A 288,358-nucleotide genomic window follows, 5' to 3' on the forward strand; every position below is an offset into this window, starting at 1 on the left:
GGCACGACGATAACCGGTTTGGTTACGCCTCCCCTAGGCCAATGGGTTCTTATTTGACCCCCGCAATCTCAACGTCGATCATTTGTAACCTGGAGTGGTTGGCGCGTCCTTTTGCTGTGCCTTTTGTGCCTGCATATTTGGTTTCGCAAGTGTAACAGCTCGTACTAGTTTCTTTTTTTTTTCACCTGTAGCGTTCGTTGTTATGAAAGTGATACGAACACGAAGGAGAGAATAAAAGTTTGCGTGTGATCTTGGTGAGCGCACGGTCTGAACAAGCGCACAGCCCTAAGGCGGATACCCGACGAAAAGAGAACGACGCAGACAATGCGCAAGTCCCAGACAGAGCTGTGATTTATTCGACGAGACACACGTGTCTTCAAACAGCAGTTGTGTTTGACGTTAGCATAATATCTATGTTCCATTTTTGTTTCATTGAGTGTATACGTTGTATTGTGTATACCTTTCTATCTTGGATGAGTTTCTAGCTTTTTCTTAGTGCAAGCCACCGAGGTTCTTCGTGATACTTGCCAGCGACTTTGCCATGATGCTTTCCATTCCAAAAATTATCAATAAGTTTCAACTGAGCTTCTAATGTATCGTTATAAGTCAATGGAAACTCAGAATAAACTCAACGGCGAATGAGGTTGATCCTATTCTATTGAATTTGCTCTTTAGGACCACAATTGAGTTTGGTCATTATACCTGAATATCTATTCTTTTGAATTTACTCATTAGGAATACAACTGAGTTTGGTCATTGAGAACTAGATATTATTTTAATTTACTCACTAGGTATGCAATTGAGTTTGGTCATTAAGAAATAAATACCCATTCTCTTGAATTTATTCATTAGATATGCAAACGAGTTATATCGTTAAGAACTCAATATAGGTACATTATTTTAAAGTTACTCATTCTATTTCAAAATGACTTCTATTATTAAAAGCTCAAAATTCATTATTTTAAATTTATTCCTTGGATATGTAAATGGTTTTATCGTTAACCACTCAATATCTATTATACTGAGCTCACTCACTAGACACGCACTTGAGTTCTATCACTCGACAACCATTTATTTGTCTCTTCATTAGAGATTCAAATAAGTTTGTATCGTTCAGTAATAGACATCAGCTGATTCCTACCCTTTGCAGTTGAGGAATCCCACCAAGGGCGTAGCTGAAAACTACCAGGAGTGCACTTATGAAACTCGGAATAAAAAAAAAAAAACGAAAAAAAAAATTGCCGAGATTTATATGTGCGAGGAATGTAATCCAAAACTTTCAAAACCTCTTGGAGCATATCTTCGAAAGCATTTATTGACAACTCTGCACAATGCATTGCCCCACAGTTGACTTCCTGTAGCTAGTGTCAATAGAAAAGCAGTCAACTTTCTGTGGGCTCCCTATTGAACATATCTTTGACTTTGGGTCAGAAGTTTACACTATGTTTCTCTATAGTCACTGGCAAGGTGGGAACGACAGGGAGGAGCTTCACTTGATGTCCCACCTCCAGCGCGAGGCCCCTACCTTCGAAAAGCTTAGACGTCTCGTGCACCTCCAGCGCGCCGTCAAAGCACGGCGGAAGGCACGGAGCACGTGCTGAAGGCCGAGCGTTCCAAAGACACGCTATGTTGTCATCACTCTTTCAGTGACTGTAGTGATTTCATGAGCCTATTATACTAGCCACTGATTTAAGGGTTACTGCTCAGGAAAGATAGTGAATGATCATACCGAAAAAAAAAACGCAAAAAACAACCTTGAGACTAGGGAAATAAATGCGACAAAACAACACCGTCTCAATGTTTTTTTGTTTTTGTTTTTTAACGTGATAATATCAGTCATTTTGTAAAAAAAAATAAACGATACAATTTTTTTTTTTTTTTTCTTGAAGCGTAGCAATTACCGTTACTTGTCTCGTCCTGAGCGGTGCTATGCAGAAAAACGATAACATGCCAGCAAGGAACTGCTTTTTGGATTTAACGACTGCACCGAATGATTATTGCTCGTACCAATGTCCTTTGCAAGAGATAGAATCCACTAAAGTCGAAACACTGTTTACCACTCATCAGACTTCCGAGGTGGAGAAGGGATACAAGAAACCATAATGAATGCTGAGGTGGTCATCGCGGCCAAATGAATCCCTTTCCTATGTAGGGTTATGAGGCGTTGGAGTAGTCAACAGGAGAGTGATTCGAATGCTGTGAGTGCTTCAGGTTCTTTGTGTTCGTTTTCTCCGCGTACGATGCACTCAGGAATTATAAAGACGAAAATTCCCATCAAATTGCAGAAATGTTCTTAAAAACGCAGTTACAAAAATTCAATTGAAACACATTCACCGAAAATGCTATTAAAATTTAGTTGCCTAAAATGTATTTGAAACACAGTCGAGAAAATTCTTTTCAAATTCTATTTCTAAAATTCGATTGAAACGCAGTGGCCAATATTCTGTGAATACTCAATAGGAACACATAAGAAAAAAAAAATTGCGTTTCAACTGAGACTCGATAGGAACACATAAGACAAACAACAATTTAGTTTCCCCCGAGTCTCAACACAGTGTATTGAGTGAGTTCTTAACAATTTCAATTGAAATTCATTTCATTGTTTTGTAAGAGTTGGGAGGGTTTCGGGGCAACGAGAATTCACTCTTCACGCACTGCTCGCTTACGTAGCTTCATTTGCTAGAAATACCTTCGAGAATAGATGTTTTTGGATGTTTTTGCGTCCACCGACTTTCGTCCCTGTCGGAGTTTGCCCTCAGTCGCTCCTCCGTTCCAGCGGTTTTATGGCCCGCCATTACGCCCCGCTATGTTTTGACTCATCGAAGCTTTATCTCCGCGCCGCGCTGCTCCCAGCAAACTCTGCCGCGATAACTGGCGGCCCTGCGTTCAACTGCGTCCAACGACTAATTGAGGTGTATGTGTGCCTCCCAGCCCCGGTTTCTGGCTGCCTGTTTAGCGTACGAGGGCATCGAAGATTGTCCCCGCGTCCTGCTCAGGTCGGTCTGTCGTCGGAAAGGTTTCCAAGACCAGTCATCGTCGGTTTACTCGTAAGAAAAAAAGAAAATAAGATTGAGAGGCTTTCTCTTCTCCTCTACATATCTGATCTATAGCAGTAGCTCATACGGCGGGAGCGAGTGTATGGCGTTGCAATGATGCTTTGCATGAAAAGGACTGTAGAGTTGAGTAGACAGTGGAACTGTTGGGACGTTTTGCGCAGAGGAGCTGCTCGGCCGAGCTGCCGGGCTTTCTGACCAATGTCCCGCTGAATTGTACAAGTTACCTTAGAAACACCCTTTGGACGATCGCAAAGTGCGGCTCGTATTCATAGTGGCTGGGGAGAGTTACGCGTCATTCGTACTCAATGAGCGGACCAGAGACACAAATGCTCTACTACTCTTCGCGCGTGCTTGCGAAGCTCTACAGAGCTGCTCCTTGTCTTACTCGTGTATATATGCTTGTTACCTGTTCTGTCGTGGAAGCGCAACTGTGAGAGCATCTGTGTTGATTTTTATTCGTCGCGTGTCTCGTCCTTGGACATGCTCTTTCTGCCCATGGGATCATTCTCACCCGAGACATTTCGTAGGAGCCCTGGCGACCACACGACCAACTCTGCTCGGAACCATAGGAAAAACACCTTGCCGGAAACTTCGACACGCTGCTTCAGTAACGCTTGTCGTCGAACAGGCTTTTCTGTTGGCGATCGGCGCCTCTGAAGTGTCGTGAGTGAAGGTTGCTTGCTAGAAAGGTCTGTTGGGCGTGCCTGCGAGCGGAGTTGGTTCGGTATTCGCTTATGACTGCTCTTGTTGTTTTGTCTTTTCTTCCTGCGTTCTGTCAGATTTGTTACTTTGATGACGTTATGGTTGTGTCTGTTTCATTTTCATCGTGGCTCCGTTGTCTTGCATCTCTCATGCGCGTCTAAGGATTAAAATGTGTACGTGGATGTCTTCGCGTGAATAAATAAAAGATGCACGAGTATATCTTCCTCATTCACTGCCATAAACAACATTGTGACATGAAAGTTCTTGGGTCATTTTCGTCGAGTCGCGCAGCGTTTCCTGAGCATCACACTTTAAGCCTTTAGTGTATAGCTTACATTGATTGATTTACTGTTTATTGGCGCAAGGGCTACCTATGGGCCAAAGAGTCTATGGTGATGATATAGCTTGCATGTTTCGCGTTTAACTCCATATATCTTAACAAAGCCGTCTTCCGATAAATCCTGAACCCATTAATGCTTTGAAAAATTTTGTTTTGTGGAAAGGTGATTGTCTCTATATATGTAGTGCTATTCAAAACGAAGCGCATAAGAATGGCCATGAAAGGGACGAATGATAAGAAAGGTATCGCATTTTTGCAGCACCACTGTATCGTTTGGGAGGAGCAGATCAATTACTGCCGTCCTTAACGCGTAGAGCTTATTTAAAAAAAAACAATAAAAGAGGTATAGCTTCAATCTAAAAAAAAAAATATATAAATGAGCGCGAGCTACTTATTACTTGCAGAATAAATCCTTCCCAGCTCCTTTGACTACTTTTCTTGATAAAAGGAACTGCTCAGGCCTCAGTGGCTTAGCTGGCACATTGTAATCGACGTACAGCCCACAATCCGGTGGCACATGCGGCCACCTCTCTTACGGTTTCGACAATTGAAATTTGAAGGACCAGCGCACGATCATCACACATATAAGTAGCAAATAAAAATTCGCTGACAACCAGCAGACAAACAAAAGCTCGCGCTCGCATGTACCGCACTCAAGCCGTCGGAGCTTGGAGCGTTTTTGGATCGCTCCAAATCCACCGAGGAAACTCCCCATGAAATGAGGCCTTAGACGAGCATTTCCGCGACCTGCTTGAACCCTGCATGTGCAGTGGCGGGGGGCCGTTATCTCAGCGCGAACGATGTGTATAGTAGATGGACACGGGCCGGCGACGCGTCTCCAGGCGTCCGAAAAACCGTGTTGCTCCACTTTTGTTTCCTCGGGGCTCGTAAACAGGGTAAACTCTTCCGCACGGTGCCACCAAACCTCGCGTTCTAAACGCGTCATTACACCGGGCAATATACGCAAGACGCAGGTATACAGGCGTGCGAGGCGTTGCATATGTATGACGAAACCCGCGTGGTGGTCGTTTCCGAACGGAGGCAGCCGGCCGAGGGCTCGTCGCTTATCTGCTCCAGTGAATCCTACCTAATCCGCCGCCAGAGACGGTTGCTTCCCCCGAAGCGAGGATCATCAGCATGGTATCCCTGAAGGCAAGACTGCTGCTGCTCGTCGCCTACGTGGGCAGCGTGACCGTCGTGGTGACCATCGAGCGCTACTGGACCTCCTCAGGCGAGTTTGCGTTGACCGCCGTTCGCCCGCAATGAAAGCCTGCAGTGCGCCTGACTCTGCCCTTTTTTTATCAGCTGCCGTCGGCCGCTCGAGTTATCTCGTGCCTTTCCCAACGCCTAATGAGTATTGATTGCTTTGTTTACACCGCTTAAACGGCGCGGGCAGGCGCGTTGGCGCGGCATATTCTAGCACCTTCGTTATCGAGTGCATTGGCGCGTGTATACTGTATACGAGAGGATTCCCTCGCAAATCGAGAAGCAGATAGAGATCAGGGAGCGGCGCAAAAAGTTCGCCATCATCAAAGCCGGCGTCCTCGTCCTTAGACACACGAAGCAGATGAAGGCCGCGACGCGTTAAGAGACCGGGAAATACGCAGCGCCCTCATTGTCTTCCTGGCGCATTGTGGCAATGATATGGTGAACTAGAATGGGGAGGTGTGCCGTCCGGTGGCCGTGACTTTGTCGCAATGTGTGGGCACGCCGGTGAGGGCGCTGTGGGGCAGAGCGCGGTAAAGTCCCTGCATGTGGCAAAAGTGCGGCATTCTCTTTCCTTCTCCTCTAAAAACCCTCCTTACCCCACCTCCAACTTCCGGTTTGCGACGGAGGCGCCCTCTGGAATTTCCCAAGCGTCTCGACGTCTCGGTCAGCTGAAGCAGTCTAGATGCCGATCGTGTGGACTTTTCTCGTCAGACAAGTGTGGCAATGACCTCATTTAGAGCCTGATTGTATCCGACCGTCCTGAAGCCGCTCTAGATCTGTTCGTCCAACCAAAGTGCTTTGGATAATCGTCCCTACCGAGTTGCATTAGGTCAGTGTCTCGTGAGTGTTCGGCTTCACAGCTGGAGCGGGCGAGTTGCCGATCGTGTGGACATTTCTCGTCATATGGCAATGACCTCATTTAGAGCCCGCATTCGCATCCGACCGTCCTGAAGCCACTCTAGAAATGTTCGTCTAACTGTAGATCCCGAAAGTACTTTGGATAATCGTTCCTACCGAGTTGCATTAGGTTAGTGTCTCGTGAGCGTTCGTCTTCACAGGAATTGCAAGTCGTTTTTAATCATCATATAAAACCGCCAAATTTTCTTTCTAATCGGGGAAGTGTTGATGTGGTTGACGCTAAGCTAGCACTTTTAAGCTGCCTACAATACTAGTAACGATAAAAATCGCTACGTATTTCTGTGCATGCTGTAAAAAATTGCGACACCGCGGGTCTTTCGCTACGGGGCTACGCGGTGCCGCTACTTTTCCGGGCGTATAATAAATACGATTGTCGTTATTTTATTTGATGAAACCGTTTTTAGAAATGAAAACTCCGTTTTCGTTTAGTTTTGTTACTCCGTAATTTTATCAGAGCGTCTGTATCTTTTCTGTTACTCGCTTATACTAAAAAAAAATCTAGGTTTAATTACGATTTACGCTGCTTTTAGACTCCTGGGCCAGCGTCCTGGTGCAGACTTGGAAACTGGCGCTCGGTTTCAGCACCTAGTTCTCGAGTCAAGCAATTGCTGGTTATTTCAGTAAAAGGGAATGAGGCAAAAATAATTCAGATCACACCCAGAAAACAATGCAAAATAAGCGAATGCTAGATCAAAATCTCCATGAAAATACACAAGCACAGATGATGTTAAAAAGAACAAAATCAAAGTCACAATTTTATTTATTTCACAAAACTGCCAGCCAAGTAAAAGGCCACGGGAGGAGCATTCACTACAAGTAGAATACATACTGAGTACATAACAAAACAGATCACGAATGAAAAAAGAAGATAAATGACACGGAGACACCATGCACAATCGAAATGCTTTCTTAACACTTCAGGAATGTTCGGGTAGCTTTACTGACAGGTGCGATTACTTTTACATATCATGAAATACTTCTAAAGCCCTTATACCTTCTAAAGCTGTTACTGATATGGTACACCTGTAGGCAAGAAATTGTACAAACCACATGAAATTAAACATAGAGCTACATGATGAGACAGGTCTTCAGGTATCCGACTTCAGATGCATACTTAAGATAAGGACGCACGAGTGTGTTATCTGCTGCAAGTTTGGCTCACCTTGTATGCTAAAGAATCCATCAGCTTGTGAATTATGTCTGACACAAACTCGAAGTCCTATAGATGCCAATGAAGTGTGCATTCTACAGGCAAAAGCTACCCCGATTCCCCAGTACCAGATTGAAACCATGGGAAACACAAGAATGATGACTCTTAAAAACTTTCTCTGGGATCCCTTTACTCCATGCAGTCCCCTTCATAGTGGACTTTTCGAGACACTTAAGTTGATCTGCAACGAGAAAGCGCATAAGTCCAAATTGTAAATTGTTATCATCGCGTTGCAACTGATACTCCTGTCATTGTGCCAATATCAGTTTTATCTGCATTGAATATAGTTCTTTGTGGCTCTTTGTTATTCATCAGTACACCAGAAAAACTGGCATTCTGACGATACTGCCTGATACCAAGGGTAAACAGTGTGCCTGAAAAAGAAAAAAAAAGATTATTACTTTAGTCTTGTTAAGTAGCTAACAGTGAGACAATAAGATCAAATGTAAGTAACAGTGTGTATCTGTTACTTACATCCGATCTGCCAGGAAATAAACAGCAGTCGAAAATGAAAACTCTTCAGCTGTTGCTGCGGCAATCTGTCCAGGACAAGCTGGGGAAGCAAGGGCCTGTAGGGCGCTGCTCAGACCTTGCTCGGGCAGCCATGGGACGGCACACACTTCTAGATTGAATGAATGAACAGAGGCAACAGTCGTTGTAGGTGTGCCTCGGTTCACCTGGAAACAGTATCATTGTGCTAAACTCACTGTAATGTTTGCCGAGTACAGGAACCGAGGTGTATGTAGACAACAGCAGTCCAGTGTGATGCGGTAGCAGTGTTCCACAAACGCGGGCCTAATCGTTCCTGCTTCTGCAGAGAGCGCGTGAGGGGCCGGCACTCAGAACGCGCTGGGCTCGCGCTTCTAAGATTCTAGCATTATCGGCCGTCGGGTTTGTGCGACGGCCGATAATCATGATGTTGATTATGGCTGCGCCCAAGCGCCACCTAGACACTGTCACACTCCCCCCCCCCCCCCCCCCCCCCCCCCCCCCCCCCTCTGCACGCACCAGCCGACCCTCGACAGAGGAAATGGCCTGATGTGCTGCTTCTGTTCATGCTGCGGTTAGAGCAAGATCAGTCATTCCTGGTGATCTGGTGTTTTAGGGACTTGAGCGAGATCCGGACGCAGGTGTTCTTGGTGACGCCTCCAACACCGGCCATCTGGTAGTGTCATGTCACGTCTATGATCTGGTCGCTCGGCGTCTCGATCACCATTGCCGGGACCCATGGCGGACCCGGACGAAAGTTGCGCGCATAAACTGCATCTCCTATTTAGGCAGGCGGTACCAGCCGAGTGCTCTTGTCATGCGCCATCTTCTGACTAAGCTGCCTTTCTTACACTGATGACCTCTTGTCTGGATGCAGCAACGTCAGCGCTGTCTTCAACCTGCGTCCCATAAGCAGTTCTGCTGGTGTAGATCCTGTGGTCTCGTGCGGTGTAGTCCTGTAGTTCGACATGATCCGGGCCAGCTGACAGGTGAAGTTACCGCTAGCGGCTTTCTTCAACTTGGACTTAATGGTCTGGACTGCACGCTCCGCAGCTCCATTCGATGCTGGGTGATAGGGCGGCGTGAGAGCGTGCCTTATGCCATTTTTTTGTAGGAAGTTCCTAAAAGTGCCGCTGACAAATTCTGGCCCGTTGTCGGATACGATAAGGTCCGGCAGCCCGTGACTTGCGAACATGAGTCGTAAGCAAGGAATTGTGGCTTCTGCTGACGGCGTAGACAGTGGAACGACCTCTATCCATTTCGAGTAGGCATCGACCACGATAAGCAAGTACCGGTTATTAAGTGGTCCTGCGAAGTCGATATGCAGCCGAGACCAAGGCTTCTCTGGAAACGGCCATGGCATCATTGGTACTGGCCGCGCAACACGTTGGTTTTCTTGGCATACACGGCATCCTCGTGCTGTCGCAGTATTATCATCGTCCAAAGATGTCCACCAGACATGGCTACCTGCCACGGCCTTCATTTTAGCGATTCCTGGGTGGCCAATTCATGCAGGGGCCCTAAACTCGTCAAACACAAAGTTGGAGCCGAAAGTTCGTGGAGCGCGCCGATTGGATGTTGGAGACAAAAGCGCCAAGTCATTGTCGTGATTGTCCAATCAGTGCGCTCCCTCAACTTCGGCTTCAACTTTGTGTTTGACGAGTTTAGGGCTTCAGGAGTCACAGCACATCTGGTTGCAAGACTGCGGGAATGATTACCCTCGACCCCAAGAGTATGCGAATTTCTTGTACACTCAGCTGAGTTGCTCGGCCTGCGTACGGTCTCAACTCTGGGTCGTGCAGCTCAGCTCCAGACCACAACGGATCTCGAAGCCTCGCCAAGGTCGGGTCCTTTGATGTAGCCTCGGCCGCAACAGACGCAAGTAACACCTTGGGATAGGTGTTCTCAAGCATGAGCACCTCGGCTGGCCGCTCGATGGGGTGCGCAGGGACAGGCAGTGCAAAACGGCTGAGGGGGTCTGGGTTGCTATGCTTGTACCAGGCCTGTATAGCAGCTTGTAGCGGTAAGCACATTAGCGCCCAACGCAGGACACGCGGTGAACAGGTCTGGGCCACAGGTTTGTTTGCAGCAAGCAGTCCCAGCAAAGGCTTGTGATCTGTGACAGCTTCAAAGTCACGTCCTCAGAGGTATTGCCGAAATTTGGACACGCCAAATATGAGGGCCAGGGCTTCCTTATTGAGCAGGCTGTAGTTTCGCTCAGCTAGTGAGAGAGTTGAGAAGCAAACGCAATCGGCCGCTCGGCGCCTGAATCTTCACAATGAGCTAGCACAGCCCCAACTCTGTACGGTTATGCATCACAGATCAGCACAACAGCTTTCTTAGTGTCATAATGCACCAGCACCGCGGCAGAGAGCAGCAACTCCTTGCTCTTACGGAAAGCTTCTTCTTGCTCATCACCCCAAGAGCATGGCGTCTTTGCCGCCAGGAGACGATTCAGTGGGTGCAGCACACTGGACAAGTTTGGCAGGAATCGCCGGTAAAAATTAACTAGTCCCAGATAGCTTTGCAATACCTTGACATCCGTAGGCCTTGGTGCTCTCAGGACAGCCTCAGTTTTCTTCGGGTTTGGTGGGAAACTCGCCGAGGTGACGATATGGCCCAAATATTCAGCCTTTGGAATCAATAAAGCGCACTTGTCTAGCTTAAGCTTCAGCCCAGCGTCCTGCAGACGATTTAGTACCTTTCTAGGTTCTGCAGGTGATCTTGGTCCTTCTCGCCAGTCACAAGGATGTCGTCGAAATACATGACGACATGCTTGAGGTCCTGCAACAGGTTGTCCATTTCACGCTGGAAAATCGATGGTGCCGAGGTCACACCGAATGGCAGGCGCGTGTATTGGTAAAGACCGCGAGGAGTATTGATGGTCACCAATTTTGAAGATTCCTCATCCAGCGCATCTTGTAGGTAGGCATCCTTCAAGTCCAGCTTGCTGAACTTCTTGCCCCCACTCAGCTTGGCAAACAGGTCTTCTACCCGAGGAATCGGATACTTCTCAGGCACAGTCACAGGATTTATCGTCACCTTGAAATCCCCACAGAGGTGAATCTGTCCATTCCGCTTCAGGACCGGAACAGGTGCGGCCCATTCCGACGTCTTCACGGTACGCAGGACTCCCTCCCGTTCCATACGCTACAGCTCCTCGTTAACCTTGTCGAACATCGCGAATGGTACTGGCGGAGGCTTGAAAAACCTTGACCTGGCGCCGTCTTTCATAGTTATCCTTGCAGCCAAGTCCTTGAAGGTTCCGAGGCTATCATTGAAAGCACTCGAGTACTTAGTGAGGACATCTTGAACAGACGTCACCACGTTTAATTCTTTTGCCCACGCAACTCAATGCCGAGACCCTTCATCCACCCCACCCAAGTAGGGACGGACAGGCACCCGGCACGACGTACAGAATATCCTGGCACCGGCGGTCTCCAAGCTGTATTGTTGCAGCGAGGCATCCGCGCACAGGAGAAAGTTCGCCCGAGTAGCTAGCTCTTCAGCATGACGCTCGACCGGTCGAGCTGCAACGGCGGGAATCGTTGGCGAAGTGTTTCTTCCGACACGACGGACACGTTGGCCCCCGTGTCGAGTTCCATCAGTAACGGAATCCCGTTCACCGAAACTTCCACTCGGAACGGCTGGCCATCGACTGCAGCGGCCCCGAGTTGCCACATCTCGTAGACCTCCGGCGGCGAGACATCCCTCACACTTTCGCCCACGACGTGGACCGATCGTTGTGGCCTGGCTGTCGACGCTCGGCCACCGAAGCTCGCATTCTCCTTGCAAACTCGTGAAAGATAGCCCTTGCCCCGACATTTGTGACAGATGCTACTTGCGTGACGACACTGGGTGGCGAAGTGCTCGCCCCCGCAGCGAAAGCAGGAAATGGCGCCAGTCCTTCGTTTCCATTTTGATGCAGCAGCAGCAGTAGAGGTGGTAGAAGCATCATGTGACACTGCGTTTTCAGCCGCAACGCTCGGAAGTCTCGGTGTCGATAGCAGCTGCGAATCCTTCGTCGCTGCTTCCATCGCGCTGGCAGTCTTCTTCACGAGGTCGAGGGTCAGGTCCGGAAGTTCCAAAAGCCGCCGCTGCATCGCCTCATCGTTGATCCCCCCGACTACACGGTGTCGCAGCATCCGGTCACGAGACACGCCGAAGCCGCAGTCGTCCGCAAGTTTGTTTAGCCCGGCGAAAAAATCTTCTGCAGCCTCCCTGGCATGACGTATCCGTGATTGAAACTTGAAACTCGGCGCGACTTTTGACGGCCTCGGCAAGAAGTGCCTGCCAAGCACATCGAAGATGGTCACCAGGGTGGCTTCTGACGGCTTCACTGGAGCCAGTAAACTGTGCAGCACTGAATACGTGGCCTGGCCACAACAGGTGAGGAACACGGCTTGCCGTTTGTCCTCGTTGACATCGTTGGCGATGAAGTATTGCTCGACTCGTTCCCGGTACTCCTCCCAGCTAGATTCCGCGTCGAAAGGTTCGAGCTTGCCGACCGATGGCATTCTGGAACAGCCGTACGTGTCGGCGGCAGCAACTTCAGCGCGTAAACATTCTCGTCGCCAATGTAGTGTTTGCCGAGTACAGGAACCGATGTGTATGTAGACAACAGCAGTCCAGTGTGATGCAGAAGCGGTGTTCCACAAACGCGGGCCAAATCGTTCCTGCTTCTGCAGAGAGCGCGTGAGGGGCCGGCACGCAAAACGCGTTGGGCTCGCGCTTCTAACATTCTAGCATTATCGGGCGTCGGGTTTGTGCGACGGCCGATAATCATGATGTTGAATATGGCTGCGCCCAAGCGCCACCTAGACACTGTCACACTCACCAGCAGCTTGGGGGGGGGGGGGGGGGGGGGGGGGCGGTTCCAAACCAGGCTGCTCTGGGGAAGCTGGGAAAGTTAGGTTCGGTAAGCACCGCTTGGAACTTGCTGGGGGGCCTCAGGAGGACACACTCGCCTAGAATCAACAAAGACGGCACTAGTGGTACGTGAGCCTCAGTTGACCTGGAAAGAGTATCGGACTGCCAAACTCACCAACAGCTGTGGTCAATGCGGCAGACTGCCCCGTGGGAGAAGCTTCGTTTGGACCTTGCTGGGGGCCCTCGGGAGGACACACACTCCTACAATGGACAGAGATGGCACTAGTGGTAGATAGACCTCGGTCGACCACGAAGCAGTATCGGACGGCTAAACTAAAGAGCAGCTGCGGTTGCTGCAGCAGCCTGTCCTGGGGATGTTTCAGTACTGTGGGCACTACCATGTGGTGTACTATTCAGGTTTTGCTGGGGGTGCCTCGGTGACTTTAGGGAGGCAAACCAAACCAAACAAATCAACTGCATTTTATAAAAGAGGCATCCAAAATTATCAGTTTGTGCATCGAATTGTATCATAAAACTGATGCAACGTGTTTCACTGAAGAAAAAAAAATATATATTTTGTGAGATGTTGTACATACCATTTACATTTCCAGTTCCGTTGCAGTGGTGGTTTACTCTCATGGTTGAAGGTAACGAAAAAAGAAATGTTTGGGAGAGCATCTTTCCTCAATTTTTTGCTCTCTTGTGTTTTGCATGAGTAGTGTTTTGAATTGGTCGATACTGAAGTGGTCCTGTAATAGATTGAAGAGATCGGACTTTAGTCGAGAGCACATCGTGTAACGCCACCTCAAACGCGCGTTTCTGCAGATCCTAGGTTAGCCTGCCAAAAACCTGGACGTGAAGTTTGCGCGCTGTCAAAGCTGCTGGCGCGAGTGTGGGGTTGCTCTCAAATGTTTTATTTGCTTGCGTTTTTCGTTTCAATAAGACTACGAGCGAAGGAGACACTATTGACGCTACGAGAGCGAACGCCCTTTGAGCGGGCTAAGCACACACGCTCGTCCAGTAAGAGCGTCGTCAGAGAAAACATACTCCTGCTTGTCGCACTGACTGCGCTCGCACTTATATTGAAACGGAGTATAGAAGCAGCCCAATGCTCGGGTCCGCAGCTGCGGCAGCGTTGCAAGCTATCTGTGCGAAACAAAGTATGGTACGCGAGCACGTACGCAACACTTGACGAGAGCGCGTACTCCGCAGCGTTGCCGATGCCACAAGCACGAGCAGGAGAAGGCCGTTTGAACGACTTAAGGCCCCGACGCACAGTTGCGTTTGAGAGCGTTTCACTGCGTTGCGACTGCGAGAACGCATGACATCCATACTTATGTTATCGCGTACCAAGCAATTCCTTGAATTGGATTCCACGCTTCATACGAAGCACAGATGTGCCGGTGAGATCGCTTTCCTATCTCGACGCGACGCAGTCAAACGCTCTCAAACGCAATTGTGCGTAGGGGACTTTACTTTCACGGCACGAGCGTTTGTGCATGCCAAGTCGGCAATGTTGTGATCGCTAGCTATTACATCGCTCGCGTTTACGGTGGAATGGAATGCATAACTCACTCTAAACAGCTGTCTTTTGCATGCTAATGAGTATACAGAGCATCTACCTCGCATAACTTTACGGCTCCCGTCGGGTTGAAATCTTTCCGACCGATTCGGTGAAGCAAGATCTTCCTCCGAAGTTCATTTTCCGTTTCAGTGGGAACACTGAAAAGCTTTCCGGTCGACTTTTCTACGGGCGCAGCAGCCCGTTAACTGCGTCATCTGCGGCGTAGCAACATCTTGAGAAATTCATGACGAGAGGAAGTCTAAAACCGAAAGCCAGATGTCACGTGACGACTGGCCAATAGTGTGCGCGGCGGCTGGTTTAAAGAATGGCGCCACTTTTCCCAGGACAGAGGGGCTTTAGAGCGCGGCTATCCGATGGCTGACAGAGGCCTGGCGGTAACAGCAGAGAAACTTTATTCGGCGTGAAAATGGTCGTATTCTTCGTTTGTCTTTGCCGGCTCGATTGTGAGATGCGCGAGCGGCAGAAGCTTCCATTCAAAGCGTAAATGCCGTTTGGGAGTGGTCAGGTCCTTACATAGTCTAGCTTATTTTATTTTATTTTCTTGTTTTGCCGTTATAGACGAATAATTGTCTGTCTCCCCTTACATACAAGCATTAAGAACGTGAAGTTTGAGTATGATATTACGTGTGATGTTTTCCTCTCAACCTTAGGGTGACAGCTTTTTTATTTTTATTTTCGGCAGCTGTACATTCTTCAGACCTTTACATACCTAGTAGTTGATGAGGTGTTAATACATCTTTTCGTTTTGCATGTGTTTGTGTGTGTAGCACGGATTAATGAAAACGAGCTTTTCTTGACTTCTGTATTCTCTGCCAAAGCTTATATACCAGGAAATGTCTAAATTGATTTCATCTAGTGAGCAAGCATCGTATGGAAATAAACACAAAGACTGGGAAGATAAATTGAGCAACTTCAACTGCTGTCTTTATTGAAGAGAAATCCTACTTGAAGAAATTTGGTTTCTCTGACATATCACACAGGTCATACATTATTCTTAGACTGTTTTTTCCCCTCTTCATTAGTTTTGTTGTTCCCTTGGCCTCAGATGATGTCATTCCGCGAACAAAGAGGAATCGCTTGGCGTCTGAAACATGGAGCGTTTCTCTTTACATGTCTTGTAGCCCAAGTTGCAGCCGGGCACAAAACACTACCGCTCCGTCTTTTTCTTGACAGTATTTGACATTGCTCTTAGTCTCTTGTCTCTTCGGCACAGCTGGCCTCCCCCCAGCCAGACAATATAGCATCGCTTCACACACGACTTAAAACAAGAAGAAATAGTCACACCAACGCGCCCCAAGCCAGCCTCGCTAAACGCTGTCTGACCCGCATCCTGGCCCCGCTGCTGCAGAGCCCACTGCTGTAGAGCGCGTGTGTATGAAGGCACTCTACGCTGCTGTGACTGGTAGCGCCACCCCAGGCCCCCGCGGCAGAATTGGGCCACTTAACACGCAGCTCCGATGAAGATACCGATGCGGTCGGCACGCCTCCCTGTTCTAGTACAATGCGATGTACAACGCGATGTACAACACGTGATTGAGTACACCAATGAATAGAAGAAATTGTTAAATTTGTTTTAGAATTTTATTATTTTACAACGCAAGACATGACAATAACAAGACAGGTATATGCATCGGCTTTGTTATCTATTCGTTCTGTTTTCTTTGCGTTAGGAACTCAGTGGTTAAAGAGAAGGGATTGCGCCGCTTCGATGATGTACGGAACGCACGACGAACTGGCTCCAGCCAACATTTGCACGACCCCGGGCCGCGCGGTTAAATAGGAGATATTTCAGATGCCTTGTAGGCTTTTCCGGAAAGCTCTATAGCGGTGAACAGAAAAACGGCGTTTTCTGCGTCTTTGTGAAGAGTCAAGCGCGTCAGACCCGGGTAATGTTCTCACGTATAGCATACCCCTATTTATCGTCTCTTGTTTTGAGAGCAAAGGACCAGAAATACCAGCACCGACATTCGTCACTTCGAAATGCACGTCTGCACTCGCCTGCACTCTCGAGAAAACAATATATAACAGCTGTTACAAGAACCTTAATTTAGAACGTTGCATATATAGTAAAGGTTTCGTACCGTGGCGTTTCAAAACTTACTCGTGCTTACTCGATGACGTCAAAAGCTCACGTTCTACAAGCGGGTTCTTTACTCTGTAGTAATTACTCACGCTACCATCCTCCGATTGGTGGGTAACGTCGCATAAAATTGAGTAAAAACGTCACGTGATCTGTTCGCCGTGTGCTCGGCGTCTGCTTTCCGCGCTTACAGTCGTCAAAGCTTGTCTGTTGTGTTGGCTTTGGTGGGAGGCGTTCGAAACGACAGAGAATGAGAGGCAACCATTTATGTGTGGTTATTGCGACTTTCTGTATTGAACGCACGAATCGACTGTGTACCACATCCGGACCGTGCACCTTTTGCAGGGAGGTATACCTGTTGTTATTATAAGAGTGCAAGCGTAAGCGGGAGCTTTTTCACATCCTCATTTTCGGCGTTGAAGTGTACTCCGTATTCTTACGTTCAAAGCTGAAGATGTTCGAACGCAGCAGATGATGTTGAACTAATTTTCTTTCCTCAGAGTGTGCTTAATGGGAAGATAACGCTTATAAAGCAGTGAATGCTTCGAAGATTTCATGAATATGATCAGTCTACAACCCCACCTCCTCTCCCTCCCCAAGAAAATATGCCTATAGCGGTTTGGAAGTTCTCTATGTTATTTTGTAATCATGTTCGCATCGAAGCGAACGTCATTAGTTACATATCACTGTTGAAAAAGCCCCCTGCGCTGTGCGGCTACATCGCGTGGAAGCGGATTCTAAATTTCCGCAAAACGTAATCGGTGCAAATTACGATGCGGGGTACGTAGACGTTTAAGGCACCTGGACTAGACATACAGCGATCGCGCTGAATAATAATAAAAAAAGAAGAAATTTTATGTCTAACTGAAAGGAGTAAGTAATTTCGATCTTAATTTAAAGCCCAAAAGGAAGCCGAGCAAGTGGAGCCGTTGGAGTCACCTCCAACAATACAGCGTCGTCACTGTCAAAGAAAAACTTGGCAGCGTTTAATATTATCGTCTCTTCGAGTGCTTCCTCTATGACCAAAAGAGATCGTTTGCTATTTTCTGCAATCGCTGCTATGTTTCATTTTTCCCGTAGCTCAAAACGATGCCAATCCGCGTAGTATCCAGGTGATTACCCCGGCCGATCGAAAATCGAGTCGCACATCATTACTCGAGTTGTCACGTGTTATTACCCGCTGTCGTAGTAGACAGACAGGTTACCCGGGTAAAATTTTGAATGTAGCCTTTGTAGTACCCATGGAGGTATGAATAAGAGGAGGCGACAAACCGTCTGAAACTAGCCAAATGAGAAAATACGAAGTAACGCCGAAAGTAGAGGTCGGTGGGAACGCCCCCAAGGGTGCCTAAGTCCTTCCAATAGCGTCTCTTAGTTTTGGTCATCGTTGGGGGTGTGTCCATCAAAACCGCAAGTCTCCACTGGCTTCACCTCTGGCGGGGACATGTCGCCTCCAGAAGCTTCCTACATGCATGGTAGCACCCGATGCCGACAGCACGCGCTCACGAGAAGAATGCAAAGAAATAGCCGGTAACAAAATTCTGCCTTAGCATTGTCATTGCAAAGAGCTCGTGTCAATGCCAATAGCTCGTGTCGTTTGTGTTTTGTTCTCGAGCGCGTGAAAAAGCTTTTACGCGCTCGAGAACAAAACACAAACAAAAGCGCCGTGAAAGAAATGGTCAGACGTCATCGCCCTAAGCAACGCGCACATTTATTTATTTATGTATTTATTTTGCCGGGGCACAAGGGTTTTACAGAGGGGAATAGGGAATAATAGTGATGACAATACAAAAGGAACAATGAACAAAAAACTCAAACAATAGGGAACATGAGGTTGACAATAGAAGTATAAAAAAGAGCGTGGTCAGTAATTGATGACAGAGGTGCAGGTAAGCGGTTCCAATCATTAGAAGTTCTTGGAATAAAACAAGCGTAATAAACGTTAAAGTGACAAAATGGTACACCAACCTTGTGACGATGATCAAGGCCTGCTGAAACAAAGTTTGGGGGGATTATTATTTGGGCTTTGAAGTAAGGGACATGGTAATAGATTTTATGAAAAAAGGGAGATTCGAAAAACCATGCGACAATGTGCGAGGGTTGGAAGTAATATTGTGCTTTTCATTGACGTTACGCTTGCGGTGCGGTTATACTTGGCCAGTATAAAACACGTAGCTCTGTTCTGAACACCTTCGAGTGAGTTGATGAGGTACATGGTTGAGGGATCCCAGATGTAAGCTGGGCATATTCGAGCTTAGGCCTAACGTTTTACAAAGAGTCAGTTTTCATGACGATAGAGCTAGAGGAAAGTTACGTTCGAGAAAGCCAAGCATTCGGTTAGCGTTGTTGATCACGTAGTTAATATGAAGTTTCCAGGAAAGGTCGTCACTTAACATCACGCCTAGGTACTTGTAGGAGGCCACAAGTTCCAGGGGTGTGTTGTGAATATTATAAGCGTTAGTAAATTTGGCTTTGCGGGCTATGAGCATGATTTTGCATTTGTTAATGTTAAGCTCCATTGACCAGAGTTTGCACCATCTAAATATGGAGTCGAGGTGATGTAGTTTTTGCGAGTCCGAATCATTAGTTATTACACAATAAATAGCACAATCATCAACAAATAGTTTAATTGAAGAAGAAACCATCTAATGCAAGTCGTTAATATAGATCAAGAAAAATAAAGGCCCCAAAACTGATCCTTGGGGTACGCCGGAAGTGACGGGTGTGGAGAAGGAGTTCATGCCGTTACACGTTACAAATTGTGAGCGATTTATTAAAAACGATACCAACCAGTTAAACACGTTAGAATCAATGTTGAGTTTACTTAATTTATGCAATAAAAGTCAGTGGGATACCTTGTCGACGCCTTGGCAAAATGCAAGAATATGCAGTCCCCCTGAGATCTCTGATCAAATGCTGAAAGCAAATTGTTAGCTAATGATAGTAGCTGTGTTTCACAGGACAAAGATTTCCTAAGTTCATGTTGATTTGGGGAGAAAAATGAATTGGACTCTAGGAAGTTAACAAGTTGCGTATAAATTATACGTTCTAGAACTTTACAGGGAACGCTGGTTAGCAAGATGGGCCTATAGTTAATAGGAAAGTGCTTATCACCAGATTTATGCAGAGGAATAACTTTATCTATTTTCCAGTCGCAAGGTACTAATGATGTGTCAAGTGATTGCTGAAAAATATGGGTGAGAATTACAAAGGAGTACTGATTAGTATCTTTAAGAAATTTTGAGTTAATTTCGTCAACACCAGTTGCCAATGACAGCTTTAGGCCATTTATAATGCTCAGAACACCATCGGTGCTGATTGTGATAGGGTCCATCAGTGGGAAAGGAGCAACATTGTAGCTTGAATTCACATTGCTTAGAGTGCTAGAAAAAGATATAATAAACTCTTCCTGAAACATTGTGGCACATAAAGACTCATGGATTAAAGTTTCGTCGGGTGTTTTCAATAAAATAGACGAAGGCCTATCTCGATGGGACAACCGGTTCCAGAACTAACGCGGGTTATTTTTTAACATGGAAGGTAGGAGAAGAAGAAGTTGAACTTGACAGACGTTGGACTGAACAGCATTCTTGTAGCCCTGAGCAGCACTGAAATACTTCTGCCAGCGAACTGGGCAGGATGTGAGCCTCGGAGCTCTAGATAAACGCTTCTTTTTCTTTGACAATCTCAGGAGCACACTGTTGAAACACGGATAATTAGAGTTTACGATTATGGTTTTCAAAGATAACTATTTCTCATTGAGCTAAATCACCCTTTTCTTAAAGCGCGTCCAGTTGGAATGAACAGAGCATTCCGAGAAGTTACCCCAAAAAGCATATAAAAAAACTGCATAATTCAACATTAATGGCATCATAATTAGCTTTGCTGTAGTCCCAAATGACTTTTCTTTGGTTTTAATACAAATTTTAGGAACACTCAGGGTAAAATGTAATAAATGGTCACTGAGGCCAGGTAGGTATGTGATTGGACCATTCAGGTTGGGCATCGTAGTCAAAACAAGATCGAAAATGTTTGAAGTAGTGGCAGTTATTCTAGTTGTGCTTTGAACTAGCTGAGCAAGATGAAAATCAGAAAACTCACTTAAAAACTTCGCACAGTCTGCTGAAAATGAGTCAGAGTTGGGATCCCCCGGGCCCCAAACAATGCGAGAGTAATTAAAATCACCTATCAAAAGGAAGGGTGTGTTAGGAAAACGCGGTGTAATTACATTCAATGCATCGTAGTTTATCAGCAAAATCAAAGACATATGCAGGTGGACGATAACAGCATCCCAATACATATTTTTTTATGTTGAACGTTGATACACACCCAAATTATTTCTAGGGAGCTGTTAATATTAACAACAAACGGTGGTATACTCTTAATGACTCCAATTAGCACGCCTCCGCTTGTTTGCAACTCCCTCTACTGCCGAAAGGTAGCGAACTGTTTTTGCCCTAGGAATAATTCGGTATCCCTGATTCTTGCCGAGAGCCACGTCTCGGTTAGCAGAATAAAGCTAGCATCGCAAGAGTCAATTGCAGAGCATAAATAATCACGTTTATGTATTAAGGTCCGTATATTTGTAGAAAGAATAGATAAGTTTGACAAGGAATGCAGGTGGTCACTAACCCTCTGCAATTGATAAATAGGAACGGAGGCGCCATCTGTTGCAGTAACTGTTGTGCCACGGCGTGGACCATTGTTGGAGGCATGAGGACGAAACAGTTCGTTGACGGTTCCCGATTCGCGGTCATAGACGTAACATTTTTCATTCAGATATAATTTGGTGTAGTTTAGCTTAAACGTTGTTCCATGCGATTTCCTGAACTCAATTAGCTTCCTTCGTGTCAAACGAGTCGAAAAATGAAAAAAAAAAATCCTCGCGGATACCAATATTCATAAATTTCAGTTTTGCCTTTAAAACCAGGACTTGCTCTTTCAATTTAAAAGAAGCGAATTTGACAATGATTGGCATACATTTACTAACAGTACACTGACCGAGCCTGTGAGCACGCACAATGTCCAATGACAAGTTAGTTTTACCATCAAAGCAGTCGGATAGAGCCTTGCTCATCTTTTGTTCGGATTGTGCCCACGTTTCCGCGCCGCTATCAGCAATTCCATAAAAAAAAAATGTTGTTTCGCCTTGATCTATGTTCTAAGTCATCTAACCGATCAAGCAGGGCACTATTTGTTTTTTCCGCTCTCCGATTTCCTGTCATAAGTCTTGTATCCCCTGTTCAAAGACGCTTGTCTTATTCTCGAAGGATGCGAGTCTTGCATCGATGTTTGTAACCTTCTCTTCAATAGCCCTTTATTTAATTTCACCAACGGAACTAATTAATGCTGTTTCAACAGCCTCAAACTCCTGTGACCGAGAATTGAGTTCAGTTAGTAAATGAAACATCTCTGCGAACTGCTGAGCTTGCTTCGCTGTCATGGGACCCGGGTTCGATCCAACATCCCCGCAGCAAAGCAGTGATCCAAAGGTGACAACACACGTTTCAATGCAATCTATTAGCGAAGACAGACGTTGTGGGCAGGACAGCAGCTGCAGAAAGTGGTCGTCGGACCGGTAACAGTGACTGTTGTGAAATAAGGTACGTGCCTGCACAAAGACGAAAGACAGCCTGGTAAGCTTGTTGCACGTCGTGCTGCTGCCGACCTGCCCACTGAAGAAGCTGCCGATGTTTCTGGTTATTGTAGTCTCAGTTGATGCCGTCGATGTCCCACCTGATCTTCCGATTAGCCATGACATCTGAGCTCTGTCTCCGCGGGACGCTTCGACGCGGGTAAACACACTCATATACGCCATAGATAGAGACGCGGAAGATGCTTTCACGTCACTTGATCTGAAGCAGAATTGAATGAATAAGGTGAAGGTTGAGTTTCATCTTTAAAAGAGGGAAATTCAACACGAGGAAGCAAGAACTAGACAAACCGTGGAGGTCTTAATGACAACCTTGCGCAGACTGGTGGATATGTGCGACTATAGACCACTTCATAAAGATCGGATCCGCGTTCGCATTGTCGTGGACCTTCTGGACAAGAAGTTGAGCGAAAAACTCCAGCTCGACGCTAAGCTCACTCTGCAAAGCGAGACAGCGTTAGCACGATCGTCGAAGACAGTTAAACGCCAGAAGATGGAGCTGCTAAGCAATAAGACACAGTACAGTGATCTCGAGGAGCTAAAAAAAAAGATATTCGAATGCGAACAGCAAGAAAAAACACCCCCTAAGTGCAGAGCACATCGCAGAATCAAGGGTATTCTAACACTTCCGCGTGGAAATGCCGACGGTGTGGCAGCTTCCAGAAGCACACAAAGAGCTCAATGCACTGGAAGAAACAAAAAGTGCAACGCCTGTAAGAAGGCAGGACACCTTGAGAATATCTGAACTTCCAAGCTTACAGCAACGTCTCCCACATCAAAGGACTATGAGCCTTGGTTTCAGGGACGTTTCCTTCGGCGAGCTAGTATACCGTGATAATGGGGAACCTTGGCACATTATGGCTAAGGTCAACAACGAGGAAAACGTTCAAAGTAGACACTGGGGCATATGTTACAGCCATTCCTCCTAGCGTGTACAGTTTTGGAGCAATGGCAACGCTCGAGCTAGCAGGGAAACATATTCACGGGTTTGGCAGTTTCTTCTTAAAAAAACCTGGGAAAATTCCAAGGCACAATTTCCTTTGAAGGGTCAAACAACGAGAGAAACTGTATACATATCGGAGCGACTCCGGCATCCTTTACTTGGTCGCCCGGCGATTTAGGCTGCAGAAGTACTGCCAAGCTTGAATCAGGTCAAGGCAGACAGCTAACTGGAGTAAGGTCAACTACTTACAAAGTACTCATAAGTGCTTCAATGACTGGAGAGAATGGAGGTACTTTACATGATTACACTCCCAGATGCTACGTCATTCGCCATCACGTACCAGCGGTGAGTACATTTCGCGCTCCTACCCGGTGTGGAGCTGATGCAAGACGTGGATGTCATCGTAAAAGTGGATCGCGCCACAGTCCGGTGCTCACGCACGGTAGTCGCCAAAAAGCAGGACTGTTCTCTCCAGATCTACGTGAACTACACACAGTTGAACTAGCATTTCGTGCTGGAACGTATCATCATGACGGTTGTTGAAGACAATCTCCCATGACTCGCAGGAGCGAGTCTTCAGTAAGCTAGATGCGAATGTTGGCTACTCGCAAGCACCACTGGTTTCAGAGTCAAGAGAGCTGACGACATTCATCACACCGTAAATGATTACAGTTCTAAGCACTACCGTTTGACTTTGCAACCGCGCTGGAATTTTTTTTCAGCATAAAATGTAGAGGATTTTAGAAGTAGTCCCGGGCCAATAATGGTACATGAATTACATTTCAGTTTTCGGACGGGACAAATCTGAATATGACCTAAATCTTGAACTGATACTCCACCGCCTCCACAACACACTGGGGTGACCTTGCATACTAACACGTGCGAGCTCTGCAAAAAACAAAACAAAAAAAACAAGCATTACGTTTTTCGTGCCACATCCCGGAGACAAGGAATTGCGGTGGACCCCAAGAAAACACGCAATCATGGCGGCTTCGAAAAACTTGGCAAAGCTGAGGTCTTTTCTGGGAATGGTGAACTATTTGGGGAAATGCCTACCGAACATCCACAGATGGCAGAGGAAACCAAGCCACTCCGAGATGTTCTACATGGGAATGCGAGGTGACTCTGGAGTTAAGCTTAAGGACAAACCTTTCAAAGAATTCAAATAACTTTTGTGTTAGACTCCAATTATCGCGTTTTCAGCCAAAACGCACACTGGACACTATCGCCGGGTGCTTCATCGTACGGACTTGGGGTTGTGATACTGCAGGAAGATAGTGACGGCACCAGACGTCCAGCAGCATACGCTTCGAAAGCCATGACTCCAACAAAGCAGAAATACGCTCAGGTCGAAAAAGAAGCTTTGGCGATCTTTGGGTCTTGTGAGCATATCCACACCTACTTGGTAGGACAGGGATTTCACGTTGAAACATTTCACAGGCCATTGGTACCGTTGTTGTTAACCAAATTTTTCGACAAGATGACGCCAACACTACAGCTGACGCGAAGACTCATTTTTTTAATACAACTTCACGATATCACACGTGCCGGGAAACTAGATGCACACCGCAGTTGTCCTGTACAGGAAACCTCTACCAACAGGACACCCAACAGACTATGCCGAAACGTTAGTCACGAGATGCTCACGGTGTACCCGCTTCCTGCGCCCGTCTCCTTTTTAGAAAGAGTGAGGTCAGAACTTAAGAAAACCCATGCAAGGCAGGGGTGTCCTATTGTGAAAAACAGTGACCTGCGATGTTGGTTCAAAGAAGGCGCGTAGCGCACATCCCGCATTCCTTGTAATATGGAAACAACTTTCTCTCCAATTAACTCTTAGATGTTTTGCAAAAGGACACAAAAAAGATTTTGGTTTTAACAACGCCCACTAGGTTTTTATTACTTATCAATACCTTTACCTGCACTGGAACCTATGCGACGGTCAGCTACACACATAATTGGTTGCCGACTGTTCACTAAACGCAGAAACTGCTCCCCACATTCTAGTAAACCCTACTCCGGTTTCACGCGCCTTGGGGACTGCGTAGCTCCTTCCGCTCGCCGGGGGTGGGCTCTGGACGTCGTTCAAACGGGTGACAGGCGTCAAGTTTGCGAAGACGTAGAGGCGTCATAGAGGGCAGAGCCGCGGTGCGTGTGTTGCTAGGATACGTTCCTCGCTTCCTATACTTCACTTCCATGACCTTTTTCTCGAAGATGTCCAACCTAGCGATCCAGGTCCCGTTCGCGTAGCGATTCAGCCGACCTCTGGGTCCTCGTGCCGAGTGCATTTTCACCGAAACCGGGTAATTTTCCAAGAAGGAATCTTTTAGCGACCACAGGCATGAAATAACGCGTGAGCATTGGTGCCCTGACAATCGCCTTTTGTTTGGCAACAAACTCAGTGGCGCCATCTATTGGGTAGCCCCAGTACACTTCCGGTTCACGTATATTTACTAATTTTTACTCATCATTTGTTTATCATAAGAGTGAATTAAGTCTGAGAGTGCTATAAGTGGCCATTTACAGAAGATAGCATGTATATTTGATTGCGCAAATGCTGCGAAACCCGCCGTCTAGTTCAGAACCGGAAGTGGTTGGAGGCTATTTGCACACTGGCGCCACCACGTCTCAACTCACGCGAGGAAGTGCAAACACATGCGCTGACCTGTGCCCGGTCTGACATTCGGAAACGCTGTCATCTGCGTTCCCAGCGAACTTCCAGAATACCTCGAGCACCGCCAAAGGGAGGTCGCACGTCAAGCCCTGGGATGCCACGGTCGGGTCAAATGAATTTGTGGAGGGTGACATTGGTTGGCCTTCTAAGCTGGGCTTCTACACGCGCGTCCCCGGTACATGGACGAAGGTCGCTTGGCTAGGCGTATTTTTGTATACATTCATCTCAAGAATGTAAACTCGAAGTGGAGGAAGCGTGTCACTCGGTTCGGCACAAAGTTTGGTATATTATCCTTGGATGTCGAACCCCAAACCAAAGGAGAATGGGTGAGTAAAGTGCGAGAATGGGTACAAGCTGTCGAGACCGAACGCTGGATAACAGGCATCAAGCAACATCCTACCAAGCACCTGTACGCGTCATTAAAGACTGAGATCGCCCCCTGACTCTCTGCGCAAGCACGCTGGGAAGCCGAGTATTTATCGAAGCCCGTAGCGGAGCCCTACGTACCCGACCTTACCGACGCTAGTCGCAGCGTGACGGATATGAGGTGAAGTGCGTGTGAAGAAGAAGAAGAGAGTATTCCCCATTTGCTACTGTCCTGCAAGGCGCTGTCACCAGCGCTTTTGTGAACTCTCGAATCGAGCAGGCACTTGGTTTCACCTGCTCTAAGCGGAGGCTTGAGTCCTGGTGGAAGTTGACGATGGCACGCGCCAAGTTGCTATGCTCCAAATTGAACTTGACAAGGCTTTTATCGTGTAAGCATGATGTTCTTTTTGATTTTCTATAACGCATAAATGTGGGCGAAGTTATTTTGAATGAAGCCAAAATGGCCTATAAAGACTGCGCCACGAGGCGCATTCTGTCATTCTGACAGAGCCGATTCACGTGCGAGTGTCCGTGCTACTGGGATGTCCCATGTCGCCTTTATTGTTTAACATGTATTTAGAGTTGTTCTGTTTAAGTGTCATTCATAGTGAGTACTGTCAATAATTTCGGCTGGAAAATTTCAATCAAAATCAAAGTTATGAGCTATGCGGACGACAGTGCAGTGTTTTGTGGCGATAAGTGAAGTGTTAGCGCCGCAGTTCTTTTTTTTGGTAAAATCTTTCTGTGAGGCTACGAGCAGAGCCGTATATAGAGAGAGTTTAGCCATACATTGGGAAGTATAGGAGGCAAATGAGGAGGCGCCATTGGTCGAAAGCGGGGTGGGCGTGTTTCAGGGCGTCTTGACAAATTCGAATATGGCCAGCCAGAAGCCGCGAATAATAACCTCTATGGCGGTGATCGCGAGAAACAAAATTTATAAATGTTTCGGAATAACTCTTGGTGACTGCAAATATGGTGCACGTGATTTTTCGATCACGGTTATGAAAAATAAAAATCTAGTAGAACGATCGACGCGATCCGTACGCCAGGCGCCGAGGGCAGGGAATCTGCCGTCCGAGCGGTCAGACTCAGTCCGAACAAAACAGAGTTCGAGCGATACATTTGATTCTTGCATATTTTTGCATGATCATAATCGTAACATCATGTGCACCATACTTTCAACCATGAAGAGTTACTACATTTAGCTCTCACGCGCTTATTGAAACTGCTTCTTGCTACCACCGCTAGGAGATTATTTTCGGCTTCTGGTTGGCCAAGAAAGCATGTCAAACCATACCTCTTCTATACTCACAAAGCCTGGCAGTTCGATGACGGAGCCATAGAGTGCCCGGTCGCAGACTTACAGCGCGAGGATCTGGTAGCACAGAGCATTTCTCGGGGAGTCTGGTATTCAGCGCACAGCTTTTGCAGCGGCGAGGACCCGAAACATGGTTTTCACACCTGCCGAGAAAAGAAGCGGTAGCCGAGGAACGCGAGAAGCACGAGCGGCATTCCATCGCTCGGGACAAGTGTGTTTCGGCGTCTCGCCGCAGCGGGGCGCCTGTTACATGACTCTTGTCTGCCGCTCTACCTTTTCACTTTCGGCGGCCGTGTCTTGTGGCGATCTGCCAGGCTTTGTCAGTAGTGAGGAGGTTTGGTCAAGCCCTCTCTACGTCTGGTGCACGCCCTGCCTCTGCCCGCTCCTCCCGTTGTCCAAACTCTCTCTATATACGGCTCTGGCTACGGGTGCAACCATAAACTGGAGTAAGTGCCGCGTGTTTTGGCACGATGCGTAGGCCACAACGCCTTCAGTGTGTGAAGGGGTGTCTCGGGATTGCGTGACCTACACATACCTCGGAGTGCCCCTACAATGTTACAGAGTGAACAAAACCTATTTGTCGGGAGATGCCACCGACCTGGGCACACGCGCTTCCCGCTGGAAACAGCGCAATTTTTTCATATTTTTCAGAGCGACTGTTTGCAATGTTTCTGGTAATTTCAAAGCTATGACATGTTCTGCAAGTCCTACACTCTGCACGCATCAATGTGCAGAGATTTCACAGCGTTTTTATGTGTACATTTTTAGATCAAATTGGGAGCGAAGTCGGCGAGACAATCTCTCCCACAGAATACATAACGGGGTCTTAAACTCTCCCACTTGTTCATTAAGAAACTAATCTCCCGTTTTGTTTTGTTTTTTTTCTGCGAGAGCAAGAGCACCCATTCATTCGGGCGTTCTTCCGAACAATTCTGGCACCTCACTTGCCGTGATTCTCTGTTTCGTCACATGGCGGTGAGCCAAAAAGCCTCGTGGTATATCAGAAAGAAGTCGTCGACGCAGTAGACGTTTTGTCTCCCCGTTTTTCTTTAGACTGCTTGTCTGTTGTGAGCACCCCTCTACCGAAGGGGAAGGGGGGCACTTTGGTAGGGGTCCCTACTTAGGAGGAGGGGAAAAGCAAATATCCCTACGGCGGCGGTTGACCGGCGCAGGGATGCCCTCGACTCCATCGACTCACTGGTGTCGCCCTTTCGTGACCCTTCGTGGGGTTGGGGTGGTGTCGGGCTCTGCTGGGTCCTTTCTCCCTGTCAATCGTTCCTGAATCGTTCTTTTGGCGAGGCCCAGTTTTTTTTTTTTTTCTTGCTTCAGTTTCCAATGTTTCTTTAGTGAAATTGCCACTTGATCCCAGGATCCAATTTGTTTTTATCGAATTGGCTTTAAATCGGTTGTGCCTACACTGGCGGTTCCGATCGAGGTACTTCATTTTTCAATCTTTTTACAAAACATCATCTTACCAAATGTCTGTTGCGAGCAAGAAGATGCTTACGCGTGATTTGGTGATCAGTTTGTTCACAACACCACTTTATAGAGCTGTCATCTGTCGCGATGGCCAGGATGTGGTACACTGGTCAAGAGGATGTGTGTCCCTCCCTCCATTAAAACTTTCTTTGTTAAGTTGCACACCAACACTTTGCCAGTCAAGGTGTGGCTCAGGGAAAAAAAGGAAGTTGTGCCATGGTCGGTTGACTGTCTTCTATTTAAAAAACCGGAAGCTCTAAAACACGTTTTTATCTTTTGCTGGGATGCAGTATTTTTTGGGGGACGTCTTCCAGCGTGCATTAAAGACTGAGATGTGTTTAGCCCGACCGGCATTCGCTTCTTGAACGTAACGAGTGACGAAAGCATTCCTTTTTATTTGTGTTGCTTGGGTTGTGTAGCATATGGAGGTCACGCATGGCGGTCCGCCAATCCGACCCCAATGCTAACGGGGTGAGATATTATTTTTTCAGCCTGATGAGGCGAGTGGAAAGTGTTCTTTCAAATTGTGAGTCGAAGCCGAAATGGCTAGGCCTTTGTGAACCTCTTCTTGAGATGAGAGGTTTTTAATGTGCTCTACAAAAAGTGTTGGAGATCATTTTTAAAGTGATTGGACTGTTGCATTTCGTTTTTGCAATAAAGAAAATAAAATCCTCTCGTGGCGCCAAAGGTGTCGGGCTGAGGATCGCGCGGTCCGGGGTTCGATTTCCAACGAGCCGCTTCGTAAATCTGGCTTGTTGCAATTAATTACGCCCAACTGTGAGTACGTATCACCAAGAGTGACTTGTCTTTAGATATTTAGGCATCGCCTGTGTATGCTTAATTCGTGCCTAATGGTGTCTTGTTTACAGGCTATCGGATCTCAGACTTCGTGCACTTGGAAAGCACGGACCTCCTGATCATCGTGCTCGTGTTGGCCGTCATCGGACTCCTCTTCTGCGCTTTCGTCGTGCTGTTAGGGCTCATCACCGTTGCCAACCGGTGAGCCACCGCTCGATCTGGCCCCATACGTCATATCGACGGGACTCGCATTCTCGGTTTCTTCAATTAACGCCAAAAAGTATTCACCATATATCTTGCTCAAAAATTGGCGGAAGCGAAACGGAACTCGATCGCTTCTCTGTTAAAGGGACCACACGACAATATTGTGTTTGAAGTTTCCTAACTGCATATCACGCAGTGGGATACAAGAGGGTTGCACATGAGGGTAAGTAGCCGGGAACGTCCCCGGTGAAATAACTGAAATAAGAGCTGGATATATGTATATTTTTTATAGCTCTTTCACTTTGCCGTGATTTTGCCTCGTCCGAACAGTTCCGGACGCGATAATGCCCGAGTCCCACTAGAGCGACAAACAGAAACAAACGACAACTACGATTCTCAAACCAGAGTCTTTCGCGATGTGACAGGCTTTGTAGAATAAAGTAGGCTATGCTCAAACACGAGCATCGTGCACGCGAGGGTATTTTTGGCAGGCTTGCAATCGCTCGTGCTTAACTTCACGAGCATCGAACGACTAAACGCCGGCCAAAAATACCATCGCAAGCATGCTGCATGTGTTTAAGGCTTGTCGCTGTCGTTTGGTTCTGTTTGTCGCTCTAGTGGGACTCGGGCATTAAGGATGCGGTCCCACGAGCGCTATCTTGAACAAGGCCGTAGTTCAAGCACCAGGGCGGCGATGCACGTCCGTTCGCGAGCTTAAGTGATCGAGCACGACACCGGTGTTCCTCCCCCTTCACGTCTATATCTTCTCTGCGGCCGCGTGACGTAGGTAACTTCTCCAAGTTTCGCGCTGTCATTCTTCTCATGGTCACCGCGGCCGTGTCTTTCGCGCTATCTTAGATACACAGCGTTTGCTACAAATGAAAGCCTCGATATATATATATGTATATATATATTTATATATTAATTTGAATTCTTACTGGCAACAGAACCGTCATTCTTCTTGTGTGGCGAATCGAATGTTGTCGTCTGTCCTTTTCTGTATACACCCCCCCCCCCCCCCCCCCAACACAGTGTTAAAAAACAAACCCGCTTTGCCCGCACCAGGTGTGCGCACTGCGCGTGCGCTGAAACCGAATTCGGGAGGAGGGAAGCGTCTGCCCATAACGCAGCGCCAACTTCAGCGCCACCGCAGTGGCGTGACGTCAGTGAGTTGAGTTGGTCTATACACAAATATAAAAGCCGAGATGCGTGCAGAAACCCTACCAAAACCAAAAGTGCTGGCAAGTGTGTTTTTAATCGGGTAGAACCTTTATTAGCATAGCGATGGGGACATGTAACACAAAATTGTATTGAGAATGCAATTTGTAATTCGCTCTAAGCAGTTGAGAAACTTCAACGTGCACCTTTATTTTATAATTAGAGATTTCAATCGTTTTTCTTCTTCAGAATGTAATTGTAGCCATAGCACTTTTCATACATTTTATTAAACCACATTGTTATGTTATTCTTTTTCTTGAGTCGAGTGTTGCGCACAAGAACTCACATGAGGAAGATATCTTCTAAGCAATGCGATCGTGCTTGTGCCACGCATGCCGTTGTACAGAACACTGGAGTGCCTGATATTTCTAGCTTTATTCTAATCTTAGTGATCACAGGAACTACAGTGTTCTGATATCGTTATGATCTGGTAGCGGATTTTCTTTTGGACCATCATAGTATGATGTGCTACACCTACAAGGAACTCCACGGGCATAGTCACAAACAAAATTATCGAAGTGGGAAACCTTTTTCTGCCTCCCCAGAATGGAACACCATTGGACGTGAGCTTCTATAGCAAACTACGGTTGCTAAAAAATGATTATTTGAAAATCGATAAATTGTTCAATCGAGGGTGTTTAGCCACTGCTACTTTGCAGCAGCTTACCAGAAGAGCAAGTGGCACACAAGGCTTCTTCTGTGTGGGCGTAGAACCGAAGCGTACTGACCAAATGGAGATAAATATTACAAAGTAATCGAAAAGCAATATTGCGGTAGCCAGGATTCGAGCTCCGGGTTTTCTCATAACCGAAAAGGTGTGTTTACCACTGCAACACTTCAATATTTTTTCAGACTGTACCACACCACTTTGTCATTCGGCATTTTCTATCTGTCTTACAAATTGTCCAAATACAAGTTGTTCTAGAGCAGCGGTTCTAAATATCTTGGCCGTTGCGGACACCCTGACTCAGAGGACATCAGGGACCTCCACTGAGTAAAATACTGATAACGAGAAAGACCACATAAAAGGGCACGCGAATATGGGCCAGAAAGGGTACTATATCTGCAGCTCTCCGGTTTACGGTATAGGTTCTTGATATGAATTGTCACTCGCCGTACACGATCTGTGTGAAAAGTTCTTTTGCATGTTGTAATCAAGGCGGCTGACGTCAAGTTTACTGGAAGAAAATCGAAGTCGTAAGTATGACTCAACATCATCAGGTTTTGTGACTTTTGTTTGATTTAAGCCAATGCAGAACACGTGGCTTCACGCTGGGAAGTCATCGAAAATGGCAGCAAGTCTTAGTACCTTCTCGCACATGTAAGGGTATTACGAAAGCACTTGCCCTCACAAATTGGTAAGGGGGCGTTGTGATAACACTCGTTGCAAAGATGTGCTGCAGGAAAGCTCAAGCAGCGCGTCATCTTGCAACGGCTTTTTCTCGAAATTAATGTATTATCCAGCCTGCGACGGCACAGAGATGGCGAAAGTATTCTCTCGTTCTTGCTTTCAAGGACTGAAATTGCTCTTGAAGCGCGGTCCTCAACCTTCTTGGCAGCTCCACTTCGGAGGGCTTGTCAAAATTATTCGGCTGGGGAGAGGAGCCTAAACCCTTGTTTTCCATCCGGCTGCTTTAAACATCAAGGTTCTTGATAATTGCATCGATCTTGTCATGCACACTGAACATTGTGACTGCTTTTCCCGTGAAAAGAGAGGTTCAGCTGGCCATTTCAGAGTCCTCGAATAAGCGCGGACCATATTGAACGCTTCCGAGGACCCTTGGGGGTCCGCGGACCACAGTTGGAGAACCGCTGTTTTGAGAGCCGCATGAACCCGCGTGGAACGCGGTACGATCTTTTTTTGGCATGTCGTGCTCGTTGTGTTCCAGATATCTTCTTACTGTTGGCCCCGTCACGTGTACATGCATTCTCTTTTGTTCATTTCCCACTTTCTTAGACATCAACGCCTCGGCGTATATGCACTAAAATGGTAATTTGAACTAAACAACAAGCATCGCAATGTTCTCCGGGAATATTTTAGATGACAGACATAACATATCAATATGCAGTAATGTAATTAAACATTTGGGTGCGTACAGTTCTTATTCCACGGTGCTACATTTGTTTCTTTTTGGCATTGAATCTTATGCGGAGCGGAAGTTCGTCTGCTTCTTGCACAGGCGTTGCGATGATGTTAAAACGCCGAGCTCTTATTGGCTGACTGAAAACAATAATTGGTAGACCTTAAGGCATCTAGTATTGAGGTTTGCTCACTATCTTTTCAATCAAACCAATCAGAGCTCGGCGTTGTTCCGACGTCACAGCAACGCCTGCGCAAGAAGCTGACGATTTCCGCTCCGCATAGGTTTCATTTACAAAATGATCAATTTATGCTTTTCTTGACAAAACACTGTAATCACCGTTGACTGTCCTTGAGATCTGCAATAACAGTTTCTTCAAGTTTTCTGTCTATCTCAGATGAGAAGATAGTTTTCGCTCTGGAGAGGAATGTCGACACTACGGATGCTTTGTGACTGGTCGGATGGTTTGAGCCAAGCCGGAGGTAACGTCCTATGTGCGTTGGCTTCCAGTAGTGAAAAAATCTCGAGTCCTTCATCTTTTCTCTTGATCAGTCGATCAAGGAGAGGCAGTGTGTTGTTTTCCCCGCATTCCATGGTAAACTGAATGGCGGGCTCGATGGAATTGAGGTGTTCGAAGACGCTGTTTATTTCTGACTTTTTTTAGGATACAGTGGCAGTCGTTGACGTAGCAGGGGAACACGTTAAGGCTTGCAAAGAAAAACTGCAGGGCACGTTGTTCAATGTCTTCCATAGTTAGGTTTGCCATGGTGACAGAAATTGATGCGCCCATTGCAGTTCCGCTTGTCTGCTTAAAGTGTTCTCCTTCAAAACTGAAGTATGTGCTGCTGAGACATAATTCGAGGGGTCGGCACAGTTTGTCCACATTGTCCCCTCGTTCAATGTATTGTCTTCCTCAAGGGCAGTTCTGGTCGTGGCGATTGCCAGCTGAAAGGAATGCTTGTGAAAAGAAAGACCACGTTGAAAGACACAAGGGTGTCTTCATTGTTGACCTTCATTTGCGAAACAAGTTCCACAAAGTGGCCAGCATTACGTACATAGATTTCTGTTTGTCCAGCGAGAGGGGAAATTGTGCGATGCAGATAGTTGGATAATTCTCGAAGCGGTGAGGTCGAGAAGCCTACTATGGGCCTCAGAAAAACGTTCTGCTTAAGAATCTTCGGGAGTCCATAGAAACCTGGCGTAAACCCGTTTTTGCAGATAAGCCGTAAATAGGGGTTCCTCAATTCTGGATGTTTCTTGAATATTTCGGCCAGGATCTTGTTTATTGTAATTTAAATTTGGGGTGTCGAATCCTTCTTAAGTTTTTTATATGTCAAACAGTTAAAAAGATTATGGACCTTGTTCTCGTAGGCCTCTCAATCCAGAACGACAGTCGAGTTGCCCTTATCCGCTGGTAATAGCACAATCGTTGTGTCTTCCCGAAGCTCCCCGAGTGCTGTTGCCTATTCCCGTGGTATGTTATGCTGGTGATGCTGCGGAAATTTGGATAGCACGCCAATCAGCTTTCGTCGGACTCTTTACCGATCACTTGCACTCTAAAAAATGCCTGCGCGTCCACTTACCCGCAAAACACTCAAAAAGCCAATCTCTGCGATCTACGAAATCACCTCAGCGAATGATGAGACGGAGCATCTGTTTAGACCTAAAAATTAAGTCTGCGCTGTAGCATTACGCAATGCAAAACGTCATGCTTGCATTGCGTAATGCCACAGCGCAGACTTAATTTTTGAGGTCTAAACAGATGTTCCGCCTTTGCATTCGCTGAGCTGATTTCATAGATCGCAGAGATTGGCTCTTTGAGTGTTTTGCGGGTAAGTGGACGCGCAGGCATTTTTTAGAGTGTGCATTGAGGTGTGAAATGCCATCTTCCAAGGTTGCAACAATTTTCAGGAGGTGGCCTCGTTGACGTCATGTTGAAGCCATGACCCTTTGCTAAGACATCTATATCTGTTTCTGTTTTTAGAGATTGGTCGGAGTTCCTTTTTTTTTTTCTAAATTAACATAAATTGCCCTATTGAGAATTCTAATGCGTACTGTGAAGGTATTGTTCATCCGTACGATGAAAATGAAATTACTGGAGCGCTAGGAAGATTATGCAAACAGTATGTGATATGTGAACTGCTGATAAAGTGTCGACTTCCTTGTATTAGCGTTTAAGGGGGAGGGCGCCACGAGAGCGTCCACGGCAGAGCGCGCGACAGGAGAGCGCCACTGCACGAGAGCGCACGACAGCAGAGTGCCGCGACAGCAGAAGCCACGACAGGAGAGCGCCGCGACACGAGAGCGCGAGTCATTAGAGCGCGAGTCACGAGAGCGCTGAACAACAGCTGGAGTCACTAGGGCGCCACAGAGCCGTATATGTAGAGAGTTTGGCCATTCGTTGGGAAGTATAGGCGACAAATGAAGCGGCGCCATTGGCCGAAAGCGGGCTGGGCGTGTTCCAGGGCGTCTTCAGAAATTCGAATGTGACCAACCAGAAGCCGGAAATAATACCCTGGCGGTGGTCGCGAGAAACAAACCTGATAACTGCATTGGAGTAACTCTCGATGGCTGAAAATATGGTACACGTGATGTTTCAATCACACTTATCTAAAATGATGGTGGAAGAGTGCGACTAGCGGAAAGATCGACATAATCCTTACGCCAAACGCCGAGCGCCGGGAATCTGCCGTCGGAGCGGTCACACTCTGTCCGCGCAAAACAGAGTTGAGCGGCGCATTCGTTTCTTACATCTTTCTGCATGATCATGATGAAACAACACGTGCACCCTATTTTCAACCACAAAGAGTTACTACACTTCACTCTTACGTGCTTATTAAAACCATATACGAACAGAGACCTTCGATGATCGATCGGCTCAGAACTGTTTCTCGCTACCACCGCTAGGGGATTCTTTTCGGCTTCTGGTTGGTCGAGAGAGCATGCCAAGCCCTCTTTCCGAGTCTGCCGCACGCCCTGGCTCTGCCCGCGCCTCCCATTGACCAAACTCTCTACATATACGGCTCTGGGGCGCCATTCCCCGGGCTTGAACGTTCAGGTATCGAATCCCCTTCTATAGACGCTTTACACCAGTTGTGCATGGGCGCCGCCATAACTGACCTTCAGTTTTTGTTTCCGCTTATTCCATTTTCTTCACTTCGTCATGACCATAGAGTCCAGGTTTTTGCCATCTTAGATTCCATTGTGTCCTTCCCAGCATAGACCTTTCTGGAGGCTCGTAAACACCCGTTCCAGTGGCTCGGTATCTCCGTAAAACGAGAGAAGGTCAGCAATGGCGGCTGTATTCTGGCGCGTGTGTAAAGCCTCTATACACCATTTTAAGATTCAAAAGTCCTTAGCCCAGCGTGCGATCTTGGCCTAGCACGCGTATGCTTGTCGCTTCGGAAAGCGAGCAAATCACTCGCCATGTGCACGAAGCACTGAAAATAGAACCGATTAGGAGCCCTTTTTGGAAAGGTCTAGAGTAATTGGGTTGTTATACATTGGATCATTTGTTAGGCGACAGCCAGCACTGCGCAATATGTGAGTGCAGCTTTATATTTCGGCATTAATCATAGGAACGAACGGATTGATTTCTAGCGCGTTCCGACTTCGACGTTTTCGTAGATAATTTATTTTGTTCAGGTCATCTATCCTAACACAATACATTACCGCGAAGTTATCATCGCTGCCGCTTACAGAGTAGTACTTTTAAAATGTGTCATTACTTTCGCTCTCGAGGCAATTCTACTTGTCTATTTTGTCCCCCCAAAACAAAAGTTCGGTTCATATATCAATATGGATGAGAAAACAAAAACCGGTTTGGCGATGAGCTTCCTTTCAGGGATTAAACATTTCAGTTATTTACTGAGAGTAAGGCTACAGGAGCTTACCGTGCGCAAAGGTGTTACATAATTATCCTGTTTAATTCTGGCAAATATCGAAAAAACGTCGACTTCGGAACGCGTTAGAAATCAATCCGTTCGTTCCTTTGATTAATGACGAAATATAAAGCTGCACTCACATATTGTGCAGTGCTGGGTCGCTAAACTCGTCAACAAAAATATTCTTTGTGTTATGACATAGTGGGGGGAGGAGCCGAAAGATTGCTGCGAAGTTTTCGTTTCTAACAAACCCGCAGATCCCTCTGTCTTCGTGACGTTTTTCGTTGAGGGGACGAAAAATCCCTACGCCTCCCTAGGCACCGAACAAGACCAGCACCAGAGAGCGCGCGGAGACGACCGTGGCTCATAGGTGTGACGTCACAACAAAGATTATCAGCTGCGACCGTCATGTGTGATGGTCTCTAAAAAGCACGATGGATGCTTGGGAATTGCATTTTAAAATCAACACCGTCGAAGTTGATAGTCTGGTATCGTTCTTATTTCCGCCGATAAAGCAGAATTTACTAAAAAGCGTCCCTGCCGTTCTTTTGATTTATCTCGGCCTTTCGAATCTGGCCAAAGTGTAGCCCGACGTGGCTAGGTCTCACAACCAGCCGACTACCGTTGTCCCCTTTCGGGCGAATTTCGCCTCCGGGCAGTTGTCCCTTCATCGGCGGGATAAAATTATTTTATGGTAGACATTCGAAGATCAGTCAGTTTGGGATTAAGTATGTTTATCAACGGAAATAAGGAAATAAAAGTAATGTCAGGTTGTCAATATTGGCGGTGATGCTTCAAGAACGCAAGGACACTAAACTTGACATCGTCGATTTGAACACGCACCATCAAATTTGTCGTTCACAACTGATAATCCTGACTCCATCGTCAAAGGTATCAACTATAAAATGACGTCACTGAACGCGCCCGCACACCATATACGTGCCCTGGTACGAGTCTTTCGCTTGAAAGTCTGTCATGACCACTCTTCAGTTCATGGAACGCGAGCCGTTTCAATTCCAGAATCTCTTGAACCGTTATTTCGAAAATTGCAGGCTGTGCTGTTCCTCGTCGTTGCTCATTGGAACACCTCTAAGCAGGGTCGTCGAAACAGGAGGATGGGGAGGGGGGAATTAGCCCCCCCCCCCCCCACTCCCCCAGTTGTGTCGAAAGAGGGGGCAAGGGGCATAAGGGGTGGAAGGGGGGGGGGGGGGGGGGTATCGCCCCAGCCCCGAACCACCATAGCATTTCAGAGAGTTATAATAAAATATTAGAAGAAAGGAATATCCCCCTTCTTCACCAGCATCACCTCCTCTCTCTCTCTCTCTCTCCCGAACAATTTCTACGGCCCTTCTTGAGACTCCTATTTGTTTGTGCCTGTGTGTGTGTGTGTGTGTGTTGGTCGTACCTTAATTCTTTCTTTAGAGCGAGGCTCTTCGGCGCCCGTTTCCGGGTTTCGCGGCGTGGGCGTCGCCGTCGGCGTAACCGGCCCGCTAAATTTAGCGCGAAATTGACGTCACATGACCTCAACACCAATTCAATTGCCAGCTACGCGACTACAACGCCTATTCACTTCTCCGCTAGATTGTCATGTGATGTCCTTTTCACTGCTAAATTTAGCGGAGAAACAGAATGGGAGGAGGAGGGTAGGAGGAGGGGCGTACCCTCCTCTCCGTACCCTCCCTTATTCCTTCTCAAGAGTTGAGCTCTAATTTCGCATTACAAAGATCTGTAAACGTCTTTAATTTTTTTTATTTCCCTTTCTTCGGCTTTCTTTTTTTGTTTTTTTTGTTATCCCCCGTTTCCCCTCATCTCTCAGACGATAGCGAGTTTTAGTAGACCGTGTTTCCCGCTCCGCTAAGTCCCTCCACTACCCGGAACTCTACAGCCAAGGCCACCGGTGCGCAGGCGCAGTGGCGGTTTCTTCGTAGCGGAGGGCTAGCGGAGGGGGAAACACGGTCTACTAAAACTCCCTATTACCGACGTCTCTACACAAACCGCTTGTGGGTGACCCCGGTGGCGTTGTTGACAGTGGCGGAAGATGAGCTCTATAAAGCCGCCCGCGTACACCGCGCACGGCTCTACACCATCACAAAGTTCAATCTTCGCCTCGATTCCGAAGCGAAGATTTTGGCCTCAAATAACTCCTTCCCAAAGTTGTGAAACGTCACTTTGTCGTCACCAATAACTTCCACAAACGACAATCTTGCGACGAGAAAGTTCAGAGTGTTTACCGGCCGCCTAGGTACAATGTACGCATCATTGACCCTAACGCGGCGTAGGGATGTAGGGACACTCGGGCGAGACGTCATCAGTACAGCCGTTCAATCGGCTGGCAGCACGGTGTTGCTCGCACGCGCTTCGATGGAGCTCGCTACGACTTTGTGTTTTACATTCTCGCTGGAACTTGAGCACCGAGAGAGCTTGGATGATTGACACCTCGCTCGGCTTGACGTCAGCGTCGCGAGAGTCCAATTAGCGCGTTCCGCAACTTTCGGGCACAAAGTTGTGCTCGACGAGTTTAGCTACCCTGGTTGTCGCCTAACAGATAATCCAATGTATGACTAGACCTTTCCAAAAAATGACTCCTGGGCGACTATGTTCGACAAATGTTTCGTTTCTCCTAAAAAAAACAACGGAAGTGACGAAAGGGACGATATCGCATATGATTGGTTAGAAGCTCAAATAACGAAAGAGGTAACTTTCGTTATTTGAGCCCCTAACCAATGAGACGCGATATTGTCACTTCCGTCACACCCGTTCTTTTTTTTTTTTTTTTTTAGGAGGAAAGAAACATTTGTTGAACATAGCACCCCTAATGCAACTGAATAAAATAGGTAGCGACATCTCCTCCCTCCTCCTCTGACACGCACCCCTTTTCTCTTTATGTTTTGCTTTTTTACACCCGCGCGTCGACGGTAACACCGCCTGGATCGGCCCAAGATAGCAGGCGGCATTCTTCAAAGGATGTCGCTACTTTTCCGTATAAAGGGGCTTTAAGCACCTCTGGGCGGTTCTAATTTCAGTGTTCGTGCGTATGGCCTGTGATTTGCTCGCTTTACGAAGCGAAAAAAAAACATTCGCGTGCTGGCCCGAGGAGATCGCACGCTGGGCTGAGGACTTGTGAATGTTGGAATGCTGGATAGAAGGGGATTCGATACCTGAATATTCCACCTCAGGGAATGGCACTTTAGTGGCTGCAGCAGGGGTGCTATGTTGCGCTTTTTAGACTCCCAGGAGACTAGGAAGAAGGAAGTGACGTCAACGAATAGAGCAAACGCAGATTGGATGTTTGACAGAAGAAAACAAAATCAACATCCAATCTGCATTTTCTGCGTTGTTGACGTCACTTCCTTCTCCCTAGTCTTCCGGGAGTCCAAAAAGCGCAACATAGCACCCCTGTTGTTTAGCGCTCTCGTGACGCGCGCTCTAATCACACGCGCTCTCGTGACGCGCGCTTTCGTGTCGCGGCGATCTCCTGTCGCGAGCTCCGCGGTCGGCGCTCTCGTGCAGTGCGTTCTCGTGGCGCATTTATTCATACTCAAGGGCAACATATCTCGCCAATAGCCAATTCCGTGTGTTTATCTGTGTGTACATGTGTCCACCCTATCTTCTTTTATCTTTGTGTACATGTGTCCGTGTCCAGCTTTCTTCGTTCCTTTCCTTCTGCTTTCCCTTTTCCTGATTTATTTTTCTACTCTTTCTACTTATTTTGTTCTTTTTTGGACGTCACATCATTGGCCCTTTTCCGCACAACAAACGATGCTGTCTACATTTATTTATTTTTTTTTTTTTTTAATATCGCCTTCTTCTTTTTTTTATTAAGAGGTCGCCTTTCTTACAAACACGCATGACATGAATACTGAATACCTGAATAATACCCTCGAGCTTATTTGGAACAAAATTCGGGATGACTCGTGCAGTAAACTCCAAAATAAAATAAAAAGTGCGGAAAGAATGATTTGCCGAGTCATGCCCGCACCCACGGAAGGTCTTGTAGGCTGCTCTAACGGCAACGCAGCAACACATCGGTATTGAAACGCCCGAAGTTGGCAACAATGTAACGAATATTAGTGGCGCCATCCGTATCGTCTTCGGGAACGTCACTTAGACCTGCTTATCTATAAAAGAAAGAGATGGCGCAAGTGTGCGTCGTCTGCTAGAGCTGCAATAATATTCGATACCTTGAACAATTAGTCACCTTTTCGAAAATGATAATCGTGGAAAGTATTCTGAAATGGATTAAGGAAAATTCTCATAAATTTCATTTCGAAATAACTCTCATTTTCTCTGAAATGCGTTTTTCGCGTAGAGTCAAGCTTCAAAATATTGCTTAATTGTGAAATCGTTTTAAACGACTTTGAACACAAATACAAAGAAATTAGCTTTAAAGAGGACCAATCCAGTTCCGCTATAACAGAATTAAAAAATATCAAACCAGCTATTAAAATGGTTTAAAAAAACTAAAAGAACTTAAACCTCCTATTATAAACTTTAAGCATTTTAAGGCAGAGTTTACCACTAAATGGCTGGAGTTGCGCTTCTCATGTTTTTCATGCTAAGTTGCTAGGTTCATCAAAAATAAGCCCTCAAAGTTCGTTGCTCAGTTACAAGGCCACACTGAGTTATGACATTTGCAATTTGTATAAAAAAAGGCACTTAAAAAAGATACGAAATGATGAGTGCACAAATTCGAAGAAAGACGTAAATAGGAGACTGCATATGTCCTTTATCAATTTAATTATAGGATTAGAATGCGACTTGGTCGCAGTAGAAATCTATAAACCTAAAACCGATAGAAGCATGTCTCTAAAAATATCAAGACCTACGCTTTTTTTTTTTCATTACGGGTTACTTTTGCGAATATAGGTGTCACATTTTGTCCTAAAAAATTAAAGATAAATGTGCCATTTATTTACAATTAAAACGAATTGCGTTACTCCCGCACAGACGCGAGATTTGTAGCCCGAACATGAGCCAAAGTACAAGTGCAGCCAGCGCCGACATAATTGCTGCGGCCGTGGGACCGCAGCCGAATGCGGCTGACAGGTTGAACGTGGGCACAGCAAAGAGTTCTTTTGCAGAAGCCTCAAAAAGTCACGCGAGGAGCGCGCAACGAATTATAGGAACGTATCTGTCTGCTCCTTCTTCCTCTCGCAGTATCTGCCACGTTACGCTGAATAGAGCGAGAAGGGAAGAAGGCTGCTCGCTTTTCGTCGCCCGCTCGCTCGCGTTTCCTAACTCTGTCGCCCCCAAAGTCCGTCTGCGGTTCTATACACCATTCCAACATTTACAAGTCCTCAGCCTAGCACGCGCATGTTTGTCGCTTCAGAAAGGGAGAAAATCACGCGGCATACGAACGAACACTGAAAATGGAACCGTCCAGGAGACCTTGTTTGGAAAGGTCTATAGACGATTGCAAGCGAGGCCACTGGCCGCCGCCATGTCTCTGCTCGTTCAAACAAGTACGCGTGATTTCAAGCTCGCCAAAGTTATTTTCACGCACATGGCTGCACGTGCTTGCACTCTAGATTCCCTAATCGGAGTGCCATGCTTGCGATTGTGGCGGCCATATAGATGTGTGCGCGAGTGGCGCGACTGCTGAGCGCGTGCTGACGGCGAGCTTCCACAGTTGTTTTGCAACGTGCATTCCGCACTATCAACATCACCGTTCTCAGCAGTCTAGTAAAGTGAGCTCGCTCTGAGCATGCGCTCTAAACATCGCACTCAAATGTGGCGTCCAGTGACCACCTTCTATATACTCCGTTCACCCTCAAGCTGAGACTGCAGCCAATGCCACAAGCAAGCACGGGAGCTCGAAATCGCTGCTTTGGAGCGTTCTTTAGGAGAACAAGCACTCGAGCTTAAAATGTACGTCTCAAATCCAGGAGCGCGGGCTACCTCTGGCTTGTAGCTTTGGCTGTAGTCTCAGCTAAAGGGTGAACGTGGTTCCACTAAATAAGCTACACTTGAGAGTATCGACACTTGCCCATATAGGAACTATTCACTGGCGGCCGTATACTGTGTGCACGACTGCTGAGCGCGTGCTGATGGCGAGCTTCCACAGTTCTTTTGTAACGCGCAGTTCGCACCCTCGAGATTTCCGGTCTTAGCAGCCTATTAATGTGGGCTCGTTCAGAGCACGCGCTCTAGACATCACCCACAAATATGGCACCCAATGAATACTCCTTATTGTGGCTTTAAATCATGGTTGCCAGTTATCTCAAGCTTTATCTGAAATCACAGGAAACGCTTTTCCGTTCTCCACAAATGTTAAAACAGTTCGCGACAGAGCAAAGCAATATTACATGAGCTTCCTAACACCGACTCTAATGATGGGGAAATCGCACTTTTGAATCATAACGATTGGCAGTTGCGTCTGCTCTGCACAATCACCAAAATGGTGGCGCCCACAGCAATGTCGGGGAACAGAGTGCCGATACTCTAAGCGCAGCCGATTTAGTGAGACCGACACGCGGGCTTGACGTCACGGAGCTGCGGCGGCGCTGCGATCGCGCCGGAGGCGGGTGGTGTGGGCACAAGTGCACACGTTTCGCGTGGGCGTCATAGCATTTCAGCATGCCGCGGAGCTGTGTTGCCGTTAATTCCACCGAAAGGTACAAAGAAAAGTAGCGGATTGAGTTTGCACAAGTTCCTGGCAGACTCTGAAAGGCACTGAAGGTGGATAATATCCGTGGATCGAAAAGAATGGTCGCCTCGCGCGAACAAATGTGTTCGGCAATCACTTTCCTCAAGGCAAGTGCGGCTTCCATTCCAATCTCCGTCCGAGGCCTGCTTATGTGCAGGGAAACCGTCGTCTGATCGAGGCCATCAGGATTTTGTTCCCAGGGTGTTCGCGCACAAAGCACCGGCCAAGCGCTCGTCAGTGCCTCGCTACGTCCTGGCTACCAAGCAGAAGGGGATCCGCGAAAGAACGGCAATGTTGTAGGCGTCACCGAAAAAGAGTGACGAAACACGTTACTCGTTACTTACTTGCATATAAAAGGTACGCGTTAGCGAGATACGTTAACTAAAAATGAAAGGAACGCGTTACCGCTACCGACGGTAACGCACGTTACTTCTGCGATACTTTTTAAATAGGGATTCAACACGTTTTACTATTTTGACGATACAGGTATGCATAAGCCCATATATCAAGAAACATTGTGTTCATGCAGAAACTGAACATAATTACATTATCTCTTTTTACGGTTTCCCCTAAATACTCACAAAAAACGCAAAAAACTCAGAAATTCACATGGCCTAACGCTTAAAAACATAGAAAAAATTGAAGGGTAATTTTTTAAGACTGGGGAAGTAGTAACGAGTAACGTAACTACGTTACTTGAAATAGTAACGTAAGTACGTTACCCGTCACTGTGTCGAAAAAGTAACGAGTAGGTTACTACGTTACTGAAAAAAGTAACGCGTTCCTGGTCACGTGTTACCGCCTAGAATGCAGAACGGACAAAGCGTTACTGCTTGTGATGCCTTGTGGTCATAAGGGTAGGAAAAGTATCGCACCTTGACTTGAGGACGCTGTGTGCATTTGACCAATTAATAAATACACTTCCGCAGACCCACAGTCGGCTGATCCCGCCGGCAGTGCGGAAACGGACTCGAAGTAATCGTATGCCTCGAGAGACTTGTGCGTCGTGTCGGCCGTGAAGTAGCTTGGCGAAAAAACTAAATAAACGACGACGTGAGCCGTTGACTTCGGTGGCAGCAACTTCACGTCGGAAGTCCAGCAGGCCTTGTTTGCGGCGTACGGGTCCTCGAAGGCAACGCGTCCACGCACTTTTCTCCCATTCAGGCTCGGGTAGCGAGCTCGAATAGTCGGGCATAGCATACGACATACGTTGTCAGGAAATACGACGCACAAATAAAGCTAGAAGCGTCCCTACAACGTCAACAACGAGCGCACGCCACACAACGCAATGGCGAAAACACGGAGAGCCGCGCCGCTTTTGCCCACATAGCTTCCGCGCATGCGCGGCCTTCAGGCCGTGTTGGCAAAGAGAGCCGCTCCGCGTGTCGGTCTATACTCCGTTTACATCCGAGCGCTGCGAATGCTACAAGTATATGCACTCCAAGAAAAAAGGGTGTGTCCTTTTACACCCTTTGTCATATATAACAGACATGTACAAGTTACTCAAAACGAGTAATTAAGTTAAGTTACTGAGTATTGACGTCAAAAGTAATTTGAGTAGAGTAGAAATTACTAACATGAAAAGTAATTGAGAAAATTACTAATTACCGTAAAAAAGTTGCGAATTACTTTGGAAGTTACTTTGAAGTTACTTTTATATGTTTTTTTTGTTTTTTTTTGTAAAAAGAAAGTGCATAGGTTTTCATCCGTTAGCGAAATTGTGGTAGACAAATATGGATCGGATTGTTTTTTTCAAAGGAACGCTTTAATAGCTGGTTCTGTATCTGTGTGCCTAATTGTTTTGTACTTTCTTGTTTGCTTTGTCATTGATGTACTGCAAATCTGTCATTTCTGGTTTGAGGTTTAGCATTGCTTGAGCTTGATTTTTAGACAGTGTTTTCTTGTCTACAGTGTTGCGTAAAGCACATCTAAAAAGTACTTGAAGCAAAGTACAAAGTAAATTAGAGGTTATGTACTTCAGGTAAAGTAGTAAGTACACTGGGTGCAATACACTTCAAGTAACGTACTATAAATACTAGAGTGCCTTCATGTGCGCTTCGCATAGAGTGATGCCAACTGCCTGTTTCCCTTTCCCACACCCTCTTCCACCGCCATTTTGTTTCTCTCATTGTTTCCCCGTGCGCCGGAAAGTGGCCTTTGTGTCCATCGGTAATTCCATCCGAGGGGGAAAATGCTAATCCTCCCTCCGTGGGTTCCACAACGCTGCTCCGAACTTCTGAGATATGGTGCTTGTTTCCGGGAGGGTTATAAGTAGGGTTCCGCGTTTTCGGTTTTTATTGTTTCAAAATTCGGCGTACTTTTTTCGGTGTTTATTTTAAAATTAAATTTTCGGTTTTTTTTCGGTGTATATTTATTCCCAAAAAGGTTTACCGGTTCTTTTTCGGTGAATGTGAAAGGAAATACCATCGGACACGGGATCAGATGACCCTTTAGCGGTTGTATTTGTGATCACTCAAAGAATGACGGCACATATACGTGCGTGGTCTTCGCTACAACTTCCGTCAGGACGCACTTCAAGATCGCGGAATTCGCGGGCACAACTTCTTCAGATCGCTTCTTTTTCCTTCCTATTCTGACGACGTGACCATCTGAGGTTGATGACCGTGCAAGTCCAATGAAATGGCAAAAAAATATATATATATTGCATTTACGTTTTTAATTAGAGGGAAGTTTGAGAAAGGGTGTTAAGAAAGGTCTTAATTGACGGCTTTCCTCGATGTCCTCTGAAGTGGAGGAAGCGAAAAACCTTACACTAGCCCACATCCGAACTTTTTTTTTAGGACCGGGAACTTGCTACACTAAACCCGATCACAGAATGGACACAGATGTCCCGCGAAGGGCAATCCAAGGCCCCTTTCGTTACCAGTTAAAGCTTGGAGGAGGGCAATCACGAAGACGTCTCACAATGTCGAACCTTGTAAAGCCCTCTCCCTCCACCCCTCCTTCCCCCACCCACCTTGACGCGGCCCTAAAAACGGTTAAAGCCGAATTTTAGAAAACCGATTAGACGTACTTTCATCGGTTTTTATCGGTTTAAACCGAAAACGCCGAACCTTCAAACTGACCTCTTTCGGTTAAAACCGAATTTCCAAAAATAGATTCGGCGTACTTTTATCGGTTTTTATCGCTTTAAACCGAAAAGTCCGAACCCTAGTTATAAGCCCCACGGATTATCGCCGAGAATCAAAATGGCTGCTGGTTTTTCGGCGAGTGGTATTACAAAGGGTGGCATCACCCTAGCAAAGCGCACATGAAGGCTCCCTAATAAATACAATATATTTCAAGGTAAAATACTAGTACATTTAACAGAATTTATCATGATGCCCTTTCATTCCCTAGTGTTTTTTGTAACTGGTACGCATTGCTCCAGAGGTAATCGGAGGTGCATCAGTTCTTTTACGGAAATGGCAGCAAATATTGTAAAAAGTCGCCACAGAGTTGTTGTTTTACTCTCGCTGACGAGCTATTTGATACAATCAACTTATAAGCCACTTATTTGTGTCGGTCTTATAACCACCATTACTTCACTCGGAGAAATGACCAGATGACGTCTTGAAAGAGCACGTTTTCACACGACCATACGCCATTTTCTTTCTTTTTTTTCAAATTCGGGGAATGTATTTTCAAGTCGGGAGTTTTACTTTCCTCGAAAAGTACAAGTACATGCCCAGATGTACTTCAAGTAAAGTACAAGTTTTCTAAACAGTAGTATATTAAGTACCATGTACTTAGAGTACTTCCCAACACTGCTTGTTTATTATTTTTTTTATATAAAAACGTTGACGTAATTACTAAGGTTTCTCGAACGATCTTAAAATCTTTGAAGATCTGCATATTCTATGGCTTGGGAGGAAAGGCAACGCAAAACGGTCCCCTTTGCGTTGACCTTTAGCACGCGATTCTTCGATTACAGCGCAAACTACGGGAGCACCAAATGAGCTTCAGAGCAGGTGCTGCATTTTGTTGCCTCCTTTGAGGGAGGACGCACTGTGAGCACCTTCTGTAGTGGGCCAAAGTTTCAACGTAGGAGAGAAGCGGGAACCAGCCCTTTCTTTGATTGCGTCCAGTCTCCTTGAGATTCGGGACACAAAGAAACGCCAGTCTCCAGCGCTAATCCCGCAGTTACTCGGCCTCTCTTTCGTCGTGCCTGTTCCCTCCCCGCACTTCGTAGCAGTGTTGTTGCAGGGGGGGGGGGGGGGGGGGGATTTTTGGAGGTTTCAGACTCTCCAACACAATTTCTCCCCCCCCCCCTCTTTTCTACGCCACATGCTTCTCGCTCTTTGCAAATATCACCTGATCTTCCAACTTCTTATCTCTTTTGTACAGGAAAGTTTGTTGCTAGGCAAAACAACCACTAAACTTCGAAAGTAATTTGTAGTTTGAGTAGAAGTTACTCAGAAAAAGTAATTAAAGTAAACTACTAATTACCGAAATAAAATTGTAATTGAAAGTTACTAAACTACTCAGAAAAGTAGTTAAACTACAGTAACTTGAGTAGAGTAGTTGAACTACGTACAAGTCTGTATATAATACACCCCAAAATGTTGGGCATACAGCGCTCTGACGTCGAACTGCCGGCCCCAACTTTTACGAGGGGATTGAGAACGGTGGCGATATAACTTATTATACAACTAAAGCACGTATCAGAGACTAGAGAAACAAAAACACCGAGGTTTTGCAGAGGACCAAAAAAAAAAACGATTACTTTTTCTTTTTTTTTTGCCGTTGATTACACGTACAACATTAGCTATTTTAATAAGTTGTACAACTGGGGCTATCAAGCAGCTCGTGAAAGCTGGTACCGTTGGCTCTACGTCAGTGCGCTGTACGTCGAGCTGAAGTTTTGGGATGTAATAAAATGTGTGACAAAGGGTGTAAGTATACACCATTTTTTTCTTAGAGTGTGGGGTCAATCAAGCTTCTCTGAAAGTGCTAGATAACGGCACTCTTTCTCGTTTCTACTCGTGTGTTACCGCAAACTGATTCAATCAAGCGGGGAAGAATGCGTCCATCGCGTGTCTCGTCTGTGTGTTTGCGATGGAAGTAGCATTTGGCCCCGCTCGTTCGTAAGATTAAATGGAGAATAGCACTTGGAGACATCGATAACAACCTTTCACGATTCTCTGAATGTCTTGTTTTGACGTTATAAATGTGATACGCGAAACCTTATACCGCGAAAGGGTTGCAATCGCTACTTGAACGGGACCGAATAATAGACTCCCTTCAAAAATTGCGCCCTCTTACGCTCGATCTGAAAATACTGCAGAAGGGGCGTGCGCAAAAAACGCCAACAAGCTGGCAAATCTATGCACGTAACTGATATAACACTCGCCCGTACAAAAAAATAAAACGAGTTTCAATTGAAAGTGTAAAGGATTCACTCCTACATCGCGTTGAGTGTCAACTGAAACTCGATCAATAGGTTATTTCTTGTAATTTCCTATTGAACCGTCACAGGATAATGGCCACCGAGGTATTTAATTTTAGTTATTGTATTTCAATTCAATTTTCGGCAATATATTTTCAATAAAATTTCTGCAGCTGAGTTTCAACAGAATTTTTCTCAATTGAGTTTAAATAGAATTTTCGCAACTGTGTTTAAAATAAAATCCTGCAACTTGTTGAGAATTTTCATCTTATAATTCCTTACAGCATGGAACATGGAAAAAACTAAGCACATGAAGAAAACAAACACAAACATAATAAAGCACTCGCAGCCCCCTATCACTCTGCCACCGACGAAAGACCCAAATTTGTGATCGTATTTCGTTCCCGGGACAGGTATGACCTCATTCGTTTTCTTGCCTCCACGATCCAGCCCTCTTTCTACGCCACGTTAGGTCTACATCCCTCCGCCTGTGGCACGAAAGACACGCCGTACTTCCGAATACGTTGTAGCGACTAGGTGTCCGCGATAGCGATGTGACTCACAGTAAGCGAGCCTTGCGAAAATACGCACCAACTCCATCTCCATTATGGCACGAAACCACGCGCACGCTGACTAACTCCTCGCTATGCACACCCTCACTGCCCACGACCAGTCGACGTTGTGGCTCACAAAGCCATGACCGGCGACACCATCCGTGATGTTGCGCACGGCATCGACCCAAAAGACACATCCGAAACGTGGCTCCGAACCCTCCGAGGCAACTCACACGCAATAATTAACGCCAGACCACTCGGCAAGAACGGTCTAGCCTCGGTAGCGTTTCAAGGACATCGACCCCCGAGAACTATCCTTTATTACGACGTGATCATCAACGTTACGCCCTACTCTTCTACAACCATGATTTGTCGGTGTCGTCCCGGCCTGGGCCACAAAGAGCCTGTCTGCACCCGACCGCCAAGGTGGCCTGACTACGGCTGTATTGTCTACAATGACCACGTCTGTGAACGCACATATTTCGCTAACAGCCGCGTCACCATGCACCTCGCCATCGACCCCAGTGTCCATTCAAGCGTAAGGTTGACCAGCAGCTCCAAGAGCGCACTTGGTGGACGGCACGAACCACCACCGCAGAACCGGTACACCTCGTGTAGGCCACCGAGAAGGGAGTGAGGCCCGACGTGCCACCGCCTGCTCATCACAATCCCAAAGTAGGCCCCAAACTCAAGAGTCCAAAACCGCTGTCGGTGGCAAGGTTTCCGTCGAGTAATTTCCGCCGCTGGTCGCTACGTCCAACCGGTCTTCGGACCTAGAGCTTGACGACCTACGAAGCGAAGCCGCACCCTCGCATCGCAGTAGCAGAAGTCGCAACCCGCAGAAACAACCACAACAGCAACATCAGCCATTTCGCCCCGCAAGCCGTCAACGCAGTTCTGCTGACGGAGGAAGGACTTTGTGGCGCTAGGCGACGGTCATCTTCGATCAGCGCGGCTCCGCACCACCGACTCACACCAAACCCATGACATATTCGCAGGCCATGATGAACATGCTCAAGAGCGGTTATTTCACTGACTGCAACTCTGAAACCCATGGCCTGGAGAGAACTCCGATCCATCTCTGAGCCCGAAAAAGCAGCATCAGGTACACTTTTGCAAATCGAGGAGGAGGCCAAACAATTTGAACTCCTCAAAGTACGACTCCAACAACGACTTGAGACGGAAGCTCAGAAACGTGAGCTTCGCAAGGCGGAACTCGAGAGGCGACTTCCAAACATATGCCGAAGTAGCTTCAGCACTACGTCAGAACCAACAGATTGCTCCCTCTCAGTGCACCGCCCAGCAACAGCAGGGTTCCCAGGAGCAGCAGCACCCCCAACAGCAGGAACAGCATCCCCGGGGGCATTCCCAACAGCAGCAGCAGCAGCAGCAGCAGCAGCCGCAGCCCCAGCAACAACAACAGACACAGCAGCAGCATCCCCAACGGCAGCAACAGCATCTCCAGCAGCAGCTGCAGCCTAAGCAACAGCAGGAATCCCAGCTCCTACCACCGCCAATACCGCCAAGTAGCTCTTCACCACAGTCGCAATATGTCACCAAATATCAACTGCAGGCCCTGTTTGCTCAGTACCAACAGCAGCAACAGCAGCACCAAAAACAGCACCAAAAACAGCTACAGCAGAAGATACAGCAAATGCAGCAGCTCGTGTTTCTCGCATTTACGAACCGTATGACAGCGCTACCCACGCAGGTACCACCAGCATTCCCATCACCACATTAATATTGCGTCCTCACTCAATAAACCAGCTCTCAAAATCCTGCAGTGTAACTGCGGTGGCCTAGCGAAACGGAGAGGGGAGCTCCTCGCGCGTTTCTCCGACCCTCAATATGCTTCCGACATACTCCTGCTGCAGGAGACGCATACCGACACTCCAACTCTCTGGCTACGACTGACACCCCAACCCCACTCATAAACTCCCAAAGAAACGGCACCCAAATCCCCTAACACCTGAGACTCTTATTCGCGCACAAGCCGGCGTCTACGTATGTACGCCGCAACGTTCCCTACGTCAAGCTGGACACGGCGGCATGGTGCACCCCCATCCAGGAAGTCACCGCGGTGCGCATCGCCTTCGACGGGACTGAGCGAAGGCTTCTCGTCGTCTCGGCATACTGCCGCCCCTACACCGGCAAGACGACAACGTGCGACTTTTTCTGGATGAAGACCTTCCGCGACGCATACCTCACCGACCACACGGTATTCAGAGGAGACCTGAATACACACTACAAGGCATGGAGCTCCTTCTCCACCACACAGCGCGGGCGCAACCTTAGTTCTGTCCTTGAGTCTACCAACCTGGCAATCGTTAACGACCTAGACCGGCCAACGCGCTACGGTACGAAACCCCGACAACGCGATAGCGTACTTGACCTCACCCTTGCGTCTTCCCATACTGCCGGCCTTCTTATTTGGACAATCCTCGACGAAGATGCCTGGGGCAGCGATCACTATCGGGAAGCGCACCAGATGCTCCACCAAAACAGTCATCTGGGACCGATTTCAGGAGACCATCGAGGACAAAATCATCCTATTCAATACCTCTGCCATCTCCCCTCCTCTGACGACAGCTGCCACCTCTGCAACGGAACCACGGGAGGTGTGCGAGGGTATACCCACTCTGGATATTCATCTGCTCCCGCTAGGGGACCGACGTACTACGGTGTTACCAAATATCGAAACACTAAACGCCAGTGTTATCTCCACAGAGTCACTCGTCTTACACTCGAAGCTGACAAGTATGCCAATACCTTAAGGCTAGGGCGGTGCATCGCACATTGTGAGTCTTTCGACAAGAGCACTCAGCTGAGTACAGTGTGGAGTACCTTCAAAGCAATTTTATGGCAAGCGCACCCAGACCCACACTGTCCCTGTAAGAGCACTTTTCTCGGACGAAAGCACCGAGGACATCCTCGATCAGCTCGGGGCAATCTTCTTCCCTCAGATGAAAGAACTACCGCCAACCAACGTATATTGCCCCAAGTACAACAACGTGGCTGACATCCAGTATCCTGGCCACCAACCCTTCACCGAACTGGAACTTGATGCGGCCATCTCCCGATGTCGCCTCCGAAGCGCACGCGGCCCCGACGGGATCACCGCGCCGATGCTGCGTAATGCAACCCGAGTCGCCCGGGAAGCCATCTTCCGTTAGTGTAGCTCAATCTGGCACACAGGGCTGCCCCCTGACGACTGGACGACCTCATGGGTAACACTGATTCCGAAGCCAGGCAAGCCGCCGACAGACCCCAAGAACGTGCGGCCCATATCGCTCACATCCATCATGAGCAGGGGTTTCACCAGGAATTCAAATTATGGGTGGTGGCTACATTTTTAAGGGGGGGGGGGGTTAGGGGGGGGGGGGGCATTGATAATAGAGGAGTCGTTGTTAATTAAGGGGTTCCGTCGGAAAAAGAAGAGGATTTACACCCCCGTAAGGGGGGGGGGGGGAGGGGGGGGGGTGGGGGGGGAGGTGTAGGGCAATCACTGATTATGAGCAAGCTCATGCAGCGTATGGACCTCGCCCGCATTCAGTGGCAGGCGGAACAGCTCAAGATATTCCAACCCACACAAACGGGTTTTCGTAAGAACCTCGGTACACACGACAGCCTGGCAATGATTTACAAAGATGTCGTCGACCGCCACGTCAATAGCACACAGCTGCGCGTCCTTGTCAAGGTGGATATTCGAAAAGCCTTTGACTCCCTTCCCCACGCATCAATCATCTCTGCCATGTACGAGCAAGGCCTGGACGTCAAACAGCTCGATTTTGTGCGCTCCTTTTTTCAAGGCCGCCAGTACTTAGTTAACTGAGGACACGGCCCCGATGCGGTGGGTAGTAACACGATGCTGAACCACGTCGGCGTACCCCAAAGCGCGGTACTCTCCTCGACGCTGTTTAACATCGTCATGGCCCCCCTTCTGTGGACCTTACACGGAATCCCACACATCCGCGCCTCGGTCTACGCCGACGACATTACTATTTGGACTTGCGACGGCAGCCCGTCTACGCAACGAATCGCGCTCCAACAGTGCCTAGACGCCATCGACAACCACCTGCACCACGTCGGGCTCGCACCATCACCAGAGAAAACCATGTATACTGTCTCCGGCAAGGGGCATGCGAACATCGACCTCGGCCTTAAGTTCGACAATCAACCCGTAGGCAAAGCACCAGCGTCAAGGTCTAAAGTGTCCACTTTGGCTATGGCCAACACCTCACCACAGACAATTTCCAAAACCTGGAAACAAGGCCTTCACCTAATCCGACACAGCTCGCATCGGCTCAGTGGCGCAGGCGAACGAACTGCCAAGCTCCTCGTCACCTCAGTCCTCCTATCCAAAGTCGTCTACGCGGCCTGTTTTTACCGCCTCAAGCACACACATTGGGATAAGCGATCAATACCCTCTACAACGAGGCCCGTCGTACCCTCCTCAGACTTCCTCGTATCACGCGCATCACCGAAGTTGGGAAATGCCTTTACCTCATCGATCCGAAAGACACCCTAGAGAAGCAAATCGAGCTGCATGCCGCCCGCCTCCAGCACACACTTCAAGGCCGCGTGGTAGCACGCTATACCTCGGAGTCGCTGTCGCCACCGGCAACGACCTCTACCCGTCAAAGCACCCTGGGAACTGATCGATCTTACGCAACACTCCAGTCCGCTTTTTCTCAACATAAATCGCAAACGCCATGCGAAGAGTCGAGAGCATTACGTTCGACAACACAACGCAGAGCTGAACTGTAATCTTCAAGATTTTACCACACTATATAGCTTATACCGACGCGGCCTGCCAAAGCTCTGGCGCATCTGCGGTTGCTGACGTTTTCTATCGCCCACACCCGACGTCCCCAGATTCCCCCTCCGTGTACAGGAAGACCTACAACTCGCCCTCCTCTCCGGAACTTGCCGAGGCGCGTGCTGAGCTCCTTGTGCTCTGGACTCACAAAACCAACGCGCGCGAGGCGCCCGACCTCGCGCCCCGCGGCGGCACTCTCACAGTTTATTCTGACTCCCATCACGTCGTCTGTTCCCTTGGGAAGCAACAATTGACACAGAGCCCCACAGTCTCGGGCATCTTCGAGACTGCCCTCGGCCTATACCGGAACTACGTCATCCGCACATGTATCCGCTGGATGCCACGGCACGCGGGCGTCGCAGGCAACGAGCGGGCCCACGGAGCAGCGATGGAGGACATGAATAAGCCTCGACCTCCCCACTCTTCGCTGTCTCCCACCTCCCTCCCGTTGCCGCCGTCTCCTGACTCTACCGCCGATGAGACCGCCTACGACCCTGATGATGAGATGTGCCTCCTCAAACAAAAATGGAGACACCGCCTCGATTCTTCCTCCCGGAGCAGTTCCCGATCCCCGGCGAAGTCTTCCGGCGAGCGCAGATGGTGCTCCTACACCGGATCCGTACCGGAGGGGCCATCACGCCCTATGTTCTTGAACCGTTTAGAACCACCCACAAGCGCAAAACTGATCCATATTATATTACTCCGAACCCCAGCTGTCAGTGCTGCAAGGAACCGGGCTACTTACCCAAACTTCATCGTTTAATTTGGTACTGCGCAGCACTGGCAGAGCACCGCACCGTAGCCTGGTCATTTCTGCCCGACGACAAACGACCGACCAGTTACAATGAATCAATGGACCCCCCCGGTAACTGCGAGCGCCGGACGGGAATTCTGACCTCGCTTCTCGACTTTGTGTCGCGAGGCGGGCTGGAAACTTCGGTGCAACCCTCATCCCCCTTCCCCCCTTTTCATCCAGGGACTTTGACGCCACGCCAAAGCTGCGACCGCGTCGCACTGGACTTCTCTTCCTGGTGTAATCTCCTGGTTCAATAAACGTCTTAACAACAACATTATAGGTGCGCGGCTACAGGCTATAGAGCCAGATGCGGACAGACATATACTAGAAGCGAGGACGCATAAAATTCACTCAGCTTGTTTGGTTTAGCCAGTGATAACGGACGTACATGACGAACGCCGTGACGTTGTGATTTTGACAGTATTCTTGATTGGCTCCATCGACGACTCGTAACCTCGAATTGAGTTAAAGTGAGGCGCGGTGTTGACTCCCTACAGACAAAGTGAATGCACGATTGGAGCGAGTAATCAGTAACGATATTTAGTACGTTGACGACCGTGTTGTATCCATATAACGCTGTCCCCGTCTCACTCGTAGTGGTTTCCCTATGGAAGAACGAAGCTACGATCGAAACGTAACAAAGGGAAGATGAGTAATAACCTAGCCCTGACGGCGGCCTCTTTCGATTGGCAAAAAATATGCCGACTCGTTTCGATGCGCCTCTTTTTGTTGCTGTTGGTGTTCGACGTAGTCGCGTATTATAGCTTCGTTCGATTAAAGTGCACCTCCTGCACGGGTGCAGACAAGTACCCTAGTGTACTTCCGGTATATGTATGCAGATACGACCGGAAGTACGGCCGCGCTACAGTTTTCTGCACCGGTGCAGGAGGTGCAAATAAAACGAAGGAAGCTAATCTGTCATGCGGTGTCGGTGACGCGGAGACGCGCCCCGAGGTCAGCCTGGTCGGGCTGCCGTCCGTCCAACTGAAGCTGCATCGATCGCTGCTTCACAGGGGCCAGGCGCAATCGCGTAACCGGCGCCGACCATCCACGCGAGGCGACGGGGGAGTCGTTTGTTCTGACGACAAGTCGGGGGAGATTTGTGGCCTCGAGGGCCACGCAGTGAATGGGGTAGAGACGCAGTTTTGTTAAGCCACCGGTTCATATATGTGCCGCGCGGCGATCCTTTCGTGCTGACAAAACAGGCAATGACGTGACATCCAGACATCCATGGTAGAGACAACGCTTCTTTCTCTCTGTCTCTTTTTTGCAGTTTTGGCCACTGAAGGCATTCACTGTGCTCCAAGTCATGATAAAATGAATCGTTGTCCCGCTTCCCCCCCCCCCCCCCCCCCCCTTTAAGGCCACGGTCCCACTGAATGTGTCAGTTTAGGTACTTTTTGGCAGGTCATTACTCATCTCCTTTTAAATACTGCTTTGTGGAATTGATGTCATTCGAAAGGCAACGCAATCCTCTTTCATTTGATATTATGTGTGTGTTAGTTTTTACTGTTCATGCGCATTTGTAGCGTTGCGAATATGATGTCGCGGACCCTCACTTGCTCCGCTAGTCCATGTTCCATGAACGATCCATTAAAGATAACACGGTTCCAATATAGTAGTTTTGTCAAGATGATGTCGGAGCAGAAGGTAACGATACACTTTTTTGATATTTCCACTACTTTGTTTTTTTCATCCCTCCAAACATTGCCCTAAAATTGACATTTTTCAGCACAAATATGTTTTTAATGACAAGCGCTAGGACAATGAAATTAGCTACAGATGTAGTGCTTATTATTGGTAATATTCAGAAAAAAAGTTAATGATGTGTAAAATTTTTTTGTTTAGATATTTTATATCAAACGTAGCACTTTTTGGTGCTTCGAGTCATGGTACTTCAAATGCCGCTGAGGAAATAATTAAACTATGATAAAATCGTTTATTTTATTTAGAGCTACAATGGTTGCCCAAGAGGTGGATGATGGCTTTTTTTTCATTTTCAAAGTCATAACGCTCCAGGAGCCCTTCAAACTTACCTGTTTTTGACGATATCTTTTTTGGACATCAAACATATTTATTGGCATCTAATAACATTTATTGTTTGGAATAGATATACATTGCAATGTATTAGATTTTCAGAATGATATTGCTTTGGTTTTTAATAGGTGTAGAGCTTAGATAATTTTAAAAACAATTAAAAACTGTTTGGGTGTTTTGTTGCGCTACCTGGCGGATGGCAGACAAACTGCTGATTTCTAATGTTCAAAAAATTTCCGAGGGCGGCGTTGGCGTCTGTATCATCATCAATCTCCGTGTCTTTTTACCTTCACATTAAAAAAATATATTGGAAGATTTACTGTCGATAAATGAATGGTTTAAGTAGTGAGTCAGGGTAATAAATCTAAGACAAATAATTACACAAGCGTAGCGTGATATAATGTGTTCAATATTTGATATGATTGAAATCAATAAACAATAAAGACGAAGAGGAAAAGAATACACCCGAGTTCACTTCATGCCTAGAGTCACTAAATTAGCTTTAAAGTATCGGCACTTCGTTCCCCAAAAATTGTTTTGGGCGCCGCCATTTTTGGTCTTGTCAAGAGCAAACGCAACGGCCGATCGTCATGATCCAAAAGTACGACTTCCTCAGCATTAGATGCGGTGCTAGGAAGCTAATGCAATATTGCAATGCTCTGTCGCGGGTTGTTTAAACATTTGTGGGGGACGGAAAAGCGTTTTCTGTGATTTTAGATAAAGCTTCAGATAACTGGCAACCATGATTTTAAGCCACAATATGGCCAAGTGTCGTTACTCTGAACCGTAGCTACTTTACTGGCACAAGCGGGAACAATAAAGAAGAGGCAGGTGTCAATCCACGGGGCTTACGTCATGGCCCCTCCAGGTATTACAAGCCTCTTGAACAAGAGCATGAATAGTGTCATTAAATAAGCTACGCTTCAGAATAGTGACACTTGGCCTTATTGTGGCTTAAAATCATGATTGCCAGTTATTTGAAGCTTTATCTGAAATCACAAGAAACACTTTTCCGTCCTCCACTTTAAACAGTTTGCGACAAAGCAAAGCAACATCACATGAGCTTCCTAACACCGAATCTAATGCTGAGGATGTCGCACTTTTGAATCATGACGATCGGCAGTTGCGCCTGCTCTGCACAAGCACCAAAATGGCGGCGTTCACAACACTGACGGGTAAGAGAGTGCCGATACTCCAAGCGCAGCTCATTTATTGGCTCTAGTTCCCGCGAAACTCCTTTTCCCTGACTGAAACTGAAAGTAAATATGAATAATACACCATTATTATAGCTTATTTGGTTATAACCAAATACACATAATGAGAGGAGGAAGCGGGCGGGTAGGAGAAACGCAGCTTTTATGTGCGACCGTTCTAACCGTCTCAAAAGAGAGAACGCGCGAGCTTTCGCTGGTTTAAAAAAGGCATCCAAAGAAAAGAGGCGGCACGCTGTGTACTTTGTTATTATGCGTGTAATTGCAAATTGTTGTGTGTATGTTTATACAGCCGCAAGTTAGTCTGCCTTAGTGGGCGTCTGACTCTCACCCGTAGATGAGCAATTTAGCCAATGCGGTACAACCGCAAACCTAGGGTCTTTAACGTGCACCACGCAGTAGCGATACACGACTGCACGCCGGCACGATGCTCTTCCAGATCGAAACGGGCAGGGGCGGGGTGGCTTCTGCAGCGCGAGCTTTCGCGCTCCAAGCGAATCGCTTGGAGCGATTCGCTCCAAGCGCTCGAGCTGGTGTGCGCCTTTAGTGTGCGCTAGACCATGCACTCGGCCACCGACTCCTCCCCCCCCCCCCCCCCCCCCCTTCCCTTGTGAGAATTTGAAGACAGACGATGGACGTCGATCGTCTCGAGGTAATGTAACGTAATAACATTATAGACGCTTTACACACGCGCCAGATTACAGACGCCATTGCCGACCTTCTATTGTCTTACCGAGATATCAAATCACTGAAGCGGGCTTTGGCGAGCCTCCACAAAGGCAAATGTTGGGGAAAAAGACACCGTCGTATCTAAAATACCAGTAACCTGTCCTCCTGTGGTGATGATGCAGGAGGGTGAAAAATATAAGCGAAAACAAAAACTGAAGGGCGGTTATGGCGGCGCCCATGCACAGCTGCTGTAAAGCGTCTATATAAATAATAAATTTGTCGATGGACTGAACGACTGAATTTTTCAATTCTTGGAATGTAATATGGCGGCAGCCTATTGTACTTACTGTTGATGAAGAGCACTATGAAGTGACGACGTAATGATTAAATGATGAGGCTCTATAAGGACGACGATTTTAGTGGTGTCGAACCACAACGTACAGTGCCAGACTTGGTTCAAGTATCGTGTGCCCAAAGACTTTCTTCACCCGCAACAGAATATGGTAGAATCAATGAGGATGCTGCTTTACAACTGTACGTGGAACAGGAAAACTGCACTGTGCAGAAGTGCGGCTTATTCGTTAATATGAGGGACGGATTTCTAGCAGCGTTCCCTGATTGACTACTTGGAACAAATGGCGTCGTGGACGTAAAGTGTCCCCGTTCTAAAAGATTCTTGAAGCATACTTAAACCGCAAAGGAGTATGAGGCGAAAAATAAGAAATAGAAGCCTGGTGTGAAAGGTCCAAATCACCACCATAGCTTCTACCATCAAATACAAGGGCAGTTGCACAATACACAAAGAGGGTTTTGTGATTTAGTTATATTTACACTCAAGGGCATTGATATCCAACGTATTCAGAGGTATGACACCTTCTGGTCAACCAACATAGAGCCTTTTCTACTCAAGTTTTACATGAAAGGCCCGTCTTTCGCTAAAATTCCTCACGTTGTCCGACCGAATAAACTGCCATTACTCCCGATCTGGGAATCTCTCGATCTTCGTTCGTAGGCCATAGTAGCATGAGATCGAGGGGTGTGGCTCTTCGTCCGCCGAATATTGCTTCGGCGGGTGTTTTTACCGTGTAATATGAGACCGTCGCGTGCTGCTGGAACAAAAACCTGGCGATTCTTCTCTGAACTGCTTCTTCCGTAACCTTCAAAAGGGCATTTTTCAGTTTCGCACACCATCAGTTCTGCTTGCCCGTTAGTTGCAGGATGGTATGGTGCACTAATGTGATGCCTGATGCCGGTTTCTTTTTTTCCTCAAAAACTTGTTTATTTTATTTGAAGCAAGATGCCACATCTTGCTTCAAATAAAATAAACAAGTTTTCAAACCGTTATCGGTTTGAAAACCATTGCCGTTATCAAAGAAAGGTATTTTCGGTAGGACAAAAGTAGGTAAAAGAGACCGCAGAACTTCAATGACGTGTTTGGACGTCGTGGCAGGCATCATGTAAACTTTTAGCCACTTAGAGTACACATCGACCATGACTCCGCAGATGCGGAGACGTTTCACCACCCACCGAATGAATAGTGGATCGTTTTCAGTTACTGTTCATGATGGCGTTGGACTCAAGGAAGACTTCGAGTCTTTCCAGAAAGTTTCTGGGAACTATAATGTTCCCAGAAACATAATAGACCATTACAACATCTTCCGGACCCCGTGAAACACAATATTTCGTGACGTATTTTAGTCGTCATTAAAATGGTCAGGTAAGTACCGTAAATCGCGAAGCAGTTTTCTTGACTTCTGCTTCCACTGGTGTCTTGGAAGATTGAGTCTACTGAGCGTGCATTCCTGCAGAAGAAATTTTCATTGATAGAATATTAACATGTCAATCAACATTTGATTCCTTCTTGGTTAGATTTATTGCGAAAGTCCGTTACCACCGCCGAACCGCAATTTATACCCAGCCTGACATTCTCGCATACATCCGTTTGCTGGGCCACGCGGCCACGCTACTTGAGCCAGCTGAGCACAGCTGGCAGCGGCGCGAGCAAGGCCACGAGGTGAACGTGATGGTGCTCGAGCCATCCCACTGTGCACCAATGTTTCGGCCACCCCACGGGTGCGTGTCGCCATCTATTGGTTGAACTAACGCCTTGTTCAAGATGGCTGCCGTGGGACCGCAGCCTTAAAGGGCCCACTAACAACCCCAATATCGTTTTTTTTTTTTTTTGCTTTATTTTTACATTGCTTCAAACGCTTTAGGAAGCCGAAATATAACGTAGACTTCCCTGTTTTAACTGTAAAACTTCGATAGACATTCGTCGGTGTCAAAAATACAAAAATCGATTAAAAGCACAAAAAACAAAAGACCGAAAAACAACCGTTGGTGGTTCTTCCCTCTTAGACTTGCACTCTTAGTTTTTCATAAAATTTCTTCACCGACAATCGCTGTTTTCAGCGTTTGACCGAAACAGATAATCGAAATACACCGATGTTTGAAAGATAAATAAACACACACACACACACACAAATATCCTCCAATTTATCTTATGAATAGACACCGGAAAATGTACGGCATAGATATAAAAACCTATTTTCACAAAGCAAGATTTGAAACTCCCGCCCGAAGCATTGACACAGTTGGCGAAATGTTGCACTCCTTGCCTTGGTGGATGACCGCAAGTGTCGTTTTGCTTTCTCTTTCCTTCTTATCTATCACGACAATCACGGGTGCTCGCGTCTGGCAACCGGCCGGTGGCATGATTATTTTACCGCGCGCTTGAACGCGTCCTTTCTCTATGTGTATACTCTATTTGCTCTTATGATGTACTGCAGGAAAGGCTACAAGTGTGAGCTCCTTGCTCTAGGGCACATCTCGGCTCGCGCTTCTAGCCTTCGATGCTGTACAACATATAGAGAAAAGGAGTATAAACAACGCGTCAATTTTTTGTCCGATCTTTTTCTTACAGGTGTTTTTTTTTTTAATGGTTCTCAATCTTTTCTTTTTTTTTTTGATAGGTAAAATGGAAATCGACGTGTTGCAAACTTTGACGAGCGACGCTAGGAATAACCTTAAATTCTTGATCGCTTGACAATCGCTTTCTTGAAGTCGAAGAGGTCATCCGGCACACACAAGTGCACACACACACACATACACACACACACACAGACACACACACACACAAACATACGCGCGCGCGCGCACACACAAAGAAAACCACATCTGAGCGTTCTTCAACTTCCCAGTTGTCTCCATCCCCCTCAAAGCCGTCAGCACAGCCGTCGGGCGCCGCCATATTGAAAGTAAGTAAAAAGGAAGAAACAGAGACGGCCGAAGCCTAACATTTTGGGGCTCTGAGTGTTCATATTTCGAAGTCAGCGGTGTAGTGGTCGTAAAAACATTCGATGAAAGACATTAACAATTCTTACACAAGTGCCAATTGCGACATCGCTAAATTTTTGAACAATGCCTTCCCCTTTCACGTCATCAAAAAAGAAGCGAGGAGGGGCCCGGATAGAAGGAGAAGGACACGGATCTTTAACACATTTTTTTAACGTGGTGACTTTTTTTTTTTTTTCTTCTTCGCAATGAAATTTCTTCGGGGGTTATGTCACACCCGTCGGAAAAGTATGAGACACTAAAAAGAGCATATAGATGTTGGGGTTGTCAGGAACCATTTAAAGGGGCGATGAAACGATGTTCGTACTTTCAGTAAATACCGCTTGTAATTATTCCTTGGCATTCATAACCTACGAAACACGCTTTATTGTTTTACCCACGTAATGGCAGTCGCAGATACAAATCGGGAAAAAATAGCAGCGTTCACCCCTCAACTCGCAGTCAGAACAAGCAGCCGCGTGATTTGAAGCCGATTATATGGCGACAATATTTACCATAGCCACGAGCTGCAGGGCTGGCAAAGCACAGGGAATGCACTGAGTTCCACACATTGTTAAGGTTTGGCTATTACCGTCATCCAAGTGATTGGGCACGAGCCACTGCCCGAATGCATGACGATACAGTGATGGTCACGAGCCCAGACGGAATGCTTACGCCGTGCTCGTGTCTACTGCATGAGCTGCATTTAAGTATCGTCACCGCGGGGATCGCGAAGCTTGATGAAGTAATGCTGGGGATTGCATTGTTGACAACGCCAGAAATGCGATCTTCACATCTTCGTCGTCATGTTTTCTGAATGAGAAACCGGAACTAAACGTCCGCTTTTATCCTTGGAATTACGCGGCGGCAAAGAAGCTGCTTGTTTCAGTGGCGTGGCGTGCGAGCATACTCGGGTGCTACTAGGGCCAGTAAGTTTGTGTACGGTGAGAACGGGTCCTACTCACTATCGTTTCACGGCCCCTCTACGCCATGGACCTCCAGGCCTCATAATTTTCGATCAAGGAACATCGGTCATGTCTCGAGTGATACAACGAGCCCTGCAAGACTATGGAATCAAACACGCATCGTCATCACCGTACTATCCTCGGACGAACGTACTCTTGGAACGAACGAATCGCACCCTGGGTGGTACAGTTTCAGCCTGTGTGAATACGGCGCACAAAGATTGGGACTAGTATGTTAATACATTCGCGTTCATTAAATACCTGCCGCCAAGACATCAACTTCAGAGACAGTTTAAAGGAGCTGTGCAACACTTTTTGTACTGTGCACAAATACCGCTTAAAACGGATCCCTAACGTAAATGACCTATGAAACACGCGTTCGTTTTTCACCCCACGCAATAGAAGTCCCAGAAAAAAATTTAAGAAAAACGAGCAGCGTTCATCCCCTCAACTCGCAGCCAGAAGAAGCGGCCACGTGATATGGAGCCGATTATATGCCGCCAGTGTGGATCATAGCCACGCGCTGGGGTTGGCAAAGCGCAGGACACGCGCTGAGTTCCAGACATTGTTATGGCTCGGCTGTTGTCGTCGGTGCAGCGATTGGACAGGGGTCACAACCCGAATGCTCCTCGAGCTAGCAATTGTCACGAGCCCAAGTCGAGTGCCCACGTAATGCTCGGGTCCAATCTATGAACCGCATTCAAATATCGTCACTTGGGTGTACTGCGATCCCCGAGTTACGTCATCAAATTTTGCAAAGGAGAGATTGAATGAAAATGATCGCTTTTGTCTTTGAAATTACACCGCAACAAAGGAGTTTCTTGGCCAATGGCGTTGCGTTTGAGTATCCTTGAGTCCCAGGTGTGCCGGTAAGCTCGTCTAGAGAGAAAAACATTCCAATTTAATATCGTTGCACAGCTCCTTTAAAGTGGTATAAAGACGACTTAAAGGGAAACTCCGGTCGTTAACAGAAACCAAAATAAATGGCTGGTGTCGGTTTAGTGGCACCAATTACGATCACAGCCGAAATATTACGCCAGAGTGAAGCCGCGTACTTCACTGAAACCGATTTTAAAAATGCGACCAGCTGATCTTTAGCGGGCGCAAGCGGGTTAGTTTTTAGTCAAAGAACACTGGCGCAGCACCCCCCGTGACGTCACGTTGCGGCCGTACGGCTGATGATCAGTGTTGTCATCCCCCTAGCAGATTGTTTCGTTTTTGACGCAGACGCCCGAAACCAAACTTCGAGCCGTGATATTTACAAAACTGCACACAATATTGAGGAAAGAATTATGCCTTGTAATCCAGGGACACTACCTGAGCTGATAACAGTCGTAATCCCAAATAAAAAAAATATATTGAGCGTAGTTGCTTTTTAATGTTACCGTTCCTTAAGGACCGACGATAGACGCGGCGTGAACACAACGGAGACAAAAATATGCCGGTGACTTTAGCCGCTCTTTGAAGGAGGTCCGAGAACAAGCCTCGCCAGGATCATGCACAAACAGTCCTAACTTGCACAGCGCTAATGTACAGATGCGCCCGCAGTGTTTGTCAAACCTGACGACCTGGTACTAGTTCGAAGGTACGAGGGGCGTTCAATAAGTCCCGGGCTAAACATATTTTATTCAGTGATATAATCGAAATATGTTACATTCAAATCAAAGATTGGAATCTCCTCTTTTTCAGGAGCATATCACTTTTTGATATACTTCCCACCAGCGGCGATGCACATCCGTGTTTAAAGAATAACGTCGGCTGTTGACTACGCCACTGAATTGGTCGCACTTACGTCGGACGCGAACCGGGTGCCCTCTTCTGGCTGTTTCCCAACTTCCCAAGTTGGGAAACAGCCAGAAGCTTGATGGCGCGAGGTCCGGAGCTTAAAGGGATACTGAAGCGAAACTTGAAATACACCTATTATGGTCAGAAATAGGTTCAATATGATCAATGATATTCATAAATCATAATCGCGCGTTTGTATTTTGAACGGATGGCTATATTTTTCACCCTGATGGGCCCGATTGGGCGCGCGCTCAAAAATCGGCCATCGGAGAGCGCGATGCGTCTTGGGATATTCGTGACGTCACTTGTGCCGGTCGGGAAAGGCTACGGCGTGAATGTTGTGGTTACGAGCGTTGCCACTTGGTGGCGCGTCGACGACTTACGACCTGTGACAACGTGGCCGTTTGAGATGTGCAAGGGCTGCACGCACGCTGCACCACGGGACCACGGCAAGTCGGCAACCACGGCAGCACTGACAAAACCACAAAACCAGCTCTGAGGCCGGATTCTCAAAGCGAATTCACGACGAAAAAAGTGCGTACGACAAATTTGAGAGAAAACCCGTGCTCTCAAAACGAAATTGTCGTAACCTTTGCGCAGGTTACGACAGAATCCTACGACAGCTCCGAAGCTGTCTTACGCACTTTTTACGATCAAATCAACAAGGCCGACAGCGTCGCTCAGTTACTTGGTATCGGCCACCAACAGACATTTATTTTTCTTCGTGCTCTTCTCGTGCGTCCCGACTTCAACCAGCAAGAAAAAAGGAAGGAGTACTTAAAACAGACCACGACGATCAAGAACGCAGGATCCACAAACACACGAGAAGAGCTACAACAGCCACGATTCTGCCGACCGAGCGAGCTCGGCAGAATATAGTAGGCCTAGCAGCAACATCGACTCGGCGCATCGTTGCTCCGGCGGTCCTTGGCCAAGACCGTCTGTCCATGACCGGCTGGCCTGCTGAATGGAATATGCCCGCGCGACCCTTGTGGACCCTTACCGGATGAGTAGTTTGATCCCTGAACTAAATTTCAGAGGTCAATATTTTCCCCTTGTCATCTCGATCTCCTTGTTTTCCGAGACAGCGGTGACGAACGCTGTCGTCGAAAAGGGACTCTCATTGATTCTATCTCCTTGTTTTGTGTGATATAGAGCTCAAATAAACGCCATACGGATTACCTTGGCAACTCGGTATGTACACTCTGTTATTAGTATGCCATTTTTATTCTGACTCGACGCTACGTCAGTGTCGAGCTATAGCAGTTCGTGGGAGCTACGCGATGTCGGTCTAACCTTTCTTTGCCGAGTGTCATGTCAGTATCGAGTTGCAATCGTAAAAGATCGGTCCAGAAGCGCTTACCGAAACGCGGTCTAACAGAGCGAATCCAGCACTTCGATCAAACGCGCGTGTCCGCTCCGAGTGTGAACAGGTATTTGCGTGGCTCTTGCTGACACCCTCGTAGAGGAGGCTATGTTCAAACATATCCTTTTTAACGTCGGCTCGCAGCTCGCGACTCGCAGCAACTGCCGTGCCAGAAGCATGCTCGGGTCGGTTCGTGCAAAGCCGCAACGAGAACGAGCTCACTGTGGCCAACTACGCTTTGGCTTTCTCCGCCAAGGCTTTGCAAACGCGTTCAGGCCTAGGCGAATCCTGCCGGCACGCCGTATTGCCGCAGAACGGCGCTGCTATTTTGGCACAAGTGATGTCACGAGAACTTCCCCCCATCCACCAGATGAGAATTTGAAATCGTTTAATTATGTTTAAAATTAGTTCTCTTGTGTTTTACAGCGCAATATTTATATTTCCGAGGTGGTGCCTGTCCCTAGCCCATATTTATGCAACAAGATCGGCGCTAAAATTTCGTTTCACTACCCCTTTAAGGTGGGTGAGGCAAAACACCTTGGAACTACAGTTCCTCGGCGTTGGTATCGTTAGCAGCCGCCCTCATTCTTCGGCATGCAGAGACTAGTGCACCGGTGACGGAAGTGCATCGCCGCTGGTGGGCTATATTAAAAAATAGATCTACTCCTGGGAAAGAGAAGATTGTAATCTGTCATGTAAATGCAACTTGTTTTAATTATATCAGTGAATAAAAAAAATGTTGCCGAAATTGCTGCTGTCCCCACGCTGATTCTCGACGAAATGAGGTAGCATTTAGCGCAGGGGTTCCGACTCAGCAATGGATGGGAATTTCATCCTCGCAGCGGTTCACATACTGTTGTCTTTCTGAGAGCCAGTCTGTTCTTCCAGGCGTCGGTGGTTTCGAATGCAGCCTCCACAGCTTCCCTCGATCGCCGCCTATACGAAGAGTCAATCTTAAAGGGATTGTCCGGTCGAAACCGGAAGTACTTAAGTTTTTCCGCTCGTTTCGTCGAGGGAGCCTTCATGTAAACAATCGTCATTTTTATTTTGATATATGAACTCCCCTTATTACCGAAAACTTTCATGAGCGTATGTACGAAACTGCACCCCGAATTTCGCCAGTGTCAATGGCTGACATCCGTAGCTGCTGCGTGGCGTCACAAAACGCAAAGGTTTGTCGGATGGTCGCGATAACAAGCGGTGGTTGATGGATGCCTTGTATTTTGTTTCGAATTATAGCCTCCTAGGCTGTACCCTACTGAAAACGGGTTGGTTTAATGCCGTTCCAAAGCGTGTGCAAAAAGACTCACGCCTTTTAGAAGGATATTACTCGAAAACAGCCATAAGCTTTGAACAAAATTATGGCGTTTCGCGCAAACACAACTGCGACGGCCATCGATCGAACTAGGAGCGTTTGCAAAGCAAAGGAATCAGATTTTGCCTCTGAAGCAGGCTGCGTAGCTACATGAAGCGGCATCTGGGTACACATACACTCTAAAAAAATCCCGTGCGTCCACTTTCCCGCACAACACTCGGAGAGCCAATCAGCGCACTTTACGGAGGCAGCTCAGCGAATGGCGATGCCCAAATATCTGTTTAGTCCAAAAAACGCAGTCCGAGTTGTGACATTAAGCAATGCAAAACGTCTCGCTTGCAGTGCTTAATGTCACAACTCAGACTGCGTTTTTTGGTCTAAACATATGTTTCGTGATTGAAACATCACGTGCACCATATTTTCAGTCACCGAGAGTTACTCCGACGCACTTATGTTCTCGCGACCACCGCAAGGATATTGTTTCCGGCTCCTTGTTGGCTGCATTCGAATTTCTAAAGACGCCCTGGAACACGCCCAGCCCGCTGTCGGCCAATTGCGCCTCCTCATTTGTCTCATATACTTCCCAACGAATGGACAAACTCTCTACATATACGGCTCTGCGCGGCTGCCGAGCGCGTGCTGACTGCGAGCTTCCACAGTTCGTTTGCAACGTGCATTCCGCACCATCAAGAATGCCAGTCTTAGCACACTCTAAAAAACGTCTGTGCGTCTGCTTTCCCGCACAACACTCGAAGAACCAATCAGCGCAACTTACGGAGGCAGCTCAGCGAATGACGAGGCCAAAATATCTTTTTAGTCCAAAAAACGCAGACTGAGTTGTGACATTAAGCAATGCAAGCGTGACGTTTTGCATTGCTTAAAGTAGCAATGCAACAATTTTTGTACTTTGCGCAAATACCGCTTAGAAGGGATCCCTGACGTTAATGACCTATGAAACACGCGTTCGTTCTTCACCCCACGCAATATAAGTCCCAGAAAAAAATTAAAGAAAAACGAGCAGCGTTCATCCCCTCAACTCGCAGCCAGAGCAAGCGGCCACGTGATCTGGAGCCGGTTATATGTCGCCAATGTTGATTTTAGCCACGCGCTGGGGTTGGCAAAGAGCAGGACACGCGCTGAGTTCCAGACATTGTTATGGCTCGGCTGTTGTCGTCGTTGCAGCGATTGGACACGGGTCACTACCCGAATGCTTCTCGAGCTAGCAATTATCACGAGCCCAAGTCGAGTGCCCACGCAATGCTCGGGTCCAATCTATGAACCGCATTCAAATATCGTCACTTGGGTGTACTGCGATCCCCGGGTTACGTCATCAAATTTTGCAAAGGAGAGATTGAATGAAAATGATCGCTTTTGTCCTTGAAGTTACACCGCGACAAAGGAGTTTCTTGGCCAATGGCGTTGCGTGCGAGTATCCTTGAGCCCCAGGTGTGCCAGTAAGCTCGTGTAGAGAGAAAAACATTCCAATTGAATATCGTTGCACAGCTCCTTTAATGTCACACCTCAGACTGCGTTTTTTGGTCTAAACATATGTTTCGGCATCGTCATTCGCTGAGGTGCCTCCGTATGTTGCGCTGATTGGCTGTCCGAGTGTTGTGCGGGAAATTAGACACACAGACTTTTTTAGTGTGCAGGCTATGTGAGCTCGTACTGAGCATGCGCTCTAAACATCGCCCTCAAATATGGCGTCCAGTGAATACCACCTATACAAAGGTGTATATTGCATTCTGCTGTTTCGTAAAAAAAAAGGATTTGGGGCAAACGAAAAAATGCATCAATGAAGGAATACGAGAGCCCTCGCGCTCTTGTGCCTCCCATGTTTACGGACTCAACGATTTTGAACGGATCAGATGGGCAGAGGACAAGAGCAGTTTGTAGGCTTTTCATATCAAGACGTTAGAGGAAGGATGAAATAATCATCCTTCTTTCGCTTTAACATGCTAGGTTGGCATTTCTCTCAGCAACCAAAACTACTACGGTTATTCAGGAAGAATTTTTTTTTATAAAAAAAAGGGCTATATAAGTTCTATATGATATCATGACCGGGAGATTGTAATGCGCATAAGCGAACCAGTGCGGGATCTTTTCGTTTTCACGAAGTTTGAATAAACTATGAGTTGCGAGTAAGCGCTTGTCTCTTTGGTCTGTTCTTTATTTTGTCCTCGTTTTTTGCCTGCTTTTTTATACATCATGTAGGACGAGAATATTCAAAGAATATGAATTTAAAAACTAAAACTTTCTCGTAGCTCTTTTTTTTTTTTCTTTTTGACGGGGTCATGAATAGAGACTGGCTTCTAATTCAACTCACGGCACATCGCATAGCCTTGAGAAGTTCGGAGACCAAATTTAGGAGCTCGGTTATCTTTTTGCTTCAACCTGAAGCCTGTTAATGTAGGACTTTAGCAATACCAATATTTCGTAATAAAAAGCAAGAAAACATATTTTAAACTGAATAAAACGATAACCAAAAACCACCTTGTCTATGTTTGTGAAGCTTGGATGGAATGTGTGACGATATCATGTTAGTAAGAGCAGCCCCACAACGGGAAGTACGCTCACTCATAGAGATTACTTCGGCCTGAACGCAGTACCGAGGCACTTTGGTGAAGAACGTCAAAGCAGAGTTGGCCACCTTTGGTTTCAGTTTCAGGCGGCTTTTCCGGCAACGGTTGTTTGGGCTGGTTGAGGGCACGACCGTGGTTTGGGGATTTTGTCCGTGCAATGTAATGTCGATGCTAGGAAATGACAATCTGAGTGGGGCAGAATCCCACCTCTGCCGATAAAAGCATAATCGCATTGGTTGACTGCTACGCGTACTCAATAGTTACGAAATCAACACAACTACCGTCGTTGCTAAAAGGAGACGGCCCGCACGGCTCTGTAAAGACGCGCACATGGAAACAAAACCCCGCGGCGGTTTTCCTAGGGAGAGCCGACGTCCAGGAAGATACGCTAGAGCTACAAGAGTCTCCACATGAACCACGTAAATACCTGTTCACACTGAAAGCGAAACCGCGCTGGCACCGCGCTGTTAAACTGCGTCTTGGTAACCGCTTCGGGAACTATCTTTTACAACCAATTATACGTATAAGCCACTGGGTCACTAGACAATCGCCACTGGATGCTGACGTGACCCTCTTTAGGGGAAGTATTGAGTATCTCCCAAAAACTGCTCTTACTTTTGGCGTACCATCATGTGAGAATGAAAAATGTACTTACCCATGCTTCGGAGGCAATTCATATTACATTTATTTGAGCTAATAGAGGTTGTCCCATATGTAACACCCCAAAACTACATTTGGACGTTGAGTCCACTGACGTCGAGCTGGCGATGCCAACTTTTACGAGCGGCTTGATAGCTTTTAGATATAACGTACTAAGCAGCTAATGTGCGTATCAAAGACTACCAAAGAAAAAAAAAAAGAACGCTGAGGCTTTGCAGCAGGGCCAAAAAAACCTTGATTATCTTCCTGTAGCCTTTAATGAGTACATTAGCTATTTTAATAAGTTGTATCGACCGACTATCAAGCCGCTCTTGAAAGTTGGTACTGTCAGTTTCATTTCATTTCATTTCATTTCATTTATTGTTCTCTCAGGGCCCGAAGGCATTACAGAGAGGAGTGGGTTTTTTTTTTTGAACGGAAACATATTAGTATAACGATACATAAGGCAAGACATAAAACAAAAGTTATTGAACATCAAAAAACTTAGTAATGGCAATTTTAAAATCAGTGGCATCAGTTATCGAGACTATGGGTGCAGGAAGGCGATTCCAATCTATTGAGGTCTGAGGGAGAAAGGAGGCATTGAAAGATGAGGTGTTACACTGGGGGACGCCCACTTTTAGATGGTGATTAGTTCGTAGCGAAATGTAAGATGGTTTTAAGAATAATGTTTGACGAAGTGTTGGATTAGAGTGAAAAATCTTCTGAAAAAGACAAAGCCGGGATATTTTCCTGCGAAGAGAGAGGTAAGGCAAGGAAAGGGATGCTTTCATAGATGTGACGCTGGATGTGCGATGATAGTTCGAGAGAATGAAACGAGCGGAACGATTTTGTATGGACTCAACAGCGGATGAAAGGGTGATACCGGGGTCCCAGATAGAGGCTGCATATTCCAGTTTAGTACGGACTAAAGTCTTATAGATTAGAAGCTTTAATGAAACAGGAGTAAGCGAAAGGTTTCTTTTGAGGTAACCTAGTAAGCGATTAGCGCTATTAGTGACATATTCGACATGTAAATTCCAGGAAAGGTCATTGGTTAGATGCACACCAAGATATTTATAGGAAGTAACAGAAAGTAGGGGGGAGTTAATGATGTTGTAGGATGGACAAGTGTTATTATGCCTGGACACTCTCATAGATCTACATTTAGATGTGTTGAGTTCCATATGCCATTCTGAGCACCATTGTGTGACGTTGTTTATATCAGTTTGAAGAACAGAAATGTCAGAATCGTTAATAATTTCTTTATAAATGACACAGTCGTCAGCGTACAAGCTGATGGAAGAGGAAACATGCATAGGAAGATCGTTAATATAAATAAGAAATAGTAGTGGACCGAGCACAGAACCTTGAGGAACACCAGAGTTAACACTTGATAATGATGAGTTAGTTCCGTTGGCGCAAACAAATTGAAAACGATTTGTTAAAAACGATTCTATCCAATTGAGTATGTTGTTATCTATGTTTAAGTTACGAAGTTTATGGAGGAGTACATGGGGTACTTTATCGAAGGCTTTGGAGAAGTCAAAGAATATGCAATCTGTCCTGGAACCCGGTCGAGAACGACGTGAAGGTCATGGGTAAAAGTTAGGAGTTGTGTTTCACATTAATAGAATTTTCGAAAACCATGCTGTGCTGGGTGAAAAAAAGAGTTCGAGTCTAGAAAGTTAATAAGATTGGAATATATTACGTGCTCAAGTATTTTGCATGGGATGCTTGTTAAGGAGATAGGACGGAAATTCAAAGGATTATGTTTATCACCGCCTTTGTGGAGAGGAATCACCCTCCCCACTTTCCAGTCTCTAGGTAGTATCTGTTGTTCAAGTGATTGGGTAAACAGTTTTGATAAGATGATGCTTGAATACATTTTAGTATTTTTCAAAAACTTAGTATTAATATTATCGATGCCTGCTGAAGTTGATATTTTTAGGGTTTCAATAATATTCGCAATACCCTCGCAATCAACAATGACTGGATTCATTTGCAGATACTCACAAACTGGGAGAACCGGATGGTCAGAGGAAATAGGTAGTGAAAAGGATTTAGCAAACTCATCATTCAATACAAAAGGACACAAATCACCTTGAACTTCAACTCCGTCATTATCCCTGAGCGTTACGTCCTGACTGTGACTGGGGCTAATAACTTTCCAAAATTGCCTGGGATTATTAATTAGCATGAATGGTAGTGTACTGTTGAAAAAAGTGGCTTTCGCCTCCTCCACTGCTTTTTTGTACTCCGCGGCAGCAAGATGATATACTGCCCAGCGTTGATCATCGTTCGACAGTTTAGCAGAACGAAATAGCCGTTTCTTTTTATTTGACAACCTCTTTAAAGTCGTACTATACCATGGTGACTGGGGTGATAGAGATATGCTTCGAAGGGGCACATGAGCACTCATAAGTGACGCAACCTTTCTTTTGAATAGATTCCAGTTATTTTCAACAGAGCGCTCCTCAAAGCCATGTGTATATTTATCTAGAAAGAGGCATAATTCGCTATTTATAGATTCAAAATCCGCCCTCGCATAATTATATATTTTCTTAATTTGCTTTGGGTTGGAACATTTAGGGATATCTAACATGAAATGCAATAAAGAATGGTCGCTAAGACCGGGCATATGACTTAGTGAGGAGATAAGATCGGGTGATGTTGTTAAAATGAGGTCTAACAAAGATGCGGTTGTTGCTGTAACACGTGTAGGTTGCGCAACAATCTGTGAAAAATGAAAATCTAGACACATGTTTACAAACGCATTGCACTCTGAGGAAACGTGATTAACGGAAGTACGCACATCTGTCCACTCTATGGAAGGATAGTTAAAATCACCAAACAGTATCAAGGGTGCACTTGGAAAACGAGCTATGACTGCACTGATCGCATCATGAATCTTTGGGACAAAAGTGGCACTTGCATTTGGGGGACGATAACACACCCCGAAAATATATTTCTTGTTTCTTATATTTAGACCCACCCATACTATCTCAAGTTCAGAAGCGATGTTGATATGAAATGTTTGTATGTTATCAGCTACCGCGATTAACACACCGCCACCGTTTCTTTCGTCCCTGTCATGACGGTACATATTAAAACGTTTCTGACAGCTTAATATTTCACTATTGCGTATTTTACTTGACAACCAGGTCTCGGTGAGAACAATAATGTCCGCGTTAGACGAGTCGACAATTGGCGATAAATCCTGCCGTTTATGCATAACGCTTCTAATGTTAGTAAAAATAACAGAAATATTATTCACACAGATATCATTATTGGCCCTGTAACTCCTCTCTGATTGTTATGGCAAAACTGATGCAGGAGTGGAAATTCCGGGGTTACTACCAGATGAACTAACTATTGGAAGAGGTAATGCTTGGTTTGAAATTCCAGCTCCCTGTCCAGCTGAGGTTTGATAAGGTTCACGGAAGTTTAACTCGTTCACAGAGTCTGTGCTAAATGTATATATGTAGCATTTATTTCCCATAACTAGCTTATCGAAACGCAGTTTGAAAGATAGGCCTTGAGGCTTTGCAGATTGGAGTAGTTTTCTTCGAGCAAGACGCACGGATGGTATAAAGTCTTCACTCACAGAAAGGTGTGTTCCCTTGAATTTGTGCGCGTTAGAAAGTACCATCTCCTTATCTTTGTAGGAGAACAATTTTACTATGATTGGCCGATGTTTTTGCTTACTAAACCTTCCTAAACGGTGCGCTCTTTCGATGGATGCAAGTTCCAACCCTAATCTTTCGAGACACACATCAATAACAGCCTTTTCAGATTGTGCCCATGTTTCTTTGTCCGTATCAGGAATACCAAAAAAGATAAGATTTGACCTACGGGCTCTGCTCTCTGCGTCATCGCAGCGCGCCCTGAGCTGAGATATCTCGTTAACAGCGGGTGTTAGTTGCGGATCGGAAGTCGTACTTATTGTAACGCCGGACTCTTTTAACTTCGAAAGTTCGTTTTCCACCCGATTAACGCGTGTTATGAGGGCATTCACTGATTCCTCGGTCGTACTCTGCTTTAGTTTTAAATCTCGAACTTCCTGGAGGATATTGTTCTGACCTGTCTGTAGCGTCTGAACGATTTCAAGCACTTTATTAAATTGTTCTTCTTGGGGTTTGGTCATGGGCCCGGGGTTAGATTCAATGTCCCCGCCAAGGAGCAAAAGCAGACTAACTAACACTTTCAACATACGTGGAAACAGAAACACTGAAAATGCTGAGACATTCTATGTACAACGCAAAACAAGCCTTGGGGCCAGGCAGCAAGAATAAGCACAAATTGTTGCTTTTGATAGCAAGGTATTTGAAATCACTAACCTGTAACGCTATCACAAAAAACTTAGGCATCTTGGTTGGGCAGTTGCTGCCTGGCCCACTGGTGAAGTCGAAAGATGCAGCCGCTTTTCTTTCAAGTGGCGCTGAATCCATGGTGGTGGTTGAAGGCGAAAGACTGATTTCAATCAGCGCCGTCGGGATCATGTGATTTAGTCCGTTCCACGTGGAGCACTGAAGCGATGACGAGCTTGTAATCTCGAAAACAAATGTAGACGTCGCCGATGTAACGTTGCCGCCGATGATCGTGTTGCCGTTCACTGCCATAGAGGACCACGTTGGTGCCAGGAACATTATCAGGAGCTGTAACGATATCACAAAAAACTTAGGCATCTTGGTTGGGCAGTTGCTGCCTGGCCCACTCGATGTCGATGTCTGTTCGATGTCTGTGGACTGAACGTCGAATCGTTGTTTTGGGGTGTTACATATATGAGACAAGGGGTGTACCCCTATACACCCCCTATTTTTTAAAGTGATATATGACAAACAGTAAACGAGATAGAGTCGATAAGAGTGTCCTTTTTGACGAGAGTGTTTGCCACCGCTGCACCTGAAAACAAGCTGGGGACGACGAGGGGAAAGAGTGGCCTTCTTACCCCAAAATAGGGGCCAGGGTTCGAACAATTCGAACAGAAAGGGTCCACAAAGGTCGCGTGAGCATGTTCCATTCAGTAAGCCAGCCAGTCGTGGGCAGATGGCCTTGGTCAGGGTCGTCGGGGCAACGTTGCGTCAGAGTGCTTTGTTTTATGCCTAGCATTCGTTGCCCTGCCCTTGGTGAGTGAGGTCGTTGTCGTTGTAGCCTTTTCTGGGATTTCGTGGTTCCAGCGTTCATCTCCGCGGTATTCAGTTTCAAGTACTGATTTTTTTTCTCTTGCAGCTTGAAGGAGGGACGCGCACGCGGAGAGCGCGTAAAAATGGCCGTTGGTCGTCGCGACGACGTAAGCAAGCGATGTTGTCGGCCATAACAATTTGATCGTAAAAAGTCCTTAAGACACATATGGAGCATTCGTAGGCTTTCGTCGTAACTTACGCAAAACTTACAATAATTTCGACAAAAAGTACGTACGTACTTTTCTTGTCGTAAGATCGTTTCGTGGATAAGCTCTAGCCTGTTGTGGACGGCGAAGACAAGACAGACAAGTCATAGAAATACGGCTCTAAGCCGAGTCGCTTCTCGGCCATCGTGGAGTGATGCGGTGGCGTCTCCGTTCTCATTAGTGTCATCATACGAACCGTTCTCGTCGTGTCGGTCGGCCATCAGACACACGAGGCAGCTCCACAGGCTCCGCAATCCCCCTGCGATATGCTACAGCCCTCGGGTACTTCAACTAAGCGAGATAGCAAGTCGTTGTCGCCTCCAAGTAATATCAGTATATTATTATTGTTCGAGTGATTATCACTTTTTGTTTTACGTGAATTTAGTCCCCTTTTTCTTTTCATTTGTGCTTTGGACGCGTCTTGTATCCAATTTTGTAACTACGGTATTGTTCAAAGTTTTTATTGGAGGTATGAACTGTATCGTTTTGTTATATGTTGCTCCTCCCTGCCACGGCCCATGGGCCAGCAATATGTATAAATAACAAAACTATGGTACGCTTGGTCCTGCCTGACATGATGAAGTCAAGGGCGCGCCGGATCTCCTGAGAGGCATCGCGCTCCTCGATGGCTGATTTTGGAGCACTCGGCAAACTCCCGGCATTCAGAACGAGAAATATAGCTACCCGTTCAAAATGAAAGCAGACGATTATATATTACAGGTTCTGCGGATCCTATTCGACTTATGTTTCATATTTGTTGCATATCTTAAGTTTCGATTCATCATTCCTTTAAAAAAGAGAAGTGACACTAGAGGGGAAGGAACTAGACGGGGATTTCATGTCTGAAATTTTGAAAAAAAGACATATGGGGGTCGGAAGCTAGTCAAAGCGTAGAAACGCAGTCGATGGAAACTTGCCTCTGGAAATTCCGGGTCATTCACCGAGGCATTGTAATTCAGCGGTGAAAATAAAACAATCGTTTTCATCTAAAACTGGGGTTTGCAGACTGCCACATGCTCTCGTCAAATGTACACCTAAAATAAGCAATTCATTACTATACACATATTTTTACGGGCCCTCGCCATCTTGAACAGTGAAACTTCCACTATCAAAGAAAACATCGTTTTGCTCTAGCCATAACATTGTAAGAGGTTCACGTTTTAAGAAATAAAGGTCATTCGTTTTTGTTTTGCGACGCCTGCATGGACAACTTTCTGGGACATTCTGTGGAATATAATGTTTCCAAGGAAATATCAAAATGGCAATTGATTTCCGTTTCATTATATCCAGACAATTATGGTCCTCGGGAGCATTACAATATTTTCTAATAAAAAGCAGAAATCGATAATTCTGTAAATGCTTATAGGATTCAATGCAATTACATTCCTAGAGGGAATAAGAACTACACGCGTACAAAAGTTTAATTACTGATTAATGATATTTTATAAATGTCATCTCAAATATTCCATGGGGAAATTGCGATGTTTGTTGTTGTTCTGGTGAAATTTTCATTCTATTGCATGCGCCGAGGCGAAAGTTGGAGGGGAAAGTTGGAGATGAGTGCTCTAAGTTGTAGTGTCAAGAGTAACTTTTAGAATGGAAGTTATATTTATCAAACCGGTAGTCCAAGCAAGATTAAAAGCAAAGCAGCGCGAGGTGGGTAGGCTACCTCTGGAAATCAAGGGGTACAAGGCGTTAGAGAGATTGCCGTCATATTCGAAGGCAGAGAAGCTAGTAATAGAAAACATTTCGAATATATACTGAGGAAAATGAATGGCTGGAGCCTTCAAGGACAATGACCATGAAGAGGCTTAGCTAATTGTACATAAAAAGTCTCGACACAAGGTACAAAAGCGAACTTTTGTTCGCTTTTGGATGCGAACCTGGAAATAGCAGTAAAGAGGAGCCTTAAGAGTTAAAACAAAATAGAGGGAAATAAGAGATATAGTGTTAGAGGACAATTCCAGAAGATATAGATACAAGTATGCAGACTAAACCATCCTTGACGACAAATAGGTAATTTGAGATGTATATTGCCAGACAAGGTAAAGGCGACAGTTTTAGATTGAGCTTACCGTTGTTTGAGAACAGGACGGGAGTATAGCAGATTAAAATGTTAAATATCAGGATTTAAATGCTGTGTGTGGAAAATGTGGTAAGGGGAAGCAGCCGAAAGGTTTTTAGCCTTGCATCTGCCATATATTATTTCACAAATGTCGGATTAGGCGTGCAAAGGTAGAGAATTCAATTCTAGGACTGACGTTTTGAAGTATTCGCTTTTCCCCCGTCCAGTTGAAGAACCCGCAGTATTCTTTGAATGCTTTTCAGTTACTTATTTTTAATGTATGTTCAACGAATGTGCTCAATGTTTGTTTTTCTGTGTTATGGGATGCTATACTGTTTGTCTTTCTATTGTAGTAGAGCGAATTCATGAATGCTTGCATAGTTTTATATATATATATATATATATATATATATATATATATATATATATATATATATATATATATATATATATATATATATATTGAGTTCCTATATACTGTGGGCTCTGCGGCCCATCATGGGCCAAAAGAACGTGTGCTGCGCGCCCGGCGCGCAACGTGCGCGCGAGCCACGTTGGAGGCGCGGGGCTGGGCAGTCGGTTGGCTGCCACCAGAAAGTAAAGGTGTGTTTTTTCGGAGATCCGCCTCGTTGGTTCTTCTTGCGGGTGAGCAGTAGGCCCCACGTTGGGCTCCAAATAATGTAGGGTTCGGTGCTACTGCTCACCCGCAAGAAGGACCAACGAGGCGGATCTCCGAAAAAACACACCTTTACTTTCTGGTGGCAGCCAACCGACTGCCCAGCCCCGCGCCTCCAACGTGGCTCGCGCGCACGTTGCGCGCCGGGCGCGGAGCACACGTTCTTTTGGCCCATGATGGGCCGCAGAGCCCACAATACATAATGATAATGTCCGGTTACTCTCGAGCCTGGGGGGATCGGTGGCCGAGTGGGCTAAAGCGCACACCCAGCTCGACGCGCGTGTAGCGAAAGCTCGCGCTGCAGAACCCAGGGATCCTGGGTTCGAGCCCCACCCCTGCCCGTTTCGATATGGATGAACATCGTACCGGCGTGCGGTCGTGTATCACTACTGCGTGGTGCACGTCAAAGACCCCAGGCTAGCGGTTGTACTGCACTGGCTAAATTGCTCATCTACAGCGTGTGACTCGTCTCAACTTTAATGGCTGACCAACTACACGCTGTATAAATATCCCTACAAGCCCAATTATTGTTACTCTCCTGTGATAACACCCTTTGGACCATGTAGAAGAACCTGATCACTGAAATAACAAAGCATTTATTGTTATATTTGAAAATAGAAATGGTAATACTTAACATCTTCTTTGGTAGCTTCAGTGAGATTAAAACAAACCTAGGGAATTGCTGAGTATACAAATACACTTTTAACAGAACATCGAAAGCCATCCCAGCCATATGAGTCAACCGAATCGTGGAACTCAGTACTTCGAGATTGTCTGAAAATATACCCGTGTTAAAAAAAAATTAAAAAAAGCGCTTTTCAGTAGCTGCTCCAAGACCACTTTGCATTCACTCTGAGCATGCACTGGAAAGGAGTGCTGAGTCAGGATTCGGCGCATGCTTTGGTCCAAATCAGCAACGTGAGCGCTCGGCGTGAACTCGGATCCAATCGCACGTTTTACGCGGGAAGCGATGACCAAGTTAGGGCTGTTGCTGGATCAACTTTTAAAAATGGTCTATTACATGTTGTATGATAGACGACACCCCATCAATTAGTGATCGGTTAACATTTTGAGAACCACGACAGATTCCACAGGAACAATCGGTTCACTGAAATGGTTCATGCCGGAAGAAATCTGTCGAAAGTAGATGTGCGTATTGAACAAATCCTCATCAACAGTATCATCCTCATCACCATCATTATTACCATCATCAAGACCCTGATCACCTTCATTATCAATCGCGGTGAAATATTCCTGCACTGGCACAAGCACGAGTATGTGTACATCTAATACCCCCGTGCAAATAAAAAATTTGGCCGAGCAGCACTCCAGTGCTCGTGCCTTGTAATGTGCTGTGCATGACTTGCCAGATGAAGATCTTATCGTTAAATCAAGTAACTTGGTATTTTCTTCTATAGCGTCGACGCCAAATTTAAAATGGTGGTGCAACGATTCAAATGCGATTAACTGTCCCATGGAGCGCAGTCGGCGTTGTCTGTAACCGCGAAAAACGGCACCTAAATTCCGGCTGAGTGAAGCGAGCAATAAATTTCCATTGGCTGCGACACGTCATAGTTCCTAGGAACGGTATCCCACAGAGAAGCCCTCATCCGGGCGCTGCGGCCCGCGCGCCGCTAAAAGGGAGAGGGTGCCTCTGCGGCCGGTACGCGATGCTTGTAGTAATGCGCTGCGTGTACGGATGTTTTCGCAGTCCTACACGTAAGCAGTCTTAAGTTAACTCCTGTATTTTTTTTATTTTTTTTATTTGCGTAAATATTACCGTGAATGAATCCGTGACGTGTATAACCTTTGAAATGCGCGCTAGTTCTTCTCCTCTTGCATATTAATACTGGCAAAAAAAAAAAAAAAAACGACCAGCGTTCATCCCCTCAACTGACAGCCAGAACAAGCGACCACGTGATCTGCATGCTGCCGATTATATGCCGCCAACGTTGATCATAGCCACGCGCTGGGGTTGGCAAAGCACAGGACACGCGGTGAGTTCCAGAAATTGTTATGGTTCGGCTATTGTCGTCATTGCAGCGATTTGACACGAGCAACTACCTGAATGCTTTTCAAGCTGGTTTTTGCGAGCCCAAATCGAGTGCTCACGCAATCCTTGGGTCCTATCAGTGAACCGCCTTTAAATATCGTGGCTGGGGACCTATGCCAACACTGCCACCTGCAAATACGTCATCAAGTTTTGCGAAGGAAAAATTAAAATAAAACGCTCGCTTTTATTTCTGAAGTTCCATAATTACCGCAACAAACTTTTTTCTTTTTTTGTCAGTGGCGTTGCATGCGAGTATATTTGGGTTCCGTAGTGCCAATAAGCTCGTGTAAAGCGAAAAAAAAAAATTAACTGACTATTGTTGCATTATGTGGGTATGCCATATCAGGAGTGGGTGGTTTAAGGCCACAGGTAGTTTAGCCGGAGGTTTATCTAAAACTGCTTCTTGATTTGAAAGAGCAAAATTTCATTGGTAGATAGAAAGGGGAAAAAAAAACAGATAAAACGGCATCCGCAGCTGCTTTTCGGGGGTGTAGCTCAGGGGCAGAGCATTCCACTGCAGATCGAAAAGTCCCCGGTTCAAATCCGGGTGCCCCTTTTTTCTTATTTTTTTTTTTTAATTTTTTTAGGGAGCTTTTCAAGTTATAGAGTTTAAGACGTCAAATGCGGTTTTTCTGGTTTTCTTTTGTTATTTTCCAGTTTTTTTATTTTAATATAAAGTTAGTTCACCAGCTTGCATGTGCTTTTTTGTATGCGTTTTATTTGTTGCCCAGCTTCGAAAGCTGTTCGCTCCCGCTCTTTACTTGACACTGCAATGCCGCCCTGGCTACTTTTGGATGAGGCTGTCTTTTGATATGCGTTTTTATTTATTACAAAGCCCAGAACGCCATGGAACTATATTGAATCGCTTCACGGATGCATACTTTATATTACAGCTTTGTTCAACCTATCCCTGAGTGTGTCTGTGCGATTTGGCATAATTTTTATGTGCCATAACCATGCGGCGATATGCAAGCTTGAAATACTGGCTAGCTAGCTGGCGCAGGCCTCTACCCGATTTAAAAGTCTCGTCAATCCATCTGTTCACTGGAGTACCTCCTCTTCCTTGCCCGAGGCTGTAGACCTCTATTCAGTGGCTGTCACCGTTCCCAATTGCGACATTAAATTTATTTTGTTTATTCAGTCAGGTTATACTGCATCGTAAAAAAGACACTTTTGCAAGAAAGTGATCAAAGTATAAATATTCATATTCTCTATAAAATAAAATATCTACACGCACACAAATATGCAAGCATTCAAACACAAACAAACAAAAACAAGAGAGGGACGGACAGTCAGAACATAACACAAAAATGCAGGCAGCAGTCTCCGTCCTTCACCATGTATTGAAAATGCAAGTCATTTGTAAGCATTGAAACAGTGTTACTGGCTAGCCGATTGGACTCATCAACTGTACACTAAAAAAGCAAACATTTGAAGACGTCAATTGTACAATCGAATTAATTAATTTTGCAAGCATGATGCTACCTTTTTTTTAGATAAAACATGACCAACAAAAAAACTTACTTATGTTCACTCTTGTTTTCTTCGGGTATAGATAGGTTATGCGTCTGTCTTCGGGAAACCACTTTCTGCAAAAATGCAGTTAATAAATTTCAGATAATTTTAACATGCTTACCTAGCAGAAATATTTGTCACTTTTTTATATTAAAGCTGTAAGCACATGACAGAGGGAATGTCTAACTTGCACAGGAATATTTAAGGATTGTTAGGACACCGCTGCTCTGCTAACTATGGCAGCTTCACACAAACACATCGTCACCCAGCTGGTTCAGCATTTCAAATCCTCGCGAAAAGCCGTTGGAGCGAGCGGCTTTCGCGAAACTGAGCAAAGCAAACTAACGCTCGAAGTTCCCAAAATAGGGGGCATCCGGATTCAAACCGGGGACCTGTTTATGTCCAGCCGAATACTCTACCACTGAGCTATATCCCTTTTTGTTGCCACCATCTTGGCTTTTATTTGCCTAAAAACATTATGCTATTTACTACCTAAAAGGTCAGCACTTCTGACAGACCTCTCAAAATTGTTCTCACATGTTCGACATGAAACTGTTTTTTCTCGTTGTTCCGGTTAGCCACACCTTTCCAAAGAGTGCCATACATTCGGGACCTTATAGTTTTAGTCTTGAACTCCTTCCGATGTTCTGTCTCCTCAAACAAAGTTGTTTGTTTTTTTTTGTGTGTGATGGATGACGCTTAGTGAAATCCCTCTAGAGAGGGATTTCACTCATTCACTCAGAGGGATTTCACGCAGACTTGCCTCGTTCTCGTACCAAGGTGTGATCAGTACGCAAGTTCCATATCGCATGCGAACCGATCAGGGTCAGGAACTCGTAACATGTGCTCTGTTGCTTTTCCGGTGTTTCAAGAAACTTTATGCTCACCAGGTTTGGTATAGCTCGATCCGAAGCTCCGCGCATAGCTGTGCCCAAAATAGTTCTTCATTGGTGCAATTCATGAATGTACGTTGCAGTGTTTCTGAAACAGGGCAAATGACGCAATTGACTCCACAAGGCACAAAAAAACCTTTTTCTTCCTCCCAGGTCTTCACCTGCAGAACTTCGGGGTGAAAGCGCACGAAAAAATTCTTTCTCCCTTTCCGAACTTTCCCTTTCCAGACGCTTTAACACGCCCGACTTTTCGCAGCCAGGAAATAGTTGGCGATACATTGGAGGCGGCATTACAAGATCCAGAGTGTCCCAAATAAAGACGTCTGCGTTTGACGGGGTTTAGGTATTCCCACGAAAAACGTTCTTCAAAAAAGCGAATCGCATCTCTAATTTCTTTCTAGTATCGTAGGATCGAGGTCTTTCCTGGAGTGCCAACGGTCTCTTTCGTCCAAGAAGCCAGATATGATCCACCGAGCTCTTTCAACGCCGCTGTCAACACCGGGCTGGTTGCTTTGTTTCGGAAGACACGGAAACGTTGCAGTTTCAATTCTATGTCTAAGTTTACAAGTTTCAGCCCTCCTTTATGCTTACTGATAGAGAGATTGTTTCTACGCATCCTTTCAAACCTACAGCCCCACACAAACTTCGCACAAAACCGATGCACTTTTTTTTTACATTGAGTGGCCTGCATGGAACAGTTTGCACCGAATATCAGACAGTGGAAAAAAAAATACTGCATTGCCAATAAAAGCTCTGTTCAGTAGCGGTACGTATTTGACCTGCCATTCTGGAAGTTTAGCCCTCAGTGTGCTCTGGTGAATGCCATCCTGTCCGGTCCTTAGCTGCTCTGTGCCCAGCCCAACCCCAAGGTAGTTGGAGATTGATGTGAATCACACGATACCCAAGAAATGTTCTGGCTTGGATGCCCACGGCCCCAGCCAGGCTCCGACAGACTTTTGGGGGTTCATCTCAGCTCCAGAAACGTCACTAAACGGCCTTAGAAGTCCTACCGCCCGCAATATTTCTTTGTGAGTTTGGCCAATTAGGGTGACGTCATCCGCGTAAGCTAGCAGCCGTGCTGACGTTTTACCCAGGTTTGCGCCCTTTATGATGTGGTCATTCAAGAATATGCCTTACTTTCTGGCAGATAGATAGCAAAAAGTATGGGCGACATTGTGCATCCTTGGCGTACCGACGACTTCACGGGAATGGAGCGTGACTTGCGTCCATTGATTAAGATCCGTGTGCTTATCACTCTAAAGAAAGCCCGTGCGTCTGCTTTCCCGCACAACACTCGAAGAACCAATCACCGCAACTTACGGAGGCAGCTTAGCGAATGACGATGCCGAAACATATGTTTATACCAAAAGATGCAGTCTGAGTTGTGACATTAAGGAATGCAAAGCGTCACGCTTGCATTGCTTAGTATCACAACTCAGACTGCGTTTTTTGGTCTAAACGTATGTTTCGGCATCGTCATTCGCTGATCTGCCTCCGTAAGTTGCGGTGATTGGCTCTCCGAGTGTTGCGCAGGAAAGCAGACGCACGGGCTTTTTTTAGAGTATGTCCCTGTAACATATTTTAATGAAATTGACCAGAAATTATTCGACTCCACAGTGCTCTAATAATAAAAATAAAAAGAAGTGACACTTTATCAAACGCTTTTTTTCAAATTTATTTGTAGGTCAGCCGTCGGTTCTGCCGTTTCCGCTATAATCCTCATTGTATGCAGATTAGTGAATATCGACCTGCTTTTAAAACCATACGTTTGATGATTTCCAACTGGTATGAAATGCAACTTCCATGTGGTTTGATATAATTTTTGCTAGCATCTTATAATCCGTTATCAGAAGGGTGATGGTCGAAAGTCTTCGCTGGTTCTGATTGACACCTCGCTTTTCCGTTTCGGAAGTAGTACCGTTGGTCGCCTGTCGCATTGAAGGTGAAAGAAGGTTTCGGTTATATATATATCCGCATACACTATCGTTCAAACCGGGACTAGTTCCGATGGAAACATATTGTAGGAACCCGCACCAAGAAATTGCAAAAAATATTATTTATTTATTTATTAATCAAGCTTTTATGTTAGTTGAAGTTCAAAAATAAAAAAATAAAAACCTAAATTACACAGAAGCTTTCACGAGTAAAAGTACGCGACGAGATGTCTGGTAAATTAGTAAAAACAAAAAAAAACAAAAAAAAAACAAGGACTTTCTATCTTTAAAACTATAAAAGCAAACTTGCACTGGACACCAAGAGGACTATAGTCTTAAAAAAATAAAATTTCCTAAATACGTACAGACCCTCCTAAAATGTAGAACACTATGAAGGAATTGATGTCAATAAATCAAGTGTTCATTCCAGAAGAGCTCGACATTGACGGTCATATGACGCCTAATCCTCACTGCCGAACTTGTTTAAATATTTTTTGCCACCTGGTGCTTCTTAATCATCGTTCTGTACAGTAATAGTCAATTACTTATCGGGTATTTTCCCAGGTAACTTTGAAACTTGCCAAAGTTTCCGTTATCCAGAAAGGTGGTGCATTTGAAAACCTCAGCAACTATAACCATATACCATGTCATACACCATGTAATAAGGACACAACCGAGCATCAGTTTGACTTTCAAAAGAGTAAGTCAACTCAGTCAGTCTTGATGCGAATTAAAGGCAAAATTATAATTTAAGGCCAAACATACACAATTTGAGTTTTCTTGGGTTTTAGAAAGGCATTTTATTATATTCAACATGAAATCTTACGAAACAAAAAGTTAGCTTCGAATGGAATTAGACGGGTGCGTGACACTGCGGTCATGCTCCACGGACGCGCGCGCAAGGCGCGCGCGCAAGCATCCTGCTCCTGCTTAGTCCTGCGTAACGTTGGCTCCTGCTGCGAGCGGCGAGCTTCCTCGCGTGGCTCGTGCCGAGTTAACGAAAGTGGCTGTGATGGAACTTCCAGCGCACCACCGGCACCAAACGGCGCAGCGTCGAAGCTTGGCTTGAGCTGTTCGAGGGTCAAACACATCCGAGTAGTACGCATAAACCTCGTAGCGCCCTACTCCCCATTCAGCAGTTTTATCAGTTTCCAGGCGACGCAGCATGTGTCGACGGCCACTCGCTCCGCTGTTCGCATTTCATTCGAACCCGATAGTAATATACCATGCCTTCCGAAGAAACATTTTTTTATAAAATAATTTATTTTAGCTATGACTTTGTTTATTTATTTAATGATCACCAGTTTTGCAGGAATGAAGGAAGTCCTGTATTTCTAGTAATATGACTTTGCTTACCTTGTTTATTCACCAAAAATGTTTGAGATGTGGGAATAGCAAAAGCTGTTCTCTTGCAGTTAACGGGACGTTTTGTAGTGTGTGTTTAAGGCAAAACAACGTGTGTGTTTTTTTGTGTAACAAAACTTTGTGTGTTTTTACACACAATACAAGTATCTTTAGATAATTTATTTACCGAACATGTGTGTTGTTGACGAATAACATAACCCCTGTTTTTTAACCGATAAGCTTGTCTGTACCTAACAGAACCTTTTCCTTATTTTGCCCGAAATTTTCAGGATATTTCATGTTATATTACAAGCTTTTTTTCTTTCCTGCAGCATGGCATATTTGATATGGCCGACGAAAAACTAATAAAACATATCTACCTCCAAATAGCAAAAGAAAAATAGAGGTGAGGCAAAACGAGAATGGGCGATGGTTACGCTTATATTCTAAATCTATTCTGTTGGCGTGGCGATGGTGTAAAACAATGTTTTCGCCCATTCTGAAAGTGTCGACATACAAAATGGCGGAGCCCTCGTGGAAAAGGTGTATACTTAGGGTTGTTGTAATATCCAATGCCCACTGCACGCGCTCTTTGCAAAAAAAAAAGAAATAAATAAAAATAGTGTATAACAAAATACCGTCGTAGCACCGTAAATGCCTAGAGCTCGTATCGGGAGATGCGCTTTAACGCGCTCCGCCCCCCCCCCCCCCCCCCCCCCGAAAAAAAAAAAAGAAACAAATGAAACAACTGCGTTTGTATCAAAACAGGTGTTTATTTGTTCACGATTTTCGAACGCTTGCGTTCACACACCCAACGCCGATGCCCAACGACTTCGCCGTGCCTTGTCGCAACTATCGCTCTGACTATAGTGTGGATTAACATAGGACTATTTAATTTTTGTTGGTGTTTATCCCATGCAGTGGTGGACGCTCATAACTGACCTTTTCAATTCAGGTTCTTCGCCAGCTACGGCCAGCTCACTCGCCCTGCGGCGTGTAATTGCGGCGACAACCTGCCCCACCGTCGTGACGACGGAAACGCCATTGATGTCAGCGTCCATCCGACGGACACAACTGTTGCTGGTGAGCCGTTGTCTGCACGTTATTGCCATAGATGAGCGAACATTATAAGCTATGACTAGGGTTCCTTGTTTTCGGTAAATACGGGTAAAACTAAAAAAAAAAATAATCCCCCAGCCGGTTTCTATCAAGTCGGGGAAAACCACAACATTTCGACTTCAAGCCGTCCTCTAATGGGAAATACCCAAGCTTGACGGGAAGAAAATATTTGTCTGCAGCTTTATTTTCTGTTCACCTAGAGGCTAGAACACAGTTAAGGCCCGTTCACACACTTGCGTTTGACTACAACCGACTGAGACACGACCGGTTTTTAAGCCTCTTGTGATGGCGTACGACCAGCTCCGCAGCAGCGCATCTGGTCGTAAGCTTCCGCAAGAGGCTTAAAAACGGATTTGTTTCAGTTGGTCGTGCTCGGTTGAAAGTGTGTGAACGGTCCCTTGCAGTGAACTAGAGGAGGGGTGGTGAGATCAGGCACCGACGCGCGCTAAGCATTGCTGTGAAGCGGCGAGTGTGGAAAGGTCCCGTATGTACGCAACGGCGCTGCAGGAGCATTGGCTGGAGGATCCGAGTGTTCAGAAAGCCCTCGACAAGCAGGTTTGGCCTGGCGCTTTGGCAGCGAGAACTGGCTCTCGTTCGGATCCTTCCCCCGTGTTTTCTGTTGCGTATGTCGATTGAAGTGCAGTGCCGAATCGACTACGACGACAACGAAACGACGACGACGACAACGACAGAAGCGCAGCAAATGCTGTGCGTATCATGCGCTACTACAGTCCTTGCTTTAGTGGCGCCCTCTCGTGCCGTCGACACGGTGTGCGGTAGCCGTGAGCACTCGCTGAGCTCACTACTTCTCCTCTAGTTCACTCTTTAACGCAGTCTCAAAAGCGAGGCTTCTTTCGCGGAACCACATGGTACGTCTGGTTTCTCTTTCTTATCGGTACGGGGACGCCTTCCGAGTATTTGGGTCGCGTGTATGTTCAAGTGGAGGTTGGGGAAACCCATGCCCTATATTCTTAAACGTAAAAGCCCTGATAAACACCCAGTTTTCGTCCGACACAAAACTTTATACCGAAAAACGCCGAATTTGTGCTGGAAAAAATAAACCCCGTAAAAACACACCTTATAAGAAAAATAAAGCCACTAAACATGAAGCCCTAGCTATACATAGCGTTCCGTGTTTTATGGGTTTATTTTTCTTCGAATTCTGTGGGCGTTTTTTCGCGGCTTATTTCAATAGTAGATTATGTGTTTCACGGTGTTGACTTCCGGCGTCTTAAAAACGTTTTCATTATGGCTTAAGTTGAAGAAAACCAGTACACGTGTATGGGACTCACTAACCTCCAAGGATCATGGGTGTGCCTTGTCACTCGAAACCGTTCTGGTATGAATACGAGGAAGTGGTTCCCGAAGACAAAAAGCAGACTCGCGGACGGTTAAGTGCGGGCTGTGTCCCGAGTACCGACTCCCGAGCCAACACGATGTGTAGCTGTAGAGAAAGGGTTTTTCCCAGGGCTGGTCAACCCGAGGGAAATTTTCCAGATTAAGGCAATATCCAGTTCTATGTGGGAATAAGGGAAATCTCGCTAGTTTGAGGGAAAGTTTTGGGCATCGTACATATTTGGAAGTCAATTACAATTTTTTTTTTTTGAGATAACATCGAATTTAGGTGACTTTTGCTACATTTGGGTTATTCCCTCCATCCGTTTGGTGGTTTTTTGTGCTACTATTTGGCAACACCCAGGAGCACTCGAAAAACTTTTTTCGGCATAATCAGTTTTCATCACCCTCGTAAAAACTATGGAGGCAGAGACCAGTCACCTCTAAGCTTCTGAGAGCGCTGCTGCGCCTTCTCGAAAAAGAAAGCTTGGTTGGGTACACAAAGAAATACTGCGATGTCTGGAGGTATACACACTTACCATGTCCAAGATACAGGCTTACCACGACTAATAATATTTCGCGAAGTGCCGTGCACGAAATGGTGCTTACTGTGTGTCGTGTTCCGTGTGTTCCAGTTTGAAAACTCTAGCTTGTGTTACACTTTTTGTTTGGACTGGCTATTATAAAAAGCGCTAAAGAAGTCATTAAAGCAATACCATGTTCTGATGAAGTGCATAACAAAGATAGGCAAAGATAGGGTTTCATTTGCGAGTTTGTTACCGGGAGTCAAGCTCCCGGTAACACTTCCCCTCGCCAGGTTTGCTTTGACCACTGTTTTGGCCCTAATAAACTCATTTTTGCAAAACGTATACCGCGAGGCGTAAAGGCTATATAATAATCTCTCACCGTAAAAATGGAATTGATGCAGAAAACAGCGAATATTTAGTATTATATAATTATTTGGGCAAGCGAGGGAAATTGCGGCAGAAATAGGGACATTTCCAGCGTCAGCTAGGGAAATTTTGACTTTCCGTGTTGGCAGCCCGGGTTCTTCCCTTGAAACTGAAGTTTTTCTCGTTCGTCTTTCAAAAAAAAAAAAAAAAAAAAAAACTTTATTTTGTTTTATATATATATATTTTTTTTTAGGTTTTGATCAAAACCGGAGAGGGGGATGTTTTTGGGAGATTGTCGGTGTATACCAAAATCACGGAACACGAGTTGTAACTTAAAAATAAACAATGTTGTAATGACCACCTTCAAATTTTTGTCCTGAATTTATTAATGTATTGAGAAGGTTCACTTGTATTCATACATTAGCTTGTTCCTGGTTATGCTGGAAGCCTAATATTTAATCTTTTTTTTTTTTTAAATTAGCGCTGATTCAAATAAAAAAAAAAAAATAGAGAGCACGCCGTAAAAGGAGTGAAAGACCATCGCAACGAAATACTGTTAGTAGTCATTTTATTATCCTAAAGTGCATTACAACGTTCTACAAGATAAGTTGGCAACAATAAGAGCTAAACAGGGTTTTCACGTGACATCATAGCCTAAAGCAAGTAGGGCTTGCGTGCACATATGGGCGGGCACTGCGCCATGCTGGTGGTCAAGAGTGATCGACACTGCGCATGCGCCGAGTGGCGGAGGTTTCTCCTTACATGCAACCTCTGCCACGGTGCCAGTGTGTGCTCACGACCACTGAAAAGCAAATGGGCAGCCCATCTTGTCAGCCAAACCTTGCAGCTGCTTCCGTTGTTGCTACAAATGGATCCCAGTTTCGAAGTCTAGGAGAAGATTGAAGGTCGATCTGGAATCTCTGAAGCCGTGCTCCTACAAAAGACAGCCTGCAGACACTGTCTGAGGCATTTCTTGTGTGACGTCTGCGGACGTAATCTTCAAATGTATGAAGGAAACGTCTTTCGACCACCTCTGAGGCGCGTCCGCCGATGCCCTGCAGCGCCTCCTGTATGACGTCTGAACAGCATGACCGCGGCTCTAGGGCGAGTTCTTTCTCTGGTGTTCCTGTCCGCACAAGTAAAGCCACGGAACTGAAAATGGCTACTAGATAGTCCTTGCGAAGTTTAGTCATCTGCGACGCCGGGGGTTGTGATTGTAATTAAGACTGCTGTCGTCGTATAGTCCCTGTCGCTGGGCTTACGGAACCAGCAATACACACTTGTGTACAACCTGCATACTTTGTGTTCTTGGACGAGAAGACGAGCGATCCTCCAAGAAGCTGCCGCATTGCTATGCATGCCAAGTATAGATTTTTTTTTTTTTTTTTTAATGTCCGGGGTTGCTTTCAAGTGTGGCTCGGGGAGTGGGGGGATGTACACAGGCGGTCCTAAACTATCTTGAAGTAGTCAAAATGAAAGTTCGAGTGGCGAGTGTCTTATCACTCTTCAGCCAAGGACATTGTGGCATCGATTGATAAGAAGGTCGGTGATAATGTAAAGTTTTGTGTGTCAGAGGAGAGCAGGGAGCCCAGCAAAGCCTCGCTCATAACTCGGGAAAAAGGGCCCTTCTCGTCAATGTTTCTAGCGTTGTGGATTCTTCGGACGCGCAGCGAAGGACCCCACTTTTTTAATGATAACGGAATTATGTTCAGCGCCCCTTTGAGCAGCCCAGGACGTTCTAATCGCCAATTCCACTGGTCGTTTTGAAGCGCGCCGGGATCGACTTTTCTGAAGCGATCCTGTTTCACTGGCGATCGGGATCGAGACGGACGTGTTCCACGGTCGTTTTGGATTAGCTTCCGCTCCAGATCTCGATCTGGATCCGGGAAAAGTCGCTCCGCCGATTTCGGCGGATTCAACCGGAAACCAGCCGGGACAGCCCTCGGCGCACACGCGTGACTTCCTTTCTCGTGGGGCATCTCGCCTGATCTCGCCCATCTCGCCTCAGGACTCGAGAATTCGTAATGGCCGCCTGTACCGCCCGCCTTATTGCTGCTGCTGCTTGACGACAGTTCGTCGTCAAGTTGCTCGAGCAGCTTCCGGCATTCCGGCAGTCTTTGCTAGAAACTCTTGAGCAATTCCTGCCGCTCGTGCGTCGAACACGGGTTAGCGCCGCGACTGCGAAAACGTCTTCGAAACGACCGCAGGGGCCGCGGAAAGGGGATTCCCCGGCAGGTCAATGACGGGAAGGCATTCGCCGATCCCGGAACAATGGTCATATTCCACTGGGGATCCGTAGGCGGCGCAACCCCGTTCGGATCGTGTGCTCCATTCCGGATCTGGTCAACTGACCCCGGCGCGCTTCAAAACGCCCAGTGTAATTCGCCATTAGTGTGATTGGGGTGACCAAATATTGCCATAATGTCGACCATGGTTGTCCATAAAGAGGCCTATAATGAAACGCTCGGACAGCGAATATTTCCTCGCTCCGCGTACTGAGTACGAATATTGAGCTGGCTTTTCGGGACCACGGCGTGTTCTAGACTAACCACATAACTATCTCCGTTCTGTTTCCAGCCGGGGGACCAGCTTTGGTAGCCCCGCATTATAACGTTTCCCTCATGCACCTGACTGAGACGCGTCGCCCTCCAGCACCGAGCTGTCCACCACCCCAAGGCTCCGTGAACTACGTAAGGTTGCCGTAATGACAGTCCTCTAGGCTTTATATTTCCGTATACGTGGTCAAAATGTCCCCGTGTCTCCTTCCCGCAGGGCAGGGAGATAGCCAGTCACAGTGATCTACGGTGGCAACTTTGTAAACAAAAAAAAAAAAACACCGTATTATAAATTTATGGCAAGTCTCAAGTTTGAAAACGAAAACAGTGTATTCATAGTCACTGAAGGGTTAAAGCCGGGGTCATACTGCTCCCACGTCATACAAAAGACAGTCTGCAAACAATCTGTGGTTCGAATGTCGCGTGCGAAGTTTCTCCTCGAACTCAATGCCATGCGGCATTCGAAGCACGGATCTCGCGGTGGTACGCGTTCTGAACTGTTTGCAGACTGTAAAACGAGCAGCGTTCTTCTCCTCAACTCGCAACCTGAACGAGCGGCCATGTGACCGTAGCAATTATATGCCGCCGATGTTTACCATAGCCACGCGCCGGGGTTGGCAAAGCGCAGACACCCGCTAAGTTCCACGCATTCTTAGGGTTCGGGTATGGTCGTTATTGCAGCGATTGAACACGAGCCACTACCCGAATGATTGTCGACAAAATATCGTCACGGGGGGACTAAGCCAACGCTGCTAAATCCAAGATGATAGGTCATCAAGTTTTGCGAAAGATAGATTGAGAGAAAACGCTCACTTTCACTCTTGAAATTACACCGGAACAAAGAGGTTTCTTTGGTCAATGGCGTTGCGTGCGAGTACAGGGTATTTTCACTGACGTAATTCCGTTCACCATTTTGTTGTTATGAGCTGCCTGGCGCGTGCTTAAAGCGAGTATTCCGAAGATCTGCATGCCTTCCTCAAATCAGGAGTGGACGAAAGCTTGTAAGTTTAATCGCGCCTTCTTTCTTCTTTTTCTGATTAAAAAAAAAAACTCATTTTCACTTTATTGCTTTAACAACAAAATGGCTGATTGACGTCATGTGAAAACGCCCTATTTTTGTGTCCCACTGGTGCCAGTAAGCTCGTGTAAAGTGAAAAATATTCCAACTTAAGAGGAGTGAGGCGAATCCCGAGCGCCTTCTTATCACTCCGCTGCCAAGGGGACTGCGGCCTATCAGAAAGAAGGAATCACGGAGCATGAATAGAAAACACCCTGTGTTTCTGAAGATGTCCCTGACGACTATAAAGGCCGGTTCTCACATGCAGCGAAGCGCTGATGTAGCGCTCCTCACGTGCCGTCAGCTACTTATCGTCTGCCATGAGCAACAGCTTTGACGGTGCGATACAAAGGTGGTGAACGCTCCCGTCAGCACGCGCTTAGCGCGAGGTAAGCGCTATGCTTGTAGCGCTCCGCTGCATGTGTGAACGGGCCTTATCCCAGGTAGTATACCAGACAAGCGCCTAACTTGGCACAAGCATGACGATCCTAGGAGCCGGTTGCTTTCCGACGCGTGTGTCAGAATACTTTTCTTTAGCCTTTCTGCGACTTTTCCCGAGGCTCGCCACATAATTTCCAAAGGACCAGACTTGAGCCAAAGACGTATGAACCGAACAACCAGCAGTGACGCCTAAATCTGCCACTTGTTCGTCAATTCGCTCCAATACCATTGCCTGAGACGTGACCACCCGGATCTGCCTTTAGAGAAGGTCTATGAGAGTTTTCGTATATCGTTGCTGGGAGTAGCATGTTCGCTGAACGGTTCCCAGTCTCACAAATAAGCTATCATCATTGTTTCAAAGTATGAGAATGGTATATGCGAAGACGTTCCTCCCTGTCGTTTGAAACCTCTAGAAATATAGAAATTTCGAGGTCTCGGTCTTTTTAAGAATGACAGGGCGTGGCTAATGAATATATTACTTATTGCTTCGCCATTGGATCCTGACTACTTTCACACGATGAAACTGCGATCTTCTGATCAGTGTCATGATATCGTCGGGACTGGTCACTCCATTTCGTTCTTAAGTTGACAGTGTCCACACTGCGATGTTGCGATGTTGTCAGCTTTAACCTAAGCTGGAACTCTTTTTTTTTTCTTTTTTCTTTGCAGCACTACCCATCCCTGCAACACATCAACCAGACAAGTCCATCCGTCGTGGTGGAACCGGCTTGCTTCGCCAGGAACTGAGCCTGCTTCCGCAGTACTTCGGTTCCTTCTTACCTTAACCGTCAACTGACCACACACTGCACCTGTCCATAAAGCATCCGCCGCCTTCACCTTTACGTGGTGTGTCAGAGTCTTTGGCCGTTAGCAACATCACGACAGAGAATGTCCATCTCCCGGTCGCCGGCGAGAAACAAACGGAAACGAAAGTTACTAGGAGAAGTAGATGACGTTTATTGTGAAACTTCGCTCGAAACACCTATAAATAAGAAGACTGTTGTTGATACCCGAGGCCATCAATGACCTGTTCGCGAAAAAAAAAAAATATATGAGGGGCACGTTGCAACGGCATGCCGCAGTCTCTTCGCTTCCTCGGGAGTGCATTAACGCCAGGACGTCGATCGCTACAAAGAAGCGCGGCATCCACTTTCGTCAGATGCCTGAACATGAGCGGGTTGTTGTGAGGGCGTCGAATCGTACCAGCGATTCGGACGTCACGATGCGGTAATGCGCCACTTTATGATGTGTTCGGGGTAGTACATGGCAGAAGAGCTGTTAAACCCGAAACGCTTGACACCATCACCGTCGGTGGGGTGCGCGTGCGGGCGATGTGTTGGAAAACACTAACAAAATAAGCGAGCGCGTCCTGGCAGTTGAACGCGAGCAGGACGGAAGCGAAGGCTCGACAACTAGGGTGGCACGGGTGCCGCCTGCTGCGTGACCGAGGCACGTGTCCAAGGGGCCGCGTTGCGGGCTCGGCTCATGGCAGGACGACTCCGTTGCACCACTTGTGGTCTCCCGGGAGGAGGACCCAGTCGATGACGTGGACGACGCCGTTCGACGCAGGAATGTCGGCCCGGTACAGCGGGGAGTTGTTGGCTTCGTACAGGCGACCTGCGAGCCGTCCAAAGCAGAGTCAGTCTTACGACACAAGAATGCGCGCCTCGAAATATGTTTCGAGTTCCTCTGTCGGCGGCGGGAATTGTACATCCGCGCGCTCCTTTTTACGGCCTTGAAGTGAATTCTAAATGCATAACGAATCAATTATGAGTTTCGAGCCGGCATTACTTGTTTTTCTGGGAGAACTGCGTAATCGGCGAGTGCAGTCTCTTGGTTCAAGCCTGACATTTTCATTGTTCAGTCCCAGTACGTACTTACCTTCAAGTTTCTTTTTAAGTTAATAATAAACGGCATCAGATGACGAAGTCCTACAGACAGAAATATAGAGGCTTTCTTACCCTGAATTGGTGCTCTTAAATTAACAGCTTTTTTTAGCAAGTAAATCAAAACAGAAATTCGGCAACTTGATATAACAGGATCCACAACTTAAAAGAAAAGGTTTTGTCCCCAATAACTACAGTCGTGAAAAATATATGATAAAAGTCCAGGTGAGCGCGTGACTTCGAAAGCACCCAGCGCTATCTATAGTAGAAAAAAGCTGAGCTATGTGACCGGGCTATAGTGCACACGAGAGTCATTTCAGCAGCTGCTAATTTTTGTCACCCCCGGCTCAGACGGCCGACTGCTGCTGATTCAGCGTATACGCTGAATCAGCAACAGTCGGTGACAGCTGTCAAGAAAGAAGTGGAAGCTCCTCCCACCTCTTTCCACTTTAGCAGAGGAAACGCTGGAAAGGAGCTTGGTTCCTCTCCAGCGTTCGCACTGCCAAAAGGAAGACAGGTGAGAGGAGCTTCCACTTCACTCTTAACCTGTCACTGAGGGCTTTCTACAACAGCCAAATGGAGAGATCATGGCTCATTCATTCGGGTTGCCCTGTTATCGCACGACCTGGTCAATAAACACGGAAACACTGAGTAATCAACATGGTGATCCGATTGAACGAGTTGTGCTCTCTCTCGCGCTATTCGTAGCGTAACACCGCATGCGTGGTCTAACACCACGGCCGATATCAGCGTTAATTCAACAACATTTCATCGGTCAAGCGGGAGTGATGACAAAAATAGAACAGCAGGTGACAGAGACGACAATGTCCTCTCTCCTCTCACCCCGGCACGTCGTCTGCTCCGTAGATTAAACAATACCAAACACCCGGTTGGCGTGCAAACATGGTTGAAAATTGCGTCATTTCGGCACTATTAGGCGCAAATGGGCGGATTGGTATCTGCAAGTTAATGTAAGATGTGATACAGGACAAAAGAGACCAACCGGACACAATCCTGCTGTCACCTCGTGCAAATAAAAAAGAAAAGTGAATTCAACCCTGTAAACAGTGTGATTGGTCTGTCATCTCCGTCGAAAAGTGAATGCGATGGTACTAACTCTACGCAAGGTAGTGTTTTTACTGATTTAGGCCTTTCGCAACTAAGTGTGGTAAGTCTAGATTTAAACAAAAAAGAAAAACGTGCTAATCAAATATCAAACAACAACTGCGCGATTGTTGTTGTTGCGGTAGTTTGTTTTTTTTTTTTTTAACAAGCAACGCATCTTAACATATGTTATTGCTTCTAGCCTTGGATTATGGATATGAAGATCTTTTAGGGCTTACATTATCGTAGATGTTTGTAGTTGCCTATTTGTAATTAAAAGTACTTATTGTGATGTTTGTTTACACGTAAGCGGTACTTGGAAAGCGACTAATGAGTGCGGAATTGATTTCAATGCGCTCCAAAATCCCAATGACGCGGTGCCGGCGGCGGGGTTCGTGTAAGGTTGTTTATTGTAATTCATAAAAAATAAAATTAAAAAATAAAGCAGCTAACCTCGACGTGACGGCGCTTCATTGGCTTAGGAAACTATATTACATATGGCTGGGAACACGTAAGAGAAACCGCTCTGGGTTTTAATGTTTCTAACCCTGGAGTAAAGAAAAAAAATGTTTGCATGGAGTTTTACGAAAATCGAGCAAAGTCTTTTTCGAACTAAGAACTGTATACAATCGAAATTCTATTTTCTGCTGATGCAATAAACGCAGCAGTTGAAGGTAGTGCTGTCGGTGAACGCCATTGCTATTGAAGAGAGAATGTACGCTCGGTGATTAGTTACTGAAATAAGACAACAAAGCGCAAGAGACTGCTTCTGGAGTAGCCACAGATGTTCTAGAGACTCGAACCACTTCACAGCGGCGTTAGCGAGCGAGCGTCAGATGTTCGGTACAGCCCATGCGGGTACTGCACAAAAATTGAGAACGCCCCGTTTCTCTCCTGCTATCAGGATCGGGCGAGTGGCCTCTCCTTCTTTTATCCAGCCCAATTCGTTCAAATGCCCGGATGTAACGCAATGGCGCCGCCCTTAGAGCACTTAGTCCATTAAGGCCCGTTCACACACTTGCATTTGACTACAACCGACTGAAGCAAGACCGGTTTTTAAGCCTCTTGGGACGGTTTGCGACCGGATGCGCAGCAATGCAGAGGTTCGTAGGCCGCCGCAAGAGGCTTAAAGTGGCCCTCTAATGAGATCTGAGTTTCTGACCATGTTCTGACCTATCTATGATATTACCTTATTAGTGGTTCGGGCTACTCGAGGAACAAGTAGTAGTCACAAGATATTAGCGTATCATATTTTAATTCCATGGGGCAAAAACAACTCAACGTCCGGTGGCGACACAGTTTTTTTCGAAAACACGCGACCAGTGACATCACCGGTAATGATTTTGTGATCGGCAGTTGTCAAGAGCCGTCAGAATATTCCTTATGCAGGCTAAATAACGTATTGGCGAACTGCCAAGTCTCGTGCCGACACTTATGCCAGGCTACAACAGAAATCTAAACGGAGCACAGCCTTGGCCTTCGTGAGTACGGTTGCGTGGCAGCTGCGTTGATAGCGTACTGACTATATTTATCCTCGAGCAGTAATTGCAAGGTGAGGCCTGCTAGAAACAAAATACGCTACCGATATTGAAGCGTCAGACGTGTACATTGGCTCATTTTAGAGCATGTTTTTTTATGTTAATTTGCCGCTTACTCGTCAATGGAATAATTTAAAGATAATATAGAGAAACACCCCCACGAAAGAAATCAAAACAAATAGGCAAGATAGCTGGTTGAGAACAGACATTGCAACCCTTGAGCACGGGGGGGAACAGCACAATAATACGAACACCAAGATTCAAACACAGCTGAAGTCTAATTTCACAAACCACGTTCTTATACAGTCCCACAAGCAGAGAAAAGCACTGCCTGAAGGCCAAGTATATACAAGGGAGCCTCGGAAGACCACGGTTTCGTTGAGGGTCAAGACGCACCTAATTCGTTAGGCCATTATGAGTCACGGTTTTACCTGCGACGCTCTCGTTGCTCCCGTTTTCGCTGGTGTGGACACAGCGAATGCAACTTCCCTCGCTTCGACGGCCATCGCGCCAGCCTCCGACAACATACAATCAGGGAAGCTTCAAAAGACGAGCAGAAATCTCCGAAGGACCTGTTTCGGCTAATTACGGGTATTCCCGCTGGTGCCGTCCGCTTTGCTGGAGTCGCAAATACCACAATGATCAGTAAAACGAGGAGCCAAGATCGTATCTAAACACGAGGAGACATCCCAGTGCATTCATAGTGGAGTGCACACTCACGATTGCATCCGTCCACGTTGACGCTGACTCTAATGGGCTGGTCGTTGTTCAGTGACTTGAGGTACTGGCCGTCCCGGAGGTCGTGACTGTAATGGATTCCTTCCGCGATGTGATACAGCAGGAATTCTGAAACGACACAGATTGGAGCGTTTTTTTTTTTTTTTTCTTGTTCTTCTTTTATAAAGAATTACGTCAGTCAACTCTTTATTCCTGGAAGGCGGATTCACTTATCCGGTTAAACTTATTGAATCACGCCGCACCAAAACCTGTACCGAGAACCGTCGAGCGGAATGGTTTCGGGACCCCTAACTGGAACGTCTCTTTGTTATACTTCACATTTATTTAATATAAGCGGCTTGTGAAAATGTCGTTTCAAGCGTGGCGACCCGGGGGGAATATGCTGGCGTGCAAACGTTGTTCCTGCTTTGTCATTCTGTTTGCTCCGTTTAGCACAGAGTGAGCGAAGCTCTAAAAGCTAATTAGGCGACAGAATTACTCTATCTGGGGCCTAGTGACGCAGGTGTATGCCCGCATCCATGGCGTTGACGCTAAGCCGCAGCATGCCGAGCCTTTCGTTCGTTTTTATCCATGTCAGAACGAGAATGTGTGGTATGGAACTTGGTTATATACGCATTTGAGCATTTGACCGCAGCGCCTTCTCGTCTGTAAACGTTCAGTCAATGCATGCAAAGTTTAACGCGATTATATAGGCATTTGACCGCAGTGCCCTCTCCTGTATAGACGTTGAGCGGCTACATGCAACGTTTCATCCATGACATCCCCAGCTCTTGAGTTACTACCTCATCTCAGAGCCCCCTACTCGTCCCGCAGTCGTGGCCGAGTGGTTAAGGCGATGGATCCATTGGGGTCTATCCGCACAGTTTCGAACCCTGTCGACTGCGCAAAATTTTTTTTTCTTTTTTTAAGAAGACAGATGGGATGGCAATCGATGAGAGCACGGACGCTGGACGGACAAGGCTAGACCCTAAGGAGCTTCGCCCCTAAAAAAAAAGGTCATTCTCTTCCTTCCTCCTCTAAGAAGCAGAAATAGAAGGTTATAAACTGGAAAGCAGAACAGTGGCTTACGTCGTGATCCAGAAGCGAAATTACACGTTTCCCGAACGAACCTTGACGACTTTAAAGTGTAATACTGAGGCTCACTATGTAGAGTGAAAATATCTTAGTCCGACTGTCTTTCACTTCGTGCAAGTGTAAACGTTCTAAGGCCTTACCAGCTGTTTAGGGCACAATAAAACACAGATTGATTGATTGACTGATGGATTGATTGGTTAATTGATTTATTCATTGATAGAGATATACGGTAAACTCGCTCTGGTCAATAGTTCGTGATTTGAAAGAAAACTAAAAATGGCGCCTCTCCGAAAGGACCACTGGCCCTGTGTCCTGCCGAAACATTCAGTCTTTTTTTATTTCTATTATATCTTTCGATTCTTTTTTTTGATAAACACGAATTGATCAAAGTTTTACCGGCGAGTTGTTTCTTTGGATTTTATCGGATTTACCTGAAAAAAGAAGACACTTCTTAAGAGCCTCCTCCAAACTACGTACAGCTCGGCTGAGATTTGAACACGACACCTGGGCATCCCTAAACCGGCACTGTACCTCCTAGTCGTTGGGTCGGCTGCCATTCATGCACGGCAACCCTGGGAAACCATTATCTTCGCCAGCGAATCTAACTAACTCGAAACACTCACCTTTGAGAGCGGTGACGTTCTTCTGGTAAACCTTGAGTTCATCCGCCGGCACTTTGGAGAGGGCGTCGTTGCTGGGCAGGAACAGGGTGTGCTGACCGTCTGCGCGGAGACAAAGGGCCTTTGTAAGTGGACGCCGGCGCCTCAGCCTAAACCGGAGTTCGCGAAAAGGGGGTTCCAATCTAATTCAATTCGACGTCCTTCTAATTCGGTCGACGTCTTTCCCGCGGGTGTCTTCCCCGAGTCGTTGCGAGCTTTGTTCCCCCGCGACATCCTTCTCTCTTGGGTGCAAGTGCTTCTCGCAGCACCAAACTCAATCGGAGGTTTCCTTGCGCGGCAGAAACTATGAGAGAGTTAGAGAACATACACCGAAGAAATGCACTCACGCCTTTTACGCGGGTATACGCAGAAAGCTCGAGAGGGGATTCACAGGACGATTTTTTGTTCACCGCACATGCACACAACTAGCTCGCCTTCATCGCCTGCCAAGAAGAACGGTCCTGGTTAGCTGGAATGCGCATTGTACGTGCATAAACGTACATTCGTCTCAAACAAAATGCTTGTTTGTTTTTTTTTTGTTTTTTTATGAGATAAACGGGGAGCTGCTTCTGAGCATGTGCTGCGAACAAAAGGCACACAATGAGGCATCCTGAGAATATCCCCTATACAATAAAGCACAACTTGATATAAAATAAATAATAACATTTTTTTTATTTTTTTTAAGTTAGGTTTGTTAGTGCCACGAGACGAATGAAACGCCACAGAAGTCCGAGCGTGTGATTTGTGAGGGTCCACGCAATTTTTTTTCCCTCGTTTATTTTATTATTTTTTTTTTTATATAAGGCTGTCTTTAACTCTTAGCTACCATGTGCTCCCATAGGGGCGAAAACACGCTGACCCGGGGTGGAATGAGATCCTGGTGAAACAGGTTAGATCATCTAAATTCGGGCATGGACACGCAGAATCGCAACGAGCTACGAGGGAACCTATAGATTTACTGACGAGACCTAGGAAACGTTTGGACCCAAAAATGCGACCTGCGTCAGAATTCCGCGCACGAAAACGTCACGCTCGGTGGCCAGCGCAGGCAACGTCGTCGATGCCAGACTTCATTAGCAGGGCCTGGTTATTCCTAGCGCTCCCTTCCGTAAATGGAAGTGATGGACTACGCGAGCCCTGCGGGAAACTAGGCGAGCTGAACAACGTCGAAGATGGTCGGACATACCCCTTGAAAACATTATCATACTATGCCTGCGAGAGCGAGAAATAAAATGTTTAATCGAAATGTTTTTTCTTTACACCTTTTTCTATGCTGCCACTGCGGCAACACTCGCAATTCTTTCCTCTGCTGCCGACGCGTGCGAGGAAGTGTGACAGAAGAGAACGACGACCAACGGTAGGAATGGCGACTAGGCTTCATGCGAGTGGGAAGAGCAATGTGTGTCCTTGTTTGAGAACGACGATCCTTCTGTTATGACGAGAAAACACCTGTGAGATTAAGTTTCAGGGCTGCTGGATATTGAAACTCCCTAGAGCGGGAAAATTCAAAATGTGTTCTGTGGCAAAGACAATCATGCAATCTTTCACCGACACCATGTTTCTTGTTCCGTACGCCACCGGACGCGAATCATCGTAAGAATGAAATATGACGAACTTTTTTTGTTGCGAACATTCTGACAAATACTGACTGCGACCGATTTTAACGAAATCACCCATAACGTATGTGGTATATACGGCTGTGGTGTCGACTAGCAGCCAGCAGTGCGCGCGTCCCAAAACCCGCGCTCTTGAGAGCATGGGTCAAAAGCACGCGTTTGGAGCACGTTCTGGGGCACGGCACGATCCTTCGAGGCGCCATTCAAAACACCATCCAGACGCTTCTCTGTGTTCAGCTTAACGCCCTGCCTGGGCTACGTAACGGAACCCGTAGCTTAGTTACCTTGCAACAGGATTGCTAGCCCTTAAAGATCCTCAATACGTTGATACTGGATGTACGCGAGCTTTATTAAAACGTTGTCATATAGCGATCCCGTTAAAGGATTAAGGTCGCAAGCCGTTCAAGTCGCACTCGGACGGACTCACGCGAGTGTGTGAACCAGCCTTTAAGGTGAATCGAAGTATAGATAAGAAAGCAACCGGACTGTCACGTGAGGCCTGCCTTTTGACGTCGGTGCCTGTGTGAAGACGCACCTTTAAGCCGGGATCGCACTGCTTCTACCTCATACAAAACACAGTCTGCAAACAATCCGTGGTTCGAATGCCGCGTGCCAAGTTTCTCCTTGAACCCATCGCCACGCGGCATTCGAAGCAGGGATATCGCTGTGACTCCCGTTCCAGTCGGTATGCAGACTGTCTTTTGTATAATGTGTGAACAGTGTGTGACCTCGACTTTACGTGCGATGCGCGGCGGCGCACGCTCGTTGCGAGTTTTAGACACGGGGGGCGGGATTGCCCGCGCGGAGATTCGCTTCGATAGAAAACCGAAGCAAACGTGCCCAAATTGATCATTTCTTTGGAACGCCGTAAAATTTTGCGCGTGCCTTCTATCATTGTAAGTTATCGATGATGCCCAGCAATATTCTAATTAAAACCACGCCTTTAAAATCAATGATTAACAATTTCATTACTCAAAATTACTTAATCGCGTGCCTTATGTCATGGTAATGTGAGTGCATTTAGGAGTTATCGACGATGCCCAGCAATACTATAATTGAAACCATGCCTTTAAAATGAATAATTAACGTTCTTATTACTCGAAATTAATTAATTACCAAATTATACTGAAAGCTAATAATTTTCCTTAATGGACACTTTGACACAGACCACTACGGCATGAATCCTTTTTTTGTGCATTCGGTAGTTTTCGCAGGAGCGATTTGGCCCACGTTTCCAAAATCACCCTTATATGGGACATTTCTTAAGTATAATAGAGCGAAAATAGTTTGTTGTACTATTTGATAGAACGTTGGACATGCCGCGATTGGTTTAGCTTCATCGCCAAAAGAGCTCTAGAGCAAAATTACTCAGGTAAACTTGTTTTTCCCATGATGTTTAACTCGGGCAGATTCACATCAAACATTTCCATTCTCAGGGGCTGCACCTTTCCTTTTAAACAAGAAACCACCCGATATCCGCAATAAAACATATCCATTTCACCGTCGGCGTTAACACCAACTCTTCTGTTTTTTACATATATGAAAAAGTACCCTCTTGTCATTTCGACCAACCCTGAAATTTTAATTCCCATTTTTGAAACGCCACGGGTGTGGTGAAAGAGTAAACCGCGACGTCCAGCTTATGCGCTACAATTTTGGACGGGTAGGACGGTTTTTGAACAAGACCTGCCAAGCCCCAGGCCCCAAGCCACCTCTTCGTCATTGAGCAGCCTACGAGAGCGCAATCTAACCACAGTTGAACAAAGAGGAACGAATTGCGAGGCGATGAATGCTGCGATACCTAAAACGCGTTCACACCGGCGATGCGATCTAGTCGCGTGATAACTTTCATCGCAAAAGCGACCATCGCGGGCAAAAAGCGACGGGATTTGAGCAGTCACTTGCTGACCCGACTTTTTGCGATGCGATCTAGTCGCGGAGCGGCTGAGCCAATCAACGGCGTTCGGAGCGAGAGTTTTTGAGAAACGACTTGCCAACGAGGGCGTTGGACTCGCTCATCGCGCACGCCAGTGTGATCATCTATTTTTTTTTTCCAACGCGATCTAGTCGCATCGCGCGACTGTTTACATCACCTGTGTGATTGCGCCTTTTCCCATGCCATGCCCGCAGGCTGAGTATCTCCGCCACTAGGTACAGCGAATGTCAGCTTTACCGAAAGGCTGCATGCAGTCGGGAACAAAAGGCCTAACACCCTTTGATACTGAATCTATCTGCTGGGAGAGTTATGTTCGGAACGGGCATTGGCGGAGGACAAATGATGGACTTTTCGTTTATCGTTTCCGTCGTCTTGCAACGCTCTCCGCAACGAAGACGCCGCTACTGCGCATGCGCGCCGCTAACCATGCATATCTGCAGAGTTCCGAATGTCGTATCGAGTGGCAGAGTGAATTGTGGGACGGCGGAAACGATAAACGCCATAACGTAAACCCGGAATCATCCGGGGGGTACACGAGGGCCGCGAGGTCACTTCCCTCCGTCAAGCAGACGGGTCACACAGGTCCTTTTAAACACTGAGAGAGAGGTTTATCCGAGATCTTTGGCTCACATAAAAAAAGTGTTGTTTTTTTTGTTTTTTCTTTTTTTTTTTTTTGTTTTTTTTTTGGGGGGGGGGGGTGGGGGGGGGGGGGTGCGGAAGGTGCAACGGTTGCGTTTTCATCAGTGCTGCGCACGCTAGTTCGCCCTCGGGCCGGAACTCCCCCAGGAGCTCCGGAAAAACAACTCTCGCGCCACACACGCCCTCGGCCGGGCGTTAGCGGCGCGTGACGTCGGACGGCGAAAGCGGCTGTGCTGTCGTGTTCCAAACTATTTAGCATCTCCGCACGAACGACGAAAAGAGCGAGAGAAAAAAAAAAAATCAACTCCGAATTCCCAGGAGGGTGCGCGACGCTAAAAGGGAACGCCCGTCGAAAGATCATTGTCTAAACCCCGAGGACAAGTATGGGACAACACGTCGTATCATGCGTTATTTTGTTTGTCCGCGTCTCAGGGTTTCGATTAGAATGTTTCACCTGACCGGCTCGCTTGCACACTTTCGCGTTTTGCAAACCCTGTCGAAAACCGTCCGAGCCTATCTCCTCCTCTTTCTTCTAGTTCCGGGGTATTGCTAAATGCGACGGCGAACTGATCAGGTCGGTTAAAGGTTTGGCGAATCCTCCAAGTCGTAATGAGCTGCGATATGGGCTCGCCCGGGACCGCTTCATGAATTCCCGGAGAATGGGACGGGAATTTTTCTGCTTTCAGCCGTTCCTTTCTGTCTGCTCGGACTTAATGAAAAGGCTCTTTTGTTTACAGCCTACCGGTCTTGATTGGGGTATGCGACGCATCCTGGCCTGGAATCCTTCGCTGCAAAACGGCGAGGCGGGGGGGGGGGGGGGGGGGGGGGGCGGTAACGGAGAATTACGTGCGTCGTAGTCGTATTGATTACCAGAACGCGAGAACATTCGACGCAGTGATGATATACAGAGCCTGATCTTCTCTTTGGGCGTGCTCACCTTTCTACCGGTCCCGGGGCAAATTGAGACTCTTGCAGCGCGGCGTGCTCATGTCTAAAAGATTCAATGCTCTGAAAAGATGTGCGCGCGTCAACCCCTACTTTACGCACGCGGAAGGGGAGCCAATCCCCGGGATCTAAAGTGGAATCGCAAAGAATGGCGAGATTCGGAAAGATATGTTGACCCATAACGCGATCTGCACTGGAACAGCGGCACGACGTGCGCGTGCAGTGTTCCAGCGCAAGTTGCATTCCTCCAACAAACTGCTTTTCCGCTCGTAATAAACCTTTAAAAATGCTTGCAAGTTGACGGAGGCGCGCTGTTCTCGTATGCAGCGCAACACACGTCAGGCTCTGCTGTGGATGCGTGCGTGCGTGTCTCATTCCGCCGAAGAGAGCAGCTCCTACGCATACTCGAAACCCGTTCTACAGTCCAATAAACGAAGACTGCAGAGTGAAGAAGGCGATTATTGGAGTGGTCTATGGTCTCCAGAGTTGTCGCTCGCGCGACACAATGAAAATTTGTGAAAATTAGGCGGTGCATTGAAAGGCTGCGAAGAAAATGATGCCCGTGAAAAACTAAGCGACCCGACCCACTAGCCGAGGATGGGGCAAGAGCTCACCCTTGAGCATGTTGGCGACTCCGGTGCCCGTGGCCAGGGTGAGGAAGCCCTCGTACTTTCCGCACTCCGCGATGGTGGTCATGACGTCCCGGTCCGCAGCCGGCGACAGCACTCCGCTGATGACGTGCACGATGCCTCCCTGGGGCCCGCTGCCGTCGGCCGCCACGATGCGCTGGCCGTTCACCGTCACGATCTGCGAACACAACAGATGGCCTGAGCCCGTACCTTTCTACGCAGCCGCCCCGCGCGCGGGAACCCCTTCAAAGGGTAGCAACAGGGATGGGCAGTATTCCAAATACAAGTATTTAAAATACGTATTTCAAATACTTTGTGTATTTTGCATTTGTATTTAATTACAAATTTTGTAATGGATTTGACGTGTGTATTTAGATACTAAAACGTGGGTATTTCAAATACAATTGTAATTAAATACAATTTTGTGGGCGAAAATACATCCCTCAAATTTATTGTCACTGTCCAGAGCAGGAAGAAAACTACGTTCTGCACCGATTGCAGTGTCTCTCAATCAAGCACAAGCGTTTAGTGACTTTTTGAATACGGTGCTAGTCCAAGGCAAGAATAGTGACGAAATCGACGTTCACAGGCAGCCTGGCTAAATAAGTGCCTGTGACAACTTGTGATGCTTTCCAGCCTGATTTCCATCCATATTTTTGTTGGAACATTCTAAATGCGCGGGTCGTCCAGATTTTCGTAACTGGTGCGAGTTGCAACAATAAAAAATTCTCTACCTAGTGCTGCGCGTTTTGGTCGTCTCAGTTCTTTGTTGGTCTATACCAAAATATAATCGACAAAAAAAGCTGCTTGAAGCTCTGCACTTTTTTTCGCCTATTACGTCCAAGCTGACTACACTTTTTGTGATTATATTTCTATTACGTTACTAGAGCCTCGCACACCAGCTCCCGAGTGTGCGATGCAAAATTAAAATGAAATACCCAGAAACCCGTTGCAGGTGCCCTGAAGTCGCTGACGCAGATTTTGAGGAATGTATTTGGAAAAGTATTTGGAGGAGACCAAATACATTTGGGTGTATTTGTATCTTGTACTTAAATGCTTTTTTTTGGTAATGTAATTAGATATTTAAATTAAATACGTTTTTGACGAAGTATTTTGTATTTGTATTTTGATACATATTCGCATGTATTTTGCCCATCCCTGGGTAGCAAGGTGTGTAGTTGGGTGAGCTGGTGCATCATGATCATAAATATAGTTTTCTCATCATTTTCATAATTGTTCATGATCATTTATTTATTTCCTTCAATTTTACAGATAAACAAGACATAATGAAAAACAGCGCTCAAAGGGACCGCACAAAAAAAAAAAAAAAATAAAGAACACAGGCCAAATACGCGCTGACTCATATTTCGTCCTTTCGTCCTGTCCCTTTGAGCGCTGTTTTTCATGATGTTCAGTGATGACCAAACTTACCACTTTGCTGCTATTTTCGGCGTGGTTATTCTACAACAGAGTTAGTGGAATTGACTCAGGGCCTTGCATCATCCATAAATAGAAGTACTCAAATTGATGTCACTGTCATTCCGAAAACCTTTAAATAGGTATCGTAAAAAAAAAACAATAACAACTAAATTACGCGGGATTCTCCGTGCTGAAAATTGAACAGCTCGCCAATTGAATCGTAACATAACCGTATCTTTCGAACAGGTAGAGCATGCATATTTTATCAACCCTTCTTCTGATAAACTACAGGGTGAAACAAGGAGACGCCAGGCTCTATAAATCGACCGGAAAATTCGGTTTCTTAACCTATCGCGCTACGACTTTGCGCAGCGTTGCCCACAAATGGTGCATTTTTTTTTTTTTTTTTTTGTAAAATTTGCAAAGAACGAACTTACCTGAGGAAAAAGTAAAGAAAGAAAAATACTTAGCTCCTATGGAAATGCAGCGACGCCACCGGTCTTCAAACAACACGGCGCCGTTTTGCACGGGAGACAAGAGATGGCGCAACGAACGCCGCCAACGAACGAGCATACGGCGCCGAGAGCCAGCGTCTTTAGCAGACGAACTTTTCGACTCAAAAGCGGCGCACGTTCCGCAGGCGGCGACAGTCGCAGAAACAAAAACAGGCGCGGTAACAACCAGGAACTGCAGTTCCTTGTCTGCTAATTACGCCGGCTCTCGGCGTCGTCTGCTCGTTCGTTGACGGCAGTTGGTGTCACGACCGCTTGCGCCATCTCTTGCCTCCCGTGCGAAACGGCGCCGTGTTGTTTGCAGACCGGTGGCTTCTCTGCGTTTCCATAGGAGCTTAGACTTTTTCTTTCTTTACTTTGTCCTCAGGTAAATTCGCTCTTTGCAAATTTTACAAAAAAAAAAAAAAGTGCACCATGTGTGGGCAATGCTGCACAAAGTCGTAGCGCGATAGGTTAAGAAACCGAATTTTCCGGTCGATTTAAAGAGCCTGGCGTCTCCTTGTTCCACCCTGTGCTTGTTGATTCTTGGGTTTCCCAAGGATCCGCTCTTCGACCTCTTTTACTTTTCTTATTTATGACGACATTGTGAAGAAAACTTCTGCAGGTCTGAAGTTATATGCTGTTGACTGAGCACTTTACTATGAAGTGAATGATTCTAGCGATCAACGTCAGTTGATTGAAGATTTGAGACTGACTGAGAAGTATTGTAGCTCTTGAGAGGTGTGTGTTAAATTAAAATAAGTGTTCCTATACAGTTCTCAACTGCTATGCAGTTCTTAACTGCGACAAAAGATATTTCACGACAAAAGAACACGGATTGAAAATTATATTATTTTGCAGATCGTTGCAGATAAGAACTTTTCAACGGTTGACTGAGTGTACATAGCCGAAGATGCTTACATCAAAGAGGGATACTGTCAGTGCGATGCACGTCACCGCGTTCTATAGCTCATTCAGAAACGGAGTTCGAAATTCCAAGTCGGGGGAAGGTGGTCACGCGTAGCCGCCCTATAGCGAAATCTAATCACAAGCACACCTTCGGGTGAGACGTTGTCACTTCAAAAGAATTATTCATCAAGTGCTAGAATATGTTAACAACATTCGGGACCCTTTTACAGAATCGAGCACTACGAAGTTAGACAGGGTTATGGTAGTTATAAGGGGGGGGGGGGGGGGGGGGGGGTGTACCGAGCGCTTTGCGTTCTTAGGGTAGTTCCACGTGCCGCCGCTAGGAGATCGAACAGTCACGCCTCGAGCGGTACGGTTCAGCTGTTGGGACAACAAACCGTATTTTCTTGTCTGTTTTCGATCCGCGAAATCGAAGATGACGATTCTTATAGGCCGCTCCTCGTGCTACCAAAGCGCTAGTCAGAAGGAAGCACTCGTGCCCAGACCGTGCTAGGAGAGGTTCAATAGACCGATCTCATTAGCCAGTTTGACTACGCCACCGCTGCCGCAATGCATCGAGGAAACTTTAGTCTTTCTGCACTTGCGACAACCTCGCTGGAGCTCTGCGCATGTGGCACGTGCCCTCTCGTGCACTGCCGGCTGCTTCCTGTGAACTAAAGCTTTGGCGGCATCACGCAAGCGCTGAACGCTTAGTGAGATCGGTCTATTTCTTTGTCATGCTGCGTTAGTAAACAGCGGGCTGTGGGGAAAACAAGCTCGATAAAGCGCCCCCTATAGTTCCACCTCCTGCCCAATACTCCGGTCACCCTTCAGTTGAGACTGCAGCCAATGCCACAAGCTGGAGTTTGCTGCTTTGAAGCGCTCTTCCGCAGAACGAGCACTCGCACTAGAAATGCACGTCTCAAAGCCAGGAGCGAGGGCGAGCTCGCGCTCGTTGCTTTGGCTGCAGGCTCAGCTTAAGGGTATCATGACTTTATTGTTTGTTGGTTTTCTGTTTGTTTTATGAAAAGCTAATGTCGCATCGCGCTAAGCCCGTGTCCTTTCTCGCTCAGTATTGAACAGCACACTCGCAGGGTACGATTGGTGGGGTCCTCTCGTTTATAAATGAGGATTGAGAAGGACACCAGCTGCTTTGCGCTTCACTGCAAGAGAGGCTACAAATCCAAGAGGCGAGGATTTAAAGTGTTATTATTTTCTGTTCCCAAATACCCTAATCGTTTTGAAAATGATCGACTTTTGGCCGGAGGGCAAAGACCTTTAGCCTTAATTGGTGGTTTGTGAAGTCAATATAGGAAAACAAAACGCATGAAAAAAATGCAATTCAAACCACAATGCCAGTGTAAGGAAGTAAGGTTAGTTCTAATTTTTTTATTTCCTATTCACTTCAATATGGCTTTACAAACTTTAGTATATTGAGTGCAGTTGTTAGTTACGTCCTTGAGTAAAATTTGACATTTCTGTATCATGAGGACAATTTTTGAGACCTGCGTAGCCGCAGTGCTTCTCCATCTCACCTGCAAAAAGCTACCGGAACCTTGCGCCTGGTGTCATCACGCGGCGTCATGAACAAGCGGCATGCATTCGATTTTCTGGTCGGCACACCTCCCCTCATAGCCACCATAAAATGGTTTAAGATAAAGTTGTTGGATTCATATTTAATTGGTTACAACACCGGTTACAGATCTAGTTCAGAGAGCTGGCCTTTCTTCACTGCCGGAAAGAAATTGAGCATGGAAACTAAAAGTTTTACTTAAAATTATTCGTGACATTTATAAAATTAATTGAAATAATTATATTACGTTGTCTAAGTGCAATTCCACAAGCCCAAGGTATAAGTTCGCCATATTCCGATTTAGGTATGGCAGTAATTGTTTTAAATTTTTTCTTCTTTCCAAAAACGCGGTGGTGGAGTGGAAAGGGCTTCTTCATGACACGGTTGAACAGGACTCTCTAGACATGTTTACTGCGCGTCTTGTTTCAACTGCTTATGTAGTAATGTTTCCCCAGTTTTGTACAGAGTATGTTTGGCAGTCTGGCATCGCTCTTTGCAAATTTCTGCTATATTCATGTTATATGCCCACCCGCTCGAATCTCCTTGTAAGATCGGCTATATAACTAAATAATAAATAAATAAATAAACTGTTTTTTTGTTTTTTTTTGTGCCAAGAGTGTACGAGACAGCTTGTCCGTGACACCGTTATCTTTAAAGTGTTATTCTGTGATACAGTGTTAGTTCCATTTCATCGCGACGAAAGAGAAAGAGGATACGTAAACGAGCGGTTGAAGGGGCGGTGCAACGGTATTGGGTAAAACTTGTGGCTGAAACTTGAAGATTCGCGGGCGAATCCACGCTGGCGACGTCAAAATCTGCTCGCCGGCGGCGGAAACTTTGAATCGGTCAGGGGACAAGGCTTGACGCCTAAGCGAAGCCTTTCACCGGACATCGATTTAGCACTGGCCGGAAGTTGCGTCGGTAGCTTAAAGGGGTACGGAAACGAAATTCTAGGGCTCATTTTATTGCTTATAGGTACATCCCACGTCGCATCAGCAGCTCAGCAAGATCAGTCTCTCGTTTGTAAACGCGAGAGAAGTTATTTTAAAACGAATAAAACGATTTCTCACTCGAAAGAATGCAGCATTTATAGAAGACAAGAAATTTGATAGCAATTCGTCGTAGTTTGCAACGAAGCACCGCAGAAACACGGCCCCTTTGTGTGTTTGTGATTGTGTGTGTGTGTGTTTCAATTTGCGTTAAATTACGTCTACAAAAAAAATTAAAAAGTCAGCTTTATTAAACGTTTTGTGTCGCTGAGCAAACTTCGGGTTTCATGGGCGAAGAGAAACAAACGGGGCTTGTCATGGTCCGGTCGCCGGCCCCATCCGACCTGAAGCAATCGCTGCAAGAAATCCCAAGAGCGTGAAACGAGTCGCAGCTGCTCAAGGGTGGTTCGGCGCGTGTCGTTTCGCCTCTTTCCCGACCAATGAAGTTTGTGGACACGTGGTTTTTCGATCGATTCCGCGTCAAACGTCATCGACAGGTCCCAATCCGACGAGCCGGCGGTTCGCGATGCTCGGAATCTGAGTCGCATTTGGGGTTCTTTCCAGTCTAGGCCAGACTCGGGGGACGGACGGAGACGAGCGACGCGCGCTACAACCCCGTCCATGCCCAAGTCGGCGGACGGAAGAAGTCGCGGACGGCCTCGGCCTATCCGCTCCGCGTCGCGTGGGTGCGTTCTGCGCGCGTTCCTCCGCGTTCACGAGGAGTCAACAGTGTCAAATGGACAATAGCACCTAAAAGGCCTGCCGTTCCCCGAAACGTCGTCACTAGTGGTGGATCCGCGCAGCGCCATATAGCGTGGCCGGCAGCGCGTCTCGCGGCGTCTCACAACGAGCCCTGACTCGAGCAGTCGGCGACGCCACGAGGGACGCGTCTGCCGCTACTCTGATCGAGCTTCAGCGTGTTTGCCGCTTGGGGATGGGGTCCACCGACGATGACGTCATGAGCAGGCCTTGTTTTCTTGGTGGTATTTGGAGTGCTCGCGATGCAGGCTCCGACGGAGGGACTGGTCTGGAGGCAGCGTAGGTTGGGGGTAAAAACGGCGGGCAGCGAAAGCTGACCTGTTTTCCGTTTCGCCGGCGTGACCGCGGACAAAATGGACTAGAAGAGCGTCTCGCGCGGTGACGACGACGGTCGAGGCTGTAATTTGCCGCGACCCGCCTCCCTTTGGCCCCCGGTGAATGTGCCGCTGTCACGCTTGCGGTGCGCTGCGCTTCGGCACGACGCCTGCAGATGGCGGGGTCGCTTAATGCGCGGGCGGAGAAGGGATTAGGCGGGTCAGCGAGGCTGCCGCTTTCGCTTCTCGTGCTGCCTCTGACGGCGGCCCAAAGGCCACGCTCCGCGGCGCCCAGGGTAGATGCAACGAGCCGCCGACCGCCCCATGAATCGGTCGTCGTCGGCGGCCGTTGGGCGTTTGACCTGGCGCCGAATGCCGGGCCTTGACTTGAGCAGATGTTGCTCGCGCTTTCACTGCTTCAATTCGAAGGAGTCTGCATACCACCCCCCCCCCCCCTCCTTTTTTCCATTTCAATCTTCTTTTTTTGTGTGTGTCAGTGGATTGACTGTTAAAGGGGAGCTTCGGTAAATTTGGATAATAATCGATTTGCCTCACAATTCGTTCAACTCATTAATACAAGTGTACCTGAACTAGCAGCCCAAGTTAGAAGTCACAATATTTTTTTTTTCTCGTAACGTTATTGAATTTTTAGCGTTTATTTGAGAGTCTGGAGGTTTTACAGGCAACGCTGGAAACGTGACGTCACATGCTGTAATATCAGGCAGTACAGCTTGCTCCCGACGGGTAACACGAGGTTCGATGGGGATTTCTGTAAAAGCTGACGCCGGCAAAAGAAAAATAAATAAACAAATAAATAAATGAAAATTATAATAAAAAAATAAATAAATAAAAAAAAAACAGTGCAGAATGCTGTGCCTGCTCCACTTGCGAGTTATACAACACGTGACGTGACCTCAAAGGACAACGCGGTAAAATTTCGATGTCGGTTTTGTCATAACCTTAATTTGCCATTTTCTCACTAGCCCTTTTGAATTAAGAGAAATGAACAGCATATGCCGAGAAGAGTGGGACGTGGGTATTTCCAAAACGCTCTTGAACCTGGGCAGCTAAAAAAAATATCCGGAACTTTCGTATTTTTGTCGAAATTTTGTTCGGCCATTCCACACTGCTGTCGCGTGATAGATGACGTTGGAACTGTGTTGCGAATAATTAATGCGTTGCTTTTTTCTCAAGGAGGTTTCATCGGAGACTGTTTCTGGGCTTTATGGCATATGCGTCGGTTTCCGCTCAGGGGTTCCCCAGAAAATTGAGTGTGCGAAAGAGGCTATTAGCGCCCGAGGATTAAAGAGTGGCATATCCATTGCGCCTGGCCTGCTGGTGCACCCGCGTTGAGCCCCAGCGCTCCTCTCCACGCTAACCGGGGGATAAGTGTACGATCATAGGCGCGTTGTATTTGATTAGGCGAGCAGAGTCACGCCAAAAGCGAAGAAGCTCAGAACACTCGAACGTCGCTAACTCTGGAAAACGTAAAAGTCGAAAGGAAGACCCCGTTGCTTTCGGTCATTAGGAACGTCGCTGTGCACAGCACCACAATGTTAATTCTGCGTTCAGACTGGCGTTTAAATTGCAGCCGCAAAGAGGATCTTCTCGTTTGCATAATCAAATGCGCGTGAATTTGTATTGGATCACGAAGCAGCCGCATTCGCGACCGCCTCGCGAATGCGGTTCATCCAGTGTAAATGAGCCATAGAGAACGTCGTTTTTGTTTTGTCATCTCTTCATGGAAACAAGGACTGTCTTCAAAACTTATAGTTTTGATGACACGAAAAAGGCACGATAAAAGCAGGTGGATTTTTCCGTGTTCTGCGGGGAAGACGAACCACGGTGGCCGTGTGCCCTTTGAACACGGGACTGTGGTGAAAGTTATTAACTTTAACGGAACCCTGTAGCATGTTTCAGCTACGTTTCAAATTATACGTGACGTGCTCCCGAATTTGGGTTTGAGAGAAAAGTGTCAAAATAACGCTACAGTGATCGCGAAGCAAGAGGCGCGAATATAATAAGCCAGACCCTGCGTTTCTTACGTTCTGAATGACTCTACACTTTAAAAATGTCCCGTGAAATCCCTTAGATAGATAGATTGTTTTATTAAGTGCCTGCCAACAGCCAAGTGGCCTGGGCGGCAGTGCACTGTCCAAAGAGTCAATACAGAATATAGATGCATGTTTCTAAAGTAATAAAATCACGCAAAAATGTCATCGTCTAAAAACAAGATATTATAGGTTTGTTGCAATCGTGTCATCGGACAGATTGATCGCATATTAGGATAAAAAGTGTCTCGGCAGCTAGATGATCGCCCAGAGGGCACACGGAATCTCAAGGCCATCAACAACTCTGAACAGTCAATAGCACCATGCACAACATGATATAAAAAGTTCATATTTCTAGCAATTCTTGAAACATGCGGAGTTAAAAGATTGAGGTCCACCAAAAGAGAGTTGTAGCCGTAAAAGCGGCGGCAGCCAATATGTCTGTCATATAAAATTCGTATAAATCTACGCTGAACATTTTCAATTAGATTGCTGTGTGACATCGCAATACAGTTCCATATTACGGACGCGACCTCAGGACGCGATCTAACAAGTGCACAGTACAAGGCTCAGGAAAACGAAACTTTCTTGTCAACTGCGAAATGACGCCAGGGCAGCGGAGACCAAGACTTGCAATACGAGAAACGTGGAAACGAAATCTAATCTCGAGTCTACAATCCCACCAAGGTCACGCGCGTGCGACACTCGCTGCACTTGTGCTTCAAGAAGGGTGTAGTCCTACATTATGCGCTCTTTCTTCCTAGTAAGGGACATCACTACTTACTTTCTGGGGTTCAGTAGAAGTCTACTGTCAAGCACCATTGTTCAAGAGAGCGGATAAAATGTTGGATATATATGCAATCACAAATATTTTCAACCTCGCGGAACAATTTTAAGTCGTCAGCGAACATGAGCACCTTTGCGTTTTTAATCAAGGACGGCAAATCGTTAATAAACACTAAAAACAGAAGTTGTCCCAGGTTAGAACCCTGCGGAACTCCAGATAAAGTTGTATACGATTCAGACAAACAGTTAAAAATTCTACCCCGATTTCGACGACTTTCAAGGTAACTTTCAAACCAAGCACAGTACAGTGGGCATAGTGCGTATTCTTTTAGCTCAGGCAAAAGTATCTGGTGGTCAACCTTGTCAAAGGCCTTAGTCACATCAAAGTAAATTGTATCCACCTGAACGCTGTTATGTATGGTAGATCCACTATGACCAAGGAAAGCACTTAAGTTTGTTTCAACAGATCTGCCTTTGAGAAATCCGTTCTGTAATGGTGTAATTTTCTGTTTAAAAAAGGAGTACAAGCGCTCATAGACCACCATTTCAAAAACCTTCGAAGAGCCACAGAGAAGAGGCACAAAACGAAAGTTAATGGCATCGCAAGGATTTCCAGACTTCAAGACTGGTATTACAATTGACATTTTCTAACAGGAAGGATAAAACCCACATTTTAGAGACAAGTTAAATATATAGGTAAGAATAGGTACGAATATTTCACGACATCCTTTGATAATAAAGTTCGGAATGCCATCACAGCCAACAGAGAGTTTCGCCCCAAGCTTCTGCAAGAAACACGCCACCTCATTTTCTGCTACATCGTGGTATGCCAAGCAGTCAGCAAAACCCCCGATAGCGATAGCCGCAGGTGCATCAGAAGGTTGCGAAAAAAAGGCGCTAAAATGTTCAGCAAAAGCCTCACACACTTCCTTTGGTTTGAAACATATCTTATCGCCAACCTTGAACACGACAGTACTGACATCATTTTTTGTTTGCGAACGCGCATATCGCCAGAAGCAACCAGGATCTAAAGCCTTTTGACTATTCTTCAACAAATCGAAAATCTTTGATTACAGTACAGATATACAGCCAAACAGAGCAAACAACCGAAGGATACCAGCGAATTAAAAGAAAAAGAAAAAACGCCCGGAACGGGATTACACACAAAAATTATGACCTGCGCAGGGATAAGGAGCATAACGTTTACTTGGTGACTGCGCACATTTCATTTTTCGGATATAATCGCATTTTAAGCATGGTCATTTGATGAAAACCTTCTATTGTTCGCAGTGATTGGCAGCCTCCGTGTGCTGCAAAAAAAAAAAGAACACGCGTGTTTTTTTTAGATTGTTTTACTTGTCTTTTTTTCCGGCAAAGACCGTTAAAAAACCATCGATGATTGGTATTTTGGTGCACCGCGGGGAAGTATAACTTCTGGCCGTGATTTGGCTGCGCATGCATGCTCGAAGCTCTCGAGACGACCAACTCTTGTCGATGCAGGAAGCTCAGCTCAAAGGCCTCGCTGTCGTTTTCACCCTGTCGGTGACCCGAAAGTGCACGGAGCGACCGCAGCTATCGCCACTGACAGGGTGAAAACGGCAGGAGGGCCTTTGAGCCTCCAGCGCGAGCTTCCTACGTCGACAACAGTTGGTCGACTCGAGAGCTTCGAGCGTGTACGCGCAGCCAAAGCACCGCGGAAGGCAAAGAAAACGTGCTGGGGGCCGGGTGTCAGAAAGGGATGCCCTGTCAGCTTCATTTGGTTAGGGACTATATATTGCCAACACCCTGAGCGTCCCGCGACACGCCTCTGAGCTGCGAGGCTCAAATACACGCGTGCCAGGCCATCGGTCACTGTCCGAAATACTTTGGTTCGTCGGGAGACGTGCGGACGTCCGATGTGCTGACCTCTGTGACGGATGGACGCACTGAGCCGACAGACGAAGATGAAGGGCTGTATCCGAGTGGCGCCGCGCGAAAGACGGGCGTCTTCCCTCTTGACTGTCACGCGACTACTTGTGGCAGGGCGTGCGCCCAATCTGCGACAGCTAAACGAGCCGCGATTTGGCGTGTAGCTCATTCGGACACGGCCTTTTCCCGAGAAGACGATTATTTGAGGTAGTATTTTTCAATTCTTTTCAGGAATTTGACAGCGAGAACGGTAGGGGGCGTGAATGTCGTTTCCGGGATTGCTCGACGTTTCTCAGAAGGACGCGTTGCGTTTTTCTTCCCGACAAGCAGTATGATGGGATTCCTTCCGCCATGAGCTACTCCGGTTATTGATGGGTCCGTATTAACAGAAACTGCAACCCGCTCATCGGCAGCATCAAGTCGGGCTTGAGCAAGTACAGATAGACCCCGCGAAGCACCAATCACTGCGATCTGCGGTCTTACTCTCAATAAATGGCTTTGTCATTGAACAGATATCTGGTTACAAATGTTTATGTATATGATATAGTAACAAATTGTCTGGGACAACCTAAAGCGAAAGCTTTAAAAACTAGTCGTACAGAGCCATAATCTATAAAACGCGCGGCGCGCGCGAGCACACGCCCAGCGCGGCGGATCGTGAATTGAGTCGCCACAGAGAGAATAAAGGTGCCTTAGCTAAAGGTACCCTTATGATCGTGTGAATGGGGTATTAAAGGAGCAATGCAACAATTTTTGTACTTTGCACAAATACCGCGTAAAACGGATCCCTAACGTTAATGACCTATGAAACACGCGTTCGTTTTTCACCTCACGCAATAAAAGTCCCAGAAAAAAATTTAAGAAAAACGAGCAGCATTCACCCCCTCAACTCGCAGCCAGAACAAGCGGCCACGTGATCTGGAGCCGATTATATGCCGCCAATGTTGATCATAGCCACGCGCTGGGGTTGGCAAAGCGCAGAACACGCGCTGAGTTCCAGACATTGTTATGGCTCGGCTATTGTCGTCGTTGCAGCGATTGGACACGGGTTACAACCCGAATGCTCCTCGAGATAGCAATTGTCACGAGCCCAAGTCGAGTGCCCACGCAATGCTTGGGTCCAATCTATGAGCCGCATTCAAATATCGTCACTTGGGTGTACTGCGATCCCCGAGTTACGTCATCAAATTTCGCGAAGGAGAGATTGAATGAAAATGATCGCTTTTGTCCTTGAAATTACACCGCAACAAAGGAGTTTCTTGGCCAGTGGCGTTGCGTGTGAGTATCCTTGAGTCCCAGGTGTGCCAGTAAGCTCGTGTAGAGAGAAAAACATTCCAATTGAATATCGTTGCACAGCTCCTTTAAACTGAGAGCACACTCCCACATCGCAAAGCCCATCCCCCCCGAAAACGTGTTTTTCCGGCCCCCTGTTCGGCCGAGCCACTCCTTTATATCGCAGGGACCGCATCTCGGAATGCTCTGCGTGAAAGTAAATGCTCAGGAATATTTTTGGCGGGTATCGTCTTCTTTTCCGACACCATGAATCCGCATGATTTCCTAGTTCTTGCCGCGCTTCGCCTCCCCGCGTTGTTTTAGCTGCAGTATTTCTGCTTGAGCGATCGCAGTCGTGTTGCTCACAAATGATGGCGGAAGTATATTTTATTTGCGTTATTGGGAGGACGTGGACTGCCGCGATCATCTCAATAATATTATTATTTTCCCCTATACCACCCAAAGTCTACCTTGTCCGGCTCACACAGGAGCAACCTTCACCAGTGACGTTTACTAGAGCAATTTTCCAACTACAGTTTTTATCCTTGTTTCGAACCGAAATAAATTGGTTTTGAGGGAACGTTGAGTAAGGAACAGATCACTTGAAAACGGACTAAAAACACTGGAACAAAATAGATTTTATAGTTATTACTCCTATAAAAAACCAAGCCAGTTTTTTACGTTTGTTTTTTTAGGTCCAGGTAACAGTTTTTTTATTATTATTACCTTAGTTGTTTTTGTTTGTTTTTTAACCTTACGCAATTTTTTTTTGTGCTTGAGAAAAATACACGATGATGACGGTGATGATGACGATGAACACTGTACTACTTGTGAGATGGTGGTAACACGGAATCAGCGAGCAGTGATGAAACGACGTTCCAAGGTGCCAACGCACTCTAAAAAAAGGCCCGTGCGTCTCCTTTCCCGCACAACACTCGGAGAGCCAATCACCGCAACTTACGGATGCAGATCAGCGAATGACGATGCGGAAACATGTGTTTAGACCAGAAAACGCAGTCTGAGTTGTGACATTCAGCAATGCAAAACGTCACGCTTGCATTGCTGAATGTCACAACTCAGACTGCGTTTTTTGGTCTAAACACATGTTTCCGCATCGTCATTCGCTGAGCTGCCTTCGTAAGTTGCGGTGATTGGCTCTCCGAGTGTTGTGCGGGAAAGCAGACGCACGGGCTTTTTTTAAAGTGCGCGACGCCCTCCGTGTCGCTCGTTGGCAAGTTGCCGGCGCCTCAAGGTGGTTTGTAAACTCGTTCTCGAGCTTTGCTTCCTCTTTCTTCTCTGTGGTCCGTTCTCTTTCCGGCATTTGTGGAATGCTATTAGGCGTCGGAAGGAGAGCGTCGACTCCCCGGCGTCTTGGACGAGAGTCGACGTGCAGACTGCAGCACGCCCGGCGGATGGACTCCTCCTCTTCTTCCGTGCTCAAATGTCTTCGCGCCGCGACAGGGAGCGGAACCTTGTTTCCGCTTCTTTCCAATTGTTCGTTTCGGAAGCGGGGCGGTAATTTTGATGGCGTGGCCGAAAAGAGAAAGGACGCCAAAACGCCCTCGCGTCGGAGCCTCCGTTTCAGCGGGCTTCGCTCGCTGGGAGCTGCAGAGTGTCGAGAACTGGCCAGCGCATTCCGACGCCGCGCAGCACGGATGGCCGAGCAAGTATTTCCGTCCAGGGAACCCTCAAATCAAAAGTAAAACCTCACTCGTTAAAAAAACGAAAATAAATACATAATTCGGGCTATGTTATTATTATTATTTTTTTTATGTAAAGGCAAGCCTAAAAAGAAATTTGCAAAACCAGAGTGACCCCTAGAGGCTGACACACATTCTGGGAAACGATTGTCAGCGAAGAGCTGATTTTCGGCTTCCTCGGTGGTAGCGTGGCCAGGCGCGGACCTGTGGCTCGCTTCTCTCCGCAGCGAAGCTAGCATTATCGATTGATCCACGTGTGCACGCGACGCAATAAAAACCTTTTCTCGTGGCTTTATCGCAATCTTCTTAGAGAACATGTAAGACGATAAAATACTCCATGATAGAACCATAATATGTATATAAATATAATACCCCCGGTAACTGCGCTTTCCATTCAGAAGCTATAGCAAAACGCATTAGTATCTTCAATTTGCGCCACGGAAGTCGCATACGCACTAGCGCCAGTTGAACCTCTAGCATACATTAGAATAAGTCTATGGTTATAAGAGCCGACTTCGACGCGCTGCTCGCCAGCGGGCATGGAAGCTTTCCAGCTATGAAGTGCTTGAAGTTTTTCGTCTTCGTATTGCAGGTATTGAAAGATCTATCAACGTTAACTGGACACTGTACAAAGATAAACTAACTGAACTCATTGAGTATTTTATACCACCCACTCGTGTCATCTCTGATAACAACAATCCGTGGTACAACAAAACCATTCATAAACACTACAACAACAACAAAAAGGCTTTATAGACGGGCAGTCACGAACTTGAAGCGGTCTTCCAGCTCAGGAATTTAGTAAATAAATTCAAAGATTTAAAACACACACACACACACACACACATCCGCAGCTTTCCTTTGTGCCATATTTTCCCAGTTACTTAGTATTTCTGAAATTCCACGGAGATTGGAAAACTGGCAACGTAACATGTTTTCAAATCTAGTGAACGCCACAAAATTACAAACTATCGTCCCATTTCCCTAGCATATCGTCTAAACTCATGGAACACGTACTTTACTCTAGTATAATCAATTATTTAGAAGATAACAACCTATTTTTCGATGAGCAACATGGTTTCCAAAAAATATATTCTTGAGAAACGCAACTACCGGCTCTTCTTCACGACGTTCACGCAGGCTTTGTTGTTGTTGTTGTAAGGGTTGAAAGAAAAAGGGGGAGGGGGGAGTCAATTGTGTACGCGCGCTGGGCGCATTTCTTACATACAAACATTTAGACTGACACCATTTTCTTGAGTTTTACAAAGCATTTGATAGGGTCCCTCATCAACGGTTTATATTAAAACTTAGCAAATTAGAAATCGAGCCCGCTATAGTAAAATGGATATCCGCATTTTTGACTAACCATTCATAATTCTAAATCCCCATCGTGCGCTGCAGGGATGGGCAAAATACATGCAAATATGTATCAAATACAAATACAAAATACTTCGTCAAAAATGTATTTAATTACAAATTTAATTACATTTACAATGAAGCATTTAAGTACAAGATACAAATACAACCAAATGTATTTGGTCTCCTCCAAATACTTTTCCCAATACATTCTTCAAAATTTGCGTCAGTGACTTCAGGGCACCTGCAACGGGTTTCTGGGAATCTCATTTTAATTTTGCATCGCACACTCAAGAGTTAGTGTGCGAGGCTCTAGTAACGTAATAGAAATATAATCACAAAAAAAATGTAATCAGCTTGGACGTAATAGGTGAAAAAAGTACTGAGCTTCAAGAAGCTTTTTTTGTCGATTATACATTTTGGTATAGACCAACAAAGAACCGAGACGACCAAGACGCGCAGCACTAGCTAGGGAATTTTTTATTGCTGCAACTCGCACCAGTTACGAAAATCTGGACGACCCGCGTATTTAGAATGTTCCAGCAAAAATATGGATGGAAATCAGGCTAGAAAAAATCACAAGTTGTCACAGGCACTTATATAGCCAGTCTGCCTGTGAACGTCGATTTCGTCACCATTCTTGCCCTGGACTAGCACCGAAATCACAAAGTCACTAAACGCTTGTGCTTGATTGAGAGACACTGCATTCGGTGCAGAACGTATTCTTCCTGCTCTGAACAGTGACAATAAATTTGAGGGATGTATTTTCGGCCAGAAAATTGTATTTAATTACAATTGTATTTGAAATACCCAGGTTTTAGTATTTAAATACACGCGTCAAATACCTTACCCAATTTGTTATTGAATACAAATGCAAAATACACAAAGTATTTGAAATACGTATTTCAAATACCTGTATTTGAAATACTGCCCATCCCTGGTACGCGGTAACCTCACGTCTCCCTCAGGGCAGTGTACTCGGGTCCTTACTATTTTTAATCTACCTTAATGGCATTCATGAGAACATCTCGTCTTCCGTTCGTTTGTTTGCAGATGACTGTGCAGTTTACAGACCCATTCTCTCGCCCGACGATTCCCATACTTTGCAAACAGATATTAAACCAAAATTTCGATGGTTGAGTAAATAGCATATGACCCTAAATTTCGACAAATACAAATTCCTTTCATTTTCTCGTTGCGCTCTTCGACCTTTTTTTTTCTTTTTAGCATCTTGACGCCTTCCTTATCACCATTTGCAGTTCATATAAATATATCGGACTTCATTTAGCATCTGACCTTTCATAGACATCTCACATCAATTTTATAATAGCTAACGCAAACCGTTCTCTCGGCTTTTCGCACCAAAACCTTAAACCCGAAACTCCAGATATAAAACAGCTAGCATACTTTACTTTAGTTCGGTCTAAGCTTGTATTAGCTTCTTTTGTATGGTGCCCTTGGCAATCTCACCTAGTTATAAAACTTGAATCCATCCAAAGCAAACCTCAGCGCTTTATTTTTATTTTTTTATTACTCACCATTCAGAAGCATAACTGGATTGCGCGAAACTGCTAACCTTCACACTCTTTCATTAGCATTAAGGTCACTTTCATTCTTCACCGTATCTTTCACCATAACTATACCTCTTCGTGAATCGCTGCTTTTAGCATCGTGGCAGATTTCCTCCCGCTTTGACCACTCCTGTAAGTTGCGACCTATTTTTCCCCGTCACCTACTTCATACAATAATTCAACTTTACCCTTGGCCATCAACGACTGGATCATTCTACCAAACGACATTGTTACCATAACTGACACACAAATTTGCTGCCTCTGTAACCACTTTGATTTCTGCTTTATCCGACTAATTCCTTATACTGTTTTAAGATTGTGTACAAAATTGTTCGGTTGAAAAAAATAAATAAGAAATGTACCGCTCCCGTGTGTAATGCCCGTAAGGGCCTGCAAGGATAATAAATTATGATGATGATGATGAGGATTCATTTTCATTCCACGAGTGACGTCGCGTTTCACGTGGCCGTTGTGGGTTGTTTGAAATTCCAGCGCGAGGTGCTGCGGCTGTGACGTCATGAACCCATCCATCAATCAGGATTTTCGCGGCACGCCACCGACGCCGGCTTTTCTCGTCACGCCACCGACGCCGGATTTTCTGCGACACGAGCTCCTTAATACTATCGACTTAATATAAGCGACCGAAGCCAGCGTGTCGATGGCCGAACCTCCATCCCCCGCGGTGCGCCGAGCGACTAACTAACGACGCCAATGCTGATTGCCAGGGAGTCGGTACACTCCACCGGCGATGTTTGCTGACCCCTCCGGGATCCCTCGGAGCAAGCCCGCGATGGAGGCCAGCATCTCGGCATCGTGGGCCAGACCAGAATAGCCTTAATCGCTCCTAAGCCAACAGCTGCGCCAGCGGGTCGGACCCAGCTCGGACGCTGCCGGGAAAAAGTGGGCCACGGCGAAAGGTCTCGCGGGGTGAAGTGCACGGCTCCCCCTCCGGAATTCACGGCAGGGCCACTTTCCCTGGCGGATCAGGCTCCCTCTTTCACCGCTCTGGAGTGTGCACAGGCACGCCCGCCGAGAACAAAGCCCTCGCCAAGTATTTGTTCCTGGACGGAATGCTGCGAGCCTTCCTCGTTATTTCGGCTCAGATCGGCGTCCAGGCGAAGAGGAGCCCAAGTTGATGCGGCTCCTGTGTGCCACCGAGGAAAGCGCGGCGCGGCGGGGGTATATGGCTGCGCCTGGCAAGCACTTTTGCACACGTTACCGGAAGACGAAATTGGGGTCGGTTTACTATATCTTTCCTTGTGTGTTCTCTGCTGCGTTGCAGGAGCCATGGTCGCGGGCGCGGTGAATTTGAAAGGACGTTTAATGTGTGAGTGCTTCGGTAAACAAGTCATTCATCGAAGCTGCGTTCCCGTGTATTGAACTTCAACGCCACAGCACGTAAGGTCTGCAATAGGGTGGGAAAAATCGAACTCGAGGCGGTTCAAGAACGGAAGACGAACGAAAAACACAGCTGTGTTCGTCCTCCACTCGTGGCACAGCATCGTGTTCAAGGCGCCATGTCCATAAGCTAACCTCCGCGCTAACCATCACACGAGTTATCCTATTTCAATTTACTCCCTGTCAAGACATATTTGTTTGAACTGTTCCGTCCCTTCCCCCGAAAGTAACGGGATGTTATTCTTTGATAGAACTGCACTGCGTAACAATACCAATAATAAAAATTAAAAAAAAAAAAAAACACTGGGATTGAGAAGACACGACATACACAAGTTTGTATACGCGCAATGTTAGAATATATTCCGTCAAAGTACGGGACACATCCATGCTAACCTTGTTGCCACATGTTCTGTGTGCTGTACCTCATAACAGGTTCCGTAGCTACCGGATATGGCACATGTTGCTGCCTCAGGGGTTGACACCATGAGTTCCGTATACCATCATCGTGCAACTGCTATTTGCTACAGCTACGGGAACTGTACCATTATAACAGAGAGCGTCGTGTATTTTATGTTAAACCACGGCGGAACATGTTCCTTTTCTACATTGGAGAGCACATATTCCAATGTGCCTGAAATCAGCACAGGTTGCGTTTTATGGCCAAATGGAGAACGTTCAGTCTCCGCCCACATCCCGTTTTATGCAATACCATAAAAAAAAACAAAAAAAAAACGTGTGTTTATTTTTTAGCAGGGCTTTTGAAGAGCCTATCTTCACAATTTACAGGGCATCTCAGTGAATTACGAGACAGAGCACATGTTTATACACAAAAACGAGGTCCGCGCTGTGATATAAAGCAATGTGAAACTTCACGCTTGTATTGCTTGAGGTCTTAGAGCAGACTTCGTTCTTCGGTCTGAAACTTGTGCTTGGCCTCGCCGTTCGCTGGGCTGCCCCATAAAATTAGATGGTTGGCTTTCTGAGTGTTCAGCGGGCATGTAAACAGGCGACTTTCTTTGGAGTTAATAGCAGATAAGGTTCTTTTTCGACCCTAATATACGATATCTTTAATTTTTCAGGTGTTTGCGTCTTTATGGTGTGCATGCGTACATCCAAATACACTAGGCAAGCCGGAAGTTTGTCATATCGAGGACCTTGCGTCTCCTTTGCAACTTTGTTCGATGCCTGCGATATCTTCATGTAGCAACAACAAAAAAGCACGTCAGTATTAGTAAACAATCTAACTCATTTCAAATACACATATTCGAGTATTCTCCTATCAAACCATAACAATTAGCTCATATGGAAGAAATTGATGAATTACTACTTCGATATAGAAGTTGTATCTTCGAAAGCGCAGAAAAATAACATTATAAAAACTTATCATAAATGAATGAAAGCAGTGCAGCTTCATTTTCAAAAAATTCGCTATGGTACTTTGCCCAGCCGTAAATTTCTCAGAGAAACATGCACATACTAAAATAATATTTTTCTACTCTTTGCCTCTCTCCATCTCTTTGCCTCATGCAACTGAAGTAAAAATCTGTGAGTGCGAGTGTCTTTGAATTGTTCTTAAATGGGCCACGCAACAATGTTTCAACTTTCAGTAAATACAGCAGCATGTAAGTCATACCTCGACATGTATGACTTATATACCGCATGTTGCTTTTTTCTTTTCTCTCTCTCTCTCTCTACGCAAAGATAGTCGAACGAAAAAATCCGAGAAAAAGGAGCACCGTTTACTTTCTTAAAGGGTTGTATTCACACGAGGGAGAAATCCCGGGGATTTCTCCCCGGCACGCGCATCCCACGACGAAAACGTCAGGCTTTGCGATGTGCAAACGCCTCGCGTTTTCATCTCGTGATGCACGCGTGCCGGGGAGAAATCCCCGGGATTTCTCCCTCGTGTGAATACCCCTTAGAAAAGGCGGCCACGTGGTCTGGAGCCGATTATAAGCCGCCAATGTTTTTTAACATAGCCACGCGTTGGGGTTGGCAGAGCATAGGGCGCGCGCTGAGTTCCGTTCCCGTCATCCAAGTGATTGGGCTCGAGACACTACCCGAATGCATGTCGAGGCATTGATTGGCACGAGCCAAAATCGAATGCCTACGCTGTCTTCGTGTTCACTGTATGAGCAGCATTTAAATATCGTCACAGCAGGGACCGCAAAGCTCGACGACGCACGCCTGGGGATCGCATTGTTGACGCTGTCCTCGCAGCTGCGTCATCCAGTTTTGAGAAGGAGACACTAAAAGAACAAGGTCCGCTTTTATCCTTGGGATTCCGCCGCGACGAAGACGCTTCCTGGTCAGTGGCGTTGCGTTTGAGTATTTTTGAGTCCCACTATATGTGCCCGTAAGCTGGTGCAAAGTGAGAAACGTTCCTACCCAACATCGATGCACAGCCCCTTTAACTACACATCGAGATTGATTCAAAGTCCAAGTTGTATATTGCACCGCTTACCACATATTCAGCAAAGGCAAAAAAAAAATGATTACTTTTTTTAATGTTAGACGTAGAAATAAACGAGACCAATTAATCGAATAATGAATCGCTTAAAGGACGGCAATTCATCGGGTTAAAAGTTGTCATCGACGCCCAGCCCCAAGCATGACACGTCTACCGTATTTGTCCCAAGCGAGCGTTGCATAAAAAGATAGACTGATAACAGGCGACGAGGTTCAACGGCAAACGTGCGAGTCCCATAACTGTAAAGGCAGAACTGACTCTAGCCACCGACTGCTTAAGAAACGCATGGCGTGGATGGTATTCGTCCTTCTGAGGATGAGTTGCTGCGGAGAGAGATACTCGTCCTACCCTGCATATTTGCGCTGTCGGTGACCTGGCCGCCATGACGCTGGAAGAAGAGACAAGTGTCTCAACAACGCCAGAAAGGGGGCCGAAATTTCACTCGGGCTTCGCGCATTCCCCGGCAGGGGCACTGTCGGCTTAGGGCCATCACGGCGCTGCCTTCGAACCGTGTGCGCGAATCAGGCCGGTGTCTCGAGCCCCTGTACTAGGCGATTAAACTGCAGCCAAGGCTGCAAACGCGAGAGCAAGATACCTTGATTTCAAAGCATTCTTCCGCTCGACGAGCACCCGAGCTATGCATGTTTGCACTGCTTACAAAATCACAGTCCACAGAGTGCTCAATCACTGTCTCAAAGCAAGGAGCACGGGCAAGCTTGAGCTTGTAGCTTAGGCAACAGTCTCAGCTTCAAGGTGACCGGAGTAAAGTAATGCTGCTCATCTCACGGCGATCGCCAGAGATGCGACTGAACCTTCGACAGTTCTTCCAGGGCGAGGCGGCGCCGTGCAGACAATTCTCTTTTCTTTCATCGTGGCTGCGATTTATCGTACAATCGAGCTGTCATTGGAAAAACGAAATAAGCTTGACAATTCCCAAACTTACAATAATATTACCCCTAATAAAAAAAATTGTCAAACTAAAAACAAACAAAAAAAGAAGAAAAACGTTAAGCGAGATTGCGCTTTCAACTAAACCATATAGGTACAGCGCACTTCGCGTCGACGACGCCCTCAGAGCAGAGCACTACCGCTACATTTGTGCACGCGTTATTTAATTTCATTTAATTTATTTACTCTCTACTCCGAGGCTTGTTTGGAAAGGTTCTAAACCAGAACACGCGATAATTGCCGAGAATAAACTGGAACCCAGGAGAGTAACAAATGGTAAAAGAAAGAACTGGCCGGCGCAGTTTGAATCCTCCGCACCTTACCGGCGAGGGCGCTGCTAATTCGCACGCGGCAATGTGGGTGGCAGCATCGGAATAATAATAATTAATCAAACAATTTTATTGGGCGCCCAGAAATAACCATTTCGTCTTGGTACTAATAATAGTACCAAGACCATTCGATCTTAAGGTACTACTACTACTACTAATAATAATAATGTTTATTGTGTGTTCAAAAACAGCCAATGGCCTTTTTGTTGATAATAATAATAATAATAATAATAATAATAATAATAATAATAATTTTCATTCCTCCTCTTTGAGACTAGTCGAAATTAATGCAGGTTCGTCAAAGCCATCGAGGGCTTGTGGGACAGAACCTAAGTTGAAGTGACATCGAGTGAAGTATTAGGAAAAGAAAAGTTAGGCATCGCAGTAGCATCAAGAAAAGTATTAGAAAAAAAAAAGCTGGAGCATCGCATCGGTATCAAGTGAAGAAAAGAACAAAAAAAGCTTGAGCGTCGCAGTAACAGTATACGTGTACAAATGAAAAAAAAAAGTGAGCTTTGTCAGTCTTGGGAAAAGTTCGTGAAGTTTCAGAGGTTGGCCATGCGACACCAGAATGTCAAATGTTTTACATACAAATAGTATTCACTCTGGAGAATCAATGAGTATGATTAATTAGCTCTAGTATATACATATCTATCAGTCTTCGGTCCATTCGAATCACAATAACTTCACAAAGTTAGAAAAAAAGTAAAAAGTAAAGAAAAACAATGTGTACCATAAATATTTTTTTTTTAAATGTTGCAAAAGAAGAAGCAGGGAGGTTTGTTCTTTTACACCCGACAAAAAAACCGCAACCAACAAAGAAAAAAAACAGGCCTTTCAAGGGGTTTCGTTTAAGGAAGTATAATGACGAAGAGCTTTCCTTAGTTTCTCTTTCGAAGTCAGGTGTTCAAAGTTGGATGGTAACGAGTTCAAAATTTGAGGAACATAGTAACATCGCATGTGTTTGCCATAACGTGTATAACACGTGGGAACAAAAAAACTGAGTGTCTAGTCGTAGTTGACGGGATATGTTGAACGGGGTGTTTTAAATTCGTCCTTCCAGTAGAGCGTGAGCGCGATCGTTTCAAACAGAAGAGCCTGAAAATTAGGCATGAAGAGGACTTGAAAAGTACCGGGACAAGATGTCGTGGGTTTGTAAAGTACATGACGCAGGATATTCCTTTTAAGATACTGTTGACTTTTTTGTGCTATAACCAGGAGCAGTTGCCAAAAACTGTTATGCCATAGCGGAGTATGCTATATGCTAACGAGTTAGCTCTAAGTTTTCGGATATCAAATGGCAGGAAGGGCCATTTGGTATCCGAAAATAATAATAATAATAATAATTGTAATAATAATAAAATCTTAACTTCCATCGATTATGCTGCTACAACCCTATAGGGGAAAAAAGTGCAATATGCAGCTTGACTCTTCCTCGGGTTACTACAATGATCACCTGCAAGCGTGTAAGAAATATAGAAAAACGTAATACGCACACACAGAAAGCAAAAACTGGATCTCACATGAATACGCATTTTAACCAGTTAAAGAAAAACAAAATAGAAATCACGTGCAAAAATACATTCGCAATACTTAAAACTTTTATGCAGTCAAAATCCACATTATTCATATAAAAATGATTCAACAAAGTGAAAGACGATTACAATCCTCTGTAATGCGAAATTAGAGCGCAGCTCTCGAGGAGGAGGAGGGGAGGGTACGGAGGGGAGGGTTCCGTACTCTCCCCTCCTCCTCGCCTCCCATTTTGCGTGAAATTTGCGCTAAATTTCAAGCTAAATTTTGCGAAACTTTCTACGCTAAATTTAGCAGGTTAATTATCACCGCTAAATTTGGCGCGAAATTTAGCGAAAATGTTTGAGCCAGATTTGGCGGGTCAAGTTTTCCCGCTAATTTTGGCGGGAAAATTAATGTCGCCTGACTTCAACACCAATTCAGTGTCACCGCTAAATTTATCGGGGAAAAACTGACGTCCCATAATGCAACGCGCGCGGTTACGCCGACGCCGACGCTGCTCAACCTGAAAACGGGCGCCCAAGAGCTACGCTCTAAAATGTGCGAGTGCAAATTTAAGCATTTGAAATCCATAGTTCGCTCGCGGCCTGAGCACCGTCCACTTCTCCGCGCGCCGAGTGGGCTATGCTGCTGAATCTCCCTCCAAAGACGCACGGTTTCCTGGAAAAATCCTGAGCCCCTTATTTTTTTTTTCCTTCTCGAAACTCATATACTGTATATAAAGTGTCATGGCCTCCAACAGGTTATGCAGCGCAATGAAAAGCAACAAAAAATGTTATGGTCTTGCATGTTTATTGTAATAATAAGGAATTTATGGTTTTGTGTCATCAAATTCACGAATATTGTTTTGTGTGTGGTAATTGAGGAGGCGTCTACGTTTTCGAGTGCTCCACGTCTTTTATTTTTTTTTTATTTGTACATATCGAATGAAGAAATACCCGTATGGGCATGAACATTGTTGACGTGATGACAAAGCGCTCTATAAAAACAACTTGTGTTATGTTTCTTGGTATGAAGTGCGCTTTACAAAAATCGGTTTCCACAAATAAATATTGTGTTTTTTTTTTCCTTTATAACCTGCCTAAAGCTGAAAATATTAAAAATCATGACATGCAGAATTGAGATGTCACGTCAAGCATTTCAAAGAAGACGCTTGTAGTCATCAGTTTATTTTCAATGGGAAAACTTGCGCATCAATGAATTCTTGATTTTTCATCATGTATCGTTATGAATCAATCTTCCCCGTGAGACCTCGTCGTAAGAGGCGCACAAAATCGATCATAATAATGATTGAAAGATTAATTATCGAACTTTTTTCTTATATTTGAAATATTAAAGATGATTTAATTTATAATTAAAATTGACCGCCGTGAAACGACAAGTAAAACTTTAAGTATGACACCCGGCTTTGCTTTCTTTTCCATATAACCATAAAAAAAGCGAAATCACAGCTCTCTGAAGACTTTAAGGCCATGCCGAGCTAGGACGTTTCAAGGCGAATTTCTCCTACCTTTTTCTCAATAAAATTAACATAATTAGCCCCATGACCCGCATACAATTGTTGTGTAACACCCTCGGTGAAGCGCATGTCGACGCTTTTTAACTCAGATTTTTTTAGTATGTAAATTTTTACTGATCAATTAGGCATCAGGCTGTCTATGAGCACAAATAATACACAAATAAATGAATTAATTAATGTGAAATTCCCGTCGCGTCGGGCGACGCAGCTGGAGCGAGACACGTGTTGACACTCTACGCGGAAACAGAGGTCGGCATTTTAGGTCGCCCTCACCCACCCTCACCCTCACAGCCACACTCACCTAAGCCCCTCACTCACCCTCACCCTCACAGCTACACTCACCTTCAGCCCCTCACTCACCCTCACCCTCACAGTCACACTCACCTTCAGCCCTTCACTCACCCTCACTGAACCTCACGGCCCTCACGCACTCACCGCCCTCACGGCCCTCACGCCCCTCACGGCCCTCACGCCCCTCACGGCCCTCACGGCCCTCACGGCCCTCACGCCCCTCACCGCCCTCACGGCCCTCATGCCCCTCACTCACTCATGGCCCTCACGCCACTCACCGCCCTCACGCCACTCATCGCCCTCACGGCCCTCACGGCCCTTACCGCCCTCACGGCCCTCACCGCCCTCACGGCCCTCAGGCACTCACCGCCCTCACGGCCCTCACGGCCCTCACCGCCCTCACCGCCCTCACGGCCCTCACCGCCCTCACGGCCCTCACCGCCCTCACCGCCCTCACGGCCCTCACGCACTCACCGCCCTCACCGCCCTCACCGCCCTCACCGCCCTCACGCCACTCACCGCCCTCACGCCACTCACCGCCCTCACCGCCCTCACCGCCCTCACCGCCCTCACGGCCCTCACCGCCCTCATGGCCCTCACGCCACTCACCGCCCTCACGCCACTCACCGCCCTCACGCCACTCATCGCCCTCACGCCACTCACCGCCCTCACGCCCCTCACCGCCCGTGCGGCCCTCACACCCCTCACGCCCCTCAGGCACTCATGGCCCTCACGCCACTCAGGCCAGCTTCAGATGGGGCAATTTCGCCCAGAAACATTACGTCGCAACACCAGCAACACGGGCCGCCCGCGATCACACGCAGCAACCAATTGCTGCAATTTGCCATCGTCATCATAAAATTTTATTTTTCTTGCACTATTTAGACAGAATTACGCGTTATAAACGTGTTTTTATGCATTTAAACCTCGTTAAGAATACTAATGCACCTTTCTGAAACAATTTATTTCCAAAAAAAAAAAAAAAAACGATCGATTTCAAACCAGAACCAAGTCTTTCGGTGTCATCATCACCGGCACGAGGTATCACGTGAAAATTTTGCGTCCCTGATTGGATGCAGCCGCTTCAAACGTATTCGAATTGCTCCGAGTTGCTCGCTTATTTCGAGCCGGACCCGATCTCAGCAATTCGTGTCGATCTAGGGAAAGCTAGAGAACAACCCGCCATTAACACCAAAATTGATGAGAGAGATGCTCGATCTGAAGGGGGCCTCACGCACTCACCGCCCTCACACACCTCATGTACTCACCGCCCTCACGGCCCTCACGGCCCTCACGCCACGCACTGCCCTCACGCACTCATGGCCCTCACACCCCTCACGCACTCACCGCCCTCACACCACTCACGCACTCATGGCCCTCACGCCACTCACCGCCCTCGCGCCCCTCACGCACTCATGACCCTCACCGCCCTCACGGCCCTCACCGCCCTCACGGCCTTCACTCACCCTCACACTCATGAATTTTCCTGGTTCAGAAACTCACTCACCCTCACCTCACCTGTGAAGAGGAGGGTGAGTGAGGGTGAGTGAGGGCCCTCATGAGTGAGGTTTGCCGAGGTATGCGCGGAAGCCTGACAGCGTCATCCTCTTCCACCCCCCCCCCCCCCCCCCCCCATTTATCTGCTTATATTGTTTTTCTGAAATGCGCCATTCCAAAACACCAGGACGCCGCAGGACTGAGAGGTGAAATTAACTTGGCATCTGCACGACATTGTGGCAAATGTCATTTCCGAAACGCTCTTTGGAAAGCTTTTTTTGGCGCCAAATGCTCAAGCGATTACAGTAAGAAAGCATTGCATGCTTTGAAACTGAAGATTAAAATCCGGTGACTGAGCGATGGCGATTTATAACAGGCAAGCTGTTCACCCAAGGAAACTAACTGACTACAGCAGAGTGTTGTCGGAAGTTATATTCCAGACAACTAAGCCGTCTTCTGGCAACCAGCATTGCGAAATGACCCCCCCCCCACTTCCCCCCCCCCCCCCCCCCCGAACTCCATTCCAACTCCATTCCGGGAAAGAGTTTCCGACAATTTCATTTTTCTTTTCAACTCCTAGCAATGGAGGCACTGAGCCATTCGCACTCCTGAAATGGCTGAACCCCCCCCCCCCCCCCCCGCCCCCATTCCATTCTATTCTTCTAATTTCTAGACGCGAAAAATGTCTCTTGACAGCTACATTGTGTTGCCGGCAAAAGCAGCACAATGCTGGCGTTATAATATGCATAGACGCCATCAAACGCATAAGCGGTGTGACTATGTCCCCGCCCCGTGGCACCGGTGCTGTAGTCGCGCATGGTCACAACAGTCGCTTTGTCGCGTCTTGCGGTCCCAGGAAAGACGCGATGTTCGTCTACAACTTTTCAGTCATGCTTGCTTCACTGGGGGTGCCGCTTTTAACCTCGAATGAGCATTAGCTGGTCAGACAATCGAGTTTCCACTCAGCTTAAGTGGAAATATGCTGTTTCAATATACACTTTTTACCGTGAGCTATCATTGCGCCAGCAGGCCGTAGGCCCTAGCTGGAGATTGCCACCGCTTGCATAAGAACCGAGCACGTGTCATTCTCATTTTCTTCCTCCCGGCGCTGCCACTATTCCATTTCAGTTCCATTCGGGGTCGCGGAAGTGCGGAATGATTCCTGAATTAAAACTCTGAAGTGGCAACTCCGCATCACTACTCTTCCCCTAACGGTTTCCACCGCACTCTCACTATTGACAAAACAAGGGGTGCTATAAGCACGTTAGTAGACATTCTTTGGCCTTGATTGATAAGGAACTTTTTATTTTTAGAGCTAGAGTGGGTATGCTGGAAATGATGTGTTTGAGCCTCGTGCTTTCGTTTTCTTTACTATGTCCCTGTTATTTGGCGCATTTCTTGCGTAATTAACGAACTAACCCAACTCACCATTTTGTCACTGGTGTCAACGCGCGACATTCCCCCGTATACCTGCTCCCCAGCAAAGCACGGCGTGAATCAGTATCCCTGAGGTGTACGGAGGAGGTGCACCTCAGTAGTAGAGGAGGAGGAGGGGGGAGGGTGTAGCCATTTTTTTTAAACACTATAGGAGTTGGTGTAGACATTGCTCCGAAAAATGGCATCAGATGCGTGGTACTTCAGTGCGATTTCGACGAAACTGTCTGGTGACGAATAATCTTCTGCAAGCATACCTTTCTTCTATACCCCGTTTCACCTTACGTCCAGACGCAGTGGATGCTACGAACTATCCTATCCCGTTCTGTGGGCGCAGCCTGTGATAGGCTTTCCGCGCCTCGCTGTGCCCCCTCCCTAAGGTCACTTGGCGCTCACACGACCTTGGATTGGCTCCGATGGCTCGTAACATCTTCTGTGCTCGGACGTAAAGGCCCGTTCATACTCTTGTGACCGAGTACGACCGGGAGAGACCAGACCGGTTTTTAAGCCTTTTGCGACTTCTTAGGACCGAATGCGTTGCAGCGGAGCTGGTCCTAAGAGATCATAAGAGGCTTAAAACCGGTCTGGTCTCTCTCGGTCTTACTCGGTCGCAAGAGTGTGAACGGGCCTTAAGGTGAAGCGGAGTATCGTAGTAGTTTACAGACCACGAAACGCACCTGTTGAATCTTTAGTGCTTGTGTGTAAATATGTGAATGGCGATACCAGGGTAATACTGACTGGAAACTTTGATCTGCGATATGCAAACTGGGGTTCACTGAAACCTTGTGGCGTTGATGTTATGGAGAAAGGTACTCGACATCATGTTTTGTCACAATCTTAACCAAGTAGTGAAAAAATACATTAAAAGCAGTGGTCACTCTCAGTCGGTATGCGGAAAGCACGTTCGTCTGCTTCCTTTGCAGGGGTTCTGGTGACGTAAGAACGCCTAGCTCTGATTGGCCCTGAAAGAAGGATGATGGGTAGACCTCAGGGCAGCTTGCTTCGAAGTCTACTCACTGTCCTTTAATCGGAGCCAATCAGAGCTCGGCGTCATTCTGACGTCACCAGAACCCCTGCCAAAGAAGCAGACGAACTTGCGCTCCGCACTGGACTTAATATTCATTACGGACAATTCACCTGAGTACCAAGTTTCGGTTATGGAGGGCATTTCAGATCAGAAAATGGCCTTACTTACAATCCATTTACCAGAATATACCCATTACAGCACTTCTACGCCCATTATTGTTGAAAACTGTGCTCGTGCAGATTACTTAGAGTTATCACTGGAAACTTTTGAGGAACTAAGCGTTGCTAGTAAAGTAGATCTGCGGATTAATTGGGTCTCTGGAATTAATAATTACGTTCCCAACCGAAAAAAATTACGGATCGTAAAAATTCCAGTATTACACGTGATATTATATGCTAAAACCACTAAGACCAAATTAAAGACGAACCTGAAAGCGGCAAAACAAAAGTACTTGATTGATTGATCAATTGATTGAGGTTTTATGGCGCAAGGACTGCTAAGGCCAAAATGTACCACTTGTATAAAACACTGCAGGAGTGATGGTTAGGAGGAAGAAAGAACTACAGTACAAAAGTACTTTTCGCTTTCCCTTTGTAACTTTGTAAAAAGTGCACCAGAAAACTTTTGGCGGTTTCTGAAACAAAACAAAAGAAACGATTGAACAAATCATTGAAGGTAACGGGGTCATTACTGACAGCGCAGTAAGAGCAGATTGTTTTAGTTGTGCTTTATTTCGGTATTCCCAACCGTTGGGCCACAATTTTTCGAGCGAGATTTATTTATTTTTATTTATTTCCAATACTACTAATCCCATTCGGGATTATTGTAGGGTGGTACATCATACTGAAATATATATCTTTTAATACACATTTGAAGATAATGGTATGCAAGCCTATGTCGACAGGTGCGCTTCCAAGTTCCTAAGAAACTGCTCTACACTAGTAGAATGCACAATGTTTCGCGGCAAGTGATTCCATTCGTTGATAGCGCGGGGGAAGAAGGAATATTTGAAGCAATTATTGTGGGTTGGAAGTTCTTCGTAAAGCTTACCATGGTTATATCTTGTTAGCCGTTTACTAGTAGGAGTTAGATAATTTTCCGTGGGGATGTTGAAGTTGCTGTTAGCTAATTCATATAAAATATAGCTGTTAGCTGTTAGCTAATTCATATAAATAACGCGCGATGGTATACCGAAACGAGTACTCCAGGTGTAGTGATAAGCCAAGTAATATTTTTGCTAGGTCACTTTCTCTTGATACAAACAAAGATCATTAAGTGTACATAAAATAACAAATGAAATTATAAAACGATATGCAAATTGGATGTCCCATTTTTTTTAAATCCTATTTGAAGGTCACCACAGACATTCTCTTCCTCAAAAGTGGTTATCTTCCCGTGTTGTCCCCGTTTTCAAAGAAGGAAACCGCCTGATGATACAAAACCATCGCCCTCTATCTTCAACAAGCGTATGCCGAAAGTGATGAAGTACATTATTCCTAAATATATATTTACTTGTCTGGAGGAGCGCGGGATGTTTTACCCGGATCAGCGTGGTTTTAGAAGGGGTCTGTCGACCGTGACACAACTTGTAGAAACGTTTCATATTTCCAACACCTTAAACCACAAACAACCATCTGCATAAAATGTTTGAAGGCATTTGACCATATACCCCACAAAAAGTAGTCTGGAAACTAAAACAACGTTTCAACATATGCCTGCCTATAGGCAGGCTTATGTTGAAACGTTGTGATTAGGATGGAGGCTATTCGCGTCTCCAGCTCCTCGCTCGCCCTCTCGCGGCGGAAACGGGAAGCGTTCTATTAGCCCCGTGCGCGACCGAAAGCGTCGCTGTGGTCGGCCTTCCACGATTGGCCCAAAAGCTGACTATGACGTCGGAAAGGGTATACCATCGACGGAAATAAGAGGAATGAAAGAACTTTAATTTTGACGGTGTTGGCAGTGTTCCTTTGAGAGCGCAATGATTTCAGGCTTCCACCATGCTATTTACAAACACCATCGAACTTGTTGTTCGCAAGGTAATGACGTCACAAGGGGGAACCGTAGGAGGGCGCCACCAAAACATCTCGCCGCTAATACTCCGTTTCACCTTATGTTGTACCGCAGTGAAGGTTAGAAGCACGAGCTCGTAGCTCATACCGCCGAGATTCGCCCTAGAGCAAGAAGCTCGCGCTCGTGGCTTTTCCTGCGGTACATCATAAGGTGAAATTGGCTGGGTTTACATGAATGCGATCATAGCGCATTGAATCAAACAGGGACCAATCACACGCACCCTTTCTTCCTGCTTCTTCCTCGTCTACCTATCTACTGCCAATCAAAATAGTGACATCTCGATTCGATGCGCTATGGTCGCATCCCTGTAAACGCCATCATAGAGTATAGTGAGGGTCCCACGATTCTCTTGCTCAGCGGGCACGGCGGAACTGCTCGCGATTAGGGTGCCTTCATGTGTGCTTTGCTTAGGGTGGTGGCATCTCGCCATTTTGTCCCACACATTTATTTCAATTTTTGTTCAGAAGCGCGTGAAAAAGCGTGTCCCTGCATGCGTTTGTGGCGCTGACTGTGCTATGGCGACATTTTGTTTCCGTAGATTTCTTCGTATTTTACCCGTGAGTGCGTGTTGTCGGCATCGGGTACTACAAAGGGTGCCATCACCCTAAACAAAAGGACATTGAAACACCTATAGTCGCGATCATAGTTCGCGAAACGTCATTTCCGTATGCAAACAACACTCTTCACTGTCCCAACGTAGTGCCCCAGCCGGTATGGGATTGTGCCTTATTAGATAGTTTTAGTATGGCGTATACAGGGGGAAGCAAGCCCAAGCGCTGTGCGTTGTTTGCATTAGGGTTGCGTGTCCCAAGTCGCGCGTGCGCGTCATCGCCATGCGCCAATCCAAGACCGCTAGTTAGGGCTCCGCACACGCGCAGAGCGGAACATGCAAAGCTAACTCAAACACACAGCGCTTGCGTTCGCTCGTATACGCAATACTAAAACTCACTACTGTTTCACCGGCTTCCAACACCAACGAAACGCGCTGCAGTGAGCAGACGTGCAAGCAGGTAGGTGTTCCTTCGAACTGGAAAGGCTGATTGACAAAGCGATGGAGCGTAAAAATGAAAATAACTAAATGTCATGAAAAGATTGGTAATAATAAAAAAAAATTCCATTTCCTTTTTTTTTTTGGAATAAGGGGGGGGGGGGGGGGCATTTTCTTTGGAGGGATATTTGCGGCGACTTTGGAAGCTTTGCTTCTTGTCAAATGTCGCTACTTAGATACACCGTATGCTTTATTCAGAATTAATGTAATTTTACATTGATTTCTCACATCAGTTAGAATGTTTTCATTCATTTTAGACTATTTTTATTTTAAAACTTGGTAATAAGAAATGCTGCAGTTGGCATCAGTGATGATAATTAGCACACTTTTTGAAAGTCATACTTGTTCGCACGTTTGAAATTAGATCATAAACAACAAATTATATTAGAGGTTGAAAAAATACTATTAATAATATTAATAGGTTTTTTTTTTTTTTTCAACAAAAGGTACACTCTAAAAAAAGCCCGTGCGTCTGCTTTCCCGCACTACACTCGGAGAGCCAATCACCGCAACTTAAAGAGGCAGCTTAGCGAATGACAATGCCGAAACATATGTCTAAACCAAAAAACGCAGTCTGAGTTGTGATATTAAGCAATGCAAAACGTCACGCTTGCATTGCTTAATGTCACAACTCAGACTGCGTTTTTTTGTCTAAACATATGTTTTGGCATCGTCATTCGCTGAGCTGCCTCCGTAAGTTGCGGTGATTGGCTCTCCCAGTGTTGTGCGTGAAAGTAGACGCACAGACATTTTTTAGAGTGTACAGTGTTGGTGGGGGCTTTGGAAAAAAGCTGTTGATACAGCTTGACTAGTCCTAATTTTAATATGATTTTTTGTAATACACACCGCGGCAGTGTATGCCCAATTAACGCCACGATCACGAAAATACGCCATTTAACCATAATAGTCTTTTCAGAAAGGTATCATTTTGCTTTCTTTTTAGCATACGAAAAACTCTGACATCGTAATCAAGATAGAGAAACAGTCAAACACTGGATGCAATATAAAGTCATATGCTTAGCACTCATTGCTTTAAAAAAACACACACTTCAGCTGTCTCACTCAGATTCCGTCTTGGGGTTTTTGTAGTGAGAACAGCGTTTGTTAATATATACGTTTTGGAAACATATTGTAAAAATTGCATTTATTCTGTTATTCTTACCGGAAATAATGTTAAAACAGTTAATCATCTAAATACCCAAAAACCCATTAAAAGTATCGCAGTTCATTATTTCACGTGACAATTATCTGAGCGAGAAAAGGCAGCGAGAACGCACAAATATCAGCACGTATTTTTTAAACAAATACGGTATTCTATATTACCTCTAAGGCGTATGAAAAACCCTGTCTTTAAAGCGAAATTGAAAGCTCTAAAATATCTTGAAGTGCCTGGATTGAACACGTATGTCACAAAATAACGTTTCCGCGAACAACTTCTTTAACTGAATAATTGCGATGTGAGACACTTCTTGAGTCATGAAAGAATCTGAAATTAAAACCTTGAGAAACTAAATCCAAAATAGATGTTAGTTTCGGTTGCTCTAGAAAATTAAAACGTTCCTGGTGGCGTAAACACTACGCTAAGCACCGCTTTTGTTTTCAGGATAAAGAGGTGACCTGCGCTCATGACACCCAAGCTTCCTCGTGTTACAATAAATAATTTGTGTAGCTCGGGGAAGCCATCACACTAGACAAGCTCATCAGCGGCATGCATATCCGACCCTCACTATGCCCGCCATTTTGGAAAACGAGTGGCGCCACCTATAGTGAGTTGGAGTCGCGAATATCTATCAAATCGAAGTCGGAGTTGAAATTACCGGAAGCACATCTGCTCCGTTACCCGTATCATCAGACATTCATCAGGGGCCATTGCAGTTTTTAATATGCATCCATGACATTGCTTCACATATCCATCAGAAAAAAAAAAAAAAACCTAAAGCTATTTGCGGGTGACTGCCTTTATTCTCTGATAGACAACACAAGTGATCAGTTAAACCTCAAATGATATTTTGAATGTTTGAGGCAGTGGAACGAGGAGTGGCAGTGGCATACAGATTTGTGTGACTTGACATACATTCATATAACAAAAAAAAATGTTGTGCGGTTTTGTAATAGTATTGGAAATGCTAACCAATGTGGACAGTTGCGAATGCCTCAGTGATAGAATTTCACAGTCTACAACGGCGAACCTATATTGATAACGTCTGCTCCTCTGCTTATCGAAGCTAGGCTTCCTAAAACAAAAGTTAAAAACTGCGAATAGTGACGCCAAGCTGATCTTATCAAACCACGATAAGCCCCATTTTTAAGTACGCCAGTGTGCTCTGGAATCCTAACAAACAAACTGACAAAGAAAAATTTGAAAAAGGTTTGAAGGTCGGTTTGACGTTTTCTTCTGCCTAATTTCTGTGACTAAAATGATAAATCACTGTGGACATCAGTTATTGGGGACGAGAAGGTGAGTTGCCCAGTTAAAACTGTTTTAGTCTATTTGTAATAGACAATTAAAAATCGACCCGGAACTATATCTAAAAGAAGCGCATAAGCGATCGCGTAGACTAATCACGATCAAATAGGTGAATTGTACAACGGCAGAATAGGTAAGTATTTTCAAACATTAATTTTTTCTTGAAGCGACTTGAAGAGTGGGATGGGCTTCCAGAGCCTATTGTTAACTCCTTTAACGTGTGTCATTTTTAATTTTAATTTTAACATCTGTTTTCCCAATGAACAAAAAGCATGGCATTAGCAATTTCAGTATGTACTAGCGGTGCTAATTTTACAGCGAAGCTGTCTATGGCTAGGGTTTCGTAGATTTTTCGTGTGCGTGACCAAAAACTTTACGCTCGCACCGCCGCACGCGCACGCCTTCCCCATATAAAAGATTTGAAGGAAATAAGCAAAATAAAGCGTTGACAAATGCGCGTGCAAAATGCCATTTGTTTTTGTTTTTTTTGCTTTAGTACAGTTACTGCCGCAGACGCCGGCACGTGCGGCGGGTGGAACACCATTCCCTGCACTATCCTTGAGGCTTGGGTAATTTAGCGATTGGTCTAGTTCACTTATCTTCTCTCGTCGTAATGGGAAGGCCGCGTGTAGTCCCGACTCCCGAAGAGAAACGCGCCGACGAAGCACAAGGGCGAGAACGACACCGAGAATGTCAGCGGCGGCGGCGGGCGGCAAACACCACCGATGAAGATAGAGCTGAAAACACCTAGCGCATGCGGCAAACCAGACAAAACAACTAACGACTCGGGGCGGAGAACGCATCAAATAAATGTGTGTGCGTATCGTTTTGTTACGATGCCCACCGATCACGACAAGAAATGTGTTCGTACATTTGTTCAAGAATCTGTGTCACGTCTGTGTCATGCGCTAAACAGCTTCGCTGGTCATCCACCCTGACAAGGTGGAATGGCTTATGTTTCAAAAATGAGGTTTTTATATAGTTAAATTTGGGCTAAAATTTTATTAGGCTTGTCTTTTGTTGTGTTCATCTGCTTTTTAGAGGAGTAAACTGGGTGCAATTTTTTAAGTTATTTTGTTTACTGCAAGTTTCATACCATTGTAAACTATCCATCAACCTCTCCCGTAATGACCTTCAAATAAAAGTCGATAGTACTGATAAATAAACAATGTGCGAAGAAAAGATCGCGCTAGCTGTAGCACGATCACGCGAAGCGGGTGGAATAGTGCCGTCATGTACCCCAGGACGGAGGTGCGACGTTGTTAATTCTCATAGCCGTCGTGGCTGGCGTCGTGGATGCCACGGACGACCGCAACAAGTTCTCGATGATCCGTGAAGTAAGTGGACAATCGCAGTGGAAGGTTCTAAAGTAGGATTTCGTGTAACGCGAGTAATGTTTGTAAACAAATGTTTGAAGCAGACGACAGGAAGACTCTCCCTTTGTCGTGTCGTTACTGACGGGACGCCGGGCTCCCCACATTTCTCTCGTCGCGCTGCGCGGCCGACGGGAAAACCTGACTGCAGAAGCGCTTTTCCATAGCGGCGACGACAGCCCACGAGCTCGAAGTCTTTGGAAAGTGTCGCCCGTAAAGTTATCGCTTTAAAAATAAATAAATAAAATAAGGTCCGAGGAAACCCACAAATTGTGTCGATCTCAAGAAGGAACGCTCGAGCAAGTGCACTCACCCCGCGAGTGTGACGTTGAACGTTGACCATCGCGTTGTTTCCGGCCTTGGTGGCGAAAGTGCCACCGCGTTGGAGCTCCTCGAGCGCTATCCGCGAGGGCAGGATGTGATTGAGCAGCGCCCGCTGCAGGGAGTCCCGCTCCAGTCGCCATTTGTCCAGCAGCTGGGGAGAGATCAGGTCCAGGCTCTCGTCCGAAGGCAGGAACAGCGTGTAGGCCCCTGCGGGTCGAGGCACGGTGCACCGGTCAGCGCTGCCGAGGGTGAACCCGCCACGGCCGCGCGGTGACCGACTTTCTCTCGTAGTCTCACCTCTCTGTGTTTCGATTAGTGCGCGCCTTTGGTGCGGCTGTGGTTGAGCGGCTCTGCGCACCTAAATTTTTTGTTGCTTCGTGCCATGAGGCCTCGATAGCGCACAAAGTGACCGTGGTCCCGAATACGTTCGAGCTTATACACGTGCTGCCGTTTATTGGTGAACTAATAAAAATTTCTCGGCACCTGGCCGCCGAAAGTGCTACGAAGCTTTGAAATCAGGTCGTACGCAAGTTTCCATGCACTCGCCAGTATTATACACGTATAGGCACTCTTAAGAAAACAACGTTCCCAAAAGGTTACCAAAAGGGTGGGACAACCAACCTTTACACCCTCTGTCTGGTAAGGCAGCAAGTGCTTTGCTTATTTCCTCCTCAAGGGAGACAGATATATACTAGCGCCCCCTACACTTTTAAAAGGGAAAACACAAACACACAAAAAAGTTGACAAAAAACAAAACAAACATGAGCCAACTATCTCAAAACAAAGTATATATAAAAAAAAAAAAAGAAAACTGCTTTTCGACGTTGGGCCGGGTATGCTCGGTGTTCTAGCACAGTGAGCGTTTTTGAGTCGAAGTATTAGCGCGGTCTTACAACTTTTTTAAGTTATGATAATATTTGTCATCCCCGCGAATCATGGAATCCAGTTTATACACTCCACAAAATAAAACGCGTCTAGTTCCCGCAGAAGCGAACACTCCGAAAAATCTGGAGAGTATACTTTGACGCCCAGCGCTCGGGAGAGCCAAACGCTGCAATCTACTGACTCGGCGAATGACTACACAAGTTGGGAGCCAGAAAAAACAGTCTGTGCTCTTACACTAGCATGACCGTGTCCCCTCTGTGGATTGCAGCCTATAAGGAGTTTTCCTAGACCGTTTTCCCAGCTCCGCTACGCTTTCCGGAACGAAGTCTCCACTACCGCGCATGCGCGGCGCTAGCCTTGCCTGCAGAGTCCCGGATCTCGTAGCGGGTGGCGAAGAACCTTGCGGGACAGCGGAAACGATCCTCGAAAACCCCCTATTGCCAATCCCAAGTGTGTTGCGGTAAAGCAGACGTGTGGGGGCAGCGAGACGCGTTTGTGAAAACGAAATAAATCTTTATCACCACAAAAACAAATAATAATAAAAAAAAAAACTTTAACGCGTCGTGCAACAATATGTATTTGGAATATTTCACACTTTTGCTTTACCTTAGTGGCACAATATTTGTGGACAACTTTCTCGCTATGTAGTGAAAGGTATAGGGAGCATACACTTGGCGTCCATAGCTGTGTGAGCGACTGCTGAGCACGTGCTGACGCCGATCTGACACAGTTCTTTTGCGACGTGAATTCGGTGCCATCAAGATTGCCGGTCTCAGCGGCCTATTAATGTGAGCTCGTTCTGGGCATGCCCTTTGAAAAGCGACCTCAAATACGGCGTACAGTACATCGCCACCTGGTGGAATTTTTTCACAGCCCAGATTGAGGATTGGATACTTCAACGTCCTCTGCTTGTACAAGCACGTGCAATGTCAAGCATCTATGCACTATGAAAATTAAAACATAGCCTTGTGGGTAGCACACTGCACTACCCATAGTGAGGAAAACAGAAGCGCCCCTCACGAGCTTCTTACCGCGAATGCGCCGAAAAACTGAAGAAGAGAAGGAGACGAGAAGGGACGTGAGAACGAAGAGCTCTGATTGGAATGATTAGTGGGCAGACCTCAAGCCAGCTGCCTTTGTCTCCACTGCACTCGTCGAACACACTCGAATTCGAAAGCCAAACACCGGACGCCGGCGTTCGTTCTAACTCGTTCGACGAGTGCAGTGGACGCAGAAGCAGCTAACTTGAGTTCTATCTGCCCTAATCATTCGAACCAAAGCTCGGCGTTCTGACGTCCCCTCTCGTCCCCTCCTCTCCCTCACTTTCTCGGCGCGTAAGCAAAAAGGAGTCACTGGCAGCCAGAGCTGTGTGCATTGTTGTCAAACGCGTGCTTACAGAGTTTTCGTCAGATTCATTTTGCACCGTCAAAGATGCTGATCATGGCGAACGATAAGCATGCCTTATCCACGTCTCATGCTGATGATCGCATTAGAATACCTAATATACCACGGTGCGTGCATGAACGTCAATTAAAACTGTGCACGCGCACTCCTCCGGTCGTCGAAAATGCCGCAGAAAGTTATCTACCGATAAACACCATTTCAATATTTGCACTTTCTCAGCCAAGCGTGCGATCTCCTGAGCCCAGTACGCGCATGTTCCTCGCTTTGGAAAGCGAGCGAATCACTCGCCATACGCTGGAACACTGAAAATGGAACCGGCTAGGAGCCCTTTTTGGAAAATGTCTATAATACGACCAAGGTGGGACTCAAGTTTACTCGCACGCAACGGCACTGACCGAGAAGCTTCTTTGTAACGGTAAAATTCCGACGATAAAAGATAACGTTAATGTTGTGTTTTTTTTTTCAGTCTCTCCTTTGCAAAACTCGATAACGCAGTGATGATGTCGCATTCAATCAATCAATCAATCAATCATTTTATTTTTTCAAGTCAAACACAAATTCGACTTGAACGGTCCGCTGGCAAAAAAAGCAAACAGGCTGCCTGACGAGGTGCCAGCGGCCGGTAAGGATGGCAAAATCCAGCGGCATATACAAAAAAGCAAAAAAAAAAAAAAAGAATCCGCGCATGCAGAAACCCACAGTAACACAACATCGTGATAACACCCAGACATCATACAAGGCAAAAAAAAAATACATATGCGTACAAACAACACCAGGAAGCACAATAAATCACACCGCCCGCCATTAGACATTGTCAGGAAGCGATAGAGAAGAAACACGATATGGAAATAAGACAGCAAAAAAAAAATGGCCTATAAAGTATAGTATGTAAAAATGAGTATACGCATGAACTACATAGTACAAAGTACATAGTGTAAAAAATAAGTATAATGCTTGTGTATGGAAAGCATTACACGATTAAAAAGTACCATATATTTTACGGTCGTCAGTCAAAACGACAATATAAAACAGTGACAAATTAAAAATGGTCAGGAAAAAAACTCCTTGCCTATAGTTCACCTTTAAAACAATAAGAACATATGCAGGCAAAAGTAAAAACCATTAGTATATTTATATTTACATAATACGTATCTCATGTTCGACCAAGAAGGAGCGAAGCTGTTTTTTAAAAGCGCCTGTGGTGCCGGCAAGCAATACGTTGTTGCCTAGAGCGTTTAAGAGCTGGGGTACTTGGAAGTTGATCTTTTGGTTGCCGTAATTTGTTCTAGTTCGTGGTAGTTTATAAGCTGACTTTGCCCTTAGGTTATAGTCCGTTAGATTTGATGGAATTAAATCAAAGCTATTTATTCCTTTTGCATGAACTAGCTGTCCAAGTTTATAGTGGTATAGCCTATTGAGCGGTAAGATGTTAAGTTTTTCAAGTAATTCATTAGCATTGCTATCGTATTTTGCGCTGGCTACACTACGTATTATGCGTTGTTGTAGACGAATGAGCCCATTATAGTTTGTTTTGCAAGTGGTACCCCATACTAGAAAGCAATAATACAGTTTTTGATAAAACAAAGTATAATATAGTTGTACTTTTAGCCAGGTAGGCAAGATATCCCTTGTTTTATAAATGGCTCCTATAGCTTTAGATAACTCTTTCTTGATGTTCATGGTCTGTGTAGTCCAAGATAATTGGTCATTAAACCATACACCTAAAAACTTGCAGTCAGATATTTGTTCTATAGTGCAGTCATTTATTTTCAAACGTGGTTGTCTGGCAATTTTTTTTTTATTTTTTGCCCTGAGTAGCATATATTTTGTCTTCTTAGAGTTTAGTTGCATTTCATTTGCCTCCAGCCAGCTGTTTAAAGTTCGTAAATAATTATTTGCATCGCGTTCAATGACGTCAATAGTAGGGCCAGAAAAAAAGAGACTGGTATCATCGGCGTACATAATTAAACTTGGAGAGTTTGCGATGTTGACTATGTCGTTAAGGTAGATAATAAAAAGACTGCCCTACACTCTTTTTAGAGTGTAGGGCAGTCTTTAAGCGGCCAAAAGCCGCTTAAAGATTGGACAAGAGCAATGCGTGAGTGCTCAACTGGGCTCGTGACAATACCTTCGGGGGTATTCGAGTAGTGGTTCGAGTCTAACACCTGCATGATCGAGAACTTCGGTAAACGCCCTGGCGCGAGCCCAAAGCACCCTCGCTTTTACGCTGAGCCTCATTAGGGAGTTTTAGTAGATCGTTTTCAAAGGCACGCTACCGCTGCGGGCGCGTGCTTCAGAGCATGCATTTAAGTGGCAGCGCGAGCTCCCGCTACAAATAGTGTGGCCTGAAAACACGATCTACTAAAGCTCTCTAGTGAGCAGGGCTATACTTGCGTGATGTCTTGGGTTAGTAAAGCTACTGCAGTCCGCGTTGAGCCTATCATGGTGTTCTATGTCACTTCATACGTAACAGCGACACGCAGGAACCATTATTAAGGCGAAAGCCTTTTATGTCTCATCGTTCAGTCGACCTATCAGACAACACGTCTGCGACAAGAAAAGTTCCAACGAAACGGCGCCAAAAGTGCGTCGTCAGAGAGTTCGCTGTCTTCGGAGGTTCGCTATCACGCTAACATCGGCGCTTGGGCTTTCGCCTTCAAGTCGTCTTATGGATAACATAAGGTACCCTGTGTTTTCCCTCCTAATGCGATAGCGCCACTCGCAATGCCATCGGCAAGAGACGGTGTCAAGAACAAATAAGGCCCATGCACACAGTTCCGTTTCAGTCCGTTCGAGTGCGTTGGACTGCGTTGCGTTGACATACGGCCGTGAATCACTGGGTCATCCGTGCTTCGTGTGAAGCGTGGAAACCAATTCAAGGAGTAGCTTGGCAAGGGGCATACGAAGCACGAATGTCCTGGTTACTCCCAGTCTCAACGCGGTACAACGCTCTCAAACCACAAAGTGCCGCTGCAGCTCAGCGCGCCAGCCGCGCTCATGACCACTAAAGCTTACCTTAGACCGACGGTTCATATCTGACGTCACCTCCTTTTCAGGAGAGGTGTATGGGGGAAAGCAGCACGTGAGTTTCGGTTTCGTCGATTTATTTCACAAAACATATATGCTTCGTAAAATTGTATAAAAAGATTGAGCATATTGCTACGTCCTTACAAAGTCGGAGAACACCATTTTCTAAAAAAAAGTTAAAAATGCTCTTTATGGTTCATCAAAGAGGGCTTCTTATAACACTTGAGCTTCGGACCTATTTATGATATTACCTATTAGTGGTTCGAGCTACTCCGGGGAACAAGTAGAATAGCCCCGAAATATTAGCACATCATATTTTATTTCGATCCGGCAAAAACAGCTCAACGTCCGATGGCGACACAGTGTGTTGAAAACGCCCGAGCACTGACATCACCGGTAAAGATTTTGTGATTGGCAATCGGCCAGAGCCGTCTCAAAGTTCTTTTTTTTTTTTTTATGTAGGCTTCGTGTATTGCTCCGTGAAGCATCATTATTTTTTCAAGAAAGCGTTTGTATTAAGCGAGAAAGCTGAAAAATAAAAAAAAATAAAAAATCTTTAAAATGTGCAGAAACAAGGAGGAAAAAAACAAGACACGCAGGCCCTTAGCAGTGGAGCTAGCCCAACCAGCAGGCTCGCATATGTGCACTAGCGCTGCTAGCGCAGTGAGCTGATTGAGTGCTATACCCATCGAGCGAGCGTCCCATCGCCCCATCGGGAATCGGCGTGTCGGGCTAATCGGAGCGTGTGCGCGACGCTTATTTCTCCGACCTGAATCTGCCGTGTCCTGTGCCGTTCTTGCCGTTCACCATGGTGCGTCCGTGTTTGTGTGTTGGTGTGCACGTCGTCCGTGCGCTCGATAGGCGAGTCTGTGCCTGGACGGTTCTATCCGCGCTTCCACGAGAAGCTTCGCATATCCTAAGGAGCCGGACGCGGTTCACGGGGTGAAAGCCAAAGAGAGCTTGATGCTCGATGACCAACCAAAGGTAGAGTTAATTAGAATTCCGGACGGCCTCGTGTATATGAGCTACGTATGATTATGTGCCAGTCCTATCTCGCCGGCAGCCATTCCCGCTCGAAACAACACTTGCCAAATGTATACGGTGCAACTTTCTGCCCCGTATCGCTGCTTTGATCCCACCGTGCTGGATTCAATGAATGGACGCGGCGAAGTGGACGACGAACATCGTTCTATATGCCGGCGCTCGTTGGGTTAGCCGACGCCGAAGTATAAACTGACCAGGTCCATTGGTCACGCCGATCGCGTTCGGAGCCTGAACTTAGGAAGATGCAAGGAGCCATAGCGACGAAGCCGACATGCGTGCAAGTCCTCGGCACGGCAGCCCCGAGTCTAACCCACGGCCAATTGGGCCAGCCACTGCGCCACAATCCTCTAATCATTGGATTTTTCCGGCTGTGTCACGGAGCAAATATTGTTTGCTTTTTTTTTTGTAATTTTAATTTACTTATAACTTCCCAAAATAAATCGAACTTCCGGTAAAACATGTTTCCTCCGTGTTCTTACGCGCGATGAGGTCCGTTTCACCGCAAATTTAAAACCAGGGGCCACAGAATGATTTTTAAACTTCTTCCTTAGCTTCCTCCTCAACTCAAAAAGCGAAATGAGGAATCACGGGTTTGTGACGTAGTATTTCACCGAATGCGATGACTCTCAGCTTCCACCGTGCTTTTAAGCACACCACGGAGCATGTCAATCGCAAGTGATGATAAGTGCCGTCACGGTACAGCGAACTATAATAGGAGTAGTGGAAAAAATGAAAGATGCTTACAACTCCCTGTGATACCCAATGAGACCGCAGCTCTTGAGGAAGAGGGCAGGGTACGGAGAGAAAGGTAGTCCTCTCCCTTTCCTTTATCCTCCTCGTCCCCTCTTCCTCGTCCGTCCTCCTCTTCTCCTCCCTTCATCCACCTCTCCCCCTCCTCCTCCTCCTCTCATTCTGCTCCCCTCCTCCACCCTTCATCCTGCCCCTCCTCCTTCCCCTCCCTCCCCCAAGTGACCCTCGTGACGTCACTCGTGAATGCCTCGTGAAGGTCATGAGCTTCACTGTGAAGGTCGTGACGTCACTCGTGACCCTACTGACCCTCGTGACGTCACGTTGACGTCGTTATGGGAAACGTCCCATAACGAAACGCGCAATTACGCCGACGGCGATGCCGCTCAAGCCGGAAATGGGCGGCAAAGGCTCGTTCATACTTGCGAAATACGCACTTGCCGCCGACTGGATTCGCTCGCCGAAAAAAAATCGGGCCGTTCACATTTGTTGCCGCCGGCGGAGTGCGCGGCGCGAGCGTCTCGCAGTTTCCCGAACAGAAGCGAGCTGACGAGAGCTCCCAAACCTCCTCCTTGCCCGCGCGCGTCTCGTCGCCATCGGTGCCAGCTCGTCAGCGCGGATCTGAAGTCAGCAGGCGCCACTTCCCCCGTGCAATCCGATTGGCTTGCGGCGAGAGAAAACTTTTTTCCGGCGTTCAAAATTGTTCCCCAAAGCGATCTTGCTCTCCGCCGGAAATTCTGCCTGCTTTTGTCGCCGGGCATTAGAATTCTCGCGGATCCGGCTGCCGGTTCGGAAGTGTGAACGTGGCATTAGAGCTGCGCTCTAAAATCAGCAGCCTCCGGGTGAGGTGCTTCGTCTAGAACCCACCAGGTAGCGCTGGTGCTCGATTACGGAGCACTTATGCCAGCGAAGCGCGCGCCAAGCGCAGCTGTTTTCGATCTTAGCGGTTCACTGTGGCAAATATATGCTTTATGGGCGTTGAAACGTCTATGAATTAATGTCTGAAGCTTACTTGGGCAATGTAGTGAAAATCGGGGTAACCAGTCTCGCATCCTGTCTTAGCAACAAGCATCGAACCTATGAATAATCACAACTTGATGCCAAGCACTTGTCATTCACGAAAACAAATCGCGAAAACGGCCATAGACACCACAGAATCCATTCGAGAACCTACGCGACGCCATATACTCTAAAAAAAGCCCGCGCGTCTACTTTCCCGCACAACACTCGGATAGCCAATCACCGTAACTTGTGGAGGCAGCTCAGCGATTGACGTTGCCGAAACATATGTTTAGACAAAAAAACACAATCTGAGCGTGACGTTTTACATTGCTTAATGTCACAGCGCAGACTGCGTGTTTTTTTGTTGTTTTTTTTGTCTAAACATATGTTTCGGCATCATCATTCGCTGAGCTGCCTCCGTAAGTTGCGGTGATTGGCTCTCCGAGTGTTGTGCGGGAAAGTATACGCACGGGCTTTTTTTAGAGTATATACCATATTACAGAAGCCATGTCCTCCCGTTTTGGACAACAGCGCCAGTCGTGGCCGCCTACACTTTTGGCTTCACATGGTTGATGGGGCGCTGCCGGCGCTTTTTCCACTTAGGGAGGCTGTACTGAGGGTGGGCGCAACCCAAAACCTGGAGAGCGTTTGCAATTTAATGGCGGCGCCTGAGGGAGAGGATTCCGGAAAGGATATGCCCCAATGTTGCCTGCACGAGAGCAGGCGCCCGCTCTGTTGCAACTGGTTGCAACTCTGTTGCTCCATGCGCCTTTCCTCCTCTCGCCTCCCATTGCAAGCAACGAGCGCCTTGTCGCAGCCTCTCTCGCTTCCTTCTCGCACTCTCAAGAAAAAAGGGTGTCAAAAGGTGTATCGTTACACCCTTTGTCCCATATAATACACCCCAAAATTTAAATTCGACGTACAGCGCCCTGCAGTTGAAGAGACGGCCCAAAATTTTACGAGGGGCTTGATAGCCGTGTGGTACAATATTTTAAATAGCTAAAGTACGTATCAAGGACCACATAGACAAAACACCGAGTTTTTACAGTAGGGCCAAGAAAACCCCGATTATTTTTCCTGTTGTCAGTGAAACGTACATTAGCTATTTTAATAAGTTGTACCACTCGGCTATCAAGCCCCTCGTAAAATTTCGCGCCGTCCGTTTGACTGCATGGTGCTGTACGTCTAATTGAAGTTTGGGGGTGTATCATATGGGACAAAGGGTGTAAGAATACACCTTTTTACACCCTTTTTTCTTGAGAGTGCGCTCCGAGAATTGCAAACCTCGAGCGGAGAAAGCAGAGTTGCCAGACAAGCAGCAACGCCCAAGATGGCGGAATTTACCATTTTTTGCGTTAAAAAAATACTTAACCTATCGCAACAAAACTGGTGGCTATGAAAAAGTAATCATTTATACCTCGTGTAAATTATTCAAGCACCTTAATGGGCTTTTATGACCCGAGTTAGGAAAGAAAACGACCCTATGTCCCATAGACTCCCAGCAAAATTTAGCAATTAAATGGCGTCCATGTCCCGTGATCGCCGATCTAGCAGTTGCACCCACCCTCACTTGAGCCTCCCTATTTCCACTACCCCTATATTCTACACTCTCAGAAAAAAAGGTGTATTCTTACACCCTTTGTCCCATAAAGTACACCCTAAAACTTCAATTCGACGTAGTGCCCTATAGTCGAACAGACGGCCCCAAATTCTACGAGGGGCTTGATAGCCGATTGGTACAACTTATTAAAATTGCTAATGTACGTTTTACTGACTACAAAAAAAAATAATAATCGGGGTTTCTTCACCAAAAAACGCAGTCTGAGTTGTGACATTAAGCAATGCAAGTGTGACGTTTTGCATTGCTTAATGTCACAACTCAGACTTTTTTGGTCTAAACATATGTTTCGGCATCGTCATTCGCTGAGCTGCTTCCGTAAGTTGCGGTGATTGGCTCTCGAAGTGTTGTGCGGGAAAGCAGGCGAACGGGCATTTTTTAGAGTGCGGTTTCGGTTTTTGCCGTTGCTGCTGATTTCGCTTTCTGAAATTTTCCGTTGTTACCTCTGCGTCTCAACGCCTTTCTGCCTGTCTCCACACCGGGTATAGACCTATCGCTTGCAAACGGTCTAACCTAAAATCATCTATTCTTTTACAGCGGAGCTGTTCAGGGCTAGTTTCCCCAGGATCGTGTCCGGTACCACACAAATGTCGACAGAACACTCTGGTTGCCGTCGTCGCTCAAAGATGGCGGTAGCTGTTCAGAGTGTTGTGTTCGCCGGTTGTCTGCTTGCCGCCGTCGCTCACAGATCGCGGCAATCTTTCCAGCCTCGGCAACCAGACAACTGGTTGCTGCCGTCACTCATAGATGACGGCAACATTTCTGCGGAGGAAGAAGAGCAGGAACGGAACGAGCGGCGATGAGCGCAGCAGCGCGAATGGTTCCGCAACCGCCGCGAGGCCGCTATCGCCTAGAGTTCCACTGCGTCGAGCGCTTCAGATTCTCTTGCGGAAGAAGAGCAGATCGCTCGCCTGGAAAGCCACCGCTGAGAACAGAGGCTACAGATCCGCTGCTCTTCCTTCTTCACCAGAGTGGAAAGGGCTGAAAGTTTTTTTAAGTAAGTTTTGTTAATCTCGGCGTTTATTATTTTTTCATCCCACTCTATGACACAGTGCAATGTGTAAAACTTGTAAATAAACTAGTTATTTTTCGCGACATCCCATTGTCTGCTTTCCCAGCGAGTTGCGTCATAGAGTGGGAAAACTGTTTGCCCCACATCTGCCTCATGGCTCCTAGTTCGTTGGCGAGCCAGCCCCCTTTTATAATCGTCTCTAAATATTGCCCAATTTATGAAAACTGGCTAGTATTTCCTGGTTTACGAACACTGACTGATTAATTGCCAGGCGGTCACTCTCGTTATCAATGTATTGGGCGTATCTAAGCACAGCAGCATGACTTGTGCAAATTACGTAATGACGAGGAAACCAGCGCCGGAAGCAATAATGAAGACAGGATTTCTCGTATTTAGAGGAACCCTAATTTGTTGCTGATGCGCAGCCCACAAGTTCCCGAAATTTCCTTCATTGGAAAAGCGTTTGCATGTAGTTCCAGCTGCCACACCTCAAAATATGTGAAAAATTTCCTTGGCACAACAAACTTGTTATTTTAAGACGTAAAGGAAAATCGTAGACAAGCTGGTTCATAACTTTATTGCCTAACCCAAGACGATAAAAAAAATGGACTTATGTATTCTGTCCGTTGAAGATTGCACGAGCTGACAGACAATCTCGCTAAATATGATCGCGATGGTCAATGCTCACGTTGGTGCACATCGCTTCGCAACTGAACAAAACATCGAGTGACGATTGCGGTCTGACTTGACGTATGTACGAATTATTTTATAGGAAGTTCGTAAATGGAGAGCGGAACAAGCGTGTCTCTGAATAAGGATAGAGTAACCAGTGGCGTACGTATACCCTGTTCTACAATTTACTTATGTTTATTACGTTACTGGTTTTTTTCTATCGCAATGGCAGCTTTTGTACAGGCCCACGGAGAGCTAGATCGCTTCGAAAGCCGACGCTGGTACAGCCACTGGCCGGTTCTTCGACGATTCTGTCGAAGGCTCTTTAACACTGGCGTCAAACAAAAGCCACCGTGTACTCGGCGTCGTCTTCTTCCGTATTAGTCGGCTCCAGAAGGCCTCCGCATGGTTTCTTCTTCATCTATGAAACGTCATCACAGTCGGATCGCGCTCGGTCGGCTATTGGACCCGAGCCCGACCTTCGACGCGCTGATTGGCCACGAGCCGCAGCCGAACACTGACGCAGCACTCGTGCCCAATCTCTCGCCTCGATCGATCTGACTATGATGACGCGTGTGGAGGCCTTCTGTCCAGGTGGTGTTGCTCCTACACGCATGAACAGTGGCTTTCCCGCATGATTGGCAGGGTTCCCAGCAAGTGGGCTCGGAGCTCGGAGCAGCGACAGCTCGGAGCACGTGAAGCGAACGCTCGCGCTGCAGAACCCAGGGATCTTCGGTTGAATCCCCGCCCCAGCCCTTTTCGATCTGGATGAGCATCGTATCGGCGTGCAGTCGTGTATCATTACTGCGTGTAGCAATTTAAAAGAGCCAGTCTTGTGGTTGTACCGCACTGGCTAAATTGCTCATCTACAGCTGAAACACAAGTCGTCCGTTAAGGCTGACTAACTTTCGGCTGCATACACACACACGCGCGCACGCGCGCGCACACACACACACACACACACAAACATATACACATACCAGAGCCACAAAAAGTCAAAGTCAAATAAGACGTTTAGTGCTTATAGAGCGTAAGGTCGGTCGGCCAGGATCGGGCGACACTGGTTTACACTGTAGATGAGCAATTTAGCCAGTGCAGTACGACTGCTAACCTGGGGTCTTTGACGTGCACCACGCATTAGTGATACACGACCGCACGCCGGTACGGTGCTCATCCAGATCGAAACGGGCAGGGGTGGGGCTCGAATGCAGGATCCCTGGGTTCTGCAGCGCGAGCTTTCGCTCCACGCGCGTCTAGATGGGTGTGCACTTTAGCCGAAAGCCCCTCTATCCTTAGAAAAGTGGCGCCGTTAATTGTTGTGGAAATGCTGGAGACACGTGACAAGCTAAGTCTAACTTAGCTAGACCTGTGACTAGCCAAGTCTAATTAGAATGAGCCGACATCGCGATAACACAATATGGAGATTCGTATTCGTTTCGCCACTCCACTGTGAGCGAGCCCATTTAAAGTCGCGGACCGCATTCAAAAACCGCCCACTTTTTATGAATCTCCAACAGCACAACTTACAAATAATATTTTGTTCTGCTTGATTTAAGAAAAAAAAAAGGTTTCTTAATCAAAAAGGTAAAGAATTTTAGAGCACGAAATTAGTCATTTTACAGGTGAGCTAGTGGAAGTTTACCATGATGATCTCAACTTTTTTTCTCCTCAGTTTTGCCCCAGTCTCGGGTTAAAGTCATCATGATTAGAGCACGCGATCGCAGTTTCTTCATAGCAAACGCTTTTCCCGGTCTGGAATTGTGGCGGTAGTAAAATAAAAGAATAAAAAAAATTCTAGAAAAAAAAAGAAAAGAAATGAAAGACGGTAATGTATATCTTGCTCTTTTTTTTTAATCATTCTAGAGACAGAAGTGTGAGCAATTACTTGCATGGAAAGAGCCAACAGCTCTTACGTTAAAGGAGCTGTGCAACGATTTTAACGTTGAACGAGTTTGCACCTTCTGCTTTTGACAATGTCTATCTTGCCACAAAGGATACAAAACACATCTTCCTCCTTCGAAATGTTGCGATTCCGCCGCGTAATCGCGAGGCAAAAATGAGAATATTCCCCGAACTGCAACCGCGAGCGGCGGCCATGAAAACCACGCGGCATGACGTCAATGGGGGACTTGTAAAAAGATAGGAAGTTGTACAAATGCCTGCTCGATAAAAGGTAATTTTTCTATAGATCTTGTCGTTCCAATATAAATATAAATGCGTCAAAAACCTGGTGTCATCGGAAAAACTTTTATTATACGGAGTTTTAGTGGCGTCATCTGTCCGAGGTCAACAAAACCGTCAGCTCTATCTGCTACCGCCAACAGCCGCCAGAAGCCGGAGGGGGACGGGGGGCAGAGCCGGACGGGGATGGACGGACCCGGACGAGCACGTTGGCACTTTCCTCCTTTCGCCCTGTTGATCGCGCTGCGCAAGCACGTGGTCAAGTAGTCACGAGTGGGTGAGTTCTCGCTGCTCACTGATGGCTCTAGAGAGAGAGCTTCACCGGAACCCCGCGCGTCCCCCTTTCACGTGACTCGGAAAAAGGTGAAGGAGTTGAGAGATGTCCTACTTTTTTTAATAAAAACTAGGACATGCAGGCAAAAGCGGTTTTTTCTTCTTTACTTCAGAAAGGTCGAGACACACACTTCCAAATTATTTAAGCAAAACACTGAAATTTTGCACAGCCCCTTTAATGACAGACCCTTTCGGTGCAATGACACGTCACTGCGGACATTGGGTCGCTAATCCAGAGTGGATCATGAATTAGTAACACAATATGGCAGGAGAAATATTTCGTTGCCAGATCTCTGGTTTATGGTTGCTAGGCTGTCGGCATCTTCAAAAGAATGCCAAACTCTCTCAGCATAGATGGCTCTGTGAAAGCTGGTGTGCAGCGGCACCAACGACAGCGTCCGCGCTGTGTCGCGTAGTGAAGCGCTACCTGCACTACCCATCTGAGACCTCTTCTAATGCTACCTTATAGAATCTTGGCTGCATACGCGCCTTCCCGCGGCCGTGTTTCTTGATCTCGCTCGGAGTAAATGTTTGGCACCTTAAAATTTGAAAACCGACCCGCGCCCAGCATTGCTGTGGAGTCTGTACACGATTTTTCCGTCCTTCGACCTAAAGGAGTTGCTCGGAGCTCGGCTTCAATCGTGTCTCCCGCAGTTGTAAGCGGCAACGACGGCAACGCACATTGCCTTGTTTCTCGTTTATCTGCGCTGGAAGATGCCTCTACAAAGCGTTGGTGTGTTCCACGGTCCGGAAATCACTAGGGAACGACATTCACCGGTGCCAGTAATTGATAAAATATACATGAGAAGCATTTATCGCTCCTCTTATTGTCAGATTGCTCCTCGCTCGTCGATGGAACGGGTATATATAGACGGAGAGGAATTGAGATGATCGCGGCGGTTTTTGGCCGCTTCATGGACGGGGTTTGTGTTTTTAATTTGTAGGCCTCGCGTGAAAAAAGCTAGTGCCGTGTGTGACCCCGAACGTTTTGTATAGTGTTGTACTTAGGTAAGCGGACATTAATGAGAAACAAAGGTTTGCTGCTGCACAGGATATCTACGCCAGTATGGCCTTGTTCGAAGCGAAATGCTTATGCTAGGAGCCGCACCATGGCGCCACCGTCTTGTCGCACGCTTCCAATAAAGCAGCTGCGGGCCTATAGTTACTGGACGAACAAATCATCAGTATCTGCTCGTCGACGTATCCGGCTTTTGGTCGACCCGAGCGACTTCCTCTGCCGCTCTTCTTTATATTTCGTTTCACCTTAAGTCCGAGCGCGGTCAAAGCCTAGGAGACAAGCGAGCCTTCAGACGCAGCCTGAAAGCGTCAAGTCACGGCGTAGTCGCGCACTCTCTGGGCTTGATTGGATGAGCCGGCGGATGAGCACGCACAGAAAGCCGGTGAACGTCGTGACGTTGTGCTTTCGGCACTGCTTGACTTGCCTCTCGGCTCGTACCGTAGGCTGCAGTAGGACTTAATGTCAAGATGAAGTTTTAAAGCCCCTTTTTGGGGCCAAGTTGGTGGTATTGGAGGGGGCAAAGGTGCATTCCAATGTGGATTTGGTATGCCCACTGGCAGTGGGACGTGCTTACCTAGGCCATGTTCCAAGAACTTGATCTCAGTCCAGACTATAGGTTTATCACCTTTTCGTTCGAAAAACATGTACGCCTACAGCGTTGTTCCATCTCCGGTTTTCACCTGGTATATAAACTGTCGGAGTAGCTCGGATCTACTTGACGAAAAACATCGCGCGATAAGGCTCCGCCAGGCACCTTAAAATAATGTTGCATAAACAATCTGAGTGAATCGTCGACCGCAGCGACACGATGCAGTAAGTGAGAGAGAAGCGTGTAGGGGGGTGGGGGGGGGGGGGGGGGCCTTCGTTTATTTAGATGGCGAAGGGTCAGAGCAGCACCACCTAAATAAGACGAGGCCTCTTATGCTCTGAACATCATTAGCCGAGACGCGTCGCACGGCAACATAGCGTCACTTCTCGCTTCGAAGCGTTTTTGCTGTTGTTATTGTTGTTTTCAGTCAGTGCTGGGGAAGACTTTTTAAATGTGGTAACGTCTCACTGCGGCCTAAGAGGCGCCTCTCGAACGTGTCGAGGATTTCGCGTCTCCCACCAAGACGTGGCACGCCAAATTGTTCCGTGTGTGTGCGTATTCGTAGGAATGGGGCGGGGGCGTTGTGGATAAATAGATCACGTTTAATGGTAGGCTAAAGGTCGCAGTCAAACTGCTCACAGATCGTCCGAAAGACACGGTCTGCACACATTATGGCATCTGCGGACACGCGTCAAGCAAGCATGACGGCTTCATGCACGCTTCGAACAGGCACCTGCAGCCAGTAGGACCAACGTCACAAGACCGTCCTGCAAGGAAGACCTCAGGCAGTGTCTGCGGACTGCCTTCTCTACACTAGCTATGAGACCACGGATTTACGGTCTTGGATTAGTCTGCCGTCTGGCAGCAGTGCGTTAAACACTTGCCCTATGTCAAGTTCAGGATAGTTGTCAGCCGTACAACGATCCCCTGCGAGGAGGAAAAGAGAGCTCCCTTAAGCCGGGGTCACACTGCTTATACATGACACAAAAAAACAGTATGGTAGACATAAGTCACCCGATATCCGTGGTTCAAATGCCGCGCGCCAAGTTTCTCCTTAAAGTCGCTGCCATGCGGCGTTCGAAGGACGGATCTCGCGGTTACTTGCGTTCGACTCCGTTCGCAGACTGTATTTTGTATGATGAATAAGCAGAGCGACCCCGGCTTTAGGAATATCTGCGTGCGGTTTGATCTACGGTGCTCGAGGAACAATAATTTGATCTCGCCTTATTCAGCTTAGCGAGTGAAACACGGGCCAACGGTATAGCGTTCATTGCCGCGCAGTCACTGGCAAAACGGGGTGGGCTCCTTGTTATAGCACTTCGAGTCCATGATTATTACAAGACATGCCGCTCGCCCCCTTCACTGCGTAACTAAGCTCTAAAAAAAAAAAAAAAAAGAAACGTTGTTAATGATTGGTCCTCCGCTTCTCGAGATAAGTAACTCAATACAGTTCTTTTTCCCTGCTCGCTCACATGACCGCTAGATACGCTCCTACGCCGCCGGGTCGATAAAATAAATAAATAACGTCTATCGAGTATACGATGTCGTGAGCAAGGTTTCCCGACATAACGTCGCCTCACCGAAGCTTTTGAGACTTGTGCACGTAAAATCGTGCATTATGAGCCATTTCAGTCTAATGTCCTTATGTCTCTGTAGATACGCCACATGAATGCAAGCAAACATGCTTGCATTCATGTCGCGTGTCTACAGATCATTTTACCATCATGTCCTGAGTTTTTTGTATGATGTATACGAGCAATGTGAGGGTGTGGCCGTTGCATAACCGGTTTTTTTTTTTTTTTTTTTTTTTACGTTTTTAGGGAACGAGACATCGTCATTCCTTCCTCCTTCGAAAAGGAACAAAACGTGCTTACCGGAACAGCTCTTGGTGGAAAGAAAGATCCTCATTACTTCATTATACAAAAAAAAAATTACCGCGTAATAGTTGCGAGGTTGTTTATGACGCGTTACGTAGTACTTGGTCGACAAAAGGTCGGGCGTAATACCCGACCTTTTGTCGGGCATTGTTTGTGACGCGTTACGTAGCACCTGCTAAATTTCGGATTAATTTTAGATATGAATATTATCATTCACCGGACAAGTCATTGGATCCACGGGAATACCATGCACGGATTGTATTAGCGGAAACCAAACAGCGCAGGGACAAGGACAGAGTAGAAGGCGGTAGACACACACAGCGCTGTTTGTTTTCCGCTAATATAAATGAACAAGTAGCCCAATCGTCAACAAACACGGATTGTATACATTCAACTAGATTGCCTTATTATTCCTCGTATCCTCAGTATTTAATACCAGTGATGCTACCAATCTAATCACAGACTGGAACGACGCCCCCTTCAACAATCAATCTATGCAGTTGCTAACGTCTCATTCTGCTCTTAACGCTCCATATTACACAATCAGAACATACACTCTAGAAAAAGCCCGTGGGTCTAATTTCCCGCACAACACTCGGAGAGCCAATCACCGCAACTTACGGAGGCAGCTCAGCGAATGACAATGCCGAAACATATGTTTAAACCAAAAAACGCAGTCTGAGTTGTGATATTAAGCAATGCAAGGCGTGACGTTTTGCATTGCCTAATGTCACAACTCAGACTGCGTTTTTCGGTCTAAACATATGTTTCGGCATCGTCATTCGCAGAGCTGCCTCCATAAGTTGCGGTGATTGGCTCTCCGAGTGTTGTGCGTGAAAGTAGACGCACAGACATTTTTTAGAGTGTATGAAGAACTATAATCGGGCAGAGTCAGCCCACGAGGATTCGATAGGCTTAATTTTCCTAATGGCCTATACAGGGTGATCTCTGGTTATTATGGACACCCTCGTTCCCCAAAAATCGTCGATAATGTGAGTTGTCCGTAATAACAAGGCAAAAATGCTCGTATTTTTTAAGTTTGTCCTCGAATATTGTGTCCATATACACTCTAAAAAATCGGGACCGCCTGCTCTCTCGCAAAGCACTTGCTAGAGCGCTGCAGTCTACGGAGGAAGCTCGGCGAATGGCGGGGCTGGAAAATATGTTTAGACCTAAAAAGACTATGTGCTCTGTGGCACTGCGCATGACATTTCACCGTGCTCAGTGCCACACTCTAAAAAAAGCTCCTGCGTCTACCTTCCCGCACAACACTCGAAGAGCCAATCACCGCAACTTACGGAGGCAGATCAGCGAATGGCGATGCCGAAACATATGTTTTGACCAATAAACGCAGTCTGAGTTGTGACATTAAGCAATGCAAAACGCCACGCTTGCATTACATAATGTCACAACTCAGACTGCGTTTTTTTTTTTTTTTTTTTTTTTTTGTCTAAACATATGTTTCAGCATCGTCAATCGCTGAGCTGCCTCCGTAAGTTGCGGTGGTTGGCTCTCCGAGTGTTGTGCGGGGAAGTAGACGCACGGGCTTTTTTTAGAGTGCACAGCGCAGACCGTTGTTTGTTGTCTATCATGAGCCTCGTCATTCGCCGTTCCGTACTCTCTTAAAAATGCCTGCGCGCCTACTTATCCGCAAAACACTCAAAGAGCCAATCTCTGCGATCAACGAAATCAACTCAGCGAGTGATGAGGCGGAGCACCCTCAAAATGAAGTCTGCGCTGTGGCATATTACGCAATGCAAGCATGACGCTTTGCATTGCGTAAAGCCACAGCGCAGACTTCATTGTTTGATCTAAACGGATAATCCGCCTCATCATTCGCTGAGCTGATTTCTTAGATCGCAGAGATTGTCTCTGAGTGTTTAGCGGGTAAGTAGACGCGAAGGCTTATTTTAGAGTGTAGATCGCAGCAATTGGCTCTCCCAAATGCCTCGCGGAAGAGCAGACGACCTAAATATCTTAGAGTGTGTGGTATCCATATTAACGGCGGTCATATTAACGACACATGACTGCACTTTATTTTCGCTTCGGGAAAAAAATTACTACGTTGGATCTCCCTGTGAGATTTGAAATTTTGTAATTTCGTAATGTCTCTTAAAATTCATGGTTCTTAGACACAGTTTGGAACGGACATTGTGTTAGAACTTTACGTATTCATATTTCCCTCGAATCCCGTGCAAGATGTCTGATTACCTTAAATAGCCGACTTTGGATACACATTATTAAAAAAACTCATTATACAAATGATTCACTTAGCTCTTGCGAACGATGAGGGTCAAAAATCAAAGTAGATGTTCTTGTTTAGACAGGGTCAGGTCGTCGGCCTTTGAAGTGTGGCGACACTGATTAATGCTGTAGATGAGCGATTCAGCGAGTGCAGTACGACTGCTATCCTGAATTTCTAGACGTGCATCGTGCAGTAGGGATCCACGACCGCACACCGGTGCGATGCTCATTCAGATCAAAATGGACAGGGCTGGGGATTGAACCCATTCGCGACTCCAGCGACCTATAGGGGACTCCACTATCGGGTAAATATGGCGGTCGAATCCAGGTCGTGCTGTGCCATGCGCCAACTCAAAGTACAACGCTGGGGCACCAGAAAGTAAGCATTGGGCTCAAAATTGGTTCCCCCGCGTTTTATCTTCCACATTTCGAACCTGCGGCGATGTGTTGGGGTAAGCGAATTTCCAGAGGCTTGACTTTCTTCGAAGAAACGAGGAAAGGACAGCCCACTGTCCTTCCACGGTGCTGATGAACATTGACAAACGCGGAATGTCTGGTTCAAGCGGTTCCATAGGTCGCGTGCAGAGCAACCTGGGTCACAACGCGATACTACGATTACGACACAGTCACCGGTAGAACTGTTCGGTCGCGCAAACCCCCAACAACATGAAAACACGGAATCCAGAAGAGACGAGCAGAAATCGCGAAGGGACCTGTTCCGGCCAGTTCAGTGTTTTCCCGCTAGGTGCCGTTCGTTTTGCTGGAGTCGCGAATACTACTTGGGTTCTGTAGCGCGAGCTTTCACCCCACGCGCTCCGTGCTGCGATGCGAATTAACAGACTCGGCCATTAATACCTTCCGTATACACCGTCCAAGGGGGCATAAGTTTAGAAGGCAAAGGTACCAGAATGCTTAAACAAATCATCGGAGCCCAACGCATTTCTCACTTTCTTATCGCGCATTTCAAGGTTTACTTTCTCTTTGACGTTTTTAACGGGATCAGCGTGCATTAAGGATATTGTGAAACGTTTTTAAAAAAGCAATGGAAGCGTTTTTTTTTTTTTTTAGCAAGTGCCATTTAATATTATTTTTTGGCGTTTGTAATTTACGAAATAAGCGTTATTCTTTACAAGCCATGACGATTGCAGAAAAAGTTACTAAGAAACAAATAGCGTTCACACCCTCAAGTCGCAGTCAGAACAAGTGGCCCTATGATCTGGCGTCGATTAAATGCCGCCCATGTTCATCATAGCCACGCGCTGAGGTCGGTAAAGCACAGGGCACATGTTGATTTCCACACAGTGTTAAGGTTCGGCCATTCCCGCCATCGCAGCGACTGGACACGAGCCACTTCCCGAATGCTCATCGAGGCATTGTCTGTCACGGGCTCGTGTCATAGCAATTAGCTACATATTAATATCATAATTACGCGGTAATCCCTATGAATACGACGACAATGCGATCCCCGTTACTACATCATTCAGTTTCGCGAAGGAAAGGCTGAACGAAAAAGTCCGCTTCTATCCTTGAAATTAAACCGCGACAAAGAAGCTTCCTGGTCAGTAACGTTGCGTGCGATTATATACTTGGGTCCTACCAGACTTGTACACGTTACTGAAAAATAGTAAGGAATTACATTTACAATTACTCAAGGCTAAATTGTAATTTATTACAATTACAATTACCCTCCCATGAAAGTAACTGACCGTTACCCCAAAAAGTAATCCGTTACTTTCGTGGCGTTACTTTTAACATTATTGTCCTCAAGTAAGAAACAAAGGGAAGAGGGTTATTCAAGTTCTTATTCTTGCCACCTGTTCCATTTAATGACCTTGAGTATTTTGAGCTACAGCTGGCTCTCAAATGTTTTGTCAGACATTTTGCATTATCTCTTACTCAATACGTCGACTGCTACGCTGAACACCATTTGAGCTGAGGCACTGGATGGGAGTGCCATATTGTTCCTCGCGAATGCTTCATGCTCTGCAGTGAGCTTTTTCAGCGAAGCAAGGGAAGTACTAATTACCTCGAATGTAGAGCAAAGCTTCGTCCTTGCAGCCGTTGCCTGCTATTCGAGAGATTTAGTAGATCCTTCGGATACATCCGATACCCCCGATGACGGTACCCGATAACGATATGATGTATACGCAAAGACGGCGGCGAAGTATCGGATATCGTTATCGGAGTCATCGGACCGATCTACTAAAATTCTCCATTCTCTAAATCGCGAAGCTGTAGAAGTCATCAATATCCAAACATAGTTGTAACAGTAAGGTGATAATTAAATAATAAATAAGGTTTGGCTCGATATTCTTCTTGTTTTGGTTCTGAACAGTTCGAGCCTCACTTGAGACGTTGGTGAATAAAAAAAAAGTTTCCAGCATATAAATATAAGTAATAAAAGAAAAAGAAGGACACTCGTAACAACAATTAATTATAACGTCGGTTAAAACAGGGAAATGCAAATGCATGTTCGCCGTGTGTACCTTTCTTGGTGCCGTTCAAAAACGCACGGAGCACGAACCGACTGCAGTTTACTCCGGTGTTCTCCATATTGACGTCCACTGAAGCCACGGGCAGCAAAGTGTAGAGTACTAAGTAAGCCGCGCTATGGCCCCACTCACGAATTTCACTCTCTCCTCGAGCCCAGAATATCAAGCCTACGTCAGCTACCATTATGTTTTATTTGTAAAAATATCTGCTTGAGATAAGATGAGTCCTGCTGGGGCAAAACAGGAAGAAGAAGAAAGGAAGACTATTACCATTTTCTAAATGCTCGCAAAAAGCTGACTCATAAAAGGGGTAGGGTAGACGGAGCGTTGTCTCCAGTTGTGGCATTATGAAAATGGTCGGAGTCACTATATCCGAGAAGGACATTGTTAATTCTTTTCAGTGCACTTAACGCCTCGAGCTTATCGAAGAGGCGCCCAATCACTTGGTGTCCTCCTCTCCCCGTCTTCGATCGCAAAGAAAAAACAAAGGGACTAAAAAAAAGCGGAAATAACTTGCCCCCCCCCCCCCCCTTTTTTTTTTTCCGAGAATTGTTCATTTGGATTTTTTGACCTTGATGTTAGGGTCTTAAAAAAAAGAAAAGATAGATTCAGGGGCTTGGTGTTGCAAAAAAAGCTTTGCGGAACTGAAGAGTGCCAAGCCTCCCTTTGCGCTGGTCGATTCGCGTGACAGTGTCACTGCGCTCGACTTTAAAAAATAAAAAAAAATAAAAAACCTTTATTTAAAATGGGGGCGGGGGGGGGGGGGGGGGGGGTTGGTTCTGACAAAAAGAAAATGTAACGGATTACAAGGAATCCGTTACGTCAAAAAAGTAAGGGAATTACTTTAAAATTACTCTAGAAAATATGTAATTATTCCGTTACAAAATTACTGATAAAAGTAAGGGATTACAAGTAATTTCGTTACTTGTAACGGATTACGTACAAGTCTGGGTCCTACAAGTGCAAAGTAAGCTTGTAAAGATAGGGACATATTTCAACCCAATATCGTTGCATGACATCTTTAATTAGCTACCCGGTTGTTTTTCAGGATTCTTTATGCAATCCAAAGAAATAAAAATAACGCGGTCTTAAGCTCTCATTTACCATGATCATTATTCATACGAGTTCGTCATTTTACAAGTCTGATCAACGCTTTGTCTTTTAAAAATGACGCTTAAAAATGCTAAGTACCTCATGTTAATCGTGCACCATGTGTGATATGTTTTAGATCGCGCACCTAATATATATCAATTGAAAACATTGAATAAGTTATGATTTCAGAAGACGCTCACATCGCTATGCCTCATGGCGAAACATGAAAAAACTGACTTTGGAAGAACTCCATTACCGCGATGTATGCTTTGAAACTTCAATCTTGAAAGAAAGAAAGGCACGGGAGTACGAAACCGCACCAAGAAAGGTGCAGCCGAAGCAGGTGGGAGGTTTGGTCAGAACTCTCACACCCCCTTCGGAGAAAAAAAACCGCAATCACTCCCGAAAACCACGCTGATTTCGCTGCCCTTAACGAAGACGTTAGCATAAAGTCGAGGTCGTACTGCTGATAAATCATACAAAAGGCAATCCGCAGACAGTGTGTCAGGTGCGTCTTTGTAAGACATTCCTATCCGATTGGTAATACAAAATCTGCCTGCAGACACCTTCATACAAATGTGTGAAGCATAACTGCTCGTAACATGCTTCAGACGCAGAAAATTGTGTGCAACGAACAGCTTTTGTATGATGTACGAGCAGAGGGCCTGCGGCTTTCGAGGCACGTTCGCTTACCGTCTTGTCCAGTGAGAGCCAACAGTTCGCCCTCCGTGATGCCGACCCGATCGAGGAAGGCAGCGGCGCCTAGGCTGTCGGCCACTTGTCTCAGGGAGCGGTTGCCCAGGTTCGTGACAGCCGCGGCCGCCGACGTGACGGGGCTACATGCCGGACGACGCCTTGGGTCCAGCTGATTGACTTCAGGATGCTCCTCTTCAACGGGCCGCCCAGCCGGACCTCCGGGCTTTCCGGGCGAGTAAAAGGTACCCTGTCCAGGGGGCATCTGGTAACCAGAGTCGAATCCGTTGTAGCTCTTGTGCTCTCTTTGCTGGCCCGGAGGCTTGAAGAAGGTTTGACCATTGTCCTTTGCACCCAAATTGTACGTTGTCTTCGGGCTATCCGGAAGAACTCCTCCGTAGCCACCGGAGGGCCTCCTGAGTTTGTCACCGCTGAAACCCGCCTTGGACGACTGCGGGCGACCCACAAACGGAGGCAAATCGTCGGTCATTCCAGGACCCGACATATCGTATCCCTGAGGCCTGGGAAGTTCAGTTGGCGGTCGAAACGAGTGTCCCTTGCCCCTTTGCAGCGAGTAGCCACCATCCTCGGGGCTCCGGAGGCCCACGTTTGGGTTTTGCGCTATGATCGGCATATCGTCGATGTTCTGGTTGGGCAGGTAGTTTGGCCTGGACCGCTGATACTCCGCCGGAGACTGGAGCTGAGCAAAGTTTTGACCCTGGGGTCGAATGTGGTCTAGCAGCTCGGTGGGTAACCAGACGTAGAAGGCCGGGATGTCGTGTCGAGCTTCGGCACCCAAAGACCGGTCCCGCTTTGGCGGCAGGCTCCGGGCGCCACCGCTTTTGAGGATCTGGAGCTTGGACTCCGGCTTGCCGGGTGACGCGGCCGCGCGGCTCAGCACGGGCTGCCAGCCACCGGCCTCGAGACGCGGCTCGGTGAGCTGGCCGAGCGCGCCGACAACCAGAAGACAGCAGAGGGTGGCAGCTCGCGCATCCATAGCGACAGTGCGTATGCAGGCAGCGCACCCCCCAAGACGTCTTTTAACATTCGCGCTGGAGGGGGAGGGATGACCACGTGACCACTTTTTCCTGCCCGCCCGTCGTGAGACGACATCCTCACCGGGCCCTCTTGAACCTGACCCGAATCGCGCCTTGCCCTGACGTCTCCCGCGCTGGCCTTCTTCTCGGCAAACGAGGAGGAAGGCTGCGCTCTCCGCTTTCCCCCGCGGGACCTCGGCTGGCCGGCCCGGTCGCCCCCGCTCGTGCTCCCGACCGCAGGACGCTCTCGTACGGCCTCCCTCTCGTCTGCGCCAGCCTCTTACCGAATGGTTTGGCGAAGACGACGGATCGAGTGCCCCGCAATTTCGGTAGCCAGCGAGGAGAGCGCTAGATCGAACTACGCTCAATTTCGACTGATTGCAGGCAAGCCGAAGCTTGCAGCTGCACGCGTACGGCTTAGGTATTCAATTACGAGAAAGGGAGTCAGTGTTTCATAGCTGTTCTCATAGTGGGTATCATTATAGATGGATATATGTAGCTTTCATCAAAACACGACATTTCACAGAATCAGTCTCAGGAATGAAACAAACTCGCGCATGTGCGAAACTCTTTTCGGACATGGCCGGACTAGATACGCGCTGGCTGTCCAGAGTCGCATATAGAGAGATTTTAGTCAATCGAAGGAGCGGGCAGAGCCAGGGCTTGCACTAGACGATGAAAGGGGGCTTGAAATGCTCTCTTGACCAACCAAAACCCAAAAATAATCTCCTAGCGGTGGTAGCGAGAAACAGTTTTAATAAGCGTATAAGAGTTAAATGTAGTAACTCCTCAATGGTTGAAAATATTGTGTACTTGATGTTTAGATTATGATACTTTGTTTCGCTCGGACCGAGTCTGACCGCTCGGATGGCAGATTCCCGGCCCTCGGCGCCTGGTGTACGAATTGCGTCGATCGTTCTGCTAGATTTTTATTTTGCATGAGCGTGATCCAAAAATCAAGTACCCCTATTTTCAGTCACCGAGAGTTGCTCCGGCGCACTTACTAATTTTGTTTCTCGTGACCACCACGATGGTATTATTCGCGGCTTCTGGCCACCCACATTCCAATTTCTGAAGACGCTCTGGAACACGCCCAGCCAGCTTTCGAACCATGGCGCCTCCTCATTTACCTCCTACACTTTTCAATGTATGGCCAACCCTCTCTCTCTCTCTATATATATATATATATATATATATATACGGCTCTGGCTGGTCTTACGGGCTCTCGAATGATGCATGACAGCGCCTATAATTCCAATGCAGCACTGCCACATATATAGTTGGCTGCAAGCGCCACTGGGCGGCCGGGAGCAGCGCCGCAGCGCGATCGTAAAGCGTGTTTCACATGCAGCGGTTTTGGCCCTAGAGCAGCGTGATTTCTACCGTCCCGGCGCTCTGGCCAGCACCAGGGGTTGAGCTGCACGAGCGCCGCGACGGCAGAAATCGCGCCGCTCTAGGGCCAAAATCGCTGCACGCACGCAAAATCGCACAACTATAGACATTTTCTGTGTACTCTCGTCCCCAGCAACCTAATAGGCGTATCCGGTATGGGCGATGAAAAAATAATCCAACGTTTCAACCTGCGAATAGTAACAAAATAAAGGGGAGGCAAAACGAGAAAGTGTTACGGTTACGTTTATATCCTAAATGCCTTCTATTGGCGTGGCAAAGGCAAAACAATGTTTTCGCCCATACTGGAAGTGACGTCAATTCAAGATGGCGGCGCACTTGCAGAAAAGGTCTGTACTCGAGGAGAACTTTCTGTGGCTATGCATGCAGTCAAAGGCAGAGGAGCGCGTGCTTGGGACCCTTTCCGTTCATCTTGCTCGGTCTGATCACAATAGACCGATCTCACTAAGCGTTCCATGCATGCGTGACGCCGCCATAACTTTAGTTCGAAGGAGGCAGGCGCCGGTTCAGGAGACTAGCTCGTGCAGACCCTCAGTGGGGTTATCGCTCATGCAGAAAGACTAAATTTCTTGCGACGCATGGTGACAGTGGTGGCGTAATAAAACTGGCTGTGAGATGGGTCTATCTTCTTGGGGAGCACACACATCTAGCTTTAACTTTCTGCTATTCGGCGCAGATGCCGACTCTTCGAAAGCAGGTTCTCTTCTGGCTTTCTTGGGTGCAGGCATTAAGTTTTACGAAGGCCCATCGAACACCGTGAGCACGGATCCAGGGACAGCTTCTTTGTGTGGTATCCCGGTACATAATCCTCCGGTTTAAAGTGCCTGCTGCCCACAACCGTAAAAGGAGATTTATCATTCGTAACAAGGTTCTCCCTTGGTATCCTCTCCTTCCACTGAGTTCTTAGCGATTCATCGGTGGGCAGCTGGTGGAAAGGCAAGCCAGAAGTCTTCCCCGATGTCGACTTGCAATCCAGGACGTAACAGTAAAGCATTGAGTGACGCAAAACAGAACCCACTAACGGCAGGGTGGAACAGCGAGAATAATTGGGTCATAGTGCCTCCGTGTAGAATGATCAACGATGCACATTCTTTCACCTGTGATGGAACAGGCAGTTCGTAAAAGAAGAGCTCGAATCTAGTCCGGCCGTGTCCCTTACACTGCGAGTCAATCAGCTTCACGTGCATGCTCTTGCTCGGATGGTGCGCCAGCCGGGATGTCATTCTTGGAATTCAGCAATGCTGCAGTTCACATCTAGGTTTTATAATGGGGCTAACTTTCCATCAAACCACGCTGCAATCAAATTCTAATATGGATGATTTACGGTGCAGTACGCGATAAAAACAGTTGAGTGGTGCTCGCCTATCCGTTCGGCAAGCGACGGTAGCTGGCCGTCAAGCTCACCAACATCTAGAAAGGCAGCTGCCAGAAGCGCTTAAAACTCGTGTGCGGCTTTTTATTCAAGTTCCCGCCCACAAGTAAAAAAAGCTTTATTTTCATTAGTATACTGGCAAGGGAAGCATTTTCTATACTTCGTTTAAGCAATTAGGACCGAGCGCGGCCGATGTTATGAGCCGAAGGGCCAATCAAACAGCGAAAGAGGCACAACGTCATGGCGTGCTCTCTGCAGTTGATAGGACTTGCCGGTATTTGCCGTCTCTCTGTGCGTGCTCCTCCACCGGCTGGTCCTATCAAGCGCAGAGAGCACGCCATGACGTTGTGCTTTTTGCGCTGTTTGATTGGCCCTTCGGCTCATAACATCGGCAGCGCTCGGACCGAAGCTGAAACGAAGTATAGCTGGGCTAACTCAGAGAGCCCTTGAGATGGAGTTTTAAAAAATGGGACTGCCAAAATGCGATCGCCGCTAGGACAGTCCATACGAAAACTACGTTTCATGTACGAATATAATGTTTCCGGGTTTTAACGTTCAGCTGAGCCACGCCATACTCCACAAAAAAGCCCGTGCGTCTACTTTCCCGCACAGCACTCGGAAAGCCAAACACCGCAACTTACGGACACAGCTCGGCGAATGGCGATGCCGAAACATATGTTTAGACCAAAAAATGCAGTCTGAGTTGTGACAGTAAGCAATGGAACACTTCACGCTTGCATTGCTTAGTGTCACAACTCAGACTGCGTTTTTTGGTCTAAACATATGTTTCGGCATCTTCACTCGCTTAGCTGCCTCCGTAAGCTGAGGTGATTGGCTCTCCGAGTGTTATGCGGAAAAGTAAATGCACAAGCTTCTTTTTTTTTTTTCTTTTTTTTTTTTTAGAGTGCACTTGCCAGGTTTTTTTCTGTAGATCACAGTAATTAGAAAGTGTTAGCAGAGCGTGTTTGCGCCCATGACACCGAATAGGTCACACCCTACGCTCTTGGAAATGGCTGCGTACATACCGTTCCGCGGTGCGCTCGGAGCACGAATCATGGTCCCACTTTACTAAGCTGAGCCAGAGAAAAGGCAGAGCCTTTTCGCGCTCCAAGGGCCGAGCAGTCTCCGGGGCCAAAAAAAAGAAGGGGTGGACACCTCTTTGTAACTGCAGCTGAATAAAGATCAGAGCATGCTCTCTTCTCCTCCTTACTTGTTGAGCGGATAAAAAAAAAAAACTAATAATTGGTGTTCCTACTTCTTTGCGGGGAAGTGAGTGCGCAGACATTAGTGAGCATGCGTTGTAAGCTTTGCCGATCACTGTTACCCCAGTTTAAAAAACAATAAATGATGTTTCTTCCGGACGGCCCTCTAATATCTTTTAGATGTCATTGAGTAATAGTAAATAACAAAATAGATACGATTTTTTTTATTTTCAAATGACTAGGCTTTTGTCAGTCACCATCCGTGGCCTAAAGCAAAAAGTAACTCCGCCACTTTTTTTTAAATTTTTTTAGTAGGGCTGGAAGTGTCCCTAAATTACAAAGTAATATTTATGTGTGTGCTTTGTGTAGTTTTGTAAATATCTTGCTTCAAAGTTTTCTTTCGAATGTGTACTTCAATACTGAAATTGCCTGCTCGAGAAACGCCAACTCTGGTGCTCACCTGCGTGGCTCACGTCATGCTCGTATCGCAAAACAGCGAGGCGTACGTCTGGCCCAGTGGCAGGAGCGGTCGCGACTCCAGCAAAACGGACGCCACCAAGCGGAAAAACCGGGAACCAGCCGGACCAGGTCGCTCCGCGCCCCTCCGCGTCTCTGGTGGCTTTCACGGCTGACAGGTGTTGTCAGCGCGGTGGCGAACAATGTAATTTGACGAAGGTTCGAAAATTCTTAAGTTTGCCTGAGTGTTCATTAGTGTAGTGAAGCCTCAGTTGATTGTTACCGTCCAACACATCTTTGAAAGCCCGTTCACTCCACAGCGCACGTCCGCGTGCTTACGATTTCTTGGATGGGGAGGAATCACGGAAAAACGTTTTGATTTCTTGTCTCTCTCGTATCACATTCAAAGTGACGACTACTTGGTAACTGATAAGGGGTTTCTTTATAATGATGTGCAACAGTGGAATGAGGACGACGGACGAGGTGTTTCACTGGAGGGAACACCAATTAATGTTCAAATCAAGTGAATGGGAAGGTTCGATAGCCGCTTTTCTTGAGTTTTGAATTGTGTTCGATAAGCTTCAAGTTCGAGCCACCCACTCCGGTCGGTGCGTTGGCTATTCACCTTGGCTGCTTTTCGCCGAAAAAGCCTCTGGACCACACTGAAGGAGTTGGGCTGATTTCGCAATTACTTTATTCAAGAAAACCTTCTCGCTGCATATGATTAATGAGGGAAATTATCTGCTTTCAAAAGGTGTTGGACGCGTCTCGTAAAGTTAGGAGCTCTCACGGCATTAGGATCTATCGCGCCTTCAATATTTATATTATACCCCCGTCGAAGCCAGCAGCAATATACGTCTACATTGCTCGGGTTGACCGGCAACAAAAAATACTCATTTTCTCCGTTTTGTTTCGAAGTCAAGTTCAATGCAGAGGGGTTCTGCGTGAATCCCCGATGAAAACTCTCTTCAGTTTGTCCGCGTTCATCTCCGTGCTACCGGCTAGGACCATTTGGCTAAGTTTAAGCAGTATCTCTCTTTCTGTCAAATATACTTTCATTCAGTAGTTCACCTAATAGCTAGTAAACTAAGCTCATATTTCAACCCAAGGAATATACTGATATCGCTTTAGTGGGACATAGTACGTCAAAATGACTTCACGATTTATTACTAAAACCTGAATTGAAATACGAGTATCAGCTGCTTAGTGGGGCGCTAGAGGGTTAACATGCTCCTTGGCTCAAGAAGCGCTTGCTTAATTTTTTAAAATTTTCTGCAGCCTGTGTTGTTGACCGAGCAGAGACTTCTGGAGCTGTTTCTTAAACGCGGATACGTACAAAAGCTCGATTTCGCGGACAGATAAATCGCATGGTCCAGACATGCGAGTTAGCTGAAAATTACTCTTTGTAGAACAATTCTGTAGTCATCGCCGCTTTCCTTAGATGATCAAAACTAATTAGAGTCTGTTACCGTCTCTCCGGAGCCCGTAGTTTAGGTTTTGAACGAAATCTCCGAAATGAAAGTTTGACATGAACAAAAAACACCAGGAAAACAAAACTATGCTTTGCAAGTTTATGCTCACCGGCTACACTTAACCGTCTCAGTTCAAATACCTATAAAATTAAGCATTAAATAAAAGAAACTCTGTTAAATTGAATGCGCCACCCGTTCAGGCGGCCCGGCCGAGCCGACGCGACCTGGACCCAGCCTCCATGTTTGTTTGGTGGTGGCGCCCCCTATAGGTCGCTGGAGTCGCGAATAGTTGCCTCACCGGCGGATAGGGGGGCTGCAGCACTTGCCGCCATTGGGTGACTTTAATTTGGTTGATTCCGGTTTCAGCGCGCTCACGGCTATGCGGGTATTTTATGTCACTTTCGCTTAATGTTTTTATGTAACCATGTGTCGTTGTAGCGTGCAGCTAAGAAAACAGCGGTATGCAGAGCCACTTTGAGAACTACGCAGTGGTTTCGTGTAATAATTGTTTACTTTTTTGCGAGTACCTTATGTTGGATCTAGTGATGTTCGTCGTTAAAGAGTAATACAAGAAACATGTTCCTCCTCAGCTTTCATCCTCAACTCAAAAGCGAAATGAGAAATCACGTGGTCGCGACGTGCTTGGGCACCGGAGGCGATGACTCCAAGCTTCCAGCGTGCTTTTTAAGCACACCATAGAACTTGTCATTCGCAAGTGATGATAAGTTCCGTCACGGCACTCATTGGCCACGCACGCGAATCCAAATATTTATCGACGAAATGATTTTTGACGAGCGCAAACGTCCGAGTGACGCAGTTCTCGTGTCCAATGCGTGAGCTGCGTGCGGCTGAGGTGCTTTGGGTACCGAGGATGTATCGCAGTAAAAAGGCGAAGAGCTTTCGAAGGAAAGGAGGCAAGAAATAGTCCGCTATATTTTCAAATTTTCATAACAAAAAGCAGGTGTTTGGCTTTCTACTAGTTTTCTTTTGCCCCACTAAACGATACGCGATTACCGTATTTACTCGGGTAATAGCCGCATTGTTTATGAAAAAAACCTGAAGGTTCGCTTTTCCGCGGAGCATGCTGATTGCTAATCACCGCGATCGACAGCATGATTCCAGCGGTTTACAAGACAAAGATAATGTCTTCTTACAAATATACCAGCTGTGCAGATTGCATTTGTATGGAGACTCATGTTCTAGATATATTTATTCGCTATGTTATTTATGTGCAACGCGATGATTGTCTGTATATGTGCTTTGCGGGAAAGTAGAGACAACGGCCTTGTTCAGAAATAGTGCGGCTATTACTCGAGTAAATACGGTATTAAAATCCAAATCCCAAATTATTTATCCCAGCATAAAATTAATTTTATGGCCTCTTTAATTTCAGGCAGGTTCGACGGCGAAACGACTGAACACCGGGAAGGTTCCCATTTTCTAAGGCCGCACCCCCTGACCCTAGTTTACAGAAAATAATTAATCAATCAACCGACTAATGCATTGATGCATAGTAAGAAAGTAGGTCGACAACCTTATTAACAATCGGCTGAATCGCAAACAAAAAACACATGAAATCGAAAGTTTACTGTTTGATTTTCGTGAACACCAACTTTTTGTGAATTTCAGAGGCAAGAAATATCTTCTGTAATGACGCAGATAGTCTTACGAAAAAATGTAATATTGTCTCGGACTGCTTTTTTAAAGAAATTAATTACTCGAGAACTAATTTGATAGATCTTAGGCCGAGTGGAAAGTTTCCTTAAAGGGGCGATGCAACGATTATTGTATTTTGCGCTAATACCGCTTATAACGAATCCCTGACGTTAATGACCAGTAAAATAACCGTTCCTTTTTCACCACACGCAATCGAAGTCGCAGCAAAAAAATAAAGAAAACGAGCAAAGTTCCCCCCCTCAACTCGCAGCCAGAACAAGCGGCCACGTGACCTGGAGCCGATTATATGCCGCCAATGTTGATCATAGCCATGCGCTGGGGTTGGCAAGGCACAGGACACGCGCTGCGTTCCAGACATTGTTATGGTTCGGCTGTTGTCGTCATTGTAGCGATTGGACACAGGACACTACCCGAATGCTTCTCAAGGTATAGATTATCACGAGCTCAAATCGAGTGCCGACGCAATGCTCGGGTCCAATCTATGAGCCGCATTCAAATATCGTCACTGGGCGGTACTGCTACCGCCCAGCTACGTCATCAGGTTTTGCGAAGGAGAAATTGAATGAAAACACTCGGTTTTGTCTTCGAAATTACAGCGCAACAAAGGAGTTTGTTGGTCAGTGGCGTTGCGCGTGAGTATCCTTGAGTCCCACTAGTGCCAGTAAGCTCGTGTAAAGTGAAAAACATTTCAATTGAATATCGTTACACCGCCCCTTTAACAATCGACAAAGCTAAATATCTCATTAACAGCCTTTCACAATATTGACGTTAGAAAATAAACTATTTTTTATGGACATTTGCTCATGACACGCTCAGGATATCAGATAAGTGAGAAGCCCGTCAAGTGAAGTCGGACATTTGTCTTGCGCAAAATTCACCAAATAAAATTAAAGGGCTCTAGGGAAGTGACCTCCGGTAAGTTTGGCTGAAGTCAAATGCTAGGCACCACTTCATGAGCCCGTGACGTACAGACCTCTATTGAAGCAGATGCGTTTTGTACATTGCGGCGTCGCCAGCCACTAAAAGTAAATCGCTATCCGGCATCGACAACGCTGCACCCTGCTGATTTCTATGCAGACGGCTTCTTTTTTGCATCACGTTGCGGGTCCTATACACTATTTCAATGTTTACAAATACTCAGCCCATCCTGCGATCTCCTCAGCCCCGAACGCGCATAGTCGTTGCTTCCAAAAGCGAGCAAATGACACGCCATGAGCACGAACACTGAAAATGGAACCGGCCACGGGCTCTTTTTGGGAAAGGTCTATTAGCGCCGAGAGCCTTCGGTGGCGTCCTCTTATAGGAAGTTTTCACTGGCGGCCATAGCTGTGTACGCGACTGCTGAGCGCGTGCAGATGGCGAGCTTCCATGGTTCCTTTGGAACGTGCATCTCCCACCATCATGATTGCCGGTCTTAGCAACCTATTAATATGGGCTCGTTATGAGCATGCGCTCTAGACAGCACCCACAAATATGGCGTCCAGTGAATACTCCTTATAGACGCTTTAATCACGCGCCAGATTGAGCCGCCATAGCCGACCTTCTCTTGTTTTACCGAAATGACGAGTCACTGAAGCGGGCATTGACGAGTCTCCACAGAGGCCTATGCAGGGGAGAAGGACGCAGTATAGCACCTAAAGTGGCGATAACGTGCCCTGCAGTGGCAATGATAAAGTGAAGCGAACAGAATAAGAGGAAACAAGAACTGAAGGTCGGTTATGGCGCCGCCCATGCACAGCTGCTTGAAAGCGTCTATAGTTTCCATTCGTGACGTCACGACTAGGATTTGCCTCGCCGTGACGTCACGAGTTGTTACCCTGACTAGTTACCATCAGTTGCGGCGACAAGTTCGATGGTGTCTTTAACAAACAAAGTGGAAGCTAGGAGACATCGCATTCCGAAACTAACACCGCCGAAGTTGACAGTCTGACAATGCTTTTATGCCCGTGGCTTGGCCAATCGGGGAAAGCTGACCGCAGCGACGCTTTTGGTCGCGCACTTCGCTAATAAGCTGCGAGCTGTTTTGGTGACGCCCTCATACGGTTCCCTCTTGTAGCGTCATTACCCTGTGAACAGCAAGTTCGATGGTGTTTGTAATGAGCATGGTGGAAGCTTGAAATCATAGCGCTCCAAAACCATCACGGCCAGCACCGTCTAAATTGAAGTTCTTACATTCCTCTTATTTCTGTCGATGAGAAATCCTTTGCCGACGTCAAAGTCAGCATTCGGCCAATCGTGTAAGGCCGACCACAGCGACGCTTTCGATCGCGCACGTCGGCAGCACTCTCAATATACCTTTTTGCTAAATTACTAAAGCACCAAGAAGCATGCTGCGAGTGTAGTTACACGCGATGCACCTGCTGGTGTCTGCAGCCGTAACTCTTCTAAACCAAAAGCCCCAAACAAAAGGCATCTTGCACGCGCCTTTGTCAACGCCTTATTCTGATTATGTACTTAAAATCTTTTATACGGGGAAGGTGATTGTGTGCGCCGCGTGTACCTACATTCCCAACATTCTCCTTGATGATTGGGTAATTTAGCATTGGTATATTAAGCCTCCTGTGACCTTTTTTCACCGAGATAGTCCAGACGTTTGTGTTGAAATGGTTGACATAAATCAAATAAATTCCACCTGCTAAAAAATTATTGAAAGCACTTGAATAACTGCAGACATGGGAACAAGTACGGTGTACAGTTTTTTTTTTTTTTTCATGAACAGGTTAAGCGACGTTTTACGCCGCAAAATCGATTAAGAAGGACTAACATATTTTGGAGTAATATCATGAACAAACAAACTGCCTGATGTTGACGATTACGAGGATCAAATAGAATGGAAATTAAAGGTTCGTTGCCTATTTCCACGAGTTCACCCATACTATATGAAGCAATTATCGATTACGTTAAAGACGCCAAGCGAAATGCTTTTAGGAAAAACACCTTTCGCTGACTATTTTTCTTATTTTAATTGAGATCCTAAATGCACGATTATAAATGTACATTAAGCTACTGATTTGGATAGTCGCGTCATTATCACTGAGCAAACTTGTCGTCATAAGTAACTGGGCTCAATATGCGCCAGGGATAAGCTGATTCCAGTGCTTCACACCCGTACAGGATACGCGTGATTCCTCACACGTATCCTCTACACCGACATTAAAAATAGTCAAAACGTGTTACACAATGAATGGTAGAAGTTGTGCACATATTAAGCAGTAGATATAAGTATCAGACGACAATTTACAAAGTCAGGCGAGAAATGCGGCGAAAGGAGACGAAAAACACGAATTCGAGCGCCTTCGCCAAGGCGCGGAGAGGAGAGTGGAGCGACGAGTTCAAGTAACGTTAAGGCGGCCGCGTCACGTGATTCCACAATGGCAGCTCCCATACGACCGAGTCTGAAAAGGTCTATAGCTTGTTTACTAGTTTGCTTTTTAACTATTCAACATTTGTAGCAAATGTTCGTAACAAAATAAATTAGTTGTTAGTTGTTTATACTGTACGAGTTTAGTCTACCCGAGTATGGCGGCAATATTATACCCACCGTATCCGAGCAATATAGCCAGTGCGGTGCATCCGCTAGCCTGGGGCTTTTGACGTGCACCACGAAGAACTGATACACGACCGCACTCCGGTACAATGCTCATCCAGATCCAAACGGGCAAGAGGGGACATTGAACCACGGCCGGACTGGAAGCGCGCGCTTCCAGTCCGGCCGTGATTGAACCTGCAGGATCCCTGGGCTCTACAGCGCGAGCTATCGCTACACGTGCTTCGAGCTGCGGTGCGCTGTTCGCAACTCGAACACCCTATTAGCGCCGAGATGTTTCGGTGGCGCCCTCTTATGGTTTCCCTCCGTGATGTCAAGACTGGGATTTGCCTCGCCGTGACGTCAATAGTTGTTATTCTGGCTACTTACCATCGGGTGCGACGACGAGTTCGATGGTGTGTTTAAAGAGCACAGTAGAAGCTAGGAGCCACCGCAATCCCAAACTAACACCGTCAAAGTTGACAATCGGACAGTGCTCATATATGCCCGTGGTTTGGCCAATCGTGGAAAGTAAAGCCCCTCGATGTGTTTATCAAGGGGCTTTAGTGGAAAGCTGACCGCAGCGACCGCTTTTGGCCACGCAAGTCGCTAATACACATTTCCATAAAATCATATAAGGGCGCGTTCATTGCTGTGATTGCGTGTTTTGCACGGGCACTTTCTGGGTGGCCGCAATTGCAAGCGAGTGCTGGCTGGTCTGTGATTTAGCACGTGTGGACTGTGGGTTGTGTAAACAGTAGAAACATCAATTCACCGATGTTTGTTCGCAAAAAAGCTCGCTACCTCCCGCTATCAGCGGACCCCTGCGCGCTTCGGGTTTTCTCTTCATTTTGTGTCACATCCTTTTGTTATTTGTACTACGTTATACAAAGCGCTCAGGTCCTTACAAACGTATAACAGGTACTTTTCCGAAGAAAAATCTTCTTACCCGATCACTGTCCATTTCTGAAGAATCTTTTTACCCGATCACTGTCCGTTGCTACCGGAAGTCTACTAGGGAACCAAATAGTGTGGCACCCTCGTGGTACCAACTCCCGCCTAATGCGATGAATAGATGGCGGAGATTCAGTGCCAAGATGACGGAAAAGAGATCCGCGCCAGCTTGCTGACGCTGGCTGATCTGTGTGCTAGAATTAATTTATTCGGCTACGAATTGGGAGCTGTCAGAGCAGGAGCACATCGCAAGTGACGGAGATGTTTACGTGTTAAGATAAATATCATGTTGATTTTTAAAAGTTACGAAGCGGAGCACAACAATTCCTATTATAATGCAATCGCTGTTTTCGTTAAAACTGCTGATGCACGAGCTTGCCCATCCGAACATGGAGTAACCAAGGCCGGCAGTCCCTGCACCGTCTCCGTCGCCGTTCCCCGCTCCTCTGGTTCTTCATTCGTCCGCGAGAGGGCGTGGGGCGGGCTGGAGTTGAGAATACTCGGGGACAACTTTTCTCGGCATTTCCGAGAAGAGGAGGCGAGCTCGCGCACAGCTTTGGTCGGCTCTCAAAATTGGAGAGGGCACGCGTGCCCGTACCTTTGACTGCACTTCCAAGAAAAGTTGTCCCCGAGTATAACAGACTCCGCCACCAATCCCTCCAACGCTCATGAAGTTACCGGTCAAAAGTGAGCGCGCAGTTATGAATAATAGAAAAGAAAGTGAGCGTTTTCTGCCAGAGCAAAGCGTTCAGCATGGCTGCATCTGTATCGCGATATTTCCGTTTCTGATGCTCGCAGAGCCAAAATTTATTTGCTGCCCTGAAGCAATTTAAGCAGCGCTTCATAGATCGTGCCCTAGAACTTCGCTTTGCTAGCGGCACCTCGGTGCAGTCAAGATCGCACGGTTGTTTGACAATAAATGTCAGGAACATGTGGTGTACGATATATAACGTCAATTATTTGATTCGGTTACCTCGTTTGTCGGAAAAACCACTACGAACGCTGTCGCACGTCACGTGCTCTGCTGCGTCATTCTTGCTGCCCTGTCAGGAGCAATTATATTGGAGTGATGCTCGTCTAAAGCCGCTGTATAAACCAGGACCTCAGCTAATCTTGACGCGAACACTTGGAGCATTCGGAGTGGCGCAGAGCACAACGAAAATTTCTTTTGTTCATCCTTCGTAATGACAATCAGTGGTCAAAACAAAGCGGGATAGTTGCAAACCCACAGCAGAGCGTAGCGTGCTCGACCTTGCAGAACGACGCCAGTGCCTCTGAGCGAGCAGCGAGTCACAACGATCTCTCAAGATCACTTACCACCGTAGCAGCTCAGAGGGTAACACCCTTACAAAAATATGTATGGACACTTCTAGGACGTTCTATAGATCAGCGTCCATAGGGAGGACAAAAGGCGTCTATAGGCGGACCACGACCTCTGTTGCCTCCGTGAAGTCGTCCTATGGCTGCCTTATAGAATATTGGCCAACGGACGTTCTATGGAAGTCCTATTCTATGGATGATGTGTGGTCATCCTATACCCTCTCCATGGCAAGGCGCCATATAGAGTCCATAGGGACACTATAGGGTGTCTACACAGGGTCTTTACGGTGTCTATAGGGTGGCTTTAGAAAACCCATACGAAGTCTACAAGGAGTCTCTAGGGAGTCCACAGGGAAGCCATACAAGGTCTACACAGGGTCCTCATGGGGTCTGTAGAAAAGCCATACAAAGCTCTACAGGGAGTCGCTACAGGGTCCGCAGAGAAGCCACTCAGTCTGCAGGGGGTCTGCTATGGGGTCCGCACCGACCAACGTTTCTAGAGCAAGTCAGTTGGGAAACGGCTAAAGAGCTTGCTCTAAAAAAGCGGCACCGATCTGTACTCGAAAACCAAACTAATTGCGATCGCAACGCCACCATTCCACCCGCAGCGGCCACTCGGATAACTGCACGACTGTGTGTGTTGGTTTGGGACTATCGATATTCGACAGCATGTGACTGTTCTGCTTGGGCTTTGATCGGCCACTTTGGCGCCGAAACATATACGGTAGAAGAGGGGTTTCAGGGATGCCAACCTCCGACTCCCAGGCGGACACGCCGCGAATTGCCACCGAAGTTAGGACGCACCCAAGTCGGGACGCGCTACCTGAATTCGCCGGTGAGGCATGGCTGTAAAAAACAAATTAATTGTGCCGCAAAACCCTGTAAGCTAAAAGTGTATGCAAACATCACGCTCTTGTCAGTTTGTACTGATCTCCAATAAAGGGTTCCACAAAAATAGCTTTTCCCCATTTGTTTTTACGCAAAAACGTGCTCTGTAAAAGTCATTTTAAAGAGTGTAGGGTCCTTAGGGGTCTGCAAAGAAGCCATACAAGGTCTATAGGGAGTACGTACGGGGTTCACAGGGAAGCCATACAGGGTCCACAGGGAAGCCATACAGGGTCTACACGGGCTCCTTATGGAGTCTGCAGAGAAGCCATACAGGGTCTGCACGGAGTCCCTACGGGGTCCATAGAGAAGCCACTTTAAGCGATGGTGGTACCGCGGTGTGAGAATCGCACTCCCTAGCTCCTGGATGTTTGGCATCATAATAAAATGGCTTGCCTACACTTTCCTGACGTGAAAAAAAAATAAAGTAAGTCTCTGATACTGCGCGTATATAGCAAAACTACAATTACTTACGCGTCGCGCGCAGACCCAGCCTAGTATACCGCTTTGTAATGACGATCATCCAGATGACCGCAATTTGGATAGGCACCAGTGCGCCCACTTTGGGTTGTGAAAGTTGCGAATATCTACGGGGGCCGCAGCGACCCACATACACCTACCTCCCACTGAGAAAGTAAAAACATTATTCCGGCACATACTAAACACTTCCATCTCCACAATGAGTGTACCCTGAGGTTGGATATGCCTCTAGACATCAATGTAACACATTGATACCCGGAACTTAATTAACAACTCTTTAACTCGGACACCTCGCTACACCTAAAGAAAACGTCTACCCGTCATCACTTTGTTAATGCCCCAATATATAGCTCACACCATAGAGAGGCAATATGATGACCATAGACTCACCGGGACCATAGAACGGAAATAGGAAGGAATGAAAAACTTTTTCTTTCGCGAAGATCTCTATTGCGTTTTTGTGTCCATTCTGTGGCAAACCAATGGTACATAGACGGTCTAAGAACTGTCTACAGGAATCCATAGGATGGACAAAGAGGTAATAGAACGGCAAAAGTATGGATATAGGACGTCCATACATATTTTTGTAGGGGCATCAGTCAAAAGTCGAACCAAAATGGACTGATATCGATTCACGGAGTCTAAATACGAGCACTAAAATATCACACTAATCGGAAACTGCTATCCACTCTAAAACCGGTATTAAATGTCTACCACCAAATTCTCAGAAAGCATTCAGCGGGTTGACTGTTTGTCAAGCAACCTTGTGCCCCGACTTCATTTTGAGTCTCAAGGAGGTCACTTGTTCGTACTGACACTTCTTTCGCCGTGCTTTTCTGCTTCGTTTTCAGCCGACCCAGCGGATGATTTCTGCTTTTTATATTATGTTTTACGGCCGTCATTCATAAGAGCTCCTCAGTGATTGCGCACGAAGATTATTGACTCCATGCTCACTCAAGCCTGTCGTGGTGGAGAAGTGCAAAGAGCCCAAAGTACCGGCATCGTTGAGCAATGCCGAGAACGCCTTGCTGCGCTGTGAGTTGCGCAAGCAACCCGTTGTGCAACCCGTTGTGCACCCCGTTGTGCAACCCGGACGTGCGTTTTCACCACTTCCCCAGAAACTGTTGAGCAAGATGTGGTTCGCGGCCATTTGACAGAGATTTCGTAAGGCCGTAGCCTCCGAAACCTTCACTGGCGGCCGTAGTTGACTTCGACCCTGCCCAACGCGAGCTTCCACAACGCTTCTTCAACGTGCATTGCACACCAACAAGGTTGAAGTTCTTCTCGGAAGATAAATGGGGGCGATTATAGCACCTAGTAAATACCTACTTATCACGTCGAACTCATTTTTTGGTGGGCAATGTGATATCTACGAAGCAAAGCAATGAATTAGCCATAGCAACTTACCTGACTGATCGAAACTGCACTCGCGACTAAACCAGTCGTACGTTTTGCGATACCGCGATATTGGCGATACTACGGTGGCTAGAAGGGCAGGTGTCAGAATCGGCGAGCGGGAGAAGGAGCAGTCGGCCAGGATGCAGTGGTGGCGCTACAGTCGACACTGAGAAGCGTCGTCCACTCGCGTCCGATGCGATTCGGCTGCTTTCTGTCCCCACGAGGAAGTATCGGGCGCCATCTGCGCTTCTTGAAATACTTTTCAAAGTTAAACTATGTTGATTTTGGACTTGTGGTTCACGTAACACAGTAATAAACCTGCCGACGCTTTTGTCGTCGTCGTCGCCTTCGGAAACGGCGAAGAGGGAAGCGTTCTCCTCTTTCTTTCTCGTAGAAACGTACCCCGTGGTGCATCCGGGAACAAGGCAATATGTTTGCCGTTTTGTCATCGCGGTAGTTTGGACGCATGGGGTAATTTTTTTCAGGAAGAGCACCACGAATGAGCACGTCGATAAGCGCGCCCCCTATCTTCGTTATGATACACTCGCGCGCAGCAGCACACGGAGCAACCACTCAGTTGGGAGACCGTCTTATACCCGTGCCACACGGGCAACTCGAATGCCATTTACACTCTAAAAAAAGCCCGTGATGTCATGTCATGTCTTGAGTCTTTTGTATGATGTATACGAGCAATGTGAGAGTGTGGCCGTTGCATAAGCGTTTTTTTTTTTTTTTTTTTTTTACGTTTTTAGGAAACGAGACATCGTCATTCCTTCCTCCTTCGAAAAGTAACAAAACGTGCTTACCGGAACAGCTCTTGATGGAAAGAAACATCCTCATTACTTCATTATACAAAAAAAAATTACCGCGTAATAGTTGCGAGGTTGTTTATGACGCGTTACGTAGTACTTGGTCGACAAAAGGTCGGGCGTAATACCCGACCTTTTGTCGGGCATTGTTTGTGACGCGTTACGTAGTACCTGGTAAATTTAGGATTAATTTTAGATATGGATGTTATCATTCACCAGACAAGTCATTGGATCCACGGGAATACCATGCACAGATTGTATTAGCGGAAACCAAACAGCGCAGGGACAAGGACAGAGTAGAAGGCGGTAGACACACACAGTGCTGTTTGTTTTCCGCTAATATGAATGACCAAGTAGCCTAATCGCCAACAAACACGGATTGTATACATTCAACTAGATTGCCTTATTATTCCTTGTATCCTCAGTATTTAATACCACTGATGCTACCAATCTAATCACAGACTGGAACGACGGCCCCTTCAACAATCAATCTACGCGCAGTTGCTAACGTCTCTTATTCTGCTCTTAACGCTCCATATTACACAATCAGAACATACACTCTAAAAAAAGCCCGTGAGTCTACTTTCCCGCACAACACTTGGAGAGCCAATCACCGCAACTTACGGAGGCAGCTCAGCGAACGACCGTGCCGAAACATATGTTTAGACCAAAAAACGCAGTCTGAGGTGTGACATTAAGCAATGCAAGCGTGACGTTTTGCATTGCTTAATGTCACAACTCAGACTGCGTTTTTTGGTCTAAACAGATGTTTCGGCATTGTCATTCGCTGAGCTGCCTCCGCAAGGTGCGCTGATTGGCTCTCCAGGTGTTGTGCGTGAAAGTAGACGCACAAACTTTTTTTAGAGTGTACAACGAATGACATTTGAACGATCGACCAATCAGCGCGCGACACTCCGAGCGTGGGGCGTTCCACGCGCGACAGATCGCGAGCCGATTCGTTGATCACACGAATGTCATTCATTGTAAATGGCATTCGAGTTGCCCCATGTGGCACGGGTATTAGAGACTGCTCTGAAAAAGTGGCACCGATCCGTACTCGAGAACCGAGCAAATGGCGATCACGACGCCGCCATTTCTCCCGCAGCGGCCGCTCGAGGAACTGCTCGTGACTTCTAATTTGGCTTTAATCGGCCTTTTTGGCGCCGAAACAGATATGGTGTAAGAGGCAGGTGTTCTGCTATCGGATCTCAGTGACCACTTGCCCATTTTTTTTCACACCTTATTCAACACAGCTTAAAGAACCCTGAAGACCTGAGCCGATTATGTCATTAATGAGGACAAAATTATGTTGTTACAAAGTTTAGTAGTGGAGGAAAACTGGAGCTTCGTTTTTCAGTTGGATGATCCCAATGGAGCATACAACCTCTTTTAGAGCGCAGCTCTTAGGCGCCCGTTTCCGGCTTGAGCGCCGTCGGCGTCGGCATCGCCGTCGGTGTAACCGCGTGTTGCATGCAACCTAGGTTGCATGCAGCCCGCGTTGCATGCAACCCGTCTGCGTCAGTGTAACCCCGTGTTGCATGCAACCCAGGCTCCATTTAGCCCAAATTGCATGCAACCCGCTGGAGTTGCCGGGTTGCATGCAACCCGGCGACGCCCCCGAGTTTACGTGACACCCCTGAGGTCACGTGACCCCCCGATGTCACGTGACCCCCCATGTCATGTGACCCCCCAGGTCACGTGACGTCCCGAGGTCACGTGAGCCCCCGAGGTCACGTGACCGCCCCCGAGGTCACATGAACCCCTCCCCGAGGTCACATGACCCCCCCTCGGTACCCTTCCCTCCTCCTCCTCCTCAAGAGCTGCGCTCTAATTTGGCGTTTATGGGAGTTGTAAACGGCTTTCATTTTTTAACAAGAATTAAGGAACTTTATTATCAAGCGTTTCCAATGGTGCCATTTAAAAAGGACAGAATATCAAGAAAGCCTTGGATTGATGCCGCATTCATCAAGAGACTAAAACAACTAGATAAGCTGTTCGCCCTTTTATAAAAGCAAAACATTAGGATTATCTAACTGAATTTAAAAGAACAAAACTAAACTAGGCGCTGATATTAAACGAGCACGAAATGTGTATCATAAAAATAAGTTCGCAGATATTTATAATAAGCCGAGAAAGCATGGAAATCTTTAAATAACCTAATGTCTAAAAACGAAAGAAATTGCATTTCCCAGCTTATAATTGAAGGCATGCATGTTCTGTGCACGGGCTAAGTTTGCTGATAAATCTAATGCCCACATTTTGATGTGCGGTGCTTCCACGGACGTACAGTGGCATTAGTCGTTGTTTATGATTACGAATCTTAAATCTCACCGAGTAATGAGAGGAATATTTTTGTTTCCCATTACTAAAACAGACATATACAGCCTAATACACAAACTTAAGAATAACAGTGTTTTTCGTGAAGATGGTGTAAAGGCCCAGTCTATAATAGCAGTTGCTTACTTAATTAGTGGGCAAATCTCATATATACTTAATCTAGTTCTGAGTACCGGCATATTTCCCGATAGATTTAATATAGCAAAAGTGTCGGTGATTCGCAAAGGAGGTGATAAAATAATCTAAACAACTACAGACCCAATCTCCAGTTTTCCCCCACTTTTTTTCAAACTCATAGAGGAATCTATTAAAGCGCGACTAATCAATTTTTTTAAACAAAATAATGTTATAGCGGAGCAACAGTGCGGCTTTCAGACGCAAAAATCGACTGAATTGGCGCTGCTAAACATCAAAAATAAAATAATGAAAAAGTTCGAGCGTAAGTTATACACAGTAGGAGTGATGCTTGACTTCAAAAGAAGCTTTCGATTCAATCAAGCATAATATTATTTTCGGGAAATCGTCAATATACGGAATTAGGGGAATTTCACATAGTTTAATAAAAATCTATTTATCAAATTGTTTACAATGCGCAGACATTAATCACGCAAATTTAAATATGACTTAAATAAAATATGGTGCCCCGCAAAAGTTCATCCTCGGCCCACGTTTATTTTTAATTTACATCAATGATTTTATAAGAATACCTCGAAGTACTAGATATAATTTCATATGGTGATGACACAAACCTATATTTTTTTCTGGAAGACGCCGAGAAATACTTGAGCGCGAAACCAACACATGACTTGAAAATGTATCATCATGGCTCAGAGTGAACCGATTTCAATTAAAGGAGCTGTGCAACAATTTCAGGGCTTTGCTTAAATAATTGTGGAAGTTGATGCCTGACACTTCTGAAGTGGACTACAAAAAACAGATTTTGCCTGGATACCCTAGTTTTTATTTAAAAAAATGAAAAAGATCCAGGTTTTTGCCACCTCACAACTCGTACATCGTCTTCCGGGTCACGTGCGCACTGACGTTGATAGGGTAGGCGCGGGGTTCCGTTAAAGTTCTCTCTCTAGAGCCATCAGTGGGCAGCGAGAACTCATCCGCTCGCGACCACGTGACCACGTGCTGGCGGGCGCAGCGCGAACGATATGGTGAAAGGAGTAAAGTCTCATCCGGGTCCGGCCATACCCGTCCACCCCTTTCCCCCTCCCTCTTTGACTACTGGCGACTGTTCGCGGTAGCAGATAGAGCTGACGGTTTTGTGGACCTAGGATGGATGGCGCCACTAAAACTCCGTATAATACAAGTTTTGTCGACGATACCAGGTTTTTGACGCATTTATATTTATGTTGGAACGACAAGATTGATAGAAAAGGCACCTTTTATCGAGCAGATATTCGCACAACTTGCTATCTTTCTACAAAACCCCCCATTGACGTCATGCCGCGTGTTTCTCATGGCCGCCGCTCGCGGCTGCAGGGCGGGGAATATTCTAATTTTTGCCTCGCTATTACGCGGCGGAAGCGCAACATTTCGATGAAAAGAGGTGTGTTTTTTGTCATTTGGGACAAGGTGAACAATGTCGAAAGTAGAAGATGCCAATTCTTTCAATGTTAAAATCGTTGCACAGCTCCTTTAAACACGGAAAAAACAAAGTATATTATATTTCGACTACGAAATAAATCTGCTCACTAGGAAATTCAAATTTAATTTCAAAGCAAAATTTTCAACTCTGTTATATCCGCACATAATTTCCTAGGTCTTCTGTTTTATGAAACTCTAAATTGGTCTTTCAAAGTGTAAGAGTAAGCACAGAAATCTCACGATCTATAGGGATTATCTATAGACTTAGAAGTTTACTGCCTCACTGGGTAAAAAACACAGCTATATTTGAACTCAGTTCATTCACGTCTTCACTACTGTCTTCTTGTAAGGGGGACCACAACAAAAACAAATATAGAAACCTTGCACATACTCCAGAAAAGGTCATGCGCTTTATCGAAAATACCCTGTATCAGAGTCACTCTGCTCCGCTCTTTAGGAAACACCGAATATTAACTACAGTATTCAGACTCTTATTAAAAAGAAGTTACTTTATTAATTTATAATCAGATGAAATTAGAACCAACTGCCTTTTTCAATAAGTACCTTTGGAAAGATCATCCATACAAGTTTTGGGCACACGAGCTACTCAAAGCAAAAAGTACGCACAAACAATGACATACAGAAATTAGATTATAAAATACCCCCAACTTCTAAATGACCGCCCTGGGCTCATGGCCATTATTCAGAGAGGTAACTGTGTGCAAGCTTTAAAGAAAAACATAAATATGTATTTATTGTCACTTCAAAAGTAAAAAGTGTGTTTGTTTTTTTTTTTCAAGCGCGAGTGCTGTTTCGTTTGCGCAGCATTTATTTTTAGGCTTTAGATTTGCTGTAGAGATGGCTGGTTGACTAACACCTTGCTGATGTAATTTTTCTCTGCTACGTTGTAGCGTGTGGCCACATTGTTTGTCGTGCGTATGCACGCTTAAAAAATTAATGTGCGTCGCTGTTTTTTGTCACTGCGTGGGAACAATCTGAATTTATTTCTTCGGTTTTGTTTTTTTATGCAGTATTTCTTACTGTTTATGGGTTGTTATGTTCGATTTGTCCTGATCAAGTGGTTTTTCGTCCTCTGTTACGCTCTCATTTTTTCAGGGCATGCTGGATGACCTCACCTTGAAGGAGTGTGTGCGTGTGTGTGTGTGTGTGGGGGGGGGGGGGGCTGCCGCTTCGTCAGGCATGTCAGTGCCTTTTGTGACGGCCCGCCAAACAACTGCATCCCTCGACGTTTGTCTAAATAAACTTTGATTCGTTGAGTCATGTCGAGCCCAAACACACGTTAATCGACATGTATCAAACTCTCACAGAAACGCTGGAGAACTAAAATGCGCGAGCCTAAACCCCAAGAAACCTCTAACACGCATGTGGCCGAGAATGAGAAGCCCCTGTACCAAACCGCAGTATTATACATCCATTCCGTTATATTGGTTTAAGAAGCTTTTTGAAGCTGCAGTGACAGAAGGATACCGAATAAAGATCACCTGCCTCTCGTTGAGCTGCGACTCGGCTATATGCGTCACAGGTCGAACAACAAAAACCAGTCGATTTATTTTCACTCCCTTCACATTAAAATAGTTGGAGATAGGCGCTTTCATCATGCAATGCCACATCATCCCCAGGTCTGGACGAAGTAGACTACTCTGCCCTGACCCATCTTGGTGACAGACCCTGATGTTTCCGACTCGAAGTCTATGTATCATGTGAGTCAGGCTCCGTAGCGAATGAATATAAGCTAACTCGGGTTCCGCCGCTTCTCAAGCCGGGCAAATCTCCTCATGATATTAGCTCGTATCGACCAATTGCACTCTCAAGTTGTATTGGTAAGAAAATTAAAAAAATAGTGCTTTAACGAATCCAGTGGGATCTTGAGAAAGGAAATATCTATCGTTTTCAGATGTCCGGATTATGTCGCGGAAGAAGCAACATTGATAATGTATGGACTTTAGTGTCCAGTATAGAAGAAATTAAAGTACAAAAAAAGAGAACAACTGCCCTCCTTATTGACATTAAGGTGTCGTTTGATGTGATAGAGCGTGATGAAATACCTCGACCTGAAGAGCATAAGCTTTGAGGGACATGTACTTACATGGATATCAAACTACTTGAAGGGAAGAAAAATTTACGTTACAACGCAAGATGGCGAGACTGCACATCTTGAAGCAAAACGAGGAGTACCTAAGGGAGGAGTTCTGACTTCAATGCTGTGCAGCATATCACTCCTTGGTCTTCCCAAATTGCTTCCAGACACAGTTCATACTTCTTTGCATGCATATAATCTTTGTCGTTGGGTTTCCAGCAAATCTTTGTTTAGTCAACAGAGCACGACTGCAGAAGGCGATTAACATTACGGTGAAATACCTGAGTGCTCGTGGCCTTCACGTATCGCGTGAGAAACCTGCCGCTGCTGCTTTTACAAGAAAATAACTTAGCGTATACTTGGTTTATATAGAAGAAACACCAATTTCCTATGTCCCAAAACACACTTTTCTAGATGTAACTGTTGATAAATCTCTCACGCGGGGTCCTCACGTCAAACGGTTCAAAATAAACTGGTGTATTTCAGTCAAACGATTCGAATCATCAGCAGTACAAGATGGGGGTATTCCGTCTCCGCATTAATGACTCTATAACTAGATTTTGTAGAACTCTTAAAGTATAGCATTTCAGTTATATATGCACGCTGACTCGAAGACAGTAATGAAAGATCTTGAGAGTGCCGTGGCACAAGCAGTGCGCACGTGCCTAGGGTTACCCAAAGGCACGTCCAACACTGGCACAGTCGCTGAGGCTAGAGCGCTACCGCTTTCCGCTCTAAGAGCTCAAAAACATTTTAACTTCACCTTCGACATACATTATGTAATAAATACCACCCCCTTAAAAATATTGTTGAATTAAAGTTTGTTTAGCTGGCACGGGATTCCCCATCTTTCTCTCTCTCTGTCTCTCTCGTCGCTGGTGTTTTGCGTAGGATATGATGCCTATATAAACCCCTTTCGTTGTTGAATAAATTTCAGATGTGTTTCAGACTTTGCGTTTGTCCGTCCCTTCTCGTCCAAGTCTCGGGGTTTTGAGCCAAATGTTAAAACCTTCCTCTGGTTCCAAGAAAGTAATCTTAGATTTAAAAGACAATCTCCCTAGGTCATTTGAGGCAGCTCAGAATGCAGCATATCCACAATGAATGTATCGTTTATTAAAAATACGACTCAATATTCCAAGAATAGGAAAGAAAGCGGCGATATCAGTAACTGTAATTATACAACTAACTTTAGAATATATATATAGAGCACAATCACTATCAACTCATTTATGGGTGTTTCGCCTGTTATTCTCAAGAAAAAGAAAAGAACTCGGTTCTAACGTTACAATGTACAACCAATGCAGAATGCAGGCGGCCCAGCTTACCTTGATGTGGTTCTGTAGATTAGAGTTTGTTGTTTTTGCTGATGAAAATGTGTGTTTGCGTTTTTCTTGTTTCTTTTGTTTTTTTGGCAAGCAAATTTGGCATTGAAACTCTAGGTTTCCGTTCTCCTTAATGCCCTGAATTTTGAATATCTCATTAAGAGATGGCCATGGAGACGACGGACACACCATGACCAAAAAGTCGACCAGTCAGAGAAAGATCGCGGTTACGGGTTATCGATCGTTCTTCGGTTCTCACTTTCATACCAATATTCGTGGAGGCTAGGGGAGGGGAGTGCATAAAGAGCGAGAGATGCGGTGGCCATCAGTCTCACAAAACAAAAGAGGATCACACCATTTTTACGCGTTCCCTCTCTCTCTCTCCCTGTCAGCACTCCTTAGATGGCCTAAGCCCCCTTTATGTTGATAGTTGACTGTAAAGTGAGGAATGGGCTCGACCACCATGCCCAGGCAAGTAAACCAAATGAAGTACCGTCCGTACCACTGATGTCTATGTCTATTTGCTGGATTGCGTTTGACCAGCTCCGCCTATGGACCGGAATGCGGTCACTGGCGGCCATCTTTAGGTAGAGTTATATCATCTCTAGCCATCATAGTATTATGGCGGACAGCGCAATGGCGGCAAGGTGCCATAAAATAGCCGTGGATCTAGTACACTGTACCGTGGGAGATATTTCGTTGTTGATTGAAGTTGTTCGACGACGCAGATTCTTGAAACCCGGCGTGAACGGTAGCCTCATCTTTGAGGGCCCGGAGGAAGTTCTACGAAAGCGCAGCACCGGGGGAAAGCAGCGCAGCTCGCATCGAAAGCAGACTCCGTACCGGCGTCTGCTTTCGATGCTAATTTTGATGCGACTTTCGATGCGAGCTGTACTGCTTTTCCCCCGGTGCTGCGATTTAGTGAAACTTTCACCGGGTCCTCAAAGATCGGGCTACCGTTCTCGCTGGGTTTCAAAAACATGTTTCGTCAAACAATTTCAATCAAGCACGAAATATCATCCACCCTATTTTGACGGCAGCCTGCCACCACACCTGCCAAAACGCTGTCTGCCATGGATGGATGACAGTGGCTGCAGGAGCTGTACCTTGGCTAGAGGTAATATAACTCTACCTAAAGATGGCCGCCAGTGACCGCATTCGCAGAGCGGGCAAACGCGATCCAGCAATTTTCATTGAGATCAGTGGTCCGTACCCTCGAAAACGATGCTCTTAGCATCGCGGCAGGCGCTTTTCAGCCGTGCCCCGAGAGCGTGCAAGAATACAGTAGCGCAGATTAGAAAAAAAAAAAAGAAGAAAGAATTCGACCCCCTCGCGCGTGGCTACATCGTCTGTTACGCGAGTTGTGAACCCGCGAATCGAGGTTGTACGGACCTGCGTTTGATGTCTGTGCAGGTGGCGGGAGACGTCGACGAAGTTGGAAAGGGTGAAACGGTGTAAAAGACAAAAACAAATAAACACGAAGAGCTTTTTACTGCCCGAGAGAAGAAGAAAAAGACGATGGAAGGCGACAGAGAGCCTACTCGGCGTTGTCTTACTTGATCTTTGTCGTTCGTATATTTGTACATGACTTGCCCGTTTTTTCTAGTGGTTCTAGTGACTCGTCATACACGATATCGTCTTTTTTTTCGGCTATTCTGCCGTTCCTGATGTTTTCTATTTTGTTGAACTTGCTCTCTTTATGCTGTTGAATGTTCTTCTCGTATTGCTCCAGTTACTGCATTATGCTCATAATTTTTTTTAAGTAACGAGTAATTAAAGTAATCCGTTACAATATTTTGTAACGGAATTACATTACAAATTACTTCCGAAAAAAAGTAACGTGGCAATTACAAAATTACTTGAAAAAGTAACGGATTACAAGTAGGGTTCGGAGTTTTCGGGTTAAACCGATGAAAACCGATAAAAGTACGCCGAATTCCTTTTCGAAAATTCGGTCTTAACCGAAAAAGGTCAGTTTTTAGGATTGTAATGCAATTAAATGCAAAGGTGCAAGCGAGCTGGACAAGAATGACGAAAATAATCCCTGGAGAAGGGGAACAAGAGGGACAAAGGACAAACACAAATCTCCAAACACAGCTAGGTGACTGGTGCGCGACCGAAAAAATCCGCCTGGCCCGGGTATCGAACCCGGGACCTCTCTATTACAGTCGCTCACCAGTCACCTAGCTCTGTTTGGAGATTTGTGTTTGTCCTTTGTCGCTCTTGTTCTTCTTCTCCAGTGATTATTTCCGTCATTTTCGTCAGTTTTTAGGTTCGGCGTTTTCGGTTTAAACCAATAAAAACCGATAACAGTACGTATAATCCGCTTTCTAAAATTCGGTTTTAACCGAAAAAGAATGTTTTTTAGGGCCGCGTCGAGGTGGGTGGGGGAGGGGGGAGAGAGAGAGAGAGAGGAGTTCTGCAAGGTTCGACATTGTGTGACGCCTTCGTGATTGCCCTCTTCCGAGGTTCAACATGCAACAAAAGAGGCCTTGGATTGGCCTTCGCGGGACATCTGTGTCCTTTCTGTGATCGGGCTTATACCGAATTTACATGGTAGCGTAAAGGTACCTTTAGCACAGGTACCTGTAGTAAAGGGAGCCGGAGATCATGATCACACGGCGCATAAATGTCCCTTTCGCTAAAGGAGGTCCTGTGTTAAACGGAGCTCGCCGAGCTCCCTTAACAGCTACAGGGAGTAGCCTCGGACCCACGAACCTCATTGGCGCGCTTGCATATAACGACACTCTCACGGCCGCCGGACGGCACACCTCCCCATTCTAGTACACCTTAGTAACACTACGCTATACATCTTTGTTTTCGTTTCTAATCCGCTTCTAACTCTATTTCGAAATAACGACCATCACAAGGTTCGCTCACACAGTATCGAAACTCCTTCCGTCAGATATTTTGTAAAAAAACGCAGCAAAGAATAACGGTTTTGAAGATATTTTTTTGTTTGTTCGGAATCAGAGATGGCAAAATTACTTTCAAAAAGTAATTAAATTACATTACTAATTACTTTTCTAAAAACTGCAAAAATGTAATTAAATTACATTACAAATTACCACAGACTAAAGTTAATGACATTAGATTACAATTACTTTCAAAAAGTAATGATATTACTTTGAACTTACTTTGACATTACTTTTTAATACCTTGGACAGTAATTCGCGCTCATTTTATTTACCGTATACACCAACACACTGTTTACAAAACGAGCCCTCGTTTGTCCCCACAGCGCGTGTGCAGGAATCAGATCCGGGAGAAGCGAGGCGTTGCGCATGCGCAGTGCCGACAGCAGCGCCACCGCAGTGATGTGACGTCAAAGAGCTGAGTTGTAAACAAGGAGTCAGTGCTCCCTGTTTACATCGCAACAACCTTATGTGCCCCAAAGTGAACCATGCTGAACAGTGGTTTTGCTGGCGCACAAGACATAAGTGTTAAACAGGACGGACAGCTTCTTCAGATGTGACTCAGAAACACCGTAAAATCACCGATTTCGCTCTTCATTCAACGGTGAAGGTTCTCACTAAAAGAGTGATATGTTTCCGTCTTCCTGATTTAGAAGTTGTAGTCCGTTCCAGTTTGTTAAAGGGGTACTCCGGCGATTTTTGAGCTACCTCAACTAACTATATTTTCTGACTCCCCGGCCTTTACCCTTTTCAGTATGCTACTTAATATCGCGAAATTCATAATAGTTATTGCGAAATCGGCAGATGAAAATGATGCAAAAACCAACATTCAAATATACCCGCACTTTTCAGTGCCGTGACGTCAGTGGAAGGCAAGCTTGCCAATCGAGCGAGCAGTCTAAAAAATAGAATATGCCAATCATTGGTTCCGTGCTGGAGCGCGGGGACTGGAGCGAGCTTCAAAGCATTTATTTGACACCATGAAACTGCTTCGAATCAGTTGGGAACAAATTCTACAGTCCAAAGAGGGAACCCCTGCACTTCCACTGACGTCACTTTTTCGTTGTTGCCAGTAGAGACTTTCAGTTTGAAAAACATGGTGAGGACCAAAATTGTAAATTCAATAACTTCGTGAAAACAAATTATTTTGACCTAATATTTGAGATACTATTTTGGCGATGTTGTTTGGCGAGTTTAGCAAAATTTCAAGCAAATCGGGGACCATGAAAAAATCGCCGGAGTACCCTTTGTCGGGCAATGGCAGCTCGTTCCTACTAGAAGTCGCCACGTGGAACTTTTTCCTTCCGCCTCGGACGCAATCTAAATCTATTCTCCCGAGAACACTATACTTGGCGATAACTTTTCTTGGCAATGCAGTGGAGAGGAGGAGAGCCAGCGCACAGCTTTATTCAGCACTCAAAATGGGAGAGGGAACGCGTGCCTGGACCCTGCACTGCATTGCAATGAAAAGTTGTCGCCAAGTATAGTTGACCTATTCCCGGTCATTCCTTTCAAGGAGCATTCTTCCGAAACACCCGAAGAGTTCAAGTTTTTGTGCATTGTCACACAAAGGGCCCGGATAATCGCTAAGCAGAAGCGTCGCCAATTGAGGAATGGCGTGAGCTTCCTAAATTTAGGACTAAAGTAATTTCAAAAGTAATGAGTAATTCTCTCGAAATTATTGCCTGAAAGTAATTCATTACATTACTAAATTACTAGCCTGGAGAAGTAATTCCTTACATTCCTCATTACTCCAAAAAGTAATTTAATTACTGTAATTCCATTACAGTAATGTCATTCCTGCCATCTCTGGCTCGGATGTAGTACACCATCACGTGAGACCGTACATAGGTCTCGTGTGGAAATCAACAAACAAAGCAAAGCTCTCCCGCTCCCCACGGTCGTGATGGCCTCTTCGGCGCCAGTGTTTACTTCCTTATTCTTTTTTTTTTTTTTTGTGTGTGTGTTTCCGTGGATTTTGCCGGCGGGTTGACGGTATCGTTTGACGATGGAGCAAAGTAAAGCCCCGCGCTCCCGCCGGTTTATTATGCGTGCTTCGTCGTCATTTCCTGTCGTGTTATTATTACATTGGTAGGAAAGGAGAAAAATAAAGGAGGAGAGGGGTGCTTTAGGCCCACCATCTATACATAAGTGTCTTTCACACTTGAGTTAGAACAAATCGCCCCCGTAGCTGAGGCACCTTGTTCAGGAAAATACTTCGGTAGGAACCATTCTTGTACACGTTACTCGAAAAAAAATAATCGATTACAATTCCCATTACTCTTGGTCTAAAGGTGTTCAATTGGATCACTTAAGAGAACAAGTAATTGGATATTGCTTCAAAAAGTAACCGTTACTTTTTTTATTACTATTCGTTCACTTCAGAAGGTTCGTGACGTTCTCACTTGGAACAATAAGCAACTCAGTAAAAATGAAATTGCTGACGTCTGAAAAAAAAAATTATCTAGGCCAAACTAAATATATAAACAAATAAAAGTATGAAATCCGCTCCAAGATTGCACAGAAGCTTAATGACGAGTTTCTTCCAGGTTTGAAATCGGGTTTATTGCAAAAGAATCGCCGGACTACTAATCGTAACAATAATAATCCCTGGACAGGGGGAACGAGGCTTGTTTTTTGCCTCCAAGTAAGTACAAAGTAGCTTCTCTCATCTCCTTTCTGGCGCCACTTGTGCCAAAAGAGGTGGATTCTTGTGGGACGCCAAACACTTAACGCGCATGTAACAAAGAGATAGCGTTTTTTGTCACACTTTAGCATTTACATTATCTCAGTTTAGTTATCTCGGGGGCAGTCCAGTGTAGTTATGCTTTCAGCCGGCTTTAGACTGAGCGTCAATAAAGACAAAGAGTCTACATTAACCAACGAAGTTCTCACTGAATTGCTTTTGTAGAGAATTCGAAGTTTTCAGTCCCAGCTCGAAACCCAACAAACTACTCTGTGAACTGTTTACACAACGAGGCTTGTCTTGCATTCGTAGAGCTCGGTAACGATGGTTTTATTCTTATGGTTCCCAGCGTTTAGAAGCTGATCAAGAGAACATATCGCAGCACAAAGGAAGGGAGGGGGTAAGGAGATTACTCGTTTGATTGCTACATAATAAAAGTAATCAACCAAATACAAAATTACTTTAAAAAGTAACCGACTGCAAGTGATTTGATTACCCGTAATGACTAGCGTACACGTCTGGTAGGAACTCGGGAGGCACTGCCTTGCAGAAGTTGCATAGTTCGAGGTGCATAAATCGTGCTGCAGTTCAGACAACCTGGAGCTTCGAAGCGGCGAATGTTAGTGCAAGAGGACCTGGGTCAAATTCGATTTCTGCTCTGCATACCTTGCCGCCGGCCTGACATCTACACATTATTGTCACGGATGACAAGTGACGAGGCGGCGAAGGACTGAGTAAACTGAACGTTTAATGGGGCGAACTTGTGCCCAAAAATAAAAGGAGAAAGAAAGATAACAACAGAGCGTCGCGGGCATCGAAGGCGGCGAAGCAACACGATCGAACGCTGAGGCGAAACTGACTCCGCTCGCCTGGCGGAGTCCCTTATGTACCCTCGTGGGTTTCTGGATCCTCAGCGTAGAAGGTTCGGCGCGCAGAACATTCTAACCTCGAATCAGCAAGACGGTTCTCGAATTCACCAGAACATCACATTACAGTGTCAACAAAAATGTGTAGACGCAGCCAGGATTCGAATCCTGGCCTTCTGCGTGGAAGGAAAGCGCGATAACCGTTAGGCCACGTGCGCCCAGCCTACTTGGCCAGCTGCGCGCGCGGTAATATGAAGTCTTTAGCGTGGAGGATTTGTAGCGGCGTTATTTTTGTTCAGTTGCGCTCACGCTTTCTTCTCGTACGGGCATCATGTTTCCTCACGATGTTTTTGAGGATCAGTGATTCCAATTCCTCATATCTCATGAGAGTATTACATCCTTGACACAAAATAAAAGAAGCAAGGTAGCTTAAATTAAACATCCGAGGAGAGCTGTGTGTACACGGGCAAAGGAATTTTATTTTTGTTTTTCAACGTGGAGTTCCTCCCTCAACGGAAGAGGATTATGATTTTTGCAGCTCTAAGACGAAAACAGAATTTGAAATAGCCCAACGTCATTAGCCGCTTAGGTACGTCCATGCCTATCTTGTTCAGTATAATGCGGGATAAATATTTCAGTACCCGTAGAGTGCAGACCAGTTAGACACTTGTCCTGAACTCTACACTGTTAAAAAAAAAAAAGGTTCCTGTTGTCAGACCTGTTAGGGTGTAACTTGCTTGTCCCTGGAGTTCGTCTCGAGAGGTAGCAAAGTTACCTCTTCCGCTTCAGAGAAACTTTTACACCCTATGTCAGGGTGCACCAGTGCTCCCTTAGGGAGACAACCTTATTTCTAATGCGGAGCAATAGCCTTTATTGCAGGGGTGTAAATTTACTTCCATTAAGAGGTAATGGGGCATACTTTTGGGTTGAAGGTTTCACCCTTTTTGAGAGTGACAGCACATGCTTCAAGGGTGTAACTTCACCTCTTCTAGGAGGCAATAACAGTCAACCAGTTTACAACCTCTCTAAAAGTACATCAATCTTACTAGAATACTGTTTGGGAAACTGCCTCGGAGCGTCCAACAAAAAGTGGCACCGATCAAATCCAAACTAAACGCGACCGGATCGCCGTCATGTATCTCGCAGCGACCACTCAGCGAACTCCAAGGTAGCCTAAGCGTGTACTAACAAGGAAAGTAATTTTTTTTTTTTTTGTTAGAAGAATCAGAGTCCGAGTCCTCGCTAGCCGCTTTAAGGCCATTAAAGCGGCTAGCGAGGACTCGGACTCTGACTTCTAGCGCCTCTCGCAGTTGCCAGACGTATCGCATACGATAGCGTGCTACTCATCAACTTTGGGTTTGATCGGACCTTTCCGCGCCGAAACGTATACAGTAGAAGGGGTTCATGACTTCCAACTCCCATCCTCCAAGTGGGCAGGCCACGGTTATTCGCCGAAGTCAGGACGCACTTAGGTCGGGACGCACTACCTGAAAGTCACAGGTGAGACATGGTTATATAAAAACAATATTAAATGTAATTTAATATTAAATTTTAATATTAAATATTAAATATATTTATATATTTAATATATGTAATATTAAATCCAACTGGACGCGCTTTAAGGAAAGGGTGATTTTTCTCACTGAGAAATACATACCTTTGAAAACCATAATCGTAAACTCTAATTATCCGTGGTTCAACAGGGTGCTCCTGAGATTGTCAAACAAAAAGAAGCGTTTATTTAGAGCTGTGAGACTCACATCCTGCCCAGTTCGCTGGCAAAATTATTTCAGTGCCGCTCAGTGCTTCAAGAATGCTGTTCAGTCTGCTAAGTTCAACTTCTTCTTCACCTTACTACCTTCCATGTTAAAAAATAACCCGCGTCAGTTCTGGGATGTGTTGTCCCATCGAGATAAGCCTTCGTCTATTTTATTGAAAACACCTGACGAAACTTTGATCGATGAATCCTTATGTGCCACAATGTTCCAGGAAGTGTTTATTAAATCATTTTCTAGCACCCTAAGCAATGTGAACCCGAGCTATAATGTTGATCCTTTCCCACTGATGGACCCTATCATAATCAGCCCCGATGGTGTTCTGAGCATTCTAAACGGCCCAAAGCTGTCATCAGCAACTGGTGTTGACGAAATTAACTCGGAGTTTCTTAAAGCTACAAATCAGTACTCCTCTGTTATTCTCGCCCATATTTTTCAGCAATCACTTGACACATCATTAGTACCTTGCGATTGGAAAATTGGTAAAGTTATTCCTCAGCATAAATCTGGTGATAAGCACTTTCCTATCAACTATAGGCCCATCTCGCTAACCAGTGTTCCTTGTAAAGTTCTAGAACATATCATTTATACACAACTTGTTAACTTCCTAGAGTCCAATTCATTTTTCCCCCAAATCAACATGGCTTTAGGAAATCCTTGGCCTGTGAGACACAGCTACTGTCTATCACTAACGATTTTCATTCAGCATTTCATCAGGGATCTCAGGTGGACTGCATATTCTTAGATTTTGCCAAGGCGTTCGACAAGGTATCGCATAGACTTTTATTGCACAAATTAAAGGGACACTGACACCCCCCAAAAAAATTTTTTTATTTTTTGCCAGGCGCTTCATTATGGTGTCGGAGGACTATCCAATTAATATTTTGCAACAGAGTAGCGTATTTCTTTAATAATTCCAAAAGACGCAACTGCTCGAAACCGAAACCGAAACCCGACGGAGGTCGGAGAAGTGGAGAGAAGAGAGCGACTGGCGGAAGTCACGTGGCTACACCCGACCGTGCGGTTTTTTTTTTTCTTTTTTTTTCTCCTCTCCGGTAGCAGACGACACGACATGCGGCGTGCGGGAACTGCTTGCCGCGCGATTCTTTTGCAGTTATGTTTGTTCCGCTCGTTGTTCTGTACTCCAAGATGAGTTGTTTTGTACATTGAGGAGTTGGAGATGAGTAGTGAGTGCTGGTGGTGAATTTCCATGATCGGCTCCGAAAAGAATAAACCCAAGATGTTGCGTGAAGAGCTGGCTCACATGTCTTGCATCCGAAAAAAAGTGGCATTGTGCGACAGAGTTTCCGAAAGATCAACGGTATCGGGACCAATGGCTGGCTGCAATTCCTGTAGAACATTTACGGGCACCTCGGAAAGCGGACGCTACCTGATTTATATGCTCCTTGCATTTTGTGGAAAGTGATTACATTGAGTTCGGAGGTGTCAAAACGGAAATCCCATACCGTTTAATTCAGCGAAGTATCGTCCGCAACATTTGTTTGTTATTTTTTTGTTCGTTTCTTCAGTGATGATTGTAAAAAAAAGAAAAAGATATGTAAACATCGGAAAATGTCTGAAAAAAAAAAAATTAACGGGGGATCGAACCCGGCCCTACCGCGTGTGAAGCGGACGTCTTTCCCACTGAGCTGCTGGAGCAACCCTTTTCTGGTGGATCTCTTTCCTTAGTAATAATTCAGCCGGTAAACTGTAAGTTGGAAAGTTTGCTGTCGATTTTTCTCCAGCAAAAGCACTCCCGGGTCGAAGTCGGGAAGCACCACGCTTTGGGGACATTCGCACCTAGTAAAGAAATCGTACGCGTACATATTCAACTCGAAGTAGACACGTCGTGCTTGACGTCTGCGCGAACGTTGTCTTCAGCCACGAGAAGGGAGCGACGGCTCGGCGACGTCTTCGTGCAAATCGGCTTGGTGGCCGGGCGTGTCGTGCGGGATGAATACCAATTCTTTTGATAAGTCCCAAATTTCTCTTTTAACGGTAGACAGAATTCGCCGGTACCGCGAACGACAGTTCTGAAATAGAGGTCCCACGCCCGTCGTCCGCTGCCATCGCCGTCCCCGCGAGTCCCACGATACGCGAAACGACGAACGCACAGAATGCTTCCGGTTGTCTGTGGAACTTTGTTTTTCAATCAACGTATTTATAGCTTTTTAGAAGCCACAAAAAATGGGTTTCATGTTTTTTTCTATTTTTAATATTGAGTGTGTGCCTTCAGTGACCCACGACTTTGATTAAATTTGGTGGTCGCATCGATACCTTAGAAAACGGCCCGTGACCGCGAAAAAGAGAGTGAGCGAGACTCGAACCGGCCAATTCTTGATCGGCGGTTTTCGGGCGGAAAGAAACCGAATTTCGAGCCGCAAATTCTGTTCTGGGTAGTTGAGCTCTCATATGTCACGTACAACTAAAAACCTCAGCGAGCATAAATACCCTGTCAGTGTCCCTTTAAGTGAACTCAACATTGATTCTAACTTGTTTAACTGGTTGGTATCATTTTTAATAAATCGCTCGCAATTTGTAACGTGTAACGGCATGAACTCCACCTCCGCACCCGTCACTTCCGGCGTACCCCAAGGATCATGCAGTTTTGGGGCCTTTACTTTTCTTGATCTATATTAATGACTTGCATGAGATGGTTTCTTCTTCAATTAAACTCTTTGCTGATGATTGTGCTATTTATCGTGTAATAACCAATGACTCGGACTCGTAAAAACTACAACATGACCTCGACTCCATATTTAAATGGTGCAAACTCTGGTCAATGGAACTTAACATTAACAAATGCAAAATCCTGCGCATAGCCCGCAAAGTCAAATTTACTACCGCTTATAACATTCACAACACACCCCTGGAACTTGTGACCTCCTACAAGTACCTAGGCGTGATCTTAAGTGACGACCTTTCCTGGAAACTTCATATTAACTATGTGATTAACAACGCTAACCGAATGCTTGGCTTTCTCAAACGTAACTTTCCTTTAGGTCCATCGTCATTAAAACTGACTCTTTATAAAACACTAGTTAGGCCTAAGCTCGAATATGCAGCTTCCATCTGGGATCCCTCAACCATGTCCCTCATCAACTCACTTGAAGGTGTTCAGAACAGAGCTACACGGTTTATACTGGCCAACTATAACCGCACCGCAAGCGTAACGTCAATGAAAAGCGCATTATTACTTCCAACCCTCGCACATCGTCGCATGGTTTTTCGAATCTCCCTTTTTCATAAAATCTATCACCATGTTCTTTACCTCAAAGCCCAAATGATAATCCCCCCATACTTTGTTTCAGCACGCCTTGATCATCGTCAAAAAGTTGGTGTACCATTTTGCCACTCTAACATTTATTACGCTTCTTTTATTCCAAGAACTTCTAATGATTGGAACCGCTTACCTGCACCTCTCATATCAATGACTGACCACGCTCTTTTTTGTAGTTCTATTGCCAACCTCATGTTCCCTATTGTTTGAGTTTTTTGTTCATTGTTCCTTATGTATTCTTACTACTATTATTCCCCACTCCCCTCTGTAATGCCTTTGTGCCCTGAGGGTAAAATAAATAAATAAATAAATAAATGTGCCGCAAAACCCTGTAAACTAAACCTGTATGCAAACATCACGCTCCTGTCATTTTGTACTAATCTCCAATAAAACTTTATACAAAAAGAGCTTTTTCCGTTTGTTTTTACGTGAAAACATGGTTTCTAAAAGCGAGAGTACCAGCGTTCCATCGCCGACGAAAGGACGAAATCCAAAGGAGAACGACGGAAGTGACGTGGGGCTAACATTTCCTTCTAAAAACGCATTTCAAATAGGGGGCGCTAGTATCTGTCCCCCCGAGGAGGTAATAAGCAAGGCACTTCCTTCTTCACCAGATTGAGGGTGTAAAAGTTGGTTATTCCACCCTTTTGGTAACCTTTTGGCAACCTTTCTTTTAAGTGTAATAGGGGGCACTAGTGTCTGTCTGCTACCGCCCCATCCAAAGGGCTCAGCCGGATCCATCCATCCATCCATTTATCCATTCTCGAGGAGGTAATAAGCAGGCACTTCCTTCCTTAACCGACTGAGGGTGTACAAGTTGCTTGTTCCACCCTTTTGGGAACTTTTTTTTTTTTATAAGAGTGTACTGTACTAATGTACTCGGATATTGCTACTGTATGAGCTGTCTTTCTATGTTTCTGTTTCCTCGCCTTTTGTTTTACTTGGTACTTGGTACCTCCTTTTCCACCAACCTCTTACAATTATACATTTATGTACTTTCAACCCCATCCAAAAAGAAAAAAAGAAAAAACTTGCGCCACGTTACACGTATTTTTTAAGTCATCCCAGTTCATTCTTACTTCACAAGTTCATCATGGAGGGAATATGCGGCGCTGGCAGCGGCGACGCTTTCGCCGTTCCACCCCGGCTCCCGCCGGCTCCTCCTGTTGACCACACTCTCTCTTTATACGACTCTGGTCGAATAGAACCCTAGGGTGCCACATAAGGGCAGATATGGCAGTGTTTAAAGAAATAGATCGGTTCATTTTTTTTATATTCATCGCGACAAGTTTTATATTTGTAATTCACCGCCAGTGGCGCTGCCTTTACGCTGTGTTCTTGAGTGGTCGGTTTCGTGAATGATGCCACCCCTTCATAGAACTTCGTGACATTGCGGCGACTTATCGTGCAACCGCAGGAGCAGCGCATTTTATTGACATATTACGCCTAGTCATTGGATTGAAGTCGTTCCAATTCCGTTTAGAAAAGGCGCCGTTCTTGGATATTCCACTGGCACTGCGGCTTGTGAGTAATTGATGCAATCATTATGTTGCTATAAAGGACAACCTTCGTTGGCTGGAACAAAAAAAACTACGCAGTGAGATCACTCTGCACTACAGATGACAATGCTAAATTTTGCATGCTCCACTTTTAACCGATCAATGACGGTCCTTTGATTATGAAGAGCAGCAATTCAAGGTTGCGCCTACCTTCGAAACGTCGACTGCCGCGCCACGCGCAGCCAAACCTGAGGATAATGCCACGGCGGGAAGCACCGTTAATAATCTCGCCGGTGAAAAGCCAGAAACTTCCGCTAAAAGGTTCTGCATGCTAAAAAAAAACAAAAAAAAAAACACGCGCTCTGCTTTTTTTTTTTTTTTTTTTTTTGCATTTTTAATAATTCGAATCGAATATAGACGATTGCAAGCTGGGCGACTGGCCGCCGCCATGTCTCTGGTCGAGCAGGCACGCCCGTGCGATTACGAGCTTGCCAAAGCTACGTTCACCCGCGCGTTGCACGCGCTTGCACGCATGGGGCACCACTTGTGGCGCTATGCTTGCAATTGTCTATAGTGAAGTTTATTTGCGTGATATAGAAGATACAAATCGTGCTGACTGCCTTAACGTAGTTTTGTTAAAGTTGACCAATATATTATTCGCTGAAAACCATTTATTTCACATTTCCTTATCTTTTCTGCAAAATTAAAAGCACACTTGTTTCTCCATCGGGACTCAATATCAAAGCGGTATCATCACCATATTGACACAGCTGCGACGCGGAGGGAGGGAGGCGGTCCCAAGAGGTGATCCTTGGGTACCATTGCTTTTAAAGTTGCCAATTTTACCTAATTGATAACGGTCAGTAATATAATTCTTCAAAAAGCCGCTAAAAGGGCTGAAACTCATATTGCATAGTTTTTTTACGAGTAGATTATGGTCGATACTTTGAAAAAGTCCCTAATGAGTGCGCATGAGCGCACTCTAAAATAGAGACTTTTTGTAGACCGCTTTTCCGCCTCCGCTAAGACCTTCACAACGAATATGCCGCTCCTGCGCCTGCGTGGCGATGGCCTTGGCTGTAGAGTTCCGGACATTTTATTTATTTATTTATTTATTGGTGGAAATTGCCGGCCGCCTGTGAAGGGGCCAAGACAAAAGCAATGAAAAGATAACTAGAAGCAAGAAAAAAATCACATAAAAACAGAAATATGTACAACCAAGCAGACCCTAAGTAAACATGGGTAGATCTGTACACATGCAAAGGCAGAGCTACCCCGCATACGCACACAAAAAAAAAATTGACCCAGAAACATGAGCCGTAAAATACAGGGGTACACAATTTATCCCAGCCAATCTAAGAACTTGCGTCATCAGTGACGAGTGACTGGAGGTTGTCTGAGAATGCAACAGGGCAGTCTTCATTTACCAGCTGTGACGGAAGCTTGTTCCATTCAGTAACAGTGTGTGGAAAAAAGCTATACATATAAACATCACTGTGACAGAAAAACTCGTTCATCGTTTTGCCGTGTTTATTTCTAGTTAGTCGTTTAGAGTTGACTCAACATACTCGCTTGACGACAGACCATTTGGCCTGTTGATAAGGTTGTGGAAAAACTTTAGTATGTTAATTTTCCTTCGAGTAGCTAGCCGTGGCAAGCCGGATAGCCGATAGAGCTCAGTAATGGATGATCGGCAACCGTATCGGTTGTAGCTAAATCGCAGTGCTTTCTTTTGCATGTTTTCTAGTGCATTGATACATGCTTGCGACCTTGCATCCCACATTGCGTCTCCGTACTCCAAAATGGGACGGATTAAACATTTATAAGCCGCCAGTTTAGTTGTAAAGCTGCAGTGGCGTAAGTTTCTACGAAGAAACAATAACTTCCTTGAAGCCCTCGCGACTAAATCGCTAATATGTGCGTTCCAGCTGAGGTTTGAGGTAATTTTTACCCCGAGGTATTTGTATTCTGTGACTTTTTGCAAGGGTAGGTCGTCAATTATGTAAGTAAAGGAAAGTGGTTGCTTCTTGTTAGTGGCTGTCATGTGGGCGCTCTTGGAAGCATTCAGCACCATCTGCCAATGCTCACACCATGATGATATTTGCGATAGGCAATCGTTAAGGTTGACTAGGTCCGCACGACACACAATGTCTGTAAACAAAACGCAATCATCCACGAAAAATCGACACTGTACAGATGGATGACTTATTTCAAGATCGTTTATAAAAATCAAGAACAAAAGAGGCCCAATCACTGACCCCTGCTGAACGCCGTAAACAACGCGTTTATTTTGCGACTCACGACCATCGGTGCTTATGAATTTCGTACGATCGCTCAGGTACGAGTCAAGCCAGGCAACTATTTTGTCAGTATCGTAGCGAGGTGCGGAAAGCGTAGCGGGACGGCGAAAACGATCTATGAAAACTCCCTATTACCAGGCAGGGCTGCGTGCCCAGGCACCCAGACCAACCGGAAAGTGTAGGAGGTGGAGGATAGGAAGGAATCGAGTAGGGACGCAGTGAAGGGATTAAGAGTGTGGTAACGGAAGCGTTGACAGGCCTTCTGGGTGTCAGTCAGAATGTGTGTGTGTGTGTGAGGGGGGGGGGGGGAATAGGGGTGGAACAGGAGAGAGTGGAGGTGGAAAGGATTACCCTGGCGACCGCAGGCCCCTCCGGGAGGGACACGTTGGTGAGACCAGACTAAACAGGAGGGGAGAATGTACAGAGTCTTGCGTAGTGCCGCAGTTCGCCACCTGTGCGGATGGAGCGCGAAGGTGACCAAGGACGAGGCTGGCAGATCTGTCGCGGAGGAAACTGCTGATGTAATTGTACACCTTCGCTTCGCAGCCAGTGGCTGCCAAATGTTTAAGAACCAGGTCATGGGACAGGTTGTTAAAGCCGCCCTTAAGTTCTGCGGCAAAGACAGCTCGACATTGGACTGTACTCAGAGAGTCTAGAACATTCTGTTTGAGGCGGAGCAGTACATCCTGAGTAGAAATAACACTACGGTAGCCATAGAGGGTGTCGGGATGAACAGATGTGTCCGCCAAAAAATTATTTAGGCGAAGCTGTTGAACCTTCTCAAGAAGCTTGCCCAGACACGAGGTAAGGGAAATCGAGCGCAGGTTCTGAAAGGATAGGGGTTTGCCAGGCTTGAGAATCAGGACGTCTGTGGCTTCCTTCCATTTCTTGGGTAGGGCACCCGACTCCTACATCTCATATATATAGGTAGTAAGCTGAGTGGTGTCAAAATCAGGGAGGTTGTATAGAAGAGAGTACCAAATCTTGTCAGGACCAGGGGACGTGCTGCGGCAAATGTCTGTGCGTGATGGGCACGTTAAGGTAAAGGAGAGTGTTGGTGGGACCCGTGTAGTCCGCGTAGTGCAGCGTCAGGAGGGGGAAGCCAACAACGCTGTCGTAGCTGTGTGAGCCATTGGGAGTCTGTTATGTTAGTGGCGTGGAGACGTTTAGCCCTGTCCAATTTGGCTTGACCTGGTTGTATTAGATGACGGAATGACGAAGTAGGGACCACGTTCCTGCGATACCGAGCGCGCCATTGAGCTTGTCGCAGAGCGTATGCCAGTTTTGACCAGTGAGGTTGCGAGCATAGTTTGCGAGCATAGGTTGCAGCCTCGACAGTCAGTTGCGCAATGCGTAGTTTGAGCTTTGCGGCTGTGGCGTTGACGTCAACACCGTTCGGTTAAGCTGCGTCGCGCTTCCCATAGGACGAGAATGTGGGAGTCTATATCCGTTATCCGGTGCATCGGGAGTGGTGTTAAGGTTGCGTGTGTGTCGGTCTAGTCGGGTTTGCAGTGTCTGTACACCAATCAGCGAGTGTGTCAGGTGAGATAGAAGAGGAAGATGCGCGGACGGCAGGCCAGTATGCCTCCCCTGCGAAATCTTTAGTGTCGATATGGGTAGCAAGACTCGAAGGGTCACTGTCGAACTGTTCCTCAAGGTCGTGCCAGGTTCAGGGTTTTGTCCCATGGTACAGGGTAAGATCTGGACACGTGTCGCGTGCAACGCTGGTGCCAAGACGTGTGGGTGTCAAATAATCAATAAGTATAGTGAGATTGTGTTGGCTGATTAAAGTGTGTAGCTTGTGGCCCCTAGGCGTGTCGCGAGGGCAGCCCCAAGTGGGATGCGGAGCGTTAAAATCACCTGCAGTGAATGTGGCGCAACCCTTACCGCTCATTCACACTGGAAGCGGATCCGCGTTCGCAAAGCAGTTGCGAACGCGGTTGTATAAAGATTCAGTACATTTGCACGCGCACTTGATGTCATCGAGTGCGCGTGCAATTGTACTGGATCTTTATACAACCGCGTTCGCAACCGCTTTGCGAACGCGGATCCGCTTCCAGTGTGAATGAGCGGTTACACAGTGTGGCATCAAATAGCGTGTCGAACCGTGCATAGCGATCTTGGGGGCGGCTATAGGCTCCTTGCATTGACGTCACATCGCACACATTTGCACACCAAGTAAAAGGAGGAGAGGGAAGCTGCTTTTGTAAGAATTTTGAGTGACGAGTTAATCTTCTATAATCTTCTGGGAGGAGAATAGCGACGCCTGTGCAAATCCGGAAGGCACAAAGGAGGGTCCTGATAAGAGGGGAGCTCCTTCTCCCCCTCTTCTCTGGAGGGTATCGGAAATGACGTCATGTGCAAGGAGCCTATAGACGTTGGGTAGGCGGAGGGATTGAGTGTTGCGCTTGCGTGGGGTGGCGGAAATGAGTTCAAGTAAGACATGTGGAACGGCCTGGCTGTGCGAAGTGATTTTGACCGCAGTGTGAACGCGTTTGACAAGGGTGGCCAAAAGGGGGGCCACAAGGTGGTCCTGATGGGGGATAGGGATCGTGATGTGCCACATCTGTGGCATATCCACGAAGATCAGGAAGGGTGCGAGGTGTCTGTAGAAAGACTATGTCGGTGGGAGAGTGTGCGACCGGAGATACTGTATGAGGCTGCCGCGCTTTTTTCGGAGGCTATGGCGATTCCACAGCCACACCGTAAGTTACGAAGAGTACCGTAGCGTGGCGGATGCCTGGGGATTGCAGCTCACAATTTACAAAGACCTAATAAGGGGAAGGACCGTTTGAAGAAATGTGGGTATATTAAGGATCCATTCTGCATCAATGGATTCCAGAAGCCTGCAGATAATGTTTGCTGCTGCTTGAAGCTTCAGAATCTACCCCTTACTTGGAGCTGTCTGTTGAAACGGACGGAGTCTTACGCTTTGTTGTTCTTAGCTTTCTTGTATAGGTGGGTGTGGTTCCCTGACCCTGTCGGATCTGCGAGTTGGATTACGTCAGGTGAACTGGTCCCTTGCTTAGTCGGAGCTGCCTTTGGTTTGTCCTTTTTTGCAGCCTTAGTTAGTGCAGCATATGTAGGCCTCTTTGGCACCTGGCTCTCAGTCATGGTATTCGAGGTGTTATGCACAGTTGAAGAAGGCTGTTCACTTTTTTCTGGGCAGCTCGGGCCACTCGGCTTCATGAACTGCAGTTTTGGCAGTGCAGAAATCGACTGCGTATTGTCGGAAGACGTTCTTAGTCTTTTTGTTTCCTGCCGCTATTTTGAACGGGATGGTGATGTAGCCGAGTGTGCGTCGCCATAGTTAACGTACTTGTCTTGAGCAGAGCAGGAGTCTGTCCTCGTGCGTGCGCTGCAGCGTTTGCAAACTAGGTTGCTCTTGCAGGTTGCTTCGCGATGCCTATAGCGGCAGCACTTACGGCATTGGGGTGGGTTCTCTTGAATTTGAGAACCTGAATGCCGGACACGACTGAGGTGAACGTATACGTTGGCAGCGTCGATACACAGAAAGAGATCTTGATCGCTGCACTATTTGCCTAGTCGTCGAAGACGAGCAACTCTATCTTCAGAAGACCTTAGGTCGTTGGAGATTTCATCGTCAGTCGCGTGATGTCCACTTCCCTGACTATACCTGAAGCGAAGGGAAGAAATTCATACCCTCAAACTTTGATAATACAGAGCACTCTGCAGCGCAGTAGCCCTCGCGTCGTCTGTCAGTTTTTACGTCTACTGGAATGATATTCAGGCGGTTGTTGTACCTGATTTTGAAGATACATTTAGGGAACATCTTCTCCAGAGCAAGGAAGAGTCTCAGGCTACTCAGCAACGTAATTATTTGGCCCTCTTATACTGGTGTAAGTACGACAGTAAGCCCTTCAGGTACTACTGCAGCAGTGTAGACTGTCTCAGCACTTAGGCTTGAATTAGGGCTATTTTTTCGCTTTCTTCTTGCCTTGCCATCGTTCCAGTCTAGTTCGTAAAAATCGGGAAGCTTTATGTCACTAGTTGGCACAATTATCTGCCGTGAAGAGGTTGTGGCACATTGTTGACCAAAAGTGATGTCCTCAGCTGTATTCATGAAGGAGCCCTTGTCATCTGACCCAGCGATTGAGCTGGTGCACAGATGGAGGAAGACAGACTGTACTGATCGGTGGAGACGTGATGGCTTGAATGTAGCGAGGTTGGTCCCGAAGACATGGCAAGGCCGATTCCCGTGCACCGGGGAAAATCCCGGTGCAGCAGACCACACCCTGGAGAGCAGTAGTCAACTTACAAACGTTTTTTGGAGTTCAAACTATTCAGACCGACTGATAATATTAAAATTATGAATTCAAGAGACCAAGCTTGAAAAGACGCGACTGTCTTCGAAACACTTATTCTTCCTCCCTCATTTTCTAGTCTATTTCGATGTTGACTATCAATTTGTTGAACAATTATAAGTGCTTTACTTAGTCTAATTTGAATCCGAGGCATTTGACAATATAGTATGCATATTTATATAAGTGGTGCGTAAAATACGTAGGTCAAGAACTGCGAAGCATCCAAACAAAATGTTTGTTAAGCAAATACACGCGTATATATGTTGAATCACGAATAACGCACGTTTCAGATACACTGCAAACACCTTGTCTGCCGTTTATGTTCCGTTAAGGCAAGACGTTTCGCACTATCTTAATTTTTGTCGTAATATTGTGTTTAGGTTTTTTGTCGCAATGTGATGCGCCAACTTGGCGGTCAATATATTTTAATTGGTCTCTACTGCTGTTCAAACAAGCCATCGTTTATATATTCTTAACGACCCTTATATTGCGGTTACTTAAGCCCTGCGAATCGAAAGCTATCCCAAAAGGATTGGTCATGCACAGATCTTATTTAGATAAAAAATGTTGAATCGTTTATTTTATATCGCGACATCTATTTCCATAAGATATTAAGAAAAAAGAAGTGTCTAGGGTACCATCATTTAATGTGGTTAACCCAGGGAGTATACACGCAAAAATGAATCACTGAAATATTAAAATAAAATATTCACAATATTTAGAGGTCAAGTCTATGATTTAAAACAAAATTGCGTGTTAACTAATGTTAATCGGTTGCAGGCCGTTGGAATACTATGTTCCGTGAAGCCTTCTAAACTGCGTCAACAAATTGAGTCGCAAAATCAGGATGAAAACACCTTTTACTCTCTACACTAAAGTGAGAACAACGTGACCAGTCAAACTTTTAATTCTAGCTGAACCTCTCAACCCACCTGATCCTCCGAAGGCTTATTTATCCTTCCAACTTAACCAAGATGATTTAGCGGAACGCTTACTTCCTGCCAAACTAAATATTTTGTCAAAATAAAGTGTTCAGCTGCAACGAACGCTTGAGCGCAGCTGTGAATTACGTCAAATCGGAACGTTCATTCGAACTTAAACATTTAGCCAAATTGATGCATTGGCCAAATTAAAACATCATCTGAATTGAGATAGAGACATCATATGACCGCGAATGGTCGCGGCCTCGCGTTCAGCTGTCAGAAACTACAGATACCAGCTATTCGGGGTGACGTGACAAACACAGCATTCATCTCCGCCGACACAACAAAATCATCTCTTGGAGAAGCCGAGTACGTCAGAGTGTTGTCAGTAAATACTTTTAGAGCAGGCGGTACAATAGTATGAAAGTTTCGTAGGTCGGTCGTGCTCACACATTAAGTTCAAAATACTATTTTGATCTGCGTCATTTGTCAGAGTCAAATATGTTGTATGAATGCTTATAGACCACGACCTTGCTTAAAGAGCAAGAAGTTACAGTCTGGTACACGCTCACTCTCAGAAAGTAATCGATTACAATTTCAGTTCCTCTTGGTTTTAAAAAAAATCAATTAGATTAGTTGATTTCTTGAGAAGAAAAGTAATTGACCGGTACTCGAAAAAGTAACCGTTACTTTTGCAACTTCAGTTTCAAAACGACAGATTCATCTGCCGGTTTGAAGACGTTTACAAATCTCTGTAACGCGAAATTAGAGCGCAGCTCTTAAGGAGGAGGAGGGGAGGGTTAGGAAAAGAGGATATGCCCCTCCTCCGTACCCTCCCCTCCTTCTTTGTTCCTCCTCCTCTTTTCCTTTGCCCTCCTCCTCCTCCCCTCATCCTTTCCTCTTCCTTCTCCCCTCTTTCTCCTCCATTCCCTCCCCTTCCTCCCATCCTCCTCCTTCTCCCCTCCTCTCCTCCTCCTTTCCTCCTCTTCCTCTTACCCTCCCCTCCTCCTCCTCCATACCCTCCCCTTCTCCCACAGTTCCCCGTTAAATTTAGCTGGAAAATTGACGCCACGAGACGTCGACACCAATTCGGTTTCCCCGCTAAATTTAGCGGAAGAAATGACGTCACACGACTTCGTGTCGCGTCACCCGTGAACACAATCATTTTACCCGCTAGATTTAGCTGGAAAATTGACGTCACGTGAACTATATGGGGGATTGGTGGCCGAATGGGCTAGCGCACACCAGCTCGGAGCACATGCAGCGAAAGCTCGCGCTGCAGAACCCAGCATCCTGGGTTCAATCTCCACTCCTGCCCGTTTCGATCCGGGTGAGCATCGTACCGGCGTGCGGTCGTGTGTCACTTTCTGCGTGGTTCACGTTAAAGACCGCAGGTTTGCAGTTGTACCGCACTGGCTAAATTGCTCATCTACAGCTGGGAGACTCGTCACCCATTGAGGCAGACCAAGTGTTAGGTTGTATGAACACACACGCAACCCAATTTTTTTTTCACGAACAATAAAATAATAACGCGAATAAAATTAATCTAACCTCGAACACATTTCCTGAGTTGGTGCGAAATAAAACATTCTGCATACATATAGAAATTTCAAAAAACAAAAACTCTAGACATTACTGCTTTATGCCCTCAGGGTAAATAAATGAAAGTAAATTAAATGAAATGATCTAGTGAATCTTAATCACAATTATAAGGCAGCCCGAGGCGGACGTCAACGCGATGCTTTGTTGCGTGAGTGCCTACTGCGTCAGAGTGCATTGACTTGATTATCCAGGGTATGCCCAGAACATTCTGTCCACAATACCAAAAGAACAGCTAGTTTCACCTCAGACAAACCACATTCGCAACGTTTTCAGTATATGCGGGGACGTACGCAGTCAAAACAAGTTAGCGCCGCTGGAAGTTAGCCACGAGAAAGGGGACAAGAGAAGCAGACGACGCGCCTGCGACTGCCCATCGTTGCGCTTCTTTGCCGGTGGAGGCGCTGACTATCGCCGGACTGCGGCGCCTCTATGGTTCACTGTCACTACGGCGAATAAACCACGGAGTTAATAATTTGAGAATTCTGTAAAGTTACTTGATCATTATTGGGGCTGGGCAATTGATCGATTAACCTACAGATTAATCGATTCATGAGTTAATCGCGATTAAATTTTTTAACCGGTTAATCGGTAAAATTTTTACGATCCAAAACAAAGTAAAATTAAACGCTTCCATCACGCATAAGTGGACAAACGAGTGCACCTGTATGAGGGCAAACTTTAAAAAAAAATTAAGAATAAAGTAAACTATTGGCGAGATTTGTAGCTGCAAACAAGTGCAGAAGGTTACACGCGTCCCGGCCACTTCAACGCCGTCCGAGTATCCGTTTAGCGCAGCAGAGATTCTTGTGAACGATCAAAGAAGGCTGCTCTTACTGGAAAATATCAAATAACCTCGTTGCCGCCTGCAGCTGAAGTAATAGTCTGTGAGTGTGAGTGTCTGAGTTTTTCTTACCTATAAATCGAGACTGATTCATAATACAAGCTGTATATTTCGCCTTTTATCAGATATTCAGCAAAGGCAAACAAAATATATTAATTTACATTTCCGTAATGTTATGCATAAAAAGAAACGAGACCGATTAATCTATTAATTAATCGATCAAAGGGTGGTGATTCATCGGGTCAAAACTTTTAATCGAGGCCCAGCCCTAATCCTTATGTCGTGTGTTGTTTCGTTCGCGAGCGCTCCACTGGCTCCAGAAGCGGCACACGGACAGATCGCTCGCATCTCGCGAGGCGAGAGCGCGCCGAGCGCTCGCTATTTGCCAAGGGAAGGGGTTGTAAGAGCGGCCTTAAATGTGACCCGCTATGGATCTCTAGACTCCTTGGATCTGTCGTGTTGATATTATTTGGAGTCATTCGCTTTTAGTCCCAGGGGGCATTTAGCGACATTCTGGCATTTTCCTTTTTTAATCCGCTTCTAGTCATAGGGATGTTGTCCGCAGAGTTGCTAAGGCCCGACGTTATCCACTTTTAGTTCTAGGGGAGCTTCCAGTCGCGTTGCTGTGCTCCGGCGTACTTCCCGTTTAGTCGTACTGCGACTTTTAGTCGTAGTGGAATGATGCCGAACCTGAGGTCCGAGATTCGTGCTGCATTCTTAATTTCGCTACCCAAAAATAGAGGGAAACAACACGAAGCGCTTCGTGCTATGTTGTCCCTGTTTCACGGCGCAGAGTCTTTAAAGGACCGGTGCAACGATATTCATTTGGAATGTTTTTCACTTGACACGAGCTTACTGGCACAGCTGAGACTCAAGGATACTCGCACGCAACGCCACTGGCCCAGAAACTCCTTTGTTGCGGTGTAATTTCAAGGACGAAAGCGATCATTTTCATTCAATCTCTCCTTTGCAAAATTTGATGACGTAACGTGGGGATCGCAGTACACCCAAGTGACGATATTTGAATGCGGTTCATAGATTGGACCCGAGCATTGCGTGGGCACTCGACTTGGGCTCGTGATAATTGCTAGCTCGAGAAGCATTCGGGTAGTTACCCGTGTCCAATCGCTGCAACGACGACAACAGCCGAGCCATAACAATGTCTGGAACTCAGCGCGTGTCCTGCGCTTTGCCAACCCCAGCGCGTGGCTATGACCAACATTGGCGGCATATAATCGGCTCCAGATCACGTGGCCGCTTGTTCTGGCTGTGAGTTGAGGGGGTGAACGCTGCTTGTTTTTCTTCAATTTTTTTCTGGGACTTCTATTGCGTGGGGTGAAAAACGAACGCGTGTTTCATAGGTCATTAACATCAGGGATTCGTTTTAAGCGGTATTTTCGCAAAATACAAAAATTGTTGCATCGCTCCTTTAAAGAATCATGTGCCAACTATTTCATCTCTCCATTTTACTACCCAAGTTGAGGCCTCACGTAAGCATATTCTTGTTGGGCTTTAGGTTTCTTCAACTCTAAGGGCCGGTTGCACCAACGTCGCTTAGCGCAAAGCGGAGCTTAGCCGAGAACTTAAGCTTAGTTTCGGTTTCGTTCGGTTGCACCAAACTCGCTTATCGCTAAACCCAGCACTAAACTACGCTTAACTTGAGCGCTAAACATTGGGCGCTTTGCTTTTGGCCGTTTCTTAATCCTGGATTAAAAACATGGCGGCTGGTTTGTCGCCGTCGACGCGGTGGACGAAATTGGTTGTGCAAAGTGTTTTAGGCTACATCACTCTAAAAAAAGCATGTGCGTCTACTTCCACGCACAACACTCGGAGGGCCAGTCAGCGCAACTTAAAGGGGTCATGAAACGCTTTTCCAACTTTTTCCTGTTTCGCTTTCCTCCTCAACTCATAAATCGCGCATTCCACCAAACAGTTAAAGAAGACGAAAAGGGGGAGTCCCCTCTTGCTCGCACTCTTGTTTGTGTAATCCCGGACACATTCATTCTCCCCCTAGAAGATTAGCCCGTCGCTCAAAACTCGGACAAAAGTTTCTTTCCCTAGCCCGTTCACCCCTAAGCTGACAGTGCTGTGGAAGCTACGTGCTCCTTGGGCTAGACACAGTTTTGCCACGTGAGCGTGGCAAATGTGGCTGCAGAGAATGAGGTCAGGTGATGAAACGGAGGCGGCTGATTGGTCCGGCAAGCACGTAGCTTCCACCACAATGTCAGCTTAGGGGTGAAGGAACTAAATGAGGTCCGGTTTCGTGTGACGTCAGCTTGGACCCGATGACGCGCTTTTGGGAGCGCGGATGTATCACAGTGAAAAGGCAGAGAGGTTACGAAGGGGAGGAGGTACGAAATAGTCCGCTCTGTTTTCAAATTTTCGCACTGAAAGTCAGGCTTTTGACTTTCTACCTTTTTTCTTTTGGCCCACTGAACGATGTGCTATTAGTAAAATCCCAATCTAAAATGATTTATTCCAACTCAAAAATCGTTTCATGGGCCCTTTAAAGGGGCCCTGCAATCATAATTAAGCGTCCACATTTTTTGCGGTTTCCACGTCTCTTGGGGTTCGGGCAAGCCAGCGGGCACGGAGAGAGTAACTAAATATCAGTGCGTCATATTTTAACCGGATGGCGCGGAAACCTCCTCTACCGACGAGGGCGACCCGCGGTACCGAAAGCGCGCAAAATGTGACGTCTTTGGTCCTGGGCTTACTACTGGTCAGAGCCGCTAAAAGCTTCTTTTTAGTCGAAATACAAAATACAATTGGCGCGAACCGTTTCAGTTATTTATAAAAGTAGTTTTTGTTCAGTATTTTAGACACAAAAACAAAACGAATGCAGTTCATAAAGTACGGAAACAAGAAATGACCCGTCGACATATCCGCCACCAAGCGGTGGAAAAGGCGGCGCACACTAGAAAGGAGTAGTGGGATCAGGCGCCGACACGGAAAGGTCCCGGATGTGCGCGGCAGCGCTGCGGTCGTTCGGGCAGGAGGATCCGACCGGCTCCGAGCGTTCCGAAGGCCTTCGGCGAGAAGCTTTGTCTTGCGGTTTGGCCGTTTCGCGGTATGGCAGCGCAAAGTAGCTTCCATTCTGAACTGATCTTTACCGCGCGTTTGTTCTCGTTTGTGGCCAATGAAATGTCATGCCGAATTAGTATTTAATCGCGCAGCAAATGCAATGAGAGCCGCTGTGGCTGCCCGCTGCATACTGCCTATCCAAAACACGCTTTAGTGGCGCCCTCTCGCGCCATCGACTCGGAGTGCGGCAGCCGTGAGCGCTGGATGAGCTCACTAATTCTCCTCTAGTTCACGGCCACTCTCGAGCAACCAAGGACGTCATGAGGGAGGTTATTTTTTGCTTGTTTTTGTAATTTTAATTTGCCTATAACTTTTAAAATAAAGGGCATTTCGAGAAAAGAAAAGTTTCACTAAGTTGCTACGTTCAGTGCGCTCAGGTTCGGTGCAAATTAAAAATTAGTAAAATGGTCATTGCAGGGCCCCTTTAAGGAGGCAGCTCAGCGAATGGCAATGCCGAAACATATGTTTAGACCAAAAAACGCAGTCTGAGTTGTGACATTAAGCAATGCAAGCGTGACGTTTTGCATTGCTTAATGTCACAACTCAGACTGCGTTTTTTGGTCTAAACATATGTTTTCCCATCGTCATTCGCTGAGCTGCGTCCGTAAGTTGCGCTGATTGGCTCTTAGAGTGTTGTGCGTGAAAGCAGACGCACAGACATTTTTTAGAGTGATCAGCGTGAAAGTCTCGACAAAATGACCTTCGATTGTGACAAGGATGCAAAATATTGTCGCGTGAAGTGTTTATCGACCCCTGTTTTCAAGTTGGCTCTCCACTCTCAGGGCGTGTTAGCCCTAACCGAGATACATACGGAGCTGTGGGTCTGTGGGGCTCACGGGGCTCACGTCTGTCTTCCCGTTGGTTCTTCTGTCAACGAGCTTATTCGTATGTACTTACTAATTTTCGCATAACCGTAACGTATTGTTATTTACAACCTTGTTTATTTACACTTGCAGCGCGTATCCTTCAATTCGATCAGCGCCTTTGAATAGTGGCAGTCCATGATCTCGGCGATCAGCTGATCGTTGACACCTCTGCCGTTCGCATTAGATTGCGGCGCTTTTAAGTAATAAAACAACGAAAAATCAATTTCTTTCGTTTTCTGAGTTTTGAGACAATATTCAGTGAATTTTCCTAATCTCGCGAGTTGAATCTTGGCTTCAGAAAACTGTGTCGTTCCATAACCGTAACTTGTTTGGTGATCGCGATTTTTTAGGAATATTTTGCTTTATATCTTTCATTCGTGGCGACGACAAATCGTAACGACTACTATGCTAGATTCGTTCATTGCTGTATCGGGGCGGGCTGGGGCAGGCGATGCGAAGAGACGACCGTTCTTATCGGCAAGATGTGATGTACTAGTGGGAGTTTTTTTTTTTTGTTTTTTTTTTCTGAACTCGACAGTGTAAAACTTAAGTCCGTTTGAGGCTGCAGCGGATGTTCAACGACGGTACAGTGCAGTTCTGTCACCTTGCTGATAGCAACGAGTACCGTCGATGCAAGGACTCGTGACCTGACCTCTCGACGACTTCTCTTCAACGATTTCCGGGCATTTTCGCAGCTGCCGTGGCGAGTTCGTCACTGTTTCGAACTTCATCGGTCTCAGGCTCGACTTGATTTTAGTAGTTATCTTACCTGCCTACTTATATCGATGATGTTTTGTCTTCAGCGATGTAGCGAGTAGAGTCCCCGATGGCTCCTTCACCTCAAAATGTGAGCACGAAAACTACTACCACTGTCAAAATATCCTGTTATCAACCGATATTAAACACAATCACAGATGTAAAGAGCATTCGTGTTTATTTGAAGCTTTGACTTCTGTTATTGAAAGTTAAACGAAAAAATGATTGAATTTGGAGACCTTTAATTTGTCACTCACCGAAGAAATACAGCGAAAAGCAAACGCCAACGACAACGACTTTTTTTTTTTTTACATTACGTGATTTTTTTTTTTTTTTTTGCCAATCGTATTCGTTTCTTTGAGCGTTCCCTAGTTCGCTCTGTTTGTCCCTAGATTCCCTACGCAAATCCAGCGTTTAGCTAGGGGCCCGTCTGTAAAGCCGGCTTAACGTTGGTGCAACCGGAATTTAAACCCGTGCTTACCTGAGCTCGGTTTAGGGCGCTAAGCCGGATTAGGAAAGTGCCGCTTTGGGTTAAGCTTAGCGGCGTTGGTGCAACCGGCCCTAAGAGATGAAGTGAAAACAAAAGAACTGGCATTTCCGTGTTCCTGCTCACTATGTCGCTATCTGTACAAGAATATGTGCAGGATTAATAAGACCGCGATTTTTAGGGGCGAAGCTCTTTATCGGTCTAGCCTTGTGCGTCCGGCGTCCGTGCTCACATCGATCTTGCTGGTGCTCGTGCTCGTGATCGTGCTCGTGAGCTCACATGCTCACGTGCTCGTGTAAAGCAAAAAAAAAATGATAAAAAAGCTTTTGTGCAGTCGAAAGGATTCGAACCTCTGCGGGGAAACCCCAATGGATTTCTAGTCCATCGCCTTAACCACTCGGCCACGAGTGTGGGACGAGTAGGGGGCTCTGAGATGTGGTAGTAGCTCAAGAGCTGGGGTTGTCATGGATGAAATGTTGCATGTAGCCGCTCAACGTCTATACAGGAGAGGGCGCTGCGGTCAAATGCGTATATAATCGCGTTAAACTTTGCATGCATTGGCTCAACGTTTATAGACGAGAGGGCGCTGCGGTCAAATGCTCAACTGCGTATATAACCATGTTCCATACCACACATTCTCTTTGTGACATGGTTGACAACGAACGAAAGGCTCGGCATGCTGCGGCTCAGCGTCTACGCAGACAAGCACCACCAGAGCGTCGCCCCAATCAACATCATTCCAGAGCCGTTTATCGAGAGAGTTTGGCCATACATTGGTTTGAATAGGCGAGCATCTCGGGGCCAACCACAGGACGCGAAACAGCCCCTAGCGGTGGTCGTGAGCTCTAAATTTGTGACACGACTAATTCAAGCCGTTTTAGCGTCGCTAGAGTTAAAAGGTGTAACTCTCAGTGACTGAAAACTTTGTGCGTGCGAGGTTTTCGTCACGCCAATATTCAAGTGTAGAATAAACGAACGTGCGCTCCAAACCAGGGCCAACTTGCTAGAAACAGCGTCTCAGCTGAGACGGGGAGAGAAAGCACTGCCAAAGCCAGCGCACGAGCCGAGCGGGACTCCGCGTCTCCAGACGCTCGCGCGCCCCACCCTTTGCAGTTTTCTTTCCGCCAGTCACAGGACGCTGTTCTATCAAGCCAACTAGAGCCACTAAATAAGCTGCGCTTAGAGTATCGGCACTCCGTTCCCCTACGTTGTTGTGGGCGCCGCCATTTTGGCTCGTATGCAGAGCAGACGCAACTACCGATCGTCATGATTCGAAAGTGCGACTTCCTCAGCATTAGATTCGGTGTTAGGAAGGTCATGTAATATTGCTTTGCTCTGCCGCGAACTGTGTAAACATTTGTGGAGGACAGAAAAGCGTTTCCTGTGATTTCAGATAATGCCTCAGATAACTGGCAACCATGATTTTAAGACACAATATGGCCAAGTGTCGTTACTCTGAAGCGTAGCTTATTTAGTGGCACTAAAGCCAACATCAGCAGTGCAGAGAAAGGCATGGGCACGAGCGCGTGGCTTTGGAAAGTGGCTCGTATGCACGAGTTCTCGTACAAACAAAAGCGTTTTCCTGAGCTAAGTTCACGCGCCTGTACCTTTGTCTTCACTGCCGACATTTGTGAGATGGAGCAGAGAGGCCGAGATTGAACGCCTCTATTTCACGCTTTGAATGTCGTTTGCAATATTGTGACGTCGCGGTCTCCTGATTGGTCGACGCTGTGTCACAAATTTAGTTTACGCTCTAAGCGCGGGGGGAATATTCGGCGCTGGCGGCGGCCTTTGCTCCGCCTATTGGCCAAACTCTCCCAATACACGGCTCTGCATCATTCACCACGTGGAGATGTGGTCAATTTTCATTTGCTCTCTCTCAACCCCGTGCCATGTACAAACACTGCGGTTGGTATGGCTGCACAAATCCAAACCGAGAAGACGCCTGATCCCAGCAGCAAGATGACAGATCACTGTTGCGGTCTAGCCTTGAGTTACGTCCACCCGCGTTGTTTTTAACGGGCGGTTCACCTGCATGCCTCGAACGAGTTGCAGCCCAAGTCTCCGCCGTCACGGCGAGAACGCGTCCCGGTAGAACTTCCGAAGGAAAACGTGTCGACGTAACTGCCGAGTCGTGCTTCGAGACTCAAAAAAAAAAGTACGACCTTGAACCTCAAGCGCGGCTTCTGCATCGAGACCAAGCGCGCTCGGGTTTCCGACTGGAAGTTCTATTCCGGTTGCGCGCCTCTGTGCGAGCTTCTGAGCAGGGGAGGGGGGTGACTGCGCTGTGGGACTTCCCGGGTCTTTCAAGCACTGTGCCTTGCCTCTCCCAATCTCTGTCTTGCACGGCTTCCGAAATCAGCGGACTAAACGCTCCGGTTCCGAGAACGCTGGGCTGCACGCTCTAGCCGCCGCCATCACCCCCTCCCCGGCGGCTAGGTCACGACATGGACGACGCGACAGTTCTAGACGCGTGTCTGGCGTCTTTTTTTTTTTTTTTTCTCATTGTCAGGTCCCAGACGTTAAGAAGCCCTTCGTGGTCGTAGCGGTGTGTGTCTCAATGGAGGGTAGACAAGAAAGAGCACCACTGCTTGAGACAGAATGCTGCATCGCTCGAAAATACCGTCGCTCTATAACCGGGAGCAACCCAAGCTGGGAATGCTCTTTCATTTTATTATTGGTTTCTCGGAAAAATTTACTACTACTGCAGCCGCTTATGGTGGAATAGAGGCCATCTAAAATACAGACGAAACGGGTTAAGTCGTAACGGAGGCGGATCGAAAACGGAGAGGGTTCACAAGAGAAAGAAAAGTCGGAAAGAAGGGTAGGAGAAACAGCAGTTGTTGGAACGCGCAATGTCTTATGAAAAACAGAAGCAACAGAAGCAGGGACTCAACAGAAACCGAAAACCGTTTAGGAACGAAACTTTTTCAGTAAGCGTAACCGGAACAAAACCGTTATTTTAAAATTAATGAAAACCGTAACCGTAACCGTAATTTGTTTACCGGTAACCGATATTAACCGGTATGAACGGAAAAATAAAAATTACAGGAAGATCCATCGGTGGGTCCTTAGGGAATGCGTTAGCATGACCCTTGGGAAACGCCACCCACGTCTCCCTTAGGGTAACGCTAACGCCCTTCACTTTTCTCTTTTGACGTTCTCTTTTGCTGCCCCTTTTTGGGTTCGTTACGGGGTCAATGTTAGCATTTCCCAAAGAGGGCGTGTGTGGCGTTTCCCAAAGGTCATGCTAAAGCATTCCCTAAACATCCATCAATGAATCTTCATTCAATTTGTTGCCGCCCACTTGGACCAGCGCTAGCACTTGGTTCACACTCCATTTTGTTGCGCAAACTAACCGCCGTATTCAGAAACCTCACTCAAACTACACTCAAACTGAAGGGCCCCTTCACTTCCTCGAGGAAGGCGGGAGGGCCGGCGCTGGCCAATCGCGACGGCGGATCCGTCCTCGCGATTGGCCAGCGCCGACCCTCCCGCCTTCCTCGAGGAAGTGAAGGGGCCCTTCAGTTTGAGTGTAGTTTGAGTGAGGTTTCTGAATACGGCGGTAAGTCATACTCGCTCCGCACTCCTGCAAGTTCAGGCTCGCCCCAGGATCCGCGCGCGCATTGGCTTTCGCCCCGTGACGTCACCTCCCGCTCGCCTTTATCCTTCCCTACTCTCCTCTTCTCTACGCGGCGCGCTTCCCTTTCCACTGTTTTGTCCGCAGACGGACGCCGTTAACTTTTCCCTGTCATGTGGGTACTAATGCTAATGCATTAAAAGGTAAGTTTTCGCAGCTCGTTTCCGCTGTCCCGCAACATTCTCCGCAACCCGCTACAAGATCCGGGACTCTGCAGGCAAGGCTAGCGCCGCACATGCGCAGTAGTGGCGTCTTCATTCCGGAGAGCGTAGCGGAGGTGGGAAAACGGTCTACGAAATGATCATTTAAACATAATCATAACTAGGCACAATTGCAACCAGCGAGATTCACCAAGGGGCTCAGCGGGAATTAAACCCCGGATTATGCATGCGAACCGCAGTTAGACGTTTCTCTTTGTCCGTGTTTTTTTGGCGCTTATTTTCCCACGATGTACCAACTGGCCCATCTAAGCATTTTATTGTACACGTTTCTGCTCGGTAACACAAGGAATAGGCGAAAGAGAGCGCAAGCAGCTGGACTAAGCATGACCTGCCGCCGACGATCACCCGCGGTAGCACGCGACTGTCCACGGCGAGACTTGTACGTAGGTCAACTACTCAGACTACTGCTACTTATGGTGAATTCGGGTGCATGGTCTCCTTTCTCCTCCGACCTTGATTCAACAGAGCGCCCCCTGCTCGCCGGCAGAGCTACCCGAGATCATTTTCAAGCGATCACAACTGCTGAGCTCAAAGCGCTCTGACATTATCGCACCAGTCACGTAAGTAAAACTTCTTGACAATGGTAATGTATAAGAAAAGATGTTGCAGCGTACGATGGACGATTGAGCAAAATTTACGCTTGCAACGTGATGAAATTACGGCTGTGACGGACTATAAATTGTTCTACGCATCGGTATGTAAAAAAAAAAAAAAAAAAAGTCAGCAGCATGCGAATTTATTTTCGCAGAACGGAACGAAAGTCAATGTTTGGAAAGAATTGTTATCTCATTGCGTTCTCGACAGTGAACGCGCTACGATAGCGGTCATGCTTACGGCAGAACATGCAAATATCAAATGGTAAATAAACCGCAATTTTCTCACGGCGGACCATCGTGCAAGCATCACCCGCAGGATATAGTACCTATCACCATGTGACACAAGTCACAGCGCATTATAATCGGCTCTCTATTTATTTTGACAACATAAACCTTTGAACGCACTTTTATCAAACCTGAAAATTTCTTGAAGCGTTTACAAAACCAGGTAAACAGCGGCGAGTTCTGCGGGTTGTTTCTTCATCGGTTAAGCTTAGCGGGTTCACCACTGTTAATACAGGGTGTCATAAAAAATTTGCCCATTTTTTTTTTTTACCGCAAAAATAAACTACGCATCGCCGAACGCTCACTCTCCGCCCAAAGGTAGCGCTAGAGGTCACAACCAGATGCCAAAGTTTCAGCCCCATCCGATACGTTAATAAAAAGTTATAAGTGATTTTTTGAACTTTTCAATGGGAAAATGGCGGCCGACGGAGTTTTCGAATTCATGGGGCTCTATGGCACCAGAAACCGAAAAGGAACGAAAATGGGCTCCATTTTCTCATTGAAATTTTCAGAAAATCAGTTATTACTTTTGAGTAATGTATCGGATCGGGCTGAAACTTTTCATCTAGTTGTAACCTCTCACGCTACCTCCTGGCGGAGAGTGAGTGCTCGGCGATGCCTAGTTTACTTTTGCAATAAAAAAAAAAAAAAAAATGTGTAATTTTTTTTTTTTGTTGTGACACCCTTTACTTCTTATGTCGAGCACATGGGAATACTTCCCACGTCGAGTTTTCCTGCCACGGTCACAAGGGAATGTCGTACCGTCGGTTGGTAATCCTCGCACCGTCGAACGCACACGCACTTGGTAGAACCAGATATCCATCGCCAACATGCCGGAGCCCACATGCACACCACTGCCGGCCATCACCAACAAAATCACCTGATCCCCGTCTAAGTACCACGTGATGCCTGTGCCGCTCCGCACTCCTAAAACAATTGTCTTGCTTGTGTGTTTATACAGCCTTGATGGTGGTACGCCTGAACGGGTGACCTGCCTAATAAGGGGTATTCACACGACGGAGAAATCCCGGGGATTTCTCCACCGCACGCGCATCCCGCGACAAAAACGTCAGGCTTTGCGATGTGCAAAAGCCTCGCATTTTCGTCTCGTGATGCGCGCGCCGGGGAGAAATCCCCAGGATTTCTCCCCGTGTGAATACCCCTTTAGCTGTAGATGAGAAATTTATCCAGTGCAGTGCAAGGGCTAACCTGGGGTTTTTAACGTGCATCACGCAGTAGTGATTACACGAACGCGTGCCGGTGCGAAACTCATACAGATCGAAACGGGCAGGGGGTGGAGTGGGGGATCGGTGGCCGAGTGGGCTAGCGCGCACCAGCTCGGAGCACGAGAAGCGAAAGCTCGCGCTGCAGAACCCAGGGATCCTGGGCTCAATCCCCAGCCCTGCCCGTTTCGATCTGGATGAGCATCGTACCGGCGTGCGGTCGTGTACCACCACTGTGTGATGCACGCCAAAGACCCCAGCCTAGCGGTTGTACTGCACTGGCTGAATCTCTCATCTACAGCTGCATTATTTATTTATTTTTATATTTGTTATTCGTTATTTTTTATTTTTTTATTTATTTTTTTATTTATTTATTATTATTTTTTTATTTATTTTTTTTTTTTTATGGGAGACTCGTCACCCCTGTGAGGCAGGCCAAGTTCTAAGCTGTAAAAACATACACACAACCCAATTTTTTTTCAGGGGGTGGAGATCGAACCCAGGAGGTTCTGCAGCGCAAGCTTTCGTTCCACGCTCCGAGCTGAGACGCGCTAACCCACTCGGCTACCGATCCGCACTCCGAAGGCTAGCGACGGAGGGATAGGGAGCGCTCCTAGAGGGAAAGGCGCCCTCGGTAAAAACCGGGCGATCAGGCCACCGCAACCCTTTTCCAGCACCCGATTTCGCACGCTCTGGAAAGTGCGCTGAGAGCGCGCAGAGAGAACTACGTGAACTCGCCATTAGTCCAACATATTTATGGCGAATTCCATGTGTTGTTTCGGAGCGCGCCGGGATCGACTTTTCTGGAGCGCGTCTATTTCACTGGACGATCGTGATCGAGACGGACGTGTTCCACGTGTCGTTTTGGATCAACTCCCACTCCAGATCTCGATCCAGATCCGAGAGAAGCCGCTCCGCCGACTTCGGCGGATTCGAACGGAAGCCAGCCTGGCCAGCCCTCGGCGTGCACACGTGACTTCCTTTCTCGCCGGGCATCTTGGAAGAATTCGTAATGGCCGCTCGCGAAGTGCCGCCGGTGCCGCTCGCTTTACTGCTGCTGCTGCTTTAGTTCGTCGTCGAGTTGCTCCAGCAGTTCCTTCAACAGCCGCGGCTCGAGTAGCAACGATGGGGAGGTTTTTGCCTGTATGTCCCGCATCAAATCGACTGTCTCTTCGGACCTCCGCAGAAGAGGTGAAAATCGAGACGTACCTGGACACCGTTCGCGAGTATTCCGATAAAGAGGCAAGTGGGCTACGCTGATGCACAATATGATGAACTTCCTTCGTGCGTTAAACACGTGTTATTAGCGCCGCGATTGCGAAAACATGTGATTCAAGATCCGGGACCACGGGAAGGGGATTCCCGGGAAGGTGAATGACGGGAAGGCATCCGCCGATCCCGGAGGAGTGGTCATGTTCCACGGGGGATCCGGAGGTGGAGCGACTCCGTTCGGATTGCATGCTCCATCTCGAATTTGGTCTACTGATCCCGGCGCGCTCCAAAACGACCAGTGGAATTCACTGTGAGCTCTAAGCGACAAAGTTCACTGCTGCAACCGGAGCACGGGAAAACCCGCCCTCGTCGAGTGAATACGGCAGAAGCCGCACCCGATGTCTTCATATTACGACAATAAGATGTGACTCACCTCTAAAGGAGTTGCTTGACCACTGAGGTACAACTACTAACCTGGAGTTTTTAACGTGAACCAAGAAGTAATGATTGCTCGAGTGCAGCCTCAACGATGCTGATCGAGATCGGACTGCCTGGGCTCCTACGGTGTGCCTCACCTCATAACTAGGATGGAATAGGTGGGCAGATATTTATCAACAGACTCGGAGCTAATTTTGGAAGTTCACTTGGCTTGCGAGACATAGGCCATTCCCGATTTGTAAAGGAGGCAGTACGAGTATCAGCAGATTGGCACGACATAATAATAATGTGTTCTATGTTGAATATGTTCTCGTTTATTGTTCTCTCTACTCATGTTTTTAGTTGTGTAATCCACTCCTGCAATGACCTCAACTGAGGTCGCAGTATACATAAATAAATAAAATAAATAAATAATAATAATAATAAAGTTTATTGCTCCTCTTTGATACTAGTCGAAATTAATGCAGGTTCGTCAAAGCCATCAAAGGCTTGTGGGACAGAACCTAAGTTGGAGTGACATGGAGTGAAGTATTAATAATAATAATAATAATAATAATAATAAATGTTTATTTTTGCATGTATGATACTTGGTGGATATACGGGTCGGTCAAAGCTAGTTGGATGACTTGTAAGACAGCACCCTTCACTTCATGAGTACAAAGTGTCCCCCTGATATGCAGTTCCCGACTCGAGCAACTGTTACCACGCTATGATACTGACGATCATAAACAAAGAAAGGGGAGACAAAAAAAGAAAAGGAAAATCACGTTTGTAAGCGTTCACGCACAACAAAAAATAATAAACAATAATAATAATAATATTAATAATAATAATAATATTAATAATAATAATAATATTAATATCTTTATTTGGCTCTGGAGAGCCGCGACACTGCGGAAAAGCAGCAGCCCGTACCATGGACACCGTTCACGAGTATTCTGATTTCCTTTTACATCGAAACGCAACAGGAAAAAACACTGGCCTACAGTCTTGGCAATAAGTATTGCTATAGACAGTCTCAAAACGTGATTGCCAGTAATACTCTTTTCAAAGTTGTTTTATTTCTATACACGATCAGTTTCAATAGGGTGACCCCCGAAAAGTCACACGGTTGTCTTCACCGCGAAAATCAACTGAGCATCGCCGAACGCTCACTTACCGCCCAAATGTAGCGCTACAGGTCCGAACCAGAGGCAGAAATTTCAGAACTAATCGTTATTTTATTCCAAAGCTACAAGTGATTTTCTGAAATTTTTCGATGGGAAAATGGTGGCCGACGGATATCTCGAATACATGGAGCTGAATGGCGCCAGTTCCTGAAAACGGCCTAAAACAAGCTCTATATTCCCGCTGAAGTTTAAAAAAAAAAAAAAAAAAGGGCAACTTTTTTCGACTAAAACTTTGGCATTTGGTTTTGACCGTTAGCATTACCCTTGGGCGGAGGATAGAGAGTTTTCGTAGACAGCGGTTCGTCCTGCGCTAAGCCCTCCGCAGCAAAGAAGCCACTACTGCGCCTGCGCACCGACGGCCTTGACTGCACAAAGTTCCGGGTATCGTAGCGGGTTGCGGAGAGCGTTGCAGGACGGCAAAAACGGTCTGCGAAAATTTCCCAATTGAGGTTCGGCAATGCGTAGTTTATTACTGTGGTTAAAAAAAATTGTGACACGCTGTAGTTTGGTTGGATTGTAAATGATGTCGTAAATGATTTAAGAAGGCTATCCACAGTGCCAAACACTCACCTGGAAGACCGATCGACAACGCCAACGGCGCGGTATGCGTGCAGTTATCGTACAGTGTATACTATATGCAAGAACGCCTAATGGCGGCACGGATATCGATGAATTTGAGCGCCACCTCGCGGTGCTTGTGAGTTTCGGTAATCTGGAAACCTATTCACTGATTCTACTGGTATTGGCTCGAGGCGACGGCAGTGAGTGGAATGGAGCTACTCCTAAATTACCCAAGCATCAAGGAGAATGCTACGAGTCTAGGTCCACGCGCCGCATGCACTCGCCTTCGCCATATAAAAGATTCGAAGTAAATAAACAAAATAAGTCGTTGACGAACGCCCGTGCAAGATGACATTTTATTTTGGTTATTCACTTCGAATATTTTACACGGGGAAGGCGAGCGCGTGCGGCGCGTACATACCGTACATTCCCAGCATTCTCCTTGATTCTTGGGTAATTTAGCAATCGTTCTATTGGCAGCGTGAGCGAACGAAAGCGTCGCTGTGGTCCGCCCACCACAATTGGCCGAATGCGGACTATGACGTCAGCAAAGGATGTCTCATCGGCGGAAATAAGAGGAATGTAAGAACTTCGATTTTCACGGTGTTGGCAGTGTTGCTTTGAGAGCGCTATGTTTTCAGGCTTCCACCATGCCTACTACAAACACCATCGAACTTGTTGTTCACAAGGTAATGACGTCACGAAAGGTAAACGAACGAGGGCGCCACCGAAACATCTCGCCTCTAATTAAGCCTAGCGGTCACGGACTCACACTGACTGGCGGCGAACGAGCGAAAGCGGCGCGAGGCACGAGCGACGTGGAAGCATTGCTCGTGACCCTTGTGCCACACCGCCAGCAACAAATTCAGGAAATTCAGTTGAATCGCTGTTTAAATGCATCTCCTGGTAAAGCAGCAGGCGGTAGCAAAGCGGCAGAGATCAAGCGGCCGTGGTCTGACAGTGTGGTCCTCTAAATGATAGGCAGTATTCACCAACCAACGTGCAGTGATGTTAAGCCTCCCCTTGTCAAAAACCATCTCCAGCTGCTGATAATATCGCACTACCACGTTCACTTCTCTTACTAGGGCGCACTGTTTCATATGTCATTTTAATCGCAATTACAAAATCTCTAAAAGAAGATGTACTAATAATAAATAAAAACAACAGAAGGGTTTCTAGGTGCATATATACCTCGGAAAGACCGTTTGCCTAAGGACGCCACTGTAAAGATGAAACTATGCCATTCCTACTGCTAGGCCCGCGGGCTCCTCTCTGTCCATGTCGATATCGCCAAGGGTGCCCAAACTGAGGGCACGTAACACCAGAGTCTGGAGCGCGAGCTTTCTCCTCCCGTGCCACGAGAACAAAGCTCTGGCCGCGTTGGGAGCAACCCAGCAAGCCGCGTCAAGAAGACACCGCACAGAAAAGACCACCTACCGAGCAGACGATCCGGCCCTTTCCGCAATCTGCGCCGTCTTTCAGATCAACCAGTCACACATTCCTGACCACATGCGGAAGTGATTTGTTACCGGCGGGTCGTGCGATCGCATCTGTCGTCACGACCTGTTGCGCCGTGTGTTCGTCACCTACATACACTTCAGACTGAACGAGGGCACAAATTTGTGCATTTTCTTGATTGCGTGCAGTGATGGCGATGTTGGTTGTCATTGAGACACGGCTTGCTACTCCAGTCTGATGGATGGTGTTAACGAAGACAATCTTTAAGAGACACACTCGGAGCTACTCCAAGATGAAATCGCTTTCTCACTGACCCAGAATAAACGCCTATCTCCCCCACCACACACACCCATGACACGCACACACACATGACACGCACACACACATGACACGCACGCACATGACACCACAAGCACCCACGACACGCTCACACGTGCACACACACGGATGAATCCTCGCTAAATCCTCACCACTTAAAGGGACGATGCAACAATTTTTGTACTTTGCCCAAATACCGCTTAAAACGGATCCCTGGCGTTAATGACCTATGAAACACGCGTTCGTTTTTCACTCCACGCAATAGAAGTTCCAGAAAAAATTAAAGAAAAACGAGCACTCACTACCCGAATGCATGTCGAGGCATCGGTTGTCACGAGCCCAGATCGAATGCGTACGCAGTCTTCGCGTCCACTGAGTGAGCAGAATTTGAATAACGTCAGCGCAAAGCTCGATGACGCATTCCCGGGGATCGTACTGTTGCCATTGTCCCCAGACTCCCCACAGCTCCGTCATCAAATTTCGCGAAGGAACAAAAGGCGGCTTTGGAAGGAGAGACAAAGAAAAGCTCCGCTTTTATCCTTCGAATCCTGCCGCGACGAAGACGCTTCTTGGTCAGTGGTGTTGCCTTCGAGTATTCTGGGGTCCCACTAGTGCCAGGAAGCTGGTGTAAAGTAAGAAATATTCCTACCCAATGTCGTTGTACAGGCCCTTTAAAAGAACTTCGATGTAATTATAAGAACAATCTAAACTTCCGAAATATCATATCGACGCATAGAGGTATTCTTCTTTCCTTAAAAGTAACTATACTTAACTGGAATAACCCTTTTCAGAATAATGTGTTGATAAACTGTCCTGAGAAATTTGCAAATGTTATTTCAAAATTATGCGATATAGCCTGCTCAATATGTTATTCATGTTATCGTCACTGGAAGTAGTGATATTTAAATAGTGCTGACTGTTCGGATTTATAATTTGTACTATTGAAGTGTAGCGCATTTCAATTATAGTTTTTCATTGTTTTATACACTTATTGTAGGCCTACTTGGCGATATTCTTTGGGTTCTTTTTTTTACTTTCTATTCTATATTCTATGTGGACTTGTATCTTTCATGTAAATTTCGACCCCAGACCTGTCACAGCCCCTGTTAGGGGCGAACAGTATTCATAAATAGATAAATAAATAAAATAAATGACACACAAACAGATGCGCGCACATACTCATGACCACACGCATATAAACATCCACAAACGCACACACATACACGCATGACATGCACGTACATGCACGTACATACGCACGACAATAACAAACATAAACACACATGACACGCACACACATACCAATGCTTACAGTACTGATGTTACTGTAATGTAATTACAGCAAACAAAGTATTTTTGTATAAGTGAGTAATGTAATTCATAATGTTATGCATTACATAACTCACCTGCCAAATGCCGAATTACCTTTCATCACAGGTGCCCAGACTAATTTTATTCTGAAATTAAATTACATGACTAATTACTTGGCCTGCTAAAGCTAACATAGAATTAAGTTGCATTATAATTTAATCACAGCAGCAGAAAAATCATTACTACAACAAGTTACACTAAAAAAGTGATGACATTACTTTCCATTAGGGCTAGGCGTCGATTGAAAATTTTAACCCGAACCCGATTAATCGCCAACTTTAATCAATTAATTCATCGATCAATCGGTCTTGTTCATTTTCATGAATATTATTCCTAAAAGTAAAAATTACATTGTTTTTTCATTTTTTGTGATAAGTATGTGATAAACGGCGGGATCAACAATTTGGATTATAAATCAATCTTTATGTGTATTTGAGAGCAGCACAAAGACCACCCACCCTCACAGATTATTACTTCAGTTGCACGAGGCAAACGGGTTCGTTGATATTCTGCGGCAAGAGCGAACTCCCTTGATTGTTCAGAACAGTCTCTGCTGCGTTAAACGGACACTTCCATGACGTTGAAGTGGTCGGGACACGTGTAAAGTTCTGCATTTGTCTGGGGTTGCAAATCTCGCCCCTACAGTTTACTTTAGGTTAAAATTTCACCTAAAGTGTGCCCTTCATACATACTCGTCCACACCTACGTGGTGAAAGTGTTTACGTTTTACTTTCTTTCGGTTCGTCAAAATGTTACCGATTAACCGGTTTAAAAATTAATCACGATCAAAGCATTAATCTATTAATTTGTAGCTTAATCGATCAATTAAGCAGCCCAGACTTTCCATTTCTTAATTTATCTCCTTGAACAAAAGAAGCAATAATTACCTTTTTGCTACGGATAATTTTGTTTACATTATAAAAACATCTGCGTAAGCGGCGACTTGAAATATGCCACACCAGTCCAGAAGCTACCCGAAGCTGATCGTAAGAAAACAGCTACGAGTTTTAGAAGCAGTCAATTTTGGGAGGTAATTCCAGGAGCCTATATTATTTTCTTCACTGTTTTTTTTTTTTCTTTTTTTGCATGGGAAAAGAGATATGCTCAGCAAAAATATAATTAGTATACATCCGAGCTGCCTGCCTGGTGGAAGTTTACCATTGCGATATGCTTGCGTGATTCGTTCTCCGTTCCCCAGCATACCCCCCGAAAAGAAAACAAAGATAAAGGACCAGCAGCTGCCCCGTCGTGTTGTTACTAAAACAAGAAGGTGAATACCATTTCAATCGACCAAATGTCTGGTTGGTGGTTGCTCTATTCTGGAACCTTTTATCTGCAACCTTTTATACTGCACTTTACTGGTCCCATCTTGAACTATAGATCCTGTTCCGCAAAGAGAATTCGCGACTTGTTCATCCAATTCGGGTGACTAACATCACGATAGAAGTGTCAGAGCTGTTTTGCGAACAAGGGTTACCCCTTTGAATTTCTCTTACCGACACAAGTTTTCTGTCTTGATTTTTGATCAAAAGCATTGTGTGCTTGAACACTCCTCCTTTAACGACCGTATTTACTGGAGATAGACGTCTTCTCTATCCTTTCGTTCTCAGTCACGTGGGTTTCATATCTTGTATGCGGGTCGAAAAAATAATAGGACATTTCAACCCTGAATATGCGAGAAAATATAGCTGAGGCAAAGTAAGAATGTATAACAATCACACATTTTTCGTGAACACCTTCCAGCGGCATAGGGAGATCAAAATTACGTTTTAACGCATACCAGAAGTGACGACATTCAAGATGACTGCGCCCTTGTGGAAAAGGTGTAGGGCGCCATGCACAGCCCGCGGACTATTGCGGACTATACGGACTACCCAGCGGTGCTTGTACAGGTGCGGACATGCTGTTTTCGAGATCATTCGTTACAACGAAACGCGACGAATTTTTTTTAATTACAGAGGATGTTAACTGTGATTTGTGTATATTACAAGCTTTTTGTGGAGCTAATAAAACCGGAATAAGTCAAGATGTGCCGCGTATGAGAAGGCTGTGCGTCCATACTGGGCACCAGGCTGGGGCTATGCACCGGGTGCGGCGGACTGCACACCACGTGGGGAAAATCTAAGCAAACGTTTTTATTTCATGTGACATTAGCCCCTGCGGAACATCCACCAGGTGCTCGTCCGAAAAATACGTTATTGCACGCTAACAACCATCGAAACTTGTGCCCGTTACTTAAAAAAAAATGTAATTGATTACAATTAGAAATTACTGAGCCCGAATGCAGTGGATTACCATTACAAGTTACTTTCCTTGAAAAGTAACGGATTACTTTACTCGTTACGCTACAAATTACATCCACGTTACTTTTACCGTACACCTATAAAAAAAAAACAAAAAAACAATTCTGATGTTTTTAAAAAGGTTTCCATTTCTCAAACGGCCGCATTAAGGTAGTCCTTGTAAAGAGAAAATATTTTATTTAAGAGAAGGAACGGAGATGGACTCCGTTCACCTTTAAGCTGACAAGTCAACGAAAGCTGCAACCCCACCCGCCATCCCGCTCGTTTACGGCGACCGGAAATGATGCCTGGAATTCTGCAGACAAAGCTAGCGGTGCGCATGCTCAGTAGCAGCGTCTACCTCTATTAGGAGATCAAGAAGAAAACATCTACTCGGCGTTGTCTTCTTGATCTTTGTTTTTCGCATATTTGTGTAGTGTGGAACCTGTGGTACCACCTGTGGTACCGCCTTGCACTTTTTTCTAGTGGTTCTTGTGACCGGTCATAAACAAATCGTGTTTTCGGTTATTCTCCTTCTCACGGTGTTTTCTATTTTGTTGAACTTGCTATCTTTATGCTGCTGAATCGCTTGTTGATATTGCTCCACTTCCGTATTATGGTCATATTTTTTTTTAAAAAAGCACCGAATATTTCACGTAATCCGTTACCAATTTTTTCTAACGAAATTACAATATAAATTATTACCGCAAAAAAGTTGCGTGGCAATTAAAAATTACTTGAAAAATTAACGGATTACAAGTACTCCGTTACTTGTAAAGGATTACTTCCCAAGTTTGCAACCCTCTAACTGCTTTCTATTCTTCAAGGCCTGAAAATGCGTCACATACTGTCTTTTATTATATTTTTTTCCTTTACACATACTATGGTCGATGATAGGTTAAGAACTCGGCAGATTCCCCGCATCCAGCACGCCCTCCTTGCCTTCCACCGTGCTTTGGCTGCGCATGCGACCAAGCGTAATCAAAAGTAGAAAGCTGGGGCTCGTTGCGGGACATCTAGAGCATTCTTAACCTCAACGACTTATAGTCTTGTCGCAGCTTGTTCTTGTTTTGATTTTCGTTAAAAGAAATGGCGGTGAGTGTTTTTTGGCGCACGAAATTATATTTGAAAAAAAAAAAACTTTTATTGAGTATTTTCATTACTATTACCATCCAGGGTAATTCAATACATTGATGAAATAGCTGCAAGAAAGCGTAAGTATTTACATTACTAATTAATTTTAAAAAATTGGGGCTCCAATCCACGCTGTGAAGGCGGTTGGCCACCGAAGCTGTGGTACCACCTGCAACGATTGCCCACTGCACTATACCAGATGATTGACGAAAGAAAAGTAAATGCACTGTACCAAAAGCGTTCTTTTTTTTATTTTTTATATAGAACCCCTTTCCGTTGCAAACGCCACCAGGTGGTGCTCCAGTCTATGACCTCCCAGCGAACTTCCGGTTCATAAAAAGAATGAACAAATGTCCTTAACACCGCTGCTTGAAATGTAGATGAAATGTTTAACCACCAATTCTCCAGGTGAACGCCAAAAAGAACAAAAAAGCGGGATGTCTATTAAAATGTTTAGACTATTCTTGTAAACAAACTTGGTCTCCTCCAAGATGTAATATTGGGCAGCTGAAGGCCCTCACTAAATCTCCAACTTTGTTGTCCGTGTAGCATGTATGCTTTTCTAGCACTGGTGACATAAGCAAGCTCGACAGGCTTGCAAAGACGGAGCGACGGGGAGTCGCAATTGGGACGCAGGAGGCAGTTCATGTTTGTAAACAGCAAAAGAGTCTAGATGAAAGACTTCGTACGCTGCCGTTGCCGCGGCAGCTTATGCAACCACAGTCTTTACCGTAAAACGCATGCGGGGAGCTCTACGTGCTTTGCATTGTTAGCGGGGCTAGTAGTGAGGTCACTCCCCACATCGTACTCCGTCGTTGCTGTGGTAGCTTATGCAACCGCAATCTTTACCGAGAAACGCACGCGGGGAGCGCTACATGCTTCGCATTGTTCGCGCGCGCCTTATCACCTATCATGTGGTATTGACACTTTTTTTTTATTTCCTTATTGAAACAAGTGTCAAAACCACATAATAGAAGATAAGGCGCGCGCGAACGAAGATAAGGCGCGTACGATGGTTTCTGTCGACTGTTCTGTCGACAGACACGAAAAACCGACCAACGAGTCATATACAGTTTCGCTGTAAAATAAAATCGCGCCTCGCTCACACTATTGTAGCAGAGACAGTGGTAACACAAAATTTGAAGCAGCGCCGAGCTAGGTGAGATTGCAGCCCCGTTGTTTTTGTCACAAGGGCGACTCCGGAAAGAAGACATACCGGAACGAAGAAGATTAAAACCCTCTCATACGATTCACGCTCCGGGTTTCCTAGAAGTACTGACAAACATTGTTTTGCGAACGAGCGAGACCGGCGGGACACGTGATACAAACGAGTGCGTTAGAGAAAATGGGAGTCGCACCGTGCTGGGGCTTCTACGAGAATGGTTCATTCCGAAAAGCTCGCCGAAGAAGTGAGAACAAGTATAAAGACAGTAGAAACGCGCAAGGTCGTGGCAAAAAACAAGCAAAACAAAAAAAAAAAAAAAAAAAACATTCCAACTATTTTAAGCCGCCGCGGCAAAGTGAAGATGCCTAACCCAGGTGGGGATAAACAGCGCGGCGAACGCAGCGACGGGATCGATCAGATAATGTATATTGGCTCGCACTCGAGTAGCCTCAGCCGGCAGCGCCACCGTCCAAACGGCACAACTGAAAAAAAAAAGAAACAAACAAAAAAGTGATTATTTGTATGTCACCCCATAGACCGTTTTCGTGTACTCTCGTTTCCAGCCACCTAATAGGCGTATCCGGTATGGGCGACGAAAAAATAATCCAACGTTTCAACCTGCAAATAGTAAAAAAAATAAAGGGGAGGCAAAACGAGAAAGTGTGACGGTTACGCTTATATCCTAAATGCCTTCCATTGGCGTGGCAAAGCCAAAACAATGTTTTCGCCCCTACTGGAAGTGACGTCAATTCAAGATGGTGGCGCACTTGCAGAAAACGTCTATAGTCCGTTGCAACCTAAGAACGAAGTTCGAGGGTAAGACGGGCCGGGTAGAGGAGGAAGCAGACGGAACGCTGGAGAAGAGAGAGGGAAACCTCCTTCTCTCTTTAGCGTTCCTTCTGCTTCCTCCCCCCGGCCCGTCTTACCCTCGCCCTTCGTTCATAGGTTGCAACGGACTATAGTACGCGCCCTTTCCGCTCGGAGCGCTGGCTTGAACACCGCGCCAGAGATCTCTCCGCTGCAACGCGTTAATAGAACAATTATTGCCGCCGTTGTGGCACAAAACAAGGGTCAGTGACGAAGCAGCGTCTAAGCAACATGCGTAGCTCAAGTGCCAAGTTCTGCATGAAGTGGCGCACACAGAAATAGAGCAGCATAGGAAACCCGGACCCGTGAGAGGCCGCCATTGTATGTATGTATGTATATGTATGTATATTTGAGGCACAATCTCTTTGTAACGAGAGTCTTGTAAGACATGCCAATAAAAGCAAAAAAGAAAAACTAAATAAAAAAGGACAACAACGAAAGAGAACTGGTTAGCACGTGTGTCCAAAGTTCGCCAACCGTTACTTTCGCATAGTCAAAGTTAATCAGTTCCCATGACACCGTCGTTTTAAGTGAGCGCTTGCCCCTCCAGCCAAAAGTAAAGCAGCGGCTATTGGCCATCTTGGTCACCTTGGTCGTCTTGGTCACGACCCCGATTTTTCAGTCGAGTCTGCCACCATGCCTCGAGCCTCCGCTTGGAGCATACCACATGGGTCTGTTCGTTGGTGAAACCAAGTGCCTGCTCCAAGCGGGCACCCACGACAGGCGTTGGGTGTAGCGCCCTGCACGCAAGCAGCAAGTGGTCGATTCTTTCTTCGCCCGCTCCACACGCACTGCATACCGTGTCAGTCACGCTGCTATCGTACTTGCTTCGGTATAGGCGGGTACGTAGGGCACCACCACGGGCCTCTATAAGTAGTCGACTGCCCAGTGTATTCCCGCAGAAAGTCACCGGGGCAATCTCCGTCTTCAGAAACGCGTACGTGTGCATGGAAGGGTGTTGTAGCATGCCGCTCATCCAACGGTCCCTATCAACCCTCTTCACTTCCTCCCGCACTGTGCTCATCCACTCCTTTTCTGTTTGAGGTTCAGTGGCCAAGCTGAAGATCTTAAACTTTTTCCCAAGACGAGTGACTCGCTTCCTCCACGTCGAGTTGATATGCTTCAGGTGAATGTACATAAAAACTCGCCTGGCCCACCGGTCTCCGTTCATGTACCGGAGACGTGTCTAGTACAGAAGCTTGCTGTTTGCCTCCCGCGCTTCAAAGGAAGACCAGCCGACATCGCCCTCTATCAGTTCATTGGCTACTTGTCCATGACACCCTAGTGCCTGTCGTCCGACCTCCCTTTGGCGCCGCTCAAGATATGTGCGTAGCTCACTAGGAACACATATGACTGAGTTTCTAAAAGTCAGCCCGGGCACAGCCACAGCCTTCCAAAGTTCTCGGGTGACAATGTACCGGTCACAGCTCCATAGGCTCCGCCTTCGCAGTATGTTCCGCTTGCTAACTGAGGACTTCCTGAGGCCCTCATGGTGCTCAGTCAAGTATAGTCCTCTCTAGCCGACAGTGTTATTCCGAGGTACCTGTATTCGGTGTGAAGAGGTATGGCTGAGCCTTGCAGGATGAGCCAATAGCCCAATATCGAGGTGCCATCTGGTGGCGCCGCTTGCAACCAAGGTGAGGAGAGGACTTTATCTCTCAGCTGTGACGCCCGTGGTGTCCACACCTTTATATGTCTGGTTACACTATGGAATAACATAGCGTCTGCTTTCTTTCTCTGCTCTTCTGTCGCTATGTTTTTCGCTGTTTCTCTCGGGAAGCCCGGGGCTCGTTCGTTTTTAGGAGCAGACTCGCCAGGAGTAATACGGATGTATTCGAGGACTGCCTTCGGCTGCCACTAGTGTCCAATCAGTGAGGAGGTGAGCGCTGCGTCTGCGTTCGGCGGACACTGGCGTTCTTCGGACTTTTTTATGAGTGAGATCCGAAACGCGGTCAGGGGCCAGTCATATTTTGTGTTGAAACTATTTCATTACTCTAATTTTATTGCGGACACCTGATTTTTTATACCCGCAACGTCAGTGAACAGCAAATCACTTGAAAACAAAGAAGAGGCACGAAAAGCGGAGACTTTAATTTTTATTGTTTTTATTCCAAGAATACTACAGGTTGTTTTTCACTATTCAAGCAGAAGAGGGTTACATTAAGTTTCCGACAGAACATTCAAAACAGCCAATACTCGGACCATGCACAGGGTCGGAGGGCAGTGCGACACGAAAGCGCGTGTCATTAGTGCGCGCGTCACGAGAGCGCTGAACAACAGGTGCAGTCACTAAAGGGGTATTCACACGAGGGAGAAATCACGGGGATTTCTCCCCGGCACGCGCGCATCACGAGACGAAAACACGAGGCTTTTACACATCGCAAAGCCTGAGGTTTTCGTCGCGGGATGAGCGTGCCGTGGAGAAATCCCCGGGATTTCTCCCTCGTGTGAATACCACTTAAGGTGCCTTTCCCTGTGGCAGAACACTCCAGTATCCAATCTCCTTCTATTAGGGGTATTCACTGGGCGTCAAATTTGAGGGCGATGTTTAAAGCGATGCTCAGAACGAGCTCACATTACTAGGTTGCTCAGACCGGTAATCTTGATGGTGCGGAATGCACGTTGCGAAAGAACTGTGGAAGTTCGTCGTTAGCACGCGCTCAGCAGTCGTGCACGCAGCTATGGCCGCCAGTGAATACTCCCTATTGGCGCCGTGGGCGATCGAAAGCGTCGCTGTGGTCGGCCCACCACAATTGGCCGAATGCTGATTATGACGTCAGCAAAGGATGTCTCATCGTCGGAAATAAGAGAGATGTAAGAACTTCAATTTTGACGGTGTTAGCAGTGTTGCTTTGAGAGCGCTATGATTTTAGGCTTCCACCATGCCCATTACAAACACCAGCGAACTTGTTGTTCACAAGGTAATGACGTCACGAAAGTTAACCAAACGAGGGCGCCACCGAAATATCTCGCCGCTGATACACCATTTCAAGATTCCCAAGTCCTCAGCCGAGCACGCGCATGTTTGTCGCTTCGGGAAACTTGCAAATCACGCGCCATACGGTGAACAAGCACTGAAAATGGAACCGGTCAGGTGCCCTTTTTTTTGGAAAGGTCTAGTTGTTATAAAAAATATACATTGAATTACCTGTTAGGCGAAAGCCAGCACTGCAGAATATGTGGGCGCAGCCTTATGTCATTAATCAAAGGAACGAATGGATGGATGTCTACAGCGCGTTCCGTATTCGATGGTTTCCCGACATTTGCTAGAAATAAACAGGATAATTACGTAACACCTTCGCACTGTAGGCTCCTGTAGCCTTACTCTCAGTAAATAACTAAAATGTTTAATCCCTAAAAAAAACACCTCGCCAAACCGATTTTTTTTTTTTTTTTTTTTTATTTATAGTGTTGTATGAACCGAATTTTTGTTTCTCAGGGACAAAAAGGACAAGTAGAATTGTCTCGAGAGCGAAAGTAGTGACACATTTTAAGAATAGTACTCCATAAGCGGCAGCGATGAGAATTGCGCGGTAATGTATTTTGTAACCTGAATGAAATGAATTATCTCAACTGGCGTGACTGCAGACCGCTGCGTTCAGCACGCTTGTATCACTTTGCCCAGCTTAATTTGCGTACTCAGCCAATTAAATAACACCAAGCTTTCGAAATGGGAATTCATTTGATGTCGAAATTTCAGTTCCGTGAAAACATGTGTGTGAAGGCCCTAATATCGATCCTTTCCCAAGGCACGCACATATCCGCTCTCGTGACGCGCGCTCTCCCGTCGGCGCTCTAGTGCCGTGCGTTCCCGTGTTATAAAACCGCTCCGCTCTCCGCTGCCCCCCGACGACACTATTAGCAGCTTAAAGCAGAGGTCACACTGCTAAGTCGGCAGACACTGTCTGAGGTCTTTCTATGATTGGTCATACAAAACCTGTCCGCAGACATGGTCGAAGAATGTGCAAAGCATACATGTTTCCGAGATGCTCGTCGTCTATGCAGATGTCATTATGTCTGCAAACCCTGTATTTTGTGCCGTGTGTGACCAGTGTCGCTGTGGCTTTGTGCAGTGCCCGTGCTTATGTATTTTCCCTCAGATAGCTCGCAACACTGTGGTGAAGCAATCATGCCGGAGCCTGAGGTTCACAGATCTCCGAGACTCTCTAAGAGCTGCATGTTGAGATGCGCGTCAGAAAGAATACAACAACAAAAAAAGGTCAAACATCACTTATAGGCCGCTGTTAAAAACCAAGTGGGCAATAGAGTAGAAAAGTTCAAAAACAATCAAAAGTCAGCTTAAAAAAAAAAAAAAGCTATTTCGCATATCTTATATTCCAACATTTTTACGAAGTCCGAAGCAAGTATAATGTATTTTATTGCGTTTATCTACACGCCCGAAAAATGTCATTCCAGATTTGGTACAGGCGAAAAGCACGTAATGATGTAAACAAAGATATCAAATATTCAATAAAAGCAAATAGCCACACAATGTTACGACGCCGTGATTGTCGTCGTTGCCTCGTTCCCTCTGCTCAATCGAAAGTGTCTTTCTCCTTCTTCTTGTCAATAAACTTGCGAACGTCACCTCGCGTTGACATTGCGCAGAGGTAGGACGGTTCGGTGAAGAACAATGGAGCCCCAGAAACGACAAAAACAGAAACTCTTTCACGCGAACTTGGCAAGTCAGGCTCTCGCAGACTGCATACAAAACGGCGGATCTCTGTTTCGGTAGCCCGCACTCTCGAGCCCAGCAGCGTTGAGGATTGTGCGCATGCAGACTACCCATTTCTGCGCAAGGTGGAAGGACCGTGAGCGTCTCCTCCCCGCCGTGTCGACACGGAAGGAAAGCCATGTCGGTTCTCGCCGATGCGAGCCCTTTGCTCGACCCTTCAGAAACAATCTGCTTTGTACCACGATGGAGGAAGAACACAGAGGCACGAAAGCGACTCATCCTGCCCAAAGGCGCGCCACCACGAGCGCCGAGCACCGCCGCGGTCCATTGTTGTCGTTACTCCAACGCCGATCTTCAGGTTGCAGAGCCGCTGCGGATCCTCGTCGAGAACCGAGCTCCCACGACGTCGCAGCACGCCAACTTGGCGCAAAGGGGGACTCGCCGCGTCCCATTATTGCGCTAATCTTTTTTCTTTTTTTCTTTTTTTTTTTTTTTTTGCGCGAAGGGACGCGCGGTACGCGTCTTGTTTTCGTGGCCCGCCCGTCCGGGTTCCCCGAGAGCGCACAGTATGCGTAGAGAGATTCGTAGCACCAGTAAACACCGTTATAAAGGGGCAGTTCGCCAGACTCAACCTCGCGCATTTAACCCCGGTTACTTACGCTTTGCCCTTTGGCAGCCAGGCGTGTCGCCCGTCTTCGCTGCACGTTGTGGCAGGCGTCAGGTAGCCCCGGGCTCTTTCTCGGGTTCACGAGTCCTTTACGCCGCCTGGCGTCGCCTCCCTTCGAAGTCTCCACGCTCAGAAACAATTCAAGAAGGACGTTCAACCAAATGCCAATTCTCAGGGACCCAACTTGAGGAGGGCTACTTGTTCTCTTCTTCAGGGGTGACTATGGAGATGACAGTTGAGGAGCAGTATTAACTGTAGTTCTTTTCTTCTACGCTGCTGCCTTTCACTTAGTATCGGTGATATGGTAAAGCCCGTTTGACGTATAGTCAATGCTTCCCAAACGTACCGTGCGACCCATCAAAAATATAAAATATCGCGTCGCGACTCCCCCCCCCCCCCCCCCCCCCCCCCCCCTTCTCGGGATGCCACAAGCTTATCCATTTCAGTAAAAAGACTGTGATACACAAACTTTACACAAAATATTTATTTCACTGTTGGCAGACATCCTCCGGGACGACTTCGGAGGAAAAATATAACGAGGTAAACAAAACGCATGCAACCAAATACGTCCCATTGTGCTTGTTGAAACCACCACGCTTCCAGGATGTATTAACACTAAACGTTATGCCAAGTAAAACTTCCTTAAATGTAAACTACTAGGGTAAAATGCAGAATGGGTTCACGCACATCCAGGGTAATACGACGAAAATGATCCCTGGAGAAGGGGAACAAGGGGGACAAAGGTCAAACACAAATCTATGAACAAAGTTAGGTGACTGGTGCGTGGCCGCGACTAGCTCGCTTGCACCTTTGCATTTAATTGCATAATAATCACAACCTTAAAAATGCAAGCCGTTCACCCTTGTTGGTGTTAGACTGGTGGCAGCTGATAAAACCCGTTTGCCCTACTGACGTCAAACTCCTTGTTAGCTCAGTTATAGAGCGCTCTGCTGGAAATGGAGAGGCCCCTGGTTCCATACCAGGACCAGGCGGATTTTTCCGGTCGCGCCTTTCGCCTTGATAAAGGCGAAAGACATGCGGAAACACATCGAGGGGCTTTAGCTTTTTCGAATAACGAGCGCTATCTCGGGGATAGTCTGCGAGCTACAAATGAAGGGCAGCCAAACATGTTTCCGCCCTACATTAGGTATACGTGCCGTTGTATCGGTTCTTATTGATTGTCGTGCCCCGCACTACCGATGCCCAAGAAGGAATCGTCAAACAAGACGCAAGACGCGCAAACAACGGTGCTTAATATGTTGGTCGTGTGGCACCCTCCGAAAATTGCGACAGCGGGAAGCAGGGCAATGGGAGGGGGCGTATGAGCACTCTGCGTCCACTAGGAGCCTCTACCGATCGCCCAGTGAAGAGCGCCGCGCGCGGCCACTTTTGGGTCAGTGTATAAGCTCCGACCGCTGCTAACGCTGCTCCCGCACTTCCGCCAATGTGGTAGCCTAAAGCGCCGTTGACACACTTGCAACCGAGTAGGACGGAAAGAGACAAGACCTGTTTTTAAGGCTCTTGCGACGTCTTAGAAACAGCTTCGCAGCAGGGCATCCGGTCCTAAGACGTCGCAAGAGGCTTAATAACCGGTCTTGTCTCTCTCGGTCCTACTCGGTTGCAAGTGTGTGAACGGGCCTAAGCAGGCATGTCGACCTTGCAACACCCACCGGTGTTCCACGGCAGTCGAGCTGCGACTGCCGAGGTCGCTTCCCAATGAGTACGCGCGACGCCGCCTCGAGAGGCGCACGTGTCGGCACTGAGTAAGAGCTGCAGGGTGCCCATACGCCTACGGAGAAGCCTACTGGGAAAAAGGTCCATTCGGTACAATTTTCTAAACTTGCATTGTAAATTGAGTTTCCTAGATTGATTTGTCTAAAACACTACGCGGAGCGAATTGGCCCACACTCCGGGGTACGCTAGGCATATACTAAGCTTAATGTTTACGTGGCCTGGTGGAAGTATCCTGTGGTAGCAACTTCTCTTTCTGCAAAACTCGCCTCAACCACAAAGCAAATAACAACTTTTTTTTATGAATTAGAAGAACGCACAGTCATCATTTCTGAGTGGCAATCCCACTTTTGCCAGACGAATCCTTCTGGAAAGGTAGCGAATTAAACAATTAAAAACACACACACACAAGCACACACCCAAGGTGGCAAGATATAAAGAAGAGACACGATATGCAAAATCGAACGTGATAGCCAGTGCGTGATACACGTTTTGGTTGATTTTGTTGCCCATTACGTCCGACGCAATTGTGCTACGAAGTAATCATTTCGTTTTACAAACGCACCGGGCGTTATAGCCAACGCACAGAGTAAAAACTTCAGACAGGCAAAGGTGACAATATTGCAGTTTGCACATCGTGGTGATTTTCTTACAACTTTCGATTTTAAACGGGTTCGCAAAAAATCAAATCGTTATGTTCGTTTTAGTTTGAAGACATGCTTAAAAGCTAGATATTCAAAAATAGAGACCGCCGAGCAGGCACGTAGCGGAAGATTTCGGGGGAAAGGGCACGGGCCCCATACCCCCCCCCCCCCCCCCCCCCCCCCCCCCCCCCGCATGGCTACGTGCCTGCCGCCGAGTCAGGTGCAGTCGCGTCGAGTATTAACAGAACAAATTTTAGCGTTGAATTTTAAGACAGGACACGGAGTGAGTCTCACTTCGCAGAGTTTGTTTTCTCGTTTAATATCTTGATGAAAATATTAATTGTTCTATAAGATTACTATACCAGTGACCGAGCGATAGCTAGATTTATATCACAATAAATGGAAACGTAACGTTGCTTGTTCCGACAAGTTAAGGATGGGAAGCAACTCACTAGTCTTCTGTTAAAATGTCCGTTGGCTGTATTTGGTCGTCTGTTTTTTTCTCCCTACACTGCTTCTGAGTGTACAATCTGTGAAAAGCTGTTGCTGCGAACAAGTCATTGCTGGTTTCCTCTCTTTTTCTTTCATTATTGAAAGGACGGTCTTCGAAACTACTATAGTGGTGGAAAGTGCTCAGTTTGGGTAGTAGCCGTGGGGAATTTTGATGCCCGCCAGATCATCCATTCGAAGTAAAATGCGAAAAAGTGCCGAAGTTGTGTTCGTTCTAACAGTGTCGCGCGGTGTACATGTCAAGTTCCTATGGTCCGTGCCCTCGTTGTATTTTCTTTGTTCTCTTTCGCTGGAAGTAACGTACGCAGAGTTTTTCCTCTTTAACTGGGAGCAGAGAAGAAAGCTTGTGATGAAAAAAGGGGCAGCTTGTTACAATAGTCAAGGGTGCTACTAGTTACTAAATCGCTATCAAAACTTATCAATAAACTCGAGTACTCACTGCGTACAAAAACGTAATCAAACGGTCTTAACCTTACTCTAAAAACTAATTTATTCCAATTAACTTCATTACCCGTAGAAATCAATTATGCGCAAGACCGCATGATAAAAGTGATCATTAGTTTCCTAAGGAATACAAATACTTGCATCAGTTTTGACAAAAGACAGCTCAGACGCCACAGAAACTCCAGTGGCCCATGCCGAGGAAGTCCACGGCGCCGCGTGATAGCAGGGTGAAGATATGTTCAGTGTAGACTGATGCAGGGATGGTGGTGAGGAAGGTCAAAAATAGAGCTTTCTCAAATGGAGTCTGCCGTAAAATAAGCCGTCCCGCACCGGACTGGAGGCATTATGGGGATATTTCCACACAGGCGCTGTTTTAGGTTCATGCCAGAAAGTAAGGATTATTACTAACGACTTATAATCGTAATAAACGAATTCTCCTCTCGAAAACTTCCAAGGCCAACAGTCACCGGTTCTTTCGTTTGACTTCTAGCAGCTACACCTATTCCAGACCCTCGTGAATTTAGAAAAGCAAAGCTTCGTCAGCAGGTGAGGACACTCGCCACTCGTTGTGTGTAATTTGGAGGCCAAACGAACGTCTACCGCGACCTTTCCCGAGGCATACCCAAACGCGGGCTTTCCGTCTGGAACGCTCGTTCCGCGGAGCCAGCCCGTTCGCGGACGCCCCGGCGTCCGCTGAGGAGGAGGCACGCAGCGGGGACCGAGCTGGGCCATATTCGCGCACAAGGGGTCAGAGTTCGAACTGCAACTTTTTGTGGGTCACGCCGCGACGCCCCGCCTGCCTGCCTGACGCCCCGGGGTTATTAATAGAGGGGGGGACTTTCGCTACATGAGATCTTCGCGTGGACGAGTGCGGAAGGTCTCCCGTGCTTGAGCTCCGGCAGTTCTTCGATGGACGCGTGACACATGGGGGCGCGTCGGCGTAAAGTACCGAGACGTGAGCAGCGCGACCGCTCGCTATGCCTCAATATGACGAACGCGCCGTTCTGCCCTTCCCGGTGACCGCCAGTTCGCTCGATTATGATCGCGCCCGACCAGTTCTATTTTCTTGGTCGCCATTTGTTTTTATTATTATTATTATTTGAGGCACGCGCCGTCGAGTGTTGTCATTTATGGCGCTGGGGTCATCAGCACGAGCTGCGCGCGGAGCGACTTGTCATTTGCCACGATCAACATTTTTGTCGGCGAGAAATGCTGTTCACGTAGACACATTCCACGGGCACGTGCGGTTAGCTCAGGGTGATTTTTCTTTGTACGAGAAACCGCATAGGAGAAGACTTGTGCCGGTCACCAAAAAGGAGAATGAATTACGATTACAAGTTACCCAGCCTTATACGCAATAATTTATCGTTGCTAATTACTTCTATGAAAGAGTAGTTGATTACTTTACTCGTTACGTTATAAGTACCTAATCAATTTTACGTCTCTTTGCTCGGATGCTTGTCAAGAAAATAAATAAACAATAATTGTATGTCCACGCAAAGAGTATTGCAACACTACTTTCAGGAATCCATACGGATCGTGGTCATTCTAAAATTAAAAAAAAGAAAATCTATGTTTAAATTGTCATATTTGATCTCATTCGGCGATGGCAGGATAACAAAGCAGCAGAAGCGCTGCCTCCAGACTACGCTCCTTGGATTCCATCGTGTTTTCGTTGTAGGCTCTCAACACTCATCAACTTAATTCAAAGTAGGAAGCTCGCACGCAGTATTTAAAAAAGAAAAAAAAAAAGGCTTGGATGCAAGAACGCACGGTTTCATCTTTCAACGGAACAGTAAAGCTCGTGCGCTTGAAAGCCCCTTTCGAACGTCATTTGCCTTCCCACGAACTGCACAGACAGTCTCTGACGGGGTATCGACACAGATGCACGCAAAAAGAATGTCCTGCAAGGTTTCAGAGACATATCCCAGGCAACACACCAGAGAAACGCCCAACTTGGCCCAAGTTTGGTCACCCTCAGAGTCCAAACTTTGACCTAATTTTGCTCCAAGGCGTTAGCTAGTACCAGAGTACTTTCCTTTGGCTTTTCTCTGGATCGCCTCATAATTGCCAAAATGCCAAACTTGAGCCAAAAATGTCTTATATCAATCGAACAACCAGCAATGAAGTCTAATTCTGGCACTCAATTTTAGCCCAAAGTTGCCACATAAAAACGAACCAAGAAGTAAAGCCTAACTTTGGCGCTTGTTTGCTTTGGCGATCTGGAGCCGAGATATCCAGACTCAGGCCAAAGAAGGTCAAGTTTGCCTCGACCTCTGCTTTTTCTGGCTTTTCAAGGACGAATTCCGGGGACAAAAAGCAAATTTCGGTCCAAAGAATGAGCTGCCGGGTTAGTAAGTGAAGTGCGAAGGCTTGTTCACATGGTGGCGTCGACCGGGTTGCGCCGCGTTGGGTCGTGCTGCAGCACAGCGCCTCCCCATTGGCTCGTCGTAAAGGTCGCCATAGCAACAGCTCGACGCAAGCGCTCCTCACGCAGTCAAATGCAGGTGCCTGAACCGACCTTGATGGAACGAAGCGAAAGTTATGCCACGACCCAGACGACTGTAGATTGTCTAAAGTTGCGCTGGTTCGAGGAAGATCAACCTGATATATCATTTTCTAACCTTGGCGTTTCGCTGCTATGCCAGCTTGGTGCAGTCCTCCGAAGTGTAACGTATAGACATACGTTATTGAAGGAATTGATGCGGACTCTACTGAAGCATGTAATTGATTACGATAATCTGATAAACGGCACCTTCAATCGTGGTTTCGCCTGCTTTCTTAAAAAATACTCAAATAAATGAAGGTAAAATCATGAGAAAAGAAAGAGGATCGTTAAGAGTACGGTTGCTTTGCATATGATCAGTGTTTTCTTTATTTCAGACTTCAATTTTAGTTTTAACCTAAATTTACATATCGTTTGTTGTACTGAGTGTTATTTCATGCTGTTTACTAGGCTAAACATAGGACGTAAATTGCCGAAATAGGACCATAAATTTTAAGGAAATAACGAGCAATTATAAAGTAATTCGTTACAACAATTTTGTAATTAAATTACGTTGCACATTACGGCTGTGAACATGCAACGTGGGAATTACAAAATTTCATAAAAACGTAATGGATTGCAAGTAATCTGTTATTTGTAACGTATTTCTTCCCAAGTCTACACAGAAGTCACTTTCCGGGGTCAGGCGCTCGCGCCCGTGTACGTGTTCGCGCTGCAGGTTTTTGTGAGATGGAGTGCTCGACGGAGTACGTGCAGCGTGTGCGGGGACGCAGCTATGGCAGGCTTGCAATAGGCCGATTTCTTTAAGCGTTCAGCGCATGCGTGACACCGCCATAACGTGAGTTCACATGAAGCAGGCGGCAGTGCACAAGACGGCTCGTGCCGTCTCGTGCTCTACACGCGCAGAGCTCCAGCGAGTCTGGCGCACGTGCAGAAGGACTTCCCTCGATTACAGTACCTCGATACATTGCGGCAGTGGTGGCGTAGTCAAACTGGCTGGTGAGATCGGTCGATTGCACGTGCGTGCCCACACGAGCAGAGACATAGCGACAACGCCGGCATGCTTGCAATCGTGTGCGCGGTATCTCATCACAAATAGAAAAACCTAGGGTGCCTTCATGTGCGCTTTGCTTGGGGTGATGACATCTCGCCATTTTGTTTCGAACTATTATATTTATTTGTTGTTCTGAAGCGCGTGTCTTTGCCCGCGCTCGTGGCCTAGACTGTGCTACGGCGACATTTTGTTTCCTGCGATTTCTTTGTATTTTCCCTGTGAGCGCGTGCTGTCGGCATCGGGTACTACAAACGATGGCATCACCCTAAACAGAAGGACATTGAGGCACACTAGAAAAACCAATGTTGTTGTTCTTTTTTAACGTGCTTTCGAAAGACAAGATATCAACGACGTTTGCTTCCCTCTATCCTTCATTACTCGTGAGGTGAATGCACAGCGATCCCTCGGCCACGATGACACGGTCGAGTGACTGTTCATTTTGCGTGAAACTCGGGTGATGTTTATGCGGAGCGCGTTCAGGGATGACCTCCCATTGAACCTAACTCACGGTAAGTGCATGTAACGACGGAACCGCAGACGAACAGGGTGGTGACTAAAAATCAAGATGATTTAAATCGCTATTTCAATCATGACTCGTTATTTCAATTACACCGATTTTAGTATGATGATTTAAATCAAACCTTTCCCGCATAAATAATTCCCAAACTACTTCTTATTTACTGCTTGTAGTAAATAAAAAGTAGTTTACTACATTTTACTGTTTCTAGTTTTTACTGCTTGTAGTTTATTTCCTGTTTGTGTTTACACTTACAATTACATTACGTAATGTAAGCAAAACAAAACGCGAAAGAAAAACTAGATTAGCTTTTTTACTCACTACAAGATAAGTTGTTTTTGTTCTAGTATCGCAGGCTTATATCTAAAAAAAAGTTGTTAATTAGACTCTAACTAAAATGTTTAAAGGGGTACTCCACCGATTTTTTGAGCTACCTCAACTAACTATATTTTCTGGCTCCCCGGCCTTTACTCTCTCCGGTATGCTATTTAGAATCGCGAAATTGATAATAGTTATTGCGAAATCGGCAAATGAAAATGATGCAAAAACCAACATTCAAATATACGCGCGCTTTTCAGGGCCGTGACGTCAGTGGCAGGCAGGCTTGCCAGTCGAGCAAGCAGCCAAAAAATAGAATATGCCAATCATTTGTTCCGCGCTGGAGCGCGGGTACTGCAGCGAGCTTCCCAAGCATTCATTTGACACCATGAAACTGCTTCGAATCAGTTTAAAACGAAATCTACAGCCCAAAGAGTGAACCCCTGCCTTCCACTGACGTCACTTTTTCATTGTTGCCAGTAGAGACTTCGATCTTGAAAAACACGGTGAGGACCAAAACTGTAAATTCAATAACTTCGCGAGAAACCAATATTTTGACCTAATATTTGGGATACTATTTTCGCGATGTTTGTTGGTTAGCTTAGCAAAATTTCAAGCAAATCGGAGACAATGAAAAAATCGGTGGAGTAGCCCTTTAAATGCACAGAAATCCTTACTTACGTAATGTTTTCAGTTAACCAACGGTCTGATCAATCAATATGCTTGGTTTAGAAGTACATATGGTGATGAAGAGTTGCTATTATAAACTAGTGTGATTTAAATATAATTGATCTAGCTTAAATTAACTAGATCTGATTTAAATCATACAAATTTTGCTTATTTGCTTAAAAACATCATGATTGTTTTTCTACTCTTCGGACGAACCAGGGCAGTTATTCTAGAAGCGCGTGGATTGACACCGTTTTATGATACCGCAGCACTGCGCAAGAATATAGAAACAAGGGCGATAATCCACTGAAAATAAAAGAGGTTACGCGCTGAACTGAATTATTCAAAAACTCCTTCTTTCCGAGATCGACCCATGACTAGAATTATCTACCACAGTACGGTCGTCACAGAAACTTCCGATTCAAGGCTACGTACTTCTTTTTTTAAATTAAATATATTGCTATCTTCAGAGTCATATTATGTCTTTGTATTCTGTTCTTCTCTCTTTACAATAGTGGTGTATGTATATTATACAATTTTATGAAATATTTGTGCTCGGAGACACTGTGTTTTTTGTAGGTGTAAAAAACCATGTTTGGTATTATGAAACCCCGTAAAATAAAAATTAATGCCCCCTCGGGATTGTAGGCAATAAATAAATAAATATCAACTTCACAATGTATGAATGAAGCCTGTAACGCGTTCCTAGTCACGGATTCCTGTCCTTCCTAGCGACCCAAGCATTGTTTCTATTTAAATGGTGAAGGAGACCAAGGCGGTCTTGAGTACCTTTCATTTCACCGAGCTCAGTTTCAATTCATGTCGGAATGGGCCACGTGGATGGGAATTGACGGGAGACCCAACCATCGGTGTTCCGAGCGCATCGCCGGGACGATGTTCTGATACACCGTACACCAGAAACTATTCGCAACTCCAAGGCCCGCCATACAGCCAGTGGCGTAGCCAGGGGGGAGGCTTATGGGGCTTCAGCATCGCCCCCACGAAACCCAGCCGACCCTATAATAAACACCTGTATTTTGACCCCCCTCCGCACCACCCAAGTCCTAGACATCTAAGTCACTTCAGCCCCCCCGACACGAAAACAATTCCCGGATACGCCACTGCGCACAGCGGAAAAAAGACGTGAAAGCAGTGCGCGGAGCCGATCCAAGTGAGGAAAGGGAATTAAACGCACAACGCTCGAGTGCGCGTTGTATAAGCACTCCTTTAGTGCGCTTCTTACGTGACAAAGATGGCGACGGGTGTTGGGCGGCGTTCCTTCTGCCTCGTCCATCGCTGCACGAATTGTAACACGGACGGGGCTCTCGCTCCATGCGCGTAGAAAGCGAGGGAGAGGAGGAGACAACGCCGAGCTCTGGTTGGAATGATGTGTAGACGCGAAGCTAGCTGCCTTTGTCTCTGCTCGCTCTTCGAACCCATTCGAACGCGAACTCCGGCGTAGGGCGTTGGAAGGCGTTCGACGAGTGCAGTGGAGACAAACTTCGTTTTTACCCATCATTCCAGCCTGAGCTCGGTGCTCCCGACGTCCCCGAGCGCTCTCGTCCCCTCCCTCGCTCTTTCAACACGCACAGTGACTGATAACTTGTGAAACGCGTGGCCTAGCCATGTCCGTGCTTTCGGATTCGGTCTTCTTATCGGCTAGTCCCGCAATCCTATTGCCTGCGGATGCTCGCAAAAAGCCCTGCCTTTTGTAGCGTGAGCTACACTTTAAAAAAGTATGTCCGTCTACTTTCACGCACAACACTCGGAGAACCAATCAGCGCAACTTGCGGAAGCAGCTCAGCGAATGACGATGCCGAAACATATGTTTAGACCAAAAAAACGCAGTCTGAGTTGTGACATTAAGCAATGCAAAACGTCAAGCTTGCATTGCTTAATGTCACAACTGAGACTTCTTTTTTTGGTCTAAACATATGTTTCGGCATTGTCATTCGCTGAGCTGCCTCCGTAAGTTGCAGTGATTGGCTCTCCGTGTGCTGTGCGGGAAAGCAGACTAACGGACTTATTTTAGAGTGTACACTGGCCGATGTTGAGCAGTTTCGCGTGGCTCGCATAATGAGCCGTGCTCCGTGCTGTGCATGCGCGAGGAACAGTGACGTCACACGGCACACAGCTGGCGAGCCGGAGCCGCCGCCGCGCCCGCCTCGCCGGTCTGCGCATTCCAGAGGAGTGACGTCATAGCCGCGGCAGACGCACTGGCGCCGCCGCGTGCCCAGCTGTGGGCCTCCGTTACGCAGTAGCCAAGTCTGACGCTGCACCAGAACCGCTTGATAGCGCCTCTCATTTTGTGCGCATAAGCTCACGCTACGTATATCCTAACATAGCCGAGCTAAGCCACCGCAATTTTTTTTTCACCAGGCGTAATGTACACTCAGATTTTCCAATGCGATTGCATTTCTTACCATGCATTTCGCATTGCCTCGCAAGGAAAGGAACGGACTAAAGAGAACATCGCTCATCAGAAATGGCGCCCCACAGAGACTCAGCGTATTTGTCGTGCCAACGCGGAATACGGCCTTCGTAGAAGAAACGTCGAAGCACCGCAAAAACACAGCCGTGCCTTTTTTTTTTTTTTTGTATTGCAGGTGCAGGTTTTTACACCCTATTTGAACTCCTTTTAAGCTTTTGGTAAAAGGAAGATCCTTTCGCCTTGTTTTTGACCGGCCACTCGTAGTTGGCCCGAAGGCATACGGCCAGTGCCCTGCATGCGCCGAGAGATTCGGGTGCCCCCGCGGCGCTACTTTCCTTCTTCATCGACGGCCAAGGTTGCGTATTACAGCGTCGCTGATGAATGGTGTCGACCAGCCAGCGCTCCCCCAAGTTCACGGCGAGGGTCTCGCGGAACGGGTTCGCCAGTCACGCCGGGAGGCCCCGAGTGGACGTCGACCGTGCATAATCGGGAGCTTTCTCCGGGCCGCTCGTCCTCGCCGCCGTCCTCGCGATCGTCTCCCTGCCGGTGGTGCGCACATGCGTCGACTTCACGCCGGTTGCGTGCGAGCCGCGAGACCACGGACGCCAGCTTCTGTGGCGACACCGGGAAAGGCGCAACGGCGCATTTTCCTCCCTTGTGCTGACGCGCCCCAAGCGGACACGTGAAGAAGGGAGGAACGAGACGTTTTTCTCCTTCTCCGGATAGACGGGGAGAAAGCTTCCGCCCTCCCGACTTATCTTCTTTCGGTTTCGTTTTTCGAGCATGCCGCACACGTTGTTTAATAAAACTTGTTAAGTTGATTGAGCTTCAGCGGCAGCAAAAGCCGCCTGTAATTCTGTCTCCTAGTCCAAACGTGCAGAGCATTTCGGTTGCACTGACGTTCTTACCACTAATTTTATCAAACGAGCAAACGACGCCGCTAGAAACAAGCAAAGTTCCGGAGCAGCGCCAGCAGCACTACGTACACTGGGCCAGGATGGCCGCCTCCGGATTGCGGAACCCAAGCGGAACACGCGGAACGATGTTTCGACGTTGAGGACGTTATAGAAATCTTGGAAACTGCGTCCAAAAGAGGCAGGTTTCGCTGCCGGGTGCCTGTGTGCCTTCTGTGCTGAGTTCGGTTCTGTTTTCCGATGCCGAGTGCCAAACGGCAATCCAACGTGGTTCTGTATTTCTGTGAGTCAGAACATCGCGATGGCAGTGTTGTGCGTTGTGAACAGAAGACTGGAATTATCACCGATGTGACCGTGTGTTTGCATATCAGTGGTGTAACAACAATATGAGATGACGTAAACTGTCGGGCATTGATGCCGCAGGTCGGACCGTGGTCAGGGAGGCGGGGTGTCCCAGGGTGACATTCCGATTGGCATTAAAGAGTTTAAGAACGCTTGAGGGATTACGATGTAATCGATCGACCTGCGGATAGTCATGTTGTAACGCTGGTCTGAACCCTAGCTCCTATCGTACAGTGGCCAATATGACTCGTCTGCGATGTGCTGTACTCTCCACCCCGAGAGCCACTGCGCTCTGGGGGAAGGACTGAACAGTATAAAAATATAACAGAAAGTACGTATATTTACAGTTTGGAATTTTAGCATTAAGAGAAAATGGTAGGTAAAATTGAAAAAAACAATGTATTCTTTGTTTTGCTGTTTAAATATAGTACGGTTCCTGGAGAAAATGCCCTCCAAGTGGCGGACTGGGATGAGCGCTAGAAGTTTTCGAGCTCGCCATGGCGTAGTTCCGTACACTGAACACCTCGAGCAAGTCGCGGCTTTGACTGCATTCAAGTTGATCGAAAAGCGATTTCTCTGTCCGTGAAGCATCACTCCCAGCCGAGTGAATACCCCCTCTGCACAGATTAATTCCCCAAGACGACAATTGCAGCCGCACGCGAACAGCACAAATAGAAAAACAAACAATAGATATACTGGCTACGACGTGCCATGCGGGGAAGCAAATACATGGCTTGGAACCGCATTGGAGCGGCTTGATTTATTGGCTTTCAAATACTTACGGCATAAGCGGTTACCTTTTACTAAGAGATTCATCCCCTGAGCCGTTCAAGATACTCTCAGAGTTGTGACATTGCTGGAAAATAATCAACATGCTGGGAATATTTTTAGTGCTTAGGCAGTCACCGAGAAATTCCGCACGTTCAAAACGACCAGTATAAAAGGCGGAAACGCAGTGTACAGATGTTGTGATCGAGTTATACTTCGTCTCACCCTACGATGGACTAAAGGCAAAAGCTACGGACCGCCAGATCCAATCACGAGCCACTTAGAAATTGTGCGGTATTTCGCTTCGATGCACGAATCGGTGCCCGCGTCTCGGATCACTGATGAGGGGACGGGTGGACAGTGGTTCGAATAGAAGAGCACTGAGTGACTCAACAATTTTACATCGCAAAGAAAGCCACGACATATCATATAGGCTCTTTGCAGCGTCGAAGCTATAGAAATGATGTGGCGCTTTTGGATTTGAGCATTATTCGTCCACCCCTAATCAGTGTTAAGCGTGCCATAGTATAGCGTGGAACGTGATTGGACCTGGCGGTCTGTGGCTTTGGCCTTTAGTCCATCGTAGGATGAGACGAAGTGTAGTGTACTGTTGTAGGGATGTTTGTATGTGCCGGTGTGTGCGCTCAGACGTACATATTCAGCTGATGCTAGGGGTATCCGTACTGTTTCCACTTGTTTTCTAATAAAGGTTCCCGAAGGTCCCAAAGCCGAATGGTGACGTGCGCAAATAAAAATATTTTTGGTAGAACATGCCTTGGGGCGTTACCTAGCGCCACCTAGCCTAGCGACTTGCAATTACTCTGCTTGAGTCTGCCATCTGCTGGCAAGCAATTTAACCTTCTTTCACGCCTCGCAATAATTTCTGATTACCGTGTAACAGCTGTATCGAATTTGCTCTTTTGAGAGAGGCTTTTGGTTTCGCGAATGGTTTACAACTCCTCCGTGATGTGCGGTTGACGACGGTATTCTGACTTGAGGAACAGCAAAGGTAAGACGTAAGATGCGCGAAGTAACTGGGTATCGGTTGTCTCCGTTTAACATCGCAGTTCTAACTACGAGAAGACTGAGTAACTGCTATCGAAACGCAATTTTCTTTGCCTACTAACTTTTGAAATAAATACATTTCGCGGCAAGCTCGTGTTCGGCTTTTATTTGCTGCTCCTCTCATCCCGTACAATAGAGAGAGAGAGAGAGAGGTGGCGTGAGAGAAGCAGGGGAGGTTGTTCTAGCGGGAATGCTGAACTGGTTCCCCATAAAAAGAAGCAGAGAGAAAGGAAAGAAAGGAGGATAAAGAAAGGGGGAAGGAAAATAGAGAAAAATAAAATAAAGACGTGAACGCGCTAAGAGTTAATCTCGAGTTATTTCATAGGCGGTTTGCGACACCGGATTCGTCGAGGAAGTTCAGTAGCAGGTGGTGTATTACTTGGCGGCGACGGGCCGAATCACTTGGATAGATGATGTCCTCGTCGTCTGGATCACGAAGTCCAATTCTGGCGAGCTCAGTGACGAACCGTTGACGTGGACCGCTATATTCTTCGCAGTTGAAGAGGATGTGGCAAATGTTTTCTTCATCGTTGCAGTTCGGACACTGGGAGCTTTTTATTGCAGATATTTTAAAAAGAAACGCATTTGTAAATGCACTTCTGCTGCGTATTCTTATGAGGAGAGTGCACTTCTGCCTTTTAAGACCCTTTGTGATGCATGGCTGATGTTTCGAGCATGTGGTCGGAGAAAGTTCAGTTATGTAACTTTTTATGGACTTTCGTGTCGCACTGAAATCTGTTGGACTGGGAATAGTGCGCGGCAGTCCATGTGCCGCTCCTGCGAGTTTATCGGCTTCGGAATTACCAAACAGTCCCACATGTGAAGGTACCCATTGAAACGCAATGTTGAGGAACTTTGCCACCCTGCTTTTAAAACGAAAGTTTCTCCCTTTCTAGAGGAACATAAGTTACAAGAGCGTTCTTCCCTTTATGGAGGACTATCGATACCGTTTTATCTAAGAGTGCAGTGCGCCCGGACGGGTGTCGGACCCGTCAACTGGGGCTCAGCCCGGGTTCCGGAGACGGGTGTATGGGCTGTTTTTCGATGGATGCGGCAGTAGCACGTCGAATCGAGAATTTACGACTCTGACTGAGAGCGTGATTCGTTCCCTTTACAATTCGACGCGCTTCGGTCCCATTCAGGTGAGCGTAGCTAAAGTTGTCACGCTGTCTCAAAGCGCCTTCACACCCTCTGTGAGATGTAAGGTCACGAAATTTCGTTTTCGAGGAATGCATACACTGTGTAATGAGGCGTTCGGTACAGTTTTTAGCCAGTAATTCGTCTTTTTTTATGATTTTGAACCCGAAGCCTCTCTCTGCCTACGCGACTACTTCCGGTGTCTCTCCTACACATGGCCTACACCGACGGCAGCCACAGTGGTGGCCTTGCTGATGAGCGCGCATACCGTCTGCAGCATACACTTTCCGCCATCGAATTCGGTTTCCTCGGCAAAGAAGAGGCAGGAATGACGAGCAGCACGATGGTGCGATGTCGTCACTCAGACTCATTGATGATGACGAACCCAAGCAAAGCTCGAGCTGTAGACAAGGAAAACACAAAATCCTCTTCAGTCCGACCACAACCGACCATCCGGTAGAGCCAATCGATCAGTCGTCGTCTTTGTGCGTTTCCTATCGACGACGAAATTGAATCGCCAACAGTGAATGCGGCCCGACTCTGCACCTTTTCTAAACGCGCCAGCGTTGAGGGAGCTCGTTTCGCAGAAACGCCGGCGTCGGGAGCGTCGTGACGTCATGTGACTGTGACGTCGTCACGACGTCACAGTCACATGATCTCGCGCGGGAATTTCAAACAACCCACATGCTCACGCTCACGCGACGTCACGTGACGTCGCGCGTGGAATGAAAGTGATTAAAAACGCACGACATGTAACGCGAATTAAAGGTCACCGCATGTTTCAAATGATTTTTCTTCATACAGTAATTGCTCCCAGAAAAAAATACGGATATTTTAGGCGGGATTCCAACCCGTGACCCTCCGGCTGCGAGCCAGACACGTGACTGACTAGGCCACCGCGTCCGCCGCACTTCCGGTCACTAACAGAAAGAGCGTGAGAAGTGAATGAGAAGGCGATCTGAACTGGATCTGCGGTCACGCTACCACGTTCCACTCTTTTTCTGCGCGATTGGTTGAGCCGCTGATAGAGCGAAATGACAACGAGCGCCGTCACGATCCACTTGTGGCTCTGCGTCCACGAGTCCCGAGGATCCTGTAGCGTCGACTGCGACCGGGCTTCAAACGGGACGGCGGGGCGAAACCCAAGCGTACACTGTTGTCGCACCGCGGTCAACGCGATTGCGGTCTTTGCCCTTGGAAACGCCAGCCAATCAAGACGCGAACAGCCTGAACATAATACTAATCCTTCTTAAGCTCTCCCTGACTGTTCTAGGGCAGCACCCTTTCAGCGTGCGATCATTCTAAAAAAAATGAGAAGGTTAAAAAAAAAAAAAAAAGCCGAGTGAAGGGAGTTTTTGGTTCCGTCCGCGTACACAGAGCCGAGCTCTTCAAACCACGGCGTGCGAAGCACTCCAACAGAGAAGGTGAATGCAGAACTATACTTCGTTTCAGCTTCGGTCCGAGCGCGGCTGATGTCATGAGCCGAAGGGCCAATCAAACAGCGCAAAGAACGCAGCGTCATGGTGTGCTCTCTGTGCCTGATAGGACTAGCCGGCGGAGGAGCACGCACAAAGACACGGCGAATACCGGCTGTTCCTATCAACTGCAGAGAGCACGCCATGACGTTGTGCCTCTTTCGCTGTTTGATTGGCCCTTCGGCTCATAACATCGGCCGCGCTCGGACCGAAGCTGAAACGAAGTATAGCAGAGGCAAAGAATTTCGTGCTTAGCAGCTACAAAAAAAAAAACAAAAAAAAAACATTGAATGCCCAAACGCTCGAGCTAGAAAGAAAAAAACACGTTTTGTTTATACTTTTTTTCCGCCTCAAAGCTGCTCAAGACTCACGAGCTAGAAAAAGAAGAAAAACTACGACGACGACATTTCTTGAATCGGAAGTATTTTAAATCTTAGATAATTGTTGTTGTTGTTGTCGTTGTTGTTGTTGTTGTTGTTGTTGTTGTTGTTGTCGTTGCTGTTGTTGTTGTTGCTGTCGTTGTTGTCATTGTTGTTGTTGTTGTTGTTGTTGTTGTTGTTGTTGTCGTTGTTGTTGTTGTTGTCGTCGTTTTTTCTATGTATTTAGCGGGTCCAGCCCGATATCTTCGATAACCAGGTTCCAAAGGCCGGGAGTTAGAAAACTGAATGGATCTTTTTCAAGAAGGCTTCTGCACATGAGCAGGCCTTCCTCTCGCAGCGGCGAAAGCTTTAACATCGGTCGGCGTCCGGAAGAACGGTTGCACTACCTCACCTGCCGCCTCTTCGCTACTCGAATAAGCCGCTAAGAATGCAGGAAAGGTATCGCGCTGCCATTCCATCCACCAACCGTAGTAGGAGTTTCATGTTTTCTTTATGTGAATAAATGACACCACTCAAAAAGACTCCCCCCCCCCCCCCCTTTCCTTCTTCACTGACTGATACTCCTGGATATAAACACCAGACCTAGCGATTGACGAGGCATCGAAAACACCAGCACTAAACAGAGGGTCAGAGCTGGGACGCTGTGCACGAAGTTCGCGCGTTCAGTTTGCAAGCAAATGTCTCATCTTCACGTCCTAAGGAGTTATGTGCCCCGCCATTCGCTGGTTGTTCCTTAAATTGACTTATTTGACGTCCGCATGTTTAACGGGAATGCTGACGCGCCCGAAAGAAAATATCGGGGCGTTACGTAACAATGCAATCAAAGATCTATATGCAAATCTCCAGATTCCTCAAAGGAGGGACCACTCAATGCTCAAAATCCTGTACTCCGCGCTTCGGAGACCGCAACAGAACGGCAGGCGGTTGTGGAAGCGGTAATGTTTTTAACCAACTGTAATGCTGTCCGAAAGATACGTTATGTTGAATAAATCCTGCAATTAACACTGTTTTGATCCAAGTATACTCATTGCCCGAACTTTTTCACTAACACTTCCTAAAGCACGTTGGGCTTCTTCGCATACAAACTCCATGAGCTGGCCATCTTGTTCAGTTGCCAGTGTTGTGGAATGGAACACTACTATTTGCACAATGTTTCGACTGCCTGGTTTGTAAACTGGTCAAAGCCAACTTTCACTACGCACGAAGGGCGAGTTGGGGGGGGGGGGGGGGGGGGGGGTTAGGTGAGCTTTGGAATAACATGAACTGCAATCTGTATGCGCTGCGAGGCTACGCGCAAAATGTTGTTTCTCTTTTATACAAACTAGCGCACTGACCTTTTGGTGCATCGAACCTTGGTGCAGAACCAACTCGTCGTGGACGTCCAATGTGGGTAGGCTGTGTGTGAGCAACACGTTTTCAGCACCGGCTTCAAATGTCGTCTTCGAAGGGTTTTTCCGCACATCACATTTTGGAAAGTCGAAGTAACGCCGCAACTAAAGAAAAAATATTTTTCAATGTACGAAAACATCACCGCCTGTCGCCCCCTCGTTGGGCCCGACATTCCTTTGTATAGGGATTTGGATACTCCACGTCCCCAAGTGAAGTTCCCCACGGCTCCTGTGGGTACCTAGAACCTGACGCCGACCGGCGCTATACTCCGTCCCTCCCTAAGCTGAGACTACGGTGCGAGCTACGTTCCCGCCGGACCAATCAGCCGCCTCCGCTGATCACCGGATTCGGTATTACTGCAGTATGTATTACGCAGTAACACACAATTATGTATTACTGCGCGCTGCGGGACAAAAAAAAATGTAAAAACTTTGGAACATAGACACATAATTATTTATTGTGTATTAATTGCAGTATCCCTAGGGCCAAGTGGGTGTTATGAATGGGAGTAAGCAACTAAACGCAGCAAAATACACAAATAGGAAGTGAACAGAGTTACGTGGCATTTCCTCAAAAATATTTAGTAACAGCAGTTTAAAGTAAATATTATGAGGGCATCGATACTCATTATGAGGACAGGTGGTTACACTGTGACGGTGTTCTATAAAGAGAAACAGCAAAAAATATAATACAAACGTTTTTCTCTGAAGAAAAATATGCACGTCTGACTTAAAGCGCAGGATTTTGTATACAATATTTACAGTATATAAGAACATGCAGGGTGTTTAGAGGTTCTACCGATTTGTTCTTAAAATTAAGCTTGTCTTGATCGTTCTGGTAAACTCGGGGGCACAGAATGTGTGGTGCGTGCGTTAAGCGTGCGTTATGATTTGTTGGTTGGTTGGTTTCGGGTGCGTTGTACGCAGGGCACACTGTTGTACTCCCCGGGTTTATCAGTATTATTAAAGGTACCCTGAGGAGGTTTCTGAGATCGTCTATATATGGCAACAACTCACTCTGCGGGCTCGAAGCATCCTAAAAATCCATAATTCATAACGATGCGCGGCCGATTTTCGTATTAAAAAAAGCTATCAAAGATCGAAATTATCTTCGGCGATGGGGGGAGCATTGTGCCGGCAGCCAGGACGGCATCTGACCAATGAAAACACGACATTTCGTTGAGATTGCAAACCCTGTTATCACAAAATGTGTATGCTTTTGTAGATGATAGAAGCAAATAAGAGTAGTAGAAAAATTGATTTTTTTCGTGGAGAGGGAACATAATACTGCAATAATCCTCTCAAAACCAACGAACTATGGTGTTGTCGATGTTTTTTGTCTTTTGCGGGAATGACGGTCGACAGCTCTCGAGCGCTCGCTCGCTGGGTTGAATCGTAGTCCGGGCTGTATTCGGGCAAAGAGTGGCGCGCATTCGAGATATCACTCCGCGGTTCCACTAGTCGGAGGCGCGAGGATCCTTCGCTTGATATTGACTGACAGTGGTCCTGGTTTCGGAACATGGTCTTCCCATCGCCGGAGAGGAGATCGGTGTGTTGCGATCTTTGGTTGTTTTTTAATAGGGAAATCGACAGCGTATCGTCATGATTTAGGGATTTGTAGCATGCTTAGAGCCAGCAGAGGGAGTTATCACCATATTTAGGCGATCTCAGAAACCTCCTCAAGGCACCTTTAAAGGGGCCATGAAACGAATTTTGGGTTGGGATGAATGATTTTAAATTGGGACTTTACTAATCGCATATCGTTTAGTTGGCCAAAAGAAAGAGGCTAGAAAGTCAAAAGCCAGCTTTTCGGTACGAACATTTGAAAGCATAGCGGACTATTTTGTACCTTCTTTCCTTCGAAAGCTCTCCGCCTTTTCACTATGACACATCGGCGGTTCCCAAAGCGCGTCAGCGGTGCCAACCTGACGTCAGCCGAGCCCAGTTCACGCATTAGATACGAGAGCTGCGTCACTCGGACGTATGCGCTCGTCAACAATCAATCCGTCGACGAATATTTGGATTCACGTTCGTGGCCAATGAGTGCCCTGACGGAACTTATCGTCACTGGCGAATGACAAGTTCTATGGTGTGCATAAAAAACACGGTGGAAGCTAGGAGTGATCGCACCAGTGCTGAAGAATGTCACGACGACCTGATTTCACAATTCGCATTTGAGTTGAGGATTAAAGCTAAGGAGAAAAAAGTAGGAAACTCGTTTCATGGAAACATTTAATACAGGCTTAAATATATTCAGGAGTGGAGTGTGTGAGTGGTGTGCTTTATCGAGGAGTTTCCACCGGTTCTGCTTTCTCGGAAGGTACGTGTTGTGCCTCGAGATATTGGTGCTCTTGGACTGCAAGGAGCCCCTTGTGGTAAGAAGTAATCGCGAAGGGGAAAAGGTTTATCGCACCCGCTGGGCTGTTTATTATCAGCGTTGCGAAGCCGCGAGGTCATACGCCCGCTGCGCTGTCCCTTAATTGCGTTACGCCCCTTTACGTCATGAGATCACGTGGGGCTCCGCTTCGTCGTTTGGGGTTCTGCTGCGCGCGCCGTCGGTCGCATGGGACACCGTAGGTTCCCGTGAGTCGTGCTTAATCCAGCTGCTTGCGCCAGAACCCTTTACACTCAGAGAGTTTGGCATTATTTTGAGGATTCCGGCAGTCTAGCGACCACGACTGAGAGTCTGGCAACCAGGAAATAGTTCATACCTCGGCCGCCTCGGGGCATCGAATTTTGGGCCCACTCTGAATTAGGCACACCAGCCGTGCGGTGTCCCGTCATCGACCGCGCTCGAATGCGAGAGCCACACACCGAACGCCGGCGTACCGCGTTCTAACGCGTTCGACGGGGGCAGTGGAGACAAAGACAAGCTTTAGGTCCACCCACTAGTCCTTCGAACCAGAGCTCGGCCGTTCTGACGTCCCTCTCGTCTCCTCCTCTTACTCAGTTTCTCGGCGCATAGTGTGACTCGTTGGTTGCTCAGAGAGAGAGAGAATAAACTTTTATTTGCAGACGCTGTCTTCTTCTCGTGGTGGGTGGTCTCCTCAGTCCAGAAGACCAAGGTGCTTGGCTGCCCGCCGGGCCCTGTCGATCAACTCGGACTGTTCATCAGGGCCCACGCTAGTTAGCCGGCTCTCCCACTGTTCTCTCGTAGGTCTCACTATGGGTTGTATCGCCGTGCTGCCCTGGAATCCCCACACCATATGTAGAGGTTGTTGGGCACCTTGCAGACCTTGCAGTCATATTCGTAGCAAGCTGGGGTATCTCAGGTGGTAGAGTGTACCATGTGAATAGGTGTTAGTTTGCAGTTGTCTCCAAGAGACTGCCTCTTCTCTGGATAGTTTCGAGTGGGGTGGTGGATAGACCCTCTTTCCAAGTCGATAATGTTCTAATATATCTGTACTTCTTTTGGTGACGCCTTCATCCGGGCTCAACAGGCTCGATCGATCGGCAGCTAGGAAGGCCCTGGGTGTATAACCTCGAGCCACGGCGTGGGCCACCTTATTTCCCGCCAGGTCCTCGTGTCCCGGTGTTCAGACTATCAGGATTTCTGGAAACCCTGATTTTTGTCGTGATCTGGAGAGCCGCTGCAGCCACACTCCCCCTTTGGCAATTTCTGCATGCAGCCTGTGAGTCCGTGATTATTGTGAGGCGTTCCCTGCTCGTCGTTACCGCTAAAGCGATGGCCGTCTTTTCCGCTGCCTCTATCTTTTGGGTCCTGACTGTCGCTGCTGCCACTTCCTTTCCACTGCCATCCACCGCGCAGACTGCATATGCTCCCTTCCCTTCATACTTGACTGCATCGGTGTACCTTATGGACTCCACCTTCCCCACGAATCATTTCCTGAGAGCTTCCACCCTGGCTCTCCTCCGCTACCTGTGGTGCTCCGGATGCATATTCCTCGGGATGAGCGCCACCCTTATCTTCTTTCTCAGGTCGAACGGGATCCTTTGTTTGCCTAGAGTCTCTCCCTCGGTCCGGTACCCTAGTCTTTGCAGCGTGGCTCTGCACGCGGCCGTGAGTTTGTCTTTCCAGTTGGCTTGTTTTGTGGGCCCCTACCATTTCCTCCCCCAAATTGTAGACTCCAAGTTGCATGACCCTCTCCGTCGAGTTTGTTGGAGGTAGCCCCAATGCCAGCTTGTAGGTCTTTCTGATGAGCCCGTTGATCTGCTCCTTTTCGCTTTTTCGAAGTCCCAGGTACGGAGTTTCATATGTGATACTGCTGATCACCAAGGCTTGCACCAGTCTGATGGAGTCCTGCTCCTTGAGTTCGTGCTTGCGATTGGCCACTCTCCTCACTAGGTGTGTGACTTGGGAGACCGTCTCCTGTAGCCTCTTCACGGTTGTTGTACCCGCTCCATCTCCTTGGAAATTCAGCCCCAGGATTCGGATCGTATTGACCTTCGTGATAGTGACTCCGTTCAGCGTCAACTTAGGGTCCGGATCCTCTTGTGGCGGCCTCCCTCTTGTTCGTTTCTTCATGATTAGCAGCTCTGACTTCTCCAAGGCACACGCCAGAGCGCAGTCCCTCAGGTATGCTTCTATCCTGGGCAAGGCGGCAGCATGCATGTCACGAGGCTAAAACAGTATCTGCTCTTCATTCAGGTACTCGCCTGTGTGGGACCACGGAGCGTCGACAACAAGCCAGCTGCGGAAAATCAAGTGTTATGCTTGATCCCTGTCGAAAAAAGTAGCGCGACAACGCCTACGCTCAAGCAAGGCTTCAACACCGGACCGACGAGGCAGAATGACTGGCAAGAGAATCTACTGCAGCGTGACCTTCCGTCCGGCGTGACGTCATCTACCCCACCACCGCCGCAAGACCGTATAAAAAGCCACGCATCAACTGACATCTTCAATGGGCAAGGCGGCAGCATGCATGTCACGAGGCTAAAACAGTATCTGCTCTTCATTCAGGTGAGACCCCCACCTTTTTGGAGTTAAAGAAGTAATGATGTATGCCTAGTGCTGCTGCCTTGCCCTAAGAAGTGTCTGGCTCTTCTTGGTGAATGTTATTGTGTATTCATACAACTTATTTTGTTGTGTGGAGATGTTGAAAGTAACCCTGGACCCAATTCTGACATGAAAGAGCTCATCGAAGGTCAAAAAGCAATCTTGGATGAAATAGCTGAATTAAGAAGAGGCCAAACAACCATAGATAGGAAGCTTTCGTCATTTGAAAGCAGACTTACAACGATTGAAAACAAGGTTGACATTCTAAACGAGACTGCTAGACAGCTTGCGCAGGCAGAAAACAAAATAACCAAACTCGCAGAAACTGTTTCTTTCTTGAACCATAAAATTGATGACTTGGAAAACCGTTCACGAAGGAACAACGTGATCATATATGGGATAAAAGAAGAACAGCGTGAATCTTCGGAAAGTCTGCGCGATATTGTAACAGATACAGTCTTCAAAGATAAGCTGGGCATTTCCGTCACTGGTATCGAAAGGTGCCACAGATTGGGAAAGAAGGGCGGTGAAAGACCTAGACCGGTTATTTGAAAGCTGCTCGATTACAGGGAAAAGGTTTCGATATTTAATAACGCGCGTAAACTAAAAGGCTCCGACATTTCAATATCGGATGATTATTCCAGTCATGTTCAGGAACTACGAAAGAAATTGTGGGCCAGTTCAGCAGAAGATAGGGCAGCTAACAAGAAAGTAAAACTTAGTTTCGATAAATTGATTATAGGTGACAAAGTTTATCGCTGGAACGAAAGTAAAGGAGAGAGAGTACTTCTCCGGTCTCGGGATGAGCAATGACAACCACGAAAACGTAATCAAAGCCCGTTAATAGTCATGAACATCAACGCCCGTAGCATCGTGAATAAAGTAATTGCGCTTGAACATCTTTTACTCACGTACTGCCCACATATATTGATTTTGACCGAAACTTGGCTCAATGACGAGATTCACGATTCGGAGATTGTGCCGCCGGGTTATAATATTATACGTAAAGATCGGGGATCGCGAGGGGGAGGTGTAGCAATTATATTGAAATCTGGTATCCCGTACCGGCAGCTCCATTTTGACAACACTAATGAATCTGTGTGGTGCAGTGTTGAATTTGAAAATTCATCCTACGTTGTTGCATCCGTATATAGGCCGCCTAATTCTCCTGTCTTGGTTTTGGAAGAATTAAAAATGTGCCTTGGCAAAATCTTGACAGAAAAAAAGAAACTCATAATAGGCGGGGATTTTAATCTGCCAGACATTAATTGGGCCTGTCTAACGCACGGAAGTACTGATGCTGAAAACTGCGCTGAACTAACAGATATTGCTTTTTCTTTTAATTTATGTCAGGTAGTTGACAGTGACACGAGAGTAGTGGGAGATTGCAGGTCAATCCTAGACCTGATCTTTTTGTCTGCTGGTGCTAGTGCTGACGGCTATGAATGTGAAGTTGTTGAAGGGCTGTCTGATCATATGGCAGTATTACTTACTTTGTTTAATAACATTGCGCCCCCCGCGGAGAAAAAGATTAAAGTCTTGAACTTCAATAACGCCGACGATAACGCTATCACAGACGAACTGGCTTTTGCGTACGATGAGTTTGTATCCTTATCAGCAACCCCGGACTGTGTGGATCAGTTATGGAATCGTTTCGTTGCTATTGTTACTCGATGCGTTTCAAAATATGTTCCTTACCGAAATAAAAAAATAGCCAAACATAACCCATGGATCACGAGAAGCGTGATACATATGAAAAGGAAGGTGAACAGACTGCAGAAATCTTGGAAGCGATCCGGCCTTCCATCCGCCAGAGAAAGCTATCTTTCTTGTAGCAAGAAACTTAAACAGGTAATACGCGAATCAAAACAATGGTATTATAATATCTGTCTTTCGTCATTCATAAAAACAGCACCACAAAAATTTTGGCGGCATATAAGTACTTCCAAAGACAAGAAATGTTCGTCCCTCGTTGTTGACGGTTGTGTAATTGATGACGAATTTAAAATCGCTACCATTTTTAGTGACCAATTTTATTCCGTGTTTACAAGAGATAACAACATTGTTCCTAACTATGACGTCCAATCTCAGCTACCCGGTCTCCAGAACATTACTATCAGTGAGGCGGGTATCTTGTCATTATTACTAAACTATGATGTAAAGAAGAGCAGCGGCCCGGATGACATCCCCAATTTGTTTCTTAAACGCTATGCGGAATGGGTTTCAAAATATTTGTTTGTCATTTTTAAAGCGTCATTGGCCACTTCGAGATTACCTGCAGATTGGAAGCTAGCAATCGTTAAACCTATATATAAATCGGGTGACCCTCGGATAGCAGTTAACTATCGTCCCATTTCTTTGACGTGTATCAGTTGTAAATTACTCGAACATATTATTGCTAAACATATAGTTGCCTACGTCACGGAGCATAATCTTCTATCGAATGTACAGCATGGTTTTAGAGCCGGATACTCGACAATATCTCAGTTAGCAGAAACAGTGCATAATTTTTCTTCAGTTATTAATCGCCGAGGCCAAGTTGATGTAATCTACCTTGACTTTTCAAAAGCCTTTGACAAGGTTTCACATCCAAAGATTTTATTAAAATTACGTGCGATGTTAAAAAACGATCAAATCGTAAACTGGATTCAGGATTTCCTGTCGGGGAGGGGACAGTATGTAATGTTTAATCAGACTGCATCTTCCATAGCAAATGTAGAATCCGGGGTACCACAGGGGTCAGTTTTGGGGCCACTGCTTTTCTTGATATATATCAATGATATAGCTACTAATATCAGAGTAAACATAGGATTGTATGCTGATGATTGCATCCTATATCATGAAATCAAAAGTCCCGATGATCATCTCATCCTAAATAATAGCCTTCAGGAAATATCAAAATGGTGCAAAGATTGGCAAATGGTACTAAACAAAGAGAAAACTGTATTTATGTCTATCACCCATAAAAAGCACCCCTCTCTTTTTTCATACCACATAGATAACCAAGTACTGATCCGGGTTAATGAATATACTTACTTAGGACTACATATAACACACAATTTAAAATGGGAGAAACATATCAGCGCGGTTATAGATAAAGCATCTAGAAAACTATGGGTTATGAGACGCAAATTACGGCAGGCAGCTCCGGATACAAAACTATTGGCGTACAAAACTTTTGTTCTTCCTATCTTGGAATACGCGAGTGTAATATGGGACCCTTATACAAAAAAAGACATCAATAGGCTGGAAATGGTACAAAGAAAAGCGGTTCGATTCATCTACGGGGTATATAACAGGCATGCTTCAGTTAGTGAGTTACTTAATAAAGCACAATTATCAACACTTAGCACGAGAAATACTATTAACAGATTGAAACTGCTCTTCCAGATAATTCATGGCATGATCAACATCAATCGGGACAAGTATATATCATTTTCTGCACGCTCCAATACACGTAGCCAGCATCCGTATTATATCACTGAGCCGTTACCGCGAAATAATGTTTTCCAATACTCCTTTTTTCCTCGCACTTTCAAAGATTGGAATAACTTACCCGCTGAAATAACGAGCTCTAGTTCCCTAATTTCATTTCTTGATTCTGTTAGAAAACATTTCAATGTTGAGTGAAGATTTTGTTTCTATTTGTATTTGCTTGCATGTTTTTCCTTTCGTGACATATTAGCGTCATATGGTTCTTGTGTTTGTTTGTTTGTTTGATGGCTATTTTGTAACCTCATGAATGTAACCATTCCTACAATGGTTCTGAACAAGGACCAGTAGTATAAATAAATAAAATAAAAATAAAAAATAATCCTGCACACCGCCTCCTGCAAGGCGTTCTGCTTGGTTCCTGCTGCACCGGTCGTCGTCCACACAGTCAAAGCATCGGCATAGATTGCATGGTTGATTCCTTCAATGCCCTTCAGCCTCTCCGGTAGGCCCCTCATCCCCAGGTTAAAGAGGAGTGGTGAGATCACCGACCCCTGATGAGTCCCTCTCTGTGGGACCTTCAACTTCTTCGTCCTTAGGCTACCCAGTCCCAACATCGCCGCCCGGTCTGCAAGGAAGTCTCGTACATAATTGTAGGCCTTCTTTCCGCAAGCAGTCTCTTGTAGGCTCCTCAGCACCGCCTCGTGAGAAACATTATCAAAGGCGCCCTTTATATCCAGGGCTAGGATGATGCTTTTGCTTCTAGAGCTCAGGTTGTCGATTACTTCCTCCTTCAACTGCAGGAGAACATCCTGCGTTGACAGATGTGGTCTGAAGCCGTACATGGTACTTGGGAAGTGGCCTCCCTCTTCCAGATGGGGCACCAGTTTGTTATGTACCATGTGTTCGACCAATTTCCCCACACAGGATGTTTAGAGATATCGGTCTCAGATTCTGGATGGCTATCGTCTTGCCAGGCTTCGGTATCATCGTCACATCTGCATGTTTACAAATGGCTGGAATCCTCCCAGTCTCCCAACTTTCGTTGACTTGTTTTAGTAGGCAGTCGATCATCTTGCCGTCCAGGTTTTTGAGAGTCTTGTTGTTGATTCGATCCCGCCCTGGTGCCGTGTTTCTCGTAAGCCCTCCCAGAGCAGCCTCCATCCCAGCTCTGGTGAAGGGCCGTTACAGCTCTGGGTTGTCTTCTCCCTCGTAATCTGGGTAGGTGGTTGTGCCTTGTAAGGGGCGCTCTCCGGAGACCTTTGTTTTTCACCTTTTCAAATATCTTCCCATTCCTGCCCAAAAAGTTATGGATGAGTTTCTGGATCTGCTGTCGCGAGGTTGCCTTGGGCTCTGCCCTGTTCAGCAGGGCCCTGATTATTGCCCAGGTTCGCTTATTGCTCAAAGTCCCCTGCGGCTGATCGCACACTTTGTTCCAGTTTTGCCTCCCCAGCCTTTTTGCGTAATCCTCCGCCTGCCTAGTGATCTGGGCGATCTTGGCCTTGAGTTTTCTATTTCTTTTCTGCCGCTTCCATCTTCTCAGTAGCCCTTGCCTCACTTCCCACATGTGAAGCAGGTGAGGATCCACCTCTGGGTTATCTGTCGTGAGCTGGATTGTCTTTGTGTGCTTGGTCACAGCTGCAGTCACTTTCTGCATCCACTTCTCGATGTCTGCCGGCTCCGCAGCAACTTCCTCCTTTCGGAAGGTCGGCCAATCCATGATCTTCGCTTGCCCGAGCATTCTTGGCAGCCTGTGATGTTGGATTTGCGTCTGGACAATGTGGTGGTTGCTGCCCAGCGTCTCTTCCAGCCTCGACCACTCGAGCTGTGGGATGGCGGCCGAGAAGGTCAGGTCCGGGCTGGTGTCCTTCGAGACGCTGTTTCCAATCCTTGTAGGGATCTGAGAAGCGTTCAACAGCGTCAATTGATGTTGCTGTGCTGCATTGTGAATATCGGTTCCCTTCTTGCTGTTTGTATGGTAGCCCCATGCCACATGTGGGTCATTGAAATCCCCCACCATCAAGAGTTTCTGTCCTTTCGCCACCTTTCTAACCTCCCTTAGCAGCCTGTCTAGGTCCCCTAGTGTATCTCTTGGCGGGCTATATATATGCAGAATGAATAAACTACCCTGCGTTTTTTTTTCGGAACGATTACTATCAGCACGTGCTCTATCCTGTGACTAATTTCGTGCTGCTGTGATGTGAATTTTTCTTGACCAGTATCGCCGTTTTGGTCCTACCCTCTGCTATATGTGTTTCGTATCCCCTTATTCTAAGCTTATCCGTCTCTGTTTCCTGTAGCGGTATTACATCCGGCTGTTAATCAAAAGAAAGGTGTATTACTCCCCGTCTCTTCCTATAGATTGATCTACAATTCCACTGCCAAATCTTTAATGTCTCGAGTGCGTCTGTCTTCTCTCGGTGCCTAATTTCCATTTTGGTTACTTGTTGCCTAATCTCCATCGGTTGTCATCTTAGCCCGCTTCCTGTTCTGTACCCTTTCTTCCACCGCCGATACTCGTTGGTCTAGCGCACTGCTCAGCTTCTCCATCTGAGTCTGCAGATTATTCGCTATCTCCTACATTCTAGCCTCAAACGCGTCCTTCAATGATCTAGGGATTCTGTTTCCGTTCTTTACCATGGCGTTCAAGGTTGCTCCTATCTTTTCCTCCACCATTTCCATCACGTTTTGCGTGTCCTCTGGCGTGTTCGAACCTTTTGCATCCTGCTGTTTCTGCTGCATCGGTTGGCTTTGGACCGACTGTCCGGGCATCTGATCTATCAGTTGCTGCAGCTTCCTCTCTAATTCCTGCTCTCTGGCCTGAGCTCTTCTCTCGTTCTCCTCCAACCGCCTAAGTAATTCCCCATTCTGTCTTTTGAGTTCCTCAATCACTTCCTCACAGTTCTTAACGCATTTGTTCTCTCGCTTGCTCTCCAGCTGGGGAAATCGTCTTTTCGTCCAGCCGAGTTGTCAACCAATCGAGGCCGGCTTTGATGCCCCCACCTGCGTACGCTGCGCCTTTTTGCCTGGTGTCGGCGTTCCATGTCACTTGCTGGTTTCCGCTGGCGTTCTTCTTTCTCACGTGTACAGGTGAGGGTCCCGGCTTGAGCCTTCTTTTACACTCCTTGCTCGCCGCCTCATGTGGCTAGTCACATATCTTGCACCTGGGTTGACATTCGTGGCCCTCCGGGGCCACCTTTTGCCCGCATCTTGGACACTGGTTTGTGTCCGGGTGCGGGCAGACGTCCTGTCGGCGGCCCACTTCGCCGCAGGCCTTGCAGTACTGCACAGACCTCCTGTGTGGTCTGCACCGTGTGTATGCACTGCCCACTTTCACATAGAAGGGCACGTAGGGCCCCTGAAAGGTTAGCAGCGCCGAGTTGGACTTTGCTGGCGTTCTGGCGTGCATTATATTGTGTCCTTTCGCGGACAGTAATTCCATGAGCTCCCGTTCAGACGTCTCTGCCTCGATCCCGTGTACCACTCCTCTCACTGTTCCGGGTATTGGTTTGAGGTACGGTAGGAGGTCGTAGGTGACACTCCCCAGCCGGACCTTTGTAACCTCATGGAATTTCAACGCGAAGTCTTCGCTCGCCGTGCTTGCCACGATTAGATTTTGTGCCCACTGCGTCTGGATTGTCACCTGTGCGTAGAACTCCTTGGTTGGTATTTCGCTTGCCATCGCCAGGCCTTGCGATATGGCTCAGTCCGTCCATGATACCACCTTCATCCTTGTCCTTTGTCTGAAGACGACCTTGTGTTCGTCCTCCGGGAGTGGGGGAAGCCTTCTCCATTTCTGAGAAACTCCAGCATTTCCCCTCGATCGTTGGTTGTTGACAGCTTGCCCTATTGATACCGCCGCGTCGGCTCTCTGCTTTTCTCTTTCAACCTTCCTGCGGTCGTTGAGGATTGTAGCCCACGGACCGTCGTGGTCCAGGGTCCGGCCGCTGTCCTTATCAAAATCCGCGGTCACTTCCTCCGCGTCTTTGTCTTTTTTCGTCCCGCATGTCGATTTCATCAGGTATCCTTTCCGCCTCCATTTGCGTTAAACCTGTTTATACGCCCCGCGCCTAATGGGTGTTCTCCTGGTCAGGCCTAAGGTTAGGTTCAACGCCAGCTGCTCTCGGCCGCACAGGTGTTGACGCCCGTTCGTTTCGCGAGGCTTAGCTTTTCTTCCCAGGGTGTAACTTCAAGAGGAAAAATTTGGCTTTGGAAATCTACTCACAGGAATAAATGGGGTGTCCTTCGATTCTGCTTCTCTTGCAGAGTTCGTTGGTACCATAAATTTGGAGAAACTTCGAATAAATCCGCAAAAATTGCCGCAAATTGCGGGAGCCCATGTCGAGCCGGAGAACCCCCTCACTTCGTCCTGGTTGCTCAGAAAGTAAAAAAAAAGATCGCAGGGTATCTTATGTTATTCCTAAGACGACTTGAAGGCGAAAGCCCAAGCGCCGATGCATTCAAGACCGACACATGATTTACGGATGTGGCGGACTACTGAACGCAAGGTCGCTGGTTCGACGCCAACCGAGGGACAAGAGCGAAAAGTCTTATTGGAGGAATATAGCACCTCCGCCGACTCTGGCACAATTAACGCCATTTCGTGGTCCCGTGGCGAACCGTGGGTTTTGGTACCTTTAGGGGTAGTTGTCGCTCAAGGACTGTGAAGGTCGACTGAACGATGAGACATATAAGGAAGTACTGTTTAGCGTTTCCGAGTCTCAAAACGAACTTGTTACTTTTCTCGTTACGTTTCAAGTTAGAGTAGTTGGTAGGTGATGTGAAGTTAAAATGGCAAAAGTTCTAGAAGCAATGGCTGACAGATCAACTCAACAATCATCATCGATTTTCCTTGTCTTCAGAATTTTGAGGGGCTGTCATCGAGGGTCTGCTTGAGGCGCTCACATGCGCTACTGTATAGTCAACCTCGGCTCCCAAAGTAACGAATATGCGTCACTCCTTCCTGTTCGCAAGAAGGAAAGAAGTCGTTATTAGCGTTACACAAAAATTCACAGCAACCTTTATCCTTAAAGTCCTAAGGTGCGATCGTTTAAGTTTGCTTAGAAGGCAATAAAACGTGGTTTAGGGGAGTAAAGAACCAATACCTTGGTGAATTTCCCCACTAAATTTAGCAGGGAAACTGGCCTGGTACAAGCGTCGCATTACGTCAGATTTTCCGTTAGATTTAGTGGGAAACTGAATTGGTAAATAGGTCACGTGACGTCGATCGCGCGATATCTATTTTCCCACTAAATTGAGCGAAGAAACTCAATTGGTATATAGGTCTCGTGACTTCAGCTAACGTGACATACATTTCCCTGCCAAATTTAGCGGGGAAACTGAATTTGCGCATAGGTTACATGACGCCAATTGCCCCGCCAAACTTAGCGGGAAAACTGAATTGATGTTTAGGTCACGTGACGTCAATTTCCCCGCTAAATTTAGCGGAAAATGCACGGACGGACGGGCGGACGGACAAAATTTAGGGATTATGTTAAAGTACGGTTAAAAAGCATTTCATGCTTTAAAATGTCAGGCGTTATTAGTGAGAGGCGATCCCCATGCACGACAAATAATCAACGCGTCGTATAGTTACAAGGTTTATTTTGTATTTTAAAGATTACAGTGAAAAGATTGAAGTTACTCGCTACGCGAAGAAACTTAAAGGCACAAAAGTGTTCATAAGCAATGGTTACTCGCAGTCATGGAAAGAAAAATGCAAGTGCAAGGCAGGAGAAAATGGTCCGCACTCTCGTTTATCTGGTGAATGCTTAGCATATGTGAATGCATTTATTGGGGAGAAAAATTTAAATGCACGTGGCTAAAATTTGAGCCCAAAGTAAACTAATAATATAACCGACTTCCACCTCACTGTAATCAGCTCCGACTTCTGAAATTGAACGCGCAAAGTGTCGCTAACAAATCATGCTCCCTTGAACCATTTTTACTTAGGAATAACTCTCGTGTTTGCGCTATTACTGAGACTTGGCTAACTAACAATATTACTGACGCAGAGGTATACCCGGGAGAGTATAACGTGTTTCGTAGAAATCGGAGGGCTTGGCGTTGTGGAGTGGCCGTGTTACTCAAACCTGGCATTGAAGCCATTCTTGAAAATCGAATTGAGAGCCATGAGAGTTTATTCTTGCGCCTTAACTGTTGTGTAAACACCATGATACTTGGAGCTATTTGCCGACCCCCGTCTGCCTCTCAAGAACATTTGAACAAGTTATTTGATCACTTGTTTGCATTTAGCAACAACAAAATAATCCTAATATAAATATAAATAATGAGAAGAACATAAAACACACGGACGGACAAAACGGTTTCCCAACTGGCAGCAGACGCTTAATGAAAACTCCGACGGGCCGGAGTCTTTCTCCCGAAGAAGGAGACTGAGGGACGCGTTATCAGGGTAGGGGAAGGGAAACCATAGGGCATAAATTCGTTGTTTTATTTATATTATCCTTACCAGCATCCTCTCCATTCAGTGTTGCCAGACGGAGAAAAAAAAAAGTCAGCAGATTGATCTCCAAAAAGTCTGTAGATTTGCACAAAAATCAGTAGATTCTACGAAATTTGTTTTGCCATATTTTGCCATTTCCATTAAACCATTTTTCGAAGAAATACTGTAGAGCAAAAGATAACATGGTAATAAACACAAATAAAATATGAAAAAACAAGAACAGTTCTCGAGTAATTCTTTATGAAAAACAAAGTAAGATGGCACCGTGAATATTGCCGCGCCCAGGGCTGAGAAAGCAACGCTCGGTCACGAACCTCCAGATGTTCTCGTTTATTCATGTACCGCATGTAACTTCTATCATTTATTCCTGCTTTTGTTTTCTAGAAAGTGCGTGTTCATTCTCGCCCGATCACGCGACGCTCGAGCCGTTTTCGCCGAATCTTCGAGATAGCGACGCACTCTAGATAAGAGGCCGCCCGCGACCTTGTCGAGTCAGTCTCGCCCCAGCGCTCGATTCTGCTGACACGCCGACTTCGACGCCCGCGACGCTCTGCTTTCTTCTGTTTCCTTCTTTATTTTTGGCACAAGTTCGCCACATTAAACGTTTATTTATTTCTGTTTATTTCTTGTTTATTGGTCACGACTCACCACCCGTGACATTCTGGTGGAGGTGCGGGGTAATCGGCTGAAGGAGACCTGCTGGCTTTGACGGTGGTTTCTTGCGTCGCTGGCACTCATGGCACGATCGTGTGTAGAGATGGACGGTCTTCGGAAGCTTTGGCCAGTAGTACTTGTCACGAATCCGGGCAAGGGTCCTGCTGTAGCCGAGATGTCCGGCCGTTGGGTCGTCGTGGCACGCTTGAAAAATTTCTTCTCGGAGGCTGGCGGGGACAACCAGTAGCCAGGGGGTTTCGCTGGTTCCGAAATTCTTTCTGAAGAGCACGCCTCGCCGCAGGACAAAGCTCGGTAGGTCCCGAGAAAAGACCCGTGGGACAGAGCCTCCTCGACCTTCGAGGCTGTCGATCACGGAGCTAAGTTCCGCGTCGTCGCGTTGCAGTCCCCTCATGTCGGTAGCGTCAACTGCGCCTAGAAAACGGGCGTCGTCATCGTCGTCCGCGCCGGAGATTGGAGGTTCGACTGGAGCCCTAGACAAACAGTCAGCGTCATTATGCTTGCGGCCGGACTTATGCACAATGGTTACGTCGAATTCCTGCAGTCGAAGGCTCCAGCGGGCGAGGCGTCCGGACGGATCCTTGAGGTTTGCGAGCCAGCAGAGGGCGTGGTGGTCTGTGACCACGCGAAACGGGATCCCGTACAAGTACGGGCGGAACTTGGTTATCGCCCAGACGACAGCAAGACATTCTTTGTCGGTCGTTGAATAATTTTGTTCTGCCTTAGACAGCGCCCGGCTTGCGTAAGCGATTACTCTCTCTGCCCCTTCTTGTCGCTGAACGAGTACCGCACCGAGACCGGTATTGCTGGCGTCCGTGTGGATTTCAGTCTCCGCCGACTGGTCAAAATGTCCGAGGATAGGGGGCGACTGGAGCCTTCGCTTGAGTTCGTCGAACGCTTGCTCTTGCTCCTCTCCCCACTGGAACTGCACGTCGTCTTTCGTCAGATGCGTCAGCGGTGCAGAAATTTGCGCAAAATCACGAACGAAACGTCTGTAATAGGCGCACAGCCCAAGGAATCTTCGAACGGTCTTCTTGTCCGATGGCTTCGGGAACTCGGCGACAGCGGACGTCTTGGCGGGATCAGGGCTTACACCCTGAGCACTCACGACGTGGCCCAAGAATTTGAGCTCACCATAGGCGAACCGACACTTGGAAGGCTTGAGGGTCAGCCCAGCAGCTTTGAAGGCCTGTAGAACGGCTCGCAGTCGTCTCAGGTGCTCGTCGAATTCGCTTGCGAAGACCACAACATCGTCGAGGTAGACGAGACAGCTTTGCCATTTCAAGCCGGCAAGGACGGTGTCCATAACGCGCTGGAAGGTTGCCGGCGCTGTGCACAGCCCGAATGGCATTACTTTAAACTCGTACAGTCCGTCCGGCGTGACGAAGGCCGTCTTCTCACGATCTCGTTCGTCGACCTCAATCTGCCAGTACCCGCTCTTCAAGTCCATCGACGAAAAGTATCGGGCGTGGCGTAGTCGGTCCAGGGTGTCGTCGATGCGTGGCAGTGGGTAGACGTCCTTTTTTGTTACGGCGTTCAGTCGGCGATAGTCCACGCAGAACCGAAGAGTCCCGTCTTTCTTTTTCACCAGGACTACCGGTGAAGCCCACGGACTGCTTGAGGGCTGGATAATGTCGTCGTCAAGCATTTCTTGTACCTGCTGCTGGATGGCTTCCCTTTCTTTCACGGAGACCCTGTACGGCGGCCGATGCACAGGGAGTGCGTCGTCATCAGTAATTATCCGATGTTTCGCAACCGTCGTTTGGCGCACTTTCGACGACGTGGAGACGCACTCACTGAACTCGGCGAGAAGGTCACGAAGTTGTCGTCGTTGTGGGGCTGGGAGGGATGGGTCGATGTCGAGCTCTGAGGACGTGATTGTCTTGTTCTGCGTCGGAGAGGCGTCTTCTGAGATCACGGCGATCGCGGCTGAGTCTTCAATTTCCTCGACGTAGCCCACAGTTGTACCCTTTGTAAGGTGCTGCGACTCTTGCCGGAAATTGGTGACAAGGGCTACTGTACGCCCGTCCTGGAGCTCGGTTACGGCTCTTGCAATGCCAATCCCTCGTCCGAGGAGAAGTTGGACGCTTCCTTCCAGCAGTGCTACACCGCAGGTGGCTCCTTCGGTCCCGACGGGCACAAAGACACTCGACAGCGGCGGCAGGTTTACGTGGCTGGCGAGGACTCGCACTGCAGCTAACGTCGGTTTGGTATTTTCCACCGATGGGGCAGGCTTCCGAAGCGTCAGCTTGTTCTCCGCAAGGTCGATGATGGCGCCGTATTCACACAGGAAGTCCATTCCGAGAATGACGTCCCTCGAACAGTCTTGCAGAACGACGAACTTCACAGGGCATGTTTCGCCGTGAATCTCGACGCGAGCGGTGCATCTCCCGACTGGTGTAATGAGGTGTCCTCCGGCGGTTCTTATTTGTGGTCCATCCCACGGCGTCATGACTTTTCGAAGGCAGCGGGAGAGCCTCCCACTCAAGACTGAGTAGTCTGCTCCGGTGTCCACGAGTGCGGATGCGTCGTGGCCGTCGATGACGACGTTTAGGGTATTGGACACCACTGCAGCGGCGTCGTTTTGGTCTCTGGTGGCGTTCGAGTGGGGGCCCCCCGACGTTCGTGGAGGATCTTGGCGTCGGTCGTCTTCGGCAACTCCACCTCCAGGGGTTGCCGCGCCTAGTTTCCCCGGCGAGGAGCGAGGGGGGACAGGCTTTCACGTCGCGGTCGGTGCATCGGCGAAGCTGGACGTCGCGGTGACGGCGACCGGAACTCTCGGCGGGACGCAGGCTCGGGGGACTGAGGTCGTCGCAGGTACTCGTCGATCTCGATAGGGCGTTCACCATGACGGGGGCGCGGGTCGTTCGGGTGGAACCCGCGTAGCCCGAGTCGTCGGTATGGGCATCGGCGGTAGGTGTGGTCCGCTTCCCCGCAATGGAAGCACAGAGGGCGTCGGTCGGGCGTTCGCCACAGGTCGGTCTTGCGGGGTGCGCGAGGCTCCGGGCAGGCGTACTGGACCTGGTCGTCGTGGCGTCGGTCGTGCTGCGGCGCAGGAGACTGACGTCGGGGCGGCGTGACATAGGTGCGGCGAGGAGGCGGTGGCCGTCGGGCCGCTGCGGCGTAGGTCAGGGCGGGCTCTTCGGGTGGTGCTACGCAGGCAGGAGCCTCCGGTTGAATTGCCCGCTGGACTTCTTCGCGCACCACTTCGGCGATCGACAGCTCAGCCGGCTGGTTGGCAGCAGGCAGCAGCTTGCGGAGCTCCTCCCGGACGATGTCGCGGACGATTTCCCGAAGGCCGTCGACACCGGTGGCGTTCAGGTCTAGTCGGCAAGATGCGGCGGTTCGAGGAGCAGGCACGCCGGCGAGTCGATGGTAATGGCTTGCTCGGGCCGACAGCGCTCGCTCGATGTTAGTGGCTTCAGCCACAAAACCGTCGACGGTTGTCGGGGGATGGCGGACAAGGCCCCCAAAAATTTCAGCCTTCACGCCACGCATGAGGACGCGGAGCTTCTTCTCATCGGCTGCCTCCGGATCGGCTCGGGCACATAGGCGCATGACATCCTCTACGAAGCTGGTCACGCTTTCGTTGGGGCCCTGCACCCTTGTTTGGAGAAGGTCCTCCGCTCGCTGCCGACGGTGGTGGTTGAGGAACGTTCGCTTCAACTCCGCGGCGCAGGACTCCCACGTAGTGAAGGACGCTTCGTGGTTTTCAAACCAATGCCTCGCAGTTCCTTCAAGCGCGAAGTAGAGATTGTGGAGGTATTGTTCAGTCGTCCATCCGTTGTGGCGGGCTACACGTTCGTAGTGTTGCAGCCAGTCTTCAACGTCCTCGTGGACGTCTCCGTGGAAAGGCGTTGGAGTCCTGGGTGCGATCGGCAGGTACACAACGGCAGAAGCGGCCGGGGTCTGCGCCTGGTTGGCCATCGTCGTCTTCGGCTTGGTCGTGGGTGGCAGAAGTCCGTGTTCCGGGGGTAGACCTCGGATGCGGCGACTTGACCGGGTCTCGATCTGGTCTTCGTCGGGTCCTCCGGAGCTGGGGTTTGGACTTGTACTGCGGGAACTCGGAGGGCTGCGCTGCACGGACATGCGGTACCCCGTGGAGCAGGTACAAGGCTGGAACTAGATAAGAGACGGAAAAATCGCGCGGGCGCCTTATCGCAAACGCTAGCTTTGTACCTGCTCAAAGAGCGGTAGCTTTAGTGCACCACTACGCTTCTCACGCGCTCAAAGTCTTTCTGAAAACGACTGATTTAGTGGTTTTCAATAACGCTCAGCAACTTTCTAATCGGAACCATATGTCTATTTCCCCTAGTTAAAAAGTTAAGTAACAAATTTTAATTAATTAGCTGGCTAATTAGTATTTTTTTGGCAATCCCTGACGTCCGTCGTGGCTGGTAGTTTGTTCCCGAAGACAGTTTCTTCTTTTTTCAAACGCCCTAATTTTTAGGATTTCTGAAAGTCTTGGCAAAAACACCCGGTATATATATATTATCAGCATTGATTAGTGTTGCGATTTCGAGGATTATTCATTGAAATCGAGACTGAGCCACTTTTGGGATCAACAGATGAGGGTGACATTGGGACATCCACCTGTCGGTATTACTGAGACGAAACCAAAACAAGACGTTCCAGCAAGTGCGCGCGTGCATGTCAATTTTTATGTCCTCTGCAAGCTGCCATTTTTCCTTACTGGGCTGTGGAAGGTTTTTGACGCAACGCTGTTGGCGCGGAGCACTGTCGAGGCTACGCGTCGTCTGCTGCGGGGTTATATCTTTTTCGCCTGACTCAAAGCTTGCGTTCGCACGTGGAGAAACTCAATTCGAGCCACCGAGGAATAACATTATATTATTTTCTTGCCAAAGCCTGGCAAATAAAAGTTAACAACCGAAATTTGCATGTCGAGCCCATGCATTCTGCCGGGAGAATGAATGAAAATGGCGGCCCTCCCCGCTCAGCTGGGAGCAGCCGAGAGTTCACGCGCATGCGCTCATGCCTCTCGCTCTGCGCCGCAGGCTGATTGGCTCACTCGGGAGGGAGACGTTACGGCGGCGAGATTATAGACTGGCCAAACTCTCCCCATATATGGCTCTGGCCCGGATGTCACCGTCGAACCCAACGTTGGTCGAACCTGCTCTGTGTGAATAGATATGAACATACGGTTAAATCGCTCAAACAGGTTGGGTTTCTGGGCCGTCTAGCCAGTGCTTCGTTTTTAATTGTGGGAGAATATGAGTTTCCTTTGATGGGTTACCCTGGGAACTGAGGGGGCCTAATAATAAATTTTTAATATGTTTACTAAAAAAAGTCAGTAGATTTTCTTCTTTTTCAGTGAATCAGTAGACCCGGAACTAAATCAGTAGATCTACTGACAAATCAGTAGACCTGGCAACACTGTACTCCATTCCAAGTGAATAGTCCTCGCGGGCGATTTCAATGTATCGTCTTTTGACTGATAAATATGTGTAGTTCATCTCCTTCCACTAATATTGTTTTTGATATGATGCTCGCTTTTAATCTACCGCAATTAGGTCAGGAGACCACCAGAGTGTGTGGTTAAACTCGCTCCATTATTGATCTTGTTTTCATAAGTAGCTCGGTTAATAATTGTACTATATCTGTTGAACAGCGTATATCTGACCAATACTTGGTCCTGATGTCCTGTACTCTTGAGCGCTTATCATCTAGGGAAAAAAACTAGATATTCATCTCACAAAAAACTTCTCAAATGCTGATGATACCAGCATTCTAGACTACTTCGATTTCTTGATAGTTTCTTTGGCACAAATGTTGACACACTTTGGGCAAACTTTAAGACCGTCTGTATGTACTGTCTTGGCAAATATGTGCCTACGAAATATAAGCGGGCAAATCGTGATAATCCGTGGATCAGTAGAAGCATCATACACCTAAAACGTAAATTTAAACGAGCCAAAATGAACCGGTCCCTTGATTGTGATGTCAAGAGCTAGCAGTGCGTTTCAATAAACGAATTATTGAAGCAAGGGGATTTTTTCTCAGGAAGGAACCTTCTTAAATTTCTTAACCATGACCCTCAAAAGTCTTGGTGTTATTTAACTGAAAGAAATAAACCAGTAGGAACAGAAAAAAGGGAATGATGAAAATAATTTCTAGAGGAGGGGAACAAGGGATACAAAAGACAAACACAGCTAGGTGACTGGTGTGCGTCCGAAGAAATCCGCCTGGTCCTAGTATCAAACCAGGTGCTTCTCCATTTCCAGTGGAGTGCTCTACCAACTGTCCGACGTTAGTAGAGCAAGCGGGTTTTATCAGCTGCCACCAGTCTAGCAGCAATAAGGCTAAACGGCCTGCATTTTTATGTCATGCTAATAATGCAGTTAATACAAAGGTGCAAGCGAGCAGGACAAAAATGACGAAAATAATCCCAGGAGAAATGGAATTAGGTGGGGGAAGTACAAACACAAATCTCCAAATGATACCAGGACCAGGCGGATTTTTTCGGTCGCACACCAGTAACCTAGCTGTGTTTGGAGATTTGGAGCCTATGGCCACAGCACCGATTGCCAACTCGTACCGGCAAGATACATGCTGTATTGATGCAGGGCCGTACCCAGAAAAAAATTTCGGGGGGGGTTTTCGGGGACGACGGCGGCCATTTTGAAAGTGTCTATTGTCTTGTTTTCGCCTATGAATAATGTGCATGGGTGGCATATAATGGAGAGTTACAGCAAACCGGAGAACCGGTCCCGGTTTGGTACCCGGTAGCCGACCGGCGCCACTGCGCGTGCGCAGAGGTGAAGATTAAAATCGGCTGGCTGCCAGTGTACCGACCAGGGCCGTACACAGAAAAAAATTTCGGGGGGGGGGGGGGGGGGGGTCAGAACCCCCTAACCCCCCCCCCCCCCCCCCCCCTTCCCACTGGTTACGGCCCTGTATTGATGCACTTTACTTCTCGGGCGACACGAAACAAGTGGATTCAAAGACGTGCGAAAGAGAGAGGAGGGGTAGGATTGGAGGTGCGCATGACTGGTCCCGTCTCGATTCAATGCGCCTCGGTCGCATTCATGTAAACCTATTGTTCCGATTTCCGTCACTCTAAGGCGATGCAGTCGTTGCAGTCGCAGCGCATTGAATTGAGAGGGGACCAATCACACGCACCCAGTCATCCTGTTTCTTCCTCCTCTACCCAGTCACTGTCTTTAAATCTCACTCCGATGGACTACGATTGTATCGATGTGCGCGCAGTCAGTGATTGATCACAAACAAGGCACTGAATTGAGTGCACCCAAGTGGAAGTCGAGTGATGAACCAGGATTTGGGTCAAATCCCTGAGGCACATTCGACTGCCCAAGTGAGACTGGAGATGTCGCTTAGTTGGAGAATTCCAGCTCAGTAACATCTGCGATATTAAGTCTGTGGTGTGACGCTAAGCATGGCGTACGTGAGCACTATGTCACATCGCAGCTTCGCCTATAGATCACACTAATTGGCTCTCCGAGTACTCTGACGCTAAGTGACGAACGGGCCTTTATACTGTATTCGTTTATACTGCCTGGGTTAAGTCTGTCTTTAAAGATTGGTGTCCCCGTAGTTTGAGGAGGCAACATCAGCTCACTTTCGTCGTTTCCAGTTTCTACCTTTGCCTCGCGCCAGTGACAGGACTTTTCCTCTTCTCGTTGTTTTATAATTCCCTCCAATGCCGTGAAGTGACCGCTAAGAACGCTTTCTACTGCCTTTGAGGTGTCCATAGCGGTTCCCACAATTGACGTCAACCTCGCTCGCAAAGGCGGCCTGCGCACACGAAGTCAGTCTATGATTCTTCGACCCTGAGAGGGGAAACACGAGGAATCCAGTCCGCACTCCGCGCCAACCGTATTCACCTGCTTCGGCTATAACCGTAGCGGTCCGACACAGCAAATTCGTTGTCACAGTTGGCCAACTTGGCCAACCACGGAGTTCAGTCCAGACTTGACCCCTCGGCGCGTCCAAGGCAGCAACCGTTCATGGTCAAACAAAAAGTCCCATTTGTTCGTCTCGCTTGCCGACCACTTTCATCGTCCGAAGCTGCCAACTTCAAAAATTAGACAAACAAATAAAAATAAAACAGCATTTTGCGGGCACGCGTGTCGCTTACGGGCTTCCAGCGGGGAGGCTTCCACGGCGTCCTCCGGCGCGTTGCCGACTCCGTGCCACATTGATGATCACGCGCGAGGGCGTTCGCGACGCCATGATCGTCTTGGCTGGGGACTCCCGTTCGCCACGCGGTCGACTCGGCCGCCTTGACTTCGCTCGGTCACGGACGGCGTAAGGTTGAGGCCGCTGCGACGCATGCCACAGTCCTACACTGATGATTCTGTGCTCGCTGGCATTGCGCATTTCGCGAAGGAAGGTGTGTCGACAATGGCTCGTGCTTGCCTACAGACTCTGGGCAATCAGGCACTGATGGGCCTGGCTATAGAGCCACTGAATGTTTCGAGAGTACTGCATTCCATATCGCCCGCTTAGGCAATACCATCGGGCCACTCTGGCTTTCTGATTGTCCGATGTCGGCCATCTTGCGTCCGGTTGAGAAAATAAGTGAAAACAGCATGTAAAAATGCTGCGCGGGAACTCGGTTTTCTTATGACTCCCTGCAACAAAAATAGCTTGCAACCTAGTCAACGCAAGGAGCATACTGGCCCGTTTCCACGTTGGCATATGCCAAAAATGTTTACACCGCTAAGGGTGTTTTCGGTTTGTCCCAGGGTTCCTCTTAAAACACTCTGGAGTATTCTAGGGTGAAAGGAGCACCCTTCAGATAATAACCCAAAATCAGTCATGGGTAAGTTACTTTTAAAAAGTAATTCGTTACAGTTACTGTTACTTTCACAAAAAAGTAACGAAGTTACCGTTACAGTTACCGCAACAAAAAAGTAACTCGTTACAGTTACAGTTACTTTCAAAAAGTAACGACGTTACTTTTCAGTTACTTTTCTATAACACAAAAATTAAGGAAAAACTAATGTTTGAAAGAAAAAAAAATATAGACACGAATCAATCGGGCTTTCACCATAGCGGTAAATTCAAACTTAATAATTTAGCTGGAAAATTAGTCAATATTATGAAAAGAATACAGACAAAAATTGAACTGGATGTGTTTTCTCAGATTTGAACACGAAGACTTGTTGTCGGAGTACTCCTTGTTGCAAAGTTTGCATACTGCGGTCAAATAGTTAGCAACCAACTTCACCACAGAAAAATACTCTGTACGCCGGCCATGCTTGTTCTTTGTTCTGTTCTCATCAACATCCCTATCCTTGTAGCACTAGCACATTGCTCGCTCGTTGACGGTTGCGCTGTGTTCGTGGACTCCTTTGATATATTTCAGTTCGTACCCGGCAAACCAGAAACAAGCCCTGCGCAAACAACAGTAAATTTTGCCTCCACCGTTGAAACCACGCCGGAGTAGTGGCGCAAATCAAAATACGAAACATGCGGAGTGCGGAGTTGTGGCGCTAATCAAAATACGAAACATACGAAGTTCCCTCCGCGTGTTTTGTTGTTTCACGGTTGATTCACCCGATTAAAATGCGTGCGCAGAAAAGAAAAAACCGCAACAGAGGTAGTGCTTCAATATACTAAGATGTAAGTGTTCAGTCACAAAGTACAAGCAAGTGCGTAAAGATAACTACATTCTTCTTCTTTTTTTCTTCATGAAATCTACACGTGGCTATATTCGGATAGTGACTCGCGAGAAAGAACGTATTC

The 288,358-nt window shown here is 46.6% G+C and overlaps 2 protein-coding genes and 1 pseudogene across 2 annotated transcripts; 1 reads left to right on the top strand and 2 right to left on the bottom strand.

Moving 5' to 3' along the window:
• Positions 1–11,291: 11,291 nt before the first annotated feature.
• Positions 11,292–11,961, bottom strand: LOC120847433 (annotated as a pseudogene).
• A 12,076-nt stretch (positions 11,962–24,037) lies between these two features.
• Positions 24,038–95,243, top strand: LOC115310041. Its single transcript, XM_040219180.2, has 5 exons — positions 24,038–24,173; positions 29,758–29,887; positions 88,007–88,134; positions 92,976–93,088; positions 95,121–95,243. The coding sequence occupies exons 1-5, from the start codon at positions 24,038–24,040 to the stop codon at positions 95,196–95,198; spliced, it is 585 nt and encodes a 194-aa protein (XP_040075114.1). The 3' UTR covers positions 95,199–95,243.
• A 141-nt stretch (positions 95,244–95,384) lies between these two features.
• Positions 95,385–168,979, bottom strand: LOC8029048. The gene is made up of 6 exons (XM_029968311.4): positions 167,972–168,979; positions 144,031–144,248; positions 107,201–107,393; positions 101,415–101,513; positions 99,700–99,825; positions 95,385–96,068 (listed from the first exon to the last, which is right to left on the bottom strand). The coding sequence occupies exons 1-6, from the start codon at positions 168,966–168,968 to the stop codon at positions 95,935–95,937; spliced, it is 1,767 nt and encodes a 588-aa protein (XP_029824171.3). The 5' UTR covers positions 168,969–168,979; the 3' UTR covers positions 95,385–95,934.
• Positions 168,980–288,358: the final 119,379 nt, after the last annotated feature.

The sequence above is a fragment of the Ixodes scapularis genome, unplaced genomic scaffold (assembly GCF_016920785.2).
Source record: "Ixodes scapularis isolate PalLabHiFi unplaced genomic scaffold, ASM1692078v2 PGA_scaffold9__187_contigs__length_104089568, whole genome shotgun sequence".
Classification (NCBI taxonomy): domain Eukaryota; kingdom Metazoa; phylum Arthropoda; class Arachnida; order Ixodida; family Ixodidae; genus Ixodes; species Ixodes scapularis.

Excerpts from the sequence above, each read along its gene's own strand:
- LOC115310041 (XM_040219180.2), top strand. The coding sequence starts at position 24,038 with ATGGCGGCTTCGAAAAACTTGGCAAAGCTGAGGTCTTTTCTGGGAATG. Across the intron at positions 29,888-88,006 it reads CTCATCACCGTTGCCAACCG|GTTCTTCGCCAGCTACGGCC; the intron begins GTGAGCCACCGC and ends TTTTCAATTCAG. Across the intron at positions 88,135-92,975 it reads GACGGACACAACTGTTGCTG|CCGGGGGACCAGCTTTGGTA; the intron begins GTGAGCCGTTGT and ends TTCTGTTTCCAG.
- LOC8029048 (XM_029968311.4), bottom strand. The coding sequence starts at position 168,968 with ATGGATGCGCGAGCTGCCACCCTCTGCTGTCTTCTGGTTGTCGGCGCG. Across the intron at positions 107,394-144,030 it reads TTCAACGTCACACTCGCGGG|ATCGTGACGGTGAACGGCCA; the intron begins GTGAGTGCACTT and ends TTGTGTTCGCAG. Across the intron at positions 96,069-99,699 it reads CAACGTGGACGGATGCAATC|GTCGCCTGTACGAAGCCAAC; the intron begins GTGAGTGTGCAC and ends GACGGCTCGCAG.